Source organism: Podarcis gaigeae, assembly GCF_964106915.1.
Source record: "Podarcis gaigeae genome assembly, chromosome: 3".
In the NCBI taxonomy this organism is placed as follows: Eukaryota; Metazoa; Chordata; class Lepidosauria; order Squamata; family Lacertidae; genus Podarcis; species Podarcis gaigeae.
Window position 1 is genome coordinate 75,727,788 of NC_139680.1, and position 288,358 is coordinate 76,016,145.

Sequence of the window (288,358 nt, forward strand, 5' to 3'; positions counted from 1 at the left end):
GTTTTTTTTTTTTTAAAAAAAACTATTATTTAATTTGCATACAGATTTCTGAAGGTTTGATCAATTAATTAATATTTCTTTTGCCCTGTTTAAAAGACATCTCATGATTGCCACATAGTGCCTCCACCAAACTGGTTTTCATAGGTGCCAAATATTTAAAGCTGTTTTCAGAATTGGTTGGGATCTGTAGGAGCTCAGCCTCTGTGAAAAGCACCCTGCATATGAAAAGCAGCCATCAATAATCCTAGCAATGGCATCCCATCAACAAACAACAACACAAGTCTGAGCTTTATCAGCTCTCAGGATCTGAGGGACTGAACTTGAAAGAGAAAGCAACACTGGGGTTTTTTTAAAAAATCCCAAGAAACCTATTTACTTCCAGGAAGTGATTATAAAACTACATGTATAAAAAGTTGGGTTTTTTTAAAGTGAACAGTAGGAAAGGATGGAAAACAGAAACTATATCTGCACTCCACCTCAGATTGGATCAAGTTAAGTCCAAAGTGAACATGACTATAAGTGCAAGTTGGCACTGAATGTTGTTGGCAGCTGCTATTCTCATTTTGAAAAAGTGCACAGCCAGTGCAAAGATACATTTAATGGCCCAGTCTGGCCATTAACTGACATCATAGGATTGCAATGAGACTAAGCTGTGAGAAGGTGATTTGCTCACCCTGTGTGTAAGCAGGGGTCTAAACCTGGGCTTCCCACACTCATAATTATCACAGCTGATTCATGCTCTACACAGAAAACACATTTGCTGTATGAATATTTTTTGCAGTTGCAAAGTTGGGTTGCCATATGTCCTGTTTTTCCAGGACATGTCCTCTTTTCCATGGGAATGTAAAATGAGAATTGTCATAGCGATCCATAGTTAAAAGCAGAAACTGGCCAGTGTGTCCTCCTTTTTGCTCATCAAAATATGGCAAACATATGGGTACAAATAGTGGGATCATACAATTGGTCATTTGTTGTTTAGTCGTTTAGTCGTGTCCAACTCTTTGTGACCCCATGGACCAGAGCACGCCAGGCACTCCTGTCTTCCACTGCCTCCTGCAGTTTGGTCAAACTCTTGCTGGTAGCTTCGAGAACACTTTCCAACCATCTCGTCCTCTGTCATCCTCTTCTCCTTGCGCCCTCCATCTTTCCCAACATCAGGGTCTTTTCCAGGGAGTCTTCTCTTCTACAATTGGTCATTGCTTGCATGTAAATTCCAATATATGGTTACAGAGATGGCACTCCCACTTATACTTTAAAGGAGATGAAGGTGTTTAGCCACGGCATTATGTGATTAAAAGGAAGTAGATGCATTTGCTCCATGAACTGTGAATCAATGCTAAAGAGCTGTTGCTGGAATGCAGAGCCAGCTGTGTTTACAAACCGGTGACAGAATCAGGCAAGACATTCTCATTCTAGCCACAGGTCATTCTTCTCTTTTTTGCCTGCTGGGATCCAGAGCTTTATTCTTCCTCTGCTCTTCCTACATAATTTACGAATTCAGTGTTGATAGTAGAGAGAGTCTGGGAGGCCTGTTATGTATGATTTATTATGAGTGCAATGTTGATTGAAGACTCCGATCCCGCAATCTCATCAAGAGGCACATTTTTGTCTGGAACAGAATTGCTGAGATCAGTGAAAAGGTGTGAGTTAAGATAAAATACTTTTCTGCCATGCATTTGTAAACCACCATAGTTTTCTAGCACAAACACAGGATCACAGAGTTGGAAAGGAATCTGCATATCATCTAAGAGGCCACTTTCTTTCTCATTACGAGAGAGGAGGAGAAATGCATGTCAGGAGGAAATGAATTCCACACTGAGGAGCACACACAGCAAAGGTCCAATCCCTCAGTGAAATACGACACAGCCCTAGGATATCCCAGCAGCAGTTCTGCCTTTGATATGTATGTTCATTCTTCATAACTGCAGCCAGGGGTGGTTGAACTGAGTACTCGCCTGGGTTAATGTACTGTCTGCAGTGAGCTAGGGTAGCAAAAAGCATCTGTAACATTTTTAAAAAGGGACACAGGTGGCGCTGTAGGTAAAACCACAGAGCCTAGGGCTTGCCGATCAGAAGGTTGGCAGTTCAAATCCCTGGGACGGGGTAAACTCCCGTCACTACCAGTCCCTGCTCCTGCCAACCTAGCAGTTTGAAGGCACGTCAAAGTGCAAGTAGATAAATAGGTACTGCTCTGGAGGGAAGGTAAATGGCGTTTCCGTGCGCTGCTCTGGTTCGCCAGAAACGGCTTAGTCATGCTGGCCACATGACCCAGAAGCTGTATGCTGGCTCCCTCGGCCAATAAAGCGAGATGAGCGCCGCAACCCCAGAGTCGATCACGACTGGACCTAATGGTCAGGAGTCTCTTTACCTAAAGTTCTTGGGGTACTAGCTACGGAAATGACCTTCCTTCAAGTAGCTCTAAATTATCTTTCTTTTTCAATTTCAATTTCGATGTCATCTGACATTTGAGGCAATGTTACCAAGAATGTAGCACTTCAAATAACATAAACACTATCTAAATGATAATAAAATAATGATGGTTAAAAAGTAAAGACATAAGTTGTAAAAGGTAAGCTGGATACCATTTATACTTATACTTATTTTTAATTAAATTTATATTCTGCCCTTCATCCGAAGATCACAGGGCAGTTTACAATATAAAAACAGAAAAATACAGGACTTCCGGGTCGGCGCCATCGCCGAATGGCGGACTCCCTCCGAGCTCCGGAGGGAGCCTGCTTGGCAGGGGCTGGGTCCTACCGCACCGGCGATGCGGGGACCCTTAAAAACCACGGCCAGAGGAGGCTGTGGACATGGAGACTCGGCTGGCACCGTTAGCGCTCTCCCGGCTCGTGAAGGAGCCTTTTTAAAGGCTACGGATCGGGTGCCGGGGAGAAGCGTGGTGCTTTGAGTTCTCTGCTATCCCTGCCGAGCGCAGCCGCATGCCATCCGGCGGAGAGCGCTGACTTCTTCTATTGAAAATTTGGATCTAAAGAAGAACCCGTGAGTAATTGGAATATGGACTAAAAAAAAAAGGGATAAATTTTTAAAATTTGGAGCGAACGGGGGAGGCGGAAAAAAGGAAGTCAGCCCACCCCTAAATTGTAGAAGAGCCAAAACAAAGGACTGGACAACTAAGATCGAGTGTAACCTTATTTCGCTGAATTAGCAACTTCGCGAGGGAAAATTATAAGATTGAGCTGGAGGAGAAAAGTGGAATTGTTTTAAAAAAGCAACCCCCCCCCCCCCCCGGAATCCCTGGAGCGATTCGTGAAACTGCCTGGAGAAAAGCAATGGAGGTTTTGACAGCTGTCAAAGAGCTGTCAAAAAGGAAGATTAAAATAGAGACTTTGTTATGAGGACTTTGCCGGTTACATTTGTTATAAATTGAACATAAACTGTTTCAAATATGGGCTAACAAGCTACTTGGACTGGTGGATGTGATTCTGGAAGGGAACTTTGCTACTGTAATCCATCTAGAGGAGCTGAGGGATATTGCATGTGTTTTTGACAGGAAACTTGAACAGTTGAATGGAACTTTTAATCTCCTGGGAAACTGCAGGAATGGAACATTATTTTGTCTACAGAGGTCTATACACTACAGGAAACAATGGAACTATTTGTTGGAAAATGAAAGGAACATGATGCAATGCTTTGCTCCTGAATAACAAGCCTCTGCAGAGACACTAGAAACTTTTGGAAAAAGAACATTTCTGTGGGAGAACAGAGAAACAAAAAGGAGGAGAATGATTGACAAGAACAAGGAAGCAACAAGAACTGGACAGAACTGGGAGAGGGAACATTTGGGATATCCAGGTTTGACAAGCTTATGGAAACAAAATTGGAGTTTTTACTCCTGGATATAAAAACCTGGATAGAAGAAATGGGCCCCTTTTTTGATAGACTCCTTCTATGATTGGACACTCGTAATTAAAGACTGGCAAAGAACCTGAGGGACATAGTGTAATGTGGGAACTCCAGGAAGATATTAGAAGTAGAAGGATAGGTGAAACGCAAAGGGGAAAGAGGGGAGGGAAAGTTGGAATCCAAAGGTTGTAAAATCACTACTCATATTTATTTTATTTTCATCTGTACTATGTTTGAAAGGGGGGAACCCGTGGAAGGGAATAGATCGATCTTAGGGGATGGGAATTTGGATAAATTGGGTTACTGATGATGAGTGTAATTTGGGGATAAGAACTTGTTGAATTTAATTGCTTATTTGGAAGATTTGGAACACAAGAGGGGGTAGGGAGGGGAAGTCCTGGTTATTGGCAAAAAGTTTATAAATTGGATTTAATTTGTTTTAATTTGTTTTAATTTGGAAAACCTTAATAAAAATTATTATAAAAAAACACACAGAAAAATACATACCATAATAACAAACCAAAACAATACTCACACACCCCAGTTTAAAAGGCCTGGAATGTTTCATTGCCTGGTGCCTGGGGTAAATATATTGTTACAAAAGCCCAGTGCCTATCCCTGTCTCTGCCAAGTTGTGGCAAGAGCGCATGGGATCTCAGGTGCCTCAGATAATGTCCGCAAGGTCCGGGCCAGTTCATATGGGGAGAGTGGGTGCTTGAGGTATTGCGGTCCTGAGCCATTTAAGGCTTTATAGGTCAAAACCAACACTTTCTGCCTGGAAACGGACTTTTCATTATTATTTATAAAGATTTTAAAACGTGACTTGCAGTGGGTAGGAAACATTCTAATCACCTGAGCTTGCATGAAGTGTTTGAGAATGTCTGTATCTGAACCTGGTCTAAATGTTGAGTGTAGAATCACAGAGTTAGAAAGGACCTCAGATTTAATCTACTCCAATGTTTCCTGACAATGCAGGAAACTCACTTATACAGCTTCCATGACCATCTAGCCTCTGCTTGAAATTCCCTAAGAAGGAGAAACTGAGGCTGCCTGTTCTTCTTAATTGCCTCTTCTCCAAGCTAAATAAGTTCGTTCAACCTTCCCTCATAGGAGTAGTTGGTCTCCAAGGTCCTCACCATCTTTGTCACCCTCCTCTGGACCTGTTCCAGTTTCCTGATATCCTTCTTAAATCAAGTGATGTACACGGATATGTGAATCAGGCTTAATGGTCTTTCAGAAGGAAATGTCCTTTAGACATATGGGCATCAAACTGGAGGATCAGCTTAACTTTTATTTTTATACGTTTAAGTGTAGCAGTTAAGAGTTGGGATGTTAAGATTATAATATTATTGGCTTCAATGCGGGCCAAACACATTACTAATCATGAGAGGATTACTGGTGGGAGGTTTTGAATTTGCATTTTGATCTTAATGGGCAAAGAAAATACACCAGATGTGAATTTCAGTAAGATGCTTTTAGTAACCAAAATAATAAACTGCTGCTATTTGCTGCTTTTCTTCTGCCTGTTAAGCATCTTCTGGAGTGGTAGGGGAGGGAAAATACATCAGGATACCTTAGAATCAAGGTCCTCTCAGAAGGTCACCTGCTCCTGACTTAACTTTAACAAACATGATTCGAAGCTTCCTGAATTTCCACAGCCTGTGCCCTTTGGCAGAACAAGTGCAGGCTGCTGCCAATGCTGCTCAGTGCCAAGCATGTTAATGAAGCATCTCGGCATTTTATTTTATTTTTTTGTTCGACAGGCAAAAAGATCATATCAGTGGAAAGCTGTTTTCCAGAACTAAACGGTGGTGGTGGTGGACCCCACAAATGGAGATTATGGTGGGAAAGAGGCCCTGCTTCCTATTCCCTTAGTAGCTGTGCAGAAAAGGGAGTTGCAGCATGTGTATCTCGCTCATTGGTGTCTGTGCTCAGAATCCACAAGAACTGTCAAGCAACAGATTCAATGCACCTAAAACATAACTTCTTTGGACTCCAGCACAATGTTCCTAGAAGGATTTTCTCTGAGAACCAAGAACTTGCTTCAATATGGTTGCAGTATGATTACATTTTGCTAAAGGGGGGCCCCAAAGAATGATGTGAAAAATGCTAGAGTGATCAATTCTAGTGCTTTATCGTAACCTGTGCTGCCATTACAGATTCAGGTCGGACACTGAAACAGCAAGCTGCCGTCATGACTCGTCTGTGCCTGAGCAAATGTTTATACATTACTTATCCCCCAAAAAAATTTTAAGCATATGTCAGTTTGGTCACAACCTCCTATTAGTCCACCTGCATAGGTGGCAGATTCAGGTAGGTAGCTGTGTTGGTCTGATGCAATCGAAATAAATTTAAAAAATAAAAAATTGTCCAGTAGCACCTTAGAGACCAACTAAATTTGTTCTCGGTATAATCTTTCATGTGCATGCACACTTCTTCAGATACACTGAAACAGAAGTCACCAGACCCTTATATATAGTGGGAGGGTGGGGTTTTTCTCAGAAGAGTAGTAGAAGATGGATGATTGACTCAATGGGTATGGTAAACCTGTTGACGACTGTTAATGACTGCAATTAGTCCTATAGGAAAAAGCAAGGGATAGTATGCAGATGACCAAAAATAGCTTTAGCATATGTAATGAGACAAGAATCCAATATCTCTGTACAGACCAAGTCTCTCCATAGTTTTCAGTTTAGTAATAAGTTGTAATTCAGCAACTTAGTTTGCATAGGTGGCAAACATCCAATTTTTATGGTCAGAGCCCAGCATCCCAGGCCAACAGATATGCACAGCACCAAAGCAAACCAATTAGCACATATCAAAGCAAGTGAATAAACATATATAAGCTCATTCTTGCCTCAACTACCAATTGGTCCCGGGGTAACCTTGACAACCAAGATGGAGTTTACAGGCCTTCTGGAACATCTTCACAAGTTTACATTGCATAAGCCTGCCTTCTTATACAGCAAACATCTCTCAGTCAACAAATATTTACACTTAATTAATTTCCTATTGTCCCTTTAATGTGAACACATTGGAAGATAGTAAAGTTGTCCACTGTAGGAAAATGTCAGAAACAGAGAGGCCTCTTCCTTGTTTTTTAAAAAGCTTGTTTCTGAGTGTTTTCACACTTCATAAATATTGGATTTATGCCAAATCCTGGGTGTGCTCATGTAGCTTTGACCTTGCCTCCACCCTGCCCAATTAGGAAAATGGCAGCAATGCCACTGCCAGGAGTGTATACCATCCTCAAGATACAGGGAGGAATTCAGCATCACACCAAGGCAATCATTCCGCCCAACATCGCTCAGCCCAGACACTGAGGTTCTCCTCCGAGGGTCTTCTGGTATTTCCCTCACTGCAAGAAGCAACGTTACAGGGAACCAGGTAGAGGACCTTCTCAGTAGTGGCGCCTTCTGTTCAGATGTCAAGGAGATTAAGAATAACACAACTTTTAGAAGACATCTGAAAGCAGCTGTGTATCAGGAGGTTTTTAATACTGGATGCTTTTATTGTGTTTTTAGATATGCTGTAAGCCACCCAGATGGGCTGGGTAAAAATATATTATTATTATTATTATTATTATTATTATTATTATTATTATTATTCCATCACAGCAAGCAAGTTCAGATCCCACTTTGATCCATTTCTGAAGCATCAAGAGCAAGATTCTCACCCAAGGTTAGAAACCTGCCAAATTAAAATTAGGTTCAGGGGTTGGTGTTGTGTCTGTGTGTCTGTGTGCTACACACTTTTAAGTTAATTGGGTGTGTGTGTGAAAAACTAAAAGGAGTTTCCTTCCCTCCCTGTGTTTTTTGGCACAACTATTTTATTATTAAAATGACATATATCATAGAGGTGCCCTGAGAAAGGTAACCTGCACAGTTTCAGAAGGTTAGGGGTGGGAGCTAAGGAATTATGATGGATGGGGGAGGAGAACCACTTTAAGCTTGTGTTCCATTCAATTGGCGCCAAAGGTCGTAGCAACTAATAAGTGGAAAGCTCATTTGACAGGAGTGTTTTGACATGCAGCGCAGACAAAAAAAGGACTTGAAGATCCAGCATCCCAAGCAAGCATCACTAGCAGAACTAGCAAAGAGCACAGGATAGCCAAGGGAAAGGCGATACCCCAGCACTATGTGACTGGAGAGCCTTGGCACAATAATGCCCTCTTATTCACAGCTAGACCTGGCTGCTGCAGAAATCTTCTCTTTATACCCACCCTGGCACTTTCTTTATATGGCAAGCTTGGGAAGAAATGTTTGAGTTTTTGAAGACACACTGCCTTTAGGTGTGGGTGTGGGGGGGGGGTAGGGGTTGTTAATCCGGATATCTGAAGCACCACGAAGTGAACTTTGGTACAGGCAGCATTGGAGAGATCTTGTTTTGGCTTTGATACGTCCCTAGTCTGTTTGAACTGGCTGTGCTCCTGTTCGAGGTTTAGGATTCATCCAAATCCTTTGCACACCTCTAGCATATATCTATTTATCCTTCTTCTGAGAACAGTGTGGCATCTGTGGCCCTCCAAATGTTGTTGGACTGCAACTCCCAGTTGGGGCTGATGGGAGTTTTGGGAGTCCAAATCTTCTGGAGGGATGCAGGTTTTCCCTTTTGTTCTAAAGGTTCATAGTGGCTGAATTATTATCACTTTTTATTTGAGATCTTGAGAAACATCTTTCCCTTAACCTCAAGCAAGTGAAAAGGTGCATTATAGAGGGGAAGCAGGAGGGTCCTGGGTGTAGAGCAGTGTTTCCCAAGCTTGGGTCTCCAGCTGTTTTCTGACTACAATTCCCATCATCCCTGCTAGCTAGGGATGATGGATGTTGTAGTCCAAAAACAGCTGGAGACTCAAGCTTGGGAAACACTGGTGTAGAGTCTTGTGACAGGAGAAAAGAATGGCAGAGAGGAGAATGCCATTCCTATTAAACTTCCAGGGGACAGCAAGGAGCCTTCTTTTGAACAAAAGGTTGGGAAGGTTCACATTATATACCGTATATATTTGAATGAAACTCCTACATAGTTGCTTTAGTTTAGCCATGTCTGAAGTCAGAGCAATAGCAGCAAGCCAGTGCTGCTGGGTTATTGAATTAGCCCCACGCTCACAAATATTATGACTCACATTGGCACAAAAATGATCATTGCCAGTAATCAATACTATTTATTACTTTAAAGCCTCTATCCATAAAAAAATGGGAATTCAACTGATTCTCAATAAATAGTGTTGGATTAAACTGTTGACGAAATTATTTAATAATACTTTTCAAATCTAGAACTTGGCAATAAACTATCAAAACACATGCTTTGCATGCCCGAGGTACAAGGTGAAATAACCATCAATTCCGGATAAAGGCTCTTGGATAGAAGGTTGGGGGGGGGGCTGCCTGGTATCTTGGAGTGATAACAGGAAATACTGATCCAGGTGAACCAATCGAAAATGGATGGGGAGTCTGTGACCCACCAGATACTGCTGGATTACAACATGCATAATCCCAGACCATGGACTATGCCATCTGAAATTATGCCTCTGAGTAACAGTTGCTGGGAAGCACCAGTGAGCAAACTGCAGCTGCGCTCATGTCCAGCTTGCAGGCTTCCCAAAGGCATCTGGGTAGCCAGAGAACGGGATGCTGGACTAGATGGGCCATTGTCCTGAGGCAGCAGGCTTGTCATATGTCCTTATTTATTTAAAAGCATTTCTAAACCATTAATAATTTAAAATCTCTAAGAGTTGGAATCCAACAACATCTGGAGAGCCAAAAGCTCTCTGTCCTTTAGCGGAAATAACTTTTATATTACGTGTAGTATTGTGGCATGCCTCAGCAAATAAACCACATATGGTTCACTTATCTAAAGAACTGGAGGTGTTGGGCTTGAAGCCTGCAATCCTGTGCACATTTACTTGGAATAGGTCCCATTGGACTCAGTGAGACCTCTCTGAAAAGATCAGGCTGCAATTCTGAATATAAATATTTTATAAGAAGCCTGTCTTGGAAATAAGTAGTATTGGTTTCAATAGGACGTTCATAGCAGTTTGCTTTGGACTGTGTTGCTGTAGCCTGTATTTTAACGGGGAATCAGGAGTGTTGGATATGAAACTCCTTGACTTTTGCATTAACTATTTTGTATTTCACATGTAAAAAATACATTGGGCATAGTATATCTTCTGTTTTAAAGTAGCTTCCTTTGTCCTGTCCTACCTTAATGGCATGCACAGTGCAGACTAAAAGAAATATACTTAGTCTGTTGTCTTTACTCTGCATATGTACTGCTGAACGTAGGTAAGATGACATAATGCATCTTCTAACACTGGTCTAAGCACATCTAAATTGCCATTTTTGTCATGCCAGTCATACTATCCGCCTCGAGGTTGACTCATTTATTTGGTGAAAAAATGTTTGCTTCCTGGGGAAAACACTGACAAGCCAAAGTGAATGAAGGTGAATGTCTTGTAGAACAGGTAGTGTAGTCATAAAGATGAACATGAACAATGCCATTTTCAAAGAAATGTCTCCTTAAAGATCCTGAAGGAGGATAGCCACATGATTCTGGGCTCCAGAGAAAATATTGATACATAGCGTATTGATAGTTATTCTGCTGTTTCTTTGAAATACTTACTTTGCAACCATCAGAATAAAACACTAGGTAGAGATCCATCCAGGTCTAAGCATACCAGTTTAGATCTGTGTCATCCCCACCATGTTTATTAACAAGACCGATAACTACAGATTGATCCGCCTTCTATTATCTCTGTTTTCACAAGCAAGATGATCAAGACATTACCACATGCCTCATACGTACTTACATGCTACAAGAAACCTCTAACAATCAAATAAAATAGACCTATTATTAGAGGTTTTTAAACAGAAGCTGAGTGGCTACCTGCCATGGATGCTGGAGCAGATTTCCTGCATTGGCAAGGGGGTTGGAGTAGATGGCCTTTCAGACCCCCCTGCCAACTCTATGTTTATAGGATCCTTTTAATTTTCCTTCTGAAGTGGGCATTTTTGTTGCCCATCAGTTACTCCAGCCCTGCAAGCAGATCACAGTTAATGTGTTCTACAACTTCATCCCCTTGAAATCAGGTAGATGAATCTTTCCAGAGTTAAAATGTAGAACTCTATCCTGCATGACGATGACAAGTTTTGTTGTTTTTCTCCATGTCAGAGGAACAGAATATGACGGAGATGTGAGCTGAACCAGTGTCTCACTTCACTGCGCCAATTAGTTGTATATACCTCTGTTCAAAAGAATGCTGAACCAGGAGAAACTATACACTGCCGGTGGAAATAACTTACACTTTAGTAGAGGACTCACACAGCCAGGAAAAAGGAAGGGAGGGTGCCACATGACATATCTCATTACAAGTAAAAAAATTTTTAAAATTATCCTCTTTGCCTTCCTGATCTCTTGGTGCACACAAGTACCTTGTTGATCAGCTAGATCAGCTAGGCTCCTTTATATCACATCTCCCATTTGAGGGCCAAACTACATGCTATGTTAAATATACAATCATGTTCAATGTAACTGTTTGTCTTATGGGTTTGGCTGGTGTCATAGTATGGGAGGGGGATCGGGATGGTGCTGTATGGAGAGAGGGGTATTATTCTGTTCTGCTGGGACATGAGGCCCACAGGGAAAGTGGGAATGGCTATTGGAGGCTCCAATGGGTCAGGCCAGGAATATCAGGACCTTGGACAACTCCCAGTGGGCCCTACTAGACAAGTTTGTTGTTTCAGCAAAGATTTACAGGCAAAACCCAAAATAGATATACAGTGGTACCTCTGGCTAAGAACTTAATTCGTTCTAGAGGTCCGTTCTTAACCTGAAACTGTTCTTAACCTGAGGTACCACTTTATCTAATGGGGCCTCTCGCTGCCACTGCACTGCTGCCACGCGCTTTCTGTTCTCATCCTGAAGCAAAGCAAACTTGAGATACTGTTTCTGGGTTAGCAGAGTCTGTAACCTGAAGCGTCTGTAACCCGAGGTACCACAGTACATTAAATGCAATTGCACACTTAATGTAACATGCAGTCTGGCCACTAGGTGTGATACATGCATGAATCTTGTCTCATTTTCCTAGTGCTAAGGTCATGTTTGGATGGATTTTGTTTGCCGTTTTTACTGGACAGTTAAAAAAACCAGAGGTCCTCCGTTAATAAGGAGCTGTCAGAGGAATATATATTTTGTTCCTCTGTAATGCATCACCAATAAACATGGTGGAGGAACAAAAGCAAAAGAAGCAGATGAGGACTTGAATGCCTTTCATAATTTTGCAGAGGGTAGAAATTGGGTGAGTGCTCCCCCCCCCCCGCCATGTTGTTTTGGCAACCAAGTATCAGGAACGAAGAGTCACAACCCTGTCTCAAGCTCAGCCCCATCTCCACTGAGATGCTTGCCTCTGCTTCAGACCAAGTTCCAGGCTGCTGCTGAAACTGAATTCGAGAGGCTGCTGTATTTGATGGCTATCAGAGACAAACGGGCTGCAGAATGACACTTTAGGGTCATTCTCACTTTCCTCCATGAGCAGCATATCAAGAAGTTGCTATGTAGGCTTTCTTGCTTTCACCAGCTTTTTAATCTTTCTGGTGTTATTGATCCCAAAGCAGCAAGGGATGTAAATCACACAGGACCCTGGAGACTGCACCGTTATCAGGAAAACAGAATGCTTATGAGAGACAAGCCATGTTAAAAGATACTACCTGGATTAGCTGCACTTGTTTTGTGGGGTGTCCACTTCACACACGCCATTTTTGGTGTAAGCCTGAAATGTTCCAAATGTACACCTACAATGCTTAAAACAGTATGCATTGCTATGGCAAATGTATACCATGCAGGTAACACACTAGAAGTCAGGGATCCACCATTGCCTGCAGCTCCCTTTCGAGTAAACATTTTGCAGCAAATATTTGGAATGGCCCTTTGCATACAAGCTTGTGAATTGGGATTTAAAATGGCCATACCTGCATGGGTGCAGACTTCAGGCTTGTCTGATCTTCTTTGTTTTTTCTAGACCCCCAAGCTCATTCTACCACAGACATAGTTTTAAAACAAAACAGGGTGCCTCTGAATGCATTCTGAATATGTAACACCTTCCCCGCAGTATTATAACTGTACTGAGTTCACAGAGTTGTATCCAGTTGCTGCAGCTGAAGTAACTATTAATGGAAGAGGAAGGAGGGAATGTTTGCTGATTCTCTGCCCACCCACACCCCCGCACTGCTGCGTCCCAATCTGTTCTGGATGGCTGGGACTCCCTGGAATAGATGGTGTGGGCATTACGGGAGGGAAGAGTGAATTTGCACCCTCCCCTCCTATTCTTTTGGAAGGAACCTCGGGGGGGGGGAGGAGATGAAGGAGAACCATTTGGTTTCCACTTACAGTCCTTACACACAAGAGTTAACATAGGAAGTTGCCTTATACTGAGTCACACCATTGCTTCATCTAGCCTAGCATCATTGCCCAAACAGACTGGCAGTGGTTCTCCAGGATTTAAGGCAGGAAGATCACTCAACCCTAACTGGAGATGCCAGGGATTGAAGGTGGGGCATTCTGCATGCAAACATGCACCACCAGCCTACAGCCCTTCTCCCATCCAGCTTTCTTCATTTCAGCATCTTACTTTAGGTGGGAAAAGCCATTTTGTTGTAAAACAGCTGGGATTCAATTTACTGCAAATCGCTCAGAAATCTACCAGTAGGTTCCAATCCGTCTTTTGCCTAGCCTGCTGTAAGGCATCCCTCTTGAAATTATCCACAGCCAGGGCTGCCATATTTCAAAAAGTAAAAACCAGAACACTCCGAAAGTTGATGAAGACCCCAAAATTGTAGACCATCTGCTTTGCATGCCAAACAGCTCAGCTTCAATCCTCAGCATCTCCAGTTAGGGTTGGGAAAAGATCCCTGGCTGAAACCCTGGAGAGCTCCTCCCAGCCAGTGAGTACTGATGCAGTAGAAGTCAGCTTTCTACGTTGTGAATATAGCACCACCATGTTCTTGAGCAGCTCACACTAATTTCAGTGGAGACTGGGCAGGAGAACATCACAAAGCATTCTGGGTCAGATTTGCCTATATAGAATTCATTCTGCCTCCTTTAATGGCACAATCGGGAGCTTAGGCAGCTGCCTCACCTTGCCTCTTGATGGGGCTTCTGCTTTTGGCCTTGCTGTCATTATTTGCCATGTAATAGAAGAAGCAGTAGAAAGATCCCAAGGTCAAAGGAAGGAGCTTTCAGCTCCCATTTGGATTTTCACAAAAACTGGCTGATTGAGTAAGCATTACTGGGCTGATTTCAATTGACCCTCATTTTGAAGATCATTCTCATTCTCCCTCCTTCTCTAGAGGCATGGAGTGGCAGGGTAGTGGGAGGGGGGACAGGAACATAGGAACCTGCCATTGGCCCTTCAATAGACCCTTCAATTGTCTACACAGCCTGGTAGTCGCTCTCCAGGGTTTCAGACAGGAGCCCTACCTTACCTGGAGATGCCAAGTATTGAACCTGGGCCATTTTGCATGCAGTAAAGGTGCTCTGCCACCTTGGATCCTCTTTGCTATGACAAATGGCTGAATCACCAAGCAGGTTGGCCCAAGACATTTTGCTGCTTGCAGCAGGACAGCAAATCTCCTCTCGCTGCACCTCCAAGACAAGATGCACAGTACCCAAGGCCAGCCAAGTCAATTTGGCACCTGAGGCCGAAAATCCCACAAGCGCCTCTTCACTCCTGGGTTGTAAAAAACACAATTACAGCTAACTAAATGACTAACCACTTGGTGCCCTTTCCTGACACCCAAAATGCGGCTACCTCACTCAGGGCCGCCACAACTTATGAGGGAGCTGGATCCGTAATATTTCCCTTCTTCCTCCCCCCCTTTTTTCCCCCTTCCAAAATCATCCTCATCACCAATAACAAATGTAAGGACTGACTGCTATTGCTGCGCGAGCTAATTCTCCTACCCCTTTGGAAATGAACGCATAAACCCCCCTTTCTCTCTTCAAGAATATACAACCCGCTCCACGCTGAGATCAAATAGAAAGTAATCTGAGAAAAGTGTTGCGAGCCTTCGCAGAGGGCGCCTGCTGCCTCCCAGCCGCTGCCTTTCTTCCCAAGCCAGGAGGAGGGGCGCCGCTCTCTATGGCGGCCTCGCTCCCTCCCCCTCCCCACGAAGTGCGCACGGGCTCCCCCTGTCGGCCGCCGCGCCACATTCACCGCGCGGAGGGAAAGCGAGAGGAGAAGGGCGAGCGGGCTCCCCCTGAGGGGCGCGCGGCATTTCCCCCCGAGAAGAGGCGAACGAGAGCGGCGCTTGCCTGCGAGGGGGGCGACGACGAGCTTTGCTCTCCTCCTTCTCTTCACTGCTGGAGAGGCGGCGGCGGTGGCGAGCAGCAGCAGCAGCAATAGACACGGACAGCAGGTTGCAGCCGGGAGCCGACGCCTCGCCCGCGCTGGGGACTCAGGCAGGCGGACTCTCATGCGGCGGCGGCGGCGGCAGCAGCAGCTCTTCGCCGGCCGCTCCAAACTCCGTGCCTGCGCGGCAGTGGCGGCGGTGGCAAGCGCTAGCTCCGGCTCCGTCCTCCTTCCTCTTCCCGCCTTGGCGACCCGCGCGGGGGCCGCCGCCCCGTCTCTCCAGCCCGCCAGCCCGGGGCGGCTGCACCTTCCTTGAAGCCTGGGAGCCCCCACTCCCCCGCTGCTCTTCCCTATGGGGATTCGGGAGTTCCCCAACGGCACGGCCAGGGGCAAGACCGTCGCCATGTGAGTGGGGGGCGAGGGGGGCGGCGGGGGGCTGGGCGTGGGGGACGTCGCGCGCAGCAAAGGTTCCCTCACGCAGCCATTCCCCTTCTCCCGGGGGGCAGCCGCCGCCGCCGCCGCCGCCGCCGCGCCTTGGCGCCGACCCACCGCCGACCCGGTGAGGGAGGACGAGGGACACTGGGAGCAAAGTTTTCAGCTCTCCTCCTGCTTGCTGCTCACTTTCTCCCGGCCGCGCTCTTTTCTCCTCCTCGCTGGGTCTGAGAAGCGGAGGAAGCGGCGTGCTTGTGTGGAGGAGGGAGGTGGTGGTTTTGGCGCGGACAGGCGTAAAGTTCGCCCGGAGCCTTTCCTGGCCAGCTCGGCGGGGAGCGGAGGAGGAAGGCGCGCTTCCTCGCGGCAGCTTCGAGCCCCTCGGGGTGCGCGGAGAGCGGCGTCGCGCTGGGCTCCGTCCGGGCGAGCTCGCAGCAGGTGGGGCTCGGCGCCTATTGACAGAAGACCAAAGTAGACCCCACGTTTTCTGAGGGGGGAAAACCCCCTCCACAAATCGTTGTACTAGGCGAAATAGTAGTAGAACTAGGCTGAGGTTTGCGCTTTGTGCCCAGTGCCTTCGGCGGGGAAGGACCGCAGCCTTGGCATGCAGAAGGTCCCGGGTTTAATCCCTATCGTCTCCAGGTAGGGGTAGCAAGGACGCCTGCTTGAAACCTTGGAGAGTCGCTGCCAGTCCGTGTAGGCAGTACTGAGCTAGGTGGACTGGTGGTGGGGCTTGACAAAAGGCATTGCAGGGGGTTGGACTAGATGACCCCTGCGGGTCCCTTCCAACTCTACAATTCTGGGATTCTAAGGAAGCTGCCTCTATTCCTCTTTGTTGCATTCTTAACACCTTGTTCCTGAGAGGGTTTGCGTTTATTACATTCGCCTTTGCCTTACCTTCTCCTCACCCACCTCTCTTGTCTCTGCCTCTAGTGGCATGAGGAGATCTCCAGACGTCAGCCCCAGGAGGCTGTCAGACATCAGCCCTCAACTCCGGCAGCTGAAATACCTAGTGGTGGACGAGGCGATCAAAGAGGATTTGAAATGGTCCCGATCTGTGGAAGACCTCACCAGTGCGACTGTGGGGCTCACCTCCATTGAGGAAAGGATTCTACGGATTACTGGCTACTACGGCTACCAGCCCTGGGCTGCCAGCTACAAAAGTAAGTCCCTTGTTTATCCCTGCCTCCTTCACAGCAGCAGTCACCATTCTCTCTATATTACACACACACACACACACACACAGTCCTCAACTTTCTGTCACAGGGAACCTTCTCAAACTGCCTGGGGAGGATTCAGGTTGTACTCTGGAATTAACCCCTTGATTCCTCTTCTAGGAATCAGTGGGTTTTTGTATCTTGTATTATCAAAGTAAATAAGAGATGGCCTTTGTTATTTGGCTAGTTTATTGCTCCTTCTTTTCCACAGCTGTCTTAGAATAATAGAATTGTAGAGTTGGAAGGGACACCAAGGGTCGTCTATTTCAACTCCCTGCAGTGCAGGAACCCTGCCCACAGCCGTCCTTGGGTGGGCTAGAACCACCAACCTTTCGGTTAACAGCCAGATGCGCTGACCCATTGCGCGCGTGTGTATATGCCATGCATTTTATATTTTTGTGTCAGTATAGCAAGACTGATAACAGATGGGTGGGTGGGGGTCAACTTGCCCTCTTTCTGTGTGTGTCGTTTCAAAAGGATGTGGGGACATGAGGAGTTAAATGCAGATCAACTGAACTTTCCGGTTGTCTTGGGGGGGCACTGTGGTGATTATTATATAAAACATATAATTCTTCAGATTTAGGAAAGGATTTCAGCTTAGTGCTCAAGCTTGGATCAAATGTGAATTTTATGAAAGGTCACTGTGGCATAAAGGGCTTCTTTACAAATAAAAATTGTAAGATTAAATGGCGAAAGAAGCTTTTGTCTTCAATACAAGGAATTGATCAGGAAAATGTCATACAGCTGGATGATTTAATGAATTGCTTTCAACTTCAAAAGAGATTTGCACATATTGTGTGAGTTTGGGGTGCTAGACTTCCCTAAAACCATGAATCAAGCAATGATTAAAATATAAGTCAGGCCAGCTTCCTTAGGAGAGACAGGCCATTAAAGGAGAGCGAAGGAAATGGGCTAGTAACAAAGTGAAGACTCTGTGTCAGACTCTCCCCCTCCCTGAGCTCTGAGATAATTAGTAGAGACAAAGCAGAGTGGAGAGTTTAGGATTGCAATTGGTGGTGATGTAACCTAGGAGGGAAATGGTTGCAGGCTGTGAAAGGCTAGAGCAGAGGGTCAGAGAGCCATGGCTGATTTCTGTTTGCATCCAAGGCTGCAACCATGAGAAATACAAGACCTTTTTGGTGTGTTAATGCTGTGAACCCCTCAGTTGTAGGCTCAGGTGGTATATATGTGTAAATAAACCATATATAATAAAGACACCACAGTCTCCGCTGTGCCTCATTTCCAAAAGGAAACACAGACCCTGGGTAGGTGCCTGGACCCCTGGAATCTTTCATTGCTCTGAGATTGGGGTGGCATGTAGCAGTATTAATCAAAGCAAAGTGGACTTCCATGCCAGAATCCTAACCTCACTTACCTGGGAGTAAACACCATTGAAGTTACTCCTGAATAGACATGGTTAGGATGCAGCCATAATGCTATTTACTGTATTGGCTTGAATATAAGCCACACCTTTAAAATGGGGGGGGATAAAAAAATCTGGAGTATAAGCCACTCCGCTCCTCACTGCTCCTGGCTGCATACTGGGCACTGGGGGGGAGGGGAGCCACGCTGCATTGCCAGTGGCCTTTCCCCTTCTTCGCTCTCTCCCTTCCTGACCTTGGGAGAGAGGATGGGGGACTATGTGTGGGGCGGGCACCGCTTTGCTGCACTCCTGGCGCTGTTTGTCCTGTGCTCCTGGCTGCATACCATAATGTCACGAATATATGCCACACTTTAACTTTTCACAGTCGGAATTTGAGGAAAAAAGTGAGTCTTATATTCAGGCCAATACAGTATGTTAATTTTGGTGCTAAGGTATAGTTCGTTATTTCTTAATACCATTAATGTACTAAAGTGATTAGGCTTACTCGTGATGGATGGGGTTAAATCTGTACTTGTGAGAATATAATAAAGAATATATTGAACAGTCGCTGGGGAAACCCAGCCAGATGGGTGGGGAATAAATAATAAATTATTATTATTATAATAAATTATTATAGGATTCTTTTAACAACCACCGCCACTAGTTAATGCTGATGTTCCTACCAGATTGCAGTCCTATTCCCACATACAAAGAAGTATTCCCCATTGAATTTAATGGGACTTCTGAGAAGAGTTGTATTGGACTGTGCTATAAATATGTACCATAATCAATACAATGTATTACACTACACTGATCATGATTCATGTTTTCATATTTCCAAAGTCTGACAAAATATTTCTCTAATATCTCAGGGCACTGATGGTTGTTACAGTGTGCCTATTTTTGTGTGTTTATCATACGAAAAGACAGGAAGATTCCCCCTCCTGCTCCATTTTACGAATCATCTGTAAGGGGTGCCAAATTCCATGTTATGAATTTTCTGCATTTGCATGGTGACATCACAATAACATGCCTCCTGAGTTGTCCAGGAGGAAACATATTCATTCTTCTCATTTTCCTTTCTCCAAACATGTTGGTTCAGAAGACGCCATGTTACCAGGAGGTAAGTCTGGAATTTCTGCATTCAATAATGGTGCAGCTTGGTTGTTCAAGAGCCCATCCTGTCAGCTCTGAAATATGGAAACAGGGCTTTATTCAAATTAAATAACCACTCAATCCCTTGGAAAACGGCTTGTGGAGTGTCGCAAGTTTCTGTTTTGATATCTGCATGGAGTCAGTGGCTGAAACTGTTTAATGTTTTGGAGTTGGATGTCATTAACATGCTGATGATACCCAGCTCTGTTTTTCTATCAAGATCCAGGAGCTAAAGCTGTCCCGTGAGCCAGTGTCTGGCAACTGCAATGGACTAGATGAGGATGTATAGGTTGCAACTGAATGCAGATGAGGCAGAAGTGATGACATTTGGGGGTCCTTGGAGAGGAGAAACCCAGTGATGGGATTTGCCTTCTTTTAATTGAGTAGTTGTGCATTATAGGGGATCTTTTCAACACTTTCTTAGTTTGGATTCTAAGAATTCTTGGTTACTGCTTCTACCTATCATTTTTACTGCGCCCTTTCCTGATGTACAGGGACCTGGCCAATATCTCACACACTATTTGTAATATGAATGGACCACTATAATGTGTCCTGTGGGGCTGACCTCTTGCTAATGCACCACTTCACTTATTTGAGGGAGTAGGGCAATGGAAACAGATAAAATCTGTGTAATTGCTGGACACTCCTGGCAAAGATGAGTCCATAGGAGAGTCTGAAGCTATCTAGCATGAGTTTAGAGCAGGGGACCGACCAGCAAGGAGTTTGTACCCACTTGAAAGCCATAGGTCAGAAAACAAAAGTAGTCAGAAACAAGTCCAAGTCAGTACCTTGGACAGGCCTCAGGGAAGAAACTCAGGTGGAGACAACTTCTTCTCAGAAGGACTAGTTGCTGAGCTCATATAGTTTTTCAGCTTGACTACCACCTCACCAGGCTCTGCCCCCTTACTGGAAAATGGAGATCCTTTAAGGAGCAAATCTCTGGCCTGGAACCTGACATTTTGTTGTGTCTCCGTTGCCAAGCACATTGCCTGTGGTGGCGAACAGATGGCACACAAGGCCATTTGTGTTTGGGTGAGGAGCAAGGATGCTGGTTCTGTGATGGTTCCTGGATCCTGGACTATAGTGTCTGGGCATCCTGGCTGAAGGGTTTTAGGCAGGGGTCAGCAAACATTTTCAGTAGGGTGCCGATCCACCATCCCTCAGACCTTGTGGGGGGCTGGACTATATTTTTTTTTGGGGGGGGGGGGAATGCATCGCTGAATGAATTTCTATGCCCCACAAATGACCCAGATGCATTTTAAATAAAAGCACACATTCTACTCATGTAAAAGCACCAGGCAGACCCTACAAATAACCCAGAGATGCATTTTAAATAAAAGGACACATTCTACTCATGTAAAAATATGCTGATTCCCAGACCATCCGCATGCCAGATTTAGAAAGCGATTGGGCCAGATACGGCCCCTAGTTTGCCTACCCATGGTTTTAGGTTCAAAGTGTCAGATTCCAATGGTTGCCGGACTCAGCTTGAGCTTCATTTCCCAAATCTGGTGTTTGTGTGGGTAGTATTCCTGACTCATCTGATCTCTAGCCCTCAAAGTCAGTGCCCAAATTGCTTTTGGTAGTCTGGCTCTTGACCATTGTAATGACACTGACAGATTTTTTCTTTGAGCCATAATTAAAGGGACTCACCTTGGCCTCAGAAGACATATAAAATCTGTGCCCTGAATAAATCTGCCAGTTGACTATGATCTTCAAAAGAGGCTTCCCTTGCCGGGTTAATTTTCACTTTTTGAGATGTTGTAGAATGAAAGTAGAGACATCACCTTGCCAACAAAGGTCCGTATAGTAAAAGCTATGGTTTTCTCAGTAGTGATGTATGGAAGTGAGAGCTGGACCATAAAGAAGGCTGATCGCCGAAGAATTGATGCTTTTGAATTATGGTGCTGGAGGAGACTCTTGAGAGTCCCATGGACTGCAAGAAGATCAAACCTTTCCATTCTTAAGGAAATCAGCCCTGAGTGCTCACTGGAAGGACAGATCGTGAAGCTGAGGCTCCAATACTTTGGCCACCTCACGAGAAGAGAAGACTCCTTGGAAAAGACCCTGATGTTGGGAAAGATGGAGGGCACAAGGAGAAGGGGACGACAGAGGATGAGATGGTTGGACAGTGTTCTCGAAGCTACCAGCATGAGTTTGACCAAACTGCGGGAGGCAGTGGAAGACAGGAGTGCCTGGCGTGCTCTGGTCCATGGGGTCACGAAGAGTCGGACACGACTAAATGACTAAACAACAACAACAGAATGAAAGTATTGAGGAATTTTTAGTGGGTTGTTTCAAAATGCTCCTTTCAGAGGTTGAATTTTCTGTGCAATTTGTGCCTATTGTGCAATATTTTGCATGGTTCTCAAAAAAGGAAGAAGACGACAGGCTACTGAGGCCTCTGAAAGACACCTCCCATGACAAGCAGCCCATCATGATCCTTCAAGTGCTCCCTGGAGAAAATCTCAGAATGTTGGGAACTATGCCCATGTACCTGCTGCCTCCAGCAGGGTGTGTAAAATATCACTATCTCAACTCCATGGCCCTTTAACCCCACTTCAATAACTAATCAGTTTACCAAAAAAAAAGTTAAAGGATGCTCCAAACATTATTTTAAAGAGATGAGGTAGATGAGGTTTTTTTTATGGGAAGCAGGTGTTACACAGTGTCTGAAAGAAGGCGCTGGGCTTTAAGAGGAATGTGAGGAAGAAGACTAAGCATTTAGAAACAGATATGGGTTATTTGCTAAATAGGTACAAATTAACTGGATCTCAAGGAATTTATAAACAACTAGAATCCAAAAGAAGGGATTTGAACTCAGTGCATAAACCACACTATGGCTAGACTGTTATATTTGGGACAAAGGTTATATGAATTTTCATTGGCTTGGATGTCATTGGATTTTATTGGATTGGAATTTGCTTCAGAAACACCCAATTAACCATCTTTTGATAGCTTCATCATTGCCAGGCCCTGGAAGGATCGTACTAACCTATATGCTACATTGTGGGAACAAAGAGTGTGGCAAATGGCACTTCTAAAGAAACTCAGAAGGTAAAAGTGGCATAGGGACAAATGAAGAAAGGCACTTTTGCAATGGTTTGGTTGAACTTTATTATTTTCACCAGTATTGCTGAAATATGTTTGTCCCCTACCAGGCATCCTAACTGTGACTGAGCATGTTCAGGGTGGCATCTCATTTGGTTGTCTCAACCAACTCATGGCTTAACCTAAAAATGAAAAATAAGAACATAAAAATTGTTTAAGATCTATTACATAAAGCAGCATGATCTGGACTTGATTTGCATCAACAAACTTTCCCACAGGCCAGTTTTGGGGCGGTGTTGAGTTTTGTAGCTGTCTATTTACAAACAACGTTTTGGTTTTGATTGGAATTGTCTATTTTGTATGTTAGAACAGATAGAATTGTAGAGTTGGAAGGGCCCCTGAGGGATGAAACCTGCAACCTTGGTGTTAACAGCAGCATGCTGCAACCAACCGAGCTATCCAGGCTGTTTTGAAACTTAATAAAAATATAGTAAAAGGGGGATCAATTGTTTACAAATGAAATCTATCTTATCCTGATATCATTCTCAGTTTCAGAATTTTGCACCGGAAGTGAGGGATTTTCTAAAGGATTGTGAGTGGTTGTTTTTACAGAGTGCCTTGATGTGTAGCTGTAGCTTGATGCACCTGATATACTGGTTTTGTTTATCTGACAGAGACTCATTATCGTGAAGGAGGAGGTGTTGAAAGTGTGCTGTGCAGGATTTTATAATTGTTCATTTTATTAAAAATGTTGCTGAAAGATACGTAAGAACTCATAACTTCTTGGATAAAGTGTTGTTTGCTTTGTTGGCAAAAACTGGCTTGCTACTTGTACCTCTGCAGTAATTACTGCCTTGCAGGCTTTGTTCTTTCAGTCTTAAAATGAGTGGTACCTTGTCTCATGAATGGCCCTATTGCCCATTAAGAGAAATATATTTATTGGTGTTTCTGCCAGATTGGACCTTATGGGAGGGCCAGCTTCTGAGCTAGTTGTTAATGCTCCTTTCTGACATGATGACTAATAGTCCAATTGACTTCATGTTGAGCAACTGTGGGTAGACTTGCTGAAGTAAGAAAGATCACATCCGTAGCTCAATTATAACCTGCTTTCTGGGATTTGAAATTTGTCTTTGAATGCTAATTGTAACCAAAGCTTAATGTGCAATGTTAATTCTCCACAGCAATATTTTAATGGCATCTGTTTCTTGGAATCTGTTTAATTTGGCAGAAGTTATGACTAAAGAAGAGGTAGCAATGCTTTTGAATTTGCTTTGAATTCAAAGCTATGCAAATGTTTTATCATATTGTTGAGATATGTTTTGCATATTACACCTGAAAAGTGCTGTGTGTTCTGAGAAAAACAAAGAATCACCTGCACTTAACCACAACCATCAGAATTACTATGCAGAAATTAGCTGTGGGAAGAGCAATGTTCACTTTTCTATGATTACACAGCTATAATGTACAGAGAATATACAGTGGAATGCAGAGGAGGGGAGCACAGAGGAAGGAACAGGATTGGGAACAGCTGGCATTGTGGTGCAGTTCTGCAAGTGACCACTAACTTGTCTGTTTTGAGTTGTTGGGGGTTGGATGAACTGGTTCCAGTTGTTGGTTTTTTTACATTAGCTTGGGCTGTAATGAATTCAGTTTGTGAGTTGGGCATAAATAAGTGGCAACATATGTGATTGTTGTTTATTTGCGTCTGAGCTATCTGCTTCCAAAACTGGTCAGTCTTCTGCGGGGTTTGAAAAATGTTTTATCATGCTAGTGGTCACTCAGACTATAACTCAAAGAATGCAAATTTTCTCTAAGAAACTACTGGCTTAGTGTAATATACATGGAAGGAAGGTAATTTTTGTAAAAAATGGAATAAATTCAGTCAAGTTTTATAAAGGAATTGGCATGTTCTAGCATACTTCTTAGGATCCCACCTGTCTGGTCTTTGACCACAATAAAGATAGAGGTATTAAACTAATAGTATTTAATAAGCACAGAACAATGCATGGTTCAGTTTGTGTTCCTTAACTACTTTCTGTCACATTCCTGGCATGTACTGCATGTAGTAGTCCTTGCATGTAGTAGAACATTAATCTGATTGCTATCTAAGCAGGTAAACATGAAAATGGCATGAAGCCTCATAATATGATTTCACGTTAAAACTTTGAAGGCAATTAGAAATTTCTTTATGAAAAAGTTTTTACAGTGTGCATTGAATTCTGCAGATTGTTGTTGTTGTTTAGTCATTTACTTGTGTCTGACTCTTTGTGACCCCATGGACCAGAGCACGCCAGGCACTTCTGCCTCCCGCAGTTTAGTCAAACTCATGCTGGTAGCTTCGAGAACACCATCCAACCATCTCGTCCTCTGTCGTCCCCTTCTCCTTGTGCCCTCCATCTTTCCCAACATCAGGGTCTTCTCCAGGGAGTCTTCTCTTCTCATGAGGTGGCCAAAGTATTGGAGCCTCAGCTTCAGGATCTGTCCTTCCAGTGAGCACTCAGGGCTGATTTCCTTAAGAATGGACACGTTTGATCTTCTTGCAGTCCATGGGACTCTCAAGGGTCTCTTCCAGCACCATAATTCATAATTCTGGGGATTAGCAATTCCCTATTAGATTGTTTTTAAACTGTAGGTCATGCAGGGATGGAAGTAATCTACACTGGTCCTCTGCCACCTGGGCCTGAGAAGCAAATGGCTTCTCCATCTGCCACCTGTTGGAAAGTAGTCTGCAGGCTGCTGCTGATCTATCTGGGAATCTGATAGTTGTAGGGAATGCAGAAATTCAAGCACTGTGCTTTTGTGTGCTTTTGAATACACTTTGTGTGCTTTTGAATACACTATGGTTTCATTGAGGACCTCTTCAGATAGCAGAAAAAATGTAGCTGCCTCTCTTTCTAGTAATGTTCTGCCATATATTTTTTCCTCTGCGTATAGCTCAACTGTGTTAGCTTATACTAAACTTAAGGTGTATGTATGTATTGTATGTATTGGGAGTTGTCATAAAGATATTACTCACTATTATTATAGGTTGAATCCTAAATATTGTTCATGCGAGTAAGTATTTTAGGTGAGGTATGCCTTTAGCTATGTCAGGATTATGGCTCAGATTATAGACACAATAAAATAAGGATGCAGAGGCTGGAAAATGATGCAGCTGTTTAGAGTAAGCAAGAGGGCAGGGAAGAGCTTTGAGCCATCTGTTCCTCTTCTGCATACCTTTACTTGCTGCTTGAAGATAATGGGCACGTATGGGCCATATTTTTTCACTTGGGGTTTCCATTCTTCTTCATGAGCAGTGTGAGCCTCCGGATGTAAAGCTTCTTATATTGCCAAAATGGCACCATCCATGTACAAGAGGGGAGGTATCAGCAAGTATGAAGTAACTTGGCAGAAGTTTAAAAAAAAAACACTTTGAGAGGGGAGCGTAAGGATGGAGAACCCAAAACAGCCAAATTAGACCTTTAAGCTATGGGACGCTGGATGAAGGGACAGGAAACCAAGGGAAGAGTTCTGAAATCCTGGAAGAAAGCATGGATGGGTGCTTGAATAGTACCGCTTCATATTGCAACATTTTCTTGCAGGTCACACCTATACTTGTTTCTAATTGTACAGGTGTTGTAAAGGGTGGCCCAGAAGGAAAAGCAGAGAGCTTTGGATTGGCATTCAGTAGCTTGGAGTGTTGTGTTGCCAATCACAGCATCATTGGTGGAATATATGAGAGGCCTTGGGACGCTGCAGTCCACATTCAGAATGCCAGATCATAGCCTTTGATATCCCAAGCCTTATAAGGTATGGTTGATGGAGCTGGATATGTTTAGCCTAGAAAAGAGGAAATTGAGGGGAGATAGGATAGCCATCTTCAAATTTCTAAAGGGTTGTGACATGGAAGAATAGAAGCCAGACCAATGATTTTAAGTTACAAGAAAGAAGATTCCAAATAAACACCAGGAAGAACTTTCTGACAGTAAGAGCTGTTTGACAGTGGAACAGACTCTCTTGGAAGGTGCTGGACTCTCCTGCAAAGGTTAGATAGTCATCAGTCATGGATACGTTAGTTGAGATTCCTGCATTGCAGGATGTTCGACTAAATGACTCTCAGGGTCCCTTCCAACTCTACAATTCTATTGTTTTATCTAGGCTTTCATAATCCCCAGGTTTGATAGCTGTAATGCACTGTATGTAGGGCTGCCCTAAGATTGACCAAGAAGCTGAAGCTAGTGAAAAATGCAATGGCTTGAATACTCACTGGGACAGAGTGTTGCCACCATGTCACAATGCTGCTGAAAGAATTGTACTGGCTGCCAGTTAGCTACTGAGGTGCTGGTACTGTTGTATAAAGCCCTACATAGCTTAGGACCAGGACACCTAAATGATCATATCATCTCTTATACACCAATTTGATCACTTCATTCTTCAAGAGAGAGCCTTCTGCAGGTATCTTCTCATCAGGAAATCTGCATGATGTAGGACTTGGGTCTTTTAGAGTTGTGGTGCCTACCCTTTAGAAATCTCTTACTACCTGAGAAGTATCTTCTCTGTTGTCTCTTTGGCACCTACTGAAGGTTTTCCATTTCAACAAGCCTTTTAAGTGCAGATTCTTATCCCAGTCAGTCTCTTTGCTGAATTTTAAATTGTTTTTATATGTGTTTTATTGTTGATGTTTTTATTGTTAGTAGTTTTGGGGTGTTGCATGGAAGGAGTTCCTCAGTGAAATGAAATCAATAATAAAGCACTGCCTTTTACTGTATTAAAAATGGTAAAACTTTTAAAAATAATAATGGTATGAGTTGCAGTTCCTTTTCCTCAGTGAAAGAGGAATGCCTGAAAGCAATCAATAATGAAATTGTCAGATATACAGTGGTACCTCGTGTTAAGTACCGTCCCCCTTACAAATGCTTCGGGTTACATGGTCCACTAAAGCAGAAGTAGATGCCTCTTGTTGCGAACTTTGCCCCGGGATGCAAGCAGAAGTCGCGCTCCGTCGGCACCATTAGCGAAACCGTGCCTCATGTTATAAGCGGTTTCCAGTTACAAACAAACCTCCAGAATGGATTAAGTTCATAACCGAAGGTACCACAGTATAAAAGTTTAGTTTTGTGTGGGTATCACATAGTCTGTTGCAAATGGAGCAGTGCTCAAAGCCAATTCATTTTCTAAGACTAGGAACTGCAAAATAGATAATCATTCCCAAACTATTCATTTTCCTTATAAACTAACTCAGTGGCTTATTTAGGCTCCTTAACAGGAAGAAGGAGTCCTCATGGAACAGTGTGGGTGGGACTCAGTGGTGGAGCATATGCCCGCGCTGCCCAGGGTGGGCGTGCGCCCGAGGGGGCCAGGGCATGGAGGGTGCCCTCCCAGGTGCAGGATAGCTACTCAGGTGCACAGAGTGGTGCGCGTGCCCTGCAGCTGGGGATGGAGCAAGCCACCGATGGCGGACATTCGGTGCACCGCTCGCCCACAACTCCCAAGCCTCCCCCCCAGCTGTCAAAATGAAGGGGGAAGGGGGGAATGCCACCAGCAAAGCGGCACAGCTCCCCCCCCCCATACTCCAACGGCTTGGGATAGACTTGGGAGTCGCGGGCGGGCGGCACACCAAATGTCGCCCCCCTCAGCGAAGACACCTTGGGCGATTCACCCCCACCGCACTCCCCTTCCTCCACCCCTGGTGGGACCTCTAAGTAGAGAGGAGTAGGGTTGCAGTGTTAGTCATTTTGTATTACTGCAGTCCTGATTCCAGCTCAGTAGTGGCACCCCAAGTTTGGAATTCGCTCACTTCTGAGGAATGAATAGTGCTGATTTGGTTGGGTTTTCTGTTTCAGTTAAAGACCTCGCTATTAGCCCAGGACCTTTACTGGAGTTTAGTTTACTGTCAGAATGGATTTCAAGTATTTATCCAGTTGTGATTTGTCCACCTACATTTGATTGCACCATAATATCTCATAGCAGCTATAAGTCAACAGGGTAGATAGAGTATGGTACTGAAGGATAAAAAATATTGTATCCATAAAGCAACAGGTATAAATGATCAAGGATATGCAAACTCCATTGTAATATGCAAATATGCAAAAGAGGCATCTTGATCCCCATCATTTCTGAATTCCTGTTGTTCATATTGCTACCCTTAATATATATATGGTTTCCTTGCATCGCCTTCAAATTTCCCAAGAGACGGGATTCACTGAATTGTTAAAAACTTCTTCACTTTCCACCCTCAACAAGAGAATTGTGAAATAATGTAGGACAGAGCCTCAAATGTTTGTTTAGTGGTGCATGCCTTGTTTAATGTGTCCTAGAAGAAAATGTTGATGTCCTGTTTCTACAATTCTCTTCCCTTTTTTTTTTGAACTAATATAATTTAATTCAGTTTTGTTTTGTTTTGGATTGAGGGTGCAATCTCAGGATGAGAAAGGGGGAAAGGGAACTTGATTGAGCTAGTGGCAGCCCATCAGTGTACCAAGAGCTGTATAAGCTCTTTAGTCCCATCAAAATTACCCTTGTGGCGAATTTAAAGAATTACATTATTTCTATGGCCTTTTGCAATTTCTGATCAGGTCAATCAGTTGATTACTTTGGAGAAGAGTGTTAGGTTAGTAATCAGAAATAAGTTTATTAAAACATATTTAAACAAGTTCCCCACAAACTCAAAGCACTTTACACTAAAAACAGCAACACAAAAACAAACAAATCAATATATGATTGCTTAATGGTTTTGTTTAACTGCTTGGGAGGTTCTGGTGTGTGGAGGCATAGGAGTCTTGTTGGGTTTTTTAAAGTTACTTGCCAAAAATGCTGTTAATGCAAAACAATGGAAATCTAATGGTCTGTATCAAAACTCAGTGATTGAAAAAAGCACTCTTGGTAGTAGCAATGGACAAGCTAACTGTATTGTTATGATTCTGGAATGATTTTGCGAATAATGAACTGTTGTAGCAATGGGATGCTTTGGCGACTTATTGGCATAATTACTGTAATTTGCCTCAGCTCAATAAACACCTCTCTTTCTGTCTTGTAACAAATACAGTATGTAAAATAATGATAGTTTTAGATGATACTCTTTTTGTTTCTTGTTTATTATTTTGTTTTGCTTATGATAATGGCCTCAGACGTGCTTGCTGTTAAAAAAGGGGAAAGTAAATGTGCTCAGTGCTTTTTACACATAAAACTGAGTCCACTAAGTGATACTAGAACTTTGCCCTTTTTGGAGGGTGGGAGTCTAACTTGTTCTATTAATAGTATATGGTTGAACATTTAACTTTTCTTTGTTTCTTTTTTACTAAAAGCGTTGTGACAAACTGCTGTAGCGAATCTAGTGACCCAAATCTATAAGCAGCTGGACTAACACAGGAACAGATAATAGGATGGGGCATGAAGTGCAGTGATGGTTTGTCAGAAGGCCAAACAAGATGTGGCATTAAACATATATTTGAGTTTAATATGTAAGCAGCTTCTAGAGGCGGGCTATTAATTTCTGACATTGCAGCGTGTCAACCTCCTTTTCTCTGTTACCATGGTCCTAACAAAGCTTTGGAGCTACTATTTGTGTTCAGAGAAAATTTCCTACTGGCAGAAACACAGAGCTTTCATGATAATAAGCAAAATGAAATATTTGTGAAATTTGCTGGTGCTCCTCTCAGCAGCCCTAGCTGGCAGCTGACATATTTATGTCCCAGAAAGATGACCCAGTGTCTTTCGAAGGGGCATTCTGTGACATAAGCTTGGCAGCTACCAGCCAGATCAGCCTTCACCACAAAATAGGTGATGGTGGAGGAATCAGAGAAAAATACAGGGCAGGTTTGTTCCTCCTTTTATCCCTAAATCTCCCCCAAGCCCCAAGCAAAGACTTCCAGTTACGCAATGAAGCTTTCCCCCCCCCCCCCAGATGTGCCCCTATGTCCCCAATTGGCTGGGAGGAAGGTCAGGAGAATAGCACATGGGGGAAGGAGAGAGGGGTTTTGGTGGATCTGGATGCTTGTGCAGCTGGAGCATTCATCATGATGCAACACAGAATTCCACCCAGTGTTTCTAGAAATAGACAGTACTCTGCAGATAATTCATTCTGGAGATACTCGCTGGTATAACTCTGTTATGTATTAATGTAAAGCTGATTTATTGTCCATAGTCTGCTGCAAAAGTATTAAAAGTGCACCTGCACACCATTATTCTTATTGCTGATGGATTGCAGGATCTCTGCTTATTTTGTTGTATGTGGATTATTTTAAATTTTTAAAAAAGTAATCAGTTTTTAAAAAAATGATTTTTTAAAAAAGGAGACTACAATGAAGGTTAAGTCACACCCCAAAAATCTTGTGTTCACAACACGAGAGTTCAGCATTCACATCTAATACTAGAGGCTGCACATAGCTATGATTATTAGTTAGCCATTGACAGTCTTAATCACCATAATTAGTCGAATCCCATTTTAAAGCCACCTTTACTGAGTCTATGCCATTGCTATATCTTGTGTTAGCTAATTCTGTAGGTATGCATTGTGCAATGAAGTTCTCCCTTTTTTTGTCTGTCATGAATCTGCAACCCTCAGTTTCATTGGATGATCCTGAGTACTATATTAATTTCTCCAAACCATGTATAATTTTATATATTCCTGTCCTTCCCTTCTCTTCCCTCCCCCCCAAAACCCCCCTTATATATTACCAAATGTTGTGACCTTTCTCATAGTGGAGTTATTCCAGCCCCTTGAGCATGTTGGTTGTCATTTTCCACACCTTTTCCAGCTCTATAAGAAACTTTTCTTTCCATGAATTTTTTTTGTTTTTTCAAAATGTGGCTTGTTTAAAGGAGGCAATCAGCAGAATGGAAGGGGGCTTTTAACTCTTTCTGGGCAGACAGTGGCACTGAGACCCACCTGAAAGTTCCACAGGTGCATCCCGGTCTGTTGTTTGAGAAACACTGCGCTATTTCCTTAATATGACTTTCATTAGTGGAATATTCATTTAGTGTGAATCCTAGTGCACATTGTAACCAATTCTTTTAAAGGTGCAAAGGGAAGTTGTTTCTTCTTCAGAGTGCATATATACAAATGCTTTTTCAAAAATAAATAAAAATTAAAAACCTGCTCTTGAGGGCTTTAGCTGTGCATGATGCCCCATTCTAAATCCACCTTAAAATCACAAGTTCTTTAGTGAATAATAGAATGCCAGGATCAACTTTAAAGACAAACAAATGAAACCAAACAGAAAAAAACTGGGTTGATGTGGCAGCCTTCTGGGACCTGCAGCAGGAAGCTGGTGCTTGAGTTTTTATTTTTCTCTGCTGGTTGGTGGGTGAAAGTATAGTTTTGTTTTTAGCTGATGTGCTGCCAGCATTGTTATTGCTGTTAGGGGTAGGGTTTGTTTTTTCTGTTCTATTTTATAATGTATTTATGTATTTATTCTTCATTGTAAGTTGCTTGGAGACATGTTAGGTGGCAAGGGGCAGATAAATTTAATAAAGAAATAAAACTTAAAGTGATATGGAAGTCTCTAAATAATGGAAATTCAGTAAGCTGAATATTTCAATGGGCATGCCTCTCTGATTTCTGCTACTCTATTTTTTATGGTCTCTTTTCAAAATTCAAAAGTAACTTAGGAGGATACAAACCTTGGCACACATACCCTGGAGTTAGCCCTGCTGAACACAGCAGAGCTTACTTTTCTTGGTAAACATGCATATGATTGTGCTATTAGAATATTCCTCTTCAACACACTGCCACCAAAGGGAAAATATTATGAATAAATGTAGGTGTACTAGAATTTCCAGGTCTATATCCCTCAGCAGTTTATATGTTCTGGCTGCCTTTCTGTCTGTGCTAGCCATTGAGTGCTTGTTCCTAAGGCAGCTGCAGCCAATTATTCCCACCCAAAGTACCTTTAAAATGTCTTGAACTGTGTTGCAGATCAGTCTTCTGAATGTGGAATAGCATCTTTTAATGGATGTGCAAGATCAAAGCAGACTTATCTTCCTGCATTCATCAAGCAATCATTTCTACTTTAAAGAGCAGTAGTGAACAATAGTTTATGCAAAAGAAAATAAAAATGCTTTCCTCCTATTCCTGGCAAGGATGGTTAGACTGGGTTTATCTTCGGTCTTTGTGCCAATGATTGGGAAGGTATTTAAGCTCAGTTTATCAATATTACTATTATTTGTATTATTTTACCTGCCCTTCTTCAGAGAGTCCTAGGGAGGGTTACAGCTTATAAAAACACAATGCAATGAAACAATAAGCAACAACAATGCCACCCATGACCCCAAAAGAATACTCCAATACAACACATTACAAGGAGGACAACAAAACCAATTTTTCAATTTTCAAAGGCCAGGGGATAAAGTAGGACATCTTCAGCAGCTAATGGAAACAGATGTACCTCTGTGGGGAGTTCTCCATTATTTTGGTTCATCACCAAGAAGGCTCTTTCACAAGTCACACACACAAACCTCTGCAGGCTTGGTGGAATTACCAGAAGTGACTCCTCCACTGATCTTAATTCCCTATAGAGAAAGAGGCACTCTTTCAGATACTTGGGACCCAAGTTTTTTAAATCCATAAGCACTAATGTGAACACCTTGAATTGGACTTGGAAGCTATTACGCAATCAGTGTGGCTCCTTCAGAACAGGTGTTATATGCACTCTTACAGATGCATGTATAATACATAGTGGGAACTATTTATAGAACCATGCCTACCGTATTTTTCACCCTATAGGACGCACTTTTCCCCCTCCAAAAATGAAGGGGAAATGTGTGTGCGTCCTATGGGGCGAATGCAGGCTTTCGCTGAAGCCTGGAGTGCGAGAGGCGTCGGTGTGCACCGACTGCTCTCACTCTCCAGGCTTCAGGAAGCTATCCGCAAGCCTTGCGCGCCTGGCGGGAGTTCCCGCGGGCTCGCAAGGCTTGCGGGCGGCAGCCTGCAGTGTGGAGCACGGGGCACCCTCCAGAGGACGCCCCGTGCTTCGCGCAGGTGTTGGCAAGCCTTGCGCGCGCGGCGGGAGTTGCCGCCAGGCACACAAGGCTTGCTGATAGTAGCCTATTCTGGGGGCTGGGGGGGGATTTTTTTTAATTCAATTCCCCCCCAAAAAAATGAGGTGCGTCCTATGGGCCAGTACACCCTATAGGGTGAAAAGTACGGTAATCATTCTGAAATCTCAGACCACTATTAAGTCTACCAGTTGGCATACTCACAGTGAGAATCTGGTTTCAATTTTTGAATAATGGATTATTTTTTAAAATTATCTACTTATACTAAATAGAGAAGGTAAGCTACATTTAATGAATAAACTAGAAAAAAGCATTTCATATTAAGTAAGCTCATGTTACTCACTGCAAAGGCCATGAATGTCTGTTGGGAAATAAAGAGGCAAAAGGGTAAACAGAGGAAATGAATGAAAAAGACAGATGTAGGATAAAATCTAGACTAAAGCAGGGAAAAATAGTTTCGTATACAGTTCTTCTGCCTCTGTTTTATTTTATCTATTATATAAAGTGCAGCACAGATCTCTGCAGAGTTCACATTACTAAAAAGTAACATTGAGTTAATGATTTTAGGTCCTGATCTTAATCTCCCTAATCAGTCAAAATTTACACTGAGATTTTGTAGAAGCAAATGAAACAATGACTTGGGCTCAGTATACATATGTTAGTGGCATGGAATCTGCAACAGCATGTGTGCAACAGCACATGACCACATGTGCATCTCCATAAGCTTGGAACCATGTGGAATACTCCAAAGTTCCCTGTTGCCTTTGGACAGACAGATTATCAGTCTGATCCCTCTAAGAAACGTATCGCAGTATACACGGGATTAACCCCTTTTATTTCTACAACAGTTATGTGAGGTAGGTTTGATTGAGACATAAATGACTCATAGTCACCTAGTGAGCTTAATGACTTGAGCAGGGTTTGGGACATGGTGCAACAGACACAGTTACCACTGTACCACGTTGTCAAGAAACAAATATCACAAGGGTCTTTAATTTTTTTTATTTGCAACCTAAAGTAAAAAAATGGTTTAACTCATTAGATCATCATCCTACAGTATGCATTCCTTACATATTTATTATATATGTACCGTATTTTTCGCTCTATAGGACGCACTGGACCATAGGACGCAACGGACCATAGGAGGGGGAGAACTGGGGGTGGATCTCCCCCTCTCTGCTCAGCGCCCCTTCAGCGAAGCGGCAGGAGAAACAGAGCCCCTTCCATTTCTCCTCCCGCTTCACTGAAGGGGCGCTGCGCAGCTCTCCCTCTCTGCACAACGCCCCTTCAGCGAAGCGGTAGGAGAAACGAAGCCCCTTCCATTTCTCCTCCCGCTTCACTGAAGGGGCGCTGCGCAGAGAGGGAAAACTGTGCAGCGCCTCTCCAGTGAAGCAAAGCCTGGAGAGCAAGAGGGATCGGTGTGCACCAACCCCTCTCGCTCTCCAGTCTTCAGGCAGCTATCCGCAAGCCTTCGGAGCGCAGCGGGAACTCCTGCTGCGCTCCGAAGGCTTGCGGATAGCTGCCTGAAGCCTCCGAAGCTCAGCGGGAGTTCCCGCTGCGCTCCAGAGGCTTCAGCGAAAGCAACACAAAGCCTCCAGAGCACGGGGGGAGCTCTCCCTCTGGGCTTCAGAGGCTTTGCGTTGCTATCGCTGAAGCCAAGGAGCCTGCATTCGCTCCATAAGGTGCACACACATTTCCCCTTAATTTTTGAAGGTGAAAAAGTGTGTCTTATAGAGCGAAAAATACAGTATATACCTTCCTTTAAGAAAGTTCTCAGGGCAGCTCAGTGGCACTGGCAAAGCTTTGTCACTTGGCCAAACCATATCTGAGTCAGGAGATCCGTGTGTGTGTGTGTGTGTGTGTGTGTGTCCTTAAAATAACTACAACAAAAATCCTCCTTCTCTCGTATCTGCTTTAAATTTTGTTGCCGCCACAGCACTGAAGGGGATGTATGTTTAACCTTTTCTTCCTGCAGCATTTTCCTGATCTAAAGCTTACCCTTTGAAGCTGCTGTTAGCTCCGCTGGGGGCAGTCATGGTTGGCGGAGTGGCATAGACCTGCTTTCTGAAGACTGAATTGACAGGAACTAGTGTCTCTTCCCATTCCTGAAAGGGGAAGGTGCAGGAAGCTCAGTGTGATGCTGTTGCAGCAGCAGAGCCATCCTAGCACTCCTACCACCACACCTGCACTGTGCTGAGTTCCCCGTGCATCACTCCTCTCCCTCTCAGAAACCAGCAGTGACATTTGGTATTTAGAAGGCAGGTAAGCAGTGCTGCCTCACTGATTGCTGCTGGAAAGGGACATAGTTAAGATAGGAATACCTAAATATTTTCTGCTAGATGACTAATAGCAGCTTGGGAAAGTGTTCTCGTTCTGGAAAATGGCATAGGCAAAAGGGTTAAATACCATCACGGGAAATTTAAACCAATTTTTAACACATTAGGAGACCCATTCATGGATTTCCCACATTGCTTGTGGCTTGAGTCTTTATTGGCAGAATTGCTCTGCCTTCAATGAGAGCATTGTGTAATCACAGTCCCAACTGAAGAACTGGCTGATTTCTTTTCCCCATCCTAATTGCTACTTTCTTTCCAAGGTGGAAGAAAAATCAAGTAACTGTGCAGAACAACTACTTCTCTACATGGTACATAAAGTTTCCTTTCCTTGTATAGTTGCTTTTAAATTAGCCTTTTCCTCTAGTCTCAGCAGTGAACAAGACAACTTCAGCGTGAAGTTATTTCAAAACACATTTTAATTTTTGACTGCAGTTTTTAAGGGGAAATAAAAACAGACTAGGAGCTGTGGTGGAAAAGCCCATGCACTGTGTTTTTAAAACAACCTTTCTTCTCCTACCCTTTTTCATGGAGGGGCTGCAGGACAGTGGTAGAATTTGCCTGCTTGGCATGCATGAGGTTCCAGGTTCCGTGCCCGCCATTTCTGGTTTGTTTGTTTGTTTGTTTGTTTGTTTGTTTTTAAGGCTCACCTACAAGTGATGGGAAATATCCTGTTCCTGGAACCCTGAAGGGCTGCTAGCAGTCAGAGTAGAAAATGTTGCACCCAATGGAGAAATCAAATAACCTGGGTTAAGACACCTTCTTGCATTTGGTGTGTTCACCAGCTCTATAGAATGGAGATGGACAATCATTGTCATGATGCAAACCACTAGCAGTGACCTAGGCAGTGACCTCAAGGGAGAGATGCCAGCTCAGGAAGGCTGAGATAAAATATGTATTTTTATGTTAATTTTTGATAATAAAAATTGAATTTTCAAATATATTTCAATATGAATCTAAATACAGAGTTCCATGGATTTTTTTTTATTTTAAAAATTGCAGATTAATATTAATTAATTGTACAAGACTTACAAATGAGCACATGCAAAACTGACATGAAATGGAAATACATTGATCTGTCCATCCCTGTGTCCAGCGAACGAATGTAACCTAGGAGGAGTATGTAAGAACTGTGTTAGCACCAAGCACTCAGGGAAGAAGTAATTTGCTCCCTTGGACCTGTCCAGGGTACTGAAGGAGCTGTCTTTGATTACTCTTGTTTCCCCGATGTCATACTTTCAGCTTTAAAGTGAGCAGACAGTTCTAGCTCATTGACCTCAGACTGTTCTCTATCCACTGACAGACTTTTCCTCCTTCAAACCCCATGTTAGATTCATCTTCAGTAGGACTGGACAATCATAGACCTGCTCTGTATCTCTAGAGTCAGCTCTTCAAGTTATACAAGGACACTTCACAAGTGTTAAAAACTTGTAGGTTTGACGGGGCAGGGGTGCCACCTGTTCACTTGAGTTATAGGAGTAGAACCAGAAATGTCTAAATTCCTGGATTAAAATCAAGGTGGTTTCCTTGATGAACAAACATGCCTGTGCTTATGTGAATCTAAGGTCAGGTCAAGGACAAAGGATGTTCTTTTGGTTGCACAAAAAGCGGGTTGTGAGAGCAGAAAAACAGTGACTATAGTGAACTTCTATGCTCTTATTTGAGGTAGAAGAGATATTTAAACCCTAAGTTCTTGTGGCCTCTCTGGATTGTTGATAGCTTACATTAAATTACTCAGTTAACAAATAAGAATAACATTCTTGTTTCCATCATGGGGCCTGAAAAACTGTGTAGCAAAACGGAAGAGTGAATTATTGCAATGACAGCTGGTCTTCTTCAGGTTTTTGGTTGTTGTTTTTTTACAAATGGCCTAAAAATATTCACATTAAGTTGTACTAAAACATGTACTAAAGAGCAACTACTCTTAATAAAAGGCTTTGTGGCAAAGTTAGTATGATTCTTCACTGAACCTGATGTAATTTCTGTCTGTGTGCTTAGCAGTAACCTACAATGGTTCACTGAATATGCTAAGCACTTGCAACAATGGACTTGTTTGTGTGAATTCTTCACATATAATTTCCACTTCTTGGTGGTTGAGTTAGTATTAAACAGCAGCAAATGTTTAATGCCTGCAATCTCCTTTCGATGTATGCTGAGCACTGAACAGGTTTCTGCTAGTCCGAAGAGTACATGAGATATAGCTTGATCAGCATAGTGGTCCAGTGCAAAACAGAGGCTGTAGTTCAATTCTGCAGCTTCCAGCTGGTATCTTTATTTTGAGGAACAATTCTCTTCGTTTGCAGTTTAGTGCTTCAGCATTAAATCAGCCCTATAAAAAATTGTGGCCAGGAATCAGCTTTGAGGGAGAAATAAATGACAGGCACATCATAACTTCTCAGCTAAATGAAACAGCGTTTTCACTCAGGACAGTAAGATGAGGATAGATGCAAATATTTCCACTACATTTTCAAGTGGTCAGCAATGGACATTTCACTGGGTTCTAGCCAATGGTGGCTTTGCACTAGTAGAAAGCAGTTCTATTTGTAAAAGGTGCAATTTTTCTAATTTAACTTATTCTCCCAGCAGCTCCTGAGGAAACAGCATGAGATATGACACAGGTGGCCACTTTGGAAGTGTGGAGGCAAATCACTGAAAATTAGTTAGCTTAGCTTGTGTGAGTGGAAGTGCTTTGTGCTAGCACAAAGCCACCACCATATACAACTCAATGGTAGTTGGTCAGAACTGTGTTGTATAAACAATAGCTTGATCTATAAGTTTGTTCTGGTATAAGCTTTCATGTGCATGCACACTTCTTCAGATACACTGAAGCAGAAGTCACCAGACCCTTATATATAGTGGGAGGGTGGGGTGGGGTATTTCTCAGAAGGGTAGTAGGAGATGGGTGATTGGCTTAATGGGTATGGTAAAATGGGTATAAGGTGCTACTGGACATTTATTTATTTCTATTTCTATTTCGACTGCGCCAGACCAACACGGCCACCTACCTGAATCTTGATCTATAAGCCCTTTCATTTTTATTGTAGTTTGTGCTCTTTTAATTATCAGATTAAAAGGTTGGACTGTAGATGCAACAGAGATGAGGAGATGCAACACGGGAATCAAAAGGAATCTGTTTTCAATAAGGACAGCAATAAAGAATGTTTGCCTGTCTTTTTTAAAAAAGGCAGAATGTTTCTAATTATCTTGTTTCTATATTGAGGAAAATACAGTATTATCTGCATTTTGATTCTTATATTCCATGCTGTAAAAAAAGCACAATCTGGCATAGTATTGAATAAAAACAGCACTCCCCGCCCCCATGTTGGAGGAATGCTTGCATGAAAAACATTGTTTTAGATCACTGAGGCTTATAGGCTTATGAAAGGTCTACTTGGCCTACTTGGCTATGACCACTCTTTTGTCCATAACATACATTAAAACCCAATGAATAGCCCAGTAGAAATAAGTCTTCCCAGTGATGCAGTGGGATAGTAAACAATCCGATCCACATGTAACACTAAGCCATGCCATGGCTTAGCATAAACAGGCAAACAAGCAGGTTCCCAGAGAAAAGATCATTACTGATTTGCTCTTTCTTCAGTGTCACTGCCATGCAGCTGTAAAATAACCCATATTACATCTGAGTCTGGGCTTATCTCCAGATAAACCATGAGAGGTGGCCAAGGTTTGTCCTATGACTTATCCCTTATGGTTTGTTTGGGTGAGAAAATGCTCAGTACCGATTTGAGTCCACCACCGCCACCACCTCAGCAATACAATTGGATCCCTGGATGCTTTAAGCTGAAGTTCAGCATCAGCTGGAAATGTTACTGGAAGTGGGGAATTATCTCAGTCTTCACATAAATTGCACATACTCTAATGATGTTCTGCAACACAAGCAACAAGTATCTTGGCCAAAAAAAAAATGCAGTCTGAACAATGATCACACCCTACTAAGTGCAACAGAGCTTACTTCCTAGTGAATATGTTTAGGATTGCAGCCAATGCACTACAAGGACCATCTCTGCAATAAGAGCTGTGCAGCAAATTCACAGTAACAACTAGTGCCAGTTTAGAGAGCTCTAGTCAGGATGAGTCCTTTGTATTTTTCTGTGGCAATGTTAGGAACAGAAAATTAGGAACAATTTTCTGAGAAGTAAAGATTGTGTCTGCCCCATACTGGCAATACCATCACAAGCAGCTCTGCAGCGTAGAGGGTTTTGAAGGAGCTAGGGCTTCTGCTACCAGAGTACTTCACTTCATTATTTTTCTTTTGGTTGCCTTGGTTACTACAGTTAAACTCATTCTAGGTTTATCAGGCATTCTTAACTCTGTATTTTTTTTGTTGCTTTTTTAATCCCTGAAGATTTTGTATGGAACAATCCTATATGGGTTATTCTTGCAATAAAATTGGAACATATTTGAGTAGACAAATAATGTTTACTGATTTATTCTGATTTCTTGTTTTTCTGTCTTCCCAAACTTGATATGCCTTTAACAAACTACTTTTGGAAGAAATAAGCTTCCATTGAGGAATAAAAAGTTTACAAGGCTTTTCTTAAACTACATGTTGTTGCTTAGAATAGGGTGATGCATGAAAATGTTGAGAACTGTAGCTTTGAAGATAGTATATTTATTTTATTTTAAAATCTTATATCCCACCAATTTTTAAGAAGAAATTCAAGGCAGATAACAACACAAAATGAGCAGTAATACAAAAAAGATTTCAAATCTTAATCATTGCCATGAAAATACACTGGGAGAGATCATATGGAAATTTGGGGTGCAGAGTCAGTCCTCCAACACCACCTTCTAGGTCCTGTCTCTTAGGAATGAATGGAGACAGATTATCCACTATGGCAACCAAGAGAATTTCCATGCCAAACACAGACTGAAAAATGCTTGGAGCTGTGCCACCCAAACTCACTCTCATACCTTACCCCAAAAGGGACATTCAATATTAGGTAAGGTAAAGGGACCCCTGACTGTTAGGTCCAGTTGCGGATGACTCTGGGGTTGTGGCGCTCATCTCGCTTTACAGGCTGAGGGAGCCGGCATTTGTCCACAGACAGTTTTTCCAGGTCATGACTAAGCCACTTCTGGTGCAACAGAACACTGAAACCAGAGCAGCGCATGGAAACGCCATTTACCTTCCCGCTGGAGCGGTACCTATTTATCTACGTGCACTTTATGGCGTGCTTTTGAACTGCTAGGTTGGCAGGAGCTGGGACCGAGCAACGGGAACTCACCCTGTCGCAGGGATTCGAACCACCAACCTTCTGATTGGCAAGCCCAAGAGGCTCAGTGGTTTAGAATACAGTGCCACCCGTGTCCCATCAATATTAGGTTATAGTTATCCAAATCAGAGGAGTCCAAATATGGACCCCCAAATATTATGTATTTAACAAAATGTATATAATACTCGATAGAGGTCACATCATTGACTCTTTCAATATGTAAGGTACCAAGTCATTGCTTGCAGAAGCATTTGTTACTCTGTACCAATCAAAATAGCTCCAAGCAATTTTACTTGCATGCCAAGAACTCTGATCATGACAAGCCCTTAGCCTGAGGACCAAGATGTGAGAGCTCCACTCTAGGTTTTGTTTTTTTAAAAAAAATAAATAAATTATTATTTGAAGTTTGTGTTTGATAACAAACTCTTTTGTGACACTTGATTTTATGAGTAAAAAGACTAATTTCCATTTGGCTCTTTATCTTACCCAAAGACCTTGGGATTATATAGGCTTAAAATCGAAGTAAATAGATCCTTCACCTCTTAGGTCATGTGGTAAAACTGATTACTTCAGGGAATGCATTAAGCTTCCATTATTTGTATGTATTTGGAGTTGAGATGCCTCTTCTTTTCAGATGGGTGGGCATAACAGAGTCTGCCCTTACTCTCCCACATCTCTCCCCACCCCAACACTTTGAAGTCATACCGCTTCCTTCCTCCCCACCCCCACCCCCTGCACTTCAGGAACTGACTCTACATATCCAGGTTAATGAAGGAACAGTAGTGTTAAATTCTTGATATACTTCATGCATGAAAATTAATAAAAAACTTTGTTACAAGAAGGAGGAGGAGGAGGAGGCAAGCTGATCTGTGTACTCCCAAATGAGAAAAAACTTTTGGAAAGGCAGCTTCTGAATCTTTGGCAGCAATCCATTTTAGAAATTAATTTTTAGGATATTTTCATTTGAAATTCATATTTTATTACAGTGGTGCCCCGCAAGACGAACGCCTCGCAAGACGAAAAACCCGCTAGACGAAAGGGTTTTTCTGTTTTGGAGGCGCTTCGCAAAACGAATTTCCCTATGGGGTTGCTTCACAAGACGAAAAAATCTTGCGTCCCCCAGCGGTTTTTTTTTGGTTTTTTTGCCCTTTTCCTAAGCTGCTAAGCCGCTTATCAGCTGTTCCGCTGATAAGCCGCTTAACAGCTGATCGCTGGAAGCCGCTTGACAGCTCTAGCACTAATCCGCTAAGCTGTCAATGGGCTTGCTTCGCAAGACGAAAAAACCGCTAGACGAAGAGAATCGCGGAACGGATTAATTTCGTCTAGCGAGGCACCACTGTATATGTCTAGCCTGGTTAGGGCAAGTTACAGCAATTTCACTAAAGCCAAAGTTTTGTCATGATGCATACTCTAAATTCTTGTGCTTCGCTTCCCCTTCGTTTTAAAGCACACCTTGCAAGGACTGACTGAAATCAACATATCGGCATAACTGTTTATATAAGTAACCTGAGGGATGAGGCAGAAGTATCCAGAGCCTCTGAGGAGCACATTCAGTCTTTGCACTACACAAAACAGATACATTCACTGCAGTGCAACTGTTGAATCCACTGTGTTTTGTCGTTGTTACTGTACATGTATAAAACTATACTTTTAAAATATAATTCTTAACTGATCATAGATTGTAGGTAGTTTGTAGGCAGGTGTTTAAATGAGTGGAATTGAAGCAAAAATACATTTTTAAAAATCACAAGTTGTATGAGCTAGCATAAAACAAATAAGCTAAGGGGGCTGAAGGCTTAATGCAGACATCAGGTAAGGCTCAGGTTCCCAAACATTAGTTGCTTCCACCATCCACTTTCCATTAAATTTAATGAACAATGATGCCTTACCCTTAATAAGAGAATGATGGTGTACCGCTGTGCCTACCCTCTGTCCTGCTGATGAGACTGATTTATTACTTCATGTTGTGTCTTGCCAAGGTTACAAGAAGTTACCTCAGAACTGAAAAGAAAAGGAGTGAGAGAAGGCAAGGGGAGAAAAAAAATACTACTAAAATTCTGAATTAAAATCATTTACAATGCAAACCTACATTTGTTGATTGTGCAAATGCAGAACGACATTTTATACTGCAACACAGAAGTCCAGTAACACACCTTATTTGCAAGCTTTGGCTTATCTGGAGCAAGATAAACCATGAGTCCAGGTTTGGATGTAACACTAAGTCAAACCATGGTTTATCTAGTGTGGCAGCAACAAGACTGGGGAGGAGTGCTGTTTTAGAGGCAGTTCAGAAGGGGAAATCAGAGATGCTCTAAACTATGCTTTAAGATTATGGCTTGTTCCAAACATGGTGTTGTACAACTGCTAGAGTTGGTGTTCAGGATTTGAGTTGGCCAAGAAGTTTTATTAGCAGTTTTATTACCAGTAGAACAACAAAGAACAGCAAAGCAGATTTTATGTCCTTTCATCGTTGGGAAGCCCATTGTCAGCAATGAACAAGCCCCAGACCACGGGGCATACTCTGCAGTCCTGAACAACAGTAAGATTTCATATCAATAATAATAAGCAAGGAATAAGCCACAATTTCTCCATTAAAGAAGCCACAATTTTAGCACTTGGAAGGAAGGGACACAGGCCCAAGGCTTGTTCATATCTCTGCTTATTAAGCCAAGATATAACCATCTTGGTTTTAGAACCAGGCTACTTACAGTTTTGCTACTGCTATGTGCTCAACAATGATTTCAGTCTAAAACCAACCTCAGCAATACAGTAATCGTATTCAGTTACAATAATCTTTAATTATACTCATCTCAAGAACAGGTGCAGATGAGTCAGACCTTTAACATGTTGAGGATTGTAATAACTCAATCTAAATTATTTCTACATTTCAAGGTTTCAAAGTCCTATAGTTGCCTGGCAACTACAGAGGGAAATGCAAGCATGAAAATGCTTTTAATTGTGGAAATGGCACTTAAAATGTTAAGAGTTTCACATGAAATTTTATTTGATTCCCTGATTCTTTCATCTGGATTATTTGCTTTAGAGCTCTGTTAATGCAAACCTATATCCAAAGACAAAAATAAATAAATCTCAGCAATAGGCAAATATGGTAAATTAATATTTCTCTACGTGCGCAAAGCTGGGATGGTGCATAGAGTAGCTCATATTGACGTAACTGTAGCAACATCTTAGTATAGAAAATGGTTTTTTAAAATGCTGTTATCTGCAGTTTCAAACTGTCCTACCCATCTTTTATCTAATTTTGCTTATAGGCACTGCTGAGCCACAGCATCAATGGCTGCTTCTAATCCCTGCCATTGGGACAGCTAAATCCTCATGGATCCTGTGGCTGACAAAATGTCTAGGATGCTGCATAAGAGAAGTGATACCCTGTCTACTCTCAGTAAAATCACATATCTTCTCTACTCACCTCTGTGTTCTATGGCACCTTTGAGTAGCACAGCACTACTACACTTAGAGGATGTGGCTGTTACTTCCCTAGAAAATCAGCATACCATTTCACGACACCAGAACAATGCCACAGATGATTATGTTGTGTTTGTGCAACATCCACTGCACTCCATTCTGAATATGTTTTTATCAGCACTACTGCTTATAGCTCCTCCTTTGGTCAGTAGGGTTTGCCATCAGTAAGGCTCTGTGTTACTGTCATAAATGGAGCTGTTCTTGTCAGAGGAACAACGCAAATAAATTCAAAAGCATCTGAAGAAATCTTGCCTTTCTACTTCAGATCACCTAGACAGCTACCAGTAGATCTCAATCTACCATCTACTGCCTCTGGGTTATCAATTTGAAAAGATAATATCTGATTCATTTATTTGATCTGTGTGGCATTTAAAATCAATGATTAGCCTCACAGAGCTTAATTGATCGATTATCTTCAATTTGGATTTCAAGTAATTGGTTACATGAAATAGTTGGTTACATGAAAGAAAGAAATAGATTTTTTTAAAAGCATGAGCTAAAAATAGACCCTTTCATGTCAGATGCACCTGAACCTACTTATGTTGGGATTACTTTTCAGCCTTGGATATCAGCAATGAAGCTTTGATCCTTCATATAATTTCTGCTTGAAGGTGTAATCATCTTTAGAAGTGCTGCTTTCTTCCAAAAGTGCATCTTGTTCACCTCTTCAATAGCTTCATGGAGAACAATTAAAAGGAGGAAGCATAAAAATTGATGTTAAAGTTTGCCATTGGCTCTGATGGGAGCAATATCTTGAAACTAGTAGTGGTGTGAGTCAGACAGATCCATAATCCCAACATCCTTTTTATTTCCTTGTAGTGGTGGCCTGGCTCAGTTGTTGGAGCAATCTGGATCTGTTTGCTCCAACATCACCTGTCTCCATTGCATATCCTTTCTATTTGTTTTCTGGATTGCATATGTTAATCTGTTATGGGTTGGTTTGTGAGATAGTTGCTAGTTTGTTTCCAGGCTCCAAATTCATGCCCCCAATACCTGAAAGGCTACCTCCTTCTGTAAAGACCCTCTTAGGTGCCAAGATCGGTGGAGGGTGCCCTCATAATTGCTTTACTCAGAAGCTTTGGGGGGTGGAGGCCCAGGAGAGGTCATTCTCTATGGCTGCACCAAACTTGTGGAACTCCCTTCCCACAGAGATACATCCAGAGGCATACCTAGGCTCCCTTGTGCCCTAAAACAAGGAGATGTTTTAGTGCCCACATCCCTTCCAGAGCAGCGGAGGAGCAGCCTGGGGAGCACATGGGAAGGTGGGCGCCTAGCCACTCCTAGCCAGATTTAGAGGCATGATTTTTACCAGCCCCACCCCCAGCACCTTCATTATACTTCAGAGAATGCTGAAGATGCACCTCTTTTGACAATTGAGGTCTGTATGTTTAGGACCCACCTTATTCTTTGTAAGTTGCTTTAAGCTGTTTTTACTATTGCATTTTAATATTAATGTTATGTTTTAATAGCTGTAATCCACCCTGGGGCCTTAGGGTGAGGTACCTTAGGGTGTACTCATCATCATCTGGTCTTTTAGACAGGGACTTTGACTAGAGGTCCTGGGTCCTTCAAACTCTTACCTATGACTTTGATGTAGGAAAGAGGGAGTTGTAGGAAGGAACAATGGGTGATTGGATTATAAATATTAACTAAACACAATTGTGATTTATTTCATTTTGTCCTTCCAGCTGGTATGAGCATTGCTTTTTATTAATGATGTTATTAATATTAATGTTTTCAATGTTATACTGCTGTAAAAGCCTATTTTGGACTTAATGGTCTTGCGAAATAATAGCGTTGATCACATTATTTTAATAGGCAACAGATGTATTCAGAATTCTGATGCAAAGGCAGCAATATTGTTCCTAAAAATGTCAATAGTACAAAACACAGAAGGAATTAAATCAGACCTTTTTTATTAAAAAAAACCCACCCCACCCCAAATCCGCGAAAATTGCTAGCAGGGAATTTAATGTTCAGAAAGCAAAATAAAGATTTATAGAAGGGATTTGTGCTTTTACGCCTTTAGGAAAGCATTCAGACCAAGTCAGAGAAGTAAAATGCAACAATTTGCTGCTGCTAATTCCTTCATCCAAACTGACCTTTGTAATCTCTGAATTTAAGCTGTGATTCAAATCGAATGCCTGAGCTTTTGACAAGTGAGGCAAACCCTGGGGATTTGTGGTTATTTGTTTAAAATATTTCTACACAATCTCCTTTGTGCTTAAGGTCACTCACAACAGCTTGTGCACCATGTGTTGCTGGTAGAACTGGGTGGAACCATGGATCCCGTATTTATCTTGTGCATGTGTTGGATTAATTTAAGCAGTAGTGCTGGTCTTCATTCCCCATTTCCTGAAGCATTTGGCTGTCATGCCTGAGTGCTACATATCAGGGTATAGGCAGAAAACAAGTATTGTAGCAATCATCATAGGCTGAGGAGCAAATACCCGGAAGTCCTCTTCACACATAACTGATGTTGAATATGATAATGATTTTCATCTTGCGTAGGAAGAGACAACTGGACTGATTTCAGTTACTCTCCCTCTTTGTCACTGATCAAACACATGGAGCATAGTATCCAGACACAGTGGAGATTGGGTGGGAAAATGGTATGACATATCACAGAAGGTGCGGGATCAACAGCAAGCACTGATCAACCAGCTGCAGCATGTTGGATAGCATCTCAATCTTTGCTATTGATTCTGCAAATCTCAGTTGCATTCTGCTTTAAACAATGCTCTCTTTGGCTGTTGGTGCTCATGACCTCATCCTCAGTAGTAGAGGTGAACCCTTTTGACTCAGCAAAGATCATCCCATTATGGAGCCAAGTTCATGATTCACCAGTGCTGGCAGGAAGAGATGAAAAGGCAACTAAGAACCTGCTGTTCAGAACAATTTACTTCCACTCCTGTCTAACAAGGAGACTTCTGCTGCACTTCTTCTGACTGCTTTAAGTCACCCCTTGTTGTTTCTCACTGTTACTCTGCTGCTCCTCCTGCTCTTTGGGCTGTGGACTCTTTTTGGATAATATAAATAGCAACTTTTTATATAGCATTTTCTTCAACAGTCAAAGCACTTACGTTTTCTTATGACAATGAAAACATGTTACAGATAGGTAGCCGTGTTGGTCTGCCATAGTCAAAACAAAAATTTTTTTTCCTTCCAGTAGCACCTTAAAGACCAACTAAGTTAGTTCTTGGTATGAGCTTTCGTGTGCATGCACACTTCTTCAGATACATGGAAAGCAGCCGCCTTAACTATTCTGAAAACTGGAAGCAGCTAGATCCGTGCAATTGAGAAACTACGATGGACACTGTGCAACCGTGTATATATATATAAGCTTCCTGTTAGCAAAGCGATAAGCCTGAGAGGCAAAATCAAGTATACTGGCAATGCACAAGTTAAGACAAATATCTTCTTGGATACTGCAGTGTGGTTTAATTTAACTAGGATATGATGGCCTGAAATCCTTGCTGAATGATTATGTACACACTTTGTGCTTTTCAGTTTTTAACTTAGAAATCTGCTGTACACAGAGTCGGAGACCACTTGTCCATCTAGCACAGTGCTATGTGCTGCAAATAACTCCCTGAGGTTCTTTCAACCAACAGAGTCAGATACTAATCTGGATAAAGTTCTTACGTCTGAAAGGCATGTACTGTGCTACTATGCTATGTCTGCTCTTCAAGGAAAAAGGAAACCCAGTGAAGTATTTTCGCTAAACGTCTTCTTTCCCTCCAAAAGGGAAGGTATTAACTTAGAAAACCATACTGGGGAAAGGCTTAGGCCATACCTTTTCCTGGTGCTGTGGTCCCAATCTGACCTGCATGTGTATGTATGTGTACAAGTGTGTTTGTGTTTGCTGTTAACTTTGAAAACAACTGCAGAAGGTATTGGTCATGGATCTCATTCCTCACATCTAGTTGTGCATTTAGTGTTTCAAATATTCTTAAATATTTACATACAGCCCACTCATAAAAAATATCAAGATGATATACAAAAGTATATAGGAATACAATAAAACATAAGACATAAAAAGGACTGTCTCATTTTTTTTCATTAGAGAAACAGTGACAGAGATTATTATTTTTCCCCATTTCTTGTTAGAACTCCTATATTTAATGTCTGAATTGGCCCTAGGAAATCTCTAGGAGTCAGCTTGAGACTTAGAATTAATTGTTCTGGAAAATGCTTAGTTGAACAAATGTCTGATTTCAGCTAACTCTTGAATGGGCAACAGTCTTAGTAATTATCTCCTGAAATTCAAGGTTGCGCCTCTTAGGTTGCTTTCTTCAATACATAATGTTAAAATAATTTTATTTTAATAATCCACTTTTCCAATTTTAATTTAACTTCATTTAACTTCAGATAAATGGCGGCATTCTAGTTTTAAGCTAACAGAAAATTAAAGTTTCTTGAGACATGCAATGAAATTTTAAGTAGCCTACTCCCTATTCTCTGTTGCTGGCTCTGTTGAACTGTAGCATCACAAGAGAAAAAGTAAATTCTGACTAGAGTATAACTAGGCAGTTTTACATGACATGCTTTATATGTGTCAAAAATTTAATGCCCTTTTCAATTGGCTGTGAGTGATGCTCTAACTTACAAATCTGAAAAGATATTTTAGAAACCTTTGTCATTCCTGTTCTTCATCAGAGATGTTAGTGGAGCTTTAACAAGTATTTTAGATGATATTCCTGCAGCGTTTTCTGTGCAGATTTGGCATAATATTTTTTTCTAGAGTCTTTGGGAGCAGTCCTAACAAATTACACTCCAGTAGCAAAAATATCCACTGAATGTAATGACATTAAGGTTGTATCCCATGACACAGTAAATAATGTTCACACTTACTAGTTATTTTCAGGTTGATCCCTGGAGACAGGGAGGCTCCACCAAAATATAGAACAGGATAGTTGTAGATAAGAAAAATACTAAACCATATGCATGATGATATAACCAATCCAACCTTATCTGGATGCAAGAAGCCTTGTTTAACTACATTTTTCAACTAACCAAAGAATGTTAAAGAGTTTGCATTAGAAACCTAAATAAGGGTACAATTCAGTGGTTACTGGAAGGGCATCCAAGGGACCATAGGACTGTGAACCTCTCCCTCTCCACAAGTGGTAGACAGAGTCAGCCCACCCATGAGGCAAGGTGAGGTGATTGCCTTGGGTGGCAGGATCCATGGGGGGCAGCAGATCTGGCTTCCAAGGAATGCATTCCACGACGTTGCTGTTGCTGCCAGCTACATCTGCATCCTCCCAGCAGCCCTTCCCACCCATTGCTACCAATACAGCTGCCTCCTGGCAAATAGGTCTCTGTTTCCTCCCACCCCTAGGGAGGAAATGGCGGGAGCTGCCCTAGGGGGTCTCCTGGAGTCTACATTTGGCCAACGTGATTCAGAGCCCCTTCACCACACCACACCATCCCCTGTGACAGACTATGATTCCCACTGGGGAATGTTGATTTTATCTACTCCTCCCCAACACTTTGTTCCCAGTGTAGATCTTCATTCGCCCCTTCTTCCCTGGCAAGAGGGAGGGGGCACCATTTTGTGGTTTGCCTCAAGCGCAAAATTTTTATTTTCCTCTTCGGGGTGGGGAAGGAAAATCATTTTCTTTTTTTTAAAAAAAAAAACACTGCAGAAAGAGGGGAATGAAAAATGCGGCTTCCACCAGCAAGGCTTTGGACTTGGCAGTTCATCAGTTTCAGGTTCACCCTCTCCTGCCCCCTTTGGTTTGGCTTCTCCAGGTGATATTTATTCAGAGCAAAGTGAAACAATGATTTAATCCTTAGTAAATATGAATTGTTTTCTCAGTGTGCAAGAAAGCACTGGAATAAATTAACAAGCCTTCAAGGTCCACTTTGAATAAAAAGGTAACATATTTGTCGTTTGTGTGTGTGTTGAAGGATGAGCCTACTCAGTGAGAGGCTGTTTAACATTATTTCTCTCTCCCTCCCTCCCTCTCTCTCTCTCTCTCTCTCTCTCTCTCTCTGTGTGTGTGTGTGTGTACATGTACACACACACATACACACATAGGTACATATCCTTTCTACCTATTGTCTTCTATTTGAGGCTCCTTGAGAAACAAAGAATGATCCAGGACTTTATACATCACAGATGGAGTATTACTGACACCTATGGTTGAGTTTACCCAAGTGCTATCACTTACAAAATTATTTTCCCCCCCCCCCTTGTTTTTCTTGGTCTGAAAATTCCAGATCTGCAAAGGCAGCACCTGATTCTAAGTGGCAACATTTCACTCTGCTGCTTGGTCACTACTGCCTCCTGGTCAGCCACGCTACTCAGCTGTTCATAGCCCTCCCCAGCCTGCTCCGAGGCTCTCACTTCAGTAAGAAGGTCAGAGGGGAGAGCCAACACCCCTGCTCTCCCCTCCAATGCGGCTAAAGTCAGGGCAAAAAAGGGGACCCCCCCCCAGTTACTTCCTCCTGCTGGGTCAAAGCCTTCCGATCCAGGCCTGATCCTGACACTGCAGCAGGGCCAACGACACCCCACAACAACAGCTGATTAATTTTAGAAGCCGAACGTTAGATCCCACAGATTTATGGAGTGAAAGGACATTAGTGACTGTGCTGGATTTGAGACCAGCTCTTCATTGCAATGAAACAGAAATGCAGACACGTAGTTTATATAACAGGGATAAAACAACTAATATAATGTGCATTTGCCACATGATAAATGAGCTACAAAGTACTACTGAACATATGTTTCAGTTCAGAATTAGTAAAAGATCCTGATGGATTATGAAATATTGTCACAATCAGGCACTGGGACTCACAGGAGACCATTTAATTAAATACTGCGATACAAAACTCTTGACTTACACCATATGTTTCTCTGTCCCATAGTGCTCATTGTGACTGGCAGAGGCTCTTTAAGGAAGAGATATTTCCCTGCCCTGCTTTTCTAAAATCCTTTTCTCTGGAAATATAAGACACTGAGCTTGAATGACCATTCTTTTCCTATATGGCATGATTTTATTTCTTATATGAATATTGAGGCACACAGTTGCTCAATGCCACCAGCATATGCAATTATATGGCTCACCTAAGACTTTACAGAACCTTTATTTGCAGTAATGGAGGAACTCACAAGTGAAGCATGCTTTTATTTTTAGACATATTGTTTGCATAGTGATTTTTTGTAAATTCTTTATTATCCCTTTGCAGCTGTTCTGTATCTTTGTACTTTAGTCCTTGCAGACTGCGACGTGTTGTGGTTCACAAATTTTATTTTCTTTATTTTTGTTATGTTTTCATTTTTTAAAAAAATCAACAATTTTTTAAAGTGTAAGGCATTGAACCTAGAACTTTAAATAAGCAACAGAGTTCCCTTTTCTGCAGCATCCATAGCTCTCCACCCTTTAGCCACCTCTCACTTGTGCTTTCTTCCCTTCTTACCATCTAAAGTAACTCAACCTCAATATTGTAAACAAAAGAAAAATGTCCTATCTCTGAAATGTTACATTTTATTATCCATTGATCTGCCAATGCCATTTTTAAATTTTTCATGTAGCCCAATGAGAGCTGTTTTCAAGGAAAATACTATTATTATTATTATTATTATTATTATTATTATTATTATTATTATTATTACAAACTACTTCAGTCTGATCTGTATATCATGTTGCAATAAGAACAATGTGTGCAAAAGGCAATTCTCTCTATTTTGGAGATAAAATGAGGTCACATCTGTGGTTCTCTGGGTAATTGCTCTAACTTCAGTGAACTAGCCCTGAAGGTTCTTCACAAGCCTCCTGCACTTGTGACGCTAACAGGATTTTTTTTTAATAGAAAAAAGTATAAGGATACTCTGCTTCTTTCCATGAACGTCCAGGTTAAAGGGGGAATGCACTTTCTTTAATCTGTCCTGACACTTCCTGCTGCATAGGAAGCTCCTGGGAACATGCAGAACTTTCGTGCAAGCTTTTGCCTCATATTTTAGTGACTGATCAGATTTTATCTGTAATTTTAGTAAAGCTTGTGCATTATGTACTCTCTCTGCCTTTGAATAGCCAGAAAGGAAATACACAGCTCCATAGATGTGGATGGGATTACCCAGAGATCTGCAGTGCAGAAATTCAGATTTCTTCCATTTCTGTTATTGTCAAAAGAGTTTCCTTTTATAGGAATGATTCATTGTATATCTGTCAGTCACAAGTGGCTTTTTTCTTCAGATAACATACCTTGCTTTCTGGTGCAACTTGACAGCTCTGCTTATCTACGCATATTCTTTCCTGCAAAAACAAGAGAGTCTTGTGGCACCTTAAAAAGTGACAAATTAATTATTGGCTAAGCACTTTAAAATCCATTTTATCAGATTTCTGAAGTGTCATCCTAAATTAGCAGGTATGCATAAGAGGGAAAATGAAATGCAAAAAGTATAGATTGACAACTTTAATTCTGTAAAATAGGCAGAGTGACCATTTTGAAAGCATTGGTGATAACACAAACATCCTGGCATTGTTATGTTAAATATCATTACAGTGGTACCTTGGGTTACAGACGTTTCAGGTTACAGACGCTTCAGGTTACAGACACTTCAGGTTACAGACTCCGCTAGCCCAGAAATACTACCTCAGGTTAAGAACTTTGCTTCAGGATGAGAACAGAAATCGTGCAGCAGCGGCAGTGGGAGGCCCCATTAGCTTAACCTTAGGATAAGAACAGTTTCAGGTTAAGAACGGACCTCCAGAACGAATTAAGTTCTTAGCCCAAGGTACCACTGTATTATCATTTATATGAATATCCTTCCCGTCCTCCCAGAAAAGTATAAGGCCAGCAAGCACACAAACAGTAAAATTTCTAAAAATAATTCAAATACATGTACAAACTGCAAAAGATCTCTACTTAAAATACTTTTTGGAAGAGGAAGGTGCCAATAGAGATGTAAACTAATATTCAATGGGAGGGAATTCCATAGGGAAGTACTACAACACGAAAGGCACAGGTTGCTAGGCCTATATTCTGCAGGATATATAAGGTCATATCTCCAGGAGGCTCTCACATGCAGAGCACAGTGTTTATATAAGGGGTGAGACAATATTACAGTTTGTCTGGTCTTAAGCAGCATTGGGCTTTATGCACCAAAACCAGCACCTTTAGCAGCTAACAGACAGCCTGTGCAATTCTTTCAGCAGCACTATAACATGGTGGTGGTTTCCCCAGTGAGCAGTCAAGCTGATGCATTTTGCACTAGTTACATATTCCAGACCAACCTCCAGGGGAGCCCACAAAAAAGCATATTGTAGTAATTAAACCCAGAGGTTTCCAGTGCATGGTTGACAGTGGTCAGGCTATCCCAGTCTAGAAACATCCATAGATGTCTTACCAGCCAAAGCTAGCAGAAGGTACTCTTAGCGACTGGGTCACATGGGTCTCTAACAACAAAGATGGATCTATGACATTGCTCTTTCAGGTATGTACAACCTCATCCAAATCAGGCAATTGACTAATTATCTGGATTCAGGAACCAAGCATCCACAGCACCTCCATCTAGCCAAGATGCAGTTGGTTGACCCTTATCCAGCAGACTACCAAGTCCAGACACCAGTATTCTTGCTTAGTTTTTCAGCCTTTTAACAGGAGTGAGCATTTTCCCTTAATGGCATTAAAGTCTTCTGAAAAGCCAGTTAAATGCTTTTTCTGCAGTGGTACAAATAATGGGTTGTGATATTATAACTAAAACACCAAAATATGCTTGTCAAGTGCAGCAGAAGGTTAGTTTAAACATCATATTTTAATTCTGCCCTTTTACTAAAATGCCAAATTGTTTTTCAAAAAAATTCCCTAAATTACAGAAGTAGAAACCCAATCATTTTAACTTGAATCCAAATTGGTCCAAATCAGTAAAATCAAGAGGGGAAGATGCTGGGGCAGTCTAATTTCACATGTGCATGATATCACTCTGCTTTTTGCTTCTTGCTTCTGTTACCTAAGCCAATAGTTCTCCGTTGACTGTTTACCCTCTGCTTTCAATAGGGATCTTAGGTCTCTGTCTTTTTAGCCTCTTCTCTCAAAAGGGAGATCTGCCTCTCACACCAATACATTGATAATTGTGATCATACTGTCTGTGGCCCTCTAAATGTCACTGGACTCCAACTCCCATAAGCCCCAGCCAACATGACTAATAGTTATGGGAATGATAGTCCAACAACATCTGGAGGGCTGCATGTAGTCCATCCCTACCCTAGGGAAACACTTCATTGTAAAAGTTTACCAATGTTTATTCTGGTGATAATTCTCTAATGCCATTTGGACTTGAGGAATCGGCACAGCCTGTGTGTGACTTTCTGCTCTAAGCAAATAGAGATCTCTGTTTTATGAGCATATATCAATTTTTAACAGTTTAACTGTCATACCTTACCCCATCCAGGTAAATTTGGGAGAGATGCTGAGAATACAAAAGGCATAATAAGTCCCAGACACTGAAAAATCCCTTTCCTCAAAGGCTCCTAAGTTAAGGTTACCCAATGTCTCCGTTTCCCAGGGACAGTCCCCGGATTTACAAATCAGTCCCCTGACAAAACCCATCTGTTTAGTAGGAAGTTGAAAAGTGTCCCTGGATTCATTAAAAAAAATCTCGTAACCTTATCCTAAATGATAGTGATAGTGCTCTGGATTTCGGTCTAAGTTTGAAATGCTGGATAGCATTGCTGCCAGAAAGATACCTAGTCTGTGCTCAGAAAATCGGCACATGACTTTTGAACACAAGATGGCACCAGAAGACTAGGCTTTCTTGACAGTGTGCTTTTCTCCTACTATGTGTTCTAATGTATTATTGGTTTGGGGCTTTTTTGTTTGTTTGTTTTAATTTTGTACATTATAATTTTTTTGAAAGGTTTGTTTTTTGTGAGTGTGTCATGTGCATGCTCTTTAGTGGAACTTTGACTCAGGGCAATCATATTTTATGGAATATGGCATACAAGCAGTGCTCTTTCCCCATGGGTACTCAAGGGTACGCAGTACCAGCACACACACACACACCCCACCCCCAAGAAGAAAAGCACTGGTTAAAAATGTGATACTTACTGTACCAACTTCATGGTGAATACAGGCACCCTTTTTTCAAGAAGAAAAGCACTATATACATATTCTGAAAGTCAAGAAAATCAACAGCAGCAGCAACACTGAAACTGTAAAAATAGACACATGGTGCTATATATATATATATATATATATATATATATATATATATATGCAGGTTTTGGTGTCCTCGGGTGTCTTCCCGTGTAAAAGTTGGGGTGTCTAGGCGACGTTTCGACGAGGTCTCACTCGTCATCTTCAGGCTGGTGCTTTCGGCTTCTTGTTACTGGAACAGAGCGGGATCTCAATGTTTGAGTTCCTATAAATACTGTAGAGGGGGTGTGGTGTCTAGCCTCCAATGTTCTGGGCAGAGAGGAAGTTCCCAGGCTAGTGTGCCTTTTCTTCTTTTGTTCCTTAATTACTTGAGAGATACCTTGAGTGATTTCTTGAGTGATATCCTGAGTACCACTTAGGTGGGTCATTAGGTGTGGATGACCCACCTAAGTGGTACTCAGGATATCACTCAAGAAATCACTCAAGGTATCTCTCAAGTAATTAAGGAACAAAAGAAGAAAAGGCACACTAGCCTGGGAACTTCCTCTCTGCCCAGAACATTGGAGGCTAGACACCACACCCCCTCTACAGTATTTATAGGAACTCAAACATTGAGATCCCGCTCTGTTCCAGTAACAAGAAGCCGAAAGCACCAGCCTGAAGATGACGAGTGAGACCTCGTCGAAACGTCGCCTAGACACCCCAACTTTTACACGGGAAGACACCCGAGGACACCAAAACCTGCATTCCTGTACCCGTGAAAATCTACGAAAGCATATATATATATGTATATATATTTCACACAGTGGCTACTTAGAGTTACAGATATGACTATCTTAAAGTAGCACCACTTAGCTGTGATTTTAACACACAAGCAAGTAATGTTACACAATGTGGCATTTCAGTAGCACTATACACAAGTTAGGCCTATATTGCATCCAGCTTATATAGGTGGGGATACGTGGTCCACCTTTTTGCATGTATATTTCAAGAATAAAAGTAGACAATGTGGGTACAATATAATAATAAATGCATTACCCAAAGTGGAGAAACATTAATGTTAGAAAATCTAGAATAGAGTCTCCAATGCTATTTAGTATTTATATACTGTGCTAGGTGTTGGATCCAAAAATAACAAATGGGTGGACAAGCATTCATCCAAAGTGGTTTCAATAAGTCATTTTATAAATGCAGTCACTCAAAACCGAACAAAACAAAATTGGAAACCTAAGTTTTGTCTTGAGGGGAAATGTTCAGATGGAAGAGATCTCACACAGTGATAGGAGACCCAAGACCCAAAATGGAGGCAGTAATAATAATAATAATAATAATAATAATAATAATAATTTATTATTTATACCCCACCCATCTGGCTGAGTTTCCCCAGCCTCTCTGGGTGGCTCCCAATCAAGTGTTAAAAACAGCACAGCATTAAATATTAAAAACTTCCCTGAACAGGGGTGCCTTCAGATGTCTTTTAAAGATAGGATAGCTGCTTATTTCCTTCACATCTGAAGAGAGGGTGTTCCACAGGGTGGGCGCCACTACTGAGAAGGCCCTCTGTCTGTAACCTCACTTCTCGCAATGAGGGAACCGCCAGAAGGCCCTCGATGCAGGATCTCAGTGTCCAGGCTGAATGATGGGGGTGGAGACACTCCTTCAGGTATACAGGACCGAGGCCGTTTAGTGGCATTTAGAAGATTCTTTGGATCCAAGCCAGTAGATGCTTGCCATACACTGTCATAGAAGCCATAGGTCAGCCATAGGAGAAATCTCCTAGGGGCCAAGGTCCCCTAAAATATTTGAGGGAGTAGCCTCCCCAAAGTTGATGGGCACTACCATTCATATGGTGTGTGGGGGTGTGTGTTCCTTGTCATGTGATTGATTATGCAGGGTGGGGTTTACTTGTCCCCTCTCCAAAGAGAAAAAAAAATACCTCATCCTTAATGTAGTCTACACATTAAGAAGTGGCCAGTGGTGACTTAATGGTATTTTAAATCTAGGAACATGCATGCCTGGTAAGTAATATGAGGGTGCCATAGTAAACATGCAGGCAGTATTAGATTAACACATTTGTTCGGTTCCACCAGGATTATAAAGTTAAGAAACCACATAGCACCCCTGTCAACCAGAAACAAAATTCAAAATTATAGCCATTTTCCTTGCAAGCACAATCTCCTTCTCCCTCTCAAACTGGTTTCCCTGGCAAGTGGATTGATTTGTTATGTCAGCTTAATGGTTCATTGGTGCTCTCCTTGGTGGCCAAGCTATAGAATGCCTAGAGGAAGTCTCTGCATAATAGGTCTGCATGAAACTTGATCGTATTCTAATTATTCCCAGTGCTCTTTTAATCACATAATTTTCAGTACAAGTACCAATTATGATGGTACTTCAGTACTTAAGACTATTGTGTTACTTAATGTAGCTGCATTAAGTAGTACAAGTGCATCAGATCCTTCCAGGTTTTACTGGGTACAGATGTGTGATACCAGCCAGCACCCTTTTTGGATTTCATTTTGCTTTGCTCCTTGTGCTGATCTTTATTTCCCTTTCATGTGTGCTTTTCATTACTTATTCCCTCTTTCACAAATGTATACAAGTGGCTGCTCTTGAAGTGAGATTGTTAAGTGGCTGGGTATTTGGTGCCTACTAAACAAATCGGAAAAAGAAATTAAATTTTATATAGGATGGCTCAGACTCATTGACTGTGATGTTGCATTAGCAGCATTTCTGAATGAACAGAATTTCAGCAAAAATGGAAAAAGCTATGGGACAGTGGCTTGAAAAGATCCATTTCTCTTCATAGGCATCATAAGAAGGCTTGTCTCTCTTTAATAAAGTGCAGGAAATATTTCTTCATTCTTTCCATAAATACATTTATATGATTTTTTTACCAAATCAACATATTCAATACCATACTGAGTTTTGTATCTGCTAACTAGGTTTGCAAAGGTAACTGCTCTCCCATTGCTCACCAGCTCAGAGCAGGCAGAGCAGGTAACTGTCAACAGTAGTAAGAAGAAGCTGCAGGATCAAGATGGTCTAGGAATCAGTTAACTGCTGTCTGTTAGTATATATGTTCCTTCATAAAGAAGAGCCCTAGTACACCAAAACTCATGTAGCTTGACAACTCTAGATACTCTGTGTGCCTCACTCTCTTACTTTTTATGGAGAAGCAAAGTAAAATAAGGTAAAGGTAAAGGACCCCTGGACAGTTAAGTCCAGTCAAAGGCGACTATGGGGTTGAGGTGCTCATATCGCTTTCAGGCCTGCATGGAAACACTGTTTACCTTCCTGCCACAGCAATACCTATTTATCTACTTGCACTGGCATGCTTTCAAACTGCTAGGTAGGCAGGAGCTGGGACAGAGCAACATGAGCTCACTCCATTGCGGGGATTCAAACCGCCGACCTTCTGATCGGCAAGCCCAAGAGGCTCAGTGGTTTAGACCACAGTGCCACCCGCGTCCCTGCAAGCAGCAAGGTAATATTATGGTAAAGTCAACTATAAGTATATTATGAGTGTGCACATGAGTCATGCGTGTCACAGACCTATGACATATTATGATGAGTGGGCAGATCACAAGGAGGCAGATTCCAATATGATCTATATCAGATTTTTCTATCTTGATTTTAAAAATATATAATTAGGAAATCTAAAAATAAATGGCATGGAATCTATTAGTCACATTGTGATGAAATTTTGCTGTTTTGGAGTCAAGTAATAATTGACACAAGAGAAACTAATACATAATTATATTTTATGTTCAGTGAGATTGTCTTGCCTTTAATAATAGTTTGATAATCCTTGGTGACAATGCCACCTTGATTGACATGTCTATAAAGCCAATGAAAATTTATATCTGTTTGTAAACACAGGATTTCTCATTTACTAAGCAACATAGTAGTGCTGTTCTTTTAAATCTTGTCTGGAATTACCAAAATCTATCTTTTTAAAGTTTTATTGGTCAAAGTTGTGGGGCAGGAGAGTAGCAAAAACTATTTCTGGCAACCAAGAGGCTCTCTTTTTTCAGATACTATTATGGTAACACACTTTGCTATCATAGTGTGTCTTTTGCAAGCAGCAATGCAGCAGATGAGCTCCTTCCAGTGGGCACCATGTCATCTACCTTGGTTGATTACTTTCACACAGCAGTGGTCCATAACGGGATGGGCAGAGGCAGTAGTGTCCTCTTGATGACACTATGCTTATTGAGATGTGGCAAGCTAAGACAGGGTAGTTGTGAAGCTGTAAAAAAAAAAAAGTGTCACACGGGGAGGGATTATCACAGTATCTGAAAACAAAAGGACATACTGAATGCCAAAAGTTAAGCATTCTTTTTGTTCTTCTAGCCCAGTATTGTAATTGTATAGTGAATTTATTATATGATGCATAGTTAGTTGCCAGGAATACTGGTTTACTGCTGTTCAGGGAATTCTGCTCTTAAGCACTCTTGCTAAATATTCCAAATTACATCTGCTGCAGAGTACAACTGTGCTGTCTCTTATATAATGAGACACACTATTTAGGTAATAAAAAGAGCTCAGTCACATTTTTAATTAGAGCTGTCAAAAATGCATCTTAACTACATGCCCTTGGCCTTCTCAAAATATGTTGCAGCAATAAAAGTAAATCCGATATAACCAAGGCACTTTTATGAAACCAGGGGTTGGTTCACACAGGTGAGGCAAGAATACTGTATACATAAGTGGCAGAGCAGTAGGCATGTGTGCACCATGCTCCCAACCACACAGAATGTATGACATGACACATATTTGCATATATCTATATGCATGTGGGGACACGGTGGCGCTGTGGGTTAAACCACAGGGCCTAGGACTTGCTGATCAGAAGGTCGGCAGTTCGAATCCCCATGATGGGGTGAGCTCCCGTCGCTCGGTCCCTGCTCCTGCCAACCTAGCAGTTTGAAAGCACGGCAAAGTGCAAGTAGATAAATAGGTACCGATCCGGCGGGAAGGTAAACGGCGTTTCCGTGTGCTGCTCTGGTTCACAGAAGCTGGCCACATAACCCAGAAGCTCTCTCGGCCAATAAAGCGAGATGAATGCCGCAACCCCAGAGTCGGCCATGACTCGACCTAATGGTCAGGGGTCCCTTTATCTTTACCTTTATATGCATGTAGATTCAGTCCCATGATCCCTTTAGGATGAAAAGATCATGGGAATCAAGCATACACATATTTGCTCCATAGTTCAGCTTCCATCATATGCGCAGGAGGAGCATACATCTATTGGTCTAGTGCACAATTGAGTACGGGCTTTCTACCAATAGCAGAGTGGTGGTGAGGTTGCATGGATGCACTGGGTCAGTTGTGGCACTCCCACCAGCAGTGCTCTACTGCTTTCTGTTTCTTAAGCTGACCAGGCTGGGTACACTCTGAGTTACCGTATTTTTCGCACCATAGGGCGCACTGGACCATAGGGCGCACCCAGTTTTTTGGGGGGGAAATAAAGGGGAAAAAATTATTTCCCCCCCAGGCGCGGGGCTGGGGTGGGGGAAGCTCGAGCTTCCCCCGACCCCAGCCCCCAAACAGGCAGCTCTCTGCAAGCCGTGGGAGCGCTCCCGCTGCTTGCGGAGAGGTCCGCGAAGCCTGCGGGCGCTGAGCTCAGCGCGCGCAGGCTTCAACATGCAGGCAAGTCTCCGCAAGCAGGGGGAGTGCTCCCGCTGCTTGCGGAGAGGTCCGCGAAGCCTGGACGCACTGAGCTCAGCGCGTGCAGGCTTCGGCATGCAAGCAAGTCTCCGCAAGCAGCGGGAGCGCTCCCGCTGCTTGCAGAGAGGTCCGCGAAGCCTGGGCGCGCTGATCTCAGTGCGCGCAGGCTTCGGCATGCTGGCAACTCTCCGCAAGCAGCGGGAGCCCAGCGCTGGGCTCCCGCTGCTTGCAGAGAGGTGTGCGAAGCCTGGAGAGCGTGAGGGGTCGGTGCGCACCGACCCCTCTCACTCTCCAGGCTTCAGCGAAAGCCTGCATTCGCACCATAGGACGCACACACATTTCCCCTTCATTTTTGGAGGGGAAAAAGTGCGTCCTATGGTGCGAAAAATACGGTAATTGGTTTTAATGTACCTAAGCCTTAACGAGGTTAAAGAGCATTGCATTTCAACATAGCATAAAGGGGGGTGTGCTGATCCTGTTGAAATGAGTAAGATTGTGTTCTGCATTATTCCTGACTGATTTATCCTTTGTGCCCACATTTAACTTGTGCAAGACCTTGTATCTGGCAAGATGCCCCATGGCAATTGCTGCATCCCAAGTTGCCTGAACCCTAGGCATTCTGCTGCACTAATGCAATTTCAAAGCTGGGTAGGTTGTCAAGTGTTAAAGAGCTCGTTCTGCAGCCTCCAATAATAAGTAGAATTAGACTATCAGCAGCACTTAAGGTCTAAGCTACATGCTGCAAGCCTCCCATTAACTGATGCAATGATTATTATGAGATTAGCACTTGCAGGTGATTCAGGTGTTGCAAACAGTATATATAGGCAGCAGCTTTGTTAACTTCTCTTTAGAAAGACTTTTATAAATGTACACTGTAGTTAGTCAATGGGACTTTATAATTAGGCTACTAGTCAAATAATGGATTACTCTGAAGTTCATTTTAAGACGATCAGTGAGATTTCTAATGAACTTCTCTGAAGGTCTTCGATACTAGGAAAGCAGTTGCAGAGGGAGCATGGATTAAGGGATGAATATATGTAATATATAACACTGATCATGTGCTATAATTTTAGAGTTATCACCTGAACATTTTAATATGTTTTTATTTATTAAATTTCTATACTGCCCTTCATCCAATGATATGCCCTCATGTTTAGTGCTTTTGCACTTGCTAATCTGTATAAAGCTTTCTCTCTTTTTTTTCATTTGTTTGGTAGTTAAAGCAATGATGTTGCAAAAAAAAGTTGAGAATTGCTGATAAGTCGTTTTTCTGGAATACGGTAACTTGGTTGTGTTTTGTAGTCAAATTAATGTACAACAGGGAGTTAATTGAAGGTATAGTCATGAAATCAAATGTCGTATGCTAGTATACTTTCCTTCACATTCTGGGTGGAGTTGTTTTGTTACAGGAAAAGTAAGTCTCTGATGAAAGAAGTACCTGTTTCCCCACAATATTCAGTGTAATGTCTGAATCGACATTGCAAGGAACATTGGATCAGTTTACCATAAAGGATGTATCTAATAGCTGATAAAGGATTTGCTGCAGGTAGCAGCCTGCAGTCATCTCTTGAATCTCCTCATCATAAGTAGCCTTCCCAGGTGGGATTCAATTACCAGCGAATTCAGGTTGTACAGTTAAAGCTAATTTGGAGTTCTATGATGTATACAAATTAATTGATAAAACAAAATACACAGTTTGGGAATGTATGCACACAGATTTTATAACTACCTTGACATCCAGTTGGGAAGGTATGTGTACATGATTATAATACAACATGTCCTTAAAGGTATCTGGCTGTCTCTAAAATAGATTTTCAGTTTGTCATGCATTCGACAAAAATCTTATTTGGAAACTAAACTGTAACAACCAGCACAGTCCTGAAATAGGCTATGTTCTGCAGTCTGACTGCATTTCGGTAGTAAAAAAATATATTAATTCCGGTCTCCCACTGTGGCTTCTGTGGAATGAGCAGTTGGAAATTAAAAATGACGTCTTGTTCTTTTCTAATCAGGCCAGTCTTCAGAATTCAATATTAAACTTAGCCATAATGCAATAAAACACTTTCACTAAAGCTTCTCTGCATAAATTTCATTTCTCAGCAGCTGCTCTTACAAATAATGTAGCAGAAACTGTCTCCAAAATAAAAGAGGTGTTCTGGATTTGCACTGTAGGGTTTCCCTAAAGGCTAGAGGTCCAAGGTAAAAAATAATGAAAGCACAGTACTAATGCTTGCCATTCAGCAGAGGGGAAATGAGAACATACCTGAAAATGCTTTCATGGTTGTTTTTAATATGATGTGTCCATCCTTGATTTGTCAAGGCTTTAAATTGTAGGGAAAGTATGGGCTGTTACACTGAATCTTAGCAACCTTTGCAACAGGAGTACAGTACCTAATTCTTCGGGTCATTGTGTTTTGTTTGTGGACACCTATATACCTGGTTTGTTTTATTTATTTATTTTATAGCTCACCATCCAAAAAGTTCCCAGAATGGCTTACTCAATAAATTAAATTACAGACCTTCTATGTATATCTATATTCCAGGGACAGTCCCGGATTTACAGAAGCCGTCCCGGTTTCTAATTTGATCCTGGAAAGTCCCACTTTTCCTTAGGACGTCTCTATTTTCATCAGAGAAATGTTGGAGGTTATGGAATTATGTGACCTCCAAGCCAAGGAGATAAGTATATAGCCTTTAGAAGACACCTGAAGGTAGCCCTGTATAGGGAAGTTTTTTTTAAAAAAAAAGTTTAATGTTTTATTATGTTTTTATATATGTTGGAAGCCACCCACAGTGGGTGGGGCAACCCAGTCAGGTGGGTGCGGTAGAAATAATAAAATTATTGTCATTATTATTATTATTATTATTATTATTATTATTATTATTGAATAGGATGTCCCTATTTTCATCAGAGAAAGTTAGAGGGAATGAAATTACGATAAAGCTAATGAAACAAAAACATGAAAACATTTAAATATAAAAGAGAAGCATGAAAAGAGTAAGTGTAATTAAAAAAACAACTAAGCAGCATAGAGAGGATTTTAAAGGCTGGGAAAATAAAAAGGTCATCCAATTTACATTAATGTGAACCTCAGGGAGAGGGTGCCACCACTGAGTGGGCCCTTTCCCCTGTAGATAGCTATGATAATGGGAGCACCCAAAGAAGGGCTTTGGTGTTATAGGTAGACACATATGGAGGCAGCAGCATAGCATCAGTTGTTGCTGCCTGGGGTGTGCATGTGTACCTGGTGGGGGAGGCAGCATCCCAACCCTCGCTGCCATTGCTGGCAGAGCGACCCCACCCCCACTGGAGCAAAGCAGGGGGACACAGCAAGGAGCCAAGGGGGGCAACGCAGCCCTTGGCGGGTGGAGAGGAGCACCGTGCTGCGCTGGGAACCCCTGTGTGGGGGTGCCTGGTTCACACTCCCAAAAAAAAATGTGCCAGGGGCCACAGCCTCCTGGCACCTGCCCACACGATGCCCCTGTGCGGAAGCAAGTGGTCCTTGAGGTTCTATGTCCCAAGCAGTGAAGGGCTTTAAAGGTCAAAACTAGCATTTGAACTAAGCCTGGAAATGAACTGATGGCCAGCGCAGCTGAAAAAGCGTAGGTGTTATTATGTAGTCCCAGGTCCAGTGAGAGGTGTGGCCTGTAGAAGGGACATGGCTTAGGCAGAGTCCTGAGAGCCAGACAGAGATCCCTGGAGGACTACATTCTGACTGAGGTTCCGTACACGAAGCTGAAAATGTCAATAGGCTAAATTTTTAAAGCAACAACTATTTAGACCTTTTTTTCAATCCTCTGCATGCAAAATGAGTAAGATTTTCTCAGAGATAAATCAACCAAATAATCTGAGAAGAACAGAGAGAGATAATTTTATATGGGAATTTCAAACTCTAAACCTGTGCAAAATACCTAAATTTAGAGCAGCATTCCTGTTCTGCTGAATTTAACTCGTCTAACTTTAATTCTGAAAAAAGGTGTATTAAGTGGTAAATACCTAGCTAAAGTAGAACTTTTAAGATCACATGTTGAAGATCAAGAAACTTCAAGGATAGTGAAATAGCACCTTCATCAGGATGACAGTTCATAATGTGGTATGTGAGCTTCTGAGTGACATGGAATGCTTTCCTCAGGCTCAGTACAGTTAAAAAAAAGTGGAGTTATACATATGTTGTATGATACGCAGTTCTGTCTGTAGCCCATTTCAGTTATCAATACCAGTATTAAAAGTTCAAGCTATACATGGTTTTTAAAAAATAAAGATTGCTATACAGCTTTTTATGTGTAGTCAGAACAATTTCCCAGAGCTATTTGCATAATATATTAATAGATAACAATATCTTATGCAAATCTATAGTATCTTATGCAAATTTATAATAAAATGACAAAAGCAATACAAGATTCATTCACTTTTCTTATTATACTGAGGCCTGCTGGGCCAGAGTCCTTTGTGGGCAACCACAAATAACAGTTGGCTTCCAAATCAGCTCATGAGGAAGGGCCGTAGGGCATCTGCTTTGCAAAAGGTCCCTAGTTTAACCCCCAGCTTCTCCAGGTAGAGCTGGCAATGTCCCCCACCTGGAACCCTGGAGAGCTGCTGCCACTCAGTGTGGACAATACACAGCAAGATGTGCCAAAGCAGCTTCATGTGTTGTGAGTTGCATTTGCGCATGACATATAGTTGTAGAACTAACAAATATATGGAATGAATACTAAACTGCTGTGGATGGCTCCCTAGCTCTTGCTAGTTTTATGTATCCAAAATATGGATTTGAATCCACAAAGCAACTTCCTGGTCACAGATGGCTTAGCAAAAACTATTGTGCATTTATTATTATTATTATTATTATTATTAATTAAATTTATATACCGCCCTAAACTCCAGAGGTCCCAGGGTGGATCACAGAACAAGTTCAACATAAAACACCACAATATATATACTAAAAATATAAATATAATATATAATCAAAATAATATAATATATAATATTTAATCAAAATAAAAATTAGACTTATCTAAGTAATAATTAATTTCAGTTGAGTGATGGTAAGAAGTTACTGGCTCTTTAGTATTTAGTGAAAACCCAGGTTTTGACAGCAAAATGTTGTACTATGAAGTATTTGTTGTAAATGTAGCAGGACTTATTGCCTGTATATCCTGCCTTCATTTTATGGATATTATAACCCATCTCCAGTCCTTTTGAATATTTGGCTAATGGTATGGAAACCTCATCCATTCTGTCAGTGCTGGGAACAGTGTAATTTACCATATGCTTAGCACCTAAGGGCAGCTTCCACGCTGGAAAAAAGCTAAGCTGAAATTTCAGATGAATGCAGTATTCAGGTTTATTATTGTTGAATCTAGAATGCCTGATTCTGCTGATGTCTAACATGATAATTCACTGAGCACAACTGAGTCTGGTCCTTAAACAATACATGCATTATGCTGACTGCTTTGCTGATGCAAATTTTTAAGGAGGTCATGCATAAATCTTTAAGTTAGTATTTTAAAACTCTGTTTTGTTAAGCTTCTCTGCCAGCATTCAAGCAGCACTAAGGCAGCTGTTAATACGTTACAATGCTTCTTACTGAGTCATGTACCAAGCAGGCAAAGCAACAATCATGCTGTCTGTGTGATTCATATTTTCCCACAGTTTTTATGCCATCATTCTGGTATATAAAGCAGGTTTTCAGAGTGACAAGATTTTGATAGTTCCAATGTATTTTTATATTCCAGTGTATAAAGAGAAAGGAGATTGAGGAGAAGCACAGGAAGGTGGCATTAAATGGAGCATTGGGTTGGAGAAGGAGTGGGAGGTTGATGCTTGAAGAAGTTAGCAGGATGGAGAGAAAATATAAACTTAGAGATGGCCAGGGAAGTGGGCTAGCTGTTGGAGCCTGGTGGTCAATTTGGTCTTTCGATTCTGCTGCAACTTCTGCATGTCTAAAACCACCATTATGTTCCCAAGTGTGAAACACATTTTTCCTATACATCTGGAATATTGTTTCCTTCTCCTCCCATGTATACGGCTTACTGCGGGAACAAGGATATAAAACCAATCAGTGACTGACAAGGCCAGCTTTATAGTATTACTGGCAAAATATGAACCTTTTGTTACTGATCAGACCATCTTGTGTGGCCAGGGCAGGCCCTATGATTAGGCAGAGTGAGGCAGCCACCTCAGGTGGTAGATGCTTAGGAACAGCCCCTGGTTATGTCTCCTGATCCCCTGGTAATTCTGTTCTGTTGCCACATGGCCTCCTAGCTTAGCATGCTGCATCAGGTGGGCTGAGGGATGCTATCCCATCCCATAATCAGTGTTGGCATTAGATTCAATTGCCAGTCTGGTCAGCTTCTGAATTAGGAGAGAGTGCCCTCTTGTCCTTCACCTGAGACAAACTGTCTTGGGATGGTCCTGTGTGTGGCTGGCTAATATTTCAACTGTGTATCTATCACACTGAATGTTAGTCTTGTATACAGAAGAATGTTTGTGTAACAAATATGATAGTTGGAATATGAAAAGATCTTAAGGTTGTTGTTATTTTTTTAAAATGATAGCACGGTGTTCATTCAATGTGAGTTGTTAAAAGCTTTCTCGGGATCCCTTTTGTCACGACTTGCGTTATAACATACTGCAGAAGAATTGCTGTATTGATGTTGAATAGTAGCTGAGCTTCACTTATTGATTGGCACATGCTTTCTCCATTGCATACTTTGATACAAAAATTAATACAATTTCATTATCCTTTCTCAAAAAATGAATGATAATTCCTATCATCTGTCTGTCTGTCTATCCACCCATCCACCCACCCACCCACCTCAGTATTTTTTCACTTAAATAATGCAGCATACCCTTTCTTGATGACAGTGATGTTTGCATGCAATATATCCTGGTATATAATGCAATTCTGAAGAACTAATGCTTCAGTAATTGTCATAATCAAAAAGTAAAATTGAAGTGACTGCTACAGTTAGAGAGGTTGTGAGACTGCAGAAATCATGAATCACTGTGGTACTACAACATTATTTGGGAAGAATAAGGATATGTATGGGCAGCACTTGGAGAATAATCTCTTTACTTTCTTACATCCAGTCATTTTTTAAATAAGACCAGTGTCAAGAATGCAAATCATCATGCCTGATCCTTTTAATTGGGGATGCCACTGGTAAAATATAAGACCTTTTGTATTGTAAAGTTTGTGTGCTAACCCTTCCTTTGTCTCCTTCCTTTTATAAATTAATATACAACACAGGGACAGCACTAGTTAGCTGAATGAATATTTGAAATCATAATATATGTGGTCTCATAATCAGAAGAGGAGTTAAATAAAAAGTACACTCATTTTTAAAAGAAAGATTATGACCATAAGATAATTATCAAATATGTTGGCAACCAACTGTCTAAGAAGACAATGGAAAAGGGTGTGATATCAATATTTTATGTATGATGATCTTATTTAGAAAATGGCGACTACTTCCTGAGTAGTTTACGCTTTTTGCAAGCAGTTTCCTACTGTTATGTCTACATTGGCAAACAGCCTGAGCCACAGTCCCATTAAAGTGATTTAACTTAGTTTAAGATCATTGTTAATTACTTCAGAGCATTTTGTTCTTCAAAGATGGGGAAGTGGGTTATGTGCTGCACACTCCCAAGACCCCAAGCAGCTCCCTGTATGCAATGGAAGACAAGCAGAGCCACTAAGGTTGCTTACTGGCTAGCACAGGGAATGGGGCTGGTTTTGCAAAGAGGGGATCCAGAAATTCTGCACAGCATACATTTATCTCACCATACACATCTCTGCCCCGTGATCAGTGACTAGTCCTATCATTACAACCAACTTCAAAAAAATTAATCTGACATGTCAAGAATTATGAAGTACAGATAAAAATTGGCAATGGTGATAAGTTAGTTGCTGATATTAGACATCCACTCCTTATAATATGGTCTAAACTACTGGTGGAATAGGTGGCAACAGGTGGCTTGGATGCTGGTGCTCACATTCCATAGAGTGCCCTTGTTCCTTTGTACATTGTATTGAGACATATATGTAGAAGGTGATTAAATAAGAAGAATAGTTTAAGCATGCTGCTGCTGCTACCTCAGTACCAGGTATGATGTGTTAGGAAATCTTGATCTTTGTAGTACCAGTAGGAAAAATAGCTATCCTCCCTGAAAGATCTCCAGGAAAGGATTTTGAACCTTGCATACTTCATGAATATCTGTAAATGGATCTATGCCACTATTCTTGCTCTATAGTGTGAACACATTAGCTTTAACATTTTGTTGCTGCATATATAGAGGACTGAGCTCCTCACATACCAGCTTTTCATTTGCTGGCCACAACCTTTCTGACATGCTGGCTGTGGCTTTACTTCATTTTCTTGCCTTTGTTTACCTTAGTTTTTCAGCTGCTATTTGGAAACTCCAACCACAAGGGGGACAGACAAGTGTCTGAAGTAGGAACAGCAGCACAGAGGAATGCAACCAGCAGGCGCCTTGTTAATTGGAGCACAGTGGAAAAAACTGTTGCTGGATTTTATGTAAAAACAACAACATGGATCCCCCCCACCCCACAAAAACAAAAAAATTCCTATGGTATCTTTGAAACTGTTAGGTTTGAAGAACGGAGCAATGCTGTAGTTTTTGCTTTCTATTTTGTAATTATATATATTAAAAAAGACTGGATTGCAAAAATAAAAATTCCCAATAAGAAAAGATATACAATTTAAAATAAATTTCAGATTTCTGCTAAGAAATCTTTTTTTTTCACCTCCCAGTGGGCTGTTGATCATGTGGAGTCAGGGATCCCACACAGTTCATTCTTCTCACATGATGCTAGTACTGTATACACAGAGGCACACTGAAGCTGTGGGGAAATCTCACAGTGGGGATCATATGCCCATCTTGCAACAGGTGTGCATGGAAACAAGGCACAAGTTGTACGGTGTGCTTGTAAATACATGGAAGAAGCAGAGGCAGCTAAGGGAAGCCTTTTTTTGCCAGCATAATTGCTTCAGAGTTGGATCTAAGTGCAGTAAGTGTGTTGGCTCCACTAAAGTGTTGATTAAACAGCTAGTTACAGAAAAACCGCCTTTATGAACATATTGAATTGCTTAAAGATGATTTCATTTTGGAATGAGAGTGGTCCACTTAGAAACTGGTTGTGCAAATACAGTAAAAGGTTCCATTTTTATTACGTTCAGAGATAAGGCCACAGACTTAAGCAGCTACCAAATATCTCAGCGACGACTACGCCTACCATACATACGTGAATTGGAAGAACACCAACTATGTACCTTGGATAGTGTTACATCGAGGCATTCTAATGGATTGCAAAGTATCTCTGCCCTCGTGGAACTCAGCTTCTCAGACGAACCTTACAGTTTCTGGATCAGCCTGATAGCAAGAGCTAACCTACTGCAGAGATTAACTGAACAACAGCTTCACGAGTTAACAGGCGAGACAAACTCTAAGCCTCGCAGCTGCCTCTGAGGACTCGTCCTCTTCTGCTGGGCCTGGAAGGAGCTCGTCGGTCTTTCTGGGCACTTGCGGGAATACCCAGCCAAGGCTGAACTGCGGCTGTTAACGGGGACAGCCTTTCCCTGAGCGTGTGGAAGAGCCCGACGCTCCAGCCCCGCCGCCGGTGGAGGGAGGGTGGGCGGAGGGGATGGCTGGGCTGGTGACGTTTTGTTTGCTGCAAGTAAAGGAGAGCGTGCGGGCGAGGAGGCGGCGAGAAGCTGCTGCAGCAGCCGAAGGTACGCGAGGCCGGGCGAGGCAGGCAGGCAGGCTGCCGCCGAGGCGAGCTGATAGCGGGCCGGGGAGCCGAGCGCTCAGCTCTAGCCGGCGTCAGGATGTAGGCGCTCGGCTGACGGGCTCTTACTGGCGGAAGGGCTCATCATGAAGAAACACTCGGCCAGGGTCGCCCCTCTCAGCGCCTGCAACAGCCCCGTGCTGACTCTCACCAAAGTGGAAGGTAATTTCGGCGCGCCAGCCTCTGCACCAAAACTAGTGCTCCGAGCGGGCTTCCTCGAGGGCGAGACGAGCCTTGGGAACGCGGCATTCCCGCCGGCGGGAAAGCTCCCGCCGGCGCCGGGCCGCGCCGAGCTCCTTCGGGGAGGGTTGCGCTGGGAAGCTGAACACCTGCTCTGCGGCGGCTGGACGGCGGCGGGCGTGGCGGGGCTGAGGGGACGCGGGGCTGAGCGGCGGGCTGCTTCGCCTGCTGCAGTCTCCGCCGCTGTGCCGGCGAAGGGCGCGGGAGAGGGAGGAGGGGCGCTGGACTCCCTCAGAAGGGAGCTTTCGCCAATGCGGGCTTTGGGGATGCCCTTCTCCTCCGGCTCTTCTCTCCCTCCCTTCGCCTCTCTCTCTCTCGGGAGAAAAGTGAGCGGAGCGGGAGCCCCCTCGCCGCAATAAGTTCTCTCGTCAGGTACGAGGCGTTTCCTCCGGACGGGAAGGACCCGGGGGCGCCTGAGGGAACTTGGTGCATTGGCAGGGGCGCAGCCCACGTCGCCCGGCGTCACCAGTGGGAGAGGGAGCATCATAGCGCTCCGCTTCGGGGTTTGGGTGGAGAGAAGATGTGAGGTAATTTTGGCGGGCATCCATTCCGAGGAAGAAACTCCGCGTCCTTCTGTTGCGTTTCGCCGCCAGCCAAAGATGCTGCCCTCAGGCTGCTGCGCCTTCGTTTAAGATCTGTCTCCTCCGGTGTCCTGGTCCTTTTTGGGGAGAGGGGAGAGCTTTCTGGAAACGCTTCCGGGCGGAGGATGGGGGTCTGGATATAGGCAAAGTCCAAACTCTGCCCGCAATTTTATGAGAAGGCGTCGGGTCGCCTGGGCTCACCGAAGTCTGTGAAGCAGCTGTGATGCCAGGTAAAAAGGACCCGCTCGAGCCAGGCAGATGGATGGTGCCAGTCGCTGGCGGGGGAGCCTTGCCGTATTTCAAGTTGGGCTGCAGCAGTTCCGAGAGATGCTCTGCTGCGCTGAGGCAACCGCACGGCTGAACTTGGAAGTTGGCTTTCAGAGGCTGGCCGGCCTGTGCCGTGGATACAGGGCGCTGGGAGAAGAGGGGCGTCGCGAGAGGAGCCCGTGAAAAGCCCGGGCGGGGAGGAGGGGATGCTCCCAAGCCTCGGGCGGGAGGAAGAAGCTGAAGGGCGCCTGTGAAGGCGGAGGAGGGGGAAGGGGTGCATGGGTGAATCAGGGGTGGCGAAGGGCAAGAGAAAGGTGGACATTATGAAAGGCGAGGAAGAAGACAGAGGGGCCAAGGGGGAAAGTTAACTGTTGCAACTGTGGTGGAAAGTGCTGATTCTGCGCTAGAAGCATAGGGTGGGGTGAGGCTTGAATTGAATTTTATTTTATTATTACAGTCACAGACCAGTTCCGGCTCACTTACAATATCAGGGAAATCATAAAACACAACAGGAATACATTGAATTGCAATTGGGTATAACAGGGGTGAGGTTTGTCCTTTTTACTTTATGGCTAGACAGGAGCCAACTCCTAGGGGCTGAGGTCCCTTCTCCCACCCCGCCCCCCAATAAAATATTTGAGGGCATCGGGGCCCCTCCAAAGTTGATGAGCATTGCCATTCAAATGGTGTGTGCACACTGCATCATGTGATCAACTGTGTGCACGCAGCTGGAACCCCTGTGGCTGGAGGAGCATTTCAAGAAATCTTGCTTACTTTGTTTTTGTTTATTCGTTCTTATTACCTGGCTTTTAACTGCTTTAACTGTTTTGTATTTTTCCCCATGTTCTAAATTGCTTAGAGTCTTAAGAAGATCAAACCTCTCCATTCTGAAGGAAATCAGCCCTGAGTGCTCACTGGAAGGACAGATCCTGAAGCTGAGACTCTTTGGCCACCTCATGAGAAGAGAAAACTCCCTGGAAAAGACCCTGATGTTGGGAAAGATGGAGGGCACAAGGAGGAGGGGGCGACAGAGGACGAGATGGTTGGATAGTGTTTTCGAGGTTACCAGCATGAGTTTGACCTAACTGCGGGAGGCAGTGGGAAGACAGAGGTGCCTGGCGTTCTCTGATCTATGGGGTCACGAAAAGTCGGACACGACTAACGACTAAACAACAACAACAACAACAAAAACCCTCATGTAATATTTCCCTCCCCGATGTCTTTCCCATCATTTCCTGAAAATCTCTGAAGAGTATTTTGCAGCCTTTCTATGCAAGTTATTTATTGATGAAGTGCTTTTGTAGTTAAGAAATGCTTGGTAAAAGAGACAATGACGAAGTGAGAGAATTCAGGAGAGGATAACTTCTTGAAGGAAAAAACTGGAATGTACAGAAACAAGGATAGAGGTAGCTTATATGTAGGTCTTGTACTGCACAGCTAGAGGATGGAATAGAAACCATGATTTTATCTTTGAGTGTTTAAAGGAGGAAAACTAGATCAGCACGTAGAAAGTAAGTCATTGCTGAAAACAAATAAGGAACATTTGTTAACATTTGTCTATTCAGAAGCAAGTCCTATTGAGTTCAACAGGGATTATTCCCAGATTCAATCCTATAAATATACCTGGGAATAATTCCCATTGTATTCAGTGGAGATTATTATTTCTGAGTAGACAGGTACAGGACTGTGTTGTGAGAGAGAGAATTTCTAAGCTTCACTGGGCTGGAAACAAGTGCTCTTTTTTGTCTCATCACAATACTAAGAACTCTTCCATGGCCATAGAAATTAAAGGTAAGAAAAATGGGAAGAGTCGTACTGTCACTTTTTGAATGGTCAGCTTCATAGTTATGTCAGAGTGTTGTGGTTTTTCTCTGTGTTCTGCAACTTAAATTGTATTCACGTGGCTTTTGTGTGTGTTGGCATTGGTTAGTGGCTAACTTTCCAATACCAAACATAGGAAGAGTTCTGCTAGATCAAATCAAAGGCCTGTGTAGTCCAACATGCCAGCCAGATACCAACGAAAAGGCCAAAAGCAGGACAATAACACTCTCTTGCTTGTGGTCCCCAGCAACTGGTATTCAGAGATGTACTACCTCTGATACAGAAGTTAATATAGACATCCATGAATTTGTCTAATACTGTTTCAACATCCTCCAGGCACTGAACTGAGCTAGTAAGAACCTGACGTCTTTAGTTGCTGTAAGTCCAAATCCTGCTGCCATTGTAATCATGGGTAGAACTGTAATCATGGGTAAGCTGCCCACCCCCCAGGTTCCAAAGCTAAAAAATAGAAACTCAGTAATGAATAAGTTCAGGATCTGTGGAATTTAGGCATATTTAATTACTCCAGGCATTTATATACTGCTTAATATGCAGGATTTAAAAGCCTTTTGACAATTTCTTCTATCAACCATGTATGTGCTACTCTTGTTACAGTGTACAAAATTTTATCAACAGTATATTTTTCTTCCTGGAAAATATGAGTGAAGAGGTTGCTTGAGGGATGATTTGCTTCAAGAGGGAAGAAAGTTCATGTAAAGGTAAAGGGACCCCTGACCTTAGGTCCAGGCGCAAACAACTCTGGGGTTGCAGTGCTCATCTCGCTTTATTGGCCAAGGGAGCCGGCGTACAGCTTCCAGGTCATGTGGCAAGCATGACTAAGCTGCCATTTACCTTCCCGCTAGAGTGGTACCTATTTATCTACTTGCACTTTGACATGCTTTCTAACTGCTAGGTGGGCAGGAGCTGGGACCGAACAACAAGAGCTCACCCCGTCACAGGGATTTGAACTGCTGACCTTCTGATCGGCAAGCCCTAGGCTCTGTGGTTTAGACCACAGCGCCACCCATGTCAAATACGAGTGAAGAGGTTGCTTGAGGGATGATTTGCTTCAAGAGGGAAGAAGGTTCATGTACTCTGTCCTATTTCACCTCAGCAAAAGCATGAAGCTATTATGGTGCTAGTTTTCTCACTAGAATGATGCTAGAATGGAAATGCTTAGGATTCTGCAGTAGGAACTTAGCAGGAAGTCAGCAGCTGCTTCACTGGTTGCCCCTCCCATGGCCATTGTAAGATTGATCCAGTTCTAGACAGAGGAACTGGATCCTGAGTGGATGTGGCACCTACCAGATGGAGTGCCTGGAGGAATCTTTCATTGATATGCATGCCCTTAATGCCTTCAAGCATTTCCCTCTCTTTGCTTGTACAGTACCTTCTTTGTCCCCAAAGGGAGATGAGAACGTCCTGCTCTTTCCAGTACACAACTGCCATTTCAAATTATTCCTCAATACCCGCTGAGCCTGTAAAACCACCACTTCACATACCTGTGCATTATTCTTCAAGGCAGCAAGTGTAGTCTTTGTGTGTGTGTGTGTCTACCTCTGTAGCACATTTTATATATGCACACTGAAGCAGCTTCAACATTTAGGCTTGGTGTCCCTTCATCTGGGACACCACATGGGAAGGGGAATGAAACAACTGTCTAAAAGCTTTGTGCTCACTTACATTTTCCTGCTCATTATTTTCAGATTTCTACTTACTCCACAATGAATATTTGCCCCTAGATCACAGTAGGCAGAATTTCTAAAGCTCCTCAGTCTTTAGTGATTTCTTCCAATGGCCATCAATATTTTTGTCTTGGTGGAAACATTTTCAACATTAGTTTGTCCACCACAGAAATTATATTCATTTTTTCAGGAATATCCTAAAACACGCCCAATGTCTTCTGTGGTGCTTGCACATTGCAGTAGCTGTGGGCAAACTGTCCTTCAGAGAAACTCCCCACCATTATTGATATTCTAATTGAGAAACCCTGGGGTTTCCCATAACACAGGCTGGAAATCATTTTTGTACAGCATAATGTCATGCATGTTTACTTGGAAGTAAGCCCCATTGAGTTAAATGGTGCTTACTCCTAGATAATTGTGCATAGATAGAATTGCAGTCTCAGGTGCAGTCACTAGAAAAAGGTGAGTAATATACAACCTTCAATTCATATTGTCTCCCTTACTATCACAACTCAGTTTCCGGCTGCTATGTCTGTCAAAAATAATGCTCCTCTTGTAGGATTTCTGTACATTGATTTGAAATACCTTTATTTATTTAGCTTGGGATATTTTTTCTTAAAATGGTTTACAAAGATTAAAAGCAGCATCAGCAAACAACAGAACTGATTTAAAAGAGGTTTCAAGTTCTTGGTGAAGAATTGCTGTCCTTCAGCACCTGCCATCATGCAGTAGTATTAAAATGTGGATCTTTTGGCATATGAAGACATCCAAACTTTAATTTTTTAAAAAAATTATTATTAAGGAGGTTTGCCCTCCTTGATTTATCAAAAAGCCATTCATTTTCTATCATTCTTCTTATCAGTGACAAGTCCTGGGGAAGGTGGCTTGAAATAAATTATCAATCTTCCTTTTGCTTGGGATATTGGTTCTTTAAGGATTTTCTAAATGTTAAAAAAAAGTTTTAATGAACTTCGTTTATTTTATCTATTAAATTTATAGACTATCTTTATCTTTCAAGGAGCCCAAGGTGGCATACATGGTTCTCTCCCCCACCTCCCACTTCATTTCTCATCAGCCCTGTAGCCCTGTGAGGCAGGTTAGGCGAAGAGATTTGTGACTGCCCCAAGGTCACCCTGTGAGCTTCATGCCTGAGTGGGGATTTGAACCCTAGTCTCTTAGGTCATTGTCCAACACCCTAATCATTACTCCACACTGGCTCTCCTAGTACATCTAGTACTGAACAATTACCCTCCACTTCTCTATGGCTCATCTGGTACCTTGAAGTATTAATGAAGTCTAGCTATATAGGAACTTTAGTTGGGAGATTCTCTTTATCTGACATCTTTGGTTGGTTGGCATCCATCTGTCTTGGGAGATAATGGAGGGAGGTGAAGTCAAATTCTTAGTAGGTTACAGCGCTTGCTGTGACTGTAGAGACTAATATGGGAGAGACATGTTTTGTCGCAGCTGGGGCAGATGAAGGCATCTGGTTATGCTGCTGCAGAAGCACAATGACATTTCTTCTCACTGCACTCCTTCCAGTGGTCATTACCTGACATTAGATTGGATATTAGATATTTAGCTCCTGGGAAATTTAACTTTACTACCCATCTGACTATGGGAATCAGGTCAGCATTGATCCAGGAAACCATCTGGTTTGTGAGATTACTCACCACTCTCAAGTGTTGCTTTGTTTCAAATGTCACTGATAGAGAATAACAAGGAGAAAAAGTGTAGAAGTTTACTACCTGCTCTTGGTTCTGCCTGTTGTTAGTTGGGGTTATCTGTATGAATAATTAAGTGCCTGTAAATCAGTGCTTCACGCTGTTATGAATATTTGAGGGGGCCCTTTTTTGCTGCGTGCTAATGGGCACAGGCAGACAGGCCAGGTTTAGGGCTTCAGCTTTGAATGACATAGGCTGTGGGGGAGGTCCTTGGAGTCTGTCAGCAGAGAGGAGGAGAAGGAGGGACAGAACTCCAACTGAACTGGGGATGACAGGCTGGAACAGAGAGACACAGAATATGGCTTTTTGCTGTCCTTGGAATCTGATGGTGCCCTTATGGGGAAAGCCAGACCCTCATAGGATGTGAATGTTCTGCACTCCCTCCATCTAGATGCAGGTTGTACATATGTGTAAATAAAACCATATATCATAAAGACACCATCGTCTCTGCTGTACCCCATTTTCCCAAAAGGGAACACAGACTCTGGAGAGTGTGCCTGCAACTCATGGAATCTCTCACTGCTCATGGAGATTGGGGTGACATGTAGTAATACTTTAAATATTTCTACCTTTGGGGTGGGGGCAATATGTAGCAGCTCTTCCTCACATGGCACATGGTTTGGTTGTGCTCCTACTATCTCTTTGTGCCTAAAATACAGCTAGACTTTCTATGAGATTCACTTATTCACATTGGGCCTGATTCTTGTAAAGAACTTGATGACTGTAAAACAGCCTGAGTTTACTAATGCTTGGGGTTCTGTATGTAAGCCCATAATGCTGTATTGGAAGGGAGAAAAGAACTGTTATAAATTAACTCTGTGTCTTTTGACATCATCAAAGTAGTTTCTGTGGGATTAGCAGTGAGTTACATGTGAATGCATGTAAGAGACCTCAACACCTTTTTAAAAAAACTGTTTCAAGAAAGGAAATTTTCAGAGTGGGTAAAATATAGGGAGAGGGGTAATATGGTTCCCCACCACCATCATTTTCCAACTCTAAGCCACTTACCCTTCCACAGGGTTCGAGTAGCATGTCTAGCTTTGCATTTTGCATTACTATACCGTTATCAGCAGTGTATTGTAAAATAAATTGCAATGAGACTTACAATGCTTAGGAAAGCACCTTTGCCGAAAGTTGTTGCTTATTTATAAATCCAGAACTCCATTTGTACTTCTTTCCCTTAAACAGATACTTTTAAGGTTTTGAAATGGGGTTCTGTGTCAGGATTCCCTGGGGAATTGCATCCTGACTGTTAACAGGATCAGAAGCCAAAGTTAGAAAGGAACCAACCATCAGCTAGGTGGAGGCCAAAGGCAAGCAGCCAAGACTGGCAAAGGTTAGGTTACAGAGACAGCAGCTAACAAGCAGATGTGCCAGAGCAAGCAGAGTAGTAGAAAGAAGGCAGGTGGCCAAGTTGCAAAGACAGAATATAGGAAAGGGTGCTGAGCAGGCGCTTAGTCTGGCACATTGTTCTCACTAGGAACCAAGATGCTCAAAGATCAAGCTGAGGTTTTATACATTGGTTGCCTGGGTCTCCTGATAAGGTGCTGAGTCAACTGCTAGGGCTTGTAATGCTATCCAGGTGTCACCTTTAAACAACACAGGTCAGCCTGCACTCTTTTCAGCAGACATACTCTCTTGGTGAGACAGGCAACAAGACACTAGAGCCTGCTGGGTCACCTGGCTTGAGAGGCATCCTTACACTGTGTGAAATAAGAAAACTAACTGTTGTCCCCTGAGGCTTAACATCAGTGAGTGTTCACACATAAGGGGGAGTGTGTGTAAACTTTGGTAACGCGTATAACTTCCACAAGCAGTTGAAACATATTAAATGAAAAAGAAATTAGTTCTGTTTTTCCCTCCTGACACACAGTCTCTTATTATTATTTTTGTTGTTGTGCATTTCAGCTTCGTGCCAAATATATCCCTTTATCATCATCCAAGTTTCATTATTAGTTCAGTTTTATAGCTGCTTTTCATCCTCATCCTGAAGCTCCCAATTCACTGTACATCTTTATTTCATCAATCTTTCCACAAAGATTCCCATTTTATTTCCCAATAGCATATTGACAAAGCCTTATTTTATTATTCTGAGATATCTACCCGAGTACTTCTCACCCATTGTATCGTCTACAACGGTAAACTTTTTGTATTTTCCCCCAATCTAAAATGAGATTTTGTTTATCTCAGCCATAAAAACAAGAAGCTCTACTCTTTGTCTTCAGTGTTCTTTATTCTAAGCTGGAGAGCATTAGTGATATTTAAATCAACTTTGCTTCTTCATAAACACACAGCAGCTATTTAATTAATTCTGGATAATAAGTGCAGATTTATACAATCTCCCATGGGGCTGATCAAGTAACCACTGTTTGATTTATCAAGAGCTAGTACTTCAAACACTGTTTACAAATGAAACTCGGAACAAGAGAACAACTCAATTAAATTTTTGTGTTGTACATGTTACAGACATACATATTGTAACCAATGACTCTTCCTTTCTTTCTGGGAAACCTGTAAAGAGAATGAGAAGTGGCTGGTGTATACAAACCGTTTTCGTCTGCTATTTCTTTGTTCCAAATAGACCTTCCTAAGCTGCCCTTCGAAATTAGTTGCATCAATGCAACTAATGTTTTTCCTTAAATTAGGTAGAGAATCTATTACTGGCCATCAGTATGTACCGTATCTTGCTGAGTTTGTACTAATTAGGGTTGCCATGTGTCCTCTTTTTCCAGGACACATCCTCTTTTTCAGGGGTAAAATTTGAGACAAATTGCATTTATTTGCTTTGAATGGCCATCACAGTGTCTTCTTTTTTTGCTCTTCAAAATATGGCAATCGTAGTATTTCCTGTTGTCTCTTCTGTTGAAGATGCCACCTGTAGAGTGTTTGAATTTTTTGCTTTCCATGATAAAGATTCAGTCAAATAGATCCTCTGACTGATATGTGGCACCAATTAAAGAATAGTAATAGTGGTGATTTTAGAAAGTATAATGGCAAATACTGAAAGTTTTTGATTCAATTTTAATGGTCTCCCTAGTAAGTGATGCTATATGTCAAATGAAATGTAAAAAGTGTATTAGTATGATGTGTGGAATGTTCTTCAGAAATAGTTGTATTAATGGACATAACTTATCTGAGATTCCATTTGTGGGGTTTTTTAAGGCATTCTCAAATTAAAGGCTCACTGTTAGGGAATCTTGTTTCAAATATTTCTAATATGGGACTGCATCTTACATTAATAACAAAAACATGATGTTACTGATAACAAACGTTAATCATACAATTCAGTTAAATAATAAAACAAGCATTTTAAACAATACAATAAATTCAATATTGATCCCACCCCTACCACAAAGCAAACAAACCCAGGCATCCTCCTTTCTATTTCATTCTCTTCTCATTCTCCCGCTTGCAGTTCTATGCAAAGCCCAGTCTCAGTTCTATCCATTCAGTTTACCTGTGTCCACTAAATATACAAGAATACTTAAGAAAGTTCCAATCCAGCTCTTAAGGCAAAATAATATATTTTTTAAAGTTTGCACAGATATGTCAGACTACTCTCTGTGTTCATCATCCTGTCTTTGTAGTTAAGATTTTTCTTCTAGTTACTAAATAACAAAATTAATTATGCTGCTATTAAATCTGGCTTACTAACTGGGATTTATTCTTGTATAACTCTGCACAGAAATCTCAGCCTCTAGCTGTGATCCTTTTCAAGCTCCTTACTTCATGTTTATCTAATATTAATCACATAGACTTGACTGAAGCAACTCTCATGATGCTGTTAGCCTCTCTGAATAAAAACAACATAGGATCTGGAATTCTTCAACATTTATTGTGGGATAAGCTGTTCATCAGTTTTGTTAAAATACATCTTCTACTGGTGATTCTTACAATTCAAGGGCAAAGGACCCTCCTTTTGGTGTGTGCACTTAATCCTTCCACAATGTGTGTGTACAATGAGTCAGACAGTCAGGACTCTGAAAGCTGGCCATTTGTTTAGTCTCTGTTAAACAAAGACAAGGGTACATGAAACAATAATTCAAAACACCCATTCCCACTTTGGTTAGTGTATTTAGTCCAATGGCAGCACGTTTATTTTTGCAAGTAATGTTCCTGCCCAGTAGTGTACTGCCGGAAAAGGATACATAACATAGTTTTGCTAGCTTTCCTATGTTATGTCTGGAAATATCTAGATAGATGGATAGACACATGGCTCACATCCTCTTTCTACTACTGTTAGTTATAGTGTCTTCTGATGGCATAGGATGACACAGAACCAGTAGTGCTGATTGCCGTCACTACATGCAGCAGGAGTCTGTGGCCCTCCAGAAGTTGCTGCACCACAACTCCCATCACCCCTGACCAAGCTGGCTGCTGCTGCTGGGTTTGGAATCCAACAGCTGGAGGACAGCCGGTCTCCCATGCCTGTCCTATAGGGGCTGCATCAAAATCTATGGCATTGCAAAGAGGGAGAAATGCAATGTGCCATAGCATCAGGTAATTGGGCAGATGCTTAATATGAAATTGGGCGGGGGAGAACAAAAAACAAGGGAGTGGGACAGGTTCACATATAATACTAAGTCAAACCATGCCTTGGCACAAGTGCGCAAGTGTGAGGCTTCTCAAAGAGATCACAGCTGCTGTGCTCCTCTCACAGTCCTGCAGTTGCTGCACTGCTGTGATCTTAGCCATGCCATCCAAAAGCCAATCTCGTGGTTTGTCTTGCTTGAGACAAACCACAAGTTGCAAACCCAAGAACAAAGCTTCAGAAGGCACTGATCTGCTTACATGAACACCTCCACAGTGGGATAAAATATATTTATGAAGGCAAGGGTTTCGGATAGGAGAGAGAACTGTATTGAAGTGCAGTTATGATGACAAATTAGGTGAAGATAGTAAGAATAATTCACAGTAGGAGGTCAGATTTGGATTTGAGTAGGCCATGGTTTCCAGGGAAACATAATTGTAGGCTACTTACATTCTTATCTCATTGTATAGGGGCTAGTGTTCAGTGACTTCAAGCAATACTTGCTAAGATGGTTGAATCTTTCATCTTTCTTCCTTGCTTCTATCCCCTCTTCCTGTTTACTTTTCTTGATTCTATTGACTTACTTAGTCTGGTATCACAGTTGGACATGCTTTACTCTTGCAAGAGAGTCAAAAGCTTGTACTGATAGAAATCCCAGATATCACAGTTTCCATTCCTGTCATTGGCTGTGCTGCTCTGACATAGATGATCTTACACACGAGGGGCTAAACAGTAGGCTGTATAGGGACGATGGATGATCCATTTGATACTGAAGTGTATTTATGCCATGGTATGAAAGCATATCATTAGAAACAGGCAACACTTGTTTATTTTCCTATTACTGAGTAGGTAAGGAAGTTTTAATGACAATCACTGCAAACAGAAAGACATTTTGGGGAGCCCAGGTACTACTTCCCAAAATGGTGCTGTGTGTTTTGTCTGGCATGTGCTTTACTCCTTCCAGTAAGAGATCAGAAGAGCATCCTTGGAATTCAACTCCTAATGTGTGAGATCATTTTCACAGTAAAGTGATACCTGAAGTATTGTGTGTCAGTATTTCTGCAGTGTAAACAACTTTGCTAGTGTATTTAACACATGGCTGAAAAGTGCACGTAGAAGAGTTGTATATAACACTTGGACAAGTAAAGTTTGCATATATATGATTTGTGATTGGTATAGCAAATTTCAAGAGAAATTGTATTTCCTTCTGCTCTTAAATGGCCATGGCTTCATTGGGTGCTTTCAAAAGATTATTTAAAAAGTGACTCAGCTAGAGCAAAGCCAATAAAGTCTGAGTTACAGGTAAAGCTCAATAAAACCTGCTGCTAGTAATTCTAGGATTCCTTTTCTTCAAATATGTATATTAATGGTGTGATATGCATCTCATAGTGGTGCCTTCCTCTTTTGTTATGTTTTTTGGTTGTACTCCAATGAAAAAATCAATCAAACACAGTAAATATTACATTTGGACTGGCTATAAGTCTCTTTATAATACCTACTTGCATTTATTGTGATTGCTGGCTGGTTTGGCAGTAATATCCTTACTCATTGTATTCTAGCCTTCATTCTTAATTTTTCAGGCTTTTTCTTTCTCTGTTAGAACTAAATAGTTGTATATTTGGACATTCCCACCAACCCATAAAAAACTGCAGTGCCTAGAATTCTTTGAAGGAGGAAAAAGTGCTTCAAGTGTGCTTTAGAAGTATAGCATGTATATAGAAGCACATATTCTTTGCTGATTCCAACATCCATATCTTGTCTTCTCTTCTCCCTTTTTCCACAGGGGATGAGCGTTCCCATGATTCCCCAGCCCCAGCAGAAGCCCAGGCACAAGCTGGGATGGAAGCTGGTGGAAGAGGGAGCCGATGTTGCTGGACATGCTCCGTGACCCAGCTTAAGAAAATTTTCTGGGGTGTATTGGTGGTGCTTGGCGTCTGCTCCTCCTGGTCAGGTTCAACCCAGCTAGCAAAACTGACCTTTAAGAAATTTGATGCGCCCTTCACTTTGACATGGTTTGCAACAAACTGGAACTTTTTATTCTTTCCTTTGTATTACATTGGACATGTTTGTAAGTCAGCTGAAAAACAGTCTCCACAACAAAAATACAGGTAAGGCAGATTCATGGCGCTTTACTTGTGCTGCCTTATGTTATTTTCATTGGTATTGTATTAAATTCTCCTTCATATTGTTGCAAGATATGATTAGGAATTGTTTGATAAACAAAAGAAAGGAATGGAGGGGGTATGGGTCAAAGGAGAGAGAAATAAAAAGGGAAATAGCAAAGGTTTGGCGGTGGGGAAACAGTCCATGTAAATGAGATGTCTTTAAGTGTGACAGTATTACTGCTGCTTCAAAACATCATGCTACAAACACAGATAGCACCAATGTATCCTCCCCTTGATATTTCTAGTGGTCTTCAAGAAGTGCACCCTGCATTCAGACAGATTTTTATTCCATCCCCCCCCCCCCGACAGTTCCTTACCTGATTTGATTTGTGTTTTATGTGATATTTCACACAATGTAAAAACTTCATCTGAAAAAGTTGTGGAATCTACTGGGAGTTTAGCACACATTTCAATTTTAATTGCTTCCAGGAAAATATTATTTGCAACCCTGTTTTTCCCCACCCTGACCCCCCTCAAAAAAAATTGCTTGTTGACATTTGATGCAGTTTGCCAGGATGCCATTCTTTCCAGACATTTTCATGGGGGAGCAGAAGTGCACATGTACATAAAGGGGGAGGAGTTGTGCCATGTTCAATGATGTCTGCTGTTATGCCACACCACATCCCCTGGTGGAAATGAAAATTAGTGTGACATGGTAGTATATCTATCAGAAAGCCACAGTTCCATAGTGCAACCAGAAATAAAGTGTAAAGGGAATAAATAAAGTGTAAAGTGTTAGAAACCAGAACAGAAGTGCATTATAACCAGGAAAACTAAAGCAATAATTTACATATCTGAATGTGGTGTAGTAGTAATTATTTTCTTACACAGCTGAGAGGATTCCCATTTTATAAAGCATAGAAACTGCTGAGACTTTTTCCATATTTTATCTTTTTCCTATTTGATCTATACACTTTTCTAAGATTTGAGTTTCTACAATATATTTTGTGGTCCAGATTTCTCTCTCTTTATTTGATCATGGAGACATTACTTGTGGACCTGCCAGCAAGGTCCATCAGGTGGATTGATACAAGATACAGGACCTTCTCAGTAGTGGCCCCATAACCATGAAACACTCTCCTGTGGGAAGTGAACCAAGCTCCCCCATTGATTGTTTTAAAATGGGCTCTAAAACATTGAAACATTTCCATCAAAACTGATGAATGGCTATTATAGATAGATAAAAGAGTATTTACTCTACTTGACTATTTTGAGGACAGGTTGTAACAATGTATAAAAGCCATAGAAACTGGTAATTGAACAGGTGTAGGGAGAAGGGATGAATGTATTTTGAAATGATAGTTGGAAAAGTTATTTTATTGGGAACAGCAAAGGAAGGAGGAAAATAGAGGGGAAATTTTTAAATTTGTATTGAATTTGTATTGTTGGTGACAATTTGTTAAAATCAATTTTTAAAAATTAGTTTAAAAAAAGGACTCTAAAGACCTGACTGGTTACATCCACTTTTAATTAATTTGAGTTTAGCCTCAGCTTTATGTTGCAATTTCAACCACAGCTGCTGTTTTACTGTTTTACTTCTGGCCTTCGGATTGAATTGTTTTGAGACTGCAAATTTATCCTTTTTTATTGGTTTTATTATTCTTATTGTGTGATGTCTTCTTGGGAAGGTTGTGTAGCCCTGAACTGCAGTATATAAATAAGATGCTCTGCAAAGATTAGAAAGATTTCAATAGGTGAGAGATCCCTGTTTCCTGGATCTACCCGAACACATGCATAACAGTGCTAGGAAGCAGCCAGAAGGATTAACCTAATTTAGGACTAATCTAAATTCTGTATATACTTTCTTACTGATTGTTAGTCAGATACATTATTACATCCATTATGTCCATATTACTAATATGTTGTCTAACAAAAATCAAATGCTACTTGGCTGCTGATTTTTCACACCAGGACATTCTTTGTTTTTGTTTTTGCCTTTTATCCAGAGAGTAGTACCTTTTCTTCTATTGCCTCATCTAAATATATTGCACTGCTTAGAGAAAAGTAAAACAAAAGTACATTGTAGTAGGACTGAGCAAGACGTATACCAAGCTCTTCTTAGAACATTGACTCAGAAGTCTCACATTTCCTCAAGCTTATTTTGCAGTTGTGAAGAAAACCAAGATTATGTTTACAGTCAGGTTCTTAGAAATCCAAAAGCCAATAAATTGACCACATGATTGTCTATGAAAGGTAGACGACGTGCGGAGAAACAGCTGGTAGAGTTTTGAAGATGGTATTCCAGTCTTGATTGTGGAACAATGCTAGAGAACAAAATGCCCGTGTCTAAAATCAGCTGAATAGCTCAGCTGGTTAGAGCGTCCTGCTGATAACACCAAGGTTGCATGTTGGATCCCTGACAGCTGCATATTCCTGCATTGCAAGGGGTGGACTAGATGATCCATAGTTAGATCCTTCTAACTATGATTCTCTTCTATTCTAAAATGTCTCTATTCTATTTACTTTCTAGCATTTATATCCAGCTTTTCATCTATCATGGAACCCATTGCAATATAAATTTGGTTCCCAGGCACTGACTAGACCCAAACATCTTTAGTTGCAGCAAGATTGGCAGCTTCATGTTCCTTCAGAATGTACCCTGGGAGTCAACAGACCTGGCACAATGGTCTAGCTTCCCCATTGCATAGCAAAGAACCTAGCACATTTCAAGCATTATCCATGTTCATAAGACAGAACCCACTCCATATAAATCTTATCTACCAAGAGTAGACTGGAAATTTTTCTTGGTCTCACCTTTTACTTCCACCTTCCTAATTACTGAAGCATGCCAATGGCCCGACTCCCCAAGGTGCTTATTTTGTGTGTGTTGGACATATCACATCCAAAGTGTCAAACTTTGCCCCTAAAAGTGTGTCCCAGCCCACATGCTAAAGCTTGGTTGACAAATCCACCTGCTCCATCAAAGTCCCTCCTGTGATTCCACTGGGTTAAATAAAATGGGCATTATTTCCTATAAAAGTTTATCATCTATTGAATATCATGAGTAATTCTTACTCCTACATGCATGAGATTCCCCATTATGTTTGTCTCCAGTAGGCCATTTAGACAGTAGATTGTTTTGATTCTTGTTTTTATATATGTATTTGAAATATTGCAGGCTAGTCTTCTTGCCTTCAAGCCAGGCAAGCACCTCCAAACTATTTAAGAATATTACTAAGAGTGTTTCTCAGTAAGTTCCATACATTTCATTTATTTAGCCCAGCCACATCTGGTGCCCTCCATACATTTTGTTGGACTACAGCCATGCTGACATGGACAGGTGAGCAGTTATAGGCCAAAACATCTGGAAAGGACTAGGTTGGATGGGTTGGTTTAGCCTTTAGAGCTGAAAACTTATTTATTTTTGCAGACATGGGGCACTACACTAATCTCGGAAATCCCTGATTTAAATCTCACTTCAGCCGTAAAGCTTTACATTATCTCCAGAATGCCTAAGTACGCCAAATTCATAAACAGATTTACAGGCAAAATCAAATCATAACACAACTGTGACAGTGATCCTCAGTTCTTGCCAAAAACCTCCTACAGGAAACAGGCTGAGAATTAACTACACATAATTACATTATTCACCATTTCTTCCTGCTTTTCAAGAAATCTCAAAGTCATCTACTAGTTCTAGTCAGCTGACTATGATTAGATTATGGGATCTGTTGAGGTCATAGCTGGGAAGGGATAGCTTTGGAGCAGTTTTATTGATTTATATGTCCAAGTATGTGAGTCAGTACATTACTATGCCAGAACCTGGTTCTCAACTGACAGTTTACTATACTGGATTGATATTTCTTATTCTGCCAGGTTGAAATAGATGATAGCATAACTTAATTAATTAATAAGGCAAAAAATACATTAATTTCTGATACATTTTTAACAGCTTAAGCAAGGGTTGTCCCAAAGTTTTCTGTTACATAATGGTCATTTGCTTTGTTTGTTTTTGGTCATCTGTTTTGTACACTATATGAACTCTGCTTTGAGAACAGCCATGGTGTCTTAGGGCTGTTTAAAATGTTATTGAAGAGTTACTTGATGCTTAGAATAAATGGCCTATGAGGTTTACCAAGATGATTCACTCATATAATATTTTATAGTGTTGTTGGTTTTATAGAGGCCTTGGCTTTATGGATATGTTCAAGGTTATCAATTACTTTATTGACTACTTGAATTTTGACTTGCATGAGTATTGAATTTTTACAGGTGATAGAGTGACTATATAATTGTCTAAACTTAGAAATGTCAGAGGTTCTCTGTCCTGCTCCTCACCTAACTTTGTTCTCGCTGAACTTCTCTTTGTAATGGTTCTAAGTGTTAGGCATCAGCACAAGAGTGTCAGGCACTTTGGAGCTGATTATTCAATTATTAAGTTGTCAAGTGCTTAGACTTTTATCAGCAATTGTACAATTGTGGCTTCCAGACATCCTATTGTTCTGTTTCCAGTTCTTGCAGGTTTTACCTTTCATTTTGTTGTTTATATTCTAGTATTAGGATGTTAAAGCTTTGCCATTTTTATTTCTCTAGTTTTGGTCTTCAGTGGTATTCCAGTTCAGCCTTCTCTAACCAGGTCCAGCCCCCTGCAATGTAGAAATCTCAACTAAATCATACATGAAAGAGGGCCATCCAACTTCTGCTTAAAAACCTCCAAGGAAGGATAGTCCACTACCTCTTGTGGGAGTCTGTTCCATTGTGAAACAGTTCTTATTGTCAGAAAGTTTTTCCTGATTTTTAGTTAGAACCAGTGGTTCCCCCCCCAAGGGTACTCAAGGGTACGCAGTACCAGCACCTCTTTTTGTTGTTGTTGTTGTTGTTGTTGTTAAAACATGTGGCACTTACTGTAACAACTTCATGGTGAGTACTGACACCTATTTTTCTAGAAAAAAAGCACTGGTTGGAACCTCCTTTCTTGTAACTTGAATCTAGCCTGGTCATTGTGTGTGTACACACATGTATACATGAGGGAGAAAGACTGCCTAAAATAAAACCTAAAAATACGGTAATTGGATTTTTATAAGGAACTATATTGGAAGCTTTAAACCTGCAGCAAGTTCAAAAGTCAAGTCCTGTTATTGGGGTTTCATGTTTCTCTGCCTAAATTGTAGCTGGAGCAAAATAAAGCTCTAATCTATAGATAGGTGACTGACTGGTATGTTTTCATGCAAGCTTATTATCATAGTATAATCATAGCATTTTGAAGTTTTAATCTAATTCACCTAATTCTGATTTAAAGGCACTGTTAGGCTATTTTGGTAACATGTTATTAGTTTAGTAAATAAAGTTGATGGCTCTGTTTCTCAGCCTAAACATCTTAAGGAAGACAGACCGTTCCAGTGGCTGCTACAAGTCATAAAAGCCCATGTGACAGATGGATAGGTCTAAATTCTGCTTGTGATCAGCGAAATAATTTCTATTCCTCCTTCCTCTGAAGATCGAAGGATTTAATTTCAACCACAACTGCACAGCATATTTAAATCGATGCAGTCCCACAGCATCAATGAAAGTAAAATGTGTTTTCCCATTCAAGTTGCAAACATCTCATGTTAATGTACAAAACAGCTCTGATAGTTGAAATACAACAGAAATACAAACTGCTTATGAAACTGTTTACTGTTGTGATAACCAGCAGTCCCCCAAGTGTTGTTGGACTGCCTGACCACTTTGTTGGGGCTGACAGGAGCAGTAATCCAACAATAGGATTCATAGGTTAGCCACCCTTCGCCACTCTAAGGCATACAGCAGGTGATCCTGACAGAAATTGCACAAAAGTATAGCCAAAGCTTTGTCCAGTCAGTGTGCTTTGGTGGTCAGCGGAGACAGCAGAAGAACCTAGAAAGAGTCTGAAGAAGAGCCAAAATCTCTTAAAAACGGTATTTGTCACAACAACAACAATAATAAACTCCACATTTAAAGAGAGCAATTCTTGACCAGTATTTGGGTGGCTGAAGATGCAAAAAGGGCCTATACATATACAGACTATAGCATCCATCCGAATGAAAGTTTCACATAGCTTACAAACACAGTTTATATGTGTTTAAGCTTTTCCTCACACCTTTACCCAAGTGTGGGTACAAAGCGGAAGCCAGGGCAGAGTACACAGGGTACACTCCCCTCACCTTCATAGTTCTGTTTAACATAATGTGTGAAAAGGGCCTCAGCAATTATTAGAGAAGCACAACCGGTATATCAGTAATATAGATAAGCAGAGTTGCAGAAAAGATTCAGGTCCCAGTGTATAGTCTGAAGACTCATGTGACCACCATGTCAGTGATGCTGAGCAGGTTTGAGTCTAGTCTGTGCTTGAATGGGGGACCACCTGAGAAGCACATGTTATGCCTTGGTTTCCGTGGTGGAAGAAAGGCGAAATAGAAATGTAAGAAAAAAAAAATTTTATTAGCATGATTGTGGGGGGAAGTGGTGGTTTTAAACAATGACAGAGGTTTTATTAAATACTAGAGGTCATTGAGGGACGCGGGTGGCACTGTGGGTTAAGCCCGATTAGAAGGTCGGCGGTTCGAATCCCTGCAACGGGGTGAGTTCCCGTTGCTTGGTCCCTGCTCCTGCCAACCTAGCAGTTCGAAAGCACGTCAAAGTGCAAGTAGATAAATAGGTACTGCTCTGGCGGGAAGGTAAACGGTGTTTCCATGTGCTGCTCTGGTTCACCAGAAGCGGCTTAGTCATGCTGGCCACATGACACAGAAGCTGTACGCCGGCTCCCTTGGCAAATAAAGCGAGATGAGCGCCGCAACCCCAGAGTCGGTCACGACTGGACCTAATGGTCAGGGGTCCCTTTAGGTCACTGAGTGTTGAAATGGCAGTTTAAAACAAACTTTGAATATAGTGTAAAGAGAGCAGGAAAAATGTTTTTGTGTTACCTTCTGTGTTGTACTCATCTCTGCTATATCTCCTTGTTAAAACTGTTTTTAAAAGAAAGAAAAATCCTCAGTGTTGCCCCATCCCTGCTTTATTCAAGCATCTTCTGCTGTTCTGCACCATTTTCCTTTCAGTGCTTCTCCACTCCTGCTTTACTCAACTTTCTGCCATTGTTTTAAATCGCTGCTTTCCACCCTCTCATCCTTTCCTTGGGGCTGATGGAAACAAAATGTCTAAGTTGTGCTCAGGTGATAAATCAAAAATAGTGGGTGAGGTAATTAGACAGCACCCAGCAAAACATCTTACACACACACACACAAATCCATCCACACAATGTGCTTCAGTGTTTCTGTATTTGGATAACATACCATTTTGTGTTTGTTTTCCCCCTCCTTTATCACATTACCCATGAATCAGAAAAATCCAAATTGAACTGGGGACAGGGCAAGAGTGCAGGCTATCACTTGAATGAGGCCAGTGTTCTGTGGACAGTACTAAAATATGCAGACATGGGATGCATCAAATCCGCTTTAAACTGTTGTGTGTGGTGCCTCTCAGTTCCATGTTTTTCAAACCTTCAAATAAGCATGGCAAGGCTCTCTTCCCTGCAGCACTGTTACCATTCCCTCATCGATTACTTAGGTGCAGGACAGGATGTCGGCATGCTAAAGGGAAGAGCTAGATTTTTTTAATCTTCTGGGAAGATCTTTAATGAACTCCCCTAAAGGAATGGAACTCTTTAGAAAGGTAGTTGGTTAGGCATTTACTTGAATGCTCTGCTGTTTTAATGTCTGGAATTGTTACTGCATCTTAGTACTCTGGTGTTGGCACCTTGCCTACACTGCAGCAAATTCCTCATACTTCTCAGCAAGGAAGATTTTGCTTTTCTTTTTCATTTGGATCACTTTAGCAACTTTTATGTTGATCCCTTGAGGAACACAATGGCATTGCTGAAGACAGGGCATTTATTTTGCTCTTGGGATAAGACCCATGCATACCACCTTGAGCAACTTGGAGGAAAGGTGGGGGAAAACTAATATTTAAGAAATTCTGACTCCCACAAAGTGCTACTGGCAGACTGCACTCCATCGCTCCCCCCACCCACCACACAAATGCTTTGCACTTGGATAAATACAGTGAAAAGCCCTCATTACTGAGTATTGAGTGATGGTGCATTTGACTCCCTTATGCAATTCTGTAAGCATTTGCATTTACATTATAGTGTTTGATCCACCTTCCTGTTCATTCCCCCCCCCCAGCTAAATGTGAGTATTACTGCACCAAATATGCTTTGTTAGCAGAAATAAGTGGGCCTCATCCCTTTGATGACCTTGCTATACTGTCAAGAACTTCATCACAAACAGAATCTGACATGTGCTCTGTAATATTGGAACCTTGAGACCTTTTGTTCACGCAATAATTTAAGCAGTGTTATTCTTTCTGTTCTGCTGCGTTATAAAATTAATTTTCCTGCCATTCTTTTGAACCTACTTTGCAATGAAGTGATATTGTGTAATTTGCATTTCAAGAAGGCTCGTTGGTTCCTTAGCACACAGATCAAATTTGACTACATTCACATAAAGATGTCTAATACAAATTACTGCATGCAAAGGGGGAAAGGGAAGTTAAGATCCGTGTTTCATTTTTGTTACATCTTGGAATTTCCTTGGAAACTTTAACTCCTTTTTTTAAAACAACAACAACAACAACAACAAAAACCTTGCTTAATATTCATGGTGAACCAAAAGGGTTTTTAATGTAAGTTAGCATAGGAGCCATCAGTCCAAGTGTGTCACTGAACCTTCTCTGCATTCTTACAGCCCCATCTGTAAGGTCTCTGAGATACTTTTGTCATAATAAACTACAGAATTATTGTTTGTGTTCATTGTTTGTTAATGATACCTTGTGGGTTGGTTGAACTATTTCAGATATTGTTTTGGGAGAAATGGACAGCATATGCTTATAAACTACTTTCAAGACCTAACTTTTGTTGCCCTTAGAAAAGCTTTTACTGCCCTTCATTTCCAAACAATGCCCTCACCCTTTTTGGAGGGAAAGTAGAAAGGGATTCCCTATGCACAGTAGACATGTATCTGTAGGTTCTTCAAAGTAGGTTCTTCAAATATTCTTAAATTATTCTGAGCAACTGAGTCAGTCAAGACTCTGACAGCCACATTCTGCACTAGTTAAAGCTTCTAAATTGTTTTCAAGGGCATTACAATAGTCTGACCCAATACTGCCTTCAGGCAGTGCTCTAGCATCTGCCCAGTCTCACCTGATTCAAGTGACAGGGAGAAATAAGAGTTGGGTGTCATTCACATATTGATGGCACTTCAATTCCTCAATGACCACTCACTGCACAGCTTCATATGGAGGTTAAAAGGCACAAGAAATAAGTTGGAACTTTGCAGGATGCCACAACACAACTCCCTTGGGGCCAAGCAAAAGTCCCCTACACCGGTCACTGGAACTTGCTCCTCAGCTAGGTGTGGAACCATTATATTACTGTGCCTACCTCTCCCAAGCCACCAGGTCAGCCCAGGAGAATATGTCACTCCCAGAATAGGGCAGAAAGAACTAAATAAAAGCCACACATGTATTAATTTTCCCAAATATGTCTTAATTAATTTCTGATTGTTCTATAATGGAACTGGCAATAGAGACAATTTGGAAGGATACAGTATCTTCTTTAATTCCAACTCTTCTCTCATCTCGTAACCTGAATGTTTTGTTTTTCAGTCCCAGCTGAGGCTCTGCAGAAACTTACAAATAAAAATTAAGGTTTTTCGGGTTTGAAAAGCAAAACAAGTTTAACCAAGTATTTGGTTTGATTCTACAGCTGCTACAGAATATGAAACCTAGAGGGTCTGATCATTTTCTTTTCTTGTTTTAGGGAGTGCTGTCAATTTTTTGGAGATAACGGCTTGACACTGAAGGCATTTTTTACCAAGGCAGCACCCTTTGGTGTTCTTTGGACACTCACAAACTACCTGTACTTACATGCAATAAAAAAAATAAACACCACGGACGTCTCCGTGTTGTTCTGCTGCAACAAAGCTTTTGTGTTTTTGCTTTCGTGGATCGTTCTCAGGGACAGATTCATGGGAGTGAGGGTAAGTGATTATTGACCTGTTTTTCCACCACTCGACTTTTCAGGAGTTTCCCTACTGGGAAAACATCACTATAACAGATTGCATTTTACTCTTTAAAGTGGTTCTTCCTCTGTTATTTCCTAAGATTTTGAATGTTCATTCCAAAACAAAGTTACTGGTGAACATAATCATTTTAACCTCCTACTTTAATTTATCACTACCTGATACATGACTATATGATGTTAAATCTATTGCTTTTCTATTCTAGTTGAAAAATATATACTAAAAATAAAGTGAAGCCTCCTACAGCCAAAATTTAGACTTTGTGCTTTGCCGGCCTTACTAATGATTTGCATATTTTAAGAGGATTTCATGCTTAGTAAGTTCTGTTGTAAAGCAGATTTATCTCCTACTAAGTATAAATCTCAACCCTTCCTAGACTACTGACCTTCACTAAAGTGCTTTTCAGATGGTCTTTGAGTATACAAATGTACATGCTCACAGGGGTGCAGGTTAGTGCCTCCAGTTCCCATCAAGCCCAACCAACATGACCAGTAGTCAGGGATGAAGGGCAGTGTGGTTGAGCAATATGTAGGGGGCAAAGGTTTGCCATTTCTGTTTTAAATAAATGAATGAATGAATGAATGAATGTACACTCATAACATGAACACCCCCCCCCCAAAAAAAAGAGTAAGCTGAAATGTGATTATAAATTCATCCTCTTTCATGGCCATCAATTGATTTTAAAACCTAATGCAAGCATGTTTAAAGCCAGATATTCTCTCTTTCCACATGCAGAGCAACATAGGAAAGAAGCTCAACTGTGTATAGCATTATGAAATCAGTTCAAGAGTTTGAGGCTAAAACTTTCTTTTTCTAATTTGTAGAGCTCAAAAGTATTGCAAGAGGTCTATAACATAAGTAGCAAAAAGAATCATACATTTATTTATAATACATGGTGCATAATGTGTTTGATAGATTTTGCTTTTGAATAAAATTCTTTATAAATTGTACTGATAAAGAAACAACATAAAGCTCATACATATGAATACAGTATATATTTTTGCAATTAAAGAAATTAAATTTTGGCAAATAAAATAAACTTTCATAGAAACATGACTTGTTAGCCTGTTGTCCTATGCTATCTTTGTATGTAGCAGAGTGTTACAACACTGCTATGGTCAAGTTAACTATTCCTTTTGCACTTATTGGTGGGTGTTTTTTTCTTCTGTAATGTTGCCTCTATGCCAGTTACACTATTTCCCATGAAAAACATTCATCATTTTATTAAAAATGTAAATATACATGCCTTGTTATTTATTTAAAACATATATATTTAGACTTTCTGCCTTGGAAGAGAAGCTCAAGACAGCTTACATCACAATCATAAATTATTTCAAAATATGCACGCTACAACAATCAACACACAGGAGGCAGCAGGTTTTTTTAAAAAAAAAACTATAGCAAATCAATAGCAGCAAAAGGGGGGCAAAAAGGTACAGCTTTTATTGTACTATATAGTACTAATATAGCAGGCTAAATAGGGGTAAATGGGTGTTAAATATGCACAAGTGAAAACTCTAGACTCCATAAACCACATCCATGGGCAAAATCTGAATCAAGGTACGTTGCACACATTTTGAGCTTCTGCATTTTTTGCATGATGAGTCTAGTCATTATTTCAATGCATTCTGTACCTTTCCCATTATTTTGGGCCACCTTCCACCCAAATTAGACAAAATGAGTGAACGTTTTAATCCAAACTTTGAAAACCAGAAGGCTGTCAAAATGGGTTTTAGTGCCTTTAAATACATCTTGAGAAATAATTTCAAGAAACCGCAAAGGCTATCAGGTGAAGTTGGTCCTAAACAGTGGAGCCAAATACTCTTTGTGAGCATATGGTCTTGGTGACTCTGATGAATCTGGAATTTTAGTTTGCACCTTTTCCCACTTATTTTCTATTAATGATGTGACAGAACCTGAGTTGCCAGAAAATTAGTAGTAAACACAGGCCTCAAACACAGGTGGGTGGGGGGTGGAGGAATGCTCTATGTTCAGTTGAGAGTTCAGTCAATCACCCACCCACTTAGGTCAAGCTGCCTCCAAAAGAATGAATGAAAGCAAAGAAGGCACATTCTTCTTTCTTGGGTGGAAGGATATTTTAGTTGTGATCCACACTTCTTGGAATATGTCTCACAGACATCAATGGGGATCATAGTGCCAAAGGTGATTGATTGAAAGCTGTAATGTTCTTGGTAAAGCTGAATTAACATTACTTCCTTCTCCTGGAACATTGCGAGCTTTCCCTTGAGTAAATGATAAATGGTAAATTAAAGGTAAAGGGACCCCTGACTGTTAAGTCCAGCCACGGAAGGTTCTGGGGTTCCGGCGCTCATCTCACTCTATAGGCCGAGGGATCCGGCATTTATCCGCAGACAGCTTCCGGGTCATGTGGCCAGCATGACTAAGCCGCTTCTGGCGAACCAGAGCAGCACACAGAAACACCGTTCACCTTCCCGCCGGAGCAGTACCTATTTATCTGCTTGCACTTTGATGTGCTTTCAAACTGCTAGGTTGGTAGGAGCAGGGACCAAGTAACGGGAGCTTAACAGTAGTGTTACCCCACTGTGATATTGTCATATCAAAAGGCATTTTTTCTCTCACCACACCCACTTTTACACTTTGGCTGCACCAACCTTTACATTTCAACCACAACCACTTTGAGATGTAGCGCCTAGAGTATTGAGCATGGCTGAAAAAGGTTAGTCACTTGTTTTTGAAAAAAAATATATTTCTAAGATCAAGTTACTAAATGTGCAGAAATAAAGACATGAATTAAGTTTAAATTAGGCATGTAGTCATAGAAAAAAAGTTATGAGAGCAATAATTTATGGGAAGATAGGAATCAAGTAAGTATTAGAAATACTAGAATGTTATAGATACTGAAAATATTGAAGAATAGTAAGTACATTGAGAATTCTAAAAATATTAAGGACTGGGTCATAAAGTAGAATGGAAAAGTCAAAAGGTTGTGTCAGGGAACTGCCATCGGAGTTAGAGGTGCTGGACAGGCTCCAGCAGAGTAGGAGAGACTCTGCAGCAGAAGCAGGAACCAGCAGGGGGAGTGCAGGAGTTACAGCGGAGGGGAGGCTCTCAGACGCTTCTAGTGAGAATAGTGAAGAGGTAACTAGACCCCCTTTAGGAATTCCCTCCCTTCGCCGGAAACTGTCACGCAGAGAGTCACGAAAGCGCATGTCCGTCAAACAGCTTTTATGTTGGCGTAAGTTCCGTAGACGCCCACTGTCAGATTCTACCAGCGACTGACGGAGTCATGCTTTTGGGGGCTCCGTTAGTGCCTGGGTTTGGATGACCGGCCAAACCCCAGCGGGATCAAGCTTTTACGCACAAGCAGCTCATTATCCCATCACAGCAATCTGACAGTCTCCGAAAGCTGTTTGTGCAAGCAGAGGGCATCATGAGTGAACCAGCAGGAACCGGGGCAGCTGGAGCTGGAGCAGATCCAAGCCTGGAAGAAAGGTACAGGGCGTTGGAGGTCCAGCTCGCACTGCAAACGGCGAGGCTGGAGGAGAGGAGGGCTCAAGATGCAGATAAGGGGAAAACCACCCCACTTGCCAGAAGGGTGCCTGGATTGGTGCAGAAATTTGGGGGGAATCCCAGGAACTATCAAGCCTTTAGAACAGAGATGCAATATGCTCTCAATCTACTGTTTGATGACTTCCCCGATGAGAACTCTAGAGTGGCGTACGTGATTGGCCATCTAGAGGGAGGGGCGAGGGACTGGGTTCGCCCCCTGATGGCAGCCAATAATGAAATCTTAAAGGACACAATGAAGTTTTTTCGCGCCATGGACTTGATGTTTTCCAGCGAGATTGAGCAGGGGATGGTGCGCAGGGAGTTGATGGCTTGTAAACAGGGGAGCCGATCTGTACGTGAGTACTGGACTGAGTTCACCATGCTGATTCATAGACTGGGGTGGAACCTTGCTAGTGAACCTATTCAAATGCTATTTGAAGAAGGTCTCTCTCCGGCAGTGAAAGATGAACTTTCCCGGGCGCCTAGGGCGGAGTCTATGGACCAGCTGACTAAATCAGCGCTGTCCATAGGAGCACGCCAGGAGGCTAGAGCTTTGGAAAAGCGGGAAGGAAAGGGGGAACGTTGGAAGGACTTCCGCATTCCAGAGATTCCGGAGCAGCCTTTCCCGCCAGCAGAGCCGATGGAACTTGGAGCAGCGCGCGCGCGCACAGTTTCAAACACCAGTGAAGGGCGGAAGAAGGAGGGAAAGAGCGGCAAGAGATGCTATCTCTGCCAACAGCCAGGTCACTTTGCCAGAGTCTGTCCGCAAAGGAAGGAATGGCAAGGGATGGCAGGAACTGTTGGGGGGAAGGAGGAGGATGAAATGAAGGAGCAAGTAAAAGCCAACGCCTGGTTGCCAACATCAGGGCACAGCAGCCAGGCCAGGGAGTAGTGAATGTGCCCACGCCGGAACCCCCAAGACCAGCACTTGTGATAGAGGTGTTGCTGGAACTGGCAAACGGACACCCACTAAAGATAAGAGCGCTATTGGACTCAGGTAGCTCATGTAATTTCATGAGTAAGGAGTTTGCAGCTGAGCACCAGATACAGACTATCCCATTAAGTAAGCCTTTGCAGGTTACCACGATTGATGGGAGGGAGCTGTTGGGAGGAGAAGTGAGCCAACAGACTGTACCAATGATAATGAGGGTGGCACGGCACACAGAACTGATAGCGTTTAACGTAGCCACCCTGGGAGGAGCCCCTATTATCTTGGGAATGAGCTGGCTGGCACTACATGATCCGCTAGTAGGCTGGCATCAGCGCGTGGTTTCCTTTGGATCAGCACATTGCCTAGAACACTGCAAGGAGGGAGAGGCCCAGGCAGGCAGCAGGGCCACTCTAGCAGGGGTGGAAGTGATGGACAAGGGGAAGGTGCCACCACAATACGCTGACTTGATTGACGTATTCAGCGAAAAGGAAGCGGATAAATTGCCCCCGCACAGACCCTTTGACTGTCAAATCACCTTACTCCCAGGAGCACAATTGCCAGTGGGGAAGCTGTATGCAATGTCAGACAGTGAGATGCAGGAGTTAAGGGAGTTCATTGACAAGAATCTCAAGAGAGGTTTCATCAGAGAGTCACGAGCGGTGGGGGGCAGTCCAGTGTTCTTTGTGGACAAAAAACACACGGGCAAGCCCAGACTTGTGTGTGATTTCAGGTCCCTGAATGCAGTGTCAGAACCAGTGACTTTCCCTATGCCTAGAATTGATGACATTCTGACACAGGTGAGAAAAGGGAAGATTTTTACCAAGCTGGACCTTAGGGGGGCATATAACTTGATACGTGTGAGGAAGGGGGATGAGTGGAAGACCACTATGTTCACCCCCTTGGGGGCGTTTGAGTACCTCGTTATGCCTTTCGGATTACAAGGAGGCTCCGCCTGTTTTCAATCATTCATGAATCACGTCCTGGGGCCATTGCTCTACAAGAACTGCGTAGCGTTCTTAGATGACGTCCTGGTGTACTCAGAGAATGAGGAGCAGCATGTGCGAGATGTAAGAGAGGTACTGAGCAAACTGCGAGAAAACCGGCTGTGGGTGAAACTGGAGAAGTGTCAGTTTCATACTAGGGAGGTGGAATTCCTGGGGTACCGGTTGTCTGACAAGGGATTGGCCATGGATCCCAGCAAGGTTCAAGCGGTACTGGAATGGAAAACACCAAAGACCAAGAAGGACGTGCAAAGGTTCCTGGGGTTCGGAAACTTCTATAGGAAGTTCATCAAAAACTTTGCCCATTTGACCGCGCCCATCACAGATTGTCTTAGTAGCAAAAAGAAATTTGTTTGGACGGAAGAAGCGCAGCGGGCGTTCGAACGCCTAAAGCAGGCGTTTGCGTCGGAAGAACAGCTTCTGCACGTGGATCTACAACAACCAATGAGAGTGGAGACTGACGCGTCAGACCGAGCAGTGGGGGCCGTGCTTCTCCAGCCGGGAAAGGATACGTCGGAATGGAGACCGTGTGCATTCTTTTCGCGGAAATTGAACAAATCCGAGAGGAACTACACAGTGTACGACAGAGAACTGCTCGCCATTCATGAAGCATTTCGGAAATGGCGGCACTTGCTGATTGGGGCGCAACACAAGGTTCAAGTCCGAACTGACCACAAAAATCTGGAATATTGGAGAACAGCCCGTGTCCTGAACCAGAGACAAGTGCGATGGGCCCAGGAGTTCTCCAAATTCCACTTTGAGATTCGTTACGTGCCAGGTTCAGAGAACGTGAGAGCGGATGCCCTTTCCAGGAAACCTGAGTACTTAGAGGGGGAGGGAGCGCCTGAGGCAAGGCATGTAATCTCCGAAGACCGCTGGGTGTGTGGGGCGGCATTGGTGGGGCAAAGGGAACTGATGGAAGGTACGGAGAACGATGAATACGCCCAAGAGAAACTCAGAGAACTCAGGAGGACAGAAGAGAACACAGGGGGATTTGAAGAAAAGAACGGGGCGTTGTATTACAAAGGGGCACTGTACATACCAGATGGGGAACTGAGGGGCAGAGTACTCAAGCAGTTGCATGACAGCCCCACAGCGGGACATTTTGGACAGCACAAAACCATGTGGTTGGTTACCAGGGAGTTTTGGTGGCCCAAGGTGAGGGAGGACGTGCGGGAATATGTTAGGGGTTGCGACAGGTGTCAGCGAGCAAAAGGAGAGAGGGTGGCACCAGCGGGGCTATTACAACCCTTACCCACGCCAGAAAGGCCTTGGGAGGCAGTATCCATAGATTTTATGACGGACCTGCCAAAATCCAAAGGCAAAACAGCTGTTATGGTGGTGGTAGATCTATTAACCAAAATGTGTCATTTTATAGCTTGTTCACATGCGGTTACAGCGGAGGAGACCGCCAAGTTGTTTGTAGAGCATATTTTCAGGTTGCATGGCGCCCCCTTGAGGGTGGTCAGTGACAGAGGCAAACAATTTACTTCCAGGTTCTGGAGGAAACTTATGAGCTTACTGCAAGTAGAACTCAATTTCTCCACTGCCCGACACCCAGAAACTAATGGGCAAGCGGAAAGGGCAAACGGCATTTTGCAACAATACCTGAGGTGTTATGTAAAGGACAGAGAAAATGATTGGGTAGATAAGCTACCGCTGGCCGAATTTGCCTACAACAACGCGGAGAATGTGTCCACAGGGATGAGTCCTTTCCTGGCAAACTATGGGTGCCATCCCCGGGCATTCCCAGGAGAGGGGGGGGAGAGATGGAGCGTGCCGGCAGCGGAACTTTTTTTTGAAGAGATGGAAGCGATCCACCGTCAGCTTCAACTTAACTTAGAGAGAGCCAAGGAAGAATATAAGAAGCAAGCAGACAGAAATAGGAGGGAAGGTGAAATCATAAGGGTGGGAGACCGAGTGTGGTTGTCCACCCAAGGACTACCGTTCAAGGGTGGGAGTAAGAAATTGAGACCCAAGAAATTGGGACCCTTTGAGGTCATACAGCAGGTCAACCCAGTAGCATTCAAACTCAGACTGCCCAGTCACATGAAATTACACCCAGTATTTCACAGGTCATTACTGTCGCCGTACCGAGAGGGACGTGAGTGGGGGGAGCGTGAGAGAGAGGCCACCCAAACGCTCGTGATAGAAGAGAGAGAGCGCGACATGAACGTGGCAGGAATCATTGATTCCAGGTGGAAGGGGAATCAGGTGGAATATCTGGTAGAATGGGAGGGGGAAGTAGAGTCGGAAAACACTTGGGTGCCAGCAGAGGTAGTGAATGACGAGATCTTAATAGAAACATTTCATCAGCGTTTCCCAAGAAAACCGCAACCCGTGGCACGATTTAGAAGGGAACACTTTGGGACCACCGATGAGGAGGGAGAGTTTGAAGGGTTCCCAGAGTCAGGGGTGGGTGAGGAAGCTGCCTCCGACGAAGAAGAAGAAGACGGGGAGAGAGATGGGACGCCGTGGCTAGAAGTGTTTGAATCCTCTGATGACGAGGATTGCTCTTTCAGGGGCTTTCCGCCCTCACCGCCAGTGGGAGAGGAGGCGGGAGGGGGTGAAGGGGGGCCTGGGGGGGAGGTGGATGTCAGGGAACTGCCATCGGAGTTAGAGGTGCTGGACAGGCTCCAGCAGAGTAGGAGAGACTCTGCAGCAGAAGCAGGAACCAGCAGGGGGAGTGCAGGAGTTACAGCGGAGGGGAGGCTCTCAGACGCTTCTAGTGAGAATAGTGAAGAGGTAACTAGACCCCCTTTAGGAATTCCCTCCCTTCGCCGGAAACTGTCACGCAGAGAGTCACGAAAGCGCATGTCCGTCAAACAGCTTTTATGTTGGCGTAAGTTCCGTAGACGCCCACTGTCAGATTCTACCAGCGACTGACGGAGTCATGCTTTTGGGGGCTCCGTTAGTGCCTGGGTTTGGATGACTGGCCAAACCCCAGCGGGATCAAGCTTTTACGCACAAGCAGCTCATTATCCCATCACAGGTTGTATCCTATCTTCTATTATTCCAATAATTTATGACTAGAGACCATTTTTCAATACATTTATCATTATGTGTGTTTTGTTTGGCTGTTTTAAATCCTATTTCAGATGCCCTTGCTGCAAATGTTTATGTTCCCCTATAGCACACACAAAAGTTTAGAGATGACTAACCAAACAGTTGAGATTTTGATACTTGCATTAGTACTAATGATTGCAATATCCTGTGCCAGTGTGGTGTAGTGGTTAACAGCGGTAGTCTCGTAAACTGGTGAACCGGGTTCACCTCTCCGCTCCTCCACATGCAGCTGCTGGGTGACCTTGGGCCAGTCACACTTCTTTGAAGTCTCTCAGCCCCACTCACCTCACAGAGTGTTTGTTGTGGGGGAGGAAGGGAAAGGAGATTGTTAGCCGCTTTGAGACTCCTTAAAGGGAGTAAAGGCGGGATATCAAATCCAAACTCTCTAATTTCTTTGTCATGGAGCATGGTACTTCCAACTGCAGACTGTGAATCAACATGCTCTAGTGACCGTAAAGTTACCCAAGGAATATTGTACAGGGAGATTGTACTTTGAAGAACAATACTCTTGCTTGCTATGTTGGGATTTCATAGAGCCCCACTGTGACTGTTTTTTCACTTCTTTTGCTTTTTTAATACAAGCAATTACTGTTTAAAAGTTCTTAATACTGGTCACAGTCTTACAAAAGATACAAATTAGATGTCTTCTTTGTTAAGGTAGTTCTTTTTCCTTGGCTTGAGAGAACATTAACATGTTTCTTCTATGTATCCAAACAGATTGTGGCTGCTATACTTGCTATTGCAGGGATAGTCATGATGACTTATGCTGATGGATTCCACAGTCATTCAGTTATTGGAATAGCACTTGTTGTGGGATCTGCATCAACATCAGCCCTCTATAAGGTGAGTATGCTTCAGTCTTCTGATGCCCAGAAGGTAATAAATGGGTTCTCTTCCCATTTTATATCTCTCTGTGACATGAAGATCTAGTATGTAATTTGGTAAGCTGTGCTTATTTATGCCTCTTAAGAATCTTACAGTGTTATTTGTTCAGATTGTTGAGAATCTATTCAGTCATGTTTTAGACAGATCAGGGTTGTTTCCCTACTGCGCATAGTGAAAGGCAGACATAAGAATAGTGCATGGAAGAGAAATGTCTGCCACCAGCTGGTGGTTTAAATCCTTTGCTGTCATCTTTTCTGCATTTGATCGAGACGAGCTCTTTCCATTGCCTTCTTTCCATTGCTGTCTTATTTCGGCGAAACAGCTATCAGGCAGGTTGCCTGTGGGTGTTAGGAGAACAGCAGCTGAAATTTAAATTTAGAACCTTCTGGTCCATAATTGAGTCAGCATAAGGAGCAGAAAATATGGCTACAGTAGCCAGCTCTGTTTGCAGAAGCACTTCTGCTATTCTGTCTATAACACTCCTTCATGTAAAATCAGAATGCTGTCAGGATAACAAAAAAGAAGAGGGTTGGAAAGAGGGAGGTAGACATCATTAATACTGATTGTATAAAAATAGGATAGTAGGCACCAGAATAAGCAGGGCTCTTTAGTACATTAGCTACATTATTGGGGATAAATAGCCATATGAGCTTCTTAGTAGAGGTGGGGGGGAGTTGATTTTTGCAGGACTCCAGAATAGAAACTTTATACAGTGTTCCCTTCATGACCTGAAGCATGTCTTCTGAAAGTAAATGGGGGCAGTAGATGTCATCCAATGTCATGTTAGCATATCATTTCTAAGCAAAGTTGTCAAAATTAATTTTCTGTATATCTGCTGTTTATCTGAAGGCTTGCACTCATTCTTCTTACAGTGTATAGTGAAGAAATAGCCACTGTGTAATGCCAACAATTATACCTGGCAGGTCATGGGGGTGGTGGATAGTTATCACAGGCAGCAATCAAAATATGCCATTTAGAGAATAATGGTTTCAGTATCAAGAACAGTGGAAGGTGTCCTGGCATAGCCTTGGGCTATTCAGTGCCTTGTGCCACTTTGTATGATACATGTCATGAAGGTAAGAGCAGCAGCAGCAGCAGCAGCAGCAGCAGCAGCAGCAGCACACTGCTAGCTCAGTAGCCTTCTGAGTGCCAAGTGCACTGAATCAGCAAATCTGCCACTCACAAGCAATACGGGAATCTATGGCTTATGCATATGCTAGGCCAAACAGCAGATCCAGAGATAGCATGAGTGGCACAATCCAAAACAGGGTCTATAGCACAATACCCTCACATTAGTCAGCTTTCTTCCTTGAGGGACCTTTGCTCCAATTTCTGTTTCTACATTCAGTCAGCTGAGGTTGGAGCAATAATAGTGTTGTGGAAATCATAACAATAATATCTGCTGCTCTTCAAAGCAGTGCAGAATGAATTATGTATATCTCTTTCCACTGGCAACAACACTTTATCTAAACTGCATGTCACCTTTGGGTGAAGGAACTACCCATTTTTAACGGTGCCTTGTGGTAAAAACACAAAGCTGACAAAGCCTGAAGCTACTAAGGATTGACATTTGCAACTGCAGGCCTATCATTGGCAATGGGCTTTAGAGTTCCTGAGTAATAAATATGAGGTAAAGGTAACTGTTCAGTGAAATATAGGCAGTTTGCATTAAAGAACTGCATCAGAGTTTAGTGAAATTAGCATCCTAGCTAGAAAGTTGCTACATGTTAGTTACAGTGGTGCAGACACATACACAAGACCATGTAAGATAATTTGCAAGTTCCTTGGAAGAACCTAAAAACAATTTGTATTCATTACCTCTAAGTCTTAAGCTCATCAGGTTGGATGCAGTCTTATGTTAGTTGCATTTAGATCCCCTTAAAATCAATTAAACATGACTTACCTCCCATAGGTGTTAGTGGGAAATAAGGGCATTTTAATATTGATCCAGTCCATTAGGATTGCCACCAGTTCCCTAACATTCCCTAACATTGCTGCCAATAGCAGGTAATTAAATACCTGTTCTCAGGCTGGCATAAGATCATATAGATCCTTAATGACCCCAGCACACTCCCAAACTGAGCTGTTTTCAGCCCCATTTCCAGTGAAGCACTGATGACATTGTAACCACGGGGGCAGAAAGCCCCAGCATCCATAGCTATTTCTTGCTCGTTCACAGAATACAGAAAGCACTAACCTGCCTTTGCATGATGGCACAGCCTATATATTCTCTATCCACTATGATGTTAGCACAGGGAGAACATGATTTAAATGGGAACTTATATGCTTTGAGTTAAGGTTTTAAAACTAAATATAGATAAATACACCTGGTTTTCAATCTGTTTATCTTTCTGTGTTACAGGTTTTGTTTAAGCTTCTCCTGGGGAGTGCTAAATTTGGGGAAGCTGCCTTATTTTTGTCAGTGTTAGCAGTCTTCAATGTACTTTTTGTTACCTGTATTCCTATCATCCTTTACTTTACCAAAGTTGAATACTGGAGTTCTTTTGATGACATTCCTTGGGGAAGCATTTGCGGATTTTCAGTCCTATTATTGAGTAAGTGAATGCTGCGTTTCTGATAATCTTCCAATAATAGCAGTGCCTCTGACCCGTGCCAGACCAGCTGGCGAACTGGGTTGGATTGAGCCCTGCTGAATCAGGCCAAAGGTCCTTCTAGTATAGCATCCTGTGTCCCATAGTGGCCAACCATGCACCTAAGGGAAGCCCCACAGGAGGACAGGAGCCGCCTCCTGCTGTTGTTCCTCAGCAACTGATATTTTGAGGCATGCTGCTCTGATTCTTGAGGTACCATATAGATATTGAGAACCTTATCCTCCATGAATGTGTCTAATCCCTTTTTAAAAACATCTATGTTTATGGCCATCACAGTACCTTGCTTCTGTAAGTTCTGTAATGTAACAATGTGTTATGTGAAATACTTCCTTTTGCCTATCTTGAATCTCCACCTTCAGTCATCTTTTTCAACACCCCAAATCAAATTGCATATCTGCTGGAACTTTTCCTTTTTATACAAGAAGTTAGACATGAGGAACCTCTTTATAAGGGCAAAATCTAGAGAATTTTGATAGATTTTAATCTTTACAGTTTTTACTAGCAAATGTTCACACTGGTTGAAATGAGACTGCTTAAAGTGAACTAATTAAACCTGCATGACTAAAGAGGATTGGTTTTACAACTGCTCTCTCAAAAATGAAATAATTTTGTTTCTTATTTCAGCATTCAATATTTTATTAAATTTTGGGATTGCTATTACATATCCTACCTTGATATCTCTTGGAATTGTACTAAGTGTACCTGTAAATGTCGGTAAGAAAGCTTTTTAAAAATTTAAATTATATGCACATGTATGTATAGCATATACTTGGTTTATACTTAAAGAACTACAGAGTTCTTATTCTTCCTATATGCAAGTAGTATAATTTTATAGTATTGGTCTTTAGATTAAAAAATTAAGAATGTCAAAATAAATTGATTTCAAGCATTTATCTCAAATTTTCTATTGGCACAATAATGAGGTTTTATGCATGTCCCATTTATTTCAGTGCCAGGTGTGAAAGTGATGGTTTGAAAAAGTAAACTGATTGATTCCTAATGATATATTAATCATTAATCATATTCAAGAAAATGGAAAAAGATAGCCATTTCAGTAGACAATGTGAGCTTTGAGAATATGAATGCAAGTTTTCAGTGGGGGAATCTGTAAGGAATAAGCCGTTTAAAATACCCATCCTAAACTACTAGTAGCTGTTCATCCACACTTCAGCTTGTCCCATACCAGAAAGAAAAACTGATTGATGTTTGCTCTGATTCAACAGTAAACAGCAGGTTTACTGGGGGAAAACAGTGGGACAAGGAGAAGGTGACTCCTCAGTGAGATAAAAAGCAGTATCTGATAGGTACTTTTGGCTGGAGCTTAAAAGGTAAAGGCAAAGGGACCCCTGACCATTAGGTCCAGTCGCGGACGACTCTGGGGTTGCGGTGCTCATCTCACTTTACTGGCCGAGGGAGCCGGCGTTTGTCCGCAGACAGCTTCCGGGTTATGTGGCCAGCATAACAAAGCCGCTTCTGGTGAACCAGAGCAGCGCACGGAAACACCATTTACCTTCCTGCAGGAGCAGCACCTATTTATCTACTTGCACTTGACGTGCTTTCGAACTGCTAGGTTGGCAGGAGCTCATGACCGTGCTATTTCTGCAATATTCTTTAGCACCTAATGACATTCAAGCTTAATTGATTGAGGTGATCATCTCTATCAGAAAACCCTTCTGTCACAAATTAGGCCCTGTCACAAATTAGCCTCCATAACCCCCCGTGTGCTCCAAACAGAGAACAGGAGCACTATGCCCATAAAGCAATCCTTTCAAATGTTTTGAAACAAGGTATCTAAACCACATGCAACAGGAGATGACCAAACAGGCTTCTAGGCAACTTATTTCTTTATAGGATTTATATTTCACCCTGCATCATGTATGAACTTGATTTGAGGAAAAATTAACTGCCGCTGCTCGTGTAGTCTAACCCAAATGCAAGAAGCAAATGAATGAGAAATGCTTTATACCAACAAGAGTACCTACAAGAATACATGCCCTTGAGTATGCATGAACTAGTTATTTGTATCCAGGCGCATGCAATATTTAATGCCACTGATAATGTTTAGTTTCATCAGTGTTGTTTGGTTGCATGTTTGGGCCTTAAAGTTGTGAAACTGACTTGAAATGCAGGCTCTTTGCTATTAGTTATATGATATTCTGTTGAGTATGTGATACTTTGTACCCTTTAATGATATTAGTTCAATGTTTCATGCAGTTGTTGATCACTACTTGAGTGACATTGAATTCAACAGTGTCCGCGTAATTGCCATTGTCATCATTGGCCTGGGCTTCCTGCTGCTGCTTTTACCAGAGGAATGGGATGAGTGGTTGATAAAGCTCCTCACTCGCCTCAAAGTACGAAAGAAGGAAGAGATACCGGAAGGAAATGGAGACATTGTTTCAGGATTACAAAATAAAAGCAGGAGAACACGCCCATCCATGTCATCATTCTCACATTAATGTTGTTTTTTTATGGAAAGTCTTAACGTTATATGCTATAATTCACAGATCTTTTCTTGCAAAGCACATATGTTCAATACAGTGTACATAGATGTACAGTTTTGATAATAATAGAGTCTGAGGCATCACGTTTCAGCATGTCCAAATTGCTTGCACTGTTTCACATCAGATATTTCACTTGAGAGAACTCATTTAAAAAGGCAAAAACAGAAATCTTTTTAAATGAATGTAACGTATAAATGAATTATATTGCGTATATTGTTTTAATGATCAATCATCATGAAAAGCAGGGCATATAATTTGAACATTAAGTACTGAATGACACATCGCACACTGTGATTTACAAATATATATAATATATATAGAGAGAAAAACAGATGCTATACTATGTCATAAGCTTATTTTTTAAACAGAGCTGTACTCTATAAATGTTTTCATATAAACCAAAAGAAAATCTTTTGTGGGGGGGGGGAGAAAATGGGGGGGGGTTGCTGTGTGAAGTTTAGTGCCCTTGGTGCCAGAGCAGAGGCCGGATAAAATGTTAAGTTTTGCACAAAAGCATGAAGGTGAAAGCAGTCAAGAGTATCAGGGCACCATTAGCCAGGGATTTTTCCGGTGAAAGCCACATTGAAGTGAATAGCAGGTGTGCAAGAACATGGCAGGCTTCTTCCTGCGTGGTGTCTTGCATGACTCCCATCCATCTCAATAGAGTTTGTGCAGGAAAAGTTCTCTGGGGTAGTGCATCCAATCTTTATAACTGTGCATGTTGACTGCAATCCATGCTTTTTCTCATGCAAGGGAAAATACAGTGCCTTCTACAGAAATCTAGTCCATTGACTGTGTAGAATTAGGTCACACTGCAAGTTGCTTCTGCATTGGTCTTTACAACATGAAAAGTTTGTTCTGCAGACACAGTGCTCTTGAAACTCCCAAAGAAATCAATGAGTGCCTGCTTCAAGCCACTGATTAATGGGAGTGCTGAACACTTGGGGACTTCAAGGTCTCTTGCCAGGTCAGATTTGCTTCCCACTTACATGGGTCTTGAGGTGGGACTCTCCTCCTGATCTGTATTTCTGTGAGTGTGAAAAGAATCAAGCCCTGCATGTAAGAACCTTGCTTAAAAACCAACAATAAAGCTAGCAGCCACTTACAGGGAACACAGTTTATGATGTATACAAAAGGGACTAAGAGGTTAATTGCCACTTGCTTTTATTACATTGCTTTGAGGGTGGGTTTTTTTTAAAGAACACACAAGATATTAACATCAAACCTAACACTTTTTACAAAACTTGTAAGCACCAAGCTGTTTACTTCTACAATTTAGGTTCGCCATTAAATTTCTATCTGTGATAGACTATGTGATATGTACAAAGAAAGAGGCAAAGGTTATAGTTTACTATTTTTGAAGTTTACATTGCTACATGCAAATTAAAAATGTTATTTTGAAATGTTGCCATAACCCAATGGTACATGCTGTCTCTGTGGCATTTTTACATGTCAAATGGAGGTGGTGTTCACTTCTCAAATTTTTATTGAATCAATTTCAGATTCAATTATTTGCTTGACAAAACTAATAAAACTACTGAAAGTTCATACCAAGTCAATGGCTTCTGCTTCTGTTTCCCATCTTCTGGTGAGATACAGTGTTATTTTTACTAAGAAATATTTTACTTGTGTGGAAGTGACAAAAGTAAAGAAAGGGAAAACAAGCCCAGTGCTGTGACCCTGAAAAATACTTTCTCCAGGTTGTTTCAGCTACACTGATTTTGTTTATATCAAAAAAGACTTAAGTGGGAAGAGCAGTACTTCAAGGTGGCCATGGAGATGTACAGCAACAGATCTGCATGCACAACCATAGCCCTGCCAGCTCTTGCTGTATAAGGCAGATGGTGGGGTGGGCATTTTCCTTTCCTTTCTTTTCTTTTCTTTTAAAAACTGCATCAGCTCCAGTCCAGAGTAGTAGATGGGGCCCAGGAGCTGGACTGGCTTACAACAAAATGGATCCATGGTCCAGCCCAGCTCCAGCCCCAACCCAGACCCTGTAACACCCCACTTGGGAGCCATCCCCTGGACCAATGTCTCCTCCACTATACTTGCTGAGGCTATAGTGGGGGGCTCTGTGGTGGCAGAGGCTGGTGGGCTATTCACTGAATCCTACACACACACACGCACACCAGCAGTATGGTTGGGGGTTAGAACTGCAGCCTCAATATTTTAAATACACTTGGGAATAGTTAAGGGAGTAAGGTGTACCTAATTTTTGCTAGAGTGCACCCATATTTTTCTAGTTTTCGAGACCTACCAGTGTGTCACTGACCCGAAACACTATGCATAGCCAACATTGTGCTAGTGGTAGATGCACCATGCAGATAAGAAGGACCTCCCCAAAGATCTAGATACCAAATAGTAATACAAATTTATCTACACAATTTATTATTTCCTCCCTTTGTCTTGTACATTTCTTAAATTAAAAGCTAGGTTGAAAATGTTATCCAGGACATGCAGCCCAGCCAACCATGTGAGCAATGAGTTATGTAACACCCTGTTAGTCGGCAAGATTTAGGTGACAGGGAAAAAAAAGCCTGAATGTGGTTGTTCTATTTGTTAATATTTCAAAACCTTTTAGAAAATTTTCTAAGCAAGTTCGCTATGTATACATACTGTCTAGAGATTTTACATATCTGTAATTCCCCCTCCCCTGCCCACCAAAAAAATAAAGATAGTTGCCAGAATTAATCTGCACAGTTCAAATGAAAAATGTGAGCCATTTGCTTATTCAAGTGTGCATTAATTCATATGGAGTATGTGCAACTAAGATCAAAGCAAGAGTGTTAATATTCTGACTCACTCAAAACAGAACAGTCCTCTCTTCAAATGTCAACAGAATAGGGCATTTATTTTGTTCTTGTATGCACTAATGAAAATTAGGTTTCTAAAACAGAACAGGAAAATGTGTGCAGTAGTTAAACTCTTTTCTACAATAATTCACCAGGCTCATGTATTATTTTACTCTATTAAAAACTCTGCTCAAGTCCTGAACACACACAATAAGTAGATCTTCCTGAAAACAGTGCTACTTACTCCCAAGGAACTTGAGAGCTGTAGTAGTTTGGCCCAGCAGCCCAGTTCAGGATCCAGTGCAAGAGTTATGGTATGATGCTATGGAACACCTCAGCCCTTGACTTTGGAACTGTGGGCCAGCCTGCCTACCTTCTTTGCTTATACAAGAGAATTGGTGGTTGCTACTGTGCCTGAGCCCTGGAGAAGCCTATGCACTGTGCAGTTGTGTTACACAAGGAGGACAGAGAGGATCGAGATGGAGACAGACACAGGTGAGAGCTTCAGCTAAGAGCAGCAGTCCAGCTCCTAGCACAACCTTGTGCCATCAAATTAGTACTTACTGGGAGAAGAGGGAAATCTGAGGGCATGAGGCTCCTAGATGTTATGCTGCATGCATAGCAAAATGCCACTTAACTGCAGTAAAACAAGGCTTTCTTTGAGCCACTACAACTACCACAATTACAACTAAACTAGTACTGAAAGATACTGTAGTCAGTGGCACTCTGCGGTATATAGGTAGTTTCCTATAGCAACAAGGAATTTTCAGTGAAAGCAATGGCATTAATTCAAAGACCTGTGCATCTTTTCACATACTGATACTGCATTTACAGATAGGTAGCCGTGTTGGTCTGCCATAGTCAAAACAAAAAAAATTCCTTCCAGTAGCACCTTAAAGACCAACTAAGTCAGTTCTTGGTATGAGCTTTCGTGTGCATGCACACTTCTTCAGATACACTGTGTATCTGAAGTGTATCCACTTCAGTGTATCTGAAGAAGTGTGCATGCACACGAAAGCTCATACCAAGAACTGACTTAGTTGGTCTTTAAGGTGCTACTGGAAGGAATTTTTTTTGTTTTGATACTGCATTGTTAAAGCACAACAGACCTGCACTTAAAATGGCTAGTTTATTTAGCTACTTAGCCATCTTCAGATTCTTATCACTATCTGAGAAATGTTATACAATGACTTGGATATATGGAACGTCCATTATCTAAAAGCCATTCTCAGCATGAAGACTGCCGCTCAGCATGCTTCCTTACCAAAATAGTTTTCAGGGCAATACAATAGGCACACAAAAAATGAGGCTGCACTCTGCTGGGAAGTTTTAATGCTAAGCAGAGCAGAGCATGATAACTATTGAAAAATTAACAGACGTTTAAAAACCCTAAAGTGAATCCGAAATTCAAATTTATGTAAATTAAAATATACCTTTTTTGTTGAAAGCAGTACTTGGCAACCTTTTTAGCTGTGACATTCACAGTAAGCATAGTATAATATGAATCTGTAGACTTGCTTATGGGGTAGGCTGTCAGTCAGAAGAAGAAGTACTGAGCTAGATAGATGAAGTTGCTTTGTTATGTCAGACTATTCATTGCCAGAGAGCCCCCCATGATACATAGCTTGGCTCAGGGAATATAAGTATAGAGTTAGTTTGACTAGCTTTCTTTCTTTAAAAATGTCATCATCCACCATTGCCAAAGAACTTCTCTTGAATTCACATGAACAAGAAGCATTAAGTTAGTGTAATATTCCAGGTAGATTCTGTAATGAGAGGGAAGTCCCTGCTCCAGTGACAACCCTGTGGTGTAGGCTAATAGTCTTGAGGGATCTGTCCTAGTCCTTTCTCTCTGCTGCCATTGCTTGCTTATGCATCATCAAGGCCTTACTGTGGTCTCCTCAAGATCTCTGGCTTGGCAACTTCAGCCTGTCTCCCCTCCACTTTCCTAGGCACATTAACAATCAGTGGCATAGGCCTTGAGTGTGTTCAGCTCTAATTAAGCAGTTTATTCAAATGGAGTATGTATTAAAAAAGGGAGAAGGGGGAGAAATGGCGAGTGTGCAGCTCAAGATACCAGAATATTGGTCTAACTAATCCTACACTTAATCCAAACTAACATTGCCAACTTACTCTCAGTGGTCACCCCTGACACTGGCAGCTTCAGGCATGAGCTGCACATTGGGGAAATCAAGAGGGGCAAAGGCTGAATGGCCACAGACCCCTTTTTAAGGGTTTAGATTTTAGTGACAACTGGTAGTTTCAGGAATTAGGGGAGATGGTAGGCAGCTCCTGGGGGCAGTAAAAGAGGGTTATCAGTGGTAGAAATTACCCCCTGGGTTACACTATGTTCTTGCCGGTCAGGATTTAATCAATGACTTTGTGCACTGGAAGAGGGATCTGCCGTCTGCACTAAGGTAATGGGGGAAGAACACCAAACCTGGCCAGATTCTAGCATATCTATCCTGAGGTTTTTGTTCCTTGTACTGTATAAATTTAACATGGTTCCTCTGAGAATGACTGCTATTCATAGGAAGATGCCTTACATCCTGACAGAGTATTATCACCCATACTATCAGTTCTGAGTAGCAGCCACTCTTCAGGGTCTTGAGCAGAAATTGTTTCCCTCACCTGATACCTAACCCTTTAAACTAGGAGTGTGGGGATTGAAGATGGGATCTTCTGTTTGCAATGCATGTGCTCTGCCAATGAATTATGGTCACTTCCCTAACTAATGAAATGAAATAAGCCTGGGATATTTATTTAATTACCTATATAAAAGTTGAAGCTAATTTTTAATAATGCACACGCCTCATTCTTCCTTTAGAAAGCTCAGAGGAGCTTACATGAGGTATCCAGTGGTCTCCAATCCATCAAATGAAAAGGTATATCATTTTGTAGCTTCATCATTGCTATAGGACTTAATGTAAAACATTAATTGGGCCTATTCTGACCACCAGGAGTTATTTATCTGGGAATACATAGGACTCATTGCAACAGAGAGATGATATTTTCATGTAAATCATGACAGGGCAACTCATTCTATAAGACAATGAGGAAAAAGAGATCAGAAGGGCATCCTCTTCCAGACAGGGGAGCTTGTTTATAGAGTTACCCACTCTGCATTTTTCTCCAGCCACTAAGTATCAACAATGTTGCTTTAGCTTTATGCCCCACAGACGGCAAATTTTCAACAAGCCGCCAATTTTCTACAAAAAATCATACAGCAAAATAAAAAGAACCTAAACAAAGCAAGTACATGTATGCCAACTAAAAAGATAATATTGTACGTTTCTGTCCTGGGAGTTCAAAAGTGGCATAGACCTGCAGTGTTTTATGGAAGGCTTTTAAGAATTATAATCATTCAGTACTTTTCATGATCAACCCTTACCTCAATGCTGTGAAAAAGCCACACAGTTCAGAAGTGCAGCTCCTTGGTTCCCATGGAAACAAGCCAGCACTTCTTATTACTCCACTAGTAGAATGTAAAGGTGTGTGGGGTTTACAATCAGTCTAGGAAACTGATAAATTAAGACACTGGTTGCTTTGGTTTCAGACTAGACCAAAAGACCATTCTGTCCAGCACCTGCCTCAAAACAGGGTCAGCAGCAGCCAAGGGTGGAAACTTGAATAAAACATTGGGGCAGGGGGATAATCACATGATGCAGCACACACACAAACACACTATTTGAATGGCAATACCCATCAACTTTGGGGGAGCCAGCCCCCCCTCAAATATTTTATCTGGGGGTATTGAAGGGACTTTGGCCCCTAGGAGTTGGCTCCTATGTCAGAAGCTCCCCCTCCATCAAATGCCATAATCCCATTTATGGTACTAGAAGTAAAAAGCAAGAATCAAGCTTCACCACCAAGATACCTGCAGAGCAGATAGATCCAGTTCAGATGCATTGGTCACCCTACAATCATTATTTAATCTGACTTCGGGAGATGGGCAGAATCGGTCCCAAACCCCATACTGTGATCATTTAGATCAGACTTTAGGCTTAAGGATCCATCTGCATCAGCCTTTTGCTGCTTGGGAGGAAAGAGTTCACTCACACATGAAGAGAAGATTTTTGTAACTCTCTGCCTTTAGAAATAGGCTGTGGCTGAATTGAGAAAATCTACTCAGACTTGGGGAAGTAGTTGTTTTTCATTGGTCCTTCATGGTGTAGCCGGGAACTCCTCGGTTCCTGGAGTCCATGAATGCTTCTCTCAGGGATGAAATTCAACTCTCGAGCCACCAGCTGGACACTTGCCCTCATTAAACTGTCAGAATATGGGAAGTCTGAGCTCCTATGTTGCTAGATCACCCATAGGCGGCGCTGCGTCCAAACTGAAGCCGCCAGCGCTGCTGCTAAATCAGGAGGAATTAATAAAGTTGTTCCGTTTTGCAGCCGTTTGTGGCCTCGTCTCTGTCGCGACTCATGGAGGTGACCTGACAACTACAAAGCAAAGCCTCCTACACAATCCCTGCTCGGATGGTGGCGGCGCAACAAAGGAAGGCTGCGCCTTCGGAGCCTCCCGAATTCTCCGCTTCTGTTCCTCGTCTTTTAACAAATTCTGGCCTGCCGTGACTTCGGAAAGCGCGTATAGTTCACCACACACACCAGGAAGGAATTGTGTTTTTTAAAAAATAATAATAATATAAAATGTGGAATTTCACGGGCAGCACAATTGCAAGCACGGCGGGTGCCAAAATGACGTAAGGACAGTCCTGTCCGTTTTCTACCAAAATCAGCTGCAAATGTCAATTTAATTGGTCTGCATCCATCCTCAAAAAAGCCCCACCTGCTAATGCAGACGCCGCTGCTTTAACGCTGAAACTTAAAAAAATACATGGTGGCAATTTTGAAGATTTTCACTCGATTGCCGAATTATATTATTGCCATTTATTCGAAAGCACCAAAATATTAACGGCTAAATTAGGACTTCCAAACCTGTGGGGACGCACGAAATGGAACTGCAATTCATGTCTCTTACGTCCCAGGGCTTCATCCTGAGCTCATTTGTTTTCCCGCCCGCAGAGCAGCACTGAAGGGGGCCGGGCAGTAGCCTAGCAACAAAGCCGCCAAGCAAGCTGCGTAAGTGCGCACGCGCAGCCTCTCTTTGCCTCCGCGTTGTCATAATAAGCTCAGGCGATCCATGTTAGCTGCGCATGCGCTTCCGGTGTGTCACCTGGATGCACATCCGGGCTTTTCAAGCTCAGCCGGAAGTGCGGCGGGTAAGTGAAGGCGACGAGTGTAGAATCCTCACCTTGTCTGGAGGTCGGGAGCCGGCTTCCCGCAGAGGAGTCAGGCGGGGAGACCCTTCTGAGCTCGAGAAGGCGGGGAGACCCCTCTCAACCCTTTTGCGGGCGGAGAGGAGGAGGTGAGAGCGGGCGCTCGCCCTGCCCTCCGCCTCCCAAGACTGCAGCAGCCGAGCGTGGAGGGCGAGCAGAGCCTCCTCCGCGCGCTTCCCCCGTCTTGTGCCCACTTGGCATTGCTCTCCAGGCGCGGCGAGGGCGCGGGACTCGGTCACGCGGCGCCTTCCGTGCACGCCGCTCCGCGGGGCCCCTGGAGGGAAACGGCGGGAGACCGCGCTCACTCCTTTCGGCGGTTCACGGCAGAAACTGGACTTTGGGGATAGGTGCCCTGGGGAGCCCCGTTCCTTAGCCCCGAGTTCAGCAGCTCAGGTTGGTCGCGTGCAATGTGGAAACTGCACAGCAATACAATGTTTTGGGGGCTTCTTAAAACTCTTCACCTGAGATTATTTTATGTGCCCAATGCAGGTGGCAAACTGTGAGGTTTCTAGTGTTCAGTACAGTTTTGTACGCTGTTTGTACGATGAACCAGTCTTACATGGTGTTAGTGTTCTTGAAATACTAAGTAACACTGCACTGTAGACATTGTTGCCTGCTTTTAAGAAGATCGCTTGCCTCCTTAAACATAAGGTGTGGCAGTTTGTTTTACTTACAGTTAAACTCTCTGGGCTTTAGACTCTGCTGTGAACCAAACAATGCCAACCCGGGAATCTCAGTATATTTATGTATACTGGCCCACACAATTGCACCCCCTCCAAAGGTTCCCAAAACATAAGAAGCGCCTGCTGGATCAGATAGATGGCCCATCTAGTCCCATGTCTTGATCTCTCATTGGCCAACCGGATGCCCATTGGAAGCCCAAAAGCAGGACACGAGTCAAACAGTGCTTTACATGCTAGAAAAAAGCCAACTCTAACCCTAGCAAGCTCCACTCCTGTGACTAGAAGAGGTGGTGGCAGGTAAGGGCTGCCAGCAGTTGCACCAATGTCCTTATATAAGGGGCAATGTATGCAAAGTATGGTAAAGCAAAGCTCAATAAAGCAAGGTGTGCCTGAATCACCTGAATCTTGGTCAAGAATTGCTCTCTTAAAATGTGAAGACTGTTATTGCTTTTACGAATTCAATTTTTAAGAGATTTCAGCTCTTCAAACTCTTTCTGGGTTCTTCTATCTCCACTGACCACCAGACCACATTGACTGGACAAGGCTGTGACAGTCCTTTCGGGCAATTACTGTCAGGATCATCTGCTATATCCTATGGGGCGGGGCAGCTAATTTATGACCCTTTTGATATTGTTGGATTACTGCTCCTATCAGCCCCCACCATGGTCAAGGATGATGGGAGTTGGTAGTCCAACAACCCCTGGGGGGCTGCTGGTTAATCACCCCTATTTTAGCTGTTCACAGTTCTACTTCAGATAACTGACAGGTCTAACTAAACCACATAGGCCTTTAACTGCTTTCTTGTAACTGTAACAATGTTGACAGGCTGCACACAAAGTAACAGGATTCACAGCTATGATTATCTTTTCATTTCAGTATTGCTCCCTTTATAAATATAGTGCCTTTCAAAACACTTAAAAACATTTTACATTCAACATTAGACTCAAGTAAAAACAGTTTAGGTTCAATAAAGTGTAGGATTGGTTGGTGACTTGTTAAGTTATAGAACACCAAAGTAGTTCAAGAATAACAGCGATCTTTTGTTTCTTGTGACAGAAATGACAGCTCCATCAATGAAGGAAAGGAAGGCTTGCTGGGGAGCTCGGGATGAGTACTGGAAGTGTTTAGATGATAATATGGAAGAGGCATCGAAGTGTGAAAAACTTAGGTGCTCTTTTGAAAATGTGTGTCCACAACAGTGGGTAAGCAGCACAAATCCCCCCCTCCCCAAATATTCCAGCATCTCCTGTTAGGACTGAGAAAGACTTCCTGTCTGAAACCCTGAAGAGCTGCTTCCAGTCACTGTAGACAACGTTAGGGTATTTCTGACTCTTGTAAGGTGGCTTCCTAGGTTTCTAGTATGTACTTGTCTTTACCAGCAATGAGATAAATCCTATAAGCTTGCATAGCACTGATAGGGGTGTAAATTGTAGTGTTCTGTATCAAATACCTCAAGGGTTGTATGAGCATCTCAGAGATATTTGCCTGACCAATTAGGTAGGGTTGATTGTGGCACCCCACATTTCACTGTAAGAAGACATTAGAACTGTTTGGTAATAGAACTAGGGGAGAATTCTCCCTTAAGGGAGTTGAGGACCCTGAAACATTCAGAGTAGATCAGCATGGTTACATATCTAGATCTGAAATGCTGCAATGATAATCAAAAGAGGTTCTTCCTGTTTTCATTACACTAGAATTTTACTGTGTCAGTCTCATTTCCTAACAGTGATCTTGTTCAAAACAGGTTAAATATTTTGATAGAAGAAGAGATTATCTAAAATATAAAGCAAAGTTGGAAGCAGGAGAATTTCAGCCTTCAGAGACAACTGAGAAGTCATAGCTACTCATCAGCTTTTATAAATACAGCCACGACAAAGGAGCTTGCAGAAGAAGAGCACTTGAGTGATACTTAAAAGTGTCAGTATCAGTAAAGGACAGTGATGGCCTATAAATAATTTCAAAAGCTATACTTGTTTATCTGGCATCGGCGTGAAGGCTCCTAGTCTGTATGTACTTTGAAGTGCATGGTGATGAGAAGAGGCTCCCAACCGCATCTCACTGAAGTTGCTACTACCAATAAAGGGCGAATTGGTGCACTGTATCTACTCAAATGTTACATTGTGAGTTCATTACCAGTTTCTTCTTTCAAGCAGTTTCCTTTGTATTAATAGAACGCTTACATCCATTTTGATAGTCGATCTTTACAAGTGAATAAATAAAATTAGCCAAATGCTAGTTATTGTGCAGTCATGCCAGTGTACACATTGAGTCTGTTTCCATATTAATTTGATAAAATAGGAGCATTGCCCCAGCAGCTCTGTGTATGGTTGAAGGGAACCCACAAACATGAGTTGCCACCCTGCTACAAAATGGTCATTTGGAACTCACCTAAGAAGAATATAAAGAGATTTTTTCAGCAACATAATCTACACCAAGAAACTTGTATACTGAAAGAATATTTATCATCAATGAATATTTCAATACAGTCATGGTTTAAGGCATTTGAGTTATTTTAAAAAATGAAGGCATGCAAAATACAAAACTTATTCTTTTGTGCAGTATCTCTACTCCATGAGTTTCTTAGCACCATCAGAGCAACAGTTTTGACAAGATTCATGTATTTATCTTCATTCTTTTTCCTTGACGATCTGTTGCCTAATATATTCCCAAATGAGCAGAGCTCCACTTACATGGACATTAAGTGACCGGATAACTCCTTGCTGAGGAATTTCTACACAGGTGTCCAGCTGCTGAATTAGATTTGCAGGGATTCCCTCATGCTCATTTCTGACAAGAAAAACACACAAACATATATCACAGTTAGCAGAGGGGGTGCAGTTCAGTCCCAGAGCATCTACTCAGCATGCAAAGGACCCAGGTTTAATCAAAGGAATATCCAAATAAAATGATACTGGGTAACAAGACCCTGCCTGAGGAGCCACTGCTGCTACTGGGCCAGATAGTGTTAATCATATATTTAGTAGAGAAGACAGCACTGTGATACAGTGATAACATTTCCTCAGTCCCCTTTCATAACTAATATTGCTTTTAAGACAGATCAAGTGCAGTTAATATGACTCCTGCTTCACTCCCTAAAAATATTGCTCAGTGCTATTATATGGTGTAATTAGCTGATGTGTCACTGTTTTACATTCATTTCAAGCACATGAAAATAAGCCTACAACCCTGTTGAATGGGGAGGACAAAAATATCTGGAATGAGTGAGTTCTACACCAGGGGACCATCAGAATTAAAACGACAATGATGGACAACTGGGTGGTTGAGGCCTTCATATATTTCTATTCTAGTCCTATTCAGCCACTACAGTAAATGGGAACAACAATTACAGCTGATCTTTTCATTTTCCTCAAACTCTACAATTCTCAGCTTTTACTACCAAAAAATTATTTAGAATTATGTTATATTTAAAAAGTTTTGGTTTTTTTATTTACCCCAGCAGCAAGAGCGATTTCTCTGGAAAACAATATTCTGTCAGATCACAACTTTTAGCCGTTTGCTCTACACCTATTATAGTGTAGCCTTCCATTTTCTTCTGCTCCAAATAATCAGCAAGCTGGAATGGCTTTACCTACACATTTATTTATTTTTTAAAAAGTGAGATTAGTTTAGAAATGTTTGAATGCAAACCTCTATTAATATACAGTACAAATAGCTGTATCAGTCAAAATATGTCAGATTTTGATCAGCTGAAAGGTTAACATCACGTGGACCGATACAGTATCCTTATAAGATTCATAAAGCCACACAGCTAGGTTCAATCAATCAAAACAAAAAAAAGCAGGGAATAGGTTGGGAATCCATCTAGTGCAGCAACTCGTTTCCAACTGATAGCCAGATGCCTCCATAAATGCCACAAACAAGCTATGAAGACAATAGCCCTCACTCCCATGGTTTGCCCCCCACTCCAGCAATGCTAGTCGGAGATATATTCAGGAACACACATGCTTAACGTTCCCATTGAAATCCAAGAAATGTCAAAGTGCTTAACTGTAGTAAAACAGCCAGAAGCTTAACCCAGTCAATCACAGGAAAGAGTTGTAAAGGTAGCAGACTAATACATAACACTTCAACACTAGCATAAAGAATTTTAATCCCATACAATGTTAGGCAAGCCCATTCATGAAAAACTGAGGCAAGTTAAGTTACATTTAAGTAGTCTACAAGTAATATACTCTTTACTCACCTCAATAAGGGAAAGCCATTGTTCAGCAGAAACACTGAGGTACTGAAATTGCTTGTCATTTATATAATGAAGGCTGCCAACAATGAGAGCCGACACCCCAAATATTTCACATGTACGGCACAAGCCTACAAAGAAGCAGAACATTTTCATTCCATATGAGTCATATTTCATTAATTGAATGGGGCACTTAGATGCTGAAGAAGGGCATTCATGGTGGGTCTATCAGGCTATACAAAAATACAATAGCATGACTCACTCTTCCCTTAAAGATCTTAAACTAAGCATCCTCATCAGCCTATAACATGGCCCTGCAAACAACTAATTACTACAAGTGGCTAAAGTACACTAATTTATGGTAATGTCAGGGGGAAAAGTGAAAGGCACTTCTCTTTTGTGCTGTAGTTTGATGATTAAATGCAATTTCCATTGGAAATCCTTTATCTATAGAGGTTGAATATATAAAGTTTGCTTTTAAAAAAATGTAAGTCACATAACATACTTTCAAGTACTAGTAGTTTCAAGTGGGTAAGATCTTACCTCCTAAATTGGTAGGTTTATCAATGAGTGAAGCCACTACAATCAGTTTATTGTTTGCTTTTCCAAGTTTAGTAGCCCGATCTTGAAATACAAGCTCCAGATCAGGAGTACTGTCCTTCCAGGGAATTATCTTTTTTTGAACATCTGTCCATTGCCTTTGGCTGCTTGATTCAGCTGAACTCAAACCTAAGATTGAATATTTAGTTACCTGAATGCAACAAACTCTGCTGAGAATCCTAGCATATTAGATATTAAATACTGAGGGCAGACAATATTCTTCATAACCATTTAACATTTTGTGTTGTTAAAATACTGCACAATTAATTTTAAAAGAAGTATATAAAATATACGTGACTATTTAAGCCAGCACTAGTTATTTACCCAAATCTTGCTGAGACCAGTCACACTGCTTCAGATCAAGAAGTGAAGTTCGAGAATGACAGAATGGAAATTTTGAGCTCAGTGGGATGTCTGTGAATGCTTTAAATTTAGATAGAGAAATCAATTCCTCTTCTGCAATTTCTGAAAGTTGCGGCAAGGTGTAAAATATTGTCTGAAAAATAATATTCGGAAAATTGAACTAGCACTGAAAGTGCCGAAATATATTAGCCATGAACCAGTCAAAGTGAAGCATTAGTGCCCTATTATAATAAGAGAAACAAAATGATGGTTCGGTCTGTCCCACTCATATTTCAGTGTACAGTCGTACCTTGGATCTCGAATGCCTTGGCTCCCGAACAAATCAGCTCCCAAACGATCGAAACCCGGAAGTGATTGTTCCGGTTTGTGAATGTTCTTTCAGAAGCCGAACATCCGACGGGGCTTCCGCGGTTTCTGATTAGCTGCAGGAGCTTCCTGCAGCCAATAAGAAGCCGCGCTTTGGTTTTCCAACGTTTTGGAAGTTGAACAGACTTCCGGAATGGATTCCGTTCAACTTCCAAGGTATGACTGGGCTTAAATCTCATTGACTTTAATGGAAGGCAAGCATATTTAGAGTACAACCCCACCTGCAATGACAGTAGGGAGATAAAATGGACATCATATGGGTATATTAAGAAGATCTGCCATATCCAAAACCTTCCCACTCCCCTGACATTGGAGGGAAAATACCAAGAGTTGGTGTACTTTGTGTCTTGCCACCCTGGTTAGGAGGACTCTGGATTTGGTGGTTCTTCCACCATAAATACTCCACCCTAATTGAACTGCTCTGCCCACCTTCTCTAACTGCATAATGGCAATCCATAAAATAAGACATGTTCCAAGTAAGTAGTCATTTCCCAAAGCACAGGCTTCTATATGAGGTTCAGGGTTTCGTACATCCTGAGGTTGCAAAGAAATGTGAAATTCAGACCCTGGACTTTCATTTTCTTATTTAATGTCTGTTTCTAGCTTTTATGAATGTGTACAATATTGGATAAAATTTCAAGAAACAGAAGGGGTTTAGTGAATTTCCAAATATCTGGGGTGTGTGATTTAAAGGTCCTGTAGCAAAAGCTGAATAAGGAAGCAATCATGTATTATCTGGAAGTAAGTCCTGTTGAGAACAATGGGGCTTATGCCTGTGAAGACATGCACAGGACTGAACTATCCATTAGGCAAAGTAAGCACACATATAAAAACAATATGGTGCAGAATTAGGATGACTTTGGCAGTGAGACTGATGTTTTCAACACACACACAAAAATGCCTTTGCTTAATGACCCAAGGTCATCCAATTAGTTTCTTGAATGAGTGGAAATCTGAAGCCATGTCTCCTTGATCACACTAGCAGTGTCATTGATTAGACAGATCTAAGGTTGTTGGTTTTTTTTAAAAAAATAAACCACTGAATATTTATGTACTTACCTCAACACAGTAATCCTTAAGTGGATGAAAGTTTTCAAAGAAAAAGTGTTTTTGGATGCGCTGCCAATTCTTTTTCGCATTCCTGCATTGTAAGCATAATAGTATGATGTATGACAAGAAAATGTCTCAATAAGCCTCTTTTTAGAACGTTACCAAAAGGCAATCAATCCTAACCATGTATATTCAGAAGTAAGTCCTATTTAATTCAATGGGGCTTACTCCCAGATAAGTTGGGTAAGGACTGCAGCATAATTCTTCTTTCCTATTACGATTTGGTCACTTTCCAACTGGTAAGCACAAGGGTAATTATGAGGTATTACACAACATCGCCTTGATCAAGGGAATTTCTTTGTGGTGCAGAAGCACTAAAAGAGCTCCATGTGGTTTCAATAAAGGGACCTATCTCCACATGGTTTCCTTTCACAGTAAGCTGAGGTCTCTCCACTGAATATATCACATCTGAGCATACACATATCTGTGAGTTAGATTCTATGGCTGCAACTCATTGATTCATTGTTAAAACTCATTGTTTTAAGCAATATGCATCACAATTCTTTCAGCCCTTTTCTGTGCTGAAACACTTGGGGCAAATTACATATTGCAATTGCTTTTTATGGAATTTAAACAGTAGTTCCCACGATTTGGCAGTGGAAGCTGCTGCAGAACAAACTGGGAAAACTCATTTGTGGGTCTGTGAATCACAACAAATATATATATATATAAAATAGTTATCAAATTTAGATCTTTAACTTGTCCCATTTCAGAGGCTCTGGCCAGGTTATAATAATATAATATAATATAATATAATAATAATAATGAATATATTCAAAGGATTAAACCTTCTTCCCCAGACCGGGCATACTTCAAATTTGTAATTCTAAACATAATCACCTGAAGAGTAAGGTCCATTGAACTCTACGGGACTTTCTGCTGAATAAAAATGCTTAAGATTTCATTATGATTTGTGTTTATATACAATGCACTATACAAGAGTAATTCTACTCTTGTAAGTAATTAATGCAGCATTTTCAGATAAATTTAGCCTCACAGTCTCCCAAAGAATAAACAAATTGCCACACTATTGGTCTCTCCATTTTACTCCACAAACCACCAGTATGTTCCATCTAATTCATCAATAATAATATGGAAGTGATGGACCTATATTCAAATAAGTCAGTTTATTAAAATTCAAGAGACAAGCAGTCTAGTTTTCTGTTTCATATGCCAGGTATGCTTCTGATGAAAAATAAATCCCCAGACTTTTTTCATAATTTCACTTTATCTGTTATTGCTGAATTTGGTTTATTTTAAAATGTTCTACCTTGTTCAGATGAGACAACACAACTATGGGTATAACAAAGTGCTCCTTGAGAAAATTAGATTCATCCGTAAGTGGTCTAGAAAGTGTTTTCATTTTGGAGCATCACTAGTTTCATAGCAGTATTTTCAAAGAATTATGTGCTACTAACCCTGTTCCATGCATGCTTTCTGCTTGATTGAGACTACATTCAATAACTGGAGCTAAAGCTTCAAAATCTTCCACACACAATGCTTTGCACATTCCCCAAATTTTCTTAAGGGCAATTAAAGCATAAAGTCGAACACTGAAATTGTGATGGAAACACCACTGTAGAACAACGACGAGGGCTTTCTTCAAGGCTGGTGTCTAGAGGGAGAAAGGCATTCCTTTAGTAGTTCATACATTTCTCGTAAGAAGTAATATCACTATATGTAAGAAGTCATATAACTATAACTCATCTAATTCCTAATGTGAAACATTTTTAAATTGACACGGCAATGAGCTGGAAGTTCAACTAAAGTTTTATCAAGAAATCCTACATCAAAACGTAAGATTTACTCCAGCTTTTAGTCCATATAGAATTATACTTCTATGCATAGCCTTCAACTCTTAGCTAACTTGCAGCATTATAAACCAACATATATCTGCAAATGTATATTAATTTTAATAATTAATAATAAATTGTCTTCCATCATTCAATAACATATTTTCAAAGTGGCCTACAAATTAAAAACAGAACAAAACAAACGCCAAAACATTGCAAAGTAAAAACTATTAACATTTCTTAATATTGCTAAACAACAACAACAACATTTTATTTATACCCCACCCAACAACAACAACAATAATATTTTATTTATACCCCACCCATCTGGCTGGGTTTCCCCAGCCACTCTGTGTGGCTTCCAACAAAATATTAAAAATATAATAGAACATCAGACATTAAAAACTTCCCTAAACAGGGCTGCCTTCAGATGTCTTCTAAAAGTCAGATAGTTGTTTATTTCCTTGACATTTGATGGGAGGGCATTCCACAGGGCGGGCCCCACTACCGAGAAGGCCCTGTGCCTGGTTCCCTGTAACTTCACTTCTCACAATGAGGAAACCACCAGAAGGCCCTCAGAGCTGGACCTCAGTTAACAGACCAATACATTCTAAAGCAGGCACCTGCAAACTCGTCCCTCCAGATGTTTTGGGACTACAATTTCCACCATTCCTGACCACTGGTCCTGTTAGCTAGGGATGATGGGAGTTGTAGTCCCAAAACATCTGGAGGGCCGAGTTTGGGGGTGCTCTAAAGTGAACATCAGTGTTGTGATGTCACAACGTAGTTATTAAAGAGGCGGGGGGGGGGGGAGCTGTTTTCACATACAGCCTAAAACTCCTAAGTACAGACGCTACGTGCACAGACCTGGGGAGGACATTCTAGAGCCAGTGCATCTCTGCTGAGAAGACCTGATTCTCAATCACCATTCACTAACTTCTGTAGCTGGAGGTATCTAAAAAAGGGTGTCTCCAGATGACCTTAATGAACAAGCAGGCTTGAATGGGAGCAGGTAGTCTTCAAAATACTGAACTTTACAGGTTGGAACCACTTATTTAAACCTAGAAATGCATGGGGAACCAGTGAAACGTTTAAACATACAAGATATGGTCCAAATGACCTGTGATAGTCAGCAATCTAGCCAAGTGAAGGTATTGGGGGGGGCATTCTACCAGGAGGGGTAAGATGAGTAAGGTGTGGGGGAAATGGATACAGAAAGGTTTTTCTCCCTTTCTCAAAGTACCTGAACCCAGGTCATCTAATTAAGTTGAATGGACAAAATGAAGTACTACTTCACAGGATATAGCTGAACTATGGGATTTGTTACCACAAGATGTGATGGTCACCAATATAGATGGCTTTAAAAGGGGATTAGACAAATTCATGGAGGACAGAGCTATCAGCAGCTACTAGTCAGGATAGCCCTATTCTACCTCCAGAATCAGGGGCAGCATATCTCCGAATACCAGCTGCTAGGGCAGGCATAGGCAAACTCAGCCCTCCAGATGTTTTCAGACTACAATTCCCATCATCCCTGACCACTGATCCTGTTAGCTGGGGATGATGGGAGTTGTAGTCCCAAAACATCTGGAGGGCTGAGTTTGCCTATGCCTGTGCTAAGGGATTAACAGCAGGAGAGACAGCTACTGTACTCATACCCTGCTAGTTGGCTTGTAATTGCTATCCAGTGGTTTGCCACTGGTTTGGAGTAGATAGGCCTTGGTCTTTAGTTTCTGAGTGGTCTTGAAAGGCAGCCCCATAAAGCACATTGCAGTAACCTCAAGAAGATACAGTTAGCGGATTATTATTATTTGTTCCCTACACCCCATTTCTTAGTTTCAACCAAAAAAATGTACCTTCTCAGATATATTTTGGAGAATTACGTCAAAATGTGACATCACTGCTAAAAATGTGCAAATGCTAGTTTTAAGCTGGTCTTCACCCTGAAAAATAAGCCATGTGTTAGTATCAAGGTTTCCCAATGCATGTAGTTCCTTATAGTTTAATTACAGCTTATCAACCAATTTTGAACCCAGAAACAGTCATTCATGCCTCCAAAATACAGGGGCTTAACTGCTTTAACACAATTATTACATATATTATCAACGTCAATATATTCAATGGTAAATGTTACCCCTGTCCCTGGAATCCATTTAAGAAAAACAAAATTAATACTTGAAAAGTACTTAAGGACTCAATAAAAACATATATGATTTATTCACAATTGAACAACCAAATACCTTACTACTCACATAGTTAAAACAATCCCAGAACTTTTGAAGAAAATGAGGAAACTTATATAGAATCAATATGATATTCCATTCTATTAAGTACTTTACTGATGCTTGATTATTACTATGTCCAGCTTGTAGAATCCTGTCAATAGTTCTTGTTAAAATATCCTAGATAAAATAATAGGTATGAAATCAATTATACATTGTAAACCTACTTCATCAATCACACACAAACACACTACTCTTTCCTTCCTAGGGTTTTTAAAGAGTTTTCTTTTCTAATAACAGTCTGAATCAATTTCAGTATTAGAATGTTACACTTCTCCAGTTTTTGCTGACCAAGATGCATTTTTTACTTTTCATCCTGTGCAAAATGGGGAAAGTAACACATCAGAACCAAATCTGGTGAAATGGCTCATGTTGGGTTTCTACATGAGTTAGACAAGTTCAAATCTGCTCCATCATGAAGCTCACTCTGTACTAGTTAGCTCTTAACTTATATGAAATGCAACGTGATCACAAATTACAGGTTGTCCCACATTCAATGGATAAGGCAGAACAAAATCTTAAAAGTACAAGTGGGATCTGCAACAAAATGTTTACTTTAATTTACAGTTTATATTCTGTTTAAAAAAAAACACCCCCATTTCCCCAAAATGGCATAAAAATGCCATTTTTATGATGCTCAATTCATATATTTATCAGTGTTAACATTTCAAAACAGACAACAACAACAAACCTACAAACAAACAAATAAAAAGCAGTAAAAGAGCAAATCATTTCAATTTAGCCAGTCAATTAAGAATAAAATAAGAGTACAGCCACAAAAGCAATCTACCTTCTTAATTCTAAGCCATTCTTCTTAGGGGGAATTATATGCTGGAAGGAAGTCTTACATACTTGTGGTACTATGTACCCCATTTTATAAATAAAAAAGCTGTTTTATTAATTAACTTTCCCTTCATAAGTAATAAAAGAAGTAATAAAAACAAATTCTATGAAAAAGAGTACCTCATGAAGTTTTGGAAACAGAACTAGCAATGTCTGCCACAGTCGATTTTTAATTCTGTGTTGTAAGGAGTTCACATAATAGCGGTTTTTTGATTTGGACATGAGTTCACCCTGCAGAGAATATAAGGGAGAGTCTAGGTCAAAATGACAGCAGATGCAGGATACTTCTTCCTAGCATCTCCAAGCTAGATGAAAGATCACTGAATGCAGTGATTCGTAAGTAAGGAAGACCCTGTACAGAACTCTCATAAAGATGACAGTACTCTAGCTGCAGAAATACATCCTGGATTTGAACGCTGTAGATACCTACAGTATACACAGAATGCAAAAAGGAGTTTTGGTTCTCAAAAGCGACAACTATTAATGTTTAGTGTAGCTCAGTCTAGTTTTGGAACTGGTTCCTTCTTCAGGAGCAATCTTACATATTCTGAAGCAGCTAACACAAATATCTGATGTAGCTAACACAATGCTGCTGTATATCTTGTCCCATGATTAATAGGTGTCATATAAGCAGCAACTTTTGGATAAGCTGCTTTACTCACACACCCCACGCTTTCACATTTTCCATCCATTATTTTCCATCATTTTCCATCTTATCTTTATTACAAGCTACAATGACAGCAAAGCAAGCAAAGAAATGAAGGGCATGATTGCCACAAAATAACAACAGTATGGAAATAACCTCTGTGAGGGTAAGGGGGGTGCTATGTCCCCAGCAACCAAAGCAGTCCAATTGTCAAAGCCAAGACATATGCACAAAGCACCATAAACAGATACCTACCCTATCAAGTAGTTTCATCACAAAGTCTTCTATAAACTTCTTGTGCAATGTATTTGTCTCATCCAGCAAGCACAGAAATTTGATGGCGCAAACTCTCACATAATGATCATCCCTGTTCGTACTGCAATACAATATATTACTTTTTTTAATCCTCTGATGGTGTGCTCCCTTTTTTGCATAAGTCACTCCCCATTTCAGCTTTATATTTCAGTGGTGCAAACATCTACTTAAGGGAGCCACAATAATTGCTCCCCCTCCCCCCTTCTAATTTGGCTGGGCTGCTAGGATAAATCAAACACTTGCATTTTTATAGACAGATGCCCTACCAGGATCAAGTTTGAAACTGTGGAATTAATCTTGTTAAAGCTATCCAGCATGATTTATGCCATAGATCAGGAATGAGGAATCTGAGGCTGGGGGGGGGGGCCAAATGTGGCTCTCATAACAAGATTAAGAATTTACCTAGTTCAACATGCTGTCTCTGTCTGACCATATCATGGAAACAAAATCTAAAGAGCTATTTTATACATGTCCAAAAGGCTTGGGACATGCCTTGGAGGATTTTTCACTCCCCATCTTCAAATGGCAAACAACTTTTGAAACTCTGCTCAGTTTCAAAACCATGGAAGACTGCTGTTGAAAACACACAAGCCCAGAATCTCATTGGATGAACAAAACTAGCTGTGCAGTTCTCTGGATCCTGGCTATAGTGTTTGTAAGAGCACAGTTTCCTTGTTATTTTCTTTTTCATGACTTCCTAGCACCCTACTGTTTAGATAATTTTTTCTGAAACACAATTCAGGAAACAATGATTCAGAAGAAACAGAAGTGGGGAGATGAATGTTATGAAGGGTACAGATACTGTGAATTATAACTATTATAAAATCAGGTGATGAAATACCGACCTTTCTGTAACAACATTTGCTGCACATTCATCTCCAAGATTTTCTATAAAAGCACATACTTCCTGAACGAGTCTTGATGTATTTAAAAGGAGAAGAAAAAAATAGATTTTTTTTTCAATATTTACTTATTATAGTTTAAGGTTCCCTGCCATCATAAATCCACAAAAAAGAGAGAAATTTCTTTGTTCTGCATTATTAACATAAACATCATAATCATACCAATCTCCTTCACCCCCAGCCTATAAATGCAATACAATAAAATACAATACAATAAATAAAATAAATACAATAAAGCGGGAAATTTGTGCAGAGCTTCAGAAACTAAGGTTTGCTGGAAATGCAGTTCACTACCCTGAGAAATTAAGGAATCTCCATGTTAATTATGTTTCTATTTTTATAGATTTGTTATAATTTCTATTCTTTGAAAAGTCTGGTATGTATTGTTGATATCTCTGACCACCATTTTGTCTCTGCTTGAATATTTCTAACCTGTTTCCTGTGAGGATTTTGTTTATGCTTCATTTTGCATTTAATAAAATAATGAAAAAATAGATAAATCCATAAGGACAACAGAAAGTCTTGTGGTACAGATCCATGCAAAATAATACATAATAAATGTACTGATCTTTAAGATGACACAAGACGCTTTGAAGTCCTGTTTGCACAACAGGATATCCTCTTCCTCCAGGCTCAAGTTCTCCTGAGGAGGATCCCTAAACCCTCGAGCCAATACAGTTGTACCTTAGAAGTTGAATGGAATCCGTTCTGGAAGTCCATTCGACTTCCAACGCATTCGAAAACCAAAGTTTGGTTTCTGATTGGCTGCTGGAAGCTCCTGCAGCCAATCGGAAGCTGCAGAAGCCCCATCGGATGTTCGGCTTCCCAAAGAATGTTCGAAAACCAGAACAATCACTTCTGGGTTTCAATTGTGCGGGTGCCAAAATGTTCAAGAACTAGGCTGTTCGAAAGCCAAGGTATGCCTGTATTGAGGTTATGCAGAGAGCTGGAGGCAATAGAAGAGGAAAGGGAAGCCCCATTGCTCAAGTGAAACTTTGTTCCCCTTCTGTATAGACACCATTGGATACAACCCTTTGTTATTTTTGCTACAACAAAAACCAACTCTGGAAATTATTACATAAATCAGCAATACATTTCCCAAGTGCAACACAAAAGTAACATTGCTTTTGTTTTTACCTTTGATCACGCCTGAAAACAGTTCCAAATAAACAGGCCTCTACTACAAGTTCACTGTAATTGCTAGCATTTGAAAAAGCCTTTTCAACAGCATTCGGGTCATCAGAAGTAGGAAATAGCCAAGACTGACAGCAGTAAGTCAACAACATATTAAAGACGCCAGTCCTCGTTGAAGACATTTCAATCATCTGAAATATGATCTTAAAGAGGGGGGGAAATCATTTCAATCATTTACTGGTTTTAGCATATTTTTTAAAAAAGCAAGTCTTGTTTCAGTGGGTACAAATGAGTACCTCTGTAAAAGCAAGTTGGCATTAAAAGTTCACATTTTGCATACTACTGTTTAAGTAACATTTTTCTCCTATACGTTCCTGCATTTTAAGAAGTTTAAGAAACATGGATTTGAAGTAAAACAAAAGCATACATAGTTTATATAGTTATACAGTTACACCTTGGTTGCTGAACGTAATCTGTTCCGGAAGCCCGTTTGGCTTCCGAAATGTTTGACAACCAAGGCGCAGCTTCCGAATGGTTGCAGGAGCTTCCTGCACTCAGCGGACGTCACGCTGGACATTTGGCTTCCGAAATATTTTCAGAAACTGGAGGATTTACTTCCCGGTTTTCGGCGTTCGGGACCCGAGGTTTGACTGTATAGCATACATAGTTTATATCCTTAGCTGTCATTTTTACACAAGTCTGATAGGAGGCAGCTTATATTCTGCATAGGTACTGTCAGGTGCTGGTGTGTTTGCTCGAGAGCAAAAAGGCAAGACTCCAACCTGTCTTTTCCAGGCTTTATTATCTGTACAAAACTATTTTCCGTGCAGAGTGTTGCAAGTCCATGCCTGCTCAGTTGCTAGCAGAATCTGGGAGTGGGCGGTCCTTATACCTTCCCCAGCATAACAGTCATGTGACTCCCATCCTTCTCCTCCCCTCTCTGCGCCCAAACCTACTGCGTTGAGTGGGCGCTGGCAAAGGGGGACTTGCCTCCCCTCCGCTTTGCTTAGGCTCGGTGTTAAGGCTCTCCCTAGCATCCTCAGATCTCTGCGCCCCTTCCCCACTGGAGGTGGGGCTTCCCTCCTTGCCCGAGGAAGAACTGCTTCGCAAGATCTTCGGAGGCTCCCTGTAACACAGTTGCCCTTCCACCTCTCACCTCTGAGCTGATGGCAGTTCCCTGACAGGTACATAGGAGGTGGCCTTTTACCAAGTGAGACCATTGGTCCATCTTCCTCAATACTGTCTACACTGAGTGGCAGCAGCTTTTGTAGTTTCAGGGAGGAGTTTCTCCCAACCGTACCAGGGATTGAACCTATGACCTTCTGCATGCAAAGCATATTCTTTACTACTGAGCTACATCCCTAGATTTAGTGGTTAAAAACATAACAGCAACCAAGCTTCCATATACTTGCTTCATGCTGACCTGGGGGAAAGCTCAATTAAAGATTATGAGCAAGTTTTGAAAATCATAGATCTTAAACAAGATAGCATAAGATTTTGCCTGGGCACAGGGCCCTTTCACATGAGCTGCCATCATATCAGAAAGTCTCTAATTGATCGAAGAATCTCCGAACTGGGAAACTAGGTTACCAGCTCCAGAACAACCTAGGATATTAAACCAAATTAAAACAATGATTTGATTCTGGCTTCTTCCCGAGTTAGTAACCATAGTTTCCCAGTTAACCAGTGGATTCCAAGTTTAACCATGGCTCAAGGGCTATGTGCAGAAGCAGAACACTGGTGCACACCTCAGGTTAACAAGCTGAGATACGATAATCTGAACACAACTGCCAAGAATAGAGATTGCAGGAAGAGCAAGAAATGTAAAACATTTACCTCTTTTATCCTGGTGTATGCCTGACTCTTATTCTTTGCTGCGGCAGCAAGAATTTCAGGATCAAACACAAACTGAACAAAAGCTTTTAGATTGGGCCAAAAGATCAGCTGTGTGTTACTAAGAGCAAATATAATTTTCCATGCTAAGTCAAAAGCCTCTATGCACAGAGATTCAGAGGATTCCAAAAGCTAAAGACAAAAAGATGTAGCATTTAGTTTTTCAGAAAATATAAAGCCATGTAATAAATTCATACATTGTATTAAACCTTTACCTTGGAAACAACTATTTTCATGGAATGAAACACAGGTAAAATATGATCAGAAGGAAGAATTGCCACTGCTTCCAGCGCAGACTGTAAAATTCTTGTGCATTTTTGAACATCTGGCAAAAAGTGCTCCATATATTTGTCCTTAGAAAGCTTTTGATAATTATTCAGAACAAAATGAAGACAAACCCACTGATCATGTATGTAACACGCTACAATTTTCCCCCATCCTTGATGAGATGCTGGCTCTTCAAGATAACTGTAATAAAAGTTGAAAAATATTTCAGTTCACCTTTGCTTTTTTAAAAAAAGAAAAATGTACTGTACTGTACTCCAAGGAAAGGAATAGACTAAATTAAATGTCTAGCAACAGCTCAAGACCCAATAAAATTAATTAACAGCACAACCCCACAGACATAACTGGGAACATACTTCCAAGATCATGATCACATAGAATTTAACTAAGGCTGCAATCCTAATCTCACTTACCTGGGATTAAACTTCATATAAATCAATGGGATTTATTCCTGAATAGACATGGTTAGGATTGCAGCCTAAATCCTAAGAGGAAAATGCTTACATATTAGGAAATGGGATAATAGGAGCACATCTAGAACAGGAATGGCAAAAGACTAAAGAAGCCTTTAAGGTATTCTGCTTTTATATATATATAAAGGTAGGATTTAAGAAAACAGATAGAAGTTAGAATAGTAGATTTCTCTCCAATTAAAATTTGTTAAACAAAGTGATTAACACAAATACCTATCTTTTTCCATACTGCAAGGCTTCTTTAATACATGGTTAAGTTGAACACAGGAAATAGTTGTTTTTAGGGTTTCAACAGCTGGGAGAGATTCAAGCTGAAGATCTGGCTTCTGATCAATAATTTCACAAATCACACTTAGCGATGCCATACTCACTACCTTCTGAATCTGTTCCCCAAGTTTTACCTCCTGAAAGCGAAGTTACACAGGTAATTTTCAAACTCTTACAATGTGTTCTAATAAAGTATGGAAAAAATAAATATCAATAAAAATAATTATACTAGTCTGAATATAGAATAAAAGGTCTGTTCCACATAGTAGTTTAATTTTAAAAACTCAGATAAGTGACATATTTTATATGTAGCTGTTCAGCAAATGAGGTAGATGAAGAGAAGCCCCTTTTCCTCCCCCAGTATATATCCAGCTGCCAGGTGGTTTGAATAGATTAGATAAACATTGTGAGGAGGAAGCATGGCATGTTATACACAAGATTGAGACAAAGGGATGTGAACAGGGCCTGTACAGCGAAAGTAGGATATGAAGACTGGGTCTGAAGAAAGGTGTTGCCTTTGGGTTGGAAGAAAGCAGCAGGCTGGGTATGGAATTAGGCAGGGACTCTATTTCCTTCTAATGTCAAACTGTAAGGATTTGTATAATTGCCATGTGAACCATCTAACACAAGATGATTATCAGAAAATGTGGCCACTTTTTATTTCAATGTTTTCTTCTTTTTATACCTATTGCCCAAACTCTTGATATCAAAACACAAAGAGAGAAGTGTGTGAGTCTCACTTTACATTCCTTTACACTAGCTACATTGAGGTATTTTGTACTGGCCTGGAGCCAAAGCGGCATCACAAATTCTTTTTGAAACTTTGCCATTAGACATGGAGGGCACTTGGCTCACGTAATCAATTTCACGGCTCTTTGGACCCTGGCCCTAATAAACTGATCTGGTCTTATTTCAATACAGCACTAAAAATTGGGATATCTGACCATAGTCTGTTTTCATTACTTTTAGACTACACATCAGAAAACTGGAAAACATTAGCTGGTAAATGTATCTGTATCTATTATGGCATATCAAGAGTATTTGGTTTTCTACTGTAAACAAAAGAGTGCCACAACATTTTAAAATCCAAGCTGCTCTCCTCTCCTTTCTAAAGTAGTACAAAGGAGTATTTTGTGAAAATATGTGCACTGTGCCTAAGCATTATGACTCAATACCTTTTCACTATTTCCCTCTTGAACACTGCAGAGAGAGGTCTTTATCAGAGAGGAGATGAAGCTGCAGATCGATGGTCCTTTTTTCCAGCCATTGACTGAGCAAATGTTCATCAGCTCTGGCAACACTTCTAGATATAAATTACAGCGCTGCAGATCTGAAATCTGAAGGGATACATTATTACAGGTGTCCATTAAAACAAAACCTAGGAGATACTGTCTGCACAATTAGTTACTTTAATATTAATGCCAAGTTCCAAAGTAGCTGCTTTAGACATGCTCAGTATAATTTTTGACTTTTCTTTAACTGGCATGTTGCCTCCAGGCCACCCCATGGATTGCCTTGAAAACAAACAAACAAACAAACAAACAAACAAACAAATCTCTGTTTCAAAAGTAGATTGCCATGTGACACAGAAGGCTGCTGATATAAAATACATTTGGGCATGCAAAACTATGTTGATGGTTAATTAGATCCAGATCTAATCATTCTTGTTCTGCAGAGAGCTCTTCAAAGCATTAACAGAGCCCTAATGTCCTTCCGTCCCCCTGCTTGGCATGAATGCACGAATGTGCTGGCAGGCAGCATGCAAGAGCAGGTCACAGAATCAAAGGTCTGCATGTCCCCATCCATCCCCACATTCTGCTCAAGTTATGGCAGGCAACTGCTTCACATTAATCTAACAGCCTCAATGGCCTGGTTTGCACTAAGCCTCAGTTAAAAACCAGTGTGAATACTACACCAGCTCCTCCATTACAATAACTTGTCAACCAACATACTCATTTTAACTGTGTGACTGGATCTGCACTTTTGCATTTGGTTTCAAATATTTTTACATGGCTAGAGAGAAATTTTAAAACATCTGTTTAAGTAAATGCTTTTCAAAATGTTTGTTGACAAAGCATTTCTGTTTTAAATATTTTTCTGAACATTCCAAATGAATACACTTTCACAATATTGCTACCCTTCTGAATTAAAATAATAAAAATTCCAAGCCAATATTTACACTAAGTACTTACAGTATTTAATTCATTTGCTGTAAGTCTTCTGAGGAGAAAATCCAAAATACTTTCTGTGGCAGTCATAAATGAATTCTGGAGAAATGCTATTATCCCATCTGTATGAAGATACATGTAATTAAAATACTGGTAGTACCATTATTCCCAAAGCTGAACAGTAAGCCTGCAGTTTATGCAAGGGTTGCATTCCGGGGATTGCCCCTGAAACCAAAATTGTGTCTAGCCAAAACTCACTGGGTTCAAGGGCAAGTAGGATCGCCAAAGTCCAGGAACCCTGCCTGCTTTCTGCCCCATTTTATTTAGTGTTTGGGGGTTTTGCCATGTGCGTAAAAGCTGAATGTGCACAAGTTAAATGTTGCAGGCTTACAGTATCATACACATGTGATGTAGTACACAATGAAATTACCATGGTAAAACATATAATAGGATATGTCATTCAAAATGACAGACACACACCCCAAATCACAGTTCACAGTCCCTAGTTGCATGCTTTTACTTTAAAAAAAAAAGTAGAATGCATTATTGATCCCCCCAGTTTCCAAATGTCTGGCATTCTAAAGGCAGCTCTTGGGGCCATTTTGAATGGAAATTTTAAAGAATTAATCCAGAGATAAAGCATGCTGAAAGGGGCTGGTAGAATCAAACTTTCCCACCCTCTCCCTCCCTGAAAAGCCTCTTCCTGTGAACAGGAGTCCCTGTTGAATGAGGTGGAATGTGGGACAGAGGCTGGGATGCCGGGTGTAGGGAGAGATCCCTGAAAAGTAGAGGTAACTTCTCCCATTCTCCCCACCCTCCTGTGCCACAGGGCAGCCCATTCAGCAGGGTCCTAGGACCTTCAGTAAGGACTTTGGGGTGGGGTGGGGATGTTGGGGGCCTGCTGATGGGAGGATGGGGCAGCAAAGCACTTCCACCAGCCCCCTTCACCTTTACCAAACCTCTTGATCAAACCCACAAAGATGTTTAAAACAACAGCTATATTTTAGAAGTACTTTTTATTCTGTATGCCTCATTCTGAAGAAAAATAGAACCCCTACTTGTAAGGCAAAACAGGACAAAGATTACCAGGCTTATCAACACTAACTGTATACCACACGGTAGCTTAATATGCCTGTTTTTTCTGAGGTATCCAAATTATCTCTGAATTTAGGTGTTTGTTAAGAATATAGTAATTCCTTATTAGATGCATTCTGGACATTTTTAATATGGCCATCTGCTTTTAATGTGAATTCCTGTTTCAAAGCAACTTACTACAATTTGTATTGATGAGTCTATTAGCCTAATTTTGTTACACCAGTTAGAAGGGCAAGAGTCATAAGAGCAACATACTGAATATACCACTAACCAACTTGTGGACTGGAACATTTGATTGAACAAGTCTGCAGTAGCTTCAATAGCAGCTGTAGGCTTTTATCGGTTTTCAGTGATGAGATGTAGGGATTAGTGCCAAGTTTCAGCAAGACATCCAGTAGAGGGTTTAGGAGAGCCTTCAGCTCAATCCGTTCTGTGCTGCCATTGACACTACACAAAACAAACATTAAAAAGAGAAACATATTCCACTGTCTGTATTGCTGACTTCTGGGTAGATAAACTGCATTCACCTTCCAACTGAGCAAAAAGCAGGAGAACATATCTCAGCCTACATTGTATGCTATCAAGCAGGAATGGTGTCACATTCGAACACCCAGTGCTGACACTGTTTATTTAGTTATTTTTAAAGAGTGGATAAACCAAAATTAATACACAAAATGTTCCAACATTTGTTTATACTCTGGGGAAACACAACAGCGGTTAGTGACAGATGACAGGAGGTTTTTTTGATAGCTGAAGGCACTTTGAAAGACAGAAAGCTGCTTGTACTGGAGACACATAACCAACTTTTGGCTCCCTCTCCGTCTCTCTCATTCTCTCTTGTATTATTTAGAAAATCTGTAAAGCCTGTTTGGCCAGAGACAACAGTGGAACAGAAGAAACACATGCAATGTGGTCTCTCAAACCACTTTCAATTCTCTTAAAAAACAAATGCCCAATCAAGTCATTTTTTTTCTTATGGTGCCAGCCTCTAGGAAGTAATCAATGAATAGACAATAAGTCAACACCCCAGCAATCCAAGTTGCTCATAGGAATTATGAACTCAAAGCTCCTGAAATACCTCTGAATGCACTGGCTGTGACACAAAAGATTGTTATTATCTGTACAAATCACTTTGTTCACACACACTGAAAATAAACAATAAATTTCTATGCAAGATGTAGGTAGGGTAATCCACAAAACATTCAAGCAAACATCTCTGTGCTTAAAGCCAATTTGTGAGCTGCCTTACACCAAATATGACCAACAGCTCATTTACAGCGAACTCAAAATGTCATTGTTAAGAAAGTGTTTTAAGAACCCAATGGTTGTTTTTTTTTTTGGTGCTATTTCATATATATACAATCTTTACATTATGCCACTTAGCTCTAACCTTTCCTTGGATGTAATATACTAAAGCTAATAGGACAAAGCCTGCTCAAGTGACTTGTGGTCCACATCCAAAGCAAATGCAAAGAAAACAAGGTATCTACCTGTATACATGTTTCATCTCTTCCACATCTGCAGTCAGCAGAATCATTGTAGCAACAAGTTTAGCTTCAAACCAGTCAGGCATAAGGCAGTCTTCTGCAGCTGTAAAAAAAAAATACTAGTTTTTACAATGTTGCAGAGCAACATCATGACGTTGCGGCACAGGTGCAGGCACGCTGGGCACCCACAGTCTGGGGCCCCGAGTCAGCACCGCTGGCTTCTCCTGTGCCAGCAAAGTGGTTCTGGAGGGAAAGGGAGAAGGATCAAGTAAGGGGCTTTCCTAGAGAACACATGCTGAGATAATGCATTCTGTAGCTAAAAGTCTCTGACAGAAGTGTCACACACAGAAATAAAATGAAATAAGCAATGAAGCTGATTGTTTTTATGAATGCTGTTGTACGATATGCTTACAAGTAGACTCTTTAGTTAACAGAACATGGAGGCAACTGAGATAAGAACTGCGCTTGAGAACTTCAGTCATTTTAATAATTTACCAGGACTTTGGAAATCCTATTACCAGTTAAATTAGTGAACAATATGCCTAGTGATTTTAATGAGGGATAAACCCCAGGAAATTAATACAAAATGACTAGGAAGCAAAGAGCTACTTTATATATGCTGAGAGGCTTGTGCACACAAAGTGGGATTTTTGACATTTTTGCTTTGAACAGCATGTCACACCAGTGCTTTTCAAACTCCTCTTGGATTCAAAAGTGCTTTGCCAAGAGGCATGCGCGGCTACTTTTCCACAAGCACAAATCCAACCCCCTTTTTGATGCATGTAATTCATCAAATCTAAGTCTTTATAAATATTTGCAAAGAGCTTCTATGCAAAAGCAAACTTGGTGGCATTGTCCCAGCAGTAGGGCAGTAAAACCAACAAGGAATTTCAGCATAATTGGGGATTCTGGTAAGGTGTGCAGAAATCTATTACAATGCAAACTACCTCTGATCTTCTACCCCTCCTCACAAAGCACCACCTTCAAAACAACTTCATGTATAAACCAGCAAGTGTTCCAAACACTTTTATGCAGAGCTAAATAATGCTTAATCCTTAGGAACAGAACTATTTAACAAATGTGCTCATTGCTTACATAAACAGTATTATATATAATATTTATAAAACTACTTACAATTGGCTATAGGTGTTTTCAGATAATCCTCCACAAGGGATTGTGCATAAACACTTAATGCAGTTTTGTCTTGAGGCACATTGCACTTTAAAGGCTTTCGAAAGTGCTTGTCATTTGCACGCAACCAATTACAAAGCTAAGAGAAACAAAATGCATTTTTTAATTTATTTTTGTTTTATTTATTAAATTTCTATACTGCCCTGCATTTAAAGATCACAGGGCAGTTTATAGCATAGAAACACAAAAGGCTTAATCGTAATCATAATAATACACATCTAAAATGCCATAATGACTAACCAATTTCACAACAGTTTGCTTTCACTTCTCTCACCATTGTCCACAAAACAGTCCCTCTGCCTAATGACTCCTCTGGTTTCAGAGATACAATGAAGTTTGCGATATCTGAAAGGGACACTTTCTCCTAAGGAAAGAAATGTAAGTAACATTCATTTGAAACCAAGAAAAACAATATTTAGGTTCAGAGCTGTGTTAATCATTTTGCAATGTTACACATCCCTCCCTACTCCAAACTCCTTGAAACTTAATAGCAAAGTACCACAATGCAATAGAACGAAGCGCAAGGTGCAATATGCAAAGATGTCATCGCAAGTCTAACACAGTACTTAGGGTAGTCATGCATTTTAATGCCACAATGCTGTGTCTAAGAATGCCCAAGCCAATGGCCTTTGTTTTCTGAAAACTTGGCATCTAGAAAAATGAAGCAAAGGAGGAAAACATTTCACCTGAGATTTAAGAATGATAATCAAATGATTCTAAAATTCTGTATCTTTTAATCCAAAGAAGTAGCAAACCTTATCCACTAAAGCTTTATAAAAGCACTCAGCTATATTTGATGCCTTTCCCAGTGCAACTATATTTCAGAATAGGAACACTTACTACATCTGTCAAGAGTATAGCTGCTTTAAGAAGATAGCACTGAGCAGCTCCCCGTAGGAGAATCTGATGGGTGATCATGGTGCACTGCAGGACATCTCTGCAAATGGATAAGATACATGCTTTGAAAAGTTAAAACAATGAACTGAGGACTAGTCACACGAACACCACTCAAAATGGTACCTCAGAGCAAGGAGTCCTTCAGTATCTAGTACTCTATATGCTGGAATATTTGCCAGTGCCATGGACAGAAACAAAATTGGAACAGCACACCAGTGCCTATTGCTCATCTTCTGTATAAACTTTAACAAAAAACTACCTTTAAAAAAAGAAAAACAAAATTTTTGTTAAATCATCTAACATAAAACAATGCTTTTTTAAAAAAAAATCATTTTAATTAATTTTCCAATAAAAATCATCCAATTAATATATCCAATCATAATCCAGTTAAAAGTAAAAAACTAAAATAAAAAGACCAAATTATAATCCAAATTGTAATTATTATTTTTTCAGAGCTCCCCACAGTCTGGACCTCTGATGCATATCTCCACATCTCAGTCCTGCCTCTCCTCATTGTTTCCATATTTTCCACATTTCGATTTTAACACTTTAAAATTCTAACATAAAACAATGCTAACCCCAAAAGTAAGCCCAGCAGTAGAAAGCCATTTTTCCAAGTGGAAAAAATGGATTACATTCCCAAAATCCAAATGATCTCTTCATTAATTCTAGCCTGAACAGCTTATTTGACTCAGATGTACGTGACAGCAGAGAAAAACATGGTAGTACAGGCGGTAACCGTTTTGCACATGTCCAATTGCTGCATGACCGCCAACGTGCAGGTCCTTTTGGACCCAGAAGAAGGGTGGAATGGGGACAGAGTGAAACAGGGCAGCAGAGGCTCCCCCAACATGCACAGGGGCCAGGAATGCAAGCCTCATACAAAATTGTTGGTATGTCACATAGCAGGTGCAAGACAGAGCAGCATTATGACACTGTACACATGCTGACTTACACGGGCAGAAGAACACCACAAACCTGCTATGCACTGTGAATGATTCCTGAGTGTACACGCTTTCACCATCTCCCTCAGATTCTGACCCCAACCACTATGGAAAGCATAACTAAAGGAAAGTCAATGTAGGGAAGTGCTTAGAGTGTATGACTAGCATCAATGATCCTATTTCAGGTATGAAGCTCATTGGGTGACCCAGAGCCAATCAGTCTCTCTCAGCCTAATGTTTCTCATGGGCTTGTTAGGAGCTTAAGATGAGGCCTGGGAAGAGACACACGACACCCTATATTTTGGAAAATGGGATGACAACATAATAAATGAGAAAAAGTAAAGGTCCCTTCAGGATCTCCAGTCAGGTTAGGAATAATGGAAGGAAAGAAGCAATTCAAGAACAGAGGTAGCTCTGTGCCCTTGCACAGCAGTTGCCAGCTTCTCCAGACTTTTCACCCATACTCAAGGGGAATGCATGTAAACAAAGCTATGAGAATGAAGGCTAGGCACTTTTTGCATTCAACTGTGCTAGACTCATGGCATAAGCAGGGTGGAAGTCTAAGTGAGATGGTGTTATATGCTGGGCATACACAGCCACTTCCTCTCTTTCCAACCACCTCCCTACTTTGGCCGCTTGGCATGAATGAAGCAGACAGGTGACTTCTATGTAATTCCAAATCAAAATATTTTAAATAAACATACTTTTTTCTTTCTCAGGGAGGCTTGTAAAAAAGGTAGCCAAGAACATTTGCAATTTCGTTCCTAAAGGAGGACAGGTTCCGATAATCTGACCTGATAACCTGTTAAATTAAAAACAGAGAAATATGGTGGAAGAAATTCAAAGACAAAACTGTCAACTTTATCAACTAAACAAATACAGTTTACATACTACTAGAACCTCTATACGTATATTTGTTACACTGAAGTATAAAATAACTTACAGGTTAATTGACAGAAGTTTTCATTTTGTTAAAAAGGCAGGTCACCTTTAATATCAGACCAATATGTCGGAACCAAGCTAGTCTCTCTCAAGCAAAAATATTCTGAGCTAGTAAACCACCGATTAACAGAGCTGTCAACCCCTGTTCTAACCCCTGTCAAAGGAAGGTACATCCATCCCAGAAACCTCCCAGTACATCCACAGAAAGCTGTGTAAGTGTATGAGCACCACCAGCTGCTACTGCCATAAAAGGTAAAGGTAAAGGGACCCCTGACCATTAGGTCCAGTCGTGGCCTACTCTGGGGTTGCGGCGCTCATCTTGCTTTATTGGCTGAGGGAGCCGGCGTACAGCTTCCGGGTCATGTGGTCAGCATGACTAAGCCGCTTCTGGCGAACCAGAGCAGCGCACGGAAATGCCGTTTACCTTCCCGCCTGAGCAGTACCTATTTATCTACTTGAACTTTGACGTGCTTTCGAACTGCTAGGTGGGCAGGAGCAGGGACCGAACAATGGGAGCACACCCCGTCGCGGCGATTCGAACTGCCGACGTTCTTATCGGCAAGTCCTAGGCTCTGTGGTTTAACCCACAGCACCACCTGTGTCCTGCCATAGCAAGGGCCAAAATGGAATAGGTTGGGAATGTGTCAGAGTCCCCTGTACCCCCTGTAGATTAGACCCCATAACTACCCTAGCCTTAAGCTGGTGTAGTTAATTTCCCCTCCCATTGGTTTCAGTGGGTGGGACAATTTAAGGGTAAGGAATACAGAAATAAAAAGGCAGAAAAATGCTGAAGCCCTGGTCAAATCAAGCCTCTGGATGTGGCAGTGGTTCTGCCCCAGATTCCCACTTCCACTCCAGAACTTAGAATTGCTCTACTGAGAAAAGCTTCCATCCCAACAAAAAACATCCTCCTAACACACCTAGGAAGTTTTTTATAATTATAATCCTCATCATTTAACACTAAAAATCTAGAAAACTGAGAGAAATGTTTTCTGTACTTGCTCCAGTTCCCTCTCATCTTTTGTGGGATAGGACACTTAGAACTGCCTGCAGTACTGTAAATGTGGGTGCACTATATATTTACATAATTCTAAGGCAATGAAACCTGGTAGGATTTTTTTCAATCCCTGTCCTCAATGGAGGAAAATTCATAAATACCTGCAAATATTCAGCCCTATGTAAGTGGCATTTAAAAATCTGGTTTAGTATCTATAGAAATTCAACAAGTTGTCGATGAATAATTTATTACCTGCTATAGAGAGAACTTTCCGAAAGGGCATCCATTAAAGGACCAATAATAAACTAAAGAAAGAAAGGAAGCGTGCTTGTATTAAAAGCTGTAACACAGACAAAAATGGTATTTGTCCTGCAAAACATGTATGGATGTTTAACCAGACCTGTATTAGTAGAAAAGTCAGCATGAAACTGTAAAATTTATTTTTGCTACAGAAAACCAGTGGATCTGGCTTTACAACACATTCAATATACAAAATGGGTAAAGAAATCAGCCTTATAAACATGCTAAAGAAAAAAATATTCCAAAAGATTTATATACATGACAGCAGAGAGTAAAAGAAACAAAAGTATTTCCTGAACTGTATTATGTAATGAGGCTATTCCCCTAAAAATAAAATTAAAAGTGCAGATCTGTTACCATTATAATTTATCACCAAAAATGCTATGGCTAGAAGGATCCTACTCACTACCACTTTTCCCGCATCTCAAAAATGAGATGAACTTTACTAGGGTAATGGGCACAATTGTTGCTCTCTGCCCTTATAATCAGAGCAAACCAGGCAGTGTGTACCCTAGACACTGGTGGACAAGCTGGTGTGCTTACAAAGAGAATTATGTTTTTCTTAGGTTCCCTTCAAGAGCAGCAAGCTTTTAACATCCCCCCCACCCCCCGGCTAATATAGACAAAGGAGCAAACTTCAAGAGGTACAATACAGGAAATCTTAGGAGGAGAAAGGGAAGAAAATGTTACCTCTGAAAATCCTGGTGACATAGGGATATGTTTCATTTGCCAGATGTCAAGAAAGTGAATTACACCTTCCTTTGTCAATGTTTTGTTTTCACTCTCAAACATTCTTTTGTAGATGCACATATGCCATGATGGATGAAACACCCAACTATCTGTTGCAAAAAACAGATTTTTTACAAGGGTACACAATGACAGTAATCTCGACATATATTTTATCTGTATGCAGGAAGGAGGGAGGGAGGGAGGGACGCATATTATTCATATGTACCTTTATAGGTTTTCACAATATATTTACATCTAATCACATTTTTAAAAGAGTTTTAAGAAACTGTCATTTCATTGTGTAGCACATCCACCTAAATCTGGCTGAGAAGACCCGTTATCTCCATGTCTCTCACCTTTCATATTGACTTTTGTCCTAATATGCCCTATACAACTGAGGGATAATTCATGCAATTAACTGCCATTTTTTTTCTACATTATGTAAATGTGGCAGAGTATATCACACACCTCTTATCCCATGAACAATGTAATATGTGAGTATGAAAGTATTAGCTTGCAACCCTCCCTCCATTGTGGTTTTTTTCTTCCACCATGGTTTTTATGGGAAGGAATTGCAGAAAGACTACTCTCAGGCCACACACATTATGTTGAATGTTTAATGTGGGGTGCAATTCTGATGTCCCATTGTTCTGTACTGAATTTCTAAACTGATATTGTATGAACTGGCCTTTAAACTGCGTCCATTTAGAAATTATCAATGTTACAGCCTATGAGAGCAACCAAGTGCCAGGAATTTTTGCAACATATAAACCAATCCTTTGATTCCTGTCAAAGTTATTGGCACTTTTCTTTAAAAAAAATAGCCTTACCATTTTGCTCTGATACTGCATGTTCATATAAACTATTTAACTTTGGCAATACTGGCTTTATAACATGTATCTAAAATTGAAAAACAGACATTATTACATTAATTTGATTTACTCTGTAACTGAAAAGTATCATAACTACAGTTAAGAACTAGATATTTACCTCTGGCATGAAATTATATAACATAGCGACTTTACAATAATAGAAATTATAACGCAGTGTCTCAGTGTAAGCAAGATTCAGCCCCTTGTGAACAGCAAATCTATACACAATTCTGATGCTGTGATCGACTTCAGTGGAACTTGGAGGAGTATAACTTAAGACTGAGATGTCGTTTTCATTTTTTAACTTGTTTCCCCATAAACATGCAAAGGGAAATTGATACATTCAAAATGCATGGAAGATTTTTGTTTAAGAAAAAAATAGTCTTATACTTCCTGACGTCAGCGTTCAGGATTTGTTCACTGTATAGAACAACCCTGTTATTTTGCGTATTCATAGCAACAATGAAGAACAGCGACTCTCAGCAGCACTTTGTAAAAATGTTACATATTTACCTGATTTCCTTCCAAAGTCTCCATAATTAAGATGTAATTTTCCCAAAACTGAATAAGTTGATCATTTTTTTCTGCACACCACCAGAACAGACATGGTTCTGCAATACAATACAAGCAAATTAGAGGCATTTTTTCTCTTCCCTCTAATCAAAGGGAACATATGAATGATACTACATCCAGTTTAATGTCACTAGCATGAAAAGGCTATTATACCAAGCCTGTAAGAACAGTAAGCACTGAAAGCACAGGCTGCAATCGTTCAGTATTAGTGGACAAAACTTTACATGGAAAGCAAAAAGTATTAATGTAGGTCAAGAGCATGACCCTTTCCTTCCTACGCAGAGGGGAATGCAACCTATTTCCATGGAAGCCTCCTCCTATCTTGGCGCACTATCACTGTGTCAAGCATAATATAACAGGGAGTACAATGCAGATGTGATACTATTGCAACTCACATCTTACCATCCAGCAGCTCCACCACTTGCCATCAAACTGGCCACTCATGTATATCACAAGTACACCACATCCCATTGGTTTTCGTTTTGAAAAAGGCTCCTCCCCATAAGTATATCTGAGGTGTGGAACAACATTGTTACCAGGAAAGACTGTGATAGGAGGATTGTGCCACCAGATTTTTAAGTGTCTTTCTTCTATCCTTAATGTTTATTTCTAACCTTGGGTTATGCTTTCATTAGCATTTCTCTTCCATTCTCAGTGAAAAGGTAAATTCATGCTTAATGAGGTATTGCATGAACAATTAAACAATGGCCTTCACTTTGGTCACTGTTTCACCCATCCTCCTTCACAGTCAAAACCTTTTTAAAAGGTTGTTATCTCCCTAAGCAGTATCTGCAAGAATAGACCATTGACAAGAAATGGTGGTTGGGGATAGAGCTGTAGCTCAGTGATAGCGCGTCTGCTTTGCATGCAGAAGATCTGAGCGTTCATTCCCTTGTATTTCCAGGTAGGGCTGGGGGAGACCTTTGACTGAAAACCTGAGCTGCTCCCAGTCTCTGTAGACCATGGGTAGGCAAACTAAGGTCCAATCGCCTTCTAAATCCAGCCTGCAGACGGTCCGGGAATCAGCGTGTTTTTTACATGAATAGAATGTGTCTTTTTATTTAAAATGCACCTCTGGGTTATTTGTGGGGCCTGCCTGGTGTTTTTACATGAATAGAATGTGTGCTTTTATTGAAATGCATCTCTGGGTTATTTGTGGGGCATAGGAATTAGTTCATTATTTTTTCCCAAAATATAGTCTGGCCCCCCACAAGGTCTGAGGGACAGTGGACCAGCCCCCTGCTGAAAATGTTTACTGACCCCTGCTGTAGGCAATACTGAACTAGATGGACTGATGGTATGATTCAGAAAAAGGCAGCTAGCTTCCTGTGTGGCTCTAGAACACTGTAATTCCATAGTGAAGGTCCTCCCATTTTGTTTGCTCATCTAACTAAGTTTATAGACACCTTTAGAGGCGCACCGCTGTGGTTTTACTATCCACATTTGCTATGATAGACAAACTCCTGTTTTCGCTAAAGCAGAACCAAAGAGACTTGCTCACTTTCTACCAGTCTCTTAAATTTAACGCTACTCAGAGCATCTCACCAATGTGCCATTCAAGAGGTTTGGGGGCTGCACCTTTTAAGTATGACACAACAATCTGGGGCTACTTAAAACTAAAGCACAAGTGAAGATGGCACTTCTTGTGCCTTAGCAGTGGCATACAAGGGGCATTTTTACAAGATACAGCATTGTGGCAAGACGTGTGTACATGTGCCCACGTTCTCTCTATGACAAACGCTTGAAGGAGACCTGTTCTTTTATTACATCCCAGCTAAAGCACACAAACATTATGCACTGATTCTAATCTTGTACAGATGCAGACAAGATAACTGGTAATGTAATTCATTTCTGAGTGTGGGAGTCATGGAGAAAAGGCCTGTCTTTCACTTGCAGCCTATGGCTTGCTGGTCACGGCTATCCTCTACCATATGTAAAATTCAAAGTCAACACTAACCCATATTTAGAAAGCTCTGTGGAGCCAAGCCGTAGGTCGGATATTATATGTGGTGAATAATACACATGTCCAGCCTGCCACGGGTCACAGAGCTGACCAAGGCAAGGCTTTTCTCCACAACCTACCACATGCTGAAGTGGCCAAGAGAAAAGAAATTGTTGTGTGTGTGTGTGTGTGACATGGCATTTGTGGAAGCAAGTTAAGCAAGGGTGCTACATCACCAGGGCTGTACCATTTCCACTGTGCCGGTTGCACCTGCACTCCAGGCGTAGTTTATCAGAGACATCCACTGCTCGCTTCAGCAAATAACGGGCTCTTTTCCTGCACAGGGCATCGCTCTCCGTCAGCCCCTTTTGCACCACTTCCCAGAAACTGCTGCACTGCCTGGCGTCGAGTAGCTGAGCAGCCGCCTCCACCTGCGCGCTCGCGGGAAACAGCGCGTCTGAGAGGGCGCTCAAGACCAGCAGGGTCCGGCTCACCCGCTGCGGGGCACCCTTGGGAGGCGGCGGCGGCAGCACCATCAGCCCTTCCCACACGAGCCCCAGTGCGGCGCTATTCCGCCCCAGCGCCGGCAGCAGCCTCCCGGCCGCCAGCAAGGCTTTCTCCTCCTCGTCGTCCTCTCCATCTCCCCTCAGCAGCTTCAGGGCCGCCGCCACGGCTCGCCCGAGCAGCGCCGCCTCCTCCAGCCAAGGGGCCACGGCGGCCAGGACCTCGACTGCCGCTTCCACCTGCAACCGCCCGCTCCCCGCGCTGCCTTCCAGGGCCTCCAGCGACTCCCGCGCCAGCCGCTCCGCCAAAGGGGCTCCGCCAAGCGAGGCGCAGCAGCGCAGCGCCCCGCACGCGGCTCTGGCCAGGCGCAGCCGCTCCTCCGGGGACTCCCCCGGCGAGGAGGCGCCGCCGAGCAGCACCGGCAGGCAGCGGCCCAGCGCCGCCTCCCAGGCCACGCGCCGAGCCGCCGCGTCCCGCTCGCCGCTCCGCCCGCCCGCCGCCACCCGCTCAAGAAGGAAGCGCAGCGTCTCCGCTTGCTCGACGGACAGCGGCCCGCCTTCGGCGCCACCGCCGCACACGGCCCGCAGCAGCGCGCCCCAGTCCGGGCATTGCGAGAGCAGCGTGTCGGCTAGGACCGCGTCCATGGCGGGGAGCACGCGCGGCCTAGCAGGCCTGTCCGACGCCTTTCCTCGCGCTTTCTGCTCCCAGCAGCCCTTGCGTTTAAGGTGGCTGCGGGGAAAGCGAGGGCTAGCTTGATGATAGGCCTGCCTAGCAGTCGATGCTGCACCTTTCGCACGGGTTGCCTTTTCGGTACCCCTGACAGGCAGAAATTCAGCAGGCGAAACCACACAGCTTCCCCCTGCCCGCATTTGTCGTCTCGCCACCCCGTCACCGTGCCGGGTAATGAATGGGTTTCTAATGTCCTTGGAACCGCTTGCGACTAGGATTGGGTCAAAGTTTTGAACGTTAAGGCTGCGGAGTGTAAACTAAAGGACAGCTTGCCTGGGAAGGCTGCGTATATGTCATGTGGGTTTCGCAGACCAGTCTTCAAATCACTTATCTGGAGTATCCTTGCACATGCAAAAGAGCTGCACCAAAGTATAGGCTTTGTGCACTACAGCTAGTGACAGTTAAAAAAAAAAATGTTTTCATTGATTTTCAAAAATAGCACATAACAAATACTTCCCCTCTGTACCCCACTCTTCCCCAAACTACAGAGTCTTAGAGAAAAATGTTTTCCAAAGTTGTGATTGTAAGTCTGGTGGTTGCCAGCCAGTGACAGCTTTGAATTGATCAGTAGGCTGCACCTGCCAGAGCCATTGATCCTTTAATGCTGACACAAGACCAGTTGCTGGGGAATGACAGCAGCAGCAAGAGATGGCTTTTGCCCTCTTCGTGTTTGTGTGCTTCCTGGAGGCACAGAATCACAGAGTTGTAGAGTTGGAAGGGATCTTGAGGGTCATCTAGTCCAACCCTGCCTACAGCCATCCCTATCATATGGACCACCTTAGGAAAGAGGATGCTAAACTAGAAAAGCCTCTGCTCTGCTCAAGCAGAACGTTTACGTCAGAATTTGTGCTCCACAAAATTTACCTTGAAGTGACAGCAGGACCCAGTAATGTTCTAGGCCCTTTTCAAAAACTTGCACTGCATAACTAAGCAAAATCCTAGCATAAACAGACGCATGACTGTTGTCCATTCGTGTCCAAAACACAGAGCATGAGGCTCTTAATCTCAGGGTTGTGAGTTCAAGCCCCACGTTGGACAAAAGAAAGAAAGATTCCTGCATTGCTGGAGTTGGATTAGATGATCCTCGTGGTCCCATCATTACAATTCTCTGATTCTGTGCTGTAATTTTGAGGGTAGGGTTGCACTCGGTGTTCTGGCTAAATAAAAATGTTCACACAAGTGGGTGTAAGGGGATATCAGTGGGAAGAATTGTCCACAGCATCCTTGTGAGGTTCTTCCCACCCTTAGAGGAGCAGAGCAACTCATGAACTGGATCATACTAGTTCATTTGCACCCAAATATATGTCTGTATGTGCAACTAGTGAAAAGCTGTGCTGGATTATTCATGCTGGAGCAAGGTAATTGTTTTCACCTGCTGCACTGAAAGACACAAGCAACAGGGTACGTTGGCCTTGATACGGAATGTGTATTTTATTTTTGTTTTGTGTCTGAATCCCTGTGCATAAAGAAGGTGTGCACTCAGATTTTTGTAACATAGTAATTTACAGTAAAAGATAAGGTTTCACTTTCTCTGTGTCTCTCATGATAGCAACATTACTATAAATGCTGATATGGCAAACTGACATAGTGACTAGAATAAATCGCCCCAGAGAGAACCTTATTTATATGAAGTGGAGTGATTAAAATTGAATTAATACAGCACAAAAGGAACATGATACCAAATGGCATTTAGGGGCCAACACAAATATATTTTCTCATGAAGAGACATACACATAGGATTTGTTTATATGACCTTGTTAGATGAACCGTTCTTATCCTTCAACATGGAGAAGGCATTTTACCATAACAAGCTTTTAAATGAGCATGTGACTCTCATAGCAATCAGTAGCCTCTCAATGAGAAATTCAAGAGCGTGGCATCTGTCCCATTTTGTTCTCTGCTATTCTTTTTATCTTTGAAGTCTGTTCTTTGGAATTCGTTACAACCCCATGACTGCATTAGAAACAGCTTGCTGTGTTTCTCTCAGAACACCAGATGGTGCTATCGTCAAGACTTCCTACTATTTTGCACACACACACACACCCGTAAAAGAACAGGTGAATGGAAATAAAAGTTTAATAACCTTTCAGAAATTTATAATCCTTAAAATAAAAAAGAGATAATTTTGATCTGTATCAACCTTTTTAAAGAGCCTCATAAAACTGGTCCAGGACCAAGAATTTTGTGCCATGAACGTGTAGCAAAATGGAGACAAAATTTAGACAAAGGCTATTCAACATTGATTTAGTTTTTGAGGGGTGTTTTATTAAACATTTGAAGCAGGATTTGCCTAACTAGCCATGTCAGCAGAACATGAACATTCATGAACATTCAACAGAACCTGAATGCAAGGGCTTCCACTTGTGCAAGAGGGCTTTACCCCCTCGTCTCTCTTTAGACAATAGAATTGTCTCTGGTGTTGGTCAGGAGAGCCCCCAGAACAGTGCGAAGGGGGCAGAAGAGTGGGGGGAAGCTGCAATGCTTTCACAAATGGAACAACTGGGAGTGGAATTCTACCCTTAGGAACTTACTCTTTCAAAGGTGCTTTAGATCCCACATGTTCTCATTGGCTCATTGAACAAGGCACAAGCCTTGTTATACATTGGTACCTCAGGTTACAGACACTTCAGGTTACAGACTCCGCTAACTCAGAAATATTACCTCAGATTAAGAACTTTGCTTCAGGATGAGAACAGAAATCGTGTAGCGGCACGGCAGCAAGAGGCCCCATTAGCTAAAGTGGTGCTTCAGGTTAAGAACAGTTTCAGGTTAAGAACGGACCTCCAGAACGAATTAAGTACTTAACCCGAGGTACCACTGTACTGTGTGGAAAATAGCTAATACTGAAATGCCTTCTTTTATGGAAGTTACAAAGATAAAAACATACTTTTCAGACATCTGCTTATGAACAACCTGCGGACTGTAGCTTTTCTATACAAACCATCAAGTCCCATTTCTTTTTAGAAATGCTCTCCCTATGCATTTTCTGCATTTCACAAGCACACGCAACTCCCATCTTTTTTTAAAAAAGTTGCCTATTTTTAGAAAGGTATCAGATAAGCATGCTACTTCACATCTTGACTCAATAAAGCAAAACACAGTACAACTAGGGCCTAACCATCAGGGCCATCTGGGGGCAGGAGCAAGGGGTGGCATCCTTGATCTTTGTACTTTAATGCAGGGCACACCTAAGTGCTAGCCACCAGGAGGAGACAGCTTGGACAGCTAAGGCAGCAGTAGCAACAAACAAAAGTGTAAGCCATGGATGAGAGAGAGGAAGAAGTCATTGCCATTAAAGTGACCACAGAACAAAAACAAAAACAAGGGATGGGGATATGCTACCCACAAAGCAATGCTATATGCCAGTGGGTGTAGAAACAGCCCTAGAGTAAATTATATGTTGTTATTTTTCTGAAAGCCACCCTGAAAACCTTCGGATGGCAGGAATCAAAACAAATGGATGAATGAGTAAGGATTTTTGTGTCAATATCACATTAGTTTGGCTTGTGCTTCAAACAGCAAACTTCAAAGAGTTCCTAGCACTTCCTCTGATCCCTTTGAAAGTTTCTTTTTTCTAGGGTAAACATCCAAGTGTCTCATTTGTTTGGTTGGGGATGATGGCCTCCAAAAGAAAAGAACCCCCCACCTGCTAACAAATGCAAAAGCATTAGAAAACAGATCCTAATGCAGCACTTTCCCTTTAATAAGTGGCTAATCCTCCCAGTTGGCTCATATACGCAGCAGCCTGGGCCCAGCTGATCTTTGCCAATTGCTTTGAAAACTCCTGACTCACTCCAATATCACTTAGAGTCTCCTTAATTGAGCATCAGAGGCAGGCTCTTGATGGATGCTATAAAAAGGCTTTCTTTGAGCCTTCTCTCTTCCTTCTTGCATTTTAACTCAGAATAGGGGTGGGGAACCTTTTTCAGACTGAGCACTACTAGCAGTGGTGAGCTAAGGCAAAAATGGGGAGGGTTGGAGAGGAGGTGTGGTTTGAGAAGAGTCCCAAGCACCAGACAGAGAGGCCTGAGAGTGGTGATCACATTTGGTTCCAGGGCCTGTGGCGCCCCACCCTCAAAGGCACCAGGTTCAGAAAAAATCCAGGATCCAAGAGTGGCAGTTGTTTTTTTAAGGAATGCTCACTCCACTAGTAAATGCATTTACTGTCTATTTTTAAATTCTGTGTACAAGTTCTACTTTTTCTTGACCCACATATTTAAGAGCACGCTACCCCATTTACTAAGCTATTACTAAAATGCTAGTATTAACTGTAGACTGTTAAGTGCATTGGGGTAGCAAAGTCCCACAGAAAAACTTGCTGTTGACAGTGCTGCAGATAGCCTGGGTAGATAGCCCTCTTCATGGATGAGTTTCATCACTGTTAGAGGTATGGCCAAACAGTGCCCGCCATTTTGGAAGGATGTGTGGATCCAGAATTGGCCTACACAGTCACTTACGGACTCATTGTTAAAACCGTGTTTATGGAAGACAATCTTACTTGGCTAAGAGTGATCGCCAAAGAAGCCATTACATTCTCCTGCTGGGATGACCAAGTGCTGAGAAATATGGCCTCCAGCATCTTTTGTAAATGTGCAGAAAATTACATTTTGGCAAGTGTAGCTGGTCCTACAGAGGTAAAGCACTTGCAGCTACTGTTTGGCAGAGTGAGGTAGCTGTGAGACAGAGAACAAGGCATGCTTAAGGGGGTCACACACATGCCCTGCTATGCATCCCCTAAGCAATGGATTTTTTGTGTCATGTTTTCACTGTATCATTGTTTATTGGATGAAAGGAAGACTGACATCAATAACATTTTTCTGACTGGCACTTTAAACTAAATGGTTTTATGGCCCTTTGGCCAGCCATTCCCTTTGTTAGGTAGATTACTGGTTAATAGCCTTGAATGGTTGGCTGATGGTTCAGCAATGGGTGAGGAGAGGGTTTCCTGATAATGGGAGAGAACCAACAGAAGTTAGCTTGAGGGTTGTCCTGTTCTTTGAGGGGAAAGGGCAGGTATGTGTGAAAGAAAAAGAGAATGACCTTGAGTAGTTAGGAAACAGCAGCAATTCCACAGTTTGAAAGAGGATTGGCAAAAAAGTGGTCTGTTGGCCTTGTGGGTGCAGCACCTCTCTCTGGAGTTAATGTGGGGTAATATCTTGCAGGAGTACTTGCTGTTTGCTTCTACTTAAATATTTGTAAATAAAGCAAATATCACTATAGTGTTTGTCCTAGGGGCAAGCCCTAGGTGCAACAACCTGAAACCTGTAAAGTCCCGTATCTGTTCAGATCTTCTATGCTCTCCCACATTCTGTGTGAAGACTGTGACTAAATGTGGATTCCACAACTTCAGTATGTCAGGGTCCCTTCCCCACTGCTACAAAACCCTTGTTTTCTATAAGAACTAGTCTGAATCAGGTTTTGGAGAATTCGCTCACTTGCTTTTCTGTGAAATTTGTTGGGAAGGTTGAGGGCACAAAGAGAAGGGGATGACAGAGGACAAGATGGTTGGACAGTGTTCTCGAAGCTACGAACATGAGTTTGACCAAGCTGCGGGAGGCAGTGGAAGACAGGAGTGCCTGGCGTGCTCTGGTCCATGGGGTCACGAAGAGTCGGACATGACTAAACAACAACAAAAAATAGTTATTGCCTCACCATGAGTTTTGGATAAATCTCCATTGCTCTTTCAGCAGAAAGAAACCAAACTCAGGTAATGCATCTGCCCCAGAAATTTCTCACCACTTGGGGAAGTTGGGAGTGCAGGAGTTGACAATAGAAACAAATCTGAAATGTTAAGGATTGAATTTGAGGAATGCCTGTGGGCGTAACATAGTCTACTGAAAGCTGTTAACAACTGAGTGCTTTACAACACATGTTCTACATCCTTCTTACATTTGAATGCACCACAGATACTGAGATTTTGCTGTGAAAATTAACCATAGAGGGGGAGCAACTGAATAGCTGGTAGTGGAGCAATCTTGTAATGAAATAGCTCAATTCAGAGTAGAGGATATAGCAAGAACAGGTTGAAGGCTCTATGGTAAGAGCAGGACCAGAGGAGCTAGGCAGGAGAGCCTGGCTAAGCCTTTGCTAGTTAGCATGGGGTTTTGCATAGTTTATATAAGGAACTTTAGGCTGCAATCCCAAACCCATTTACCTGGGTGTAAGACCCATTGACTCCAATAGAGTTTAAAAGGCATCAGGATGGCATTGCTGATGCTTTAATTTTGGCCTAGGCTAAACCAACCAACCAAGAGTTAAGACAATATATTTTTTTAAAAACTAAACTCATTCTGTATTTGACTTGTTTCTATTAACAAACACTTTCATTTTATCCATAAATAAATCAAATAAAGGGAGATAATATCTATACAAAGAGGTATCTTTTCACATAGCAGGCACCTTTATAAAGCATATTTGAAAATTAAATGTAAATTAAATGCAAATCAGAGCTTTCCCACATGATCAAGGAGCAAAGCCTCCTCAGCTGCTTTATATCCTATACAATGGGGATGCAAGTCCCAGCAGCCTGGTAGCTCTCCCAAGTGCAATGATTTGGGGGAAAGGTCAGGAATGGATAGTCATCATGTTACATGTAAAGACATGCCGGATGATGCATATTCCAATGCTGGGAGCGCTCAGCCTTCGAATTCCACAGGAACTGGTATGACTCAAGGCTTCTCCATTTATTTATTTAGATAGTCTTGGCAAGTGCCCCAGCAGACATTTTCCACCCTCCCTTCCCGGCTCCTCCTCCTTAACGCTTGCAATTCAGTTTTCTTACAGGTTTGCCCACCACGAAGATCTGGATTGTGGGGCACAGCATTGTCCATTGGGTGGTGGATTATGCCTGGTCGCACAATGGGGGCCATAACCTTAAAATCCACCCCAACGTGGGGCATGCATTGGCCGGGCTTGATGCCCATGTTGAGTAAGGCCGCAGCGGCGCATGGCGCTCCAAGAGTCTTGATTTTGCACCTGGGAAAGAATGACCTAGTTGAACAAAACGGTATTGCCCTGACCCTTGCTGCAAGGCCAGATATAGAAAGCTTGCATGCCTTGTACCCAACAATGACCATCGGCTGGTCCAATCTCCTTCCCAGCCTGCACTGGAGAGGGGTTTCCAATCCCTCTCGCATCAATTATACGGTGGAAAAAATCAAGAGGGCCATGCACAATACCATGCAGCTAATTGGCGGATTCTCTATTCCACATCCCACCATCAGGGCAGATACTGCCAGCCTATTCAGGGTGGATAGAGTGCATCTGACCCCACTTGGTAATGCCCTCTGGCTGCACAACTTGCAATAAGTCCTCAGGGACTGTGCAGACAGCAGGGTTTGATGGCAGAGCATGGGTGATTGTTCCTCGGTTGTGGGACACTTGGCGGCGAGGCCCTTAGGGAGCCTTGGGTGGCGGTTTTAGGCCTTGGCAAGGTATCCTTTAGTCTATCATCAAGTTGGGGGGGATGCATTCATGCTCCCTTCCCATGTGGCGATGCTTGCAGGGCCTGTTAAAGGGCAAAACCAGGAGTCCCTGGCCATAGAGTGGCAGCATGTAGGTCAAACTCCCGGGCCGAGGTTAGTGGAAGGGCATGCTGTGTAAGTTTGTGCTTTACAGCCCCCTCCCACTGCACCTCATCAGCCTGCGTATCCTCAGCCAGACGGGCTGAGAGGGTTACCTGCCAAGGCCTATGCCAAGTTTCCCACTTCTGAGGCTCAATAAAGTTGTGGCCAATTTGAACCCATACTCTGGTCTCTTGTCTCATGCTTTGGGGGAAAGGGGTAGGCACCACAGACAGGGTTTAGCGCGTGTGCCTGCAATGATTTCGGATCCAGTTTAAGGACTCACTGTGGATTTGATGGGATTTCTGCAAAGTTTGCCTTAAGATTTGCTGTCACTGTCAGTTTGTGCTTGGTGTTGTTGGGCGTAGAAGGATACAGCCTCCTGATCATTTGGATGCAATGGAAGATTAAAATAAAGAAGCATTGCAATTAACCAGCATCATGCTGAATTTTGGCAGCGGTGCACCAATGTCAAGCACCAGAATCTGCTTTGAAAGCCAGCATCAGGCTCTGGAATGCAAACCCTGTATCACATTATCTGGGAATGTGTTGCTTTGTAGATGTAAGGTGGGTGAAGCTATCTTCCCCACGTATTGGGTAACCCAAGCAAGCCTTGCGTAGCTGAGATTGGGAAACATGTCTTTAGGGCAGTCTTTGGCCTCAACAGCTTTCCTGTGCAATTTACGCAACATGCTAACTGCAGTTTCCCCAAGAAGGAAGGGCAATTATTTTATTCCCCAGCTACTCCCACTTATGACCCAATAAGTGGGAAGGAGCCAAAGACACTTAAGTGAAATGAATTAGTATACGTATAGACTTTGAAGAAAAGTTGGAGCACTCTAGCAATTTGGACTGCTGTTGCAATTACAGCTACAATCCAGCAGGTGGCAGAAAAACCATAATCAAAGAGGTTTCCACTGAATGTAAAGAAGTTCAGTACAGTACTGATCTCGTTTCATTTTAAAGCGACTTTTGGATAGTGTGGAAGAAATCAAAACGTATTGTAGCAAGAACTGAACTGTTTGAGATATGGGGCAGTGCATAAAGACACCCAAGTTAAGAGGAGCCATCCAAAATATTTGTAAAAATGAAATATGTTTGATTAGATTTTTAGTTAAGTTTTAATACAAACATGATATCATGTTATTCAGTAAACATAATGGTTGTAGGGTGGATATGCAGCTGCCCACCTCCTTTTAGGGAGGCTAGGTGAAAAGGACTCCTACCCTTTAATAGATGTGAAATAACTTCAGTTTGACATGCTGTTTAGCTCAACTATTAAAGGTGCAAAAATTCCATAGTTTATTGAATCTGGCTACCATAACTCCCTTAAAGTTATGGGAGTACCAGCACATGCAAGGCAAGGGGGAAGGGATCTGTGTCACTGAAAAAAGAGTTGACGCAGACACTATCCAATAAATGCCATTTATGGTTACAAATCATTGCAGGAAAAAAGTTCTGTCTTTAACAGTGCAATCCTGCATGTCTACTGTCAGAAGAAAGGTCAGTTGAATAGACCTTACTCCCAGGTAAGTGGCTATAGGATTGCATACTTCCCTTATAAAGACAGATGCTGTGTGACAAATTATGAGCAACTGTGTGTTTGTTATTCTGGTCTTTATTGTTTGGAAAGGACCTCAGACTTCTATTTTAGCCAGTTCATAGGGGAAATAGTCTTCTAAATCTTAAAAGGTCTTGTGTCTGGAGTTGAAGAAAACTAAGCAAGCCAAGTTATTAGTCATATCAAATAATTTTAGTTGCTTCCAAAGACCAAATGTATTTTAAAGCTATAGGAGCTTTGGGGTAAAGGGTTTAAAAGGGAAAAGGCTTCCCATACCTTTAAGTTATGTAAAAGAGATTTCTAGACAGGGGTGATGGAAAGCTCTACCTGCTGAAATCCCCTCTTTCCCACTGGTAAAAGGTGCTGCAGCCCTATATTCACCAGGTCAGTCCAGGGGACTTCCAAGCATTCACTCCAATAGATGCTTGATGGAGAAAACAAATGCTTAAATATTTTCTGTGATGTTACCACCCTCAAGAGTTTACAAAGTTCTGCCTCTTGGCTGAATGGGCTAAAATGAATTAATCATGCTGCTGAAGAATGAGAGCTGTTGTACTGTGTGACACAGGTACTAAGGGCAACTGGCAAACCACCAGGGAAATTAAACAATTGCTTCAAAATATGAGGTCAGCAAGTGAAACAAGAAAAAATATAAATAATACAGCATGGTCAAGTAGAGCATTAATTGGGGTGTGGTTTGGCTATGCCTTGACTATTTACTTTCACCATACTTTCACCCCAGAGAAGCTTAGATACTGGAGTTTGTTAAGGGGGCTGGGAATTGTGGCTCCCCAGGATTATTTGGGGAAAGTGATATGCTTTAAAAGTGATATGCAGTAGATGAGAATGGGCTGCATTAGATGGCTTTAGAGTTTCTTCCAGACCCAAAGCCTGGAATGGTCTTTATGCAACCCTTGAAAATGGTAAAAAAAAATAGAAATTCTGTTAAAATATGTGGATGCTTGAGGCAGGGGCGAAACTAGGCTTTGTTTCCCCCGGGTCGAAGACCCAGTTTGGCACACCCACCCACCCACATTTGTGTAGACACACACACACAAGTTGGGAGACTCAGTGGCGCCCCTCTGGAGGCTTCACCTGGGGCAAAGCACCGGGCTAGCCCCGTCCCCCTCCGTAGCCACAACTCTGCTTGAGGATCAACTCCTAAAGTTGCCTGAGTGTAACACAGTTACATTGGCCCCTTTAAATCTCTGCAAAAAAGCCACAGCCCAAGCAAACAAAACTCTCTTCACACTGGATGCCTGAAGGCAAATGCCCCTTCCTTTTTATTATCTGATGCATCAGACACTCTGTCTGTGAAACCTGTTTACTGTGGGCCACCAGTGCCTGCGTCATCATATTTCTGTTCGTGTATTATGCTAGCTTTTAACAAGAGAGATGGTTCATTTGTATACGACTATCAAATGATCCAATCAGTTCATTTTCGTTTAATGTGCGGTTCAAATGGGCATTAGATTACCAAATTATGAAGGGAAGGGCTTGAGCCGTACCACTCGGTCAAGGGGGTCTGATTCAGAGGTGCCTTAGTTTCATCTGTTTGGTTTGTTGTTTTGTCAGAGTCTATTCCTGATACTGTAGCAGGTTGTAACCAGTCAGAAAGATGAAACAAGAGCTACTAATTACCAGGTTTTAAAGCCTAAGGGTTGGGAACAGAAGGCATTCCACATGGCCTTAATTTAGGGGACCAGATGCCATGATTTAGCTGATTCTAATTCAATCCTGCACCTCAGAGACAGGGCTCTTTATCCCCAACTGGCCTTGTCCATGCAAATGATGGGTGTTTCAATAGTCCTTATCATATTAGCAATATAGTGCTATGTTTTCCTCGCAATATGTACACCTGAAATCTAGCTTCGGTCATCAAAATCACCTGTTACATCAAACAGCACTTAACAAACTGGGTCAGCATTTCCCTAACTCTGATGAAACAAGCTGAAAAGTCTCTTATAATGCAAGTGTCATTTTTCTGAATTGCATGTTTTCTTTTTAATATGTTTTCTTTTGCGGTGAATTGAAAATGGCCACAGATCTTTACTTTCCACTGACATCATTTTTATTTTCTACAGCACGGGATGCAGGTGGCGCACGGGATGCAGGTGGCGCTGTGGGTTAAAGCCTCAGCGCCTAGGACTTGCCGATTGAAAGGTCGGCGGTTCGAATCCCTGCGGCGGGGTGCGCTCCCGCTGCTCGGTCCCAGCGCCTGCCAACCTAGCAGTTCGAAAGCACCTCCGGGTGCAAGTAGATAAATAGGGACCGCTTACCAGCGGGAAGGTAAACGGCGTTTCCGTGTGTGGCTCTGGCTCGCCAGAGCAGCGATGTCACGCTGGCCACGTGACCCGGAAGTGTCTCCGGACAGCGCTGGCCCCTGGCCTCTTGAGTGAGATGGGCGCACAACCCCAGAGTCTGTCAAGACTGGCCCGTACGGGCAGGGGTACCTTTACCTTTACCTTTACAGCACAGGTGCTTGGATCTAAAGAACCTAATGAAGAGAGAATGTTTTGCTTCTCCACTGCTTTAACTCTTTCCACTGTGGCTGGTCATTATAAGAACTTTGTAACTAAAGAACTAGTGTCTGAGGTTGTATGACAGGGTTAAAAAAAACCCATGAACCCTTCCCACTCCCTTCTCAGCAGAACCTAAGCCAACAGTTCTAACAGACTCATGTACAGAAAGTCAACAGCCTGTGAAGCAAATCCCTGTGTCAAGAACCTTTCTCTGCAAACTGCCTCTAGGGTATCAGTGTTCAAATCTAGGTATTGTTCAGAAAAGATGTCATGGCAGATTGTAACCACCATGATGTGACAAAAGGAACTAGACATAGAGAGAGGGACAGAGAGTCTTTCTCAACACCTGAATAATTCCATTCAACTCTCTCAAACAGTGCTGGTCACTTTGTGCTTGCCTGTCCGTTGAATAACACAACTGGGGTAGTATTCTCTCACCTCAACTGGGGTATTATTCTCCCACCACTTTCCTAACCTGCTGCAACCCCTTGTTGTAGAGGGGATAGATGAGGGGAGACGACGACCAATCACTTTCAAAAGTAGTGCACTGTACCTCCAAGCTCACCAGCCGCCATGTTTCTTGGGTGGGTGGAGAAACAACCAGTGAGCATCTTAATAGAATGGGGGGTGGGAGGACAGTGCTTTTTTTCTTAAAAAAATGTTTAGGGGTCCTCTCATTTTCCTACTCATATTGAAATTCTACCCCACTATGAGGCCAAACTTAGATTCACAAAATGTTTGGGGGTATGCGTACCCCTGCGTTCCCCCCGAAAAAAGCACTGGGTGGAGGAAAAGGCATGTAAATTAGACTAACACAAGGATGTTCATGCTGGTGCAAAATCTATTTACTTGCCTTATTCTTTGTTAGTTTTTTCTCAGAGGGAATTGTGATTTTATTCTAAAGTTGGCGTGCTCTGCAAGGAATGACATATTAATAGGGGTGGCTATTTTATATGAAGAGAGAGAATATATTCAAAGTGCCCTTTGGGGAAGCTACATTTAAAGCAATGTCAAACCATCCTTAACACTTCAGCAAATTATTTATGGAAGCTAGAGGTCACTGCTGTCACAATTTTAAAAACCAGAGAGCTTTCTTTTTCGAGGCGTCTTATTTAGCACCCATTTCTGAAGCAGAGTCAGAGAGCACCGTTTAAGTAATAAGAAAAACCGAATGGACATTCTTTCATTCTCTAAAACATAGAGTAGAAATGGGGGGAAAGCGAGCAAGCGAGAGAGAGAGAGAGAGCTGTTTTGTCAAGACGCCTTGCGTTTCTCCTTAATGTACCCAGCGAGCCAATCTTTAAACAGAGGATTTGCTTTCCTCCAGCATAAATATAAACCTTAAAAGACCATAATGATTTTCAACGTTTATATTCTTTTAACTGGACTTGTGTTCTGTGGAACACACTGCAAAATCTGTCACCTAACTGTTTTGGGTGAAGGAAAAGAGCTATTCAGCATTAAAGATTTAGGAATGTCTGTTGACATATTAAGGAAACAACCTCGGGGGACAGCTGACAAGGCTCCAAGAAGCATTACCAAGGGAACAGTGACGCAAATGCATTCCATTTTTACAGGCTGGCATGCTGCCAGATTCTCTCGCCTGATGTCTGATGTAATGCTAAGCCCTATCTGGGTTAGTGCTTAGCTATCAACCACAGCAGCTCTCTGCTGCAATCAATATTCTGTAGGGCTCTTTTTCACAAGAAAAGCAAGAAGCAAAGCAGGTTTCTTTAAAAAACGGAATGCCTCCAAACACATAAGATCATGAAAAACATGATAAGAAAGTCTGTAACGATCAAAGTGAAACATTTTTGGTGCTTTTGCATATGTGGCCATGGGTTCATAAATCTCTGCATAGAAAGATGTGGACGCTAGTTTACAACCTCCCCGCCCTGCAAAAAATGAAAATGAAAAATGAATGGAAGCCATTTCATTGACTTCAGCCGACTCTCAACCAGGAAGAATAGAGTGCTTGTGCTAGAAAGCACAGAAAGAGGAGAAAACAAGCAGTGTGAATCTGGAAAAAAATAATATTTGTTTTGTACTTAAAGCGTGGGAAAGGAGGGTTCTAATGTAATCGTTTTCCTGTTCTAACTCCATACCTCAAAGTGATAAACGTTAATTATGCTTTGTAAAAGCCAAGACATACTAGAATGCCTGTGGAGCTGGGTGATTAAAATTTGGACTGAAAGGAAAAGGATATAATGAGAATTATTTCACTCGGCGGCTGTTGCCCCATGGAGTGTCCAGTGCTGCCTACTCCTGGTTTTGTCAAAATCTTCTTCAGTTGGGATGTTATCTTGCATATGGAGGAAAGTGTGTATTGTGAACACTCAAATCTCTCTGTATTTAATTTTTTTGGTGTAAATCAGAGGTGAGAAGATAAAGGAGAGTACTTCAACTAACAATATGGTAGCTTTTCTCTATAACTATTTTGGAAATGTAGCAAAGCATCTCCTTGAGGTCACAGAGGGCAGGGGGGATTGCAATAGCTAAGAGTTTTAATTTAGAGGTGGTTTGTTTTGTACAAATGTTTGCGGTCCCATGATGAAAGAATAGTTAATACACAATCTTGTTGGGTTACCAGCTTGTCCACCTTAAATCAAACTGCAAGCTACAATAGCTGCAATTTGCCCTTTTGGTCAAGTTGATAGTGTTAATGCTCGCTTACTAATTAACTGACCAGACTCTGTTCTACATTCCATTGGTTGGCCTCAAATTAGCATCTGGGAATCACTGGCTTATTGGGAATGATAGAAATAAGTCACTAGGCATCTCCCTTTTCTCTGAATTACCTATGCTGTGTTCTCATTATGCTTTGTTTCTATGCAAGCAGAGGATGGCAGAACGCAAAGCTATAGTTTGCTATGTTTGAAATTTTGCAGAAATAGGAGTGTGATGCTTCAATATTAAACGTTGTCCAGCTGTTTATAACCCTGAAAGCATCTTCAGCCCTCTGACAGGCATTGGAGGTACTGTAAGAATAATGGAAGTCTGCAAAATAAAAAATTATCTCAGTACCAAACCTCAAACAGAAACAGAATATTAACTGAGCAGGCTGGCAGTCTTTCCCTAACATAGAAGTGCAAATAAACCACCCAGAACTAAAAACTAATTTATGCTTTTTATAGAAACAAATATTAGGGCAAGCACATAAGAATATATGTTTCATTGTAGACTGTGCTTATCTAACACCATGCAATTTTAAATTCCTTGGATGCAGTAAGAAATCTAGGGCACACGAAGATTAGAGTTTATTCAATATTGCGCTCTCAGCTTTATCCTTTCTGTAGAGCCTCAGTGTGTTTCCACTCAGGTTATATCCTGGTCAATGGAATAGCAACTGACCTTCTTGATCCTTGAGACACCTTGGAAGCATTTTGTCCAAACTGAAAATCCCAATGTCAATTAAACATAACCTGGAGTACCACTGACCAGGTAAGTACCCTGGGGGAACCATATTACATGTCCACATTTGTTCATTCCCAGAGAAATTACATCTGCACCCTTAAAGAGAAGGCCTGTATGAATACTTTCACAGCTAACACAGGAACTGCAATGGCCAGGAAGTAGCTGGATTTCCCACATTACCTGACTGTGCATCACCACAGTTTTACTAAACCAAGTTTTGACAGGTAGCAAATTAAGAAACGAGATTCAAATTCCATTAGAGATGACAGGTAACCACAAACCACATGCTGAGTAGCCCAAGTTACTCAGTGACCCTGCAGAAGCTTATTCCATTCATTTGCAATACGCACAGAACTCTTGATTACAGTCATTGTGCTAAACTGTGCTTCCATTACACCTATTTAATGTGGTCCATGAAAAAGGGTTTCTTCAACTGAAACCTGGATCTGCTCATCTAATGGTGCAAAAATTATTTCATTCAGTTGCTTCTCTCTTTGCCATCACCTGTGTTGCAGCTGGGCTTCTCCCAGTTTTTCTCCATTCAGATAAATGAAGCAACTGAGTTCTGTGAAATGTGTGTGTGTGTGTGTGTGTGTGTGTATAAACACACACACACACACACACACCAATCATTGCAAATAAATGAAGTGGTTTTCAAAGATAGGAATAAAAACTGCATTAAAACAATTTCAACAATAGTATACGCAAGGGGTGGAGAACCTCTGACCCACAAATTAAATTTGGCCTGCCCATTTGGCCCATGAGGATGTTTTCCAAGACCTACACCCACCTGCCCCACACCTGATACATGTGAGATCATGTGTGGGGCAAGTGGAGATGTGCCTGGTCTTGCTCACCTGTCAGAGTGCCTGTTTATTGCAGGGGGAGGGATAAAGATCTGGTCCCCTGAGCCAAAAAGGTTCCCCACCCCTGCTATGGGAAGCCCAAGCAAACAAATGAGTTTTTAATAAACTATGGAAGCACATAAACAGTCATTGCTTCTGAATTACAGGAGAGCAGGCATTCCATAACATAGGTACCACTACAGAGAAGGACCTTTGCTTGAGGTTGCTGCCAGATGACATTATACAGGTTGCGGCTCCATCAGCTAGAACTTCTCTGAAGATTTGTGTGCATTGTGCAGTCCTCTGTTCAGTATTCTAGCCACCAAATTCTGCACCAGCTGCAGCTTCTGAACCAAGCTTGAGGGCATATAGAAACAGCAAATTTGGATTTTTGTCCCACTCTTTACTCAAGGAGCTCAGGAGAGCATATGCAACCATTTACCCCTGTTGCCTTTCCTACGGCCCTCTGAGGTAAGCGAAGCTGAGAGATGGCAGCTGAACTTGCTCAAGGCCTCTTAGCAACTCAAGTGTCATGGCTGGGTAGAGATTTGAACTTGACCTTCCCATACCCAGCTTTCAAGCCTCTGCATCATAGGAAGCATCTCCAAAAGTCACTCTGTCAAAGTGACGCCTGGTCACCCAGCCAGTTGCCCATTCACCAAAACGCTTAGCCTGCACATCATTCATGTCCCATTTCCACAGCTGGATATATTTGCTTCACAGCTCGGTGGTCTGTCATACTGGGAGTCCCCAGCCTCCCAGCATGAGGGACTCTTTGGAAGCTTCCTGCTTTCTAGCAGATGCACAAATCCCAAGGACACTTCGTCTTGCAACTCACACAAATCCTGTGGTTGTGATGCTGGCACAGTGAGGTTGCAATTCAGAGGGAAAACTTGAAGACTCCGAACGAGTCTGCCTAGGTTTCTGAGTAGGCACGGTGTTGACTCCAGGTAAGGGTGTGCTCAGAATATTAAAAACAAGATACATATCAGTCTCAGTGCCCTGAAGGGTGTGTTGCCTTCTTAGTCTCTCACACACAGAGAATGCTCCAATTAGTATGACTCAGGTGTTATCATGCAATGCTTCTTACTCATAACACCCCACCTCGCTGGTGTCATTCTGATATTACGGCATGCCTCGGAGAGAAACTATTTGAGAAAGACGATGATGTCAAATAACAAGTGGTAATTTTAGACAAGTCATCTGATCTGGGTGCACGGTGTTAAATACAGTGGTACCTCTTAACCTGAAACTGTTCTTAACCTGAGGTACCACTTTAGCTAATGGGGCCTCCCGCTGCAGCTGCTGTGCGATTTCTGTTCTCATCCTGAAGCAGAGTTCTTAACCCGAGGTACTATTTCTAGGTTAGCGGAGTCTGTAACCTGAAGTGCCTGTAGCCTAAGGTAAAGGTAAAGGGACCCCTGACCATTAGGTCCAGTCATGCCTGACTCTGGGGTTGCGGCGCTCCACTGTATTACTTTTCCTACACAAAGCCTGCTAATGTGCATCACTTACTTTGGTTCTCTGTAACCTACGTTCAGTGGGGTATTCTGTGCAGGAGGTGGATTGGATAAGGATCTTGTACCTCGAGAATGGCAATGCCACCCAGGCATGGTTCCTGTACCATTAAAAGTCTGTGGCAGACCTAAATTCAACAGGAGCGGTTTCTCCTACTGTCGATGCAGTGATGGAGAAAGCTTCACCTGTTGGGGTATTTTCAGGCCACGTGAGCCCCTTCCACCTCCCCAGTGACAACCTCACCAAAAGACCTATAATTGTATAAAATTACCATGCAAATCCTGATTTGCATTTCATTCCTGGCAAGGCCACAATCAAGACAGGAATGTCATCTACAGGGAAGGAGGATGTGGCAACTGTTTGCAGTGTCCTCTGACTATATCACACACACACACACACACACACACACACACACTTACCCTTTCTGTTTGATGTCATCTTCCTTCAACTGCAGACTAAACACATGTCTTTCTCATGCACAAGCCAAACAAACCAGGGTGTGGTTTGTTCTCCCGCGCGACAGAAACTTCTACTACTACCATGTCAGGTGAAGCCCTGTAATATTCCACCTCCAAAATTAGAATAACTGCAGTGTTGTGACAAAAGCTGACTCAATGGGAAGTTGGGTGGACATGTGAAACGTCCATGCTAATAGGAAGGTCAATGCTGCCAACTGAGAACATTAAATGGACACTCCCTTTAGGGTATGTCTTCTTACACCCACAAATCCCGGCTGAGAGCTGGTTGTTAAATACAAGTCAGCTCTCATACTTTGAGGTGTGACAGCACCTTGTCTTGCTGATCATTTAAGTTTGGTACAATTAAGGAACTATTATGGTAAATAAAGGAAGAGACTGTGTAGCAGTAGGGATTAGGAGAAGGAGCTGTAAGGTCCCTTGGTTCAAATCTCACCTCAGCCATGACCTTCATGGGTGGCTTGAGGCAAGCCACTACCAGAGTCTAAATCAGGGTTTCCTAAACTTGGGTCTCTAGCTGTTTTTGGACTACAGCTCCCATCATCCCTAGCTTGCAGGACCAGTGCTTAGGGATGATGGGAATTGTACAGTGGTACCTTGGTTCTCAAACGCCTTGGTACTCAAACAGCTTGGAGCCCAAACACTGCAAACCTGGAAGTAACTGTTCCGGTTTATGAACCTTTTTTTGGAAGCTGAACGTGCTCCGTTTTGAGTGCCACGCTTCCTTTTTGAGTGTTACACTTCTGTTTTGAGTGTTACATTGAGGTCTGTCTGTTTTTGCCATTTATTTTGCATTTTTGTGGCTCGTTTCTTGTTTTGTTTTTGTGACTGTGTGGAACCCAGTTCAGCTACTGACGGATTGATTGTGTGACTGCAGTACATTGTTTATTGCTTTCATTTTATGGATCAATGGTCTCATTAGACTACTTTCTATGGGAAAGCATGCCTTGGTTTTGAAACGCTTTAGTTTTGGAACGGACTTCCAGAACAGATTAAGTTTGTGAACCAAGGTACCACTGTAATCCAAAACCAGCTGCAGGTCCAAGTTTGGGAAACCCTGGTCTAAATGAAATGCGCCTGTTTTCCCCCTTTAATTAGGGCAGCCAAGGCTTAAGCCTCCCCTCTGCCATGAGCACACAAAGGGCTCATCCATACGCCCCATGATTTCTAGGCACAGACCCTCTTTCCCTGGGAAACCCTGCCGTTTGCTGCTCAATCAGAACAAACGTCAATAAACAGAAAACCCTGATGTTTGCTCCAATTCAGCAGCAAACAGCAGGTTTTCCTGAGGGGAAGTGGTGGGTGGAACAAGAGGAAGTGTACAAGAGTCTTAAAGTTCATCCCAAGAAACTTCCAGGAAGATTCAATTGGTGTCAACGGAAGTTTCCCTTCCAGAGCAAATAAAAGCTTGCGAGGTGAGGGCGCTTTAGCAAAAGAAGGGTTATCATCCCTCTCCTGAATGTCATTCTTCCAATCCTCCCCCTCCTTCTCCCCCATGGCTGCTGTCATTAAACAGGCACGTTAAATGCAATTCTCACAGAATGACCCTCTCTTTCCAGAACTGTCTTATGCATATCTACTTAGTCACTGAGTACAATTGCTCTCAGATAAATCGGTATAAAATTGCAGCCTTGGTGCCCAACCAGATGCGATGTGATCTCACGGCCTCAATTACCACCTGTACTATATGAATGATGACACTTGCCTACCATACATGGATACTGTGAGGACTGCTGACCTAATGGCAGCATCAGCATGCCACAGTAAACCAAGACAGGGATCTATAGCCTTCAGACTGCAGATCCCATCATCTCCTCATTGCCCATTCCTTAGGGCTGAAGGGTGTTGGCAGAGGTGTTGAGTTGCGCCCAAAATTGGGGGGTGGGGGTGTCACCATGTATGTCTGTTGCAGCTGATGAAAAATGGGTTTTGAGTCCACAAAAGCTTAGCCCATGAAAGAACATAAGAGCCCAAGTGAATCAGACCAAAACCTCCTTTTTTCACAGTGGCCGATCCAATGCCTATGGGAAGTCTGCAAAGGAATGTATGAGGGCAACAGCAACTGCAGCCCAGAGGCAATATGCAGCCATCATGACAAGTAGCGACCGAGAGTCTTAACCTTCATGAAATTGTCTACTCTAAACCCCCTTTAATGCCAGCCAAGATGGTGGCCATCACTACATCTCATGGTAGCAAATCCTGCAGTTTAATGATGTGCTGAGTGACAATGTGCTTCCTTGTGTCTGTTTTGGGTCTTCCCACATCCAGTGTCATCAGATGGCAAATAATGCAGGTGTCGGTCTAAAAGGTGCCACAGGACTTCTCCAGGCAGAAAGAGATGCCAAAATTAAATCAGAATTGATGTAAACCTATGCAACAATGCTACAGTTTCAGGCAGCATCTGGGGGACAGCTTCCTCCTCTCAGTGCTGAACTGAAAGTGAGAGGAAAGGTGTCTCTAGAGCAGGGGTAGGCAACCTAAGGCCCAGGGGCTGGATGTGGCCCAATCGCCTTCTCAATCTGGCCCACAGACAGTCCAGGAATCAGTGTGTTTTTACATGAGTAGAATGTCTCCTTTTATTTAAAATGCACCTCTGGGTTATTTGTGGGGCATAGGAATTCATTCATCCCCCCCCCCAATACAGTCCAGCCCCCCACAAGGTCTTAGGGACAGTGGACTGGCCCACAGCTGAAAAAGGTTGCTGACCCCTGCTCTAGAGGGTGATTTGCAGTTTGAAGATAAGCTGGGAAGCTGAGTGCTACAGTCAGTGGGGAAGAATGCACCCAGGCTATTGTCCTTGCAGCGGACGGCAGCATGGGAATCCTCACAACCGTCATGTGACTTTTAGGTGCAAGACATGCTGATCATGCCTGACATCAACAAAACCGAAAAGCCTCTGTCTGGGAACACCCTGAGTCAGAACTTGTCCAAACTAGCTGCTCACTTTCTGGAAGTGCTGGTTTGAGGCTCTGGGTTGTGTACATCAGACAGGGAGCACCATTTAAAGAAGGTGGGGACAGTTGCCTCCCCACCCCCCTCCTCACCCCATTGTGCTTCAGACCACACACCATTATTCCTCAGGAGCACCTCTGCATTGCTGGTGACTCTGTGGTATAAAAAGTAACCGCAGCAAATGCTTTTGAACATACTGCAGTTCAGTTTCGCAATTTAACCCTGAGCGAGTCTTTGAACCTTGCTGTGAATCGCCTCTAAAAGGCCAGCTTCGTCATGCTTCTCCTTCAGTTGTCATCTAGCACAGGCCATTCCATCAGGCTACAGGGAAGTGAGAGGAGATCGCACCTCTCTGGGAAAGATGGGACTACAGGTCCGCTCTGTTGGCTCTGCTGAAAGACAAGCACCTTTTGGCTCTGAATTGCTCCATTCCAGCTATTCACTGCGAGAACTTTGTAACTTAAACTAGTTCTTAAACTTTGCTTTTTTCTTCCTCCCTCCCAGTGCCTTTTCCTTTTGTGTCATATCTTTTAGATTATTAATCGGAAGGAAGGAACTGCCATATCTTTGATATTGCAAGCTGCTCTGGACACCCCTTTCAGTGAAAGAATAGGATAAAACTACTTTAGATAATACAAATTATAGAGGGGGGGCATAGGTACTATGCTTTTGCTTTTGCTGGGGGGGTGTGGGTGGATTTGTGGATTTCATTAAAGAGCTCCTTCTCCACTACCCCCTGCCAAATTCCAAGCCCTGAAATAAAATATAGCAGAGTTTGCCCCCATTCCCCCCCCCGAGTAAAATGATGCAGCTAATAAAACCACCTCCATTTGAATGATCCGAATATTTCTGACTCAGTAGCAAGTTCTGCATTTAAAATGAGCACAAACCATTGCTAGCTACCATCATTATCCTTTCTGGAGAAACTGTCCCACCGATTAAGGAGACGAATTCCTTTTGCCTTATGCGCGCCTCTGATATCCTGTGTGGTATTTCCAAGAGAAGGGGGCTGGTGGGGGGGGGGGAGACAGGAGGGGAACAAGAAAAGCAGGAGGAAAGGGAAAGAAAACATGTCTCTTACCCAGGCTCATTTACTATGTGCCCCTGAGGAAATTTGTTTTGAAAATATCTGACACTCACTGTAGAATCTGATTAATTCCCAAGGCAAAGATTTTACTCTTCAAAAGTACTTTCATGAGTTCTGGGGATCAGTCATGTCTGGCAGGGATGATTAGGCAGAAAGAGAAGCAAGTTGCGTGACTCCATCAGAGGCAATGAAATCACCTCCAGCTTCCCTTTGGTTTGGTGGTGGAATCTTAACAAGACGCCCAGAGAGCCCGCCCCCCCCCCCCCCAGTCTTAGCTAGAAGGGTCTGATTCATACAACCATGTTGGTGGGAAGTACACTGCCATTCAGGGATAGACAACTCTGGGATGGTTTCTTTCCATTTCTCATTTTTCCTGTCTTAAGTTCGGTTCTCCACCTTTCTGCATCAATTTGCATTTTTGTATATACCATATTTTTCACTCTATAAGATGCACCAGACCACAAGACGCACCTAGTTTTTGGAGGAGGAAAACAAGAAAAAAAATATTCTGAATCTCAGAAGGCAGAACAGCAAGAGGGATCGATGCGCGGTGAAAGCAGCAATCCCTCTTGCTGTTCTGGCTTCTGGGATAGCTGCGCAGCCTGCATTCGCTCCATAAGACACACACACATTTCCCCTTACTTTTTAGGAGCGAAAAAGTGAGCCTTATATAGCAAAAAATACGGTATATTTAAAAAACCTCATGAAAATAAATCTGCATTTTAAAGTGAATTTCTCTCTAAATGGATGCAGTTTTGTCTAATATATACTATTTTGCAAAATAATGTCCCCTGTTATCGTTACTACTATTTTGTATGCCTTACTTGGCCAGAGAGTTGCATTGCAAAATTCAGAGAAGTGAGAATGTCAAAAGGTGGTTTGGGGAGGAGTTCAACATAGCGCTATGGCAATCGTTCCAATGGAACAATTCCCTCTCCCCTCATCTCCCCTCACATTGTTCTGGGGGGTGGCTCACCTCCCTGAACCAAGTTTGGATACACTGGGGAGCAGTGGGGTGGGAAATCCTGTTTCACTAGCAGAAGTCCTTGCACGAGCTTCTGCTAGGGGGAATCATCAATTGATTCCTGCCCTCTGTATTTCTCTTTTAATCTGTTTTCATATGTTAACTATTGTATGCTTTAAAGCATGACTGTGATTCCTCCCCCCTCAATTTTCTCAATTTATGAAATAAAATACCGTACTTTTTGCTCTATAAGACTCACTTTTTCCCTCTTAAAAAGTAAGGGGAAATGTGTGTGGAGCGAATGCAGGCTGCGCAGCTATCCCAGAAGCCAGAACAGCAAGAGGGATTGCTGCTTTCACTGCGCAGTGATCCCTCTTGCTGTTCTGCCTTCTGAGATTCAGAATATTTTTTTTCTTGTTTTCCTCCTCCAAAAACTAGGTGCGTCTTGTGGTCTGGTGCGTCTTATAGAGCGAAAAATACGGTAAATAAATAAATAAATAAATAATCCCACACACATTCAGACAAGCAAAATTATCAATTAAGACTGCAAATGTCAGGGTGGCTGTAAAGGAAGCTGAGAAATGGACCAGGTGTAAGCCAGTTGGGAGGACTTTTGTTAATAATAATAATAATAATAATAATAATAGCAATAATAATAATAATAATAATTTATATCCTGCCCATCTTGCTGGGTTTCCCCAGCCACTCTGAGCAGCTTATACGGAACAATGCATCAAACATTAAAAAACAAACAACAAACAAACCAATAAGAACAATAATAGCAATAATAAACAGTTTACACTTATACCCAAATTAAAATAACCGCCAACCCCAATTAAACATTTAATCCACATGAACCTGACAAAAACAAAAAGGAAAATTAGACTCTTTTAAAACATTTACCCAGTTGTCCCAACCCCCGAGTTGTTCCAGCAATGCCTCTCCGACCTCCCAGGAGCCTCTTTGAGAAAGGACACAAAGTGACTTCAAATCAGTGTGAATGTAAGTACAAATATGCATCCATGAATACAAGGGAATAATGCAAAAACGAAATTAAAACAACAGCAACAATAAAAAGTACTGTGTATTTTGGGTCTATGAACCACAATAAAGTTGTGTGTGTGTAAATAAATAAAAAAAATACAGTGCCATGCATTCCAAATTCTAGTATGATAGGATGGTGGATTTTTACTGTGGCCCTTATTGCTAACATAAAAAATAAGTGAGTGCAAAGTCAAAACAAATTTATGTGATTTTTTTTTAATACCATGAAGAAATATCATTTTGAGTCACTATTTCCATGAGGGCTAAATATCACACCTGTAGTCCAACGGCACACATTATAAGTATCTCCAGTGTTTGGACAATGTAAATCTAGATGCAATGAACAATTGGCCAATTAATTTTTAAGCTTTTGTTTTTTATTTCAATATACAAGTGCTTTCAGCTTGCTTGGACAAAGGGAAGTGAATGCTTCAGTAAATGGAAACTCTGAACAACCACAAGCAACATGCGGCTAATAATGTACTGACAATAAATTTATAACATTATATTGTTTCACAATTCATAAACAGCAAACATGTAACACGTGCATAAAGTCACAAATAATAAGAGTCAAATAAATGTTCCATGAACAGAAAAAGTACGGTAGGCATGGCCAGTCATATCAAAGAACACTAAGATGGAGGCAAAATGCCTTTCAACAGTTAATATCCTGCAAATATGCGGTGACAGGTGCTCCAAACATAGAAATAAGGTATTCCAAGCACAGCAAAAGACAGCAGCAAACAGAACAGTTTTTCCTGGATGAACTGTTTCAAAGATGATTCTTCATCAGCAAATAGATTGTCCCCAGAGGTATATCTAATAGCAATGGATCAGCAATCCCTGGTCCTGAATGGGGTAACTGTGCCCCTGAAGGACCAGGTGCGCAGCCTGGGAGTCATTTTGGACTCACAGCTGTCCATGGAGGCACAGGTCAAATCTGTATCCAGGACAGCTGTTTACCAGCTCCATCTGGTATGTAGGCTGAGACCCTATCTGCCTGCAGACTGTCTCGCCAGAGTGGTACATGCTCTGGTTATCTCCCACTTGGACTACTGCAAAGCGCTCTACGTGGGGCTACCTTTGAAGGTGACCCGGAAACTACAACTAATCCAGAATGCGGCAGCTAGACTGGTGACTGGGAGCGGCCGCCGAGACCATATAACACCGGTCTTGAAAGACCTACATTGGCTCCCAGTACGTTTCCGAGCACAATTCAAAGTGTTGGTGCTGACCTTTAAAGCCCTAAACGGCCTCGGTCCAGTATATCTGAAGGAGCGTCTCCTCCCCCATCGTTCTGCCCGGACACTGAGGTCCAGCTCCGAGGGCCTTCTGGCGGTTCCCTCACTGCGAGAGGCCAAGTTACAGGGAACCAGGCAGAGGGCCTTCTCGGTAGTGGCGCCCGCCCTGTGGAATGCCCTCCCATCAGATGTCAAAGCGATAAACATCTACCTGACATTCAGAAGACATCTGAAGGCAGCCCTGTTCAGGGAAGGTTTTAATATGTGACATTTCAGTGTATCTTTTATCTTTGTTGGAAGCCGCCCAGAGTGGCTGGGGAAACCCAACCAGATGGGCGGGGTACAAATAATAAATTATTATTATTATTATTATTATTATTATTATTATTATTATTATTATTATTATTAAAGTAAATGGAAAGTCAGGTCTGATCCCAAACAAAGGCACTAAAAGAACAAACTTTATTGAAAAACTTTAAAATATACTCAATTAAAAGTTAGAAAACAAATCTTATAGTAAGGGTAACCCTGGAAGGCATTGGCCTATCACTCAACATCCAAAAAACCAAAGTGCTGCACCAACAAGTACAAAATAACCCCTCTACAAATCCAACTCAATGGTGTAATATTGGAAAATGTCAATCACTTTTCCTACCTATGCAGTTATCTTTCCACAAGGGCCAACATTGATGCCGAAATCCAGCATCGCCTGAGCTCTGCAAGTGCAGCTTTCTCCCAATTGAAGTGCAGAGTGTTTGAGGACCAGGACATTCACAGGGAAACCCAAATGCTTGTTTACAAAGCTATTGTACTACCAACCTTACTGTATGCTTGTGAAACATGAACCACTTATAAACGCCATCTCCAACTCCTCAAAAGATTCCATCAGTGGTGTCTCCGGAAAATTTTACACATCACTTGGGAAGACAGGTGAACTAATATCAGTGTACTGGAAGAAGCAAAGATCACCAGTGTTGAAGCAATGATTCTTCAACATCAACTTTGTTGGACTGGTCATGTTGTGCGGATGCCTGATGATTGCCTTCCAAAGCAACTACTCTATTCCGAACTTAAAAATGGAAAGCATAATGCTGGTGGTCAACAAAAGAGGTTTAAAGACTGTCTCAAGGCAAATCTTTGAAAATGTAGTATAAACACCGACAACTGGGAAACACTGGCATGCAAGGGCTCTAGTTGGAGAACAGCCTTTACCAAAGGTGTCATGGGCTTTGAAGACACTTGAACTCAGGACGCAAGGGAGAAATGTGCTAGGAGGAAGGCATACTTGGCATATCCACACCATGATCAACTCCCACCTGGAAACCAATGTCCCCACTGTGGAAGGATGTGTGGATCCAGAATTGGCCTCCACAGCCACTTATGGACGCATTGTTAAAACTGTGTTTATGGAAGATAATCTTACTTGGCTACGAGTGATTGCCAAAGAAAGGAGGAGGAGGAGGAGGAGGAGGAGGAGGAGGAGGAAGGCATTGGGAGAAGGAAAGATATTGCTTTGCTGCCAACTTTGGTAATCTTCAGACAAAATTGGTATGGGGTTTGCAACTTGATAATCCTCATTGGCAGTGTGCAAAAACAGATCTGTTCAGGCCAATTCTTGAGATGGTTGCCACAATTTTTCGCTCAGTATAAAAATTGCAGGAGACAGAACTGGTTGTTTTCCTGAGAATGAAAAAATAATTGAGCCTGCAATTAAAGTCATTAATTCATTTTAAATGACTCAGGTAGCAATCCTTTACATGCTTACCTGGAAGTAAGTCACACCAAGCACAAAGGGACATACTACTGCGTAGGCATGCACAGAATTGTGTTATTATTTGTCCTTGCCTTTGTTGTTCATTGTTAAATATGGTCTGTATTTTACATGTATCAAGCAAATACAGTTTCGAAGAAGTAAAAATGTCTGCCAGATGTTCCTGAATGTTATTTTCTGTTTCTTTCTCTTCTTTTTAATGAAGAGTTCCTTGCAGATAAATAAGACAGCCTTCATTAGAACAAAAGAAGATACAGTACCTGCTGTCTGAGGCCTGTAGCCCATCTAGTCCAGCATTCTGTTCTTACAGTGTCAATTAGATGTCCATGAGAAGCTCACAAGCAGGACCTGAGTCAAACGATGCCTTATGAGGAGCGGCTAAGGGAGCTGGGCATGTTTAGCCTGGAGAAGAGGAGGTTAAGGGGTGATATGATAGCCATGTTCAAATATATAAAAGGATGTCACATAGAGGAGGGAGAAAGGTTGTTTTCTGCTGCTCCAGAGAAGCAGACATGGAGCAATGGATCCAAACTACAAGAAAGACAATTCCACCTAAACATTAGGAAGAACTTCCTGACAGTAAGAGCTGTTCAACAGTGGAATTTGCTGCCAAGGAGTGTGGTGGAGTCTCCTTCTTTGGAGGTCTTTAAGCAGAGGCTTGACAACCATATGTCAGGAGTGCTCTGATGGTGTTTCCTGCTTGGCAGGGGGTTGGACTCGATGGCCCTTGTGGTCTCTTCCAACTCTATGATTCTATGAAACAGCATTCTCACTTCCTATGGTGTTCAGAAGCATTACCGCCTCTGACCATGGAGGCAGGGTACAGGCAGCATGGCTGGTAGCCATTGATAGCTTTATCCTTCACCAGCCTGGTCCCTCCAGAGGTTTTGGCCTGCAATTTATAGTCCAAAACATTTGGAAGGCTCCAAGTTGGCAAAGGCTAGAATAAGGCATCAGACGACCGAAAGCTAGCTACTATTCTACCTTCTTACAGATCAGCATCTCCTAGCTCAGTCCTGCAGGATCCCTTAGGTCATTTTCACATCCAGGGTTTGAATTCTCCTTGGTTTTAAGCTGATTTGTAACATGAATGCAAAAGTAGTTGGCCTAAATAAATATTCACTCCCCCCCCCCCTGTATGTTCTAACCCGCATTAACAATGTTCTTATGTGGAATCAGTGGATTGTATCCAAAGCTACTCCTACTTAGAGTAGACCCACTGGCATTAATCATGAGTAACTTAAGCCCATTAATTTTAATGGGTCTACTCTGAGTACTTAAGTGGATATAACCCAGTAGACCAAGACAGGCTCCAAAGGTACATTCGTGTCCAGTATGTTAAGCAAGCAAAAAAAAAACACAACCTCTATGGCTTTCCCACATGTTGTGGTTAACCTAAGAAGAGCTATAGGGCACAGGAGCTTATGAGTGGGGCAACTGCTGTGTATGCAATCCAATAATTGGAGTTGCTGGCAAGCTGTAAATCTTGTCGTGGGTGTTTTTCTGTGGGGATGGTCATGTGATAATGCCTGTGACATCATTGCTGGGTACATAACAAAGCCGCCTCATTGCTGCACCATGCATTGTTGCAATTTTGATCAAAACTTTCCCACTTCTTTCCACTTCATAAGCTGTTTGCTCGTCTTATACAAGTCTCATTCATGAACTTCCTGCTGAGAGGGGGGAGGCTACCCTGTACCAGGGCTGGCCCCAGCCGTGTCATAGTGGCAAATATCTCACTGCCTTTGACTAAGACAGCTTCCCATCTGCCGCTATTTCGCAAGCAGGATTCAGCAACTACCGGTAAAATCAAGTTGCACAATCCAAGTGCATTTGGCACTCTTGTGCAACAAACCTGCTTAAAAAGAAAAAAGAAAAAAGAAGCTGGACCTTTCTCATTAAAGAAAGTCATGGAGAAATGCACCAGAAATGGTGGAGTAACAATTGTTTCTATGACGTCTCATAACCTCTCCACAAACAAGTCAAAATGGATGCTCATTAAGCAGTCGACATTGTCTAACCTGCTTTGTGCAAACAAGTCGTGATAGATGCCAAACGAACAGGTCTTCTGGAAGCAACTTCATACTATCAACACCATAAAATAGTATTTACCCAATATTTTATTAGATTAACTTCAGTCTGGCAGGTAACATTCTTTTATTTTCAATGTTCATTGTGGCCACCTATACCTGAAGAGGAGTGTTGTGCAATTTGAAATCTAGTTCCCCATCTTCTGAACAGTAGCTTGCTCTGCGTTCCTTATTCCAACAAAGTTGCCTGACTCTGCACATGTCTAGCTTGAAGAGCTCTGGATCAAAGCCAGCAAATCCCTTTTCTATGAATTGCTGATGAAGAGGGAAATTCTGAAATCTTGTCATGAATCAAAACCAAACAAGGGTTGCTGTACCCACAATATCCTATCCACTGAACCCTGGGGGAGAAAAGAGACTTCCCTCTTGTCAGCTTCCATGATTTCACCAGCCATTGTTTGCATAATTTTAATCCTTAGAGCAGGGCTGGAGATGTTGTGGAACTCCAACTCCCATCAGCCCCAGCAAGCATGGTCCATGGTCAGGGATGAAGGGAGTTACAGTTCACCAACGACTGAAGGGTCACAGGGCCCCACCCCTGCGTTATAAGCTAGAACTCTGCTTTTCAAATGTTGATGTTTTAAGGATGTCAAATTATTGGTAGGAGCACTTTTTCTTAAAATTAAATCGCTTTATCTTAAATATACGTGTGTGTGTGTGTGTGTTTATATATATGTATTCCTTCCCAGATGCTGGGCAGTATCCATGAAATGAGACAGTTTTCCTTTCAAAATTTTCCAGGAAACAGGAGTTCTCTTCCACATGTTACATTTAATGTAACTCAAACAAATGTTTTAGGAAATTCCTACTAATTCATTGAAATGGTGACCTTGGCAATAGAGACATGGAAATTTGACTCAGAGATATTGTATTTCTTTTTAACTGTACAGGCGAGCGAGGACTTAAGAGCCGACTTGCTCTGGAAGAGAGAAACTCATGTTACGCATAAAGGACCTGGCAGGCCCAAACACAGAAATTTCCAGAAGTGTTTGCGTGGCAAGAACTCTGTGCCAATCCACATATTTTAGCTATTCTGGCCGGATGCCCAGAGTACAAGAAGGTTGTGGAGCTGCGCAGCTCGCTGGCTTCCCTGATGAGTTTCCATCCTGCATGGCAACACTGGGTAATTTTGCATGCCAAAATCTCCTGCTACTTATATTGTTACAAAATACCAGATGTGCTTAATAAAGAATAAGTGAAGCCAAACCTAGGGTAATCACATAACCTATCATTAACATTTTCTAAAAACAAAACAAAAAAATAAATATGCAATCGGAACGCCAGATTACTGTTTTGCTTTGTTTGCTTTGCGCCCTGTTGTTGGAACCCCCCTAGGGTGATGGGAACAAGACACGGTAGGAGTAGACAGTTCTGGAGCATTTGACAACATTGTTTACAATCACACCCCTGCACATCTGAAACATGTGTGAGAAAAGCAAAGGCTTAGCAGATTTCCTTTGTGATCAGCACGAGGACCGAAAGGGAGGGGCTGGGGAAAAGGCTGCAGGAAGAAGTCTGCACAAAAGGAAAGGAACGAAAGAAAGAAAGAAAGAAAGAAAGAAAGAAAGAAAGAAAGAAAGAAAGAAAGAAACATGAAGTGCTAGGGAGTCATGTTTCCTTATCCCATGGAGAGGAACAGAACAGAACAGAACAACAACACTAGCTTCATTCTCTGTCCCTTGGACATCCATAACTCACTCGTGGGCAAATAGACCTTGTTAGATGAAGTTTGAGGACAATCAAATCTGCCCAGCCAGCTGAAGTTCTGACTTGTACAGGCCAGGCATCCAGTCACAAAGGCAGCTGCACACACGCATGAATGCCTCCCGTCCACTTTAAAAGGGTGTTGCACGTGTGTAGCTCTTCAGATGATCCCAGTTTCAGGAATAACAATTAAGGATGCAATCCTGTACTGTAGATCTGTTAGCTAAGCAGTTTGAGTAATCAGCAGGAGCCTCATGCCTCTCTTTGTGGGAGCCTAGGTCTCACCACCAGTTAATATGGGGGACCTGGGTTACTTCTGCTCTTACACAGTTAGGAAGTCCATCATGCCTGCCTCATCATTTAACTACCTATCTGCTTCAATAGGCTTTACATGAATAAATACAACTTGGTCCCCCCAAGGCCCCTGCTGATATATTCCCTAACCCACAGAACATCTCCAGCTCCTTGGGAGTAGGGGACCGTAGAACGCTGCTTTACGCTGAGTCAGGCCATTGGTCTATCTAGCTCAGTTTTGTGTACACTGGCTAGCAGCAGCTCTCCGGGTTTCAAGCTGTGAATCTTTTCTGAGCCCTGCCTGGAGACTGAAGCTGGGGCCTTCTTCGTTGCACAAAAATGCACCTTGGCCTTACAGCACGTTTATTTGAGCCTGCTGCTAACGCTTCTCTGCCTAGAACCCCAACAGATGCACTGCCTCAGAACTCCGGGCACAAACAGCCAATACAAAACCCCACTCCAATGACTGGGCTGTGATGAGTAGACTGTATTTTCGTGTCGGTGTACGTCTTTCCTCCTGCCCTTGCCTCAGCAGCAGTATATCTCCAATTGTGGTACAATGTAACTGCAAGACTGCTCTGCAAACAAGTACGGTACTAGCCTCTGCTTTAGTAGGGAGAAAGCGATCCAAGCACAATGTTTTTCTAGGCCCCCTTTAAAAAACACATAAATTTCCTCTAATGTAACAGGAGTACCAGAAAATACACAAATCACTACTTCTTTTTTTAAAGGACTCCTTTGGATATAAAATGTATGTCAGAAGGAAATGGCCATTTTCTCCCAATGAAAGGGTTTGTGGTTACAGTTAAGCATTTTAAACAAAATAAGCAGGGAAAGAAAAAGACAAAGAAATATCTATGTTTATCTAAGTCGTTTTATTACAGTTATTATCCAGACTGGCAAAATTGCACAGATCTGAAACTCGTCAAGAATCTTAATTATAGCATAAAGGAAAAATGTGTTTAGTTTTTCATTGTAGAAAAGTGATCTCTTACGTATGATGAATGACAAGGCTATGCTATGTTTGGGGGAAAGGAAGGTGTGAATATTTGCGCTCAAAATGAAAGCCAGGAGAAGCTCCTACAAAGCATACAAGTGTTGCTGCATGACAAATGCAAGGCCAGCGATGAAAATGAATCACAGCAGGTGAACCAGTTTTGATAGGGTTGAGTCATCGCAGCCCAGAGGGAGCAGAGTCAACTCCTTGACTTGTTCTCACAGTTGCATAATAGGATGCCAGCCAAGCATTCAAGAATGCAATAAAGGTTTCTTCATAGAGACACAAGTCCGGGTGGAAGAAGTGTGCTTTCCTTGGAAGGCTTAGGGCCTCTTCATGCTATAACCCTCTAAATTTGGGGGCTGATGGCACGTTCTCTCTGCTCCCCTCATCACCATTTTGATCACATTTCATGAGTTGGAGGGAGGCCTTTTCAAGTGGGGCACCTCCTATAGTCTTGGAGGACCCATACACAGTTGAAAATACAAGTACAGGGAGCTCCCCGCTTCTGAAGATTGTCCTCTATCTTCTGTGCAAGCTTCTGGGGGCCACATGCCAGTGTTGGTTGGGGCAATGAACATAAATATCACCTTTGTACAGTACAAAGTTTTTTGTGTTTGATTATGTTTTTATATGTGTTAGAAGCCGTCCAGAGTGGTTGGTGCAACCCAGCCAGATTGGTAGAGTATAAATGCTGCTGCTGCTGTTGTTAGTTTCTAGTTTCTAAACACACCCAACAATCTATCCTTCACCCAGTTAAGCAAGAGGCATTATCAGAGTTCAAGGACACATTTCAGCCAGGTAAAAACACTCCAGGAGGGTGTGAATCAGGTCACTGGGTAGGTGGGTGGGATGGCGGGGAAGGCGCATGGCCAAGAGACGGCTGTGAGGGCCAGATACAAAGACACAGAGGGCCTCATTCTGCTCTCAATTCCCCACCTGTCATGGAGGGTGATTAGAATGGTGATAGCAGGGGCAGGCAGCTCACTCACACCTTGTGTGTTAACAAGAACACTGAATGCCGAAAGAGGAATTTTATGTCCCTGTAAAGTGATTCATGATTGCCGTTTGTGAATGGTGTGCTCATCTCTAGATTCCTGTTCTTGCAGGCAAACAGCGGCAAAGTGAGAAGCAGTACAACAACCCCACTCCTCCCAGCAAACTGCAGTGTGTGTGTGTGTGTGTGTGTGTGTGTGTGTGTGTGTATGCATACCTGGGTTTGCATTCAGAAATTATGCTGATCATTGTGGCTGTTTTTATTGACACCTCGACACAGAGGGAAATCTTGTGTATAATATGCTTGTACAACTTAAGTGGTCGCTATTGGATTGTGCCTATGACATTATCACTGAGAACACTGACACAGACATGCACATAATTTTCTGTACTTTAAAATGGTTTAAATGTTCTTTTTTTGTGAGTGTTGGAACTTTCCAGGAGGAGCGTATCTCTCTGATCTATTGCACAAGTGCCCGTATGGCTCTTCAAAGCTGGGGGAGTGGAGAACTGACAACTGTGCTCTCTGCAGCAACGTCCTACATTTCAGCAGACATCCTTCTTTATTCCTTTGGAGAATTTGTGCCTCCCTTCGACTCCAGCATAGAGTGCACACCTCCCATTTTGTGTTTGTTTCTTTGAACTTTCAAGCTAGAGAGGGAAGGTTTAGCCTTCTTTCCCTTCCTCTGTGCTGCAATCTCCACGAAGATTGTCCTCCTCTAGCAAATTACTCTTGAAAAAAAGCTCCAGTGCTTTTTCCAAGCCTAATTGCTGTTGAGGAGGGTGTGTGTGTGTGTGTGTGTGAGAGAGAGAGAGAGAGAGAGAGAGAGAGAGAGAGAGGAAGGAAGGAAGGAAGGAAGGAAGGAAGGAAGGAAGGAAGGAAGGAAGGAAGGAAGGAAGGATTGCGTGTGAATATGGATGTGTGTGAATATAAAGTGTGGATGTGTATGAATGCATCTCTCTGTGTGTAGATGTATCCAAATGGGTGTTTAAGAATGAGAGGTGACTTCATCCACTTTTTCCATTTCCCCACGACTGTTCTATCTCCTCCTGCCTGGCTATCAAAGATTAGGCACAAGGGAATGCCGCCCTTGGGCTAGAAAGGATTCCCCACCCATGGTTTAATGGGTCACGCTGAATTTTCTGTAGCAGGAAAGCAATCTGCTTTGTAGCAGCAGGATTCCTCCCCTCTTCTCTTTATTTCTGTAGGACAGAGGCTAGCACAGTTCATACTGCTACAAAAGAAGCCACTGCCTCTGCATTAGCCTTAATAGCAGAAAATGCCACTAATTTCCACATTGGAATCATACCCTTCTTGCAGATTTTTGTGTGTGAATTGGCAAACTGATCTGCAACCTGCTGGCATTATAGAGAACACAGCGAAGTCCAGTGCTGGCCCTTATGGTTTGGGGGGAACCTCAGAAAGAGCGAAACCCAGGGCCCCTTGAAAGTGTGAAAGCATGTCAGGCATAAAAGAATCACTTAATTCCATAAATGAAGCTGCAAGGAAAGTATGGATGAATGTATCATCATATATTCATTGTGGTCATTTTTTTAAATTACAATTGGAAATGAGACTTCTGCTTAATACGTCATATCAACCCTACACAGTAAATACATGAACACAAGTCCAAAACGAAACAAGCCTTGATATGTGATGCTCTTACATAAGCTGAGTCAATTCTCTAGTACTCCGTTTGACCTCCCACCCCCCGCAAGGCCACAGCTGACAAGTTTGTGCACGTAACTGACTACAGGACTGCAGCCTGAGATGCTCTGGATTTGAATACAATACTACAGAAGTCTGAATAGGCTAAACTAGAAGCACTCCATTATTCTGACCAGTAGCAATGGTTTTAGTTTCACAAGTGATGAAAGATGCTCAGGCTCTGGCCTGGAAGATTATCCAGAAAGCAAAGTAGAGGTCAACTGGGTGTGTTGGGTTTCTTTGCCAGACAAAAGACACGGCAACAAAGAGGCAGATCACTTACATATTTCCAGTGAAACTCTGTCCACATTGACTTAGGAAGAAGTTACATAGGCTCCATGCTATAGAACTTGCTACACAAAATGCCACATAAAGCTGCAGCAATATAGGCAAAATACACTTTCTGAGTGCACACACACACACCTTGATTTTTAACATGACATATTACATGGGAACTAATTATGGAGCTCATCACACAGCCATAGCCCTTGTTTGAAGTGAATCACACTGCCAAGGACATAGTCTACCTGTTCCAGTCTTTAAACAACTTCAGAAACTCTCTAAGCATAATCCAAAGAGGGCTCTGTATAAGTAGCTTGTATAATGTTCAAGCTACTGAGTCAGAACCCTTGAGTCAGATCAGATAGCCAGGGAAACCTTGATCAAAAACCACCTCTCTGGGGGATCTAAGAACTGGGACAATGCAATCCAGAGTCTTTACCACACAGTCCCCCAGGCTGTGGCTATCGACAAGGCCTCCTAGTTGGCTTTTACGGAAAAGAATAATTATTATGTGAGCATAACAAACAGCAGTCAAAAATCACAGGATCTCTTAAAACAATGAAAATGGTACACAATGCGATTTGTGGATATTTATTTAGTAACTGCCCTTCACCCTAAAGTTCCAGGGTAGGTTACAGCATCAAAACACAATGTTACAAACAGTTTAAAACAACTTAAAATCACAGAAATAAGGCAGGTCCTAAAAAGATACAACTCAGTTTCTTTAATTCATTATATATCATTTCCCAGAAAGCTTTTACCAGTGTACATGTCCACCACATATGGTAAAAAGTACCCTCCTTCCCTTTACAATTCCAACACAGATTTGAATTTGTTTTGTACATTTTCGCAATTTTACTCGGTGTTAGGTACCAACGATACATAAACTACCTCTCCCCAAACCAGGAGAGGAAGCTCCCTGGATGCAGAGTAACCAGGTCAACTGCGTGACCACTGTGGCAACATCATTTACAGAGAAGCAACTGGCTTTTCTTCTGCACAAGGCAAGTAGAGGAGATGTGCACTTCTAGAGTACTGCTGCCATGTTAATCCGTTGCTCACGCTCATTGCAAAGAGGCTTGTTGTAGTAGGAGAACTTCCTGGTAGATTATTATATCGGCATCCTTTGAAACTGTCATTCACTGTTGCAATTAGGCGAGATTCTTCAGATTCTTCAAGGCCCAGTCGTAGGTTGTCTACACCCAAAACATTTAAAGTGTGTGACTTTCCCCCAACAGTTCTGGGAAATGTAGTTAAGGGTGCCAGGAATTGTTGCTCTGGGAAGAAAATGAAAGTTCCCAGGATTCTTTGAGGAAAGCCATGTTCTTTAAATGTATGGTGTGTGCACAGCCTAAATAAAGACCATGTCACGGAAGTCCTTTGTGTGTGTCACCACAGCTGCATTATTTATTCACCTAAGCAAAAGCTGCTTCTGCTGCTTCTGTTGCTGCCACTCTATAGTTAGTATGTGATGTCAGCGGATTGTTTGGAACCCTGGAAACTGGCAGGGAGCCACCTCTCACATGATATATGAAATCACTGATAAATACTTCTTTTCAGTGAAAGAAAAACAGCTTAATAAATGCAGCTCTTTTCGGCTTTCATCTTTCCTCCCACCACTTCTGGGATTTGTCTCTCTGTGGCATGGCTCAGTCGAGTCTGTGAAGTGGAAATGAGTGCTCAGAATCACAGATCAAAATTAGGCATTTGGTATGCTCGGGATGCTGTCCCTCCCTCCCCCCCCCTCCCCACCTCCTGGCCAATCTCCTAAATCTTGGAGTGCTGCCAAAGCCCTAGTGAGTCAGACAAAAAAGAGAATTGGTACAGCAGAGGCTTTGTGGGGATTCTGAATTTCTGGTATGCGGCTTCGTTTTTATTGTTTTGGGGCTGCTTTTTTTAAAAAAAAGAAAGAAATATAAAACTGATATGCAGGAGTGACATTCAAGAGCAATTCCTTTGCTATAAAAAAAATAGAGAGGCATTATTGCCAAGTCAATTAGAATCAGTAACAAAAATCGGTCTCCTCCCATGCCTGGGTTTAGCTAGACAATGTTATGTTGAACACATATACAGAGAAGCCCTCTAAGAGGCCATTGGCTGCCATGTCTGTGAAAATAAGAATAAAGGGCTTTTGACAAAGGAATACTGTTTCGCCTAGGCCAGACTCTACCCCGTTGGAAGATGGCACAATTCCACCGAAGGCAACTGAGTTGATTTATCGAGCTCTTTTATACCCAAATTAAAATATACATTTATAAAACTACAACTTCACAGTCTGGCACTTTAAATGCATCCACATCAGTAAAGCCATTTGCTATAATAATGAGCGAGAGGGAGACGAGTGCCTCCCAAAAAGGCTCTGTTCCCTCATTGATCATGGCTTTCTGTGAGTGGATTTGTATAAAAGCCACAACTTTGGTTAGAGTAGCAGCATGTTATCAGCAAGTCCTATGAATAATGCTTCTGTGCTGGATTTGTCTTTGTTTTGTTTTGTCATTTTAAATGTTACCTGTACAAATTAATAACATGGTTTTCCCCACATATAACGCTCCATGGCAAGAACATACTGTTTGTGCTGATGGGATGAGTTGCAGCACGGTAAATGAGGCATGAGGCATTTTAAACTCAAGGGTGGGGAAGAGATCTAACGCATAGGCCTTAAAAACAGGCAATTGAGACGGATGGACTGAGATTGGTCATTTTTGTAAGAATGACACATCGGGGAGAGTTGCAGAACTGGAACCGTACATTCGTTCATTTTTTTTAGTCTCATAAATTTTCAGTAAAATTCTTTACTGCTGCTATTAGTTGTGCAACTGGACTGAATACATTTACTCCAATGCTACTGCAAACCTATCAAAGCAAAAGTGGATAAGAGACTGTATCGTGCATAATTACTGAAATACCAGTAGTTTCTTGTAGATGGGAAATGTTAAGGGCCAAAGTACGTGTAACACTACAGCTGTGTTGCAGAGAATCACAGATCTCTCAGGGAGGGGCAGCTGTGCCAACATGTCCCAGACCCTTGTTGGTTCTGTGCATGGCACATGGCTTATGAGTTTGACTGCTTACATAAAGCCAGTGGGGGTTTTTCTGGGGGGACGTAGGGGTTGTTGTTGTTGTTTAGTCGTTTAGTCGTGTCCGACTCTTTGTGACCCCATGGACCAGAGCACGCCAGGCACTCCTGTCTTCCACTGCCTCCCACAGTTTGGTCAGGCTCATGTTTGTAGCTTCGAGAACACTGTCCAACCATCTCATCCTCTGTCGTCCCCTTCTTCTTGTGCCCTCCATCTTTCCCAACATCAGGGTCTTTTCCAGGGAGTTTTCTCTTCTCATGAGGTGGCCAAAGTATTGGAGCCTCAGCTTCACGATCTGTCCTTCCAGTGAGCACTCAGGGCTGATTTCCTTCAGAATGGATAGGTTTGATCTTCTTGCAGTCCATGGGACTCTCAAGAGTCTCCTCCAGCACCATAATTCAAAAGCATCAATTCTTCGGCGATCAGCCTTCTTTATGGTCCAGCTCTCACTTCCATACATCACTACTGGGAAAACCATGGCTTTAACTATACGGACCTTGACGTAGGGGCACACATACCCTAAAACATTTTGTGAATCTAACGGGAGAAGAAACTTAAAATTTTAGTTTCTTCTCTGGCATGGTGAATGGTCAGTTCTGTTGCCAGGGGCAAACGAAGGCGGTGTGACACCCAGGGCGGATGTCGCTACATAGGACACATGTGCAGCGTTGCTACGTATGATGCATGCACCGTACGTAGTGACGCTGCACATGTGCTGTACATAGCGGTTTGCCAGCGGTGCCACTCCAGCACCATACGGACAGTGGCGGGATCCCTCCGTCGCCGCTACATGCGATCCTCTACATGCGGTTGCAGCAGCTTGATGGCTACTTGCACTGCCACGAGCCCCTCCAGGGTGCCTTCTTGTCACCCCCCCAGACATGGCATCCGCGGCACACCACCCCTCACCCCCCATTGCGACGCCACTGTCTGTTGCTACCCCCTCATTTCTTGTCACAGTGTTTCCTGAGTCTCAGAGGAAAGCAAGCATTTAACGTGTGAAGTAGAAGTTGGAATCTTGCATGGTGATTGGTTAGTTTTGTTGTATTTACTGTATTTATTTTCCCCCATTTGAAGTATAAAATGGTGGTTTTCTGGAGTAGAGAGTACCCTCAAACATATATTTTTTTAGAAAAAAAGCACTGCATACAGGAAGAACCAGTTGACAACTGCAAAACAAACACAGGCTTCATCACACCTGATTACGGCCTATACTCAGGTTTCAATTCAATTTCCAAAAAGACAGCCATGTTAAATGAAAACAAGCAAGGAAGCTTGTAAGTCTGTTACCCTTAGTAGTCTCCATGCTAGTCTGCTGCAGTGAAAACAGCAGAGTCTAATGGCAGTGTAAAGCTTCATGTGGGTCGTGTTTGTTTGTTTTTTAAACACAGGAGCAATTCCTTTGAGTTGCTTCCTTGATTGCTGTCATGGTGGTCGAAAGAGAACTGAGCAAGATCTCACTCAGGCATGCATAGAGAATCCCAGATCTCTCGAGGGGAGAGGCAGCAGCACCAGCCTGCCCAACATTCTTCCCTAGCATGTGCCATGAGTTGGTTCTCTGCAGATACAGGACTCATATGAGGAACTACAGAGAGCCATAAAGAACTGGCACAATCTCCTAGGAAATCCTCCAGCACAAGCTTCATTCAAATGCATGGCAACAGCACATGAGCTTGGGAATAGTCAAGGGCCATAGCTCAGTGGCAGAGTCTCTGCTTTGCTTGCAGAAGGTTCTTGGGTCAATCTCCAGCATCTGCAGGTAAGGCTAGGGACGTTCCTCTGTCTGAAAATCTGGAGAGTTGCTGTCAGTCTGTGCAGATGATGTTGAACTAGATGGTCTGACGTGGTAGAAGGAAGTGTCTTATGTTTCTAGTCTGTGCACAACTCTTATTCATTTCCTCAAGTCTCATGCAGGAATATCTTCCGGTGGATTTCACCCCAACTGGCTTCCTTTTTCATTCATTTTTCAGGGCACAAATACACACACCCAAATGTCACTGCATCACCAGGTAGTCCACAGTGCTCCTTCCGACATGGGATCTTTGCCTCTACCTTCTCCTAAAGGCAGGTTCAAAAGATGAAGATGACACACAACATGTGGCCGCTTGCTGTGGGTGGGTGTCTAAAAGCTCCCGTTGAATCAGGCCAATGGTAAGACAGCAGCATCTATTAATGTGGGATGTTTTCCTGTAAAAAGTTTACTTTCCAAATTCCTAGCTGGCTTTTAAATGGATGCCACACACTGTTAATCACTTTTAAGTCCTCAGATATAATTATTTAAGGGCACCCGTCTTTAACACGCACTTTAATTGGCTTTGTGGCATTATTTTCCACCCATGAAGAAGCTAAAGAAAGATTAGGAATTATAATTAAATTCATGATCCTCCACCCACCCCCAACTTACCCAGATTTAAGAGACTGTGCAGGAGGGGCGGCTTCAGAGCAGGCAGGGATGGGAGAAATTAGAGCAGGAAATAAGAGGACAATGCACCATACGAGCTGCCGCAAGGTGTCAGATCCGCATGAATCCTTTTCTTCTACTGTCTTAAATACAATAGAGCCGGTTGCTATGGAAACAGGCGTAAAAGCACCCACACAGGCAAGCAGGCAAAGGCTAGAAATGAAAGGGAACATAATATTTTTAAGGCCACTTATAAGGAATGATAAAGAAAGAGATTAGCTGCATTCATCATTTGCACCCAGGGTATAACACCTTGTGATTTATGCTACGGGGAGTTAAATGAGGATGTGCAAGTTATATTGGTGAATTATAAAGTCTGCAGTAAAGTGAATTTAGCAGAATATTGGACGTTTTCTGCAATCAGCAGCTAAGGGATGTTTACTACAACTATGCTAATCAGAATTCGTCATCCAGAACAAGAAATGCTATGCAGTGCCAATGATCATAATGCTGTCAGGAAGTAACAATGATTTATTTTCCTGCTACTATGAGATGTGAATAATTTTCTACATCTTTAGGAACGGGAGGGAGATCAAAACTGATTTAGCTGCAGTCTTAAATAGATATGCCCTAACGCTTAGAAATAGACCACATTCATCTCTTATGGATGAGATGCATGCTTGTTGACCTTCAATGCAGGCTGTTTACTTCTAATTAGCACTTAGCTTGTACTCTGCTTCCTTTCGCATACAATCTCTGCCCCCTAATCCCAGATGTTTGGGAACAGTGATGGTTAATGTGCACATGCTTAAGTACACTCTCAACAACTAGCATTTTACATAGGCCTGCCTTTCAAGACATGTCCTGGATGCAGCTATGGATGAAATGAAGCCATCATTCTAGGCAACCTGTCAGCATGTCAACAACAAATTGGAGAGGTAAGCCAATGAAACAAAACACCTTCCCGCTGCTAAGCAATTGGGGGAGGGGAGTAGAAAGGTAGATCGGTCCACAACTGAGGATGTACCATGGCAGCTTGGCCACAGCTCTGCCCATAGTGGGCTGGTCTATGATGCTGCAAGAAAGGAAAGCTCACTGTGAATAGTAAGCAAGGCTATTAAGGACATTTTGAAAAGACTTAGGTGCATAGAGCACTGCGTAAACAAAGGGGAATTTGTCCTTACAAATGTGCTTAGATCAATCCTTTGCTCTTACAGATATAGGTGAAGGAAGATTAACAAGAAACTAAGTAATCTATGACACGTCCCACTACGCTCTATAAAGGGAGGGTACAGAGGGGAGTAGCTTCTAAGTGAGCGGTGTAGAGAGATGGTTTGGTCTTGTTTGCTTTGCATTGCAGTGCCGGCACGTAGCGTCCGCTGCTGCACTTGAGAGACCTGAATTGCTATTCAAGTCACAGCGCCAGCAATAAAAGTTAGAAGGATGAAGCCCAAAGGAACATGTTTCTTGTGACTGAGAAACTTTGAGTCTGCTCACCGCACCAGAATAATGATTAGTGCATGTCATGCTCAGCTAGAGAATACAGTAGCTGTCACTGTTGTTGAAGCCCTTCTCCAGAGCCAAGCAAGAGCTGAAATCCCCAATTCACAGAGGATTCAAATTACCATAAATAATTAGCTTCCTGAAAAATAGCTTCCAAAGGCTTGCAATCAAGTTGGAGTAGAATCATGTTTGTCTCCTCCAAAAGACATATTGGCAAAAATTCCTCGTTGCATATAAGATGGCAAACACCTTTTCCCCCCTGAATCGGTGCAAAGCTTTGTTCTGCTGTGTTCAGTTATTCATGAACGGTGAGCACAAAGATCACCTTTCTGAACACACACGCACACATACACACAATGATTCAGTGCATGTGATTCTCTGCACTGCATATAAACTCTTTCACTTTTGAAGACTCTGCTACCAAGCCTGCCAGCTTAAGATTAGGTAGTATGTAATATTTGGCCTCCTCTTTCTTTACTTCCAATAGCAGAGCTAGCGGAACTTAACATTGGAGACCCTATTGCAAGGTTGCTGCTATATGGATCAATGTCATTTTCCAGGGCCGTCTTTAGCATATACGCAGCTGGGGTGCAAAGATCTGCCCAGTGCCCCCCTCCAGCGCCAGTGGCCCCGAGGTCACTGCACTCTGGCGCTGAACCAGGACCTGAGGGGAGTGCCTTCCTGCTCCATCCCCACCAGCAAAAGGCAGCGACCTCCTGAGTTTCCCTTTCAAGGGGGAGGCCAAACTTCTAAGGGGGTTGCTTCGGGAACACAGCGGGGGCTGTCTTGTCGAGACTCCATGGCAGTGACATTGCATTCTCTTGTGCTGCCCCCCAAGGGTTGCCTTTGCAGTTTTTGCATTTGTTCCTCCCAGTGGCGAGCGCCTGGCACACCCCAGAATTCGGCCCCCAGGTGCCCCGCACCCCTTGCACCCCTGGGTAAAGACGGCCCTGTCATTTTCACATGCACATATGAAGGTGCTGGCGGCTTCTGCTCCACTGAGAAGGTGTCCTGGGGATGATGTGCTTCAGCCCCTTAATGATAAAAGAACACACACTGCAAGTCCTGAAAATCCTTACCTGACATCATTGTCACATCAGGTGACTGACAGGTGAGCAGCCCTGACTACCTTTCAAACCTGGTCCACAATAATAATAATAAATTTTTATTTATACCCTGCCCTTCCCGGTTCAGAAAACCAGGCTCAGGGCGGCTAACAACAGATTTAAAACACTTAAGTGATGCAACAAAAAACAGCATAAAAAAAAGGCAGACTCTTTGAGACTCTCAGCCCAAGAGAAAGAAAGAGTGCTTCATAACTGAGCATTGCCAAGGAAATCATAGCAATACATGCTTTGATGAGGAAAAGAAGCCATTTGAAAACAACAACAACAGAAAGAGCAATGGTCGCAAGGGAAACAGCAGCCAGCATTAAATACTTCACCCACTGTTGGTGACTAGCACACAATAAGGCCTCAATGCATATGGCACAGAATCAGTAGAGGAAAGTCAGGCTGGACAAATGATATGGCCCAGTCATGGCAAGCAAGGGTCCTGAAAAACTGGGGGCCACTGCTATAGACTATTCACCCAAAAGCATATCCTTGGTTGTCATGCAGACATTTCCTCCTATAACTACAAAAGGGGCCTGGCAAGTACCTCACACAAATCCAAGGGATTATTCCATCACTTTTGTCATGTAACACATTTTGCTGCTTCTCCCCTACCAAAGACCTTCCAGTCAGTTTTTGGTTCTTGCTGTGCAAGTGCAGTAGTCACGTTGCCTGGAGAAAGGATAGCAGATCAGGTATTTGACAGAGTACAGAGCAAAAAGGAATGTATCAGTCAGGAAAGCAAAGGGATAAAGCTTTCCTGGAGAAAGAGAGATGCTCTTGGCAGCGGGTGAGGAATCCACTGATGCACTTAGACTAGTGCCATATAGTTAATTCTGCATTTGGGGGAGTCTCTTAGTGTGACAGCACTTGTGTGTTGGAACTCCTAGCCTATAGTCATTAGGAAGGTGCATTCACTATTAGACGCCTGCTGAAACTTGTTTTATTTCAGCAAGCCAACCCAGACATATTTAATGTGTGCTCGTTTTTTAAAGTTGTGCTGAATTTGCAATAAAAATTTCTGATTAAGCGGACTATATTTTTCCCTAAATGAATAAAATAAATATAGACAAGTAGCTTATGTATCTTAGTTCAGTAGTAGAATTTTTTCATGTTTTCACACACAATATTCATTAAAGAAATCTTTAACACAAATGTAAAAACTGCTTTCACGGCATCCTGTTTCTCTTCAGTGGGTGCCTTCAGGCTGTCACTATTTTGCAGGAGAGATTTGAGGGCATAGCTTTCCAAATTTGAAGTGGATTAAAGAAATCTGTTGCTCTAGCACAACAAATCCTTTTTCTTTCTTTCTTTTTTTTTGAAAAAAGGAAGCAACAACACCTTTTGTGGTCTGTAAGGTGATGGGCCAATGCATTGAAAAGTGTGAGATGAACTAATGACTGACAGGAAGACATGTAAACAACCCACAAGCAAATCAGACTGAGTGCAGGATGAATGCTTCATTGTCATATAATGGCTCCAGGGGGAAAAAATCAGAATGAATGCTCTATAAAGATGAGATATAATATAACCTCCACATAAGCTTTGTGCAAGCTAATTTGGATTTCTCAGTAAGCAGGTTGTTTGGAGGGGGCCTATGTCACATTAATTAGCCGATGGCACAAATTGTATACATGATGTTGAAAAAATAACTTTTCAGTGTTTTGTTCTGGAAACTGATTGGAAACAGACTCAGGCTTGTAGCTAGACCATAATATATAATTAAACTTGGATTTATGTTAGAAAATGCACAGCCTTGTTGTGCAAATATCTTTGCTCATCTCCAGTCCCTTATCGTTTCTAACATTGTCCTTGTATGTTCTGTCAGCTTTACAGAGTGCAGGCTGTGACAATATACTCTGTGATTCTTGGAGCTGGCAAATCCATACCAGTTGTGGCAGATTCTCCCTGTTCTGAAGCATGGAGTGCACTCTCTGTTGTTTGGGAAAGGTATAGGGCTGGTGGTAGCCTTAGAGCAGGGGTCAGCAACCTTTTTCAGCCATGGGCCAGTCCACCATCCCTCAGACCTTGTGGTGGGCCGGACTATATGGGGGGGGGGGAATGAACGAATTCTTATGCTCCACAAATAACACAGAGATGCATTTTATTTTTATTTTATTTATTTTTCTTTCCAATAATATTTATTAAGTTTCAAACAAATACAACACATACTGTGAAACCACTAAAACAAAAAGAAAAGAAAAAAGAAATATAACAAATAATAACCAACAATATAACCACAAACAGATAAACAGTAAAAAATAATTAATTAATTAATTTAACTTCCAACTTCATAAACATATTGACTTCCTCTAATCTCTTCCATCTGAATTTCCTTGTAACTGAATGTAGCAGTTTTCCAATATCATTATTCAAAAAACAATATTCTGGTTATAATCAAATTTCTTAACTTTTCTTAACATTCTATATCTCATGTATTTAATTTATCCTAATTTAATCCTAGGCCTATTTAGTACTTTCAAGTAACTACTAATCTTTAATTTTACAATATTTATTCAAATAATCTCTAAATTTCTTCCAATCTTCTTGATATTCCTCTTCTTTCTGGTCGCGGAATTTCCCAGTAAGATCAGCCAGCTCCATAAAGTCCATCATCTTCATCTGCCATTCTTCCACAGTTGGTAATTCTTGTGAAGATGCATTTTAAATAAAAGGAAACATTCTATTCATGTAAAATCATGCTAATTCTCAGACCGTCTGCGGGCCGGATTGAGAAGGTGATTGGGCCACATCTGGCCCCTGAGCCTTAGGTTGCTTACCGCTGCCTTAGAGGTTGGAGTGTCTGGAGTCAGCGCTGCTGCCGATACCTCAGAGAGGGAACAAGTGTACTGTTCATGTGTACTGTTTATAAGCCGCTTGAGTCTGGGTGCAGAGAGGCAACCGTGTCATAGAGAGAACTGCCATATAGCAGATAAATCTGTATTGCTGTCTGTGCAGGGCTCCCAAAACAAGAGAGCAGTAGCAAGCTTTATCTTTTGGGGAAATAGTAAAATAGTGAAAGCTTCCTCAGCATTCAGAAGAGAAAGACCATATAATGTGCACAATGGTTTGGAAGTGCCAGAAACAGGAAAGGATGCTTCTTCCTCCTATTTTTGCTTGTGTGCAGAGTTTATGTTGCTGATGTGCTGGTTAATAATCAGTCCACTGTGCCAGTGAAACAATTATAACCAGCAGGTTAGCATTGCACTAGACTATAAATTAGAGACACATTCTTCCAGTAAATTTATAACTGATGGCATTGAACTTATTCCTCAGAGAACATGTACATTGCAATAATATACGGTATGTTGCAATAAGCCGTCTAAAGCTTTTTAAATTTCTTGCACGACAATTAAAAAGCCAAAGTGTTACTGGAAGAAATTATCCAGTAATTAACAGCAAGATTACTGCATCCAACTAAGAGATGTGTGTTAGTGTTATCAGAAGAGCTTTTTTAAAAAATGTGACTCTTTTAATAGATCTTCACACAAAAACTGGCTGCACTAAGCCTAATCCTTGCAGCTAACAGATGGCAATATGAATTTTCTGCAGGCTGCAGGATCAGGTCCTATGGGTTATTTTATGTGGATAATTTAAGAAAACTGGGAAACAAAAACACAACTGATTCCAAAATCAATTGTTAAATATTTGATGACATAATTAAGCCTTATTAATGTAGTGGCATTTATTTTGCAAATTAAAATTCCACAGGAATTCATTTTTATCATGTTGGGCCTGTATTTGTCATATTTGTTTGCTAAGTGTTTGATTAATATTAGATGTTGAAGAGCTAAGAAAAATAAGTTCATACTTTAGATATAGTAGCTATGTGGAAATAGTATTAATGAGTTAGTATTTATGATGCATACGAGTTCTAAATATTACTTTTGATATTTTTATTGCCACCCAGGACAAATACAGTTCATTACAAATGAGAAATTGTTTAATCTCCAAGCTCCATGAAATAATCAGCAGAACAAATTATTTTAGTGCTACTTTTGTATTCCTCTCCCTCTGCCTTCTTCATACTTCTAAAAAACCCCCTTTTTGCTTTTGTTTCCATTTGCCCATCTTTCATCTCTCTCATCTCTTCCATTTTGATTATTCTTGATATTGCTGCCCTTGCTGTGATTTTTATCTCCTCCTTTTATTTTATTTTTATGTTTATGATTGTATGGGTTTGTTTTTAAAATTTATATCATTGTACCCCTGCCCTGGATATCACATTGTGATAAAGGCCAGATTAATAATGTTTTAAATAAAATAAAAAGGGAAAAGAAATATCCTGTATAGCTTCTGCCAGAGCCCTGATGCTAGCAGATTGATAGCTGTAAGAAGATCTCATTTCCAAGCTGGGCTAGGAATGGAGTTAAGGGATCAGGCAATGGATGAAGTCTCCTTTTGGGCAATGACACATATATCCATGGAAAGTTAAATATGGGCTCCTCCAGATGACCGATTTATTGAGCACTCGTCCTGATTTTTTCCTTGAACAAAGCTCATGTGGAGGTTATATTGCGCTGTCCTGTTTGTGCAAGGAATTCTACTTCTTTTCTGGAAGATTTGTTCCTCAGCACAGGTGTTTTTTTAGGGGGGGTGTGCATCAAGGTGCACAGGGGGAGGAGAGGGAGTGGAAGGTCCTTGCATGGGCAAGACAATTTCATTGGCTACAACTAGGGATGGGGCAAATAGGTCACTTTTGGTTTCTCTTCAGCTGCAGTCAGAAAGCAATTTATTCAGTTTTCACGATGTTTCCTTGCCTGATATAACCAGGAAAACTAGCAAAATCTAGCAGAAGATTAGCGCTCGTTTCCATGTTATTTGCTTCCAGGGGAAAAAAAAAATCTGTTTGCAACCCTATCCTGGAAAATCGAAAGACTTTTGCATTGTAATTTCATTTGACAAAATTTGAGTCAATATTCTGGCATACAGTTATCTCCACCATAACACAACAGGGAAAAAGAATGATCAGATTCAGGACAGAGGCACTAGCATTATAATCAGGAAAACTAACACAATAATTCTCACATCTGAATGCACCCAGAGTTGCTCAATTCTTCACATTATTTCCACATCAGTTTTCAAATTCTATTTGATGGATGAAAACCCATCAACAATTTTAGTGTGAATTTCTTCTAATAAACACATTTTTGTATGCCATTTTGATTAATATACTATTTTTTTTTTCAATCAGTTGTTCATAATGCAATATAATTCTGCCCAACCCTGATCTCATTGCCCTCCATGACCAAAATCTGAAATTATGCCCTGGCCAAAACTTTAACCAAGTCCAATTCCCCCCCCCCCTTCCAATGTTGCTGGTTCTCACACAAATAACTTTTTCTTTCTTTGCCATCCTCGATCAGAGGTAGGTTGCACTTTCCAGATGCCTAAAGACTGCCCAGGGAGTTTCTACTGCAGGTGGAAACAACCCATGGAACATGTTGAACTGGTGCTAGGATTTATCAATAGCTAGTCATTATTTTTTAAAAGGTTGAAATGTCTTAAATAATACCTTAAATAACACCACATTAGCTAAGTGTAGGGCAGAATTCAGGCCTGTTATTTACATTTCATTATTGAGTTTACTAGGTTTCAACACGGCTTTCCATAAAAACAGAGCCATTAACTCCTGATCTCACGTATATGGAAGGAGGGAAACAGCCTGCTCAAGACTGAAAGAATTATTAATACATTACCTGATCTGTGGCAGGTAATGTGTGGTTTGCCACTGAATCTCCATGTTCCATTTGCCAACATTTTTAATTTTATCTGGATTACCGCTGAGTCCATACTAAAAATGTAAAACTTAATTTCCATTATAAACTGTCTCCCACGTTTTGTTTTTAACAAATCCAAACACCTCTACTCCACAAAACCAGTTCCTATTGTCACTGCAACCAGAGCACCATGCCTGTACAACAGCATCTGCTGTTGCTTCCCATTTGTTGTCTCTAAGAGGCAGCAACTGCCCTTGCTTTTGGCACTAAGAGGAAACAATATTTGAGCCCTTTGGCACAGTTTGCTAATGGTGCTTTTCTAAACCCTGCAGCATTAGCATTGCCAAGACAAAAAGAAAAAGGCAACACCATAACACAGCTATGTCTCCTCATATCTTCTAGAAGTGTTTCAGGCACCCTGATATCCCCAATACATTACCTTGGATATATTTAGTTTAATTTCATTTTCATTCATTTATATCACACCTTTTTTCCATTATGGATGTCAGGAGCGCAGCCTATACTCGAGTAGGGCTCAGGCAGAGGCACATGCCTGACTGGCATGTTCTCTCCCTCCTGGTCGATCGTTCGGGAGCTTCAAAAGCTTTCTTCTGCCCGAACATAACAGCGACCGATGCCAACAGATATCGGCACACTTAGAGATCCACAGAGTCTTCGCAGGTTGCATGACAGACCTTCGCAGGTTGCATGACAGACCTCAGCAACTCAGCATTTTGGCTAATCTACACACACAGAGCACTGCAACATGGCTCCCTCTCTCTCTAGCATCAGACATCAAAGAGAAAAAGAACAAAGGACAATAGTCTCATTTCACGGAACACAGTAACACAAACATCCTGTCTCCGTCACTTCCCGCTCTGTGGAGTCAAAACATATAGCGTCATGTGATAGACAAAAATCCCATGACTGCAATCATGGAGCAGGAATTCTAACATCAGAATGCAAGGTGGCATGTATGTGGTTCTCAGGAAGACTCCCGTCCAGGCACTTACCTGATCCAAAACTGCTTATCTCTCTCAGATGTGTGTGTGTGTGTGTGTGTGCGCGCCTTCAGCCCCATAGGGGACAAAAAACACTTTCCGGGATAGAAATATAGAAAGTTGATGCTACTGAACTGAATCAGACCCTTTGTCTATCTAGGTCATTATTGCCTACACTGACTGGTGGTGTCTCTTTGGAGTCTCAGGCAGCGATATTTCCTAGCCTGCCTTGGAGGTGCTAGGAATGGAACCTGGAAGCTTTTGTATGAAAGCATGTCCTCTACCAGTCAGTTTACAGCATTTACATTCAAGTACCGTATGTCTGGAAAGCAGTCCAGAGGACAGGGAGGTGGGTGCTTTCGCTTCCATTTTCAATTAGCGGTGGCTTATTGTTTCATCTGAAACTGGTTAATCTTAACTATGGTGCAGGGAAACAAAATAGAATCATAATCTGTGGTTTATTTGTTTCCCTAATCCAGCTTTATTTGTTTCCCTAATCCAGCTTTTCCAGTTTCTGAAGTAACAGTAAACAATGGTTAGTTCAAAAAAAGGAGGATATCCTCCATGCAGCTTGGCTCGAAAGGGATGGGAGAGCCGAGGAACCCTAATGCTTAACTGAATAAGGCCAAAGAGTCACCTCTATTAGGCTATGATCATTGTTGACTTTTTGTAATTTAGGTGCTTTGAGCCTAATCCAGCCAATGTCACTGACGTTGTACACTGACTAGGATATGAGCCCCATCAGACACAGGATGATACTATGACTCCTATTAAAATCAGCTGGACTCCGTCATAGCTAAGTCTCAGGAAACTCATGCAAATACCTCCATCTCAGTAAACTGGTAGACAACTCACCTGAAATGTTCCTGGGAGCAGGGCTCTCTCTTACAACAGGAACAAAATATCATACTCGTTTTACAGATTCCCATTTTAAAGGCAAAAAGATGTGTTCACTCTAGGCTGAGCTTGCCTTATGAAACAAGGCCACACTTCATCAGCAAAAATCTTCCACGTATAGTCTTGTCAAGCTTTCTATTAAATCAGTCAACTTCAGTCTATTCCAAATCCTGCAGATAAGATCTTCCAAAGCTACCTAGATCCATCACCAGCTTGACAGGTCGAATCCCCTTCCTTCAGCATAAACCTCTTCTCTCCAGTACCTTAAAAATTCTCTTTGACACTTGTGGGAACTTTCATGATATAGCCCAAAAGCAGAGAGACATGCTAAACATCCTATACACTGTGGCTACCTTGGTGTCTTCTATGCACAAGCCAATCTGTGTGAGAGAAATGTGGTGCTTTCCTATTTGGCAGCAGTCTTATTCCTCTAATGCTGTTTCTTTATGCTGTGCATCAAACTAGACAAGATGGGAAATGCATTATTGCTCTCCCATTTCTAACAATAACAACAACAACAATAATAATAAATTGTTGCAGGAGCTTCCACCCCACCCCACATCGAGATCATTATTGTGGTGTCGAGAGTGAATTATTCCCCTCCCCAGCACCATTCAGGGGATCTGCAGGGCACCTGTGAAAAACACTTTACAATTTGAATTGTATAGCATTGTATAGAATTCAAATTGTAATACAATAAAATACAATATAAGAAATAAAAGAAGCAATAAGTTGAATTTAAAAAACCATACAGTGCCTTACAACTGTTACAACAGGCAGAAATGAATATTAAGTCATCCACCAACACCCTCCGCAATTTTCAAGTAGTTTCTAAGGGGCAAAGTATCAGAGGATTCGTGGATGCCACCAGAGGAAGACCTCAAGCATAGGCACCAACTCCCTGGGCCCCTGGGTGCCCGAGCACCCACAAAATTCCCCATGAAGGGCCCGGGCACCCACAGATTTCAGTGCCAGGGCCATGCACACTGCATGGCACCAACGGCCTGGGCACCCACAGTCACAGAGCCAAGCTGGCACTCCTGACCTCAAGCAGGCCAGTGTGCCACATGAGTAACCTCTGCCTTTGCCCAGACTGCTGGGTAAACTCTTCTGACTCCCCCCCCCCCCCACTTCCAAGTTCACAGCCAGGACATGCAGAGCAGAACCAAGGCAACCAGAGGCAGAATTTGAACGCTGCTCCCACCATTGGATGAAAATTGTCCTGGCAACAATTATCTTTCCGCCAGCCTGTGCTGTGCGCAAGATGAGATTGCTGTGAGTGAGATGATGATGCAGCTGTCATAGACTCCTATTGACTACTAGTGCCTATGATATCACTAATGGAAAAAAGGCACATGATCCCTTGCCCTGCCCTGTGCAATCTTCTGTATTTCAAAGGTTTTGTTTTTGGTTTTCATTCTTTTCAGGCAGAGCACTTCCCCTGCTGTTTTGCCTGATTGCACATGTAGTCCTTTAAAACAGAATAAAAGCCACCCTTTCCCTTACAGCAATTGCCTTACAGTACAAGGGCCTTTTTAACTAATGGCATCCCTGTCTACACAGACCTATTCACACACCACACACACAGGCAAACAGTCTCTCCATGCTAGACGCTCTCCAATTCAGTAGGGCTCCCATCCTATCTATTTCATCTAACCAGTTATTCTGCTATCAGTGCCGAATGAAGGACTCAGTAATAGAACTGCTAAGAGCATGTGTGTGTACATACTCTAATTGCTCTGACAAAATTAGAATCTGTAATCAAAGTCCAAATGCTCATGTTACAAATTATACCAGTAGCTCTAGTATAATGACTGGGCAATTCCCTCACATTCCAAGGGAAGACTCTCCTCTAAACCAGGCTCTGACTTGCTGGCCCTCTCAGTATATAGAACCTCTTTTAATCCCTAGATAAAACCTTGCATTTATTAGCAATCTCAGATATGGTTTGTGCAATAGTAGTCACAAATTTCCAGCAAGATTCAATTCCCAGAATGTGGGATCTGATAAACATCAGAACGTGCATCTGATAGGCATCTTTAGGCAGAGTGGAGAAGGTAGAAGGAGAGATTTATTTTTTACTTAGTGAATTTATATACCGCCCTATATCTAGAGGTCTCAGGGTGGTTCACATGAGGGCGATTCAGATGTGACCCTTTCAGGTGCTTTGCAGGTTTTGGGTTGCACCCAGGCTTCTTGGGGAGGAGAAAAGACATAATGGATGATTCCCTCATGATTTCTTTCTGAAAACGCAACAGCCACAAGAACTGCTATTCAGTTCTGCTTCCATCCTTAGGTGAAATGAGCAGATTCCTTTCAGAAGAGGCACCCCCTGCACCTCCCAGCCAGCCAGCTGCTCCAGTAGGGCTCCCCCTCCACTCCGTGTCCCGTGATCTAGGGAGGAGGAGGGGCAAAGGGACCTGGGGAGCAGTGGGTTGGTAGCAGGCACAATGGCTGCTTCTTCATGCTCTGACAAAGTTTCTCAAGAGACAGCTGCCATCAGTTGTAATTACCTGACATTAGAAAATAAATGTGTGATCCTCTTTGACTTCTCAAATGGTTTCTGTTATGTACTAAACTTGGCTCCTAGAACAGTAGGCAGGTAGGATCCTAGAATGCAACAACTGATTGGCCTGCAGGAGAAGACCAATCAGGCTCCAGGAGGGAAGCAGAATCAGCCAATCAGACGGGACTCATTGTGTAAATAATGTATATAATGGCCTGAGGTTTTTGGGGAAATGCAATCACTGTTTTACAAGCTGCAATAAAGAGCATGAAATCACTGCAGGACTCCGAGTATATTTCAGTTTCCCTCCCTGTATTGCATCATGGCCAAATCTCATCTTTTCAACAAACAAGTAAATAAAACAATACTAGCACCAGCCATTCATCTGGAATAAACTCCAGCAAATTCAGGCCTAACAAAAGAAAAGCAGATGTGTGTGTGTGTGTGTGTGTGTGTGTGTGTGAGAGAGAGAGAGAGAGAGAGAGAGAGAGAGAGAGAGAGTTAGTTAGTTAGTTAGTTAATGGCCACAACTGCTACTGCCTGCTTTTTACCCTCACAGGCTGTACTTGAGACCCATCATGTAGCTGATACTTATCTAGTGTTTCTATATTCAGCACCACTGGGGAACTCTCCAGAAAAAGAACAGCATCTTTTTAGTGCTGTGCACTGGACTGATTAAACAGATCGTGTTGTTTAACAACCTTTTCTCTGTGGAATGATAAAAGCTTGAAGAAGACCTCAGAATCATTGCTCGATTATGCTTCTTTGGGGTCGGAGCTATGCTAGAAACAAAGGATCCTGGATCCCATAGGCAAAAGCCTATTTCATAAACCCAAAGGCTGCCATTCTAAACACGCTTTCCAGGAAGTAAGCCCCATTGAGCACAGTAGGGCTTCTTCCCAAATAAACAAGAACAGGGTTGTACTGTGTGGTGCATCCAAACCCACTGACGTCAAGTTTCCCCAGCTTTGCACAAAAATGGGCTGTCCTTTTTCTACTTTTTGCTGTTGCCAAGAGATAAGTGACTGGCTACATCAGATTTACTCTTGAGCAATTGCAATGGTAATTCATCACTGGTACTCCTGTGCTGTGCTGTATAAGCATATCATCATTACTTGCCACACAGAATCTAAGCTAAGAGCCTACCACTGAGAGAGGATATTAAGAGAGTCTAAGTGTCACACTGGGAGACCCTACTATGCTATGTAGACATTATTTTCTGCAGCTAAAATGATTGTAAACAAGAACACATCTTGGATAAAAATGCACATCTTCTGTAGAAACGAGTCAAAATAAACCGGGATGCTTCAAACTTAACAAAACTGCTGCACAAGAAATACTTTGGTATATGAATTAACATGCAACCCTGTTGTTATATATGATGGTGACATATACAACATATGCTGTCTTAACATATGCAACATATGCTGTATTGACGTGTGCTGTGGAAGAATATAGGAAAGTTTCATTTAAAATTCTTCATCCTTTTTCAAGAGCAGCTAGGACAAAAAGGTCTATCTTCTACAGCAAAGGTAAACAAGTTTTATTTATTTATTTATTTACTTATTAAATATTTTCTTGTATTTTTTCCATGTAACATTTTTACAAATCAGTTTCATTTGTTGAGACATTAGGAAGAAAAGGGGTGGAGGGGGGAAGATGGGTGGGGGTGGAGTCGGGTGGTGATGTTTCTATTTTGCTTAATGTATGTAGGGTTTGGTGTCAGCGTTGCTTGTGCATGTTCTCTGCTGTTCACTTGTGTTCCTTTGGTGGTGAGAGAGGTTGGGGTTGGCCTTGTTTGTTTGGAAGAAGTGGACCATTTGGATCCCTTCCAGTCGGGATTCAGGCCTCATCATGGGACTGAAACTGCCTTGGTCACACTGGTTGATGATCTCCGGCGGGCTAGGGACAAAGGTGAGAGCTGTTTCCTAGTTCTGCTGGATCTCTCAGTGGCTTTTGACACCATCGACCATAACATCCTTCTGGACCGTCTAGAGGGGCTGGGAGCTGGGGGCACTGTTATACAGTGGTTCAGCTCCTTCCTCCTGGGCCATGTTCAGAAAGTGGGGGGGGGATGAGTGTTCAGACCCCTGGGCTCTCACTTGTGGGGTGCCTCAGGGTTCTGTCCTCTCCCCCATGCTTTTTAACATCTATATGAAGCCACTGGGAGAGATCATCAGGAGGTTTGGGCTGGGTGTTCGTCAGTATGCGGATGATACCCAGCTCTACCTCTCTTTCAAATCGGAACCAGTGAAGGTGGTGAAGGTCTTGTGTGAGTGTTTGGAGGCGGTTGGAGGATGGATGGCAGCTAACAGATTGAGGTTGAATCCTGACAAGACAGAAGTACTGTTTTGGGGAGACAGGAGGCGGGCGGGTGCAGAAGACTCCCTGGTCCTGAATGGGGTTATTGTGCCCCTGAAGGACCAGGTGCACAGCCTGGGAGCCATTCTAGACTCACAGCTGTCCATGGAAGCACAGGTCAATTCTGTGTCCAGGGCAGCTGTTTATCAGCTCCATCTGGTACGCAGACTGGCTCGCCAGAGTGGTGCATGCTCTGGTTATCTCTCACTTGGACTACTGCAATGCACTCTATGTGGGGCTACCTTTGAAGGTGACCCGGAAACTACAATTAATCCAGAATGTAGCAGCTAGACTGGTGACTGGGGGTGGCTGCCGAGACCATATAACACTGTCTTGAAAGACCCACACTGGCTCCCAGTACATTTCCGAGCACAATTCAAAGTGTTGGTGCTGACCTTTAAAGCCCTAAATGGCCTCAGTCCAGTATACCTGAAGGAGCGTCTCCACCTCCATCGTTCTGCCCAGACACTAAGGTCCAGCGCCGAGGGCCTTCTGGCGGTTCCCTTGCTGTGAGAAGCCAAGTTACAGGGAACCAGGGAATGCCCTTCCACCAGATGTCAAAGAGAAAAATAACTACCAAACTTTTAGAAGACATCTAAAGGCAGCCCTCTTTAGGGAAGCTTTTAATGTTTAATAGGTTATTGTATTTTAGTGTTTTGTTGGAAGCCGCCCAGAGTGGCTGGGGTGACCCAGCCAGATGGGCGGGGTATAAATATATTATTATTATTATTATTATTATTATTATTATTATTATTCTGTGGTGATCTTTGTTTTCATGTGTGAGTGGCGTGGGTGTTTTGGATCAAGTTAGCCATATTGATTTGTATGCTGTTGGTGGATTATTGTCATTGTCTTGTTGGGCTGTGTATGTGATAAAGGGGAGCCATACCAGGGTAAAGGCATCTTCTTCTCTTTGTCCGTATGTCAGTTTCAGTTTATTGGTTAATTTTTCTAGTAAGGCTGTTTCCCATACTATTTGGTACCATTGGCCCATGCTTACTCCTGACAGGTCTCTCCAGTGTCTGGTTATGGTGTTTCTGGCTGCTGAAAGTAGGTGGGTTATGAGTTCTTTGTGATGTAAATGGGCATTGTTGTCTTGGAAGATGTTTAGTAGGGCCAATTCTGGGGTGATTTCTAATGCAAAGGTGAGCAAGTTGAGGTTCGGTGGGCAATCAGAACCCTAGCAGTCATTATGGTGCTAAGATGTCAGTGACTTTAAAATATGAAACTGCACATGCACAGAATCTTTTCACACGGCTGCAGAAGGGGCGTGGACTAAGATCATTGCATCCAAGGTCTAAGCGTACCCTAGCTGCACCACTGATTTAGAGGATAGAATAAAAGCAGAAATTGAGGGAAATTTGAATTATAGTTGTACCTGGATGTGAGGTGTTGCAATACAAGATGTGAGTAGACCTCTGTTACATTGTCTTTTAGAATATAAACTGCTTTGGTTCTAACCAGAGTCTGCAGGAATACAGTCTTCTGGGATATTAGCAGTCTTCTGGGATACAGATAAGAATTTTTGCACTATCACGTGAAGTCCCCCTTAGCAAGTTAATAGGAATCATTAATCAGTTCTCAACTGGTAAATTCAAATCATTCCCCTGTGCCATTTATTATCCTTCTGCAGTCAAACACATCCATAATATTTCTTCTTCTTCTTTCAGTATTTTGTCTATTACTCAGATACTCATTAGGATATGAAGTTAGCCGATGGCAACTTCTACCACCTCATCCTTCTCTATCAAAACAACAAGAAACTTTAATTGTCATTTCCCAAGCACTACAAGTGACACAATTTACTCTAAATAATTTACATTACATATTAATGAAAATGCTGAAATATAAATCTGCTCTAATTTAAATGATGAATAAATGATAATAATGCTCTTTGTAATAAACTATAATTCCTATCTCAAAAAATTATTACATATAATAACATTTTCCACTAAAAAAAAGATGATTGGGAAAGGACAGACTGAGGAATAGAAAATACGATTGGTGCCGCTCCTCTAGGTCCCAGTCCTGCAAATACAAATGTGAGGATTTTCAGCCTGCAGATACTTATTAGCCTTCTGAAGGCAGCCCTGTTTAGGGAAGTTTTTAATGTTTGATTTTTATTGTGTTTTTGGTATTCTATTGGGAGTCGCCCAGAGTGGGTGGAGTATTATTATTATTATTATTATTATTATTATTATTATTATTATCTCTGCCTGTAAGAAGCATTTTCTCCCTCATCATAAAGGTTGCCATCTTTTCACTAGCCCTGCTTGCTTCTGTGTCTTTAGCTGGCCTGACATTCAGAAGTTTTCGCTGCTGTAGCTACTCTTGGCAATGACAGAAGTCAAGGTGGAGAACCTTTTTCACCTTCCCTTCTGCCTATGTTGGAGGCTGAACAGCTGCCATGGGGAGCCTATCCTCCTTGGGCAGTCGTTGTTTCCCACTTGTGACCTTCCAGGTTTCCAAATCACACTGGCAGCTCCCCGCTGCAGGCCAGTGAAAACAATATGATGGAGCAGGTGGGACTCCATCCCTGCTCTCTCCCTCACACAACAGCAATTGCATGCCAACTTGGGGAGTCATCTGCAGAAGGTTTCAGTAAAACATTTAAACCATACAAGCTTTCTCCTGTGGCAACAAATTTTTGGGTGCTATTGAAGGGTAGTAAATATGTTGTTGTTGTTGTTTAGTCATTTAGTCGTGTCCGACTCTTCGTGACCCCATGGACCAGAGCACACCAGGCACTCCTGTCTTCCACTGCCTCCCGCAGTTTGGTCAGACTCATGTTTGTAACTTCAAGAACACTGTCCAACCATCTCGTCCTCTGTCGTTCCCTTCTCCTTGTGCCCTCCATCTTTCCCAACATCAGGGTCTTTTCCAGGGAGTCTTCTCTTCTCATGAGGTGGCCAAAGGACTGAAGCCTCAGCTTCACGATCTGTCCTTCCAGTGAGCACTCAGGTTTGATTTCCTTAAGAATGCATAGGTTTGATCTTCTTGCAGTCCATGGGACTCTCAATGTAAATGTAATATAACAATGTAAACATATATTGACATTTATTATTACATTTTAAAAATGTATATTTTTGCCATATGTGGGGGTACCACATCATGTGCCAAATGTCTCAGACTAGCCTTGTGCTCAAAAACCACTGCCTCAGGAAAAAGGGAGGGAAAGCCCTCCATTTTTCATGCTGTCCTCAGACAAACTGAATAGGCCTGCGGGTTTCATCACATTTAAGGTCCAGGTGTATCTGTGGAAGTGAAGAAAACAATGCCGGTTAATCCTGTCTTAGCTTGTAGCCAAACAGACAACTTCTGTCTTCTGAACTGCCTCTCTGGCACCTTTCATATGCACTGAGATCACACACAAAATGTTTTTAAAACCCCAAATCCATTACTTCGTACTTTGAGAGAAGTGGCGGAAGGCCAAAGTACTAACCACCAATTCAAGTGCAATAATTCCCAGAAATACTCTGCCTGGAAGATCTTGTTGCTATTATGACATGTCCTTTTTTTTCCATAAAGAAGAGAGACAAGATCAAAGCGAGAGCCGTCTGCTGGATTAGTTATTATTTATATTGGCTTGACAACAGTGAGTGGCAGCCAGACAACTTTGTGTTCAATATGGTAAATCCACTGTAATCTAAATAAGTTTATGGTGATAGTGATATTTAAAATAACCCCTTCAACAGCCAACAGGAGAAATAATTAGCAAATGACAGAGTTGTTACTTTATGGCAAGAGATGGGTGCAAGTGAGATGTGTTCACACAGTTCTTTGGACTCACTGTCAGTCACCTGTTCTGTGCTGCTAACAGATTTTGCAGGTTGTCCAAACAATACCAAAAAGGAATAAAAAGGAAATGCAATTCTATTCACACCTATCTGGGAGCAAGTCCCGGTGAAGAAAAACTGCAAATATTTTCCCATGTGCAAACTATTGGTTTGTACATGTCACATCACTTCAAGGTCATTAGACTGGTGAGATTTTGATTATTATGTTTAACTTGATTTTTATTATTGATATTATAAACTTCTCCTCCCCTTTCTACCCCCAGAAACTGTGCACTCACCTTTTCCAACATCAAGCATGGCTTGATTAGTAGTATATTCCTCTCAACGCAGCAACACTTTCTGCTAGCAGATGTATCCCAGCCCCCTTCCTCATATGGCTAGCAGTGCACTAGTAAGATGCTAAGAGAAAAAGTGTTCCATTTTCTATTTGGCCCTGCCAATGACTTGCTCTTTGACCTCAGTCAATTTACAAAACCTTTCTGCGTTTCTGTTTCCGCATCTGGAAAAAGGCCCTAATGACATATGCCTGCTTTATGTGGGTGGTATGAGGATTAATTAAATGCTTGTGAATCACAAGAAGATTCTGTGATTAAAAAATGGCACACATGTGCACAGTATTATTTTACTGAAAGCATGCATAGTCATTAAGTACATCTTGTGCTTACACAGCTTTCGCATACCTTTTTGGCTCCATTGGTTACAAACTTTCCATAGCAACTCTGGGTCTGATGCAGATGGAATGTTGTGATGGTGCTTACAACCATTAGCAAGAGACACTTTGTAATGACTGTTTTGTATCAGCAAATGATACTCCATGATTATTTGGAGTCAAGGTTTCCAGATTAGGCTTTGGTTATGATCACTAGCAGCATTGTCAGATTAGACAGAAACTGTAGGAAATCCCCAGATTTGGGAGGGGAGGGCATCAGGATGACTTGTTTACAGAGACTTAAGGATCAGTTGGGTTCCGGAATGCTCTGAGGAAGATTGTCCGACAGGGGTGGGGAACCTGTGGATCTCCATGTGTTGCTGGACCACAACTCCCATCAGCCCAAGTCAAAATGGCAGATGGCAGGGATGATGGGAACTATAATCCAACAACATCTGGAGAGCCACAGGTTCTCCATCCCTATAGGGGAAGGGGCAATTATGGCAAGGATCTGGTGGATGAGCAGGATGGATAGCTGACAAAATAAGATTGTTTATTTATTAAAATATTTATATCCTGCCTTTCTGTAATATAGCCATGGCATTTTAAAGTAACATGATGCAAAGCAATATTGTCAATTTTCAAAACATTCTAACAAAAAAAGAAGAAACGACAGAAATTGAAGGAACTGCACTTTATTACTCCCTCTCCTGGCTCAAAGTCCCTTGGTATACAGAACTCATGGTGATAATTTTCATGGTTGATGAAACTGCTCAGCTCTGATCCATCTCAGGTGCCACCAGAGGAGTATCAGAAGCATCCACAATCTCCAGCGCTTGGATGACTTCAGCTTGAAGGTAATTACCGGTACTTGTGAGCTAAGTTACTTGTGAGCTAAGTACATGTGGACTAGTGAAAGTCTAGGGCCCAGAACCCCTTTCAGTTAGGCTTCTTTCCTGGCTATGGTAATGAGAAAGAAAGGAAGGAAGGAAGGAAGGAAGGAAGGAAGGAAGGAAGGAAGGAAAGAAAGAAAGAAAGAAAGAAAGAAAGAAAGAAAGAAAGAAAACGAACCAAGGTAACCATGTTATCCCATAAGAAACATTCCAATATCCACATTGGGGCAATACCTTTATTAGGTCAGCCAAAATATTACGAAATTATGTGCAAGCTTTTGAGTTCTCCGGAACTCTTCATCAGTCTAGACAGTAACCAAAACCATCTAAACTGACAGGTTATAAAAAGTTGGCCGATGCTGATGCCACGGATGGAGTCAGAAGTTAAACTTAAAGTGGAATGTGGGAGGAGACAGCAGACATTCAAAGGAGGCCTATTAGGTGTATTTCTTGAGATCCATAAAAGGAGTAATTCTCTGATGGCACTTCTAGACCTCCTAAGTTGCATCCAACATGATGGACTTCTTGTTTACAATGGCTAGAACAGGGGTCAGCAAACTTTTTCAGCAGGGGGCCAGTCCACTGTCCCTCAGACCTTGGGGGGGCGGGCTGGACTATATTTTGAAAAAATATGAACCAATTCCTATGCCCCACATATAACCCAGAGATGCATTTTAAATAAAAGGATACATTCTACTTGGGAAAAAACACGCTGATTCCCGGACCGTCCACGGGCCGGATTTAGAAGGTGACTGGGCCAGATCCAGCCCCCGGGCCTTAGTTTGCCTACCCATGGGCTAGAATTTACTGGAGGATTATTAGAATACCTTTATTTAAAGAGACTCACGCAAAGAGGGATTCTTATTAATAATTACCTGCCTAAGGTCCTAGGACTGGTTACAATATTAAAACACAACAACTGAAAACTGTTCAAAACAACATATAATCCCCCCCCCCAAAATAAGGTGGGTCCTAAAAATAGACACCGCAAGCCAGGGTAACGAGGTGTGTTTTCAGCATATGCCGGAGGCTGTATAATGAAAGATGCCTGACAGGGTGATGAGAGAGGGAAGATCAGCCCCTCAAGGTCTGTTATTTAGGGGTCAGTATTGGCAACAGCACTAATATCTCTATGAAGCTGCTGGATGAGATCCTCCAGAGCTTTGCAGTTGCATGCCATCCATATGCCTATGACACACAGCTCTCTGTTTTGGTAACTAAGCAGCTGGGAGCTGCTGCCTCAGTGCTGATTCAAGTGTCTGGAGGCTGTAGCTGAGTTAAAACACGTTGAAGTTGAATTCAGATAAGAAAAGGGTGATGGCAGTAGGAAGACTGGGTGCCCTGGCACAGCATATCTTCCTTTGATCAATAAGGTAATTGTTGGAAAAGGGAAATTGCCCCATAGGCTTCATTTGATGAAATTAAAGAGCTACAATTTATTAAATAGTTTCTTATCATATGCTTGCAAAATATCTAGAACTCCCTGCTAAAACAGACCGTCACATGAATTCATTTTTTTAAATAAAAAGCTGCAGTTGAACCTTTCATATGTTCTTGCATGTAAACTGCCCTGCTTGGTAAAATTCTATTTGATGGGTAAGATAGAAGTTTATTAAGCTGAACATTTGTTAATTGCTTTGCAGAACCAGTTGTGAAAAGTGGGTAACAAACAGTGCCAACAAGAAATATTAGCATTGCATAAGTTTTAATTCTACTTCTTTTAAGCAGAGAGGATATTTTAACACCAGTTTTCAAAAAGTTAATAGCTACAGTAGGAACTGCCACTGGACCTTTAAAAGGAAATTCTACAGTTAGGTTGGCAACACCAGTCTATGACACCCAGGATTATTCTCTGCTCTAGAGACCAGGACGCGCAAAAGCATGTGAGAATATCAGTTTACAGTCCTGCTCCGAAATGAATAACTATAAATAAATATAGGGCAGGTGTTCCCAAACTCTGGTCCGGGAGCTTCATTCAAGTGCTTTGCCTGTAAAAATAGAATCCAAAAGCAGGCAGCGTCTAGCACAGCACTTTACGATTGCTACAAGGGGCACAAACATTACTAAGTGATCCTGGGAGTTTGGGAACCAGGCAGTTTCCCGGACTCTCCGAAGAGTGCAGTCACTTGCATGCTTCTTCCCAGGCCAAGCTTGCTGGTGTAGCAATCTCCAAACCAGTCCTTCCCGGGTAACCCTTGCTGACGCCTGCGGCTCTATTACTGCGATGAGTCAGGCAGGCAAAAGCGCGCGCGGGGGGGGAGACACCCCAAAGCCCCAAATCCACCCCTTGGCCCTTTGCAGGCCTAGCCTGTGGCGGCGCGCCACGTCACGCCTTTGCCCTTTCCCCCGGGTTGCGCAAGGCCGCGCGACTCTCGCTTTTGCAAAGCGGCTGCTTGCCAGGAGCTGCTTGGGCCGCTTGCCTATATTTGGTTCACCACCAGGTGACCCGTCCAGATCAAGAGCGGAGCCGGTCGGCACGATTCCTTTCTTGGTCCTTCTCCGGCAGGCCCGGGGGGCCGAGCGAGGGAGCTGCTCTCCCGCCGGGGCCTCGGAGGAGGAGGGGCCGCCGCCACGCCTGCGCCGCTCACTCCCTCGCTCTAATTATAGCGGGCGCAGCTGGTGCAGTTTCCCGGCCCGGGAGGGGCTGGCGGGAGCTGCCAGGGGAGGCTTCCGGGGTGGCGGCTCCCTCGTCCGGATCGCGGCCACGCTGCTTTGCTCCAGGGTGGTCCAGCGTATTTGGGGTGGCTATGGACTGATCCGAGTGAAAGTCTTAATAGAGATCCAAGCCTCTGCATGAATGACACCCCCTAGATGCCCCGTGGAAATGCCAGGGTCTGTCTTCTCAGCTGGCTCTGCCCAGCGCACCCCCGTTCCCGCGACGGGATTTCTGAAGGTGGCGGCGTTTATTAAGACAGGAATATGCAGCTGTCCCATACCGGGATCGAACCTGCAACCTTGGCATTATCAGCACCACGCTCGTCTAACCCAACTGAGAGTGGGAAGGGATCACGGGGGTCATCTAATCCAACCCTCTGTTGTTGTGACATATGTACAAAAAGTTGCTGGGAGTGGGTGTGTACCTGGGCCTCTTCTGAAGGTTATGTGCTTTGGCTACCCCACCCCCACCCCGCAAAATGTATTCCCAGAACTACCTTTTAAAAATGAAATGGGGGAAAAAACATTTTATTTTGAAACAAAAAGGTCAGTATGTGATGTAAAGAAGAAAGTTGCACAACTCAAAAAACGAATAGACTTAGGCATACACTTGCAAGTACTGTAACTACAACAGGGCTGACAAAATCAAGAGGCCTTATATGTGGATCTATATGGCACATGGCACATAATTGCAGCAAATCCCAGGCATGTTGCTCAGAAGTAAGTCCACCTGCATTCACTGGACTGGCTTCCTAGTAGTTGGCATCTCTTTGTCTTGGGGAAACAATGGATGAGGGTGCCTTTGGGGGTGAGGTCAAGCTGTTGGAAGTCAAGCTTCCTCATCATTTTGTTCAGAATTGCAGTCTCACTTGGGCGTTGCTGCAGGCACCTCACGCAGAAGCATATCAATCTGCTCACCTAAGCTGACTGGTAGCTTTCCAGTGATTTGAGCTACTATTTTTTTTTCTGGTTACTGTTTATCAGGCAGAAATCTAATAAAATCTGGCTTTTCCTGACATGGATATTCACTGCCTTTTTACCTGTAATGCAACACTTGCAAGGTCTCCTTTCTGAAAGAGAGTAGCCACCTTAGCTGAGTTGTTGTTGTTATTATTATTATCTAGCAAATTTGTAAAGCGCTTGACAGAAAGTATCTAAATGGTGAATTAAAACCACAAGTTCTGATCTCTGTGCATGCTGAAACAGTTGCAAGTGATCAGAGGCACAGCTGGATAGCTCAGTCAGTAGAGCATGAGACTCTAAATCTCAGTGTCGTGGGTTTCAGCTCCACATTGGGCATTGCAGGGGGTTGGACTAGATGAGCCTTGATCACTTCTAACTCAGCAATTCTATGATTCTGTGATGACTCAGCAGACGTCACTGTGGCACATAAAGTATAAAACAGGTTAGATGAGTCCTACACAATCTGACTTCGCAGCCTGTTTTCAGAATTTTGATCAGATACAGTCATCTAGACTATTTGGCCTGGTTTGTCCCAATAGAATCTGTATGTTTTTTTCACCTTACGACTGGACAGGTTGTTCTTTGTAGGGGCCGATTTAACTACCCCATTGTGGAATGCTGTGGTTGTGGGGCAGAGAGGGAAACTAGCAGCTGTGTGGAATAACGCTTGGGATGGCAGACCTGTAAGGAGAAGGTGAACTTGGTTGTGTAAACATTACTGTTTGAACTTAGGACTTTGTCTGGCACAGTGAGCACCTTGAACAAACCTTAATCACAGAGAACACATGGCTAGATTACAGCTCAGGTGCTTGCTAAGGAAATTAATCATTTACTAACCTACACAATCTCTTTATTTTCAAAGGTAAGGGTTTAAAAACCTTTAAAAATCACAAGACTGCAGTTCGGTAAAGCACCTCTGATGCTGGGAGTTGGTTCTAGGAATGCTAATGCAATGTTAGCATGTTTTCCAGTGACTGGAGCACTGGCTTTTGGAACTGCCAAGATTTTAACTATTTTTCATTAACTAAGGGCTTCACACATTAAAAGGGATAGGTTTTTAAGTGTGAGGAATGGCAGCCAATCATGGCTTCCCAATTGTGCCCTTGTGTGGCATACCCATTTTTCCAGACACAAGTCTTCCCTACACAAGTAATAGGCAGAGTAGCCCTTGCACCTTAGTCTACAACCCGGTTAAACTGAAGTACTTGTATTTACACTAGATCATACCCCAGTCCTAGATCATACCCCAATCCTAGATCATACCCCCTCCTTATCATGTCAGATGTAAGTAAATCCCATTCATTTTCAGCGTGGCTTGTAATATGGTTAAGATTGTGGCGTCAAGCCCATTGTCTTCACATAGAACAGGAATCCAAGTATTTTTGTTTTAGATCAGTCTGTCGACTCATACATGTGTAATTTTTCAGCCTCAGATCTTTATCCATGTAATCTAATAGTAATTGTAGATCCTTTTTAAAATTTCCAGTACAAAGCCATACTGTTTGAGGAGGTGTGTTTGTTTGTTTATTTGTTTTTGGAAATGTGGCAGAAACCTCAGATGGGTAAGAGACTGTAGCTTAGTGGTAAAAGCACAATTTCCCCCTGTAAAATGGGGATGGAGAACCTGAGGTCACCAAGTCTCTCCCCAGGCCACACTCTTTACTGGCCTTACTCTGCATCCTCCTTGTATGCTTTTGCCCAGCCGGAATACATTTTTGGTATCTGATAATTCTTCTTTGCTTGTCATGATGAAGGATACAGAGGGGAGTGTGGAAAGTGTGCAGAATCTAGCCTGCTGTACAAAGGTAAAATTGGTTGCCCCGGCAGCTTTGGCCTATGGCTCTGCTTGCCACAGGGATGCTGCCCTTGAGATTAAAAGGATTCCCCATCCCTGCTATAAAAAGTTCCAGATTCAGTGTCTTGTGGCTCCAGTTAAAAGGTCAAGTAGCAGACAATGGAGAAGATCTGCTGCCTGAGACCCTGGAGAGCTGCAGCCAGCAGAGAGTAAATAATGCTGAGTTAGATGTACTAATGATCTGACTCACTCTAAGGCAGATTCATCTGAGTTGATTATTTTTTAGACAAAAAACAAAGCTGGTTGTTGTTGAATTACTAGGCAGAGTCCCTACACCCTGTTATTCCCACTACCTCCCAACCTGCAAAATTCATAATTGCTGATTGTCAGCAGCACTGTGGGATTAGGAAAACTTCCCTCTTGTTTCTTATTTTTATTTCAGATGCATCTCCTTAAAGGAGGATGGCTTCCCCCACCACTGTGCTTAAGGAAGAGCATTACAAGACAAATCCTCAGTTTTATGCCACAGTTTTAACTTTCCATGGCACAAGCAGATTGCAGTCCTTGAAGTAGCTTTAATTGAAAGCATTTGAACTTCATGCCGCATAAATGTGTCTAGGACTGGGTGGTTGGGGAAGCCCAGATTCTCTTTGTGTTGGCAGTCTTACCCTAAATGTACACAAGTAAATTCCAGTTTTCAAAAGGATGTATTTCTATGTATAATTTGCAGCCCAGGCATTCTAAGATAAATTGGATTTGCAGTCAGAAGGTGCGTAACTGAAATTGTTAAGCCAAGAATATGCTTAGCATACGCTTTGCTTTACACTCCAATTTACATATCACTACATGGGTGGGGGAGGTAGGAATATGCCTTCCTGAAGTAATCTACACTGCTATCAAATCTGCCATATGAGCTTGTAAATTCAATTGGACAGAGGACTTGTTTCTGACAAATTGTTTTCAGGACTGGGGTGCCATGCTGCAGGCCCCAAACCATTTCCAGTTTCTGTAGCAATAGCTGCACTGAATCCAGCAAGACTTGCTTCTACAGAAACGTGCATAAGATAGAACTTTAAGAGGGTGAAGGACTGGATTTAAAATTGTGTGAAAGCCTTAGAAAAGTAGTTATAAATTTATAAATGTGACACTGATTATTTATGGTTCCCCCCCCCCAAGTGCAGTAAAACTGTATAAGCATTGTGGTAATTTAAAACGAGGAGAAATATATATATTTTAAAACACATTGCTCGTTCAACTTGTTGCATGATATTAAAGTGTCACTTATAGGTTGGGAATTTGTTCAAGATAAAAAATATCATGATAAAAACAAATGCTTTATCAGGATTTCTGATGACAACAGCTTAACCAAAGGCAGTCAATGAGTTAATAGTCCAAGTGTCCCAGCTCCAGTCTGGAATGATGAAACGGATAAATATGTATTCCATTCATCTGTTAGAATAGCCTGACCTTGGTCTATGACTGAGGAAAGGCGTGTCCTCTCAAGCTGCAGTTCATGAACAAAGGCAAGCAAATGAGGGTGACTCAGGATTTCATGTGGCCTAGATGCAGCGAACGTTTTCTGAATGATTACACATCTACACTCAAGAATTGGGAAGAGAAACCTATTACCCTTTACCAAGTAAAACTATTTTATAAGCTGCCTGCAGGATTTTCTCTCTATCTCTAAATAACCTTGTCCATTAGCAAGAAGAGTTTGAAAAACATCTGACTTGCCTGGTCAGTAACCTGTAACAGTAGATTTGATAAAAATCAAGGGCACTTTTATATGTAACGGTAAGAAGAGTTTCTTTTACAGCCACCTTTATTTTGTAATCTCAGATACAGGTAGGTCTACTAAAAGTGGGTAATAATGGGCCATTCAATTCACCCCACTGCTTTCATACACCTCCTAGCTATTTATTAGAACTCTCATCTGCTAATGTCTTTAAAAAAACAACAAAAGAAAACAAAAAACTAGAGTTGCAGTCTTTGGCAGGAGCAAGCTTTAAATAAACTACTTTTCAAATCTTTCCATGCATGCAGTCCTAAATAGTTGCACCACAGAAGCGATCCCATTGAAATTAATGGGCCATCCTTTCCACATAAATGCAATTGGTTAAAGTTAAAAAAAAAATCATCGGCTTATACCTGTATCACTTTTTACCATTTAATTATTTATAGCATTGCATATACACCATCAGCCAAATAATATCATGTAACTGTAAACTGGAACTTCTCAGTTCAGTCTGAAGTGCAGGAGCCCTTGAATTTTTAAAACAAATTTAGTCCCACTGAAGTCATTGGCTTAAAAACACATTTTGACTGGGCTATTTGTGTAAACTATCTTTAGCTGAACTCATTCCCCCACTTTAACAGTGCAACTTTTAGTGTTAAGCAACTTGCAACCCCTTATACCTCTGCAGAGTATTGTATTTGGTGCTCATGCAGAATTCCTATTTAAATAATTAAATTATATATTATATTAAAATATCCAGTTCTTATAAAACTAAGAATAATATATCATAATCATACCTTAGCATTTCCCAATATTGCGCATAACCAGTAACGTTTCAAATAATAGTTTTTCTACTTGGTACTTGTTTTGATTGGGAGCATCTAGGCTGCATCTGTGCATGGTAGTTCATGGTTCTCCACATCACATTATTGCAAGGAGAAAGTCAAGTACCCCAATGCTATATATATTTAGCCAGCATTTCAGTGCTAAACTTATTTATTTGGACTGAATTCAAGGAAAGATTCTTCCACTTGCATATACTTAGGATAGTTGTTTGCCACCAGCCTTGTTTGTTATTTATATTAGGGTTTAACACCTCCAGCTAAAAGAACCTTTTGCAAAGCTGCAAGGTAGACAGTGAAATCACCTGCCCTCAATGACTCTCTCATGTCAGCAGAACACTGTGTCTGTTCTTCTTGGTAGTAAGGTGAGAAGGATTTGGCCCTAGTACAGAGAAAATTTCCCAGGATCCTGTTACCATAAAAAGCCATTGGGAGAACCCTCCCAAATAAACCTCTTCCTAAATGTGATTTCACAAGATACATAGCTCAAGGCTTCATAGACCACCATACAATTGCTGAGCTTCTTTCTACTTTTATGTCAGGAGGATTGTCAGCCCCTCCTGAGGAAAAAAATAGTACACTTACAGTTACGCTGCTGTACTGCTCTTAGCCTAGGTTCTGTTTTTATGTCTAGCAAAAGAGAGCAATCTGTTAAAAATCCAGTTGATTTGGCTACTATGCACCTCAGTAGCTGCAGTATTTTTTAAAAAATGAAAAGGGCAACAAAAACTCGCAGAAAGTGTTTAAAGCTCCTAGTTTCATTTTATTCAATGCAAAAGATAAAAAATAATAGGAAAAAATAGTAATGTGTTAGTTTAGTAACTATAAACAATGAAAGCATAGTGCAGGTGATATTTCAATAAAAGTAACTTAAAAGTGTAAATGAAGGTGAGATTTTGACAATCACACTCTCCATTAAAACAACATTTTGCTTTATTGCTATACAAATTATCACCATTAAAAACTTCAAAAAAGTAAGGGTGCAAAGCCTGACTCCATTGAAATTAATGACTCGGTTCACATTAGCTGCAATGGAATCAAGGTTTGCATTATTATCAGAGATTAATGGTAGTACTGTTGCAGCTAAAGCACTTTAAAAAAACGTTGTAGCCAAGAAAACATATAGTAAATATAATGTGATCCACTGTGGTGATGTCATAAACTTGTCAGGAAACAAACTAAAATTACAATAGGCCCAATTGATCCAAAAATCATTATTTTTGACGTTTCTGTATTATGAACTTATAATGCATGTTAGAACCGGTCACCTTAACAGGTTTGGAAGGAGTTGACTGAACAGGTGGAGAGCTTTGAAATGTGTTCCAGCTGTCATCATGTGGTATGACAAGGCCTAAACTTTCCCACTATTTAAACTACTTTAAAGAACATACAGTGATATTACTGGGCTACAATATATGAAGACACTTATTCAGGATATAAGTGTAGTAAAAGAGCTTTTGTTGGAGATCTAGATCAAATCCCTGTCAATACCTTGACATGCCCGAATAGTCTTAGCAAGAAAAAAGTTACTATCATCCCCACTTCAAGTTAAGAAGCTCAAATCTGAACTACATGCCAAGACATCACAACAAACTTTCCAGGAAAATTTTGGTATGGATATTCTCTTACCTAGAATGCAGTTTCTCCATACAAATTGGTATAATACATGAGGTATCATGTCAAAGAGATTCTTAAGAACTTGTTACCATCTATCAATTCAAAATCCAATTTTTAATAAAGTGCCTAAATACATATTTCCACAGACTATAGTGGTTCCAAAGAATCCTTTACAGTTGTATATATGTGCGTTTTTTTCCTTTCGAACTGTTTAAACATGTGTTTACATAAGACACCAGTCTGCACTATATGTATTTCTATCATTTTAAAGAGCATTGAATTGGTTTATCATGCAAATCTTGTTATTTAATTTACACTGACCTGTAATATGGAACACAATGCTAGTGGGTGTACTTAAAACACTTCAAAAAAGAAAGGTTACTGTGCATGTGCAGTTTGGATTTCCAAATGTCATGACCATTAAAAAAAAGAAGCCTACCAAAATCTATTCTGCATTCAATAGCAGTCTGAACATTAACACATAAGAACAGTCTGACCCAACAGCATCAAAAACTGTTAAACCTAGTTGGAACAGATTCTCTCAACATCAAAATGTATAGTGTTATTTGCCACAGAGATGGGGACCATATAACCATCTTTCTGCTTCAAACAAGTCTATGTGACATATTATAAACACTTAGCACAAGGGCTTGCACAGCAGTGTTGCTAACACAACTGTAAACAGCACAGAATCACTACAGTAAGGCTTAACTATTTCTAGTAACTGATGATTTATTGATTAAAAATGTTGCTGTCTGATGCAAAAAAAAAGTGTGATCAAAATAATAATTTTACAAAAGAATTCTAGAAAGTAGTCTAAAAGGCAAGAAACTGGAGTTGATTTAAATCCCAAGCTGTTCCATTTAGATGAGAATTAGTTCTCTCCAACACAAGTATTATGAAATTTCAGGTAGAATTTTTCACTAATCTCTATGCTGCCATAATAGGCAAGCCAGGTAAAAGCCTCATATGCTGCTGTTATTACCATACTGTTATCTGCCACAACCTGGCAACATGTCAGCAATAGTAACAATCACAACATTATCATACTTGATAAGCAATATCAAAGCCCACCTGCACTATATTAAGTAAATAAATAAAAAAATCTGCTTCAGAGTTTTCCACATGGAGGAAGTGGTGATGTTAAATGGTGCTGAAAAGGCATGGATTTGTTTTTTTAAAAAATGGCAGTGCTATTCTGTCTGCACCAATGCACGGTTAGACAATAAACTAACTTATCACAAAAATTCTGCAGGAACATTACGTAATTGAATAAATGCAGTTTTGCAGTCTTACAACCAACCTCTTGAACTGTGGTCAACTCTGCCTTTAAGAAAAAAACAAACTCCCCAATTCCTAATGCAACAGCGCCTCACTTAGCATAATGCTCTGAAGGCAACTTCCTTATGGAAACAAAACTACTTGAAGAATCTGGCCATTTTTGCAGCAGTAGCAGCAGCAAGGGAATGATGTTTCCAAATGAAACCCCTTGTGCTTTCTCACCTGTCTTTGGACTGGACTGAGTGGCATTCCCACTTTAATCCTATGAACACCTTTAATGCCATGTTATCTCTAAAACCTGCATGCCTCCAGCATGTATTAGTGAGGGCAAAAAATAAGGAACCACCAACAGTAAGGCGTTCTTTACAATGTCAGATGTATTTGGCATTTAAAAAAAGAACAAAAAAAAAAGAGGAAGAAAAAGAAGAAGAAAAAACAAGTGCATACAAACACAGCTAGAAGCATTTCTGGTTTGCCAAGTGCTCTCTAAAAAAAGCAGCGCAAGTCACAGCCTACACTGAAAACAGTAACTCACCAAGGAAGCACAACAAATAATTGCTATAACAAAAAAAGAAGGGGAAAAAGTACATTAAGTACATACCTTTCGTCTTCAAAAAAATATAGAAACACAATGTATTCAAAAAAAGAAATCAAAATTATACAGCCATGTTTTATGAAGTCTACATTTCCCTTGTCTTGGAGATATATATATATATATATAATATATATATAGATATTTATAGGTATTTATAGATATATACAATTCAAGCAGTTTTATGTTAAGGTTGACGTTGCATTGAGAAACTGGGAAAGTCAAGAGTCCCTCTCCTTTTTCACTTTCACATCTCCTGCAAGAATGGTTGCAATCTCGCCCTGCATGAAGGCCCAAGGGACATTGGAGCCCACCAGAGGGCACTTCTCCCCACTGGGACAATAGACCTCCCCACTAGCTCCTTGCTGTTTGATGCTCTGTCTGGAGCAAGGGAAGCAAAATTTGTGGGATGGGACGGAGGGGCACTGCACAAAGTGGGTGTCTTCCAGGCGCTCGTGACACAGGGTGCAGCACAGGGGGACGCTAGCTGCCAGCGAAGAGTCTGGGAGGCTGGCGGGGTGCACAGGCTCCATCCCTCCGGCATTTGCCCCTTGGCTCTGCACCTCCCGGGTTGGCCTTCTTTGGTTCATAGGGGATGGCGAGGGCGGGCTACTGCTATTCCTCCTGGTGGTGGAGTGGACCTGGTTGGCATCTTTGGAGGCATGGTTCCCCCCAGCATTGTCTGCAACTAAAATGAGCGCCGCCATCGGGGACTGGCCGTTCTGGACTGCCTCGGGTGGCGTGGTCCGGTTGGAATGAGGCGAAGCGGTTGGCGGCGGCGGGGACATGAAGGACGCAGCTGCCATGGAGATCTTCATCCCTTCTGACGAGGTTGGTAGCCATGACTGCGCCTCGCCATTGATTTTGGGAGGTCCGGCTTCACCTTCAGGTTCTGGAGAAGGCTTTCTCTTCCTCGCAGCCCGGGCCCCTATGGAGCACAGATCAGGAGAGGAGATATAGTGTCGCAGAAGCACAGAAAACGTGTGCCAAGCGTCAGGGTCAGGATGCCACACAGCCCGGTCAAGCCAAGCACTTGGGATTCGGGCCAAGTTGCTCGCTGAATTCTAACGGATCAAACCAGCTTAAACCCCCAGTAAATTCAGCTTATCTGGGGCTGTGGATCGGCATGTGAACACGCCGTGCCAGCGCTTACACTACAGTACATGCTGCATGCATTCAAATGTGCCCACACTGTACCACCCTCCCACGCTGGCTGCCGGCCAAAAGAGCCGCTCGCAGCTTGGTAATCTTCCACTCGCTCCGAGCCCATTCAGGCTCAAGGCAAATCTATGCCCCAGCCGAGCTGCAGCCGTGAGGGGCGCGCGGGATCTGCCGAGCCCAGATAACTCCTGCATCCTCCTTATTTGCACGCCCAAAGCGAGCGCCTCGGAGCATATGCGGAACATATGGCGCCTGGCTCAGGAAAATGTCTGCTGTTGCTCGCAGCAGCCCTGCGCGCCTCAGCTCCCTTGGCGAAAGAATGCGGCCAGGGCAAGGGAGGGGAAATCCTCTGTCAGTGTCTGTCAGCAAAGCGCCCTGACTCATCCATGTTACACCAAGCACGCCGCTGGGGTTTCAGCACCAGGAAGTTGGGCCGAAATGGCGACCCTGGCTCGTCTTTTCCATGAGGGGACGCGGGGGGGGGGGAGAGTGCTTCCCTTCCTTCTCCCTCAGAAACCCACCGCCAGCCCCTCCCCCTGCTCAGGCCAAGAGCGCGCCCCCGCCCGCCCGCGCCCCCCAGTTCCCCCTCAGCGCAGCTCACCTGACTTCGCCACCGCGCCGTTGCTGTCGTAGCCCAGCAGCCTCCCGCCCGCCATGCCGGGCTCCTTCTTGAACTTGCTCTCGTAGGGCACCGCGTGGCCGCCGTGCTGCAAGGCCAGCAGGGTGTCTCGCACGGTCTTGGGCTTGCCCATCCACTCCTGCTCAGCGCTCGCTGCTGCTGCTGCCGCCGCCGCCGCGCGGCTTTTGCTCTCCGCGCCGAGCTGCTCCAAGTTGTCCGCCGAGCCCCGCGCCTGCTGCTGCTGCTGCTGCTGGCCCTTGTCCTTGCCCTCCAAGTCGCTGGCTCCGCTGCCGCCGCCGCCGCCGCTACTGGACGACGACGAGGACACCGAGCCGGGCCGCTTGTGCCCCCCCACTTCTCCAGGCTGCTGCTGGCTCTGCTGCGCTTGCGAGACCGACACCTGCAGCGGGGTGGGCGCTCCGGAGATGGCGGCCAAGGAGGCCGCGGCGGCCGCCGCAGCGCGGCTATTAATATTGATGGCGGCGGGCAGGGAAGCTCCGTTCATGAGGGGCACCAGGGTGGGCGCCACGGCGTGCGTCCGCCGCGGGTTGGGGCTCTGGCGGTTGAGCTCCGGCGGCTCCTCGGGCTTGGAGAAGCCGTTGGGCACCAGGATGCCGTTGACTTGCCGGCTGCCCGCTCCGTACTCGGGTCCCAGGCGCGGCGGCCGCTCGGAAGGCGCGGCGGCCGCCAGAGAGTAGCGCTCGTGGGGCTGCGGCGGAGCGCGGGCGGCCGCCTCGGCTGCAGCCACGGCGGCCGAGTGCATCTCCTTGGCGCTGAGCGGCGGCGGCTGCTGCTTGGCGTGCGGCGGCGGCGGCGCAGCCCGGCCTTCCTGGAAGCTGTGCGCCCGCTTGAGCTGCCGAGCCGTGTCGATGACGAACTCCACCCGGTCGGCGCCTTCGTAGTTGACGCAGCCCCTGCAGACGGGCTCGGTGAAATCCCAGATCATGGCCCAGGGCATGCGGGGCAGGTCGCACAAGTAGCACGACTGCCTGCGCGAGGCAGCCGCCACCGCCACCGCCGCCGACGACATGGCCGAGTCCAGGGGCAGCGAGCGCCCCGCGTCTCCTCCCCTGCCTCCTCTTCCCACTGCTGCTCTGCGAGCCACCGGGGAGGCTCTGCGCTCTGCAGCCGCTGCAGCCTCTTGCACCGACGGCCGCCTCCTGCCGCCGACAAGTGCCGCTCCAAGACGGGGCGAGGGCGAAAAGCTTCTTCCCGGGCCCCGCTCTCCTAGTCCCGCAGGCTGCAGTCGCTCACCGGGACGCGGCGAGACGCATCGCCCAAACCAGGCGCTCTCCGACCCCCCCAGTACAGCGCGCAGCTCGCTCTGCCCGCGCCGCGCTCTCGCTACTACAGCGCTGCCCGCCGGCTGCCGGCCGCCCAGACACTCGCATTGGGGCGGGGACTCCAGAAGCCGCCGCCGCCGCCGCCGCTGGTGCGCTCTGCTCCAGTGACTCGATTCTTCGACAGTGCCCAGGAGCGCCTGCGTGCTCGGCTCTCCCCCTTCCTCCTCCTGCTGCTCATTGAACTTCTGCCAAGACAACAAGAGCTGCAAGAATAACCAGCTCTCTTCTAGTCAGCACACGGGAGGAAGGGAGGGAGGGGGGAGGAGGAGGGAGCGGCAAGGATGCAAAATGGGGAGCTGGGGGCCTTCCTCTTCTCCTGCCTTCTTCTAGGCAAGGCTTCCATGATAGTAATGTTGGCTGGACTCCCCCCTCCCCCCAATGCACATTTTGCGTCGCATTATTATGGCACTACTTGTTGTTTCAAACGGGTTTTTTGCATACTGCAATGGCCGCGTTTGGGAATCTAGGTTACCATTTGATCCTTTGGTCTAATTCGAGCTTCGACGTTGACTCTCATCGTGTGACCTTCGGCAAATCGCTCGGGGTCTGATTCTCTAGATTGGAAAGCTCTCCCTTTAGCTCAAACCCCTGATCTTCTCTTGCCTCCTCCCGCCCCCTGTAAAAAGGCTTAATTATAGTACACGAGCTACAGGAAGGGATATTGTGAGAGGATTATGAGTGAATCTTTCGGAGAGCAGCCACTCCCTTCAGTTGCATCAGAATTTATTTATTTTTTAAAAGCCTTGTGCAGATTTACTGGGAAGTAAATCCGAGGGGATTTTTTTCCCAACACCACTCAGATCGCAAACATATTTACACTGCAATCCTAGAAATATCTACTCAGAAGTAAGCGCCACTGCATTCACCATCTCTGGTAATTGTGAATAAGATGGTAGCCTTACCTGGGAGTAAGTCCTACTAAATTCCAAGAAGGGTAGGCTCGAGCATGCCTACAGAGTACTGTACCACTAAGAACGCATAGAATCAGACAACCTGAGGCTACGATCCCAAGTATACTAACTTGACAGTGAGAATCATTGGAATGATTTGATTCACTTGCCATATAAATGTAATTTCAATTAAGACGTATGAATGCTTTTCCAAAGTCGCTTCCTTACGGTAAAGACTGCAACCTGACCTAGTCATCCATGTACAATTTGCCAGCGCAACCCTATGTGTTTACTCGGAAGTAAAGTCCCACTGATTTCAACGAGTCTTGTTCCCAAGTAAGTGCAGAGGATCGATGCATGTGTTCTATTTGGAATTAGCAGCAAGTGGAATATTTATATTTCGTAACAAAACAAAGCATAGGAATAAATAAATCCCTTGCGCCAGAGAAACCCCACTGGGGGGGGGGGGCACGAGAAACCTGCGAGGGGGCGACGGTTTCTAGTATTGCAACGCAGGCAATATTCTCAAAGCTCATAAATCTATTATGCTTCATCACTGCTTTGGCTACGCTTGCTGGTAGCAAAGTTCATTATGAATTCATCTCTTAAAAAAATGAAAAAGCAATGTCTTTCCCAAATGGGGACATCCCGTTTTCTTTCCTGGTATTTTTAACCATGAAACAGGAGCAGTGTGTGCTGCGCAGATGGTAGAGGTAGAGCGCGTGCACCCGCACCTCTCCGTGTAACATTTTCCAAACAATTGCTTCCTTCCCACCCCGCGTAACCTTCAGATATTCTTCTTCCTTCTTCCACGAACAGCTCATCCGGTATTTGCATACGAATAATAACCCAAAAATAAAAACCCCAAGCGAAACCCGTTTCCCCTGCAGAAAAGGCGGGATCCTACTGTGTGTGTATATGTTAGTGTCACTGTGTGCGCGCATGGGATTGTGCCGAGTAAACAAAGTGGAAGCGTTTCCCTAAAACTCTTGCGTCTAGGTCACCATTCCCACAGTATTGCTGTTGCTGAGTTATGTAGGTTACAAAGGGGAAGGGAGGGAGAAGGGAGCTCTGACGTTCGCATTTTGTTCAAGGGCTTCTGCTACACTCGGCATGCGCAGCCGCAGTCGGGAGACGTGACTCTATGCCATTGGCACTTGATGCCTTGTTAACGAAATGCACATTCCAGGGACGGAGAAAGACTTACAGGCAGCACCGCCGCTGCGCCGTCACAGCGCTAAGCGCCGCCCTCTCTGCTGCTATTTCTGGGCGATGAGCGCTCCCTTCCTCCCAGGCTTAACTTTTTACTTAAGGTAGTATGAAAACCTCCTTGTAGGCTACTGTGGAGGACGGGTGCAAAATGGCGAAATGTGCTGCGCCTTTCTCCCCTACGTCTTGCACGCCTTTGCTGCTGCTCGTCTTTGCAGCGCTCGTCTTTCATTCAGACTTCGCTGGGTTGTGTGAGAACGATTTGGCATTGCAGATCCGAGTGCTACAACCTGGCCAGCTTGCACATTTTTGTTGTTGTTGCTGCTGCCGCCGCCGCCATAAGACCGATTTCTCCCTGCTGCAGTAGCAGCAGCAGCAGCAACAACAACAACAGCAGTTCTTCGTACCCTAAGCCTGCTTTACGGTTACAGACCCTCCTGGCGCGTGAGCCGATTAGCAACTGCAGTTCAGCCCGCGCTGGCCTTCAGGCTGAATTTGCAGTATTTCGCTATTAACTCTTCCGCCATCCGCAAACTCAGTTACATGAGCTGTCAACTTTCCGACCTCCTTTCTTTTTCTTTTTTGCAAACACGCCCCGGGCAGATTATTTTTTTTTAAAACCAAACTCATTTGAACTGGAATGAGCTGGTTGTGAGTTGGAAGAGCAGAGTGTAGATTATTATCTTTACAACTGGATTGGCAAAGCGAGGGGGAGAGGAATCTTGCTGACGCTTCTGCTGTGTTGCTATTGAAAATGCAGTTACTGTTTGAACAGCTTTTCCTAATGAAGCGGAAGGGTTTGTTTGGCTCCCCACCCACCCACCCCGAGCAAACCACCCTCGGTTTTATTGACCTCGTTAGATCACATTAATAAACCTGTTCCGAAATATCGTGGAAGGCATTTAATCCCGAGTCAACACGTTCCGTGTTGTTTTTCATAATCATTTATATATGGCAGGACTCCCGTGGGGATTTCCAGAGTCGATGCTGTCGATGCGTTTTCAAGGGCTGCCAGCCAATCCCATCAGCACACAAACCAGTGCAGTGGGGTTGCTGAAGGCTACCCGAACCGAACACACGCCGACTTGTGCAAAAGAGATGGTGCAAAGCCCCAATTCTCTTCCCTGTTAAACTGGAGGAGACTGCAGCCGGTGATACGTTAAGAGAAATTCGATCCCCCGCCCCGCCCGTGCAGTGAGGGGTTAATGGTTTCTTGCCCTCTGATGCCTCCCCAGCGATGCTAGTTGAAACGTAAACATTGCCCTTCCTTCTTCGCCTAGTTATGCTTCCCCGCACAGCTCTGAGCCAGTCATCTACGCCCACTCCCGCTCCTTCCCCTCCGTGGCCCCGTCAAACAATGCGATCGTTGTCCAACCTCATAAAACAGCCTTGCAGGATCATTTTGTGTGTGTGTGTGCGCACGAAATGAAATCGGCACATCTATATAATATTTACATTTGTGCCGGCGCTGTTTAACCAGGGAAGCCGGGATCTCCCTGAGAAATGTATTTCTTTTCACAATGGACGGCCATCAGTAACGTCTGGAATTTCTCTGAAAAGAAATGGCAACTGCGGCACCGCCTCCCTCCCCACCTCCGCTTCATTTTTTTTGTTTGGACAGGCAAGAGTTAACGCGGCTTGTTTTCAGTTCCAAAGCCGCCATGCCTTTTATGTTCTGTTCCGCCGAATTCTTTGTCAGCTGCGTTCTCTGCCTTCCTCCCCCCCCCCACCCGAAGAAGCTGTATACTTTTAGTAAACAGATCTTTGTTTTTGTCTTCCACCCTCTGCCCTCGTTCTTTCTCCAGAGTGAAATTGGATCCTTTCCAAGCCGGCTGCAGCAACTGCTGCCTACACATAAAGAGGAGGGGAGAGGGAGGCAGAGGGGAGAGGGAGACGGGTTTCTAGGGTGAGGCAATGCGTCTGCAATTCACAGAGACAAGGCTGGAATTGTAATTGCTTCCATCATGTGATGGGCTTATGAAAGAGGAAGTTCGGATGTTTTAGTCACGTACCTCTGTGCCCTCTTGCTCAGCCTCCAGGTTCTGTAAAAGGAAAATTGCATGTGTAGTTTGCCTATACTGGCGAGGAGCCAAGAACTAGCGTGTTTGAGCACGGAGAGAAAATTGTGACGGTTCTGAACTGCTAGCGAAAACAGGGAGGGAGAGGCACCTTTTTCAGATGTGTACGGGGAGGAACACATCGGGTTCCTTTAATATAGTGTATTGACAAACATCAGACACAACGCTTGTAGGCTTTGACGGAAAAGGTAGAAAAATATATAGTCCACATCAGCAAAAATGCTTCCACACTTCTTGTCCTCCTCTTCACCTCAAAGCCTAACTATTGTTGTTCTTTTAAAGGCGTCGAATGCATTCCTAGAATCAAACAAAGGTCCTTTTTCGTTTGGGGAGTTTGCTCTGTAAAACTGAGCTGAATCAAAGTCCTTTGAGCTTAACCCGTGCAGGGCTTCCATTGTTACATGGGAGTTCTATACAGTACAGTCATACCTCGGGTTACAGACTCTTTGTGCGTTTTCGGGTTGAGCACTGCGCTGAACCTGGAAGTACTGGAACAGGTTACTTCCGGGTTTTGGTGCTCATGCATGCGCAGAAGTGCTAAATCGCTCTTTGTGCATGCGCAGAAGACCAAATCGTGATCCGCTTGTGCGCAGACGCGGCGCTGCAGGTTGCGAACACTGCAGGTTGCGAACATGCCTCCCGCACGGATCATGTTCGCAACCCGAGCATCCACTGTCTTTAGGAATTGTTATTGCTGGAGGACACCTAATGGTAGTTGGCTGTAATACCATCTGCCTGTTAAAAATGAAAAAGAAAGACCTTGCACAACTGCTTGAAAAAGACAAACATACTAAACAACTCAGATTCTGCTTTTGACTGAAGTATAAAATGGCAGGATGATTTCTGTAGGGGACTATGGAATCGCTTTATGATGTTCTATAGAAATGAAACAACCCTTTTAATAAAATAGCAAGATAGCCCCTGAAATAATGGATATAATTTGCTCAAGCAGTTGGATCAGTTAGCAAAGCAGTTGATCAAGATTTGGCTGCAATACAGAGGATTCTGTAGCTTCAAGCTGGAATTGGAAAAATAATCTCTCCCTCTCCCTCTTCATTTTGCAGAGGGGCAATCTATACCTGACTTTTTCCTTTATTGTAACTGGAGTGAAAATTATCCAACATGTTGGGGTTTGGGACGAGCTTTTTAAATAGGGCCTTATTACCATCTCTTTTAGGCCCAGTGGAACAGCTGCTTCTTGCAGAAAGGTATTCACCACCCCCACTACCGACTTAGCCCCTTGATGGCTTTTATATACCATGAAGGGCAAGGGCATACACATCATGGGATCTGTCTCACTTCTCCAACAGTTCTGTGCACGTCCTCAAGATCCACAAACTGAAAAGTATCCGTAACAACTGGATACGTTAAGAGCAAGCTTTGAAACCTAGGTCTGCAATAACCATGGTTTGTGTTCTTATGGCATCCAAGTCAGAATGGCTATGATCATTTTGGCTGAAAGGCTTATTGCACGTTGGTCACAGCATGTGGTTACTAGATGTCCCCGTTTTCTGGGGACAGTCCCCGGATTTAGAAATCTGTCCCCGGACAAAATTTGTCCCCGGAATGTCCCCGGGTTTCATTTAATGTCCCTGGATTTGTATTTTGAGTGTTGTAGATTTATTAGTAGGGAATGAATGTTGCATGATTGGTTCAACGGCACAAGACACATCAGATGGGGACTTCCAGCAAGGCAAAATGGTGGGTGCCATGGCAGTGAGCAGCTCCTGAAGCCAGCCAGAGCCAACTGCACTACCAGGCTGGCTCCGGGCTGCTGAGACTGCCGCTGCCACTGCTGAGGGGGAACTGGGAATGCCCGGCGCGTCAACTGGGGGAACCACTAACCCCCCCCCCCGCCATGACCCAAATTGAGCTGGGAGCAAGAGCACCTGGCCCACTGCCCAGCAGTGCTCCGGGGCCAGTAAAAACCTCAGAGCCAACTCAGGGAGGAGGAGGAGAAGGAGAAGGAAGAGAGAGAAAGAGGAAGGAGAAGAAAGGGGGAAGCCCTGACCTTGCTGCACCACCGCCACTGAGGAGGAGAGGTAGGAGAGCACTGGGCGGGCAGGGACATGTGGCCAGCCCAGGCCCAACCCAAGCCTACTCCATGGTGGCTAGAGCTCCAAGAGATCAGGCCAGAGCCCAGAGGAAGGCTGCGCAACAGAGGAGACCACAGAAGAAAAGATATTACCTCTTAATTTTTTTAAAAAAATAACTTTTTAAGTAACTTTTTTTTTAAAAAAAAAGTGTCCCCGGATTCTTTGAAAAAAATCTGGTAACCTTAGCAGGCTATTGAATAGACCTCATTACCATCTTGTGGGCCTGGGTGCAATAGGCCCCTGACCACCCAACTCTGTGCAGAGACAATGGTGGTGGAGAACAAAAATGTCTTCATCACTACCAGTGCCACAGATTGAGCCCTAAATGGGCTCTAGACCATGTTTGATCAGGCTCATCCTGAGTTTTCCACCAATATCACTCTATATGTTGTCCCATTTGTTTCATCACTCCAAGCTCCCCATAGAACCAGGGAATTTACTTGGCTCTCCTACATAAGAGAGGGTGGTCAGGAGCAATCGTGCCAATGCCTCAGTCTATTTTTGTGTTCTAAAGGCCTTCAACAAAATTAAGTGACAGGGAAATCCCCAAGATTTGTCAGGAAACCACTTGGATACATGAGTCCATTAGGAGGGACCATCCTAGTTGGTACTCTATCCCTGGAGAGGCTTAGTGCTCCAGAAGCCTAAAATGAACCTGATAGTGATCTTTTCATGACAACAAAATTACTGAAAGTTCCACCACACCCAGATCACTTTTGTTTTATTGAGCACCAAAAATAAAAATAATAGCAAAGGCAGATTCTGTGTATCTGAAGAAATGTGCATGCACACGAAAGCTCATATCAAGAACAAACTTAGTTGGTCTCTAAGGTGCTACTGGACAATATTAAAAAAAATTATATATATATTTCAATAACAGATTGATGTTGCTTCCAGATGGGTGGCTCCTAGCACTAATAATATGTGGTCTTCAGTGACCTCTTCAGTGAGGTCATCTTCTTCAACCGAAGCATCAAGAAGTATACATTGATCTTTTTATTAACACCAAAACACTTTCACCACTTCTCTCTCTCTCACACACACATACAGATAGATTGGTAGGTAGTATGGAAGCATATACATGTGTGTGTGAAATGATTTTTTAAAAAAGCATTTTCTAAATTAGCATTTTTCTGTTATACTGCTATAACACTCATTTAAGTGGTGTTCCACTAATATTAGAGATAGAGAGAGAGAGAGCAAGAAAAGTGTTTTACTGCTAATTAAAAGACCGATTAAAAATAAACAGGGTGATAACATGGTGCCTAGCGCAAACGGTATGGATGAAAGAGTAGTGTCAAGGGCATCTTCTTAGGAGAGACCAATGGAAGCCATGAATTCCTGAGGAATTTCTGACAGGGCACTCACATCATGAATATTAAAAGTTTCCCAATGAATTTTTATTGTGTCCCAATGGTTTTTATCCTGTCCCTGTAAATCTCTTTGGGGACCCTTTTTTTGTGAAGCAATACATAAACTGAATGCATCTAATCAAATCCCAGCAGCCTGGGAGGCTCCATCATCAATGTTGAGGGACCCCATCCCCCAGCTAGTTTGGGAAGGGGAACAAGGATTTACAGGTCCCTTCAGTAAATCAACAGAATCTCTTTCAAATACTTGAATTCAATCAATATTGTGTTTAGTATTTTTACATACACACACCAACTTCTTGAGGAAAGATAGCCTTTTACAAATCTATCAAATGGCTTTAGGATCTGGTATGCTGCTTTGGCTAGGGAACAAAAGGATTGTGGGGGGAAATGGCTAATTCAGATGTAATGATGACACCATCTGTTTTGCTTAGACTACTTGATTAAGTCAACCAATTCAAGTCACTGGATTACAAAGGATCCTCTTGGGAACAGTCCAGCTGGACGTTCTCCTGCAAAACCCCTCATTTAAATGAATGGGAGCAGCATACACTTGCATAGTTCCTATTTCTTTTGAAACGAGACCTGTGCAAAAGATCTTCCCAGTGGTTTACCCATAGTCATCTGTTCAATTTATAGGATAACATATATCCAATAGATGCCAATCCAATTTTTCTTTGGCAGTCATAAAGGAAGGAGATTCTACACTATTCATGAGAAGCAAGTTCCACAACCACATCTAACCTGATTCCTTTATTCTGAATGGTATTTGTGACTTTGGGATACAAAGGGGCTGCATGTTCATGTTTTAGATTTCTTCTTCTGAAAATAAGTTAACTTTACCCCCAGCTGCCTCTTTTTCCTAATTAAGTTTCTGGGAATAACCTCCACAACCCTTTTACAAATAAACAGGAAGCTATGGAATCTGTGACCCTCATGTGACATAGTTCTGGCTCTATTCATGACTTTAAACGCGTTAGTTCAATAGGCCAAAAAAGAAAAGCCTCACAGAAAATGGGAACAAGCCAAGAATTTATCAGGAAACACATTACAAAATAAGGGGAAAACAGGGAGCTAAGAATATCACTTGGCAGATGCATTCATTTTGCAAAGCTCTTCAATTAAGTTTTCATTAAACAAATAAGTTTTTATTTTCTCAGAGCGTAACGAAAATAACAGCAGTATTGCATTTAATTTTTAAAAAAGTTTAGAACAGTCATGTTTAAAGCTTCTGTAATCATGAGAGATTTTCTACTTTGGAGGACCCAAACTTAGAAGTCTGTTGTTCTGGATCTTAGAAAGTTTGGAGAAAGGGTCACATTTCTATCAAATAGTTTTGAATATTCCAAGCCAAAGACAAAACTTTCTCAGGGCCTTTGCCAGAAGTGTTGAGCTTTTTCCAGTATAAGAGTTCCTGCATTACTAATTTGTTTCCCCAACTGCAGCAAAAATAAGGATAGGCCAGTTTCAGATGAATGGTGTTGAAACTACTGGTGTCCTTGTGGATCAGATGCAGAAGTAGTAAGCAGTGTAGCGCTTTACAAGCTTAAAGGAGGACATACACATCTTGAAATCAAGTAAACGTAAGCAAACTGTTGAGAACATGGCTTTCTACAATCACAGTGTGGATGCACTACAAGCAGTTTTTTAAAAAAATCATTCTCTTTATGACCCCCACCTCCTCCTTTCCCTTCTGTACATTTTGCCATACCCTAAATCCATTACTAGCAACCCACCCTTAAGGCTTCTCAGTGTCTTATGCTTGCTTATCAAGTGTTATGGCACAGGGTGTCCTAAGAGTGAAAAGCCAAATGCATAAGAATAAAGATTGAGGGTAATTAGTTCAGAATAGCTAGCTCAGTTGAAAAGAATCTGGGCCTTCCTTCTGAACACAAATAAAATTTGAATGTTCTGCAAAGAATTACAGCAAGCCCCCAATTTACACACAGTTAACTTATGTGCATTCAGCTTTACATGCATGGCAATAATAATAATAGTAATAATAATAATAATAATAATAATTTAAAAGGGGTGGAAAGAGGACAGAGTTTCAGGGGAAAAAACGCTTTGGCCATGCCACCCACCATTGAACCCAATGTGTTTTAACTATAAATGATTTTGGCTTTAGGCTCAATTCCTGGAATGATCTAACTGCTTCTTGCAGATTGATAGTGGCTTCCCATTGGAGGTCCAAATCACTTCCTTCTCAGGAGCAATAGCTAGTGAAAGTATGGGAAATTGCATTGTCAGGACACCTGACATATAAACGGAGAGTCCTTAATGGTTCATAAAAAATGGATCCTTTTAACTCAATATGGCATAAGTTTTTTCTCCTATGCTAATTCAACTGAACAGTCCACTAAACCCCCAGCTTTACAGACAAGTATATGGAGAGGTTTTATTGAGAACCAAATTGTCCCACCTTTTTCTACTTGTGCAACAACTGAAAGTGATGTTGTACTTTCAGTAGTTTATGGGAGGGGTTACCCCTCCTCTGTATCTGTGTTTTATTTTTGAACTTTTATGCCAATAAACTTTTAATAATTCCCCCCCCAAAAAAAGAACGAAACCCCTGCTCAATGGCGGGCCTACTGTATGACGCTGTTTGATTGAGTGTTATATCCAAAGCATGGAAGTTACCTCACTCAACTTGATGCAGTAAAAAGAAAAGCTTTTCCAGTTTCCAGCTGCTGCCAGATTTAGAGAAGGGATTTTAACAGGAAAGTTAATGGACAAGTCAAGCAGTTTGGTAGGTACATTTTTCCCCTACAGTAATTTTACTGGGCTCTTCTGGCGTAGTGGTTAGAGTGCCGGACCAGGACTTGGGAGTCCATAGTTCAAATCCCCACTTAGCCATGTAGCTCACTGGATGATCTTGAGCCAATTACTGCCTCTCAGCCTAACCTACCTCACAGGGTTGTTGTGGGGGTTAAATAAGGAGCGGAAGAACCATGTACGCCACTTTCATCTCCTTGGTTAAAAATGTGGGATACAATAAATAGGTGCAAAACCAGGAGAAGGTTGTTCTTTGTAGCGTTTTATAGGGCAGTCTCTCCTTAATGATCTGATGTTCTCTGGCTGATCCAGCAGGAACCATTATTGGTGTGTTTCTGCCAGCAACTGAATACTTCTTTTTAATTCACCCAAGCATTTACAGACTATTGATCACCTGCCCACTCATTTCTTTCCACTATATGATGTTGTATATTTTATGTAGTTTTAATCATATTTGATTGTTTAAATTATGTTTTACACCACTTGGCTATACTGAGTGAAAATCAATAGAGACATCTTTGTATGAAAAAAATTTGTTGGCATCCGTCTGTCTTGAGAGACAACAGAGTGCACCTCCAGGAATGAAATCAAACTGCTGTGTTAGCAGCACCGAAGTGACCCCCCTGGGGCACAAGCCTGGGCAGTGTATATGGCAGTCCTGAGCTGCCGAGATGACAAGACCCCACTCTCAGCCTCACTGGTGTGGTTCAACAGAAAGCAGAACAATATGTTTGGCACCAGCTTGGCTACAGGAGTTGCTGGAAGGAGGCGTGCAAGGCACCATCGAACCATTTTTGAGACTCCACTCTAGATTTGTGTAGGGTTTACTCTTTAGCCTTTACAAACAGGTTTCAAACAGGAGGTTTCCCATCATCCAGAAACTCAGTTGGTTTCTAACCTACCCATAAGGTTTCAACAGGTTGGGTTCAGGTAAAAAGGTAAAGGGAAGACTGGACTATTAGGTCCAGTCATGGCCGACTCTGGGGTTGTGGCGCTCATCTCGCTTTATTGGCCGAGGGAGCCGGCGTACAGCTTCCGGGTCTTGTGGCTAGCATGACTAAGCTGCTTCTGGCGAACCAGAGCAGTGCTTGGAAATGCTGTTTACCTTCCCGCTGGAGCAGTACCTATTTATCTACTTGCACTTTGACATGCTTTCAAACTGCTAGGTTGGCAGGAGCAGGGATCGAACAACAGCAGCTCACCCCATTGTGGGGATTCGAACCGATGACCTTCTGATCGGCAAGTCCTAGGCTCTGTGGTTTAATCCACAGCACCACCCACTTACACAAGTGCTATTTCATAGGGACCACTATTCACCTTCAGATGACCTGGATGCAGGAATGGAGTATATTGCTACAGCTTTAGCAAAATTAAAAGGATAGGATTAGAACGCAAAATTCCATTAAGAGACTCAAATGAAAGATGGAAGTCAAATCAAGCACATTTGTAAACAAACCTATAATTTCACTGGCCCTTTGCAACAATTATAAGTGCAAAGTGGGGTGTTTAATTGTGAATAAATAAAGTTATGTGTATGATAATAATGGAGATGGTTGGATTACATTACATATGTACTTTCATAGAGACAAACAGGGTAAGAAATTCACTCTTGCTGAATTGGAACAAATTCAATTTAGAAATGAATCAACGCCCAGACTGCCAAGGAAGGCTGGAGGCATTATGTTACTGGACAGCTAGCTTTTCTAGGAATATATTTTGGGGATAATGAAACATTACACAGAACCGTGTGGAGCATAACTCTGACAGCCACATTTGTTATAGAAAATCTGCTTAGGAAGAGGGCAAACTGAAGCAGAGAAGTGGTGTGGGGAGCAGGTGATTAACCCTTTCCACACCAACCACATTCCCACTATAATTTTCTCCTCAAGTCACACAACATGTGTTTCCCTCTGCATGTGAGGTTAACTTGGGCTCTTAGTGAAGTGGAATTAATGGTTTCGGCACACAGGCCAACCATGGTCCTCCTGCATAACTAGGGTAATATTCTGGCCTCTCATATACTTCAAACCTTGGATCTATGCTGTGAATGCTTTGTAGTTTTATAGAATTTATATAAAGTAGATAGATAGATGATAGATTGATAGATAGATGATAGATGATAGATGATAGATAGATGATAGATGATAGATAGATGATAGATAGATAGATGATAGATAGATAGATAGAGATAGATAGATGATAGATAGATAGATGATAGATGATAGATAGATAGATAGATAGATAGATAGATAGATAGATAGAGATAGATAGATGATAGATGATAGATAGATAGATAGATAGATAGATAGATAGATAGATAGATGATAGAGAGAGAGAGAGAGAGAGAGATGATAGATATAGATAGATAGATAGATAGATAGATAGATAGATAGATAGATAGATAGATAGATGATAGATAGATAGATGATAGATGATAGATAGATAGATAGATAGATAGATAGATAGATGATAGATAGATAGATAGATAGATAGATAGATAGATAGATAGATAGATAGATAGATGATAGATGATAGATGATAGATAGATAGATAGATAGATAGATAGATGATAGATGATTTATATACTGCCCTTCATCAAAAGATGAATACAAGATAAAAACACAAATAAATAGTTCAAAAAAAAAAATAGCCCCCTCTCCCACAAACACATTTAATAGGCTATAGAATATTAATCAGCCCAAGGCTTGGTTGAAGAGGAACACCCAAACAATTCCTTTGCAGCCACCACACCTTGAACTTTCCTGCACCTTGACATCAAGAGTGGCAAAGGTGGGCATGTCTCACCCAAAGTGTCTGAGTGGGCCAACCTCTGAGGCTTGGAGCACCCAATTACACCTGCAGGCTAGGGATTCCCCAAAACTCCTTTATGTCCAGTGAGGAACCTTTTTTAGTCACATCCTATTCTAGTCAACATTCCTGGAAGAGGAGCTCCTGTTACTGGTGGGCGGAGCCAGAGGCAAAAGTCGGTGGACCAATAGAGGTGACTCTTCCGTTTAATCAGTAGGCTACATTCCATCCATCCAAAAGCCAGAGGTTCTACACAAGGAAGCGGCACCATCTCATGTTGAGGACACACTCCAGACTGGTGCTGGTGAGGGATGTGGCCTGGAGAAGGGTTGGAGCTTGAGGGAAGAGTGCCAAGGGCTGTATAAAGCTATTTAGATGGCCCTATCTGGCCCCTGGGGGACGCAGGTGGCGCTGTGGGTTAAAGCCTCAGCGCCTAGGACTTGCCGATCGAAAGGTCGGCGGTTCGAATCCCTGCGGCGGGGTGCGCTCCCGCTGCTCGGTCCCAGCGCCTGCCAACCTAGCATTTCGAAAGCACCTCCGGGTGCAAGTAGATAAATAGGGACCGCTTACCAGCGGGAAGGTAAACGGCGTTTCCGTGTGCGGCTCTGGCTCGCCAGATGCAGCTTTGTCACGCTGGCCACGTGACCCGGAAGTGTCTCCGGACAGCGCTGGCCCCTGGCCTCTTAAGTGAGATGGGCGCACAACCCCAGAGTCTGTCAAGACTGGCCCGTACGGGCAGGGGTACCTTTACCTTTTACCTTTATCTGCCCCCTGGGCCTGAGATTGCCAGCCCCTGCTTTAGGCTGTTTGTGCATGTTGCAGGGCTTTTTGATGTGTTTCAGTTGATATTCTTCTTTTATGCAGAACCCCAATTTCTAGAGAATGAACAAGAATATTTTCTTTGCTTATACTTAAAAAGCTGTCTCGCAGAAGTTATAAAATTATGGTTAACGCATCTCTTGAAATATTAAAGCTACTTATGGATTTTCCCTCTTGTTCTTCCATAATATGCATATCCTTAAAAATTCTCTTTGATTTGAATTTTGGTTCAAGGCTAAACTTCTGCGTAAGTTGATCTTTCTGATCTTCTTGAAACTCCAAGAAAAAAGAGCAGAGATTCATGTGAGATTTATGCAAGCCCACACTACACAAAAGGCCTCTTCGTACAGGGATGCATAATTTCAAAGGGCACATCCAAAGTTTGAGAAGCAGGAACCCTGCTGCAGCATACTCAACACCCACATGTGCAATGGGGACTGTGTTGGTCACTGCAAGGCCAAATAGCCAATTGGGGAGATGTCTACCTGGATCAACAAAGGCAGCATAGTCTTATATAGGTGCTAGCATAAAGCTCCACTCTATGTAGTGTTCCTTTTCAGTACAGCTTTAGATGATGATGTTCTCAGTTGGTGTCTGGTAGTGTTGATGTGTTGTAAATGGGCAAATAAGTTAATCAATACATAGAATCATAGAGTTGGAAGTCATCTGGAGGGTCATCTAGCCCAACCCCCTGCAATGCATGAATCTCAACACATGGTCCCCCATCCAGTTTGAAACCATACTGGACCGTGCTTAGCTTTGCAAATGTGCTAGCAGTTTCTTTGTGCACCACTAGCTTAATCAAGGCAATTGATTGAGTGGAGGTGCTCCTAGTAAAAAAAAGGTGATGGGCCCTGGAATGTCTGCAGTTTGGGGACACGCTTGGATTCGGCCATTGAATGCACAGGTGATAGGAGTACCTTAAGCTGTTTTGCCAACTGTGTCTGACCAAGACACCATCCTTATAAATTCAGTATAGAGAAGGAAGGCAGAAAGCCCATTTATACATTCTCTTTGTGGTTCTTCATGGGTTAAAAGCAGAAGAGAAAGAAAAGGTGGTGTTTAAACAGGGTGGGGCTATCTCCTTGGGGAGAGGCAGGTCGGTTTTCTGCTTTGAACATGGCTGCCAGGCTTTCCTTCCCACACATTACTACACTCTTGTAGATTCCACATCTAAATAAACCCAGAGGGACTTTTTATGAGTCATAATTACAGCATAAACACACAGACTCACACTGAGATAACAAATGCCAAGGTAGTAGAGAAGATAACAGGTAAACACGGATACTTCTTTTTCACCTTACTCTGCTCTTTGAAGCTAATGGCAAATTTCCACCTGCCTTGATCTCTTTGTTTAGTTAAGAGCAGAAGAAATACATCGGAATACAAACTACAGTCAGGGTTTTACAGGAAAACATTGACTGGAGGTTATTTGCAATTTATTGCCTCTTCATTTATGGGTGAGTTTTGGATGAGAAGCAAGTAAGGCATCGAATCTTGACACAGTGGTAGGGTGTACAATCATGTTAACAATGCACCCATGTTCGTTTTAACATTGAAACAATTCATTTTAACATTAAAATAAAAATGAATATGGAAGCATTTCTTCTTTTGTTCTTTGCCTTTATTTTACATGGGGACTCAGAAATCTGGCAGTGGGAGTGGTATGTTGCCTGCAGATTTAATGCCACCTGGGTGAAAAACAGCAGCTTGCAGCAATGGCAGGAGACAGGAGGAGTTTCCACTGAAATCAGTAAGGAAATCAAAGAGGAAGGCAATTGAGAAAAAAAGATAAAACAGAAGAAGGCAGTTAAAATAAAGGGAAACAGAAAGGGTGTGACTTTCAAAACATTTGTTTTCATTGCATGGCCAAAGGTCCATTTTCAGGAGCAATGTAGATGCTGGATTTACCATGGAGTTTGAATTGGCAGAGCGTAAAATGATCCAGTCTACATGAAATACTTTTAAGTATAATTGGATTTCAGGACATGTTTAAATCTGTCCCCCTGATAGCAATGGGGTGGGATTCAATCATGTTTAGCTGTGCATGGATCATGCCCACTCTTTGCACAGGGATTTTTATTTATTCTGTTTTGTTGCCAGTTCATCTCCCCCACCCGCTTCACTTACTGCTCTTGGAAGGGATACTAAGACACAAAAGAAAGCTACATTTTGCCATTTAATTTAATAGAAGCTAGTGTTTGCACAGAAAGGTCTGCAAGATCTGCAGCGTCTCAGTTAAAAAAGAAAGTTCTGTTGGTTTTAAGACAATAATAAAAAAAAACGAACAGAAAATGTTCTTATGATCTTCCACCTCTTTCCATTTCTACCTGGCAGTAAACTCTGAAATACTGTTGTGTTGTAACCTTTTTTTTTATTACTCTTATTACAGTTTTGTTTACAAAGCTAAACGGACAACCCATATGATTAAAGGAACCGTATTGCTGTCACATAGCCCCATCCACAAATTGCCTTAGCCCTGGAAAAATAACAAGGCTTGCTCCAGTAGTGTAATTTGAAACTCTGGTTTCTAGACAGCAGATGTGGCTGTTAAATACCTGGGCAAAGTCTGAGGTCATAGTGTCTAAGAAATTAACAGGATATATTATCTCTTATCAAAGCACTGGGGAACCTCACATGCGGGGGGACAAATGCCAGGGACTTTTCTTAGGCTTTGCCCCAGCCTATGCCCTTGCTGAGCACTTTTGTTTGGCTGGAACATGTCAGCGCAGAAGGGAATGGTGAAGAGAATATAGGAGCATTAGAAGCTGCCTTACTTATATATACCAAGGCCACATTCACACCATACATTTAAGCACCATGATATCACTTGAAGCAACTCAAAGAACTCTGGGAGCCATGGTTTGTTATGGCTGCTGAGACTTCTTAGAAGAACATTTCCCCCTTCCAGAGCTACAGTTTCCATAGTTCCCTATGTTAAATCAATCTCCAGAACTGTAAGTCTGGGGAATAAGTGTCTCCTAACATCTCTCAGCACTTAAACCACTGTGGGAATTGTAGCTCTGGGAGGGGAATAGAGATCTCCTAACAAGTCCAGCACCCATAACAAACAACGGCTCCCAGAATTCTTTGTAGAAACCATGACTGTTTATAGTAGTATGATACTACTTTTAATGTATGTGACTGTGGCCCAGGTCAGATGATTGATGCATCTAGCTCAGAATTGTTTGGGAACCAGTAGTTCCCATTTTCTCTCTCTCTCCTGGATGCCTTGAAGATTGCTGAGGGTCTTGGTAGACCATTTAATGCAGCTGTAATGTGCTGTGCTAGGTGCTGGGTTCTTTTTAACTGTATTTTTATTGCTCCTTTTATTTCTTATATAATATTTCCTTGCATTACAAATTGAATTCCATAGGATGCAACTGATAATACAATCAAATGCAATGTAAAAAATAAAAGAAGCAATAAAAATACAATTAAAAATCAGTATGTATATATCATACTGGCACATCACAGACCACCGGAATGGAACTTGTGAACCACAGTTTGGGAACTCCTGGTCCACACTGACTGACAGCTACAACTCAGGGCTTCAGGCAGGAGTCTTTCCCAACCTTGCCTCAAGATGCTAAGAACTGAACCTGAACATGCAGAACTGGTTGTGGTACTTCTGGCAGTGGTTAGAATAAAAATTGCTAAATGTTGGAGGTCAGCTGGTGGGCCCTCTTGGGAGGGGTAGATAAGTACTGTTTGGACTGAGCATTTGGTGTATCACCAGGCACTGCAAAACCTGACAGATCTGATAAGATCCAGTTGCAGGAATAACTTCATAGATCCTCACCTGCCTGCAGCACACCATAGGATAATAAGGAAGGGTTACCTGCCTGTGAATTTGCCTGCGGATTGTGTTGCTTAGTGATAGTTGCATTGCAACAGGAAAATAGATTTCGCGTTTGTGTGTACACTGCCATTAAATCACACTGCAATAGTGTCGGATTGGAATTGATTTATTGTTTAGAAATACATTTTTTGGGGAGGGGAGAATTGAACCAGGAACTTTCTGCGTTCAAAACAGTTTCTCTGCCTCTGAGCTGCAGCGGTTCTCCCACAGAAAATGAACAAACCCGTTTAATCATAGTCTGGGGATCACTTATCTATATTACCTTTATGTTGCCTCTTCAGTAAATGCTGGCTCATGTTTATAGCAGAGATACACAAAACGCAGAAGCCATGAGGGGGAAGTGTAATGGAAAGGTTTAATCAGCAGGAGACTGAATGACCTACCGAAGAAGAACTTGGTCAGATATTATCGTAAAACTCCTATTGGCTCTCACTGCCAGCCGCTCACTTGTTTTCTTCTTCTTCTTCTTCTTCTTCTTCTTCTTCTTCTTCTTCTTCTTCTTCTTCTTCTTCTTCTTCTCATTTGTCAGGCATTGATTTACTTTGCTATTTTTTCCGCCTTAAGAAAAAATTAACAGTGCCCTTTTTATCTTTAGATAATTTCCATTTACTGTAGGTGGTTCTTTTTGACGCCAAAGACCTCTTTGTACACTTGCAACAACAATCAATGCCATCACCTCCCTTCAATAATTAAGGTCTACAGTCACGCTTCATCTATTGACCCTGTGCAGTAGACACAAACATAATTTTGAGATAGAGGTTTTGGATAAGGCACAAGATTTTCCCCAAATATCAATGTATTTAATACCTGTCAAGAAGGCATGGCCTTATTTTACTTTTTTTGAGAAACAAGCCCCGGCTTTATCCTTAATGACCATTATTAGCGCTGGCCAAGAAAGCAGCCCTAAATGCAACAATACAGTAAAGCATAACAAAGAAACCTTCAAAGGATAGTATGAATCAGCCTGTTTCAGAGTAAGGATTCCCGTGAAGCAACACAAATTAAAAAAACAAAACAAAAAACTGCATCCATTAGAGAGGCGAGATGAAACAAACATTGTCGTCAGTCAGACAAATGGCTTGTGACCAAAGTCCTGAACATATTCGTTTGAAAGTAGATCTCATTGATTTCAAAGAGGGTTACTTCCAAATAACCATCAGTTTGTGCTTAGGGCTCCAAGCACGATGCCATACTTGCTTACATACCATAAAGTGGAATGGTTTGTTGTGATTTGAGATTGTAAGTCTATAGGAAGGGCTTGGTGATTTTTAGTTGTGTCTGTACTGCACTATCTGCAGTAATGTTCTCACCCGGTGTAAATTATGATGGTTATGGGTTGTATCCCAAGTTATGTGAGCAGAAGGCCATTCTGGCAATAGGGGTTTCCTGCCCCCTCCTCCCTACCATTAGCTGCCTCTGATTTTCACCCACTCCTGCTGCATCTTCCTGCACAACACCCCAGACTTCTAAGTGGCCCTGCATTCCCAGAAAATGCTTTGGAAGCCCCTTTGCGTGAGCAGATGTTTTCTTGTGTGGCTTTTGATAGACAACTCTACCATTTGAATGTACGCTTACCAACACCTTAACCACAGTAGAACCAATTCAGACATGTTTGAGAGCAGCAGCAGGCAATTTCTGTCCTCACATTCCCCCTCTTTCCGCCCCCCTCCCAAAGGATGCTCAGTATTTTCAGCCAGTGCATGTCAATTACATACTAGAGCAAAAGAGAATGCCTGGAAAGATTCAAGTCATCTAGTATCCATCTCACTCCCTCCACCTCAAGCTTGGTAGCACGGACAATAATCTCTTTATCAGGGTGTGTAGTATTCCCTTTTGCACTGGGAATGAGCAGTTCTGCAGATGGGAATCTGTTCTGCTTTCAGTTATATCTTGCTGTATCTGGGCAATGAGTTCATAGTTCCATGTTCCTCTTCTTTTCGAAGTTAAATGCTAACATCTTTAATATTTTGTTAGGCAGTTCCTCCCCTATTCTAGAATGCCTTTGATCAGGCCATACTGACTTAAGGCCAGACTTTAGGAGCAACAGTTTCATATAATGGGATATACCAACATCTAGAAAACTACCTTCTGGCTGCCTGTGAATATTTTATAAGTCCTTCCAAGGCACGCTGCTCTCAGACCTGGCTGCAGCCAGCAAGTTAGACTTCTCTGCCACAATCTGCCTAACCTTTCTTCAGCTCTGGGCCTATTCAGATGGCTATTTTATTTTGGAAATATACAGCAGCATGTTGTTGATGCATTTGTAGTGCACTTGAATTCCACCCCACTTTATCAGTTGCTCTGTGATGCTCTCTGGTGTTCCTGCATTACTGCATCCACACGTGAACTCCCCACCCCATATTCAAGGTTCTTTGTTCCTGCCCTCCCCCATTCACCCCTTTTTTCTGAGTGCAAGTTAGTTGTGCTAAGATGCCATGCTACTGGACTTGCGTTTTGGTGCTTTTTAAGTGTTCCCTGTTCAGGTTATATGATGGCTGTGCTAAATCATCACTCATCTCCAGACCCAAAAACCAAAGGAATCCCAGTATCCACCATCAACAGTATATGGAAGCGGCTACATCACAAAAAGCAGTTACAATCTGGTACATTGCTAAGGTGCTCTTGCACTATAATGCATTAAAAACGGCGGGGGGGGAGGGGGAGGAGAGAACATCATTTACCATATAAAAAGTTATGAGATTTTAACAAGAGACAACAGGACAGGCACCTATTGCAATAGAAGCAGTATAACTACGGTACCCCAAAACGTTTCCAGCTGCAAGTTGTATTGAAAGTGCAGTTGCATATAACTGCTCCAATATCATCATGAGCATGATATAATGATGAATGCACAATAAAAAGGATGTCTCAAGGGCCCCCTGACTCATAGCCTTCCTTGCCCACTTTTTGGTGAGCTGGGTTCCTGGAGTTTGATCCGCTCACCTGGCTGCAACCTGAATGAAGCTGTTATGGGACCATATCAACCTGCTTCCTAGATTCCCAGGCCCCTGCTGGGGGAATTCTGCTATGTCCTGACATACATCATGCTATTCTGCCATTTCAAGGCCATTAGTACACACAAGAAGAAGGCATTAGCACAGATTACGTCAATAATTTTTCACCTGCTTCTTATCCGCCTAGCTCAGTAGGAGAGCACGCCTCAGGTTCAATTCTCCAGACAGGAGCAGCTGCCAGACAATGTAGGCAGCATTTAGCAAGATGGAGCAGTGGTCTGGCTTGGTGCAAGGCAGCTTCCAGTGCTCATTCTTTCCCCCATTTGTCTCAGTTTTGATGATAATCTGATCACAAATCCCCTTTTTAAGACAGAGGCTATGTAAGCATTGAAGAATTCAAGAATGGGCTCTGTGGATTGAGAGTTTGAGGAGATTGTCTATCCAGAGCTATTAGCTTATTATTACTGCAGAGTCTTAACATTTCCATTTGCATGTCCAGTTCTGATAAAAACATAGAAGATTGCAACACACCTTTTCATTGACCACTGGCTACCAGATGCCCTGGCGGAAACTGCTGGAAGCATATAGTGATTTAAGAAAGCTGCTACAGTGCATGGCTTAAGGATTCATGGTTGCTGTGAATGATTGTGTGGGCCTGACTTAGGAGGTGTTGCCAGACAGATGGTACCACCAAATAAGGAATAGTGTGATGCACAGAGCAGGCAGGCACCCACATGGCAGCTGCACTTAAATGGCACCAATGCACAGTACATATTTGTGTATGCCATATACAGATGGCTTGCATGTTGAATGCAGAACGTGAATGAGTGTCTTGTGAAGGCTGTCTCTTTAACAGCATATAAGCAACATGCACCCAATCTGTGGGTCTTTCCTAGTTCAAAGAGCTGCACAAAGAATCTCTGGACAAGGAGGAAGGGTTTGCCCTTCTCAGAAAGAAATCCACTGACACAGATCCCCTTTGCTGTATTTTCTCTAGTGCACTGCATTCTGTGGCTACACTCCTGATTGCTATTATTGTATTCTGAATCTTATCAAAGTCACTGGAGACACAACACACGAGTAAGTAGCTCTTTGGAAACCGCTCGACTTCCCCCAACGCTGTAAAACTGTTTTCGAAATAACATTGTTACTCTCCTGCATACAAATTCATTGCTGCTATTTAGTGTCTTTGTTTCAGTCCAAGTGTTCTGTGCTTGGTATGGTTAGCTGTGCAATGACAAGGGAGCTGCCCTCCCGCTGCAGATCTGTTGCTTGGTAAAGGGAGCCGCCAAAGATACTGCAATGTCATGTCTTTTTATCTCCACGCCTGGATTGCCAAAGAGCCTCCAGGAGGAGTGAAGGACAAGATCGTTGTGAGGAGAAGAGGAAATAGCTCAGATCTTCTTCTTTTCACAAGAGAGGCATGCAATGACTTGTGGCAGAGCGTTTCAGAACATCTGAGCTTTAATCTTCGTTTTCAGTTATTCTCACTGCAGTTAACAGAAGCTTTCAAAGCAATTTCATATAAAACTTATTCTTGATTCACTTTACAGCATATCCTAAAGGCATGTCTGCAGTACACACTGAAAGCAGTTTAAAACCGTGCCGTGTTGGTGGTGCATCTTAGACCCAAGCCCAGCACTTGCAGTATCCAAAAGGTAAACACAAATTGCCCTGCTTTTCTCTATTCCTCTGTTATGGGAGAAAGGGAGAAAATGAGATATATCACTAACAACCCATTGACATTACTATCATCCTGGCATGTTCTGACTGGGCTGAGAGCCCACCAAGATGGGCAGGAACCAACTTGGAGCAGAAGGTGGCCAGCAACAGGTAGCAGGGTGCAGTCGTGTTGCAACGGGGGTGCAGGAGGGGGCGGTGCGCCCCGGGTGCCATGTCTGGGGGGGTGACAAGAAGGCACCCTGCAGGGCTCACCCTGACACAGTGGTGTGAGCAGCCATCGCGCCGCTGCAGCGGCATGTGGAGGATCCTCTGTTCGCAGCTGCAGCCACAAGCAGAGTATCCCAGCACCGTCCATATGGCGCTGGAGCGGTGGCACTGGCAAACTATGTACAGTGCATGCATCATACATAGCGATGCCACATATGGGCCCTACATAGTGATGCCCCACCCTGCCCCGGGTGTCACAACGCCTTTGTTCGCCCCTGGCAGGGTGTGGTCGTTAAGAGCAGAGAGCAGATCTCAGTTAGCACAGCCAATTTGCAGGCGACTGGCCAGATTCTGACACCAGAGGACATAGGAGAAAGAGTTCCCAGGGCCAGCAGTGGGTGGTTTAACAAGGTCCATAGCCATGTAGGGCCTGGCGATGACTGCCAAAGCCCAATGTCTCAATTAAGGAACTTTTAAAGGGGCTGCCAGTTCCGGATTCAGAGTCTGGTAACTCCACATCTTTCTTTCCTCGGGGAGATACATGGTGGCTTCAGGCACAGCAACGTTGCCACAGTACTCCTGGGCAAATTGCTCCAGCTATAGTTTATTATCAGAAGGGTTATTGGAAGAATCTGGAGCCAGAAAACAAAACCTCATTTGAAGGCAAAGGCTGCTTCTTTCCTCATATGCCTTCCTATAGTTCACACTTTGTGTGTGTGTGTGTGTGTGTGTGTGTGTGTTTTAACTATCAGCTGTGGTCGCATGGGTATGCAACTGCATTTTAGGGATCAGTTGAAGATTTATGTGAGTGAATCAGGGACTCAAACATTTGTTTAGTTTGACTTCTCTTTGGGTTCAGCTGTGAGTGAAGCAGGCTTTTTAATTGAATTCCAATTTTCTATTTTTAACTCATTTTCAGTCTTATTGTACTGGATTTCCTGTACACCACTTAGAGACAACTGTGATTACTGCAATGCATTATACATACGGCTGCCTCTCAAGATGGTATGGAAACTTCAAGTGGTGCAGAATTTGGTGGTCAGGTTGCTCACTGGGACAAGACGGTTTGAGCATATTACACCAATTCTAGCCCGACTGCACTGTCTGCCAATTAGTTTCTGGGCCCAATTCAAAGTGCTGATTTTGACCTATAAAGCCTTAAGCGGCTCAGGACTGCAATACCTGAAGGACCGCCTCTCCCCATATGAACCAACCTGGAACTTTTGTTCACCATCTGAGGCCCTTATTTGTGTAGCTTCCTCGGAAGAGGCCCAGAGGGTGTCAAACGGGCCTTTTCTGTGATGGCTCCCCACTTGTGGAATGCTCTCCCCAGGGAGGCTTGTTTGGCATCTTCATTACATATCTTTAGGCACCTAGTAAAAAATATTACTTTTCAACCAGGCTTTGGGCTGTTGAACATTCTATGGCATTTTAAATGTGTTTGTGGGAGGGGGGTTATTTGTTTGATTTTGTTTTGTTTTGTATTTTGTATTCTCATTTTGTGTGTTCCGTTGTGAACCACCCTGGGATGAAGCACAGTATACAATTATTATTATTATTATTATTATTATTATTATTATTATTATTATTATTATCCACCTAGACCCACAATTGGGTTGATCTGATAAAGAGGGAATGGAATGATCTGTGCTTGTCTGTGATATGTGTACATGGTTATTATAGGCTGCTGTACACTACCTGCTCTGCTAGATTTTGCAATGGAAGGTGTCTTGCTGGAGGTTCAAGCAGAGCTCTCTTGCATGTGGAATGGTTTTCCAACAGCAAAGGAGCCCTACCACACTCCTAGTAAGCCACATGTCCAGTAACAAAGGTAATTTTGCATTTTGGAAATGTACCTTAAGCCTACCTAAACTGCTGCATTTTAAACCCATGAAGGAGTGAGGCTTATTGCTGTAGTTAGGCCTTCCGTGCATGCTATGACATTTTTAGTAACTGCAAATGCATAAACTTTCAAGAGGTTTTGTTATCATGGGCTAAACTGGAGGGGAAGAGAACCTAGTTAACATTGGCCAGGTTAGCCATTACTTTGCCTTAAAGAACTATGGTGTAATTAGGGCCCCCAGCAAAAGTATGGTTTCATTGTAGGAGAATTATTATATAGATAAGGAAACAGTTTATTTACAGATGGGAACAAGTGGAACAAGAACAGCCACTTCCTTATATGGAGATAGGGTGGAGAAGCGGACAAAATTACATGGTGACTGGGTGAAATTAATACCATAATATGATTCGCCAGCAGCCAACAAATTTGTGGAATCTGGACATATGTACTCTCTCTTAATTTGTCCTTAATTTCCATGAAAAAATGGTGTGTTTGCTGTGTGTGTGTGTGTGTGTGGAGCTGACCTTCAGTTCTGTCCAATTATAATAAAGGTAAAGGTAAAGGTACCCCTGCCCGTACGGGCCAGTCGTGACTGACTCTGGGGTTGCGCGCCCATCTCGCTTAAGAGGCCGGGGGCCAGCGCTGTCCGAAGACGCTTCCAGGTCACGTGGCCAGCGTGATGAAGCTGCTCTGGCGAGCCTGCACCAGCGCAGCACACGAAAACGCCGTTTACCTTCCTGCTATAAAGCGGTACCTATTTATCTACTTGCATTTAAGGGTGCTTTTGAACTGCTAGGTGGCCAGGAGCTGGGACCAAACGACGGGAGCTCACCCCGCCACAGGGATTCGAACCACCGACCATACGATCAGCAAGTCCTAGGCGCTGAGGTTTTACCCACAGCACCACCCGCGTCCCTTTCCAGTTATAATATTGTATACTAAATCAAAGAGCTATCTATAATCAGAAATTGCCTTGCTCTTATTATGAACCAGAGTCTGCTAAGAAGAACCTCACAAATCTTCTGTGTAATCAACTGTTCTGTGTCATCAACATAAGTGTATGGCTGTGGTCCAAATGTAAATACTCTTGAGTGACAGAATTTATCAAACAGAATGTGAGGGCACTGCATCTTTATTCTACATTAGGAACATAGGAAGCTGCTTTAAATTGAGTTGGACCATTTGGCCCATCCAACTCAGCTACACTGACTGGCAATGGCTCTCCAGGGTTTCAGGAAGGGGACGTACCAGCCCTGCCTGAAGATGCTGATGACAGAAGCTGGGACCTTCTGCATTTAAAGGAGATGCTCTGCCACTGAGCAACAGACCCTATTTGAGCTGTAACTCCTAGTGTTGGAAGATATAGAGCCACTAGTGGCTCAGTCCATCTCTCCTAATCCTCAGCACAACTCTGGCATTAAGGGCTCTATGAACTTGAGTGTTCTTTGGGCATTTAAACACTCTACTTATAAAAAGCAAAGGTAGCCATGAGAGCTGAACCATACAGCACACATAGAAGTGAAACTCCTCACCCATGTAACTCCAGTTTCCCCCCTCTTCCATTGTGCTATGTGCTAGAACATTAGAGATGCCACAAAGATGAGCAGGCAATTCAATTTTTTCAGTTTGTAGACTATGCCCCCATTGCAAAATTTTGTGGGTGCTTGTGTAATTTTGTAAAACCAACGCAGTTGCAGAACAGCTTTCACCAGAGAAGCATACAGCTCACCGCATTACTGTTACAACTTATTGCATTTCCACTTCTGTTTTCTCCTCCATGATAGGATCTCCCTTGAAGGACATCAGACGACAGCCTTTTTTTCAGGGAAACTGATGGACACACACTGGCCACTTTCATTGGTCATCAGTTCTGCTGATGGTAAGCAGAAATTACAGAACTGTAGAGTTGGAAGGGTCCACAAGGATCATCTAGTCCAACCCTCTGCAGTGCAACTTGAGACTCAAACCCACGACCCTGAGATTAAGCATCCCCTGCTCTACCAACTGTGCTATCCCACTTGAGCTATGCAGAAGGGCTTTGGCTCAGTGGTAGAGCATCTGCTTTGCATGCAGAAGGTCCCATGTTCAACCCCCAGCACCACCAGATAGGACTGAGAGGAACTTTTGCCTGACACCCTGGAGAGCTGCTGCCAGCCAGAGCTAGGTGCACTAATGGCCTAACTTGGAATGTGCCTACGTAGTGACAAGAGTTCCTTTCACTGATATTCAGAAGCTGTCAATAGGAAGAAAAAGGTGATCAGGTAATAACATTATAAATATTTGTAAAATAATAATAATAATATAATAATAATTTATTATTTATACCCCGCCCATCTGGCTGGGCTTCCCCAGCCACTCTGGACGGCTTCCAACAAAAGATTAAAAATACATTAAAACATCAGTCATTAAAAACTGCCATAAACAGGGCTGCCTTCAGATGTCTTCTAAACGTCAGATAGTTGTTTATTTCTTTGACATCTGATGGGAGGGCATTCCACAGGGCAGGCGCCATTACTGAGATGGCCCTTTCATCTTTCAATGATTCACCCCTTCTGGTCAGGTCGATTTGCCCTTGTCCCATTATATTTGTGTCACCTTGAAGGCCACGTCCGCTGGCTTGAAATCTCCAAGTGTCTCTATTGTTCACAAACACTCCTTATCCTAAGGACATAAGAAGAGCCTGCTGGATCAGGCCAATGGCCTATCTAGTCCAGCATCCTTTCTCACAATGGCCATAATGGGAGCGGGTACATTATTGGGTTGTTGCTGTTGTTATTTTGATTATGGATTTTGTGGTTTTATATTTTTATCTTGTTTTGTAAACTGCCCTAAGACCTGCGGGTAATAATAATAATAATAATAATAATAATAATAATAATAATAATTTATTATTTATACCCCGCCCATCTGGCTGAGTTTCCCCAGCCACTCTGGGCGGCTCCCAATCAGTGTTAAAAGCAGTACAGCATTACATATTAAAAACTTCCCTGAACAGGGCTGCCTTAAGATGTCTTCTGAACGTCAGGTAATTCTTTATCTCTTTGACATCTGATGGGAGGGCGTTCCACAGGGCGGGCGCCACTACCGAGAAGGCCCTCTGTCTGGTTCCCTGTAGCCTCACTTCTCGCAATGAGGGAACCGCCAGAAGGCCCTCGGCGCTGGATCTCAGTGTCCGGGCTGAACGATGGGGGTGGAGACGCTCCTTCAGGTATACAGGACCGAGGCCGTTTAGGGCTTTAAAGGTCAGCACCAACACTTTGAATCGTGCTCGGAAACGTACTGGGAGCCAATGCAGATCTCTCAGAACCGGTGTTATGTGGTCCCGGCGGCCACTCCCAGTCACCAGTCTAGCTGCCGCATTCTGGATTAATTGCAGTTTCCGGGTCACCTTCAAAGGTAGCCCCACGTAGAGCGCGTTGCAGTAGTCCAAGCGTGAGATAACTAGAGCATGCACCACTCTGGCGAGACAGTCCGCGGGGAGGTAGGGTCTTAGCCTGCGTACCAGGTGGAGCTGGTAGACAGCTGCCCTGGACACAGAGTTAACCTGCGCCTCCATGGACAGCTGTGAGTCCAAAATGACTCCCAGGCTGCGCACCTGGTCCTTCAGGGGCACAGTTACCCCATTCAGGACCAGGTAATCCTCCACACCTGCCCGCCTCCTGTCCCCCAAAAACAGTACTTCTGTCTTGTCAGGATTCAACCTCAATCTGTTAGCCGCCATCCAACCTCCAACCGCCTCCAGGCACTCACACAGGACCTTCACCGCCTTCACTGGTTCTGATTTAAAGGAGAGGTAGAGCTGGGTGTCATCTGCATACTGATGAACACCCAGTCCAAACCCCCTGATGATCTCTCCCAGCGGCTTCATATAGATATTAAAAAGCATGGGGGAGAGGACAGAACCCTGAGGCACCTCACAAGTGAGAGCCCAGGGGTCTGAACACTCACCCCCCACCACCACTTTCTGGACACGGCCCAGGAGGAAGGAGCGGAACCACTGTATGACAGTGCCCCCAGCTCCCAGCCCCTCTAGACGGTCCAGAAGGATGTTATGGTCGATGGTGTCAAAGGCCGCTGAGAGATCCAGCAGAACCAGGAAACAGCTCTCACCTTTGTCCCTAGCCCGCCGGAGATCATCAACCAGCGCGACCAAGGCAGTTTCAGTCCCATGGTGAGGCCTGAATCCCGATTGGAAGGGATCCAAATGGTCCGTTTCCTCCAGGCGTGCTTGGAGTTGTTCAGCAACCACCCACTCAATCACCTTGCCCAAGAATGGCAGATTTGAGACTGGGCGATAGTTGGCCAAATTGGCCGGGTCTAAAGATGTTTTTTTAAGAAGCGGTTTAATGACCGCCTCTTTCAGCGGGTCTGGGAAGGCTCCCTCACAGAGGGAAGCATTCACCACCCCGCAGAGCCCATCGCCCAGCCCTTCCCGGCTCGCTTTTATCAGCCAGGATGGGCAAGGATCAAGGAGACAGGTGGTCGGTTTCACTCGTCCAAGCAGCCTGTCCACATCCTCGGAGGTAACAGATTGGAATTGATCCCATGTAACAGGACCAGACAGAACTCTAGCACTCTCCCGCCCTGGCCCTGCTCCCACAGTGGAGTCTACCTCCTTCTGAATCTGAGCGATTTTATCTGCAAAAAACTTTGCAAAAGCATTGCAGGAGATCTTGGGGTCCCTACCAGGCCCCGGTGGTACAGGTGGTTCTGATAGATTGCGAACCACCTGAAAAAGTCTCCTGCTGCTGTTTTCTGCAGATGCAATGGAGGCGGCGAAGAAGGCCCTCTTCGCCGTCGCCATTGCCACTTGGTAGGCTCGACGTTGAGCTCTAACCCGTGTCCGGTCTGATTCAGAATGAGTTTTCCGCCACCGGCGCTCTAGCCGTCTCAACGATTGTTTCATCACCCTCAGCTCTGGGGAAAACCACGGGGCTGTCCGGGCTCCATGCAATCGGAGAGGGCGCTTCGGAGCCAGACAGTCAATAGCCCTGGTTAACTCCGCATTCCAGCATGCCACCAGGGAATCAGCTGAAAGGCCATCAACTTGGGATAAAGCATCCCCTACCACTCTCTGGAAGCCAATTGGATCCATTAAGTGGCGGGGGTGGACCATCCGAATCGGTCCCACCTCCCTGCGGAGGGGAAGGGTTGCGGAGAAGTCCAGTTGCACCAGGAAGTGATCTGACCATGGCACTTCTTTTGTTTCGGTATATAAATTAAATAATAAATAAATAAATAAAGCTGATGCCTATAGGAAGCCTACAAGTGGCACATAAGTGCAACAGCACTCTGCCCCCCTCTGATTCCCAGCAACTAGTATTCAGAAGCATGCTGACTCTGACAGCAGAGGTAGAACATGACCACTATGGCTACTAGCCACTGATAGACTTAAATCCCTCCTGCAAAATACTGACAGTCTGAGGGCATCAGCTTCTCAGAATTATGGTGCTGGAGGAGACTCTTGAGAGTCCCTTGGACTGCAAGAAGATCAAACGTATCCATTCTGAAGGAAATCAGCCCTGAGTGCTCACTGGAAGGACAGATCCTGAAGCTGAGGCTCCAATACTTTGGCCACCTCATGAGAAGAGAAGACTCCCTGGAAAAGACCCTGATGCTGGGAAAGATTGAGGGCACAAGGAGAAGGGGACAACAGAGGACGAGATGGTTGGACAGTGTTCTCGAAGCTACAAACATGAGCCTGACCAAACTGCGGGAGGCAGTGGAAGACAGAAGTGCCTGGCGTGCTCTGGTCCATGGGGTCACGAAGAGTCGGACATGACTAAACGACTAAGCAAAGTCCCCCAAAGACTGCTCCAAGATTATTCAAGCAGCAGCAGCAAAAACATGACCCTCTCAGCTTTTTCTCGGCTTTTAGAATGCCAGTCTACAGATAGTCACATCCACACAATACATTTAAAGCACATTCCCCGCCACAAAGAATCCTCAGAACTCCCATTTGTTAACAGTGCTGGGAACTGTAGCTCTGTAAACTTTACACCTATGCTGTGGATATGCTGTCTTTGTCCTTTTGCCAGCTTGGATGGGTGTTATATTCCAAAGACTGGAAAAGAGCTTTCCAGCCCATTAATCATCAAGTCTTTTGTTAGACCTCAACCACCCATTACTTTATCAGGCAAAAGTAGAGTGATAAAACCCTTCATGTCAATCATGACAGCCAAACTCATAACACCATAGATACTTCACTATGAGATGCAGGCATTTGCAAAAGCTTAGGTGAACTTCTCCCCACCCCACCCGTTCAAGAAGCAGAGCACAGAATTGTCCAAATACACTTGAAATGGCAGATAAGATCACTAGAATCTGTGAACCTGGGACTAGAGACTAAAATCTTATACAAATAGCTGTACTGGAAAGAGCCGGTCATTTGAAATGACCTTAAGAGTCTTATCTTAAAAACAAAAAACAAAACACCTTGAGTGGTACCCAGACAGGGACAGGAAATTATTCCCGTCAGAGGCAATAGGCTTCAATTAGCCAGCACCATTAAGAACAGGAAACACTCACCCACTTTGTCCAGAGTATCTTGGGAAGCACAAAAGAGAAGGTGAAAAAGGCAACTATCACAAACAGGCAGCCACCAAAATTTCACAGCAAGAAGGATCTATTTTTACATTGCCCCTGTCCATAGAAATGAAAACAAGATGCTTATAATAACATACTGTCATTATTTTCACAATGCCACCAGTTTCATAATGGACTGGTGTCTAAATCCAAAGATGCAAACCCAAACTACATGTTGCATGCCAACACCACAACAGAAGTCTGGCAGTGACACCTTTTTGAACCAGAAAACGTCCCTTCCAGTGGTTGTGATTTGGAACAGAGAAGCAGGGAAAGCAGGGCCAGCCCCAGATTTGAAAGAGTCGTGGGCTGGTGGACTCCCTCCTTTGTTGATGGGTCTTGGAAAAGATACTTGACAGTGGCAGTAAGCAGAAGAAACAGCAACAGCTCTCCAAGTGGCTGGTTATAGCTGCCATTTACATTTCCCACAATTCCCCAGAGCAATGGGGCATTGGGGGCTTTGTGGGGGCTAACCGGTGGTCCACGACAGCCATCATCAATGCTCAATGGGCCCTGACAAGACACTGTGGCCACGAAAGCTGCCCAAGGATGCCAGGTGTTGATCCTGGTCCCGTTCTTAACCCGTTGCCCAACCGCCATCCCCACTCCTCCTGACTGCAAATAGCAACCACCTAAAAGTAGTTTTCCCAGTTCAAAAACATTCTTCCATTTTGTGCATTTGTCAAAACATGATCTTGTGTCTTAGAAGGAGACAAACCACAAGCCTGTGAATCCTGGCTTAGCTGTGAATAGTGTGGGGGTGGCAGGACCAGGGAATAAGCAGTTGTGATGTTCACTCCAGGAACTTGCATATTTGCTCATTCACACTAAACCATGGTTTGACTTAGTGTTGCATACAAACTGGGCCTTTCTTACAACCACCCTGCAAAATATGCAAGTATGCAAATCTTTGTATTTTATGCAGGGTTGAAACTGAATGACTGTGGCTTGTCTTGTTTCTCTTTAAGTAGCAAGTGCATACTTTCTCGGGTGTGACTAATACAAAGCTTAAACTGGTAAAGTCTATGATTCTTGTAAAGAGTCAGAAATTTTAGACAACCACCTATTTATACATTTGTAGAGGAAAAGTATAAGGGAGATGAAAATGCACAAATGTACATTTTTATCCTGGCTCTACCAAAATAACATCCCGTTTGAACATATTCTAAGGAGATGCATCACGGAAATTGTTAATAATATCTTTGGAAGGGAGAAATGAAGAAAACGATAGCCCATTTTATATGCAATGGCTCATTAGGAGAGTGTTATAGCTGCAATGGATTTAAGAGGAAAGCTGTCGCTAAGAAACAGCAAATCTTATTCAATCTGGAATGTGCAGGGCTGGGTTAACCACTATGGACACATCTTCACTATTCAGGTGAAGCTATATCATGCCACTTGGCATCTCCCAAACTATCTTGGAAACTATAGTTTGTGAAGAGTGCTGAGAGTTATTGGGAGACTCCTCTTTTCCTTACAGAGCTACAATTCCCAGAGATGTTTTAACAGTCAGTCCCTGTTCTGAGGGAACTTTGGGAATTGTAACTTACTGAGGCGAATGGGGTCCCCTAACAACTCTCAGTGCCTTTAACAAACTAAAGTTCCTGGGAAGGAGACCATGAGGGTCAGGATTAGTGCCCATCCACAGACCAGAGGGATGACCCAATAATAATAATAATAATAATAATAATAATAATAATAATAATAATAATAATTTATACCCTGCCCATCTGGCTGGGTTTCCTCAGCCACTTTGGGCGGCTCCCAACAGAATATTAAAAACACGATAAAATATCAAACATTAAAAACTTTCCTAAACAGGGTTGCCTTCAGATGTCTTCTAAAAGTCAGATAGTTGTTTATTTCCTTGACATCTGATGGGAGGCTGTTACACAGGGTGGGCGCCACTACCAAGAAGGCCTTTAAGAGACTTTAGATATCCAGAAAGCGACGTGGGGTGCATAGGATAGGTGGACTGACTGCAGAGGCTCAAAAAGACCTTGGTTCACTTCCAGCCCTTGTCAGAGCAACGCTGACTAGCACAGGAGCATTAACACTTGACTTGGACTAGAGAGACAGTGACTTTTCTTTACCAAATCTATTTGGCCCAAACAGGGAGGGGGGAGCCAGCAGACATCTTACTAGCCTTCCAAAGTAACGTAACGTGTGATAACTGAACCATACATCCTAAATATATTACAAAAAAAGATGGCATTGCCCATCCTTCCTTGTGCAGAGGATAGCAAATTAAAAAACAACAAAGAATTGCAACTGTGCATCAAGGAGCTGGTGCTTTTGAAAATGAAAAAATAGCTATATATCAACCTGTACACAGTATGTGATAAATCAATCCTATATTGTACATCTGAGGAAGAATAAACTAAATTATGAATCTCATTTGTGGGTTTGAAATACTCTGCACAGAAATACTTCAGGGCAGAGGGATGGAACTGAAACCAAACTCCAGAAATAATAATAAAAAATATCTATCTTTTTGTAGTTTTCATGCTATTTTTCTTTTTCTACATACAAGCCAACGTGAGAGCAGATAATGTTTACCTAACTGTCTCTTGTTCTAAGGTTCTGGTCATGAGAGTCAGTTGACAGCAGCTGAATTGCAACTGGCAAGTCTGGCGTGTGGGCAAATGATTGTTCTACCAAGTGCTTGGCTCCCAACTCAGGCAACTTTTCAAAACTGCAATGCCAGTGTACCTGTTTCCACCAGTTTTGCAGCATTGTGGCAAGCTGGCATGGGAGGGAAGCCACCATATGACCATATCAAGCACTGCCCAACTTGTCATAGAGCCACCCAACCCAAAAGAAAACTCTGAAAGGGCCCTGAACAATATGAACATGCTCTACAACGGAGAAGGCAATACACTCCTCATGGGGAATATAGTTGCAAACTTTAGCTACACCAAATGCACCCCTGTGCAATAATATCAGCTATATGATACAAACCAGTGGATCCCAATTAGCTAAGTCTTGTGGATCCCCTGTTTTTCAAAAGCCAAGCTATAGACCCCTTACTTTTGAAAATGTTGATATCTCTATGCAGTTTTTGTTATGTGAATGGTGCCATAGATCCCCTGGCCAACCAGATGCCTATGGGAAGCCTGCAAGAAAAACCTAAGTGCAACAGCACTCTTCTCACTTGTGATCCCCAACAATTGGTATTCAGTGGCTTCCTGTCTCTAACATTCAAGTTTTGAGCTAGCCCTGACAGTGGTACCTCGGTTTAAGAATAGTCCGGTTTAAGAACGATTCAGTTAACAAACACCACAAAACCCGAAATAGTGTCCCGGTTTGTGAACTTTACCTCGGTCTAAGAACGGAAGCCAGCAGTGGAAGGGCACCAGCGGCGGGAGGCCTCATTAGGGAAAGTGCGCCTCAGTTTAAGAACAGTTTTGGTTTAAGAACGGATTTCCGGAACGGATTAAGTTTGTAAACTGAGGTACCACTGTACTTCCTAAGAACTCAATCTGGCTGAGTGAATATACCGTAATTTGCCACCAGTCTTTAAGGCTCCTCAAGTGAGATTTTTTGTTCTTGCCTTTTTTTATACTCTAGACCAGTGTTTCCCAAACTTGGGTCCCCAGCTGTTTTTGGACTACAACTCCCATCATTCCTAGATAACAAGACAAGTGGTCAGGGATGATAGGAATTGTAGTCCAAAAACAGCTAGAGACCCAATTTTGGGAAACACTGCTCTAGACCATCCTGTTTGACTTTATGTATATAACAAAAGGCCATCTTCATGACTGGTTGGGATTGTTCATCGAGTGCTTTTCTTGTAATATAAAAAGTATTCATGGTTTATAGTTAGATAATGCTGCTTTATTGTTTTCCTTGAGGAGTTCAGTTTGTGTTTAAGATGAGAGGAGGGGAGAAACAAGAGTTAATCAGGAGGAGGAGGGGAACTCCATTCTTAAGCAGGCATGTGTGCCTTTGACATCCCCAGCTCACTTACTCCTCCTCTTTAAACTCCATTATTTAGCGGAAGGACACACATGCTGAGTCACCGGCAAAGGTTAATAAGCGCAAGTGTTGCAACAGCAGACACCCATTAGAGGAACAAAGGAACTGTTGACAGTTAATAGTGCATAGCTAATTCTGATTAAAAAGCTAGACTGGGTGCCTTTAAAGGTCCTATAGTGAAAGGGGTTCAGAAAAGGGCATTGGCAGAATGAACTCCAGGAAGGATTCTGACTGAGCTTAGGCATAACATTTCTCCTGATTTTGTCTTGCAGTAGAATCCATGAGACATCTCTGCAGAGTGCAGCATGCATTCCACCACAACGCGGGCGAAGTCCCACCTTTCTTCTGCTTGAAGTACTTTGATGCTCTGCGCGCAACTCCAGAGGGATTTTATAAACAACAGAGTGAGGGTCAGTGCAAAGAATCATAATTATTAGGAGAAATGCCGTTGTAGAATGCATGGAGAAGGACTATCGTGAACTGGGCAAGGAACTGCCAACCCCAGCTCAGATTGGGGCTACTGGTAAAAGTGGCCATGGAAAGGGTTGCTGGCTCTCTTCATATATAACCCATTTCCCACAAGCCTTACTCCAAGTTATCTGAGAACTTGAACTTGCATGGACAAGTCTGACTATAAGAGCTGGATTACAGACAACACATTAAATGATATCTGGGCCTCAGCTTTCAATGTCAAGGGGTGGAGGTGGGGTGAAAGCTATCAATCTTGACCATGTTGTGGCTGGGGATGGAGCTAGTAACACGTGTCCAAATGCAACGTACGGAACAATTGGCAAAATTCCATCACTGGGCATGTGGGACAAGGGTACCATCTTGTCTTTCACCTCAGGCAGCAAAATGTCTAGGACTGACCTGCCAAGAGGAAGCTGTATCTTCATGGCACTGTTAGGGGAAGGGGAATCAGGGCATTCATTCAACTGACCTGTCCTCCCCACAACTCAAGTCAAACAATGCCCATAATTTAGTTTGAGCCACTTATTTCCGTCAACAGGAGGCTGCAAAGGAACAATTGAAAAGTGCTACTGGCAACAGTGGCACCAGTGATGGAATTTTCAATGGCATATTTTGTTACTACTTTAAAATATATTATTTCATACTTTCTGTTTAGCACTATAGCACCAAAGCACTGGGTGTGCCTCTGAAAGAGCCCCCTGTATGGGACTTTTGTGCTTTGTAGAAGCATTTCCACTTGAATTTATGCAAGTAACCTTAACCCACCCAAGAAACCTTAATGGAGCCAGAGCAATAGACTGCACAAAATGTTTTGTAATGGCTTACAAGGCTGCATACATTTTGGAAAACTGGATGTCAAGATGACAAAGTTTCAGATTGGCCTCCTACTTAAAATGCCAGCTTTCTTTGCACTGGGATTTCATTTGGTTTGATTGTGCAGAGGAGCACTCAGCCAAGGGAGCACTTTCCTATAGTCTGAAGACTTACAGTCCACAGGCAGATTTGTGAGAACTAGGCTAATATTCTGGGTGAATAAAAAAGCAAGGATACTGCCATTACTTACTGAGAGGTCACAACCACACCATATACATCTAAAACACATCTGAGGCACATGGCTTCCTCCAAAAGAATCCTGGGTACTATACCTGAGACCTGTGGGTATAGGGTGGTATACAAATTGTTGTTGTTGTTGTTGACCCCCCCCCCCCAGAACAATGATTTCCTGCTCCCTTAACAAACCAGAGTTCCCAAGATTCTTTGAGGATGCTATGGCTTTAGATATATGGTGTTGATGTGACCTTGGCTTCTGAAAGACTAGCAAGAGAAGAAGAAAGTATGGCTCAAAGGAGGGGTAGCTTTGTTCATGGATGCCCCTCCCCCAAATAAAAAGCATTAAATTGGGGAGAGACATGATGGGACTTGCTTGAAAGTGGTTATCACAGTCTGGTTTCCTATACACACAAGCATTGGATCTGCCATCTCAAGAGGCTATGTGAGAAGATGAGTGAGAACAAATGATAAACGGCCTTTAAATGGAAGAGAAGTAATTTCTGATTGAAGCCAGCCAGATGATAAGATGCTATTAACAGAAGTAAGTTCTGACGGAAAGGCACGATAGTTGGGAACTCGCAACTTATGTAAGGTTCTTATGTAAGGCGGTCTATGATTCATTTACACAAAAAGTGTCAAAATTCAATGCCTCTGATGGAGAAAATAGAAGCAATAAAAAGTCATCTGGAAGGAAAGCGTGATTCATGCTGAGGACCAGCTCAGCCAGAGCAGAAATTCAGGGATGGCCCCCTATGAATGAATCTCTTTTTTAATGAAGCCAACTTTGCCGTGAAGGGTGTCGTTACTTCCAAAGGAATATGCTTCACAGAAAAATCTTACAACTGGGATTTATGGTAATAGTCCTGACTCATCCAGGTAGTCACACTGAAGCCAAGACAATATTACTGGAAGTTCAATGTGGTTTTGTAAGCTAAGGCTGCAGGTGAAGAAGAACCTGCAGTGCTGAACATTTCTTTTTCTTTTTTGGCAGTGAGTCAGTATGAAGCCCAGGTTTCTCCTTATTAAGTGTAGCAATAATGCTGTCAGCTTTGCCTGTTCCTGTAATAACACCCCCCTGCCCCAAAACAAGCCAAACTGGAAGACAGGCTTGAGATAACGAAAAATGTACACTTAAAGTAGTGCAATCTACATGGTTTCTAATTCAGCTCGTCTGAATATCACCGGCCACATGCTGCAGCCCGCAAAAGTCTTGATTTGCCAGTCCACATGGCTGACAAAGATCATCTAGATCAATTACAATCTGGCTTCACTGAGAGTGGTGGCTTTAAACCTGTCCTGAGCAACATTGCACATCCTCTGAAGGTCTAGGTCCTCAGTTTGGCTGGCACTATTAAATCTGACATGCTAGGGGAGTGCTATTAAATCTTCTGTGGCACTCAGCACCTCTCATTAGCTTAGGCCGGTATGCCAACTATGGCTCTTCCTGGCTAGAGAGAGTCTAGCCTGGTAATTTATCCTCCAGCATCATTATGTTTGGACTACTTACCATGGGTGGCATATGAGGGTGGGGCTGCCTTTGGAAACTGCAATTGGCTTAAAGGGTGATACTGGGACTGGGACAGAGTACAGCAGATACCGCATATGCCACCTTGAGCTCCTTGGCGGAAATAAATGCAATGAATGAATCAAATTTCTGCTTGTACTGGAGGCTACGCATCATAGGAGCAAACTCCTAGGGGCTATGGGGGCTTCAGCCCCCACAATAAGCTATTTGAGGGGGCCAGTGCCCCCACAAAGTTGATGGGCATTCCCATTCGAATGGTGTGTGTGCACCGCATCATGTGATCAATTATGCAGGGTGGGGCTTACTTGGGCCCCCACAATATTTCAATCAAGTTGGCACCCCTGCTAAGCGTATGAGGTAGGATATCCCTGGTTCAAATCCCAAACTGTAAACTTACTGACTGGTTTTTGTGAAGGCACTCTAAGGCTCAGCCCCCACCAGAAAGAGCTCGCCAGGTGGGGCAGAGTTGTTACACAACTTCCAGGGAAGTGGGTTGTTGCTGGTTACTGGGAGGGAGAAGAGAAGGAGCAAGGCAGCAGGAAGTCTCTGAGGAGGAACACCAAATTGGCTCTACCAGTGTATTTCCACCACCTCAGCCCCTCAGTCCCTGTCCCTCTCCTTCTCTCTCTCCCAGTAAGCAACAGTAGCTCACTTGCTGGGAAGCTAGTGTCATGCCTCGGCTCCACCTGGTAAACTGTGTCTGGCCCACATTACTTTATGACTGATTTAGTTTAAAGTACTTATATGCCATCTTTCAGGGCAAAGTGGCTTTTATAACTGCCAATATAGCTTCCCAAATGTAGCAGGAGCACTGGGCTTCTAAGTAATTTACAGGGCAATCTACTTGCAGTTTTTCCAGTCTCCCCAATGATATTCCTGTTATCCTCCACACTGCTGTGCCAGTGTTGTATTTTCTTTCCTGGGTAAAGTCCCCACCCCCTACATTTTCTCAAGCTATGTCTGTGGAACAGAATGTGGGTTTCCATAGTGTGGAGACCTCCAGAAGCTTTGGATTACAACTCCCATAATCCCCAATCATTGGCCATGCTGGCTGGGGCTGATGGGAGTTGCAACCCACAACATCTGGAGGGCACCTGGTTGCAGAAGGTAGGCGTGGAGCGTTCTGCTTCACAAAGGGGAACTTGTCTATTCAACAGACACTTTACAGTCATAGAACAGGGTGATCTTGCACTTTTACAGGGCCACACAGAGCACAGTTCATTTGCTAAACAGTGGTCTTTGGGAACATGTTTCTAAGAAATAATAAATTATGGCATCTGTACAAAAATAGGATCTCAAGTACTTTCAGAACTGAAAATTAGAGGTACAGTAAAAAGGTAACCTCTAGGATGAGGAAGATGACTCTTCAGTACTCCATTCAAATTGGAGGAAACTGGCATAATTGGTCTTGGGGTTTCAGCCATGTCATCAAGGTTAGCTGAGTGATGTTTGATAATTGTTGGCTTCAAGATGCCGACAGAACCTGTATCTCTAGCACAGTCTGTTGTCACTGTCATTTCTATTAACATGAATTTATACTGAATGCCGTATATTCACAACACAGTGGTACCTCAGGTTACAGATGCTTCAGGTTACAGACTCCGCTAACCCAGAAATAGTACCTCAGGTTAAGAACTTTGCTTCAGGATGAGAACAGAAATCGTGTGGCAGTGGCAGCGGGAGGCTCCATTAGCTAAAGTGGTACCTCAGGTTAAGAACAGTTTCAGGTTAAGAACGGACCTCCAGAAGAAATTAAATTCTTAACCCAAGGTATCACTGTACTCTTTGGTGTTTGTGATGTTTTGCTGGGCAGTTCCTTGAAAGCTTGTTTAGGCTACAACTTGCTGATCTGTCCATCTCCACTGTATTCATTCGAAGGATCGGTAATACTGATGTAAGGCTGTGTGATGGTCACTCATCCCCAACCTCTGTATTCAATGCTAAATACTAGTAAATGGTTTGAAAGTACAGTGCCATGGGTTTAAATTTATTCTTCTGTTCAGCTTCCTTGTTGTTATAGAACCACAATCACAATCTTTGCTTTGGGAAGTGTTTCAAGACCCATGGTGAGCAGCACATCCATTCACTGCCACAGTGTTTCTGCCTGGCTTGAGGATGAAACCAGGCCATTCATTCAAATGTGGTGGCACAGAAGGAGCTCTGGAAGAACCACACAGTTGAGGCACTCTCCAAGAAAGGTGTCCACAAAGTACGGCTGTGAATGGACACCATTCCATGCTCAGTTTCCAGCCCAACAGTCCCCCAGAATCTGCTGTTCTTTTGGACAACAAGGGGTGTGTACAGATTATTTACACACACTCCACACAAAGGCAAGCATGCAGGAACTAGCAAGATACTCATCATGTCCAGGTGTTTAAACATGAAATGGCCCACTCATGTTTAAAGAGGGAGTGGGGGTCCAATTTTAATAGCAAGAGGGACAGACAGCTGCAGGAGGCTGAATGCTTTTGACCCCTGCCTGCATCTACTGTCACTGTAGACCAGGATGGATGAATTAGTCTATTTCGGGTCTATGTTAATTTGGAGTATAGAAGAAAACACTCTGGGAAAGAAAGAACAGACATCAGAACCTGCATTCTAAGGCCACGAACATGGAGTTGTTGATTTGTTCATTTTATAAATGAATGTATCATTATAAACTATCATGGCTCACAACATCAATTAAGAATATCACATAACCAAAGCAATAACAATTTCAAAAGAGGAGGTGGAGGAGGAGGAGGAGGAGGAGGAGGAGGAGAAGTAGAAGAGCTTAAGACAAAACAGAAAAAGGGTTACCAGACTGCTAAAAAGCTATTAAGAAGTTATGTTCCAAGGAAATTTGCTTCAAAGTAAGTCATGCATCTAAGATAATGAGTGTTAATAAGATGTTTGGAAATGTTTGCATGGGGTAAATGTACCTTTAAGGCAATTCTGGTGTTCTGTTCAGGGGAGCAGCAGAGCGAACAGTTGGCTCTTGAGCACTGAGTAATAAATTAAAATGTCCTATAAATCAAGTGTTTTACAAAAGCATGAATGCCTGATTTCATGATGTGATTAAAATCATCAAGGGAAAAGCATTCCAGTCAACAATACTTCAAAGTTGTGCACCTGTACCTTTGAAAGTAACTTTCATGATACACTTTCCGCAACTCTAAAGGCCTCCTGATCCAATTTAAAGCCATCTCTTCCTGTAGTTTCAACCAATACTACTGCCTGGGTGGTAGACTTTGACTTGGGGACTGAAGTGGCCCATCGATTCTTGGCAAACTAGATGTGTTACAGGAGAATGAGGGTCAGAATCCCGCATGCTTTGGGTTTTGTTTACAAATTAGGAACCGCATGTGGATGCATTGAAAACCAGGGAAGTGGCACTAGAGCAGGCAAGTTTTTCCTTCCATGCTGTTTCCCCTGATCTAAATTGTCCCCTCTTTAAAAAGCTGCTATTAACTTTGTGAGGAAAAGATATTCATGTGTGATGATATCTATGAGTGCTTCCATGAGGGATTTTGTTGAGGAATTGGTCTCCTTATGCACCCATGATTTTCACAGGGCCCATCCGATGCTATTGACATCAAAATACCACCCTGTACATTTTTTTACATTTAATGCAGATTTGTTCTTAACCCGGAAAAACTGGTAAATAAAAATAACCAATTATATAGATCAGGCATAGGCAAACTCGGCCCTCCAGATGTTTTGGGACTACAGCTCCCATCATCCCTGACCACTGGTCCTGGTAGCTAGGGGTGATGGGAGTTGTAGTCCCCAAACATCTGGAGGGCCGAGTTTGCCTCTGTCTGCTATAGATTCAGTCGCAGCTGCTATGGAAGCTCATTTTTGGAGGGGTGGGCAGTTTGTCATCTGTGTGCTAATGTTTTGGTGGGTGAGCGCTAGGGATGGGGAAGCAATTCGATTTGGTGAATCCATCAAACTGGCATTTTCCAAAATGACATCAGAACCAAAATACAGCTATCTTAAAAATTCACACTTATCTTACTTTTGCAATGTAGCTCTCCAACCAAGGACGTGGGTGGCACTGTGGTTTAAACCACTGAGCCTCATGGGCTTGCTGATCAGAAGGTCGGCGGTTCGAATCCTTGCAACGGGGTGGGTGAATTCCCGTTGCTCAGTCCCAGCTCCTGTCAACCTAGCAGTTCAAAAGCACGCCAAAAAGTGCAAGTAGATAAATAGGTACCACTCCAGTGGGAAGGTAAATGGCGTTTCCATACGCTGCTCTGGTTTCACCAGAAGCGGCTTAGTCATGCTGGCCACATGACCCGGAAAAACTCTCTGCGGACAAACGCCGGCTCCCTCGATCTGTAAAGTGAGATGAGCGCTGCAACCCCAGAGTTGTCTGAGACTGGACATAACCATAAGGGGTCCTTTACCTCACACTAACATGATGGCGAATTATCAAAGTTTAACTGGGTTAAAAAAAACAATCCTGCATAAATGTGAATAACTTAATTTAAAATTGGGAAAATTAGAAATTGAGAGAAGTGAAACTGACAGATCATTCCAGCTTCAGAGGCCACTAATGCCAAGTCCCTACTTTTGTTTCTACAAGTTAGCCATTTTGATTCTGCTGACCCAAACATACAAGTGTGCCTATTTCTACTCAGTGTTGTCTGCTGAAGACGCATCTAATTTTCCATAGCCTGTTTCAGAGGAACTGTTTTGTCATATTTCCACATTGTACATATGGGGGACTAATTCAGTGGCTGTAATTAAGTAACCACAACAACAGTGGCATTGTGCAAGCTTTCCCTTTTGCATGGGTCTCAAACATACCAGAAAAATACAGCTAAAGATAATTTTTAAAATAGCACAAAAAAACCTGAAGAGAGGTGTTCATTTTACACTGTTTTAAAAACACAGCTGGAAAAGCTCATTGCAAATGTTTATTCTGAAATGTAAAAAACTGAAAACTCAATAAAAATTATATAGGATAAACATGACCATATAAACCTTACAAGTCTGCAACATGGGATGGGGGAGTGTCTTTCCCATTTGTAAAATGTATCTACTCTTTTCAGGAAGACTAACTTTCTACATGCATACAGCTGATTATCCTTTTGTGTCCTGAAAATCCATAACTAATATTTCAACTAGACCAAGGCTGATTTTTTTGGGTGGTGACCACTTGAATCTTAGCTTCTTTCTCAATTGTCTCCTTTACCTTACGGTTCATTTTGATTTGTGACCCTGTGCAATACCCATTTATGTCCTGATCTCTGTATTGTTTTTATTTTTGAAAAATACATTTTAATAATAATTCTATCACTTCTATAGTGACAGAACAAGCCAATCATATGTTAATATAACCATACAGTGGACAATCTATCAAAATTTGATCATACCTAGGAAAGATAAACAAGATGGAAAGTGATTAATTGTAAGCGATGAAGGGAAATTTGCATAGACAAGCATCACCTACATGCAAGAGAAAATAATATCACCATGGAGTCAATGAAGTCTGAGAACACCTGCTGTGTCTGATTGAGGATTGTTAGCATCCCCATTCAAATTTACATTTGCATTCATTTTCTGGAACCATTTGTTAAACATTTGGGGGTAGGGGTTCTTTTCCTATTGCACTGGCTCACTTGTAAGCTTAGCATTCTAAGAAGAGGCCTAAGTGAGCCTCAGGCTCATGTGCTCTCCCCTCCATCTTTGATGCAGCTGCGTGGAGGAGTTTGGAAACCTTTGCTACGTTTTAGATTACCACAGTTTCATACGCCATCCTACCCAGATAAACCAGTTAATCTTCACCATGGGTAGGCAAACTAAGGCCCGGGGGCTGGATCTGGCCCCAAATGCCTTCTAAATCTGGCCCGCGGATGATCTGGGAATCAGCATGTTTTTACATGAGTAGAATGTGTGCTTTTATTTAAAATGCATCTCTGGGTTATTTGTGGGGCATAAGGTAAAGGTAAAGGTACCCCTGCCCGTACGGGCCAGTCTTGACAGACTCTGGGGTTGTGCGCCCATCTCACTTAAGAGGCCAGGGGCCAGCGCTGTCCGGAGACACTTCCGGGTCACGTGGCCAGCGTGACATCGCTGCATCTGGCGAGCCAGAGCCGCACACGGAAACGCCGTTTACCTTCCCGCTGGCAAGCGGTCCCTATTTATCTACTTGCACCCGGAGGTGCTTTTGAACTGCTAGGTTGGCAGGCGCTGGGACCGAGCAGCAGGAGCGCACCCCGCCGCAGGGATTCGAACCGCCGACCTTTCGATCGGCAAGTCCTAGGCGCTGAGGCTTTAACCCACAGCGCCACCTGCGTCCCATTTGTGGGGCATAGGAATTTGTTAATTTTTTTTCTTGCTGAAAACGTTTGCTGACCCCTGATCTTGACTGTGGTTGGTGTGACCATGTTGGAGTATGCAAGCTCAACTAGTGCAGCTCATCCTCATAATCTAAACCACAGTTTAGCATTGCTTTGCAAACCAGGCCTAAGTATTTACTGAATTGTTAATAGATACTACCTACGTAACTAGGAAGACACAGACAACACACATTTTTATTTTTTATTTTTAAAAGGTTGGGATAGGGATTGCTTTTGTAGGAATGGAAAACAAACAGGTATAAAGGCTGGGGTGGGTACTGAAGGATAAGCAAAGGACAAGTTGAAAAAATGTCACTCAACTCTTTCTAACATTCAGAATAAAATGGTACCTTGGTTCTCAAATGGCTTAGTTGTCGAACAAATCGGCTCCCAAACGCCACAAACCCGGAAAGAGTGTGCTGGTTTTGAATGTTTTCTGGAAGCCAAACGTCCGACGCAGCTTCCACTTGAGTGCAGGAAACTCCTGCAGACAATCAGAAGCCATGCCTAGGTTTTTGAATGGTTTCAGGAGTCGAACGGACTCCTGGAATGGATTAAGTTCAAGAACCAAGGTACCACTGTACTTGCAAAAAAAGGCAGTGGGAATTCCTCTTAAGACTTCACCATCCCTACCCTCAAGCATGATGACTGGAGAGCACTGGGGGAGAAGCTAGAGCTATCAATGAGCAAAGTCCAGCTCCCGTGTTCCCTTGCCTTCTCTCTCCACACTAGGGTTCTCCTTATATGTCATTTTAATTAATTGCAACACTTTGGAAATAGGTTGTCTGGCTTTCTTATACAGTGTTTTGAACTCTGGATCTGCTTGAGTCCTTCCAGAGCTGCCTTGACCTGCTTCAGCCCAGCCCTGATTTGGGTCAGGATTTGGCCAAATGGGTCGCACAGCCCTATTACCACAATAGGTTGAAGGGAGAGTGTGCTACTGATTCTATGTGGCTTGCCCTGTACTTGCCTGTTTTTGTTACACGGGAATTAAAAAATGAGTGTAGCAAGGCTCCTCATGTCCCCATTGTGCCTCACCCTTAATAGCAAAGTGCAGTTTCGCTATTAAAAAGATGCAGGCTGCAATATACCTGAAAGTAAGTCACATTGAATTCAAGGGGATTTACTTGTGACTAGACAGATATAGGATTGCACTGTAAAAACTGATGAGAAAATCATAAAACATAGAGCAGTAAATGAGAATATTAAATATTGATAAGCTAGTCATGGCAATAGTGAGTGAGGTGAATAGAGATTTCTGGAGTAAGGCTATTACAAAGTGATATACTGAGGCGGAGAAAGCAAAAGAGAATGTTTCCTGTTGTTCTTAGGAAGTCTGCTCACCCTCCCTGGTGGGGGCAGGGTTGCAGCCAAGTCCTGGGCCCACAAGTAATCTGACAAATGGCAGGCTGGATCACCCAGCTGCCGGCTATTGGCCAATGGTGGCAGCCCTTGGATGGGCGTTCCCTTGGCAGCCGGCCCAACCAGCCAATGGGGACATTTAGGCCCACTCCCAGGGGTCATAAAATTGCAGCCTGCCCAGAAGACTTTCCTGCCTTTTTCATCGGAACTTTTGGGATACTTTCCGGGACACCTGTGTGTCGGTTCGTTGTTTCCCCCGCAGACTTACCTATGCCCTCAGTGTCCCCTCAGTTGGGCCGTGCCATCCATCCTACAGCTACCGCCACCTTTTCTTGATGCTGTGCCTGCCTTTGCCCTTGCCTATTGAAGGTTTCAGCTGAATCACTCGGGGACAGTGAACCACCTGAGCGTCAAAATAGAATGTTTCCTGTTGTTCTTAGGAAATAATGCAGGGATGGCGGAATGGAAGCATAGGAGAGATCTCAGGGCATGGATAGGTGAGACAGTTCCCTGGGTGAGGCTACTGGTCCTTGTGACTAGTCCCTCTGATTGGATACAGGCTGCACTTGCAGAAGTGTGTGTATATGTGCCTCTTCCTTGCCCCCTTTCCCCTAGGAACCCATAGCGAAGGCTCAAATCAGTGACTTATTATGTGCTCTGCTTATCTTTTCCTACTGAGCCTATAGCTCTATATGGAATCCTATGGAACTAAGCTACGTATATGACCCAGACTTATGATTTTGTCATAAGGTTTCACAACACACCATTTTGATGCAAAAAAATCCTAATATATTTATGCATCTTCAGTTCAGGATGAAGAAATGTTTCTTAAGCTGAAGTCCAACATAGCATCTTAACAGCAGCAGATTGTTCCCATAGGGTAAACCAGGCTGTGCAACGTGTCTTACTAAGTTGAGTAGCTAAAATTGCAAATATGTATCCATGCTGAGGGCTCAAGCAGTTGATTAATCAATCAAAACATTTAATTTACTAAAAAGATGATATTGTTAATTTGTCAATTAGATGGATGGATAGATAGATAGATATAGATAGATATAGATAGATATAGATAGATATAGATGATAAAGATAGAAAGCACCAACCCAAGATAGGAATCCCTCCCCACTATTCTTTCTCACATGGGAAGGGATGCCTATTCTAAAATGATGTGTGCATTATTTCAAAAGAAAGTGCGTATACTTCTCACTCTAGAAATATTGTTTTATCCATATGCAAATTTAATCAGTAGACTATAATTCATATAATGAGTCTATCTGACCAACCATTTTCTAACAATAAGCTATAAAACCTACTGCCTCCTCCCTCTTGGAGGGCGGAATGCAATGGCAGAATGCAATTCAAAAGACTCAGGGTGCTTCCAGATGACCTGTTTATTGAGCATTCATCCTGATTTATTTGCAAGGAGATTAAATGATGTTCCTATTTAATGAACATTCAGTTTGATTTATTCACAGGATGGTTTGATGACGTTGCATTCAAACAAGTGTTATCCCACACTTCCTTGCACACTTCCCCGTCACTTTTCCTAAAAAGTCTGGTAATTTGAGGAAGAGAATTTGTTGCACCAGACCACCAAATCAATTTTAAACGCACAACCTGAATTTGCACACATGTAACTGAATCCCACCTGAAAATGGTGACAGCCTTTACCTCCACCCTTTACCTCATAGTTGGAGATATGCTGTAGATAGACACAGAGGACTTGTGCTTGATGAGAACAAGAAATATCACAATATGGCATACCCCAAAGAAATAAATTGGCTTTGTACAGATGAGTAAGTTCCATTTGCCTCAAAGGGCTGGTTTACAGAACTGATCAATTAACTAATTATCTTGAGCAATGGTGAGAACTGTTTAGACTGACATTGTAGAAGTCTGTTTTCTTGGATGTAAAAGACTAGGACTTTTGTCCCGACTCTTTGCATATGCATACACAGAAGGGTTTTTTTTTTTTATGGGACTGGTTTGTTCTTGGTAGTAAGTCAGGTATGCCTTCTCTTTATGGAAAATGGAGTAGAAAACTCTTGGTGTCCCAGTATCTTATGAGACATCCAGAACATAAAACTTTCCCACCACTTCCACCACAGCTAAAATTTTCTTAATAGCCTAGAAGGTAACAGAAGCTGTGCAATGTTTGGGGAAATTTCCCAGATGAGAATGGCTTCAGTGTCTCAGATCAAACAGGCCATCTGTGACCTTGCCAGTGAAATGTTTTGATGTAAATGATAAAGTTGTCAGAGTCACAAGGACACAGGTCACCATAGGAACATGGCATGCAACTGTCCAAAGTGGATTTTGTTCAGTCCTTTGGTGAGATACATAAATCAGAAAACATGTCTACTCCGTGGGTATATACTGTATATAGATGTACAGACCCATTTTTATTTAAGAGTATAAGGGTGGAAAACCACATTGAGATATAAGCACAGGGTTTTCAACTCCCTCTTTACCTTGTAACAGAGATGTAGTGAGTGGGAGACATTAGCAGGGGAGAATGTGAGAATTTCTCACAACCTCTCAATTTCCCCAATTTTTCCTTCAACTAGTTTTAACACTGGAAATATGCCAGGCCTGTTGGTGGTGGTGGAAGATCCAGGGCGATAATGACTGTGCTTCAGAAATTAAGAGCATCCCCCCTCACATCTGCCAATTTCCCCTTCCTTCTCTATATACTTGTTTTTACTCAGGTGACATGCAGTTCCATTCTAAAAGAATAAGCAGAGTACAGGTGAGTGTTTGGGTTGTGGCTGTATAAATAAATAAATAAATAAATAAATAACGATTTCAAGCACAGTTTTGCTTCTTTTCAAAATATAGAGCTGCATGCATTTATTGTAGACATGTAGATTTAGTTTCAGGACTACCGTACTTCTACTAATATGCTTTAAATGTACAGTGGTGCCTCGCAAGACGAAAAGAATCCGTTCTGCGAGTCTCTTCGTCTAGCGGTTTTTTCGTCTTGCAAAGCAAGCCCATTGACAGCTTAGCGGATTAGCGCTATTAGCGCTATTAGCGGCTTTTAGCGGCTTATCAGCTTAGCGGATAAGCGGCTTAGAAAAAGGGGGGGAAGGAAAAAAAACCCGCAGGAACTCGCAAGACATAGGAAATTCATTTTGTGAAGCACCTCCAAAATGGAAAACTCTTTCGTCTAGTGAGTTTTCCGTCTTGCGAGGCATTCGTCTTGCGGGGCACCACTGTACAGCAGTACCTCAGGTTACAGACGCTTCAGGTTACAGTATTTCAGGTTAAGAACTTTACCTCAGGATGAGAACAGAAATCGTGCTCCGGCAGCGCGGTGGCAGCGGAAGGCCCCAGTAACTAAAGTGGTACCTCAGGTTAAGAACAGTTTAAGGTTAAGAACGGACCAGAACGAATTAAGTTCTTAACCCGAGGTACCACTGTATAGTGTGGATGTGGCCAGATTAACTGCAGTGGGGGAGCGGGAAAGGCTATGGCCAGAAGAAACAATCCTTTTCTTATTCTTTATATAGCATCATTGATGTACATCATAACACTTTACAGAACATGAATAAGAAGGCAGACCCTGCCTGAAGGAGCTTATGCCCTGCCTTAAAAAATGGCCCTCATGGCAGCTGAGAACAGATTACAATACCACAATGAGAATGTGTCACTAGGGGTCCTTGCTAGAGTGAAAACTATTGCTTCCAAGTAACCACAGCTTGAGTACTGAGAAGTGGTGGCAAAAGGAAGACAAGAGGAGTGCTTGCCTAGCAAGTTCAGCAATTTGTCTGGGTGGCTGCACTGTATTCCTGGAAAAAAAACACATTATCTGGATCAGTCATGATTCTTACTAACACCCTTCCAAAACTAAACAACAATAAAAGCAATCCTGTGTAAAAGCTAAATTGATAGAAGACAACGCCAGCAAGCTAAAACCTAAGAACTAATAACTTAAAACATGCTGAAACAAAATGCCCTGACCCGTGCAAGACCTGTTTGCTGACTATGAGAAAGGTCAGTGGATGAAGACACACACCACCATGGAAGGAAGTGTTCAACATTTCTATGGATTCTAGAGTGATGGTGTCATGGTGATGGACAAGGCCCCGCTTGTAGGATACAAGGTGCAGATGTTCCAAAGACAATGTAACTCAAAGCAGGCTCTCCTCAGCTGCCCTTAAGTGATGTTCATATGGGAGTAGGTTTCCCCTGAAATACCCAGGGACTCAGGTTAGGGTATCATAGGTTGAAACCAGCATGTTGAGTTGAGTCTGGAAATATATTGATAGCCACCGTAGCGGCTTCAGCTGTGTTCGGTTTGATTACGGCAGCTTATATTCAGCACTTGGCAGCATTCCTTACTAGCTGTAACTTCCAAACCATCCAAGTGTATGACAGCCGTCTAACAGGGATGCTTGTACTATAAGCTATCGTAAAATAGATACTTTGATTTTATACTGGGAACTGAGGCATCTGCTAATGCCTAGAATAATAAAAGGAAAGCCTGTCTGGAGTGGTGGTAAGCTGAGTACTAGCATATTTTTAAAGAGCGCCAACGTTTTAACTAAGAACCCTTCTAAAGGGGCAAGGCAAGGGTGCTAACAGAGTGGCAAGCAGGGGGAAGGGGAGACTTGTTTTGATCCCATGTTCCCAAAATAACAGTTCCAGTGGTCACTTCACTAAGGCAGAGGACATGACTAACTGGTTGGGCTGATAGTCACAAGAAATGTACAGGAACAGGTAGATCCTTTGTTTTACTGTATCGCCCTCAAGCCATAAAGAAGGCTGCCGAAGAATTGATGCTTTTGAATTATGGTGCTGGAGGAGACTCTTGAAAGTCCAATGGACTGCAAGAAGATCAAACCTATCCATTCTTAAGGAAATCAGCCCTGAGTGCTCACTGGAAGGACAGATCGTGAAGCCGAGGCTCCAATACTTAGGCCACCTCATGAGAAGAGAAGACTCCCTGGAAAAGACCCTGATGTTGGGAAAGATGGAGGGCACAAGGAGAAGGGGATGACAGAGGATGAGATGGTTGGACAGTGTTCTCGAAGCTACCAACATGAGTTTGACCAAACTGCGGGAGGCAGTGGAAGACAGAAGTGCCTGGCGTGCTCTGGTCCATGGGGTCACGAAGAGTCAGACACGGCTAAATGACTAAACAACAACAACAACATCGCCCTCAAGGCATATCCCCGAGAAAAGCTGTTTCAAACCTGCAAACAGAGCGTTGCTCCACTGGTCCCTGTCTCTACTAGACATGTGGGGCTAGGGGTGCTGAAGCAACTTGCTTTGCCTGCTGATGCACTGGCCAAGGTGTACATAAATTAAAGTGAGGCTCAGGGTAGGAGGGTCACTGTGAAGTTCATGCCCTCCCTAGCAACCATCCACACTTCCTCCTTAGACAACCCTGAGTATAGACTAATATATACAAATAATAACACTTCCCTAAGCAACTGCAGCTCTGGGGAGTGATTATGACCAAAGAAGGTAAAAAGCATGGTTTTGTTGTCCGTTGTAATACCAGAAGGAAGAAGCTATCAGTTAGGCAATCAAGCAAATGAAAATCTTGGGCTAGCTCACGGAGCCCACAAGATTACAGACAAGATTTTAAAACTTCTCCTAGGGATTTGTGTGTATGAGCACACTCTATTTATAGATGGTCAGAAATTCATCTGTAGGGATAAAGGATTCGTTCCTGTTCAGTCATGAACCTGGCTGGGTGGCCTCGGACAAGCCCCTCTCTCAGTCTATCCCCTTTTTGGGGACCAAAAAAAGGCAACAACTCTGTAAAAGAGGTTCCCCACCCCATGGTAGACACTGTGTACTTACTGGTATGTACTTAGACTTTCAAAAAGCTTTTGAGAAAGTTCACCACCAAAGGCTCCTTAGGAAACACAGCAGTCAAGGGATAAGAGGACAAGTTCTCTTATGGATCTGTAACTGGCTAAAGAACAGGAACAGGAATAAAAACAGGAGTTGGAATAAATGGAAAGCTCCCACAATGAAGAAATGGGGGACTCCCAGAGATCTGCACTTTTAAAAATCTTGTTAAAATGGAGGTTGGGGTGAACAGTGAGATGGCCAAGATTTCCAATCACACCAAATTATTCTGGACAATAAAAGGAAACAGGGTGAATGAGCAACCAAGTGGCAAATATGGTTCAGTGGAAAAAAACATGATGCAATGAAAGCAAAAAATCCATACTTCACATATACATTGATGGGGTCTGAAGTGTCAGTAACCAACAAGGAAATGGATCTTTATGTTATGGTGAATAGCGTAATGAAAATGTTGACTCAGTATGCAGTAGCTGTGATAAAGGTAAATTCCATGTTAAGGATCCTTAGAACAGGGATTGGAAATAAAACTGCCAATGCTGTAGTGCCTTTATACCAATCTATGGTGTGACCATACTTGGACTACTGTGTATGATTCTGACTACTGCACCTCAGAAAGTATACTGTAGAGCTGGAAAAGGTGCAGAAAAGGGCAATGAGAATGACCAGGGCAGTGGCGTCGCAGTGGGGGGGTGGGCAGTGCGCCCCGGGTTCCATGTCTGTGGGGGTGATAAGAAGTGGCAGATCCTCCGTTCATGGCTGTAGCCGTGAGCAGAGGATCCCAGAGCCGGCAGCAAACTGCTAAGTACAGCACATGTGCGGCGTCACCCTACATAGTGATGCCCAGCCCGGGTGTCACGACGCCTTCCTTCGCCTCTCACCAAGGGACTGCAATAACTTCTCTGTGAGGAAAGCTTGCAACTTTTGGATATTTTTAGTTTAGAAAAAAAGGGGGAGGCATGATAGGTAAAGGTAAAGGTACTCCTGCCCGTACGGGCCAGTCTTGACAGACTCTGGGGTTGTGCGCCCATCTCACTCAAGAGGCCAGGGGCCAGCGCTGTCCGGAGACACTTCCGGGTCACGTGGCCAGCGTGACATCGCTGCTCTGGCGAGCCAGAGCCGCACACGGAAACGCCGTTTACCTTCCCGCTGGTAAGCGGTCCCTATTTATCTACTTGCACCCGGAGGTGCTTTCGAACTGCTAGGTTGGCAGGCGCTGGGACCGAGCAGCGGGAGCGCACCCCGCCGCAGGGATTCAAACCGCCGACCTTTCGATCGGCAAGTCCTAGGCGCTGAGGCTTTAACCCACAGCGCCACCGTACAAAATTATATATGGTGTGAAGAAACTGTAGAGAGATAGGTTTTTCTCCCTTTCTCAAAATAATGAAACCTCTGGTCACCCACTGAAGCTGAGTGGGAGATGGTTCAGGACATACAAAATGAAGTACTTCTTCACACAGTGCAGAGTTAAACTGTGGAATTCACTTTCACAAAATGCAATGACTAGTAGTCATGATGGTTATACAGCCCCTATGTTCAGAATCAGAAGTAGCACGCCTTTGAAAACCAGTCACTTGGTAACAAAAGAAGGCTATTCAAGCCAGAGCTTTGAGTAACTAAGTAACCTAGGGCCAAAGTAGCTGAGGTGATAGAGATCTGTCACCAGATCTTTCATCTCTTTTAAATTTTGGCAGCAAGTAAATGATATGGTAAAAATACCAGGTGAAACTACCTGGATGGTGCTGGGGGAGAGGAGTTAATCCATTTTCCTTAAGAAAATCATATCACTCCCCCCTCAAGATTGCTATTTGCACAGTTAGGGGCCTGTATATACAAACTCTCCTTAATGAAGCTAGGATCAACTGGGGGATGTAATTTTAATCAGGGAAATCATGCAGTATAAAAGAGTTATATCCTCTTTTCTGAGCTCTGTAGTCCCACTCTGTTATCTGCCAACTGAGTTGGACGTTCCAGCCACAAAACTCTGTCATCTCATCTAGATGGCAGCTTATTTTCTTGTATCTATGTTAACTGCTCACTGGCCTTTGCAAACAGGTTGTCTCATTTATCTCTGCCACAAGCAGAACCTGAAATTAAAAAATAAATACCCATCACAACACTATGCAACTTCTCATGTCTAGTTTCCTGGTTACACAGTCTCATACTAACACCACATTGTCAATGATGTCAAAGGGTTGTTTTTTAAACCTAAGACTATCAATAGGCTACACACAGTCTCGTGAATGCCTAGATGAAGAGCATTAACCATGGCCACAAGTGAATATGCTGAAAACGCTTACACGGGGAAAGCCAACATATGATGGCATTGAAATGATCCCCCACCCCACAAAAGGCATTGTCATGCAGTTCTGTCTATAGTATATAGGAGGGTAACAAAACATTTAATCACCAATTAAGATACAGGACAAGACTGGCAAATATATCAATTGCTCAGAAAATAAAGTGCAAAGGATGAGCTGAACTGCCTAGTCATTATTGTTACTTAGCAATTTTATTTCAGAGATACGGATGACCTTCCCTGTAGATGTTGATAGAGTCTTTTAGCTTTTTAGGGTGGAAATGTGTTTTCCTATTTCTTACTCTAGCTTTAAATTATTTTTGCCACACTGTAGTGCAATTACACCTTTTAATGTCCTTTCATTGATTCCGCATTTATCTTATCTGATTTTCTACAAGCAGACTGATTATGAAGTTAAAGGGAGAGATGGATGGAAGGGGCAACTTCAGCTGTGAAATATTGTAGCGCACTCAAATGTAATTACATTTTAGAGCTACACTTGAGTTGTATTTATGTGAAATGAGATCAGCAGATTCAGTGAGTTTTAATTAATTGTGTCCAGTATGATCGTTAAAAAACTAAAGATGGGGAAGTAATATAACTGAAGAACTAGACAATATGAAGCCTGAGCAAAGTTTAAGAAATATATTAAATTTGAAGAAGATGTGGCTGTCACACCATTAGTTTTCCAAGCAAAATTGAATTTATGGAAAATTCAGGTATAGATCCTGATTGCAATCTCTGAACTTTTTGCGCTCTGTATATTGGACTTTTATTATTGAATAGCAATTTAGAACTCATCAGTCAAACACAACTTTATATATTTCAAAATACAGAGTATTAGCACATGGTATCCTTGGGATCCAGGACCTTGGCAAGGCCCCCTGCCCTGAAACCTCATCCCTTAAAAAAAAATACAAATAACCTTGGCTTAGATCAGCACAGCATAGGAATAAAAAAGTGCAGAGCAGCAAAACAGGTTACTGTTTCATGGGAAGTATATCCCTCCAGCAGCAATTCTTCAGATTTCAGATAGAATACTTTTCCAGCCCTGCCCAGAGACACCCAAAATTGAACCTGGGACCTTCTGCATACAAAGCATATGCTCCACCATTAAGCTGCAGACCTTTCCTTTAAGAAAAAAGTAGAAAAGCTTTGACTCTCCAGATTTTGCTGAACTACAACTCCCATGAGCCCATGGTGTGGGTTGTAGTTCAGCAACATCTGGAGGACCGATGGTCCCCCTCATCTGCTCTAAGACATTATGGGTAGTGGTTGGGGCAATCCAGTCAGAAGGGTGGGGTACAAATAATAAAGTTGTTGCTGTTGAAGAAGAACTAGACTGTACTCAGAACAGACTCACTGAAGTTAATAAACCTAAGTTATGTCCATTAAAATTTAGATGGGTCTACCCTGAGTAAAACTTATTTGGATATCATTCCAAGGAAGCATTTCCATTGCATATTTACCAAAATGCTATTTTAGGGTGAGAAAATATGCCTCTAATGACCGTTTCAGATTAGAATTGTAGTAGTAGTAGTAGTAGTAATAATAATAATAATAATAATAATAATAATAATAATAATGCTGCATGTATATTAACTAGAATGGTAAAAGCAGTTCCTTTAAGTGATGGAAACAGGGAGATTTGTCTCACTCCTCATCAGTGATGTTAAAATCACAGTGAAACTCCAGGAATTACTTCGCATTGTGACGGCATAACTTAACTGGAGTCACTGCAGAAACCACATACAATCATGCAGTTGTCAGACTAAGGTATTACAATATCTCCACTGCAGAGGTGCCACCTTCAAAAAAGATGTGTGGTCTGGATGTTATGTAACAGACTGTTTTTGTTGCTTTTGCTATGTTATCGTCTGATCTTCTAGAAAGTCCTCCCCCCCACCCCCGCCGCTGCCATATGGCTTTCCAGCAATTCCAAACTGTGTTCTGTCTTGCTCTCTTTCAAGCCTGGCCTGAACAATGGGGTTTGGAGCTTTGTATGAGACGTCCGGACAGGACTTGTGGTTTTGTGTCTCTCTTGCTCTTTAATGTCAGCTCTTCCACAGACAGCCCCTACGGATTCCTCAGTTGATGCAGCATTTTCTTTCCTGACTTAAATGACATGACATTGGTAAACATGTTAAATAAGATGGAAATTTATCATTCATATCTATCATAGAAAGCTATCGATTATTCAAAATGAGGGAATATCTTAAAAAGAGCCTCTGAAGTGTCTGTATTTATGGATCCTACATTGCTTCCTTTCTGGTTTATTGACATGTGCATTATCAAACAGTTTATTAACTGTGTTTGTACTAGTATGAAAACATAAATCAAGAGGATGGAATGAGCAGTCAGCTGCAGCAGATACAACCAGCCTTTTGAGAAATGCTGGTGAAACTTTTGGAAGGTTATTAACACAGGACTATGCCTTTATAGGTGGGATGCGGGTGGCGCTGTGGTGTAAACCACTGAGCCTTGGGCTTGCCGATCGGAAGGTTGGCGGTTCGAATCCCCGCGACGGGGTGAGCTCCCGTTGCTCGGTCCCTGCTCCTGCCAACCTAGCAGTTCGAAAGCATGTCAAAGTGCAAGTAGATAAATAGGTACTGCTCTGGTAGGAAGGTAAACGGCATTTCCGCGTGCTGCTCTGGTTTCGCCAGAAGTGGCTTAGTCATGCTGGCCACATGACCCGGAAAAACTGTCTGCAGACGAGTGCCGGCTCCCTCGGCCTGTAGAGCAAGATGAGCACTGCAACCCCAGAGTCGTTCGCGACTGGACTTAACTGTCAGGGGTCCTTTGCCTTTTATGCCTTTCTAGAGCATTGGTAAGATCTGAGGTAGTGTCTAAAGGACAACTAAAAATAACTTGCAATAATGCAGTAAGTTACGTGGTAAATCATCTACTGCTTGTGTTTCACATTCATTGTAAGAATAATGAATGCTTTAATGGGGGGAAATGTTACTTTTTCCAAGCATGAGGATTATTTACCCCTGAGCTCCCTCTACCCTTCACTATTAAAACTTTTGCCTGCTTAATCTCCATGCCTTCTCAATGGCTGGAAGGAAACAGGGTCCCTTTGGGAAACAAGCTAGTCATCTCATTCCAGTTAACTTCCTTTGTTTCTAACCAATAAGCTCCTTAAAAAAACAAAAAACTATAGGAAAGAAGAATCAAGTTTCCTTTCCAGATACAGTACTTAGTCAGACATGTAAACAGCCCCTTTAAAGTTGTGTAATCTGCTCTTCTCCAACCTGTACCTTCCAGATGTTTCTGATGAGGGTTGTAGGCAAAAACACTTGGAGAGCACCAAGTTAGTGATGGCTGGTGTGTAATGTAAAAGAAAAAGAAAAAAAGAATCTGCCTTCGTGTCTGAACATGGAATAAATGATCTACCTCTGATCCAAGTCTATATAATCGGCATTCGGTATACACCTCTACACCCATCCACCCCTCCAATAATACTATGCCAAGAAAACTTGGTTTTTCCAGCCTGCTTGTACAGTATTGTGCAAATCAGACATTTGCCTATTTTGTGTGCATTTATTCTGGTTGGAATTTTCATAACTCTCTCCCATGAAGAGGACAAATACATCTCCAAAACATTGCCCTCTGATCCATGTAAAGTGTCAGAATTTGACAAGGAAAGTGCCTAAAGGACTGCTATTCACTTTCCTCCAAGAGCTCTTTTTCTGCTCCAAATCCCACCTCCCGCCGCTTTTGTCCACTTTGGGCTCCTCCTGAGGCATGACTGGAAGAATAAAATGAATCTGGAACCCCATAGCAGGAAGAGTGGCTTGGATGGGGTGCTCTGGAGGAGAAAAGCAGCCTGCGGGAAAAAGATAGCTGCCCCTTTCTCCGCTGCCAATTCTCGAAATTGCAGCCTCCCCATGTTGCTTTTCTTAACAAACCAAATAGCCCTCTGCTGGGGCATTGCTTAGCATGTTAGCATGAAACATGTAGGTTTTACCCCATAGAAATGATCAAAATTCAAGTATAAATGCAAACAGTATAAGGAATATGGTAGTAAGATTTACTACTAATCTAAATCGAAAAGGCTGCTCAGCCCATATCCCCTTTGTTATTCGAGATTTTGCTAGCTATTGCCAACACACTGTGAACTCTTTCTTCATAGCCCTAAGGGACAGAAACTTTTTTTGAAAAAAGAAAAAAGAAAAGAAAACTCCATATGCCAAACGCTCTGCCCAGTATCAAATTCCCCTCTTGTACATTCCGAATCACATCAGACAACGCCCAGCCTGGAGGAGACATGTCTTCATGTTAACGCTTACCACCTTGTTTTCTTATAGTTATTTAGCTGTAATTAATTATTTAATGATCTTAATTCTTTGAAAAGAGCCCTTTAATTCTTGAACAGGCAAAATGCTTTTCTGGATTAACTGCAGGCTGGCAGGCAAATGCAATCTGGAGGAGCTCCTACATGCTGCTCAGCCATTTTGAAACAAGTTAAGTTTGGGTGTCCTTGTTTAACTAGCCATGAGCAATTCATAAAATTTCAGATCCCTGCGTAACAAACAGCGACTTCTTAAGTTTGTTGTTAGAAAATCCTTCTTCCAGTCTGTTATGAAAGAGAGGTTTTGATGTGCTGCCAATTTTTCACATGCTGCTCTGGAAGCTGAGCCATGGCTGTGCTGTAAAAGCTGAGCCACTAGTTACATAAAGCTTTCCTAGCAACTCAGATTCCTCCCTCTCTCTCCCTCTCTCTCTCTCTCTCTCTCTCTCTCTCTCACACACACACACACACACAGAGAGAGAGAGAGAGATGAAAGGCAATGGTAGCAAAATTAAAGAGACCCAGCACAAATTATATTCCTGTTTCCAAGGAACAACAATTGTGAAACAGCCCTCTCGACCCAAAAAAAAATAGCCAACGAAAAGGAAAAAAGGAAAATGCTACGTATTGGTATACTGTGTCCTACCTATGTGCTCACAGTGAACCTAGAAACAAATGCTGATGCACTCAGATAAATATGGACGTTGATGCACACATTACAGAGAAGCAGTTTCAAACGTCCCTGACCAGCAGTTTATTTCTAGCGCATAAAATATATCCCCCCTTCTTCTGGCCTCTCCCTCTGCCTCTTGTAGTGCAGCGATAGAAGGAAGTAAACATCGCAGCAGCAAATACGTGCCAAGTGAAACAAACATGAAACGGCAAAACAAAGCAGCCCAGCACACTTGGAAGCTGCCAATATAATAAAAGTGGATGCAAGATATATGCACAGACATATATATGAGCATTTTGATGTACATAACTTGCATTCAATTTTTCTCTATAGATAGAAGTAAGTGAAGCTGTTTTTTTTCCTAGATGGGAAGAAATGAATATTTATTGCCAGAAGAAAGGGTTCTGACAGTCGGGGAAAAGCCTTGTTATTCTCCTCCCACCGAGACCCACCAGGCCTTGCAGAGAGTGAAATCCTTCTAAATAAAACTGTTTGATCAATAGACTGCTTAAGGTCTAGATGACTTGATACATTTCCATCTGTGGAGCCAAATCTCTTCTGAGGTGATTTTTCCAGCACTGCCATTTTTTTCATTAACAAAAATGACATTCAAACCCCAGTAACGCGCCTCCAAAACCTGAAAGTACCCAAGGGAGGGAGGGAGGGAGAATCGCTGAACCGAGTTTTGTTAAAAACTGTATATGTGCCAACCAGTTTTCCCCATGAATCCTTTCTGATGAACAGAGCGATGAGGGTGGGGCAATTTGCAAAAACGGCCTCAGCATGTTAGCGCCTGCATTCAGTCTCTGATTTCTTATTGTTACGGAGCTGATGAAATCAAAATACAAAGCCAGCCAATGAATTTACATAGGAGGCAAAATGAGGTTTGATTACACTAAAGGTAAATAAAGGATGATAAATGAGGCAAAATAAGGGCATCTCAAACCAGAGCAGCAGCAGCAGCAGCAGCAGCAGCAGCAATGTGTAGGTTTGGAGAGAAAGAACATTGGCACTGCTTTGTTTTCTCTTTCAAATTTGCAGTGCCATCGTAAGTACACAAATCAAAAGAAAATCAATGAGAAAGAAGACCTGCAACCTCCTGAAGGATGGAGCTAATTAATTTCAGCAGACATTGGACCAGGCCCCAAATGGAATAAAACAAAGAAAAATGTGCTACATAAAGAAAAAGAGCAATTATCTGCTGAACACTGCAGGAAGGGTGTATTCCTTCCTTCAGGCAATTAGCAAAGGATGCCAGAGAAGGAAGACTTTTGCCCTTTCCAGATGGACAAACAGTGAAGAAATTAATGTATAGGGGGACGATATCACTCCAGCTAGCCCTGATCCCAACCTTCAGCTTGGATCACAACTTATGAATGGAATCTATACCTGTTCAACGCAATGCATGTATGCTGTATCTGTAAACTCTGTTTTTGCAGGGCATAGATGAAAATTGTACATTCAGGACCTTCGGCCATAGGCACAAAGGACAGTCAATGCAAGAGGTCAGGGACGGGGCAAGCAGGTGTGACACACAGAGAAAGCCCACATTTCTACCCTGTTTGGCCATCTACGCAACATTTGTTGGCAAGCAAAGGTGCATGGGAAGAATCATGGGAGACGTGCTTCGTGGTGCATGGGAGCATCTGGCAGCCATAAGTCTGAGTATGGCTCTCAGCCTTTGATTAGCTGCTCATAAACCACCCTAAGTAGGATCCAGTTTTCAGCATGCCTTGATTCCTGTCTAGGTAGGCCCCAGAGCAGGAAAAGTGGTTCACTCCCAAATGGACTGCAGCTGGTACCTGACTCTTTCAAGGTGTGCCCCCTCCCCGAGGCAGGGGTAGCGTTTTCTTTCTTAGTAGCTTCAATAGTGCTGCAGAGACATGCCGTTGTTGGAGCAGTCCAGGACCCCACTCTGAGCAGGAGAGTTCCCAAAGTTTGCAGAGCTTGCTCACCATATTTTGAAGTAAACAAAGCAATGCACATGCATCTAAAGAGAACCCCTTTTCCCTGCAGAACTATTAAACCCAGAGGATTAAAATTACCTAACTACATGACTGCATAGACCTAGCTGCTTGTTTTGCTTTGGTAAATACAACATGAGCTCAATATGCAAATATCAGCAGGTTAAACTTTTCACATAATGGAAGGAAGGAAGGTTAAGGGACCCCTGACCATTAAGTCCAGTCATGACCGACTCTGGGGTTGCGGTGCTCATCTCGCTTTATTGGCCAAGGGAGCTGGTGTACATGTGGCCAGCATGACTAAGCCGCTTCTGGTGAACCAGAGCAGCGCACGGAAACACCGTTTACCTTCCCACCGGAGCGTTACCTATTTATCTACTTGCACTTTGACATGCTTTTGAACTGCTAGGTTGGCAGGAGCAGGGACTGAGCAATGTGAGCTCACACCATCACGGGGATTTGAACTGTTGACCTTCTGATCGGCAAGTCCTAGGCTCTGTGGTTTAACCCCACAGTGCCAGTATTACCTGCTAATTAAGTAAAGGTAAAGGGACCCCTGACCATTAGGTCCAGTCATGACCGACTCTGGGGTTGCGGTGCTCATCTTGCTTTATTGGCCGAGGGAGCCGGCGTACAGCTTCCGGGTCATATGGCCAGCATGACTAAGCCGCTTCTGGAGAACCAGAGCAGCGCACGGAAACACCGTTTATCTTCCCACCGGAGCGGTACCTATTTACCTACTTGCACTTTGATGTGCTTTTGAACTGCTAGGTTGGCAGGAGCAGGGACCAACCGTCGCAGGGATTCGTATCGCTGACCTTCTGATCGGCAAGTCCTAGGCTCTGTGGTTTAGACCACAGCGCCACCTGTGTCCCCAACCTGCTAATTATTGCAGATCAAATGACCATTAAAGGCACAGTAGTGATGGCTTGCAAATAGTTGGCAACCCTGTATAGTGCCCTTAACATTTTGCTCATGGGATTCAGCTAGAGGTGCTCCATCTTCAGCCCTGAAGTATTGTTATGTCTCTTTCGGCAATCCAACCCATTTCCTGACCTCTCTGCAAGCAGCGAAATCACATTGCACAGATATCTACTGAAAATTAGATCAATACTATACTCATTTGCTGCCCAGGTTCCCAAGTGATTCATGAATCTCAGAACTATTTCATGAATCTGAAGAGGATTGGGAGAAGAGACTGAGGATGAAGAAGGTAGAATATCTGCAGTCAGCAGATTTCAGGCTTCCGTCATAAGTTCAGGCATTAGTTTAACAGGAGCCAGGTTTGCATGAAGCAAACTATGGCTTTCTGTGAATGAGCAGCATACTGGTGCATTCTGCTCAAACTGCGCCTACACTACTTCCTTTGCCAAGCTGGGAGAAAACAAACAACGGTGCTGGCTTAGTGCTAGGTGCAGATGAGCCCTTGTGGTTTGTTTCTTTCCAAACAAACCACAGGAGGAAGCCATGGTTTGCTTTTGCCTTATTGGTCGTGGTTTGCTTGGGGCAGTTCTGTGGTTTTTCCCCTCCTGGCTTGGTGACAAGAGGTGAGGGGTGTGTGCAGTTGAGTAGCATGCACCAGCCACACTGCTCGTTCACACTAAACCATGGTTTGTTTCAAACTATTGTTTATCAGGGTTAATGTTGGATT

General features: G+C 42.6%; 4 protein-coding genes and 2 long non-coding RNA genes across 11 annotated transcripts; 3 read left to right on the forward strand and 3 right to left on the reverse strand.

Moving 5' to 3' along the window:
* The first annotated feature begins 15,062 nt into the window (after nucleotides 1–15,062).
* On the forward strand, nucleotides 15,063–110,170 carry SLC35F3 (solute carrier family 35 member F3). Of its 4 annotated transcripts, XM_083732533.1 has the most exons (9): nucleotides 15,440–15,610; nucleotides 16,568–16,797; nucleotides 19,317–19,337; nucleotides 83,671–83,995; nucleotides 93,825–94,044; nucleotides 103,333–103,458; nucleotides 105,863–106,055; nucleotides 106,737–106,826; nucleotides 108,327–110,170. In XM_083732533.1, the coding sequence occupies exons 1-9, from the start codon at nucleotides 15,558–15,560 to the stop codon at nucleotides 108,569–108,571; spliced, it is 1,503 nt and encodes a 500-aa protein (XP_083588659.1). In that variant the 5' UTR covers nucleotides 15,440–15,557; the 3' UTR covers nucleotides 108,572–110,170. The 4 variants fall into 4 exon arrangements, with proteins under 4 accessions (XP_083588660.1, XP_083588659.1, XP_083588661.1 ...); XM_083732534.1 differs by lacking the exon at nucleotides 19,317–19,337 and having other exon boundaries at nucleotides 15,063–15,610; XM_083732535.1 differs by lacking the exons at nucleotides 15,440–15,610; nucleotides 16,568–16,797; nucleotides 19,317–19,337 and adding an exon at nucleotides 70,474–71,200.
* Nucleotides 88,248–115,072, reverse strand: LOC310841637. 2 transcript variants are annotated; one of them, XR_014562638.1, is made up of 4 exons: nucleotides 114,800–115,072; nucleotides 93,611–93,693; nucleotides 90,934–91,164; nucleotides 88,248–88,638 (listed from the first exon to the last, which is right to left on the reverse strand). It is a non-coding gene; the product is annotated as an uncharacterized lncRNA (long non-coding RNA). The 2 variants fall into 2 exon arrangements; XR_014562639.1 differs by lacking the exon at nucleotides 88,248–88,638 and having other exon boundaries at nucleotides 90,870–91,164.
* Nucleotides 115,073–116,520: 1,448 nt separating this feature from the next.
* COA6 (cytochrome c oxidase assembly factor 6) lies at nucleotides 116,521–119,622 on the forward strand. Of its 2 annotated transcripts, none has more exons than XM_083732887.1 (3): nucleotides 116,521–116,632; nucleotides 118,429–118,574; nucleotides 119,117–119,622. In XM_083732887.1, the coding sequence occupies exons 1-3, from the start codon at nucleotides 116,554–116,556 to the stop codon at nucleotides 119,210–119,212; spliced, it is 321 nt and encodes a 106-aa protein (XP_083589013.1). In that variant the 5' UTR covers nucleotides 116,521–116,553; the 3' UTR covers nucleotides 119,213–119,622. The 2 variants fall into 2 exon arrangements, with proteins under 2 accessions (XP_083589013.1, XP_083589014.1); XM_083732888.1 differs by lacking the exon at nucleotides 116,521–116,632 and adding an exon at nucleotides 116,825–117,082.
* Nucleotides 119,623–119,812: 190 nt separating this feature from the next.
* On the reverse strand, nucleotides 119,813–151,283 carry TARBP1 (tRNA guanosine 2 -O-methyltransferase TARBP1). The gene is made up of 30 exons (XM_083732051.1): nucleotides 149,227–151,283; nucleotides 146,978–147,075; nucleotides 146,423–146,492; nucleotides 145,554–145,702; nucleotides 144,816–144,868; nucleotides 143,329–143,426; nucleotides 141,804–141,939; nucleotides 141,624–141,720; nucleotides 141,058–141,147; nucleotides 140,727–140,862; nucleotides 139,596–139,695; nucleotides 138,377–138,552; nucleotides 137,035–137,132; nucleotides 136,018–136,179; nucleotides 134,789–134,979; nucleotides 134,033–134,285; nucleotides 133,761–133,949; nucleotides 131,928–132,127; nucleotides 130,734–130,805; nucleotides 129,829–129,949; nucleotides 129,048–129,158; nucleotides 128,055–128,204; nucleotides 127,659–127,745; nucleotides 125,428–125,624; nucleotides 123,959–124,040; nucleotides 122,495–122,666; nucleotides 122,114–122,299; nucleotides 121,577–121,701; nucleotides 120,825–120,961; nucleotides 119,813–120,159 (listed from the first exon to the last, which is right to left on the reverse strand). Exons 1-30 carry the CDS (start codon nucleotides 150,350–150,352, stop codon nucleotides 120,000–120,002), a joined length of 5,022 nt encoding a protein of 1,673 aa, XP_083588177.1. The 5' UTR covers nucleotides 150,353–151,283; the 3' UTR covers nucleotides 119,813–119,999.
* On the forward strand, nucleotides 150,768–151,737 carry LOC310841680. Its single transcript, XR_014562685.1, has 2 exons — nucleotides 150,768–150,899; nucleotides 151,281–151,737. It is a non-coding gene; the product is annotated as an uncharacterized lncRNA (long non-coding RNA).
* A 70,882-nt stretch (nucleotides 151,738–222,619) lies between these two features.
* IRF2BP2 (interferon regulatory factor 2 binding protein 2) lies at nucleotides 222,620–225,942 on the reverse strand. The gene is made up of 2 exons (XM_083731803.1): nucleotides 224,400–225,942; nucleotides 222,620–223,565 (listed from the first exon to the last, which is right to left on the reverse strand). The coding sequence occupies exons 1-2, from the start codon at nucleotides 225,445–225,447 to the stop codon at nucleotides 222,859–222,861; spliced, it is 1,755 nt and encodes a 584-aa protein (XP_083587929.1). The 5' UTR covers nucleotides 225,448–225,942; the 3' UTR covers nucleotides 222,620–222,858.
* Nucleotides 225,943–288,358: the final 62,416 nt, after the last annotated feature.

Bases quoted from the DNA above. Each gene is read 5' to 3' on its own strand.
- IRF2BP2 (XM_083731803.1), bottom strand. From the start codon at position 225,447: ATGTCGTCGGCGGCGGTGGCGGTGGCGGCTGCCTCGCGCAGGCAGTCG. The intron at 223,566-224,399 runs GTGAGCTGCGCT...TGTGCTCCATAG, and splicing joins CGGCGCGGTGGCGAAGTCAG to GGGCCCGGGCTGCGAGGAAG.
- COA6 (XM_083732887.1), top strand. From the start codon at position 116,554: ATGTTAGCTGCGCATGCGCTTCCGGTGTGTCACCTGGATGCACATCCG. The intron at 116,633-118,428 runs GTAAGTGAAGGC...TTCTTGTGACAG, and splicing joins CTCAGCCGGAAGTGCGGCGG to AAATGACAGCTCCATCAATG. The intron at 118,575-119,116 runs GTAAGCAGCACA...TGTTCAAAACAG, and splicing joins ATGTGTGTCCACAACAGTGG to GTTAAATATTTTGATAGAAG.
- TARBP1 (XM_083732051.1), bottom strand. From the start codon at position 150,352: ATGCGGGCAGGGGGAAGCTGTGTGGTTTCGCCTGCTGAATTTCTGCCT. The intron at 141,721-141,803 runs GTACCATTTTGA...ATCCATTTGCAG, and splicing joins GAAGGACTCCTTGCTCTGAG to AGATGTCCTGCAGTGCACCA. The intron at 129,950-130,733 runs GTCGGTATTTCA...ATTGTATTGCAG, and splicing joins GCAAATGTTGTTACAGAAAG to TACGAACAGGGATGATCATT.
- SLC35F3 (XM_083732533.1), top strand. From the start codon at position 15,558: ATGGGGATTCGGGAGTTCCCCAACGGCACGGCCAGGGGCAAGACCGTC. The intron at 83,996-93,824 runs GTAAGGCAGATT...TTCTTGTTTTAG, and splicing joins TCTCCACAACAAAAATACAG to GGAGTGCTGTCAATTTTTTG. The intron at 106,056-106,736 runs GTAAGTGAATGC...TTCTTATTTCAG, and splicing joins ATTTTCAGTCCTATTATTGA to CATTCAATATTTTATTAAAT.